Source organism: Mytilus edulis, chromosome 1 (assembly GCF_963676685.1).
Source record: "Mytilus edulis chromosome 1, xbMytEdul2.2, whole genome shotgun sequence".
Lineage (NCBI taxonomy): Eukaryota > Metazoa > Mollusca > Bivalvia > Mytilida > Mytilidae > Mytilus > Mytilus edulis.
Window position 1 is genome coordinate 69,990,287 of NC_092344.1, and position 271,444 is coordinate 70,261,730.

A 271,444-nucleotide genomic window follows, 5' to 3' on the forward strand; every position below is an offset into this window, starting at 1 on the left:
AAATGAGAAGCCTGGTCAATAAATAAACCAGGCGTAATATCCTTACATAATAGTACACTTATTTTAGATCAGTGTATTAAATGTACCCTAGACGTGTACTTTTTTGTATTTGATACAAACTTCTGTACTGATTGCTTTTATTTCTCATTGTTTGACAATAAACTTGAAATATTAACCATTGAAGAAGGTAATATATAAATAAATACATTTTAGACAGACACTGGCTCAAATAAGTTTACGTTCAAATAAGAATTATGACAATTAATTTTTCTTGAAATAAAAGTAGCGTTTTTTTGATAATTATTGTCTTTTGAACTAAAATATAATTGATAATACTGCAATTTAACCTAAAGTAAAAGATTTAATATTATTATCCAAGAACATAAAACTTAATAACTTAGATATACTCACATTTATTATTTACCATGTATACTACTGGTCCGAGTACACAGTTATTTCGTAGTGCATTTCCTTTAGACAATACATGAATGGAAATAAAAAAAATTCCACCTGCGTTTTCTCCATAATATTTTTACAGTGTGTTGTACTACTTTTGGGACAAATTATATCAAAATTATAGGAAACTTCATCAGCTCTAACTCAAAATATGGACAATTTTATGTGAAGGGGGTCTTGAAATCTTTTGACAGCTTCCGAAATGCTAATTTTTGACCCTTTTCAACTGGACCAAATCACTACTTTACATTATAATTCATGAATCAAATTTTTTACAGTGTAATTTTATCCCCCTTCTTGCTACTTGAGGCATAAAACATAAATAAATAAATTTGGAATGGGTATAAAAAAAATTGACAAATAACACACTGTCCACACTAGGGACTATATTCGAAAATCAAGGGACGATAACTGTGTACTCGGACCTACTTTCCTTTTATTTCACAATTTTCATTCAATTTGATTCCATAATAAATATATCAATTACAAATTCTTCCAAAAAGCACAAAACAAGCTTATTATCCCTGAATATATAAAGCTGCCATAAGTCCAACTCTTGCAAACTAAAACCAGGAGCCAAATTTTGAAAAAAAATCCCATGATCCTCTAAACAAAGCATTATGGGTATTATGATTTACGCCATACCAACAGTATTACGCCAGTAAGAAAATTTACGCCTAGCTTATTTCAATTTACGCCAGGTTTACCACTCTTTTCTACGCCCGTAAGGACTACAAATTTACGTTTCCTGCTCGCTTACGCCTGGATCTAGACTCGTAACTACCACTTACGGCTGGTTTACGCCTTATTCCCAGGCGTAATACGCCTTATAATTTCGTACGGGTATGCTTGGAAGTTATGCAAAAATCAGATGTTAGCAGTCATCTCTATAACATTTTAAGTGAATTTATATCTCAGACTGGTATCTGCATACATACAAATATTGCAAATATGGCTTTGTTTGAACACTTCTAGTATATTTATTAGGTTACAGATGATACTGTTGTGACAAGAATTCTAAATTGACCATTTGAGGTAGAAAATGTAATGTGAACTTTAATTGACAAATAGGCATACAGTAAGATGTGGACTGGAGACAGAGGCAGGATTGGATATTTTATATAATCTTGAATGTTGGAGTGTAATGATTGACTGCTAAACATAACATTTATAGTATTCTGATATGCTTTCAATATGTTATCAAAACAGTTTTAAACAGGTTCTAGGCATTTTATAACAGAAAATATGCAAATAGGGTAAGCTGGCAATAATTACAGTCTTGTTTTCAAATTATTTTAAAAATTGAAACAGGGGAGGGGTATATAATGTTCAGTAAAAAAACAACTTAGAGTATACATATGATTTGTTTCAGGCTATAATTCTGATAAATGAGTATTAATGTGAGAAAAACTGATTTTAGAGAGTTTTCTATTTGAATAAATGTTTGTATATATAGATTGCACTTTGTAAATACAGCTGTTTCTCAAACCACGCCTCTTTTGGGGAGTTTTAGAATATTCATAGAAAATTAATTTTGTTTACATACTGGTTCCCAGTTATGCTCTCTGTGTTCCATCTCATAGAGACATAACTTGGGAATGTTACCAGTAAATATACATGTGCATATTGTTTACATTGAAATCTGTGGTAACCCTTCATTCGAGGTAGGGGTAGTTAAGAAAATTAGTGTTAGTTTAACTCTGAAAAGTTGAGGGCATAAAAACGATGAAAATATGCCGCACAGCCCTATATTTTGACCTTTAATAATTTTTTAGTGCATATGAACTTTCAATTCTAGGTTAAGATTTTTTTCAAAACTTCATTGTAAAAGTTGTACAGTTTTAGCCGTAAAAGGAGTTCTTAATGCATTGTCAATATTTACAGAAATGCAACCTATAGGATAGGAGAACGACCATAAAAACATTGAAAAGTGACATTGCTACTGTGACAACCTTGAAACAAGTTGTAAGTTCTACAAAATTTACACAGTATATATGAGGGTAGTAATGGGGGTACCTTCATGACGTATAACGGAAAAAATTATTGCCAAATGACGTTAACGGTAATTTTTAGTGCATGTCGATAAAATGTACACTTTCTTTTAGACGATAAAAAAATCAGCTGAATATGACGAATCACGCTATCCCCCCCCCCCCCCAAAATAACTGTAACGATAATTATTTGAGACATCTGACGAGTCACGATAAGGATATTTTGACGAATCACGGTAAAACTTTAACCAATTTGACGTTGACGGAAGCCGAAAATGACCGTTTGACGCCTGACGGTAAATGGCGTTTCCACCCTCATATATATGAACACGGATCTACTTCTGTAATGCATCATAAACGCTGATTCATTTCTGGTGCAGTTAGTATGGTGTATTTCTCAGATGATTCAAACACGCCCGTGCTGCCTATTCCGATTCAAAGTGACTAGATATTTGAAGATAATAACTTTCATAAAAGTTCATTTGATCATATTAAATTAATAGTCCTTAAGGTTGAATAAAAATACTTCAATATTCAGAGGAAAACTGTTTTGAATATTACTTTGTTCCAATATTATTTGTGTGCCAGCCACTTTACGTGTTTTTAAACGTGAATTTACTTAGGAATACATTGATGGTGTTGTATAATTCTGTAAATTGAGTCAAATTACTACCCACTCTAATCTGGTAATAGTCTTGGGGAACAATTATCGCCCGATTGAATGTTATTGTTTACAAAATAAGCATGCACCTGTTCTATTGTTAAATGCCTGGAATGTTCGAATAATGAATTCTTGTGATGTTTTTAGCAAAAATTAAGAATGTACGTCATGTTCTTTTTCAAGAAAATCGAGCGTTCAAATTTCAGATATTTCTTTAGTACTCATCAATTTGCTGAATGTTAAGTATAATAAATTATATCATTTACAATAAAGTGGCATGTAATACTGCAGTATAATGTTAATGATTAAAGTCCTCGTATGAATTCGTAAATAACACATACATATACATGTACTTTCTCATTTTTATACTTGAATTAGAAATAATAGTCATTCCGCGTAGTAATTATAGGTATACATGAAATGCAACTGCTTCTTTCGGTGTTTCATTCATTAATAATGCTTCAATATAATTTCATTGTTTCGCACAAACGTTTAATTGTGTATTTAGATTTTCAAGCTTGTAGTCTCACGTACCTTATGAAAGAAAAGATAAAGTCGCTATCATTATTATTGAGTGGTTGTTGGTTGCTTAACGTTAAGTGGCAAATATTTCATGCATGTTCAGGATAAGCTATCGTGGAATTGAATGCTGTTTATTGGCAGATATGTACTAAATAAAAGCAAGTGACATTCACAATTTGTTTGAGTGCGGAAAGCATTTTGTTCATAGAATTACGAAAGTATAGAACAACGCCATGTGGTCTTCAATGCAGCGAGAAAATCCCAAGCCCGAAGACGTGCTTCAGCTGGCCCCTAAACAAAAATGTAATCTCTGAAATATATTAAAGAAACTAAGAAAAAATAATACAAATCTAACAAAGGCCACACACAATAATACTCACAGTGAAATTCGTTTTAAAAGAAGTCCTAGTGCGATGTAAGAATAAGTAACAAAAAAACTAAACAAAATGACAATGATACATAAATGAACAAAGGACTACTGGCAGTTACCGACATGCCAGCTGCAGACCTCATTTAAACTGATTGTAAGATTAGCTCTTCATCAATATGAATATCAAGCACAATCCTTCTAGTTTGGGGTTTAGTATTATACTATCATAAAATATATGAGAAGAACATAATAGCCCGTATCATGCGAACAACTGGTTTTAGAATAAACGTGTTTATTTACGATGCAAAAATCCTACAAGTAAATCAAAATTAAAGCCAAAATATGCAATCTTTAATGACCTGACAACCGTATCGAAGTTATATCTCTTCTTAATAAGTCTGTTTAAATGTTTTGTTAGCTTCTAAGGTGAATGCGGACATTGTTGTGCTTTGTAAAGAATATAACAATAAAAATTGGATATGAAATACCGGAACGTATCAGATGTCTGCATGTTGAAATATATTTACGAATGATGTCCTTTTACCGATGAAAAAAAAAAGGTAAATGTTTTGACTAGTTTGCGATATAGAAAACCCTAGAGTACTAATTTTTCAGTAAAACAAAAATGTCTCGCTAAAAAATCTAATACGTTGTTACATACACGATCAAATCGTACAAGTTGAGATAAATAAACACCATAAGATGGTGACAAGGGAACGTCACCATCTAAAAAAGGATAATTAACCATAGGAAATCTCTTTTGTCATACATTTTGGTATTTTAAAGCTTCCAGTTAATAATATAGATATCAAGATCGGGGAAAAGGCAGCCATTGTTAGTGTTTGCTTTATTAAAAATTAGTTATCATAAACAGGATAAATTTCTATTTAGCATACATACTGAAGTCGTCATTATCGAGGGCCAACATATAAACATATACATAAAATACATGTACATGTATTACCTAAAGTAATATTGACACCAATTGGTCCGAGACCACCATTGTCGTCCCTTGATTTTCGTTGTTCACAAATATAGTCCCTAGTGTTGACAGTGGGTTACTTGCCATTAATTTTTATACCCCTTCCAAATTTATTTCTCCATGTTTAATGCCTCAAATTGCAAGAAGGGGGTGAAATTACACTGTAAAAAAAATTGGGTCCAGAATTTTAAAGGAAAGTAATGATTTGGTCCAGCTAAAAAAGGTTTAAAATTAGCACTTCGGAAGCTGTCAAAAGATTTCAAGACGCCCTAAACATAAAATTGTCCATATTTTGAGTTAGAGGCGATGAAGTTTTCTATAATTTTGATATAATTTGTCCCAAAAGTAGTACAACACACTGTAAAAGTTTCTTTGAGAAAGCGCAGGTGGGATTTTTTTTATTTTCATTTATGTTCTAAAAGAAATGCACTACGAAATAATTGTGGTCTCGGACCAATTAAAAGCAAATCTAGAATAAAAATCAACAACCAAGATAAAATCAAACGGATCGATAGTAAACACTCAAACAAATTGGCCTCACATAGCCCTTATAATTTAGTCAGAAATATTCCTAACCCAGAATTCGGACAAGTTTTAACCAACTAAGCTATGGCACTCCATTATAATTAAATATTCAAATCTGAAATTGGAAGGAATTATTGAACTTTGCAATAACAGCTATTCCTTTTTGGCGATCAGAATCACCAAATATAAATTTTAATAGGGATATCATGGTTTGTTTCTGTTGTATAACATTGTGATTGCAGGGCCCTTTATAGTTGACTATTTACCATATATGCTGCATGCAGTATGGGTTTAGATCATGGTTAATGTCTGTACTGTGACCTATGTGTGTAAACTTCTATGTTATTTGGTCTCTGTGGAGATATGTCTCATTGACAATCACACCACCTCTTCTTAGTTGTATATTTATGACGTCATATGATATATATATATGTAAGAATCAGGGGATGGTTTATTATTCCAATGAGCGACTATCAACCAATGAAAGTTGAAATGAAGTGGATGTAAGGAAATAAAGGCAACCGTACGACCTTTAACAATGAGGAAAAACCCATACTGTATAGTCGGATATGAAAGGCCCCGAAATAACGGAATAATCTAAATCAAACAAATTACAAAACCAACGAGACAACAACTGAACTACAGGCTCCTGCTTTGAACAGACACAAAAAAGTATTGGCCGCGTTGAACATGGTTGTGAGTACTCAACCCTCCCCTTACGTGGGACAAGGTTTTTGAGCACAGCATAAAAACAAACTATAAAAATTAGTTGAAGGGCCAAGACAGGCCTTACGCACCCTATTTTAAAAAATCGCTACAAGTATTCTCATTCATCAAAAATAGCTACTAGTATATGCTTTGACTTGCAACTGTATAATTCTTAAATCAACATATAGAGTCCTGATGAAAAGTGCAAATACTGAGAATATTGTGGAATGAAATGGAAGTTAAGTGATGACAATAGCTTGCGGATATCGGATGTTCACTGGTGTCAACCATACATTCAATCCGGCATTACTACATGAACCTTAACCATGTCTGCGTAATAAAAACACCAAAAAACTCTTTATAAAATGTTAAAATGATATAAGGTGTCAGACCACCAATTATAAATCCCTATCTGTTCAACCAAATTTTGCAATTTTCACAGCTTTCTAAATATTTTACCGTAAGTTTAACTTCATAGAAACCAGTTATATCCTTAATTGTACATGTATCAGCTTTCTACATGCCAATTTTCACCATACCTTTAAAGCCTTCTAACAAAATAACTGACCTTCAAACAAAGGTACTCCAAAAAAAACAAAACAAAAAAAAACTGGTTTTCTGGAAATCTAAAATTAGTATACTATGGAGCGCATTAATCCTCAATTTTTAATGCAAACTCGTAGACAAGTACATTTTAGCTCAAAATGATCTAGATATATTTGTCTTTCACCAAAAGTTTCATTTCTGCAAATTTGTTGGTTAGTTTAAGTAAACAAGGACATCAAAAGCACTATTTTGTGTCAGAGTAGGGCTACTTTTACGTTCTAAATTGGAGGGAGTAATTGGTGGTCTGACACCTATAAGTATAACACCGAAACAAATTTATATGATTTCAATAGATTTATTATGTACAAGTTGTAGATAAATAAATTATGAATAAATAATAAATAGATAATAATTAATAACAGTAACAAAATCAACAATTTGGCACTATCTTTCGTTTGCGTAATGTTATTCATCACATCACTCTATTTCATAGAAACTAACGTCTGGTCCTCGGGATTCCTTCTGATTACCCATAAAAAATTTGAAAATACTTTTAAATGGGTTTTTATGTCTTTTCAGGTTTTTGATTTGAATTTTGTTGGACTTCTTTGTTAGAAAATGGATGGCAAGATCACACTTGGATTCTACGTTAAATCTCACAGCTTTCATGTTGGGAGTTGCTGTCTTTTGTGTCTTCTTTTCAATATTGGGAGTTGTTGTCTTTTGTGTCCTCTTTTCAATGTTGGGAGTTCTACTTCCAGATATACATCTTTTGTTTGGTGTGTGTAGATTCGAAGCAATGATCGAATGACGTTCCACACCGTTCAGGGATGCTAGGGTTGCAGACTGAGCACGGCATCTTGTTATTCTACGATCTTCAAGAACATTCTCTGTTTTAATCTTTTTAATATCAGCTTTCTGTTTAACTTCGAGTAGTAAATGCTTATGTAAACATGGTGCGAAGTGGTTTGGGCTCCAATAGTTTTCACCGTTGATTCCATTCGTGTTTGTCCAAAATACTGCCAGTTTTCTGTTTGACACCTGCTTCCTCGGAAATATGATCCTGTTGAGTTCTGGGCGTATTGACACTGTGCTTTTTAGTTTAGGGTAAATAGAATAAAGTCTACATCCGACAACTGATGCTAAAGCGTACAAATGCCAGATACCACAATAGTTCCCTCTTTTAGCTGTCTTTATGGCATCCAGTTCATACACTTTTTCAATTGATTCCGGGTCAGAGTTCATTCCAGGTTTGAAATTTGCGCTGTATGTTGTAATTGTGGAACAGTACGGGAAAGTGTCAAAATCGTAAATCTTATGGTTGACGTCGTTGAGATAAAAGTCTTTATTCAGTGCTAATTCACATGCCAAGCGCACTCTCATTTCGACATTATGATGTTGATCTCCAAATACTAGCATGGAAGCACTCCTTGGCAAGCAATTTCCATCCCCAGAAACTTTAATTGGAACTAACTCGGGGAATTCTTGGGATGGGAAAATGTCCATTGATACTTTGTCCAGTTTTATGTCCAATACATCTTGTGATACATCCAATGGAAATCCCTGAAGTTTATTCTTTATCAGAGTTGAACATTCCTTAAAAGCTTGGAAACCCTTGCTTGATGCCAAAGATAAGTAAATCAAACTGTCGTTGAAGAACTGTAGTCGCTGTAAGTCTTGTCCTGTCCTATAAGTAAAAAAAAGGGTTTTAAAATCACATTTAATACTAGAGAGTCTATACATGTACAGAAACTAAATCAAAACTATAATAATATTAAAAATTGAAGCATAGACCTGACGGAAAAAATATCAAGTTATTTAAAAAGATTGATCATTCAAAAATAATCTTGAAATCCTTTACATGTATATCGACCATTTAGATTAAAAATGTTTTAAGCACCGAACTGCAAACCCATTTTTTTAGGTAATTTATTTTTTTTGTTTTTAATATTCCAAAGGTCTATACAGATAACAAATAATTAAATGAAAATAATAATTATAATAATATTGAAATTGCAATTTGTAATTTTTTTTATCATGAACATATTTTTTAAATTGATAAAAAAAAATGTTATCTTTTTATTGTATTTAGTTTGTATATGATTTTTTCAATCTTCAGTAAAAGAAATTATATAAGTTATAATTGCTAATGCAATAAAGATTCAATTCAATTCAATTCAATTGGTTGTTAAACTAACCTGTGTTTTGAATCCATCGTTGTTCCTTTCCTCCGTAAGTGTTGAATTAAGTCTTATAGCCACTAATGAACTTTAATAATTTCATTTTCAGTTTATATGTATAAAACGAAGCCAATTTTTATGACATAAACACAACTGATTAACCCAAGCGATAATTTATTACACCTTGTTTAATTGTAGTGTAATATTTGACATCTAATTAAATTATTTTAATTGTTTTGTGATTAACTGCCCACTGCCGATTCTATTGTTAACCGGTCAACACATTTTGCTTGCAGTTTTTAACAATTTTCTGTCATAAGTGTCATTAAAAAACTACAAGGCATTTTTATTGGTACAGTAAATCATAACATATTATCAAATTTGTTTATCAACTTTTAATTGTTCTTACATATGTATTTAAGTAAGTACAAATTGATATCTATATTCCCATCAGCTTTTACATGTATCTAATTTAGTTACATTTTAGTTTGCGGCAAAAGAATTAAAACTCATAGTTACACAGTTATATATGATTACATTATTGTGTCTGTTATATCGTAAAGAAACTTAGAAGAAAACTCTTTCTATATATTGCAGCTACATTAATTAAATTTTTAGATCTTTGTTAAGTTTGGATAAAATTTAAGGATGATTTATTTTCTTTGAGGTATAATTAGTTAATTGAAGTATACATGCAATCATGGCTTAATAAAATTGAAACGAACATCTTTTTCCTAAATGTTTTTGCTCAATAAAGATTTAATAAAAGTTAAATGGTTTATGATAATTGTACTGTTACGATTATTATAATTCAATTTTGAATAATATATCATTTAGCTCTTAAATTCTATTTCGTATCACTGCACATTTTATTTTTCGATTAATACAAACAATATGTTTTTCAATGGTACACAAGAGCAGAACCGAGTAGTTTCTCTGGATTTTTTTTTAAATTACCGGGTGTCATCTTGAATCGTAAGGATTTGCTGACATACAATTTAATTAAAGATAATTTAATTTTCTTTGAAGTACAATTAGTAAATTGTTATAAACAAATGCATTGGCTTAATAAAATTTAAAAAAAAGCCCACATCTTTCTTTTAAATGTATTTGCTCAATCTTTAATATATAAGAAAAGAAGATGTGGTTTGATTGTAAATGAGACAACTCTCCACAGTCTATATCGCAGAACTGCAAATTTTAAGCTCATTTGTGAACTCACAGTTGCGTTTTGTTAATTTATTATTTGTGCATTGGTTTCTTTCAGTCATTTAAGTTTACAAAAATACGCTGTTTGTCTGCGAGAGACGATACAAGATTATATTTTGTTTACTTACCTAAAGGCATAAACAGATTGAAAAAAATCTTTGAAAAAAGTTTTTTTTCTCTCAAATTGGAATAGATCAGAGACAGATATACTTAATATTTATATGTCTCTAAATAGATGAATAAAGAAATGAAATATGTATAATATATACACATGGAAAAAAGTATTGCAACACCAAATTGAAATTGAAATAAAAAAAAACCTTTTTATTTTTTTGTGATATAATTTGGTAAAATAGAACAACTTAAACATTATTTAAGTATCACCTGAGCTTAATCAATAAATATCGAATCGATAAGTTTTTATCTGAACATGCAGCTACTGTACCCGTAAACAGCAAAACAGATGTTTTCATCCTCATTGTTTTCAACACTTGAAATAACCAAGTTTTTAAAGTTATGTGATTGACACCTTGTAATGGGTCCTCGACAACTCTAAACTGCAGCAAGATAGCATATTATCAGCATGAGAGAAGCAGGGACGTCGCTGTAACAGCTGCACGTATTGTTGGACATCACCATTCCACTATAAGTCGTTTTGAGTTAAAAATAAGGCACTAAACGATGTTCAAGACCTTCCGAGATAAAGAAGACCCCTATACCATTTGCTAGGGAAAATCAAGCATAATGAAGGTTGGTCAGAAGGAAACCCATTGCATACAATACAATCCTAAAAAGAGAGTGGTGGGCATACAGGAGCTTTTTAACAAGAACTGTTCGTGATCGACTCATCGCTACTGGTTCTCGTGCGATAAGACCATTTCAGAGACCTTTGCTTACAAACAGACACACAGTTTTCCGTATCCAATGTAGTGCAGAGCTCGCTAAAGTTGAAAATTAGCATCGTGGAGGAAGATCCATTGTTCCAATGGAACTCGGTTCATCTTCCTTGGACGGATCGTAGCCCGGATTTGAACCATATCGAGCATATATGGAACACAATTGGGCGGAACGTGCGCGAAAGGACACCCCAGTTCAAACACATCATGAAATAAACAATGCTCCTCATCAGAAATGGTTGCTGCTACCTTAGCAACAAATTAGTCGATTTTTTGGCAGGAATCAGAAGACGTTTAGATGCAGTTATCCGTTTGAATGGAGGCTTAGCACAAAGTACTAATTCTTTGGCGTATAACGATCAACCATGATGACGTTGCGCACGATATTGGTGTCACTTTGGAAATATGGGTTAGAAGGTGGGTTATTTAAATTCAAGCTCTTATCCTATACAATAAATATCCATGTTATGCATATCATTCGAAAGGAAATAAACCACAGAAATCAATAACATAGATGATTTTGTGCTTTGTCTATTTTTTAATGAAAAACTTTGCTCATTTCGATGCCTATAACGTCATTTCAAGGGTGTCCCGCTGTTACAATTTTGTTTTATGTGAGTCTTTAAAATCCCAGTGCGGATTCATTAGTAAGTAGAATGGTTAAAAATTTTGCAATTGTTTAGTATACATTTAACTTAAAATGAAGTAACAGACGTTTTTAACTATAAGAGAAGGAAGATCGTCAAAAGAGTTTAAATAAAAAAGAGAAAAAATGTCCCAATTAGCTGCTCAACCCGTAATTTTTTTTCTGTCTTCATTTTCATAAGATATAACGGACGAAAATGGATTTTAATAATATCAGAAAAATTATACATGTCCTGAAGAAGCTATCTGAAGTCATTATTAAGTAACTGCGGTCTTATTTTAAAAAGATCGTCATTTTCCCCGTGTCCAATAAAATGTCCCGATGGTCAAAATAACACAAAAAATAATTCAGAGGCTTTTTATCAAACGAAATTCTACTATATCTCAATTTTTTAACACCTGTTAACTGATATGAATGGAAAATACATTTAATTTCCTTTAAAATGATATGATATGTACTTTTGTTTGAGTTGCAGTTAGAAAATCCGAAACGATTTAAGATGTCCAATGAAATGTCCCCGTAACCGTAATTTGACGTTCGCGTTATAATAACGTTAAACTGTATACGAATTTTCTTACATATTTGGCATAACATAATTTCATGATATGGTCTGATCTATATAAAATAAAGTTCTCGTTTAATATGCATTAAAATACAGTTCTGCATTAATTCATGCATATAAGATGTCGAAATATTTAACTCGGATATTTCACAAAGTCAAGGCCCCGGTATAACAAAGAGATAACTTACTAATAACCACACTCCCACTTTACAAAAGCAAGATACATTGAAAAAGAAAATGCGATCAAAAGTGAGATCTTCTAAATTATCCCCCTAAGCCAGATAGTATCTGTAATTCCTAGCGTTGCTATTAAAAGATTCGAAGCTATACACATGAATGAAAATTCTCACAAAAAAATTATGAGAAAAAGTACACCTTAGTCGTGAACATTTCAGTAAAACGTGCAATCATTTTTTTTGTCGCATCGACTCATTTAACAAAACGTTTTATCAGAGAAATACTTGTATGTCATAAACATTTCAGTATAGCTAACGATATTTTTTTTTATCTACTGTGAGTAGAACGATTCCTAGTCATCTACCTAGCAATATGGGTTTATAAAATAAGGTTATTACATTTAGAAGTAGTGTGGCAGAATGAAGATTATTTTCTCGAATCTCCAACAGAATTGCCTGGTACATAGGCATGTGATGAAACTAGTATATTGAAATTGAAACTTTTCTTTTACCATAATTTGAGAAAGAACGAAAGAGAGAGAGTGAGAGAGTAGTTGTCCGACATATATGATGGATGTCACACAAACATGTAGCAGCTAGCTCCAAGGTATTAATTTACAGACACTCCCAACTCATTCTAGAAAAAAAATCAACCAATCAATCTGCGGTGTAAAGTAGATCTTTTTTATCTTCGCAGAATGCCACAAAACATAGGTTGAATTTTAATTTTTACATCGCGATGACCGTGAGAGCATTCCGATGTATTGTTGCCATAGAGATTTGACTTTCGTTTTTGACTGGTAACCGTTCGTATAAATACGCGGATATCATCGAGTGCAAAATAACATTTCTTATCGCTTGTTATAAATTCACTTCTTCAATGAATACTCATAAGAACAGAAATTTATAATACGAAAATAGTATGTCGATACAAAAAAACAAAACAATACAGAATCACGGTTCTCATTTTCACAATAAAGTAGAAGATGCGGCCGTATAAGACCAATTAATAATTTCTATATGCAAACAACAATGAGCAAAACCCTTACCTTATAGTCAGCTATGAAAAGCCCCGAAATGACAAATGTAAAACAATTCAAACGAGGATAAAACTAACGGCCTGATTTATGTGCAAAATGTGTAAATTCCTACATAACATGAATTTTCTTAATTATTTGCCTGGTAAAACAATCCTGATTTAAAAAAAATAATCAATGAAAGCGTTTTCTTTTAAAAAAAAATAATTAAGACCCCGACCAACTTTAAATTATTGAAAGTTGGCAACGGCAGCATAAGAGCACGTATTTCTTTTTCAAACATGATGCACATTTTATAAAGTTTTTTGTTAGAGATTTTTTAAATAATGATATAGTTAACAATTTCCATAAATAGTATACAGTATAATAGTCCCAGGATTTAAGTGTTGATAAAATAAGATTATGAAAAGAAAAATAGCTTGCGATATACTACCTACATCTTTCACATAATCAAAGACAAATCAAGAAGCATTTGAATATTAATTGAGGGAGCGATATTACCAAATTACAACAAACATATATAAACGTGTAATTGGGGAAAAGAGACAGAAACAAGAAACGAAATATTTACAATTTCACTAGCAAAGATAGGAGACGTCTTCTGGCAGAGAGAGCATTGCTTAATTTTAAGAAATAGAAGAAACTGATTGTTGAAGGCCGTACAGTGACCTATAGTTGTGAATTTCTGTGTCATTTTGATCTCTTGTGGAAAGTTGTCTCATTGGCAATCATACCACATCTTCTTTATATATATTTATATCATTTTACAAGACATCAAATTGTCATTTTGTGTTATTGTTGCAGACAATTCTTCGCAAAAATTAAAAATTGTTCATGTATCTAAAATTTTCTTTTAATTCAATGGAATTTTGCATTTGCACCGGCTTGAAAAAATAAAACCATATAAAGAAGCAACTTCGAACATCTCTTTACTTTAAGCGGCATTTTCACATTAGTAGAATATAAGGTCAACGTTTGAAACTTTCTGTGGAACAACGTCAAAATCGTCGTTTTATTAGGAACGTCGTGTAACGGTGAGTGGCACCAATACCGTGCGTAACGTCGATGTGAACAGTCATCTGAAGATTAATTTTGAAATGTCTGACATTGTTAGGTTCGACTACAGTAAAAGTTGTAAAATGCATTTTTTTGTACAAAAAACACTTCATTTTGTTATTAAAATTGTGGTTACATAAATCATTATTTTTTCAAACATTTTTGGTTCGTTTCAATGCCAATGTTATCATAAACTATGTTTCAATAATATTATACAAATATTTTATTATATTCCATCGAAAAAAAGAGGCTGATTTTTCAAATTTTAAAAAATCAAGGTGTTGCAATACTTTTTTCCATGTGTATATATGAAATTTCTAAAAAAACGAATTAAAAAAATCAAACCACTTTCCTACATTTAGAATTATTGCTTCCGTTCCCTTTCTGAAACGTTTTCGTCATAGCAATACATATTGCCATACATTAGAAAAACATCGGTATCTCTCATAGTTTTCGTAGTTTTAGTAAAGTCTCTTATCTTAAAAATTATTACAACAGCAAAGTATTAAGAAAAATAATAAATGACGTTTTTATCATTTATATCATATTATAACCGTTATTTAAAAATTAACATACATGAGCTATCGTGATATAAGGTCGGTTGCGAACCGATACCGGTGATAACATTATAAAAATCGAAAATTTTATTGAAATTCATTATTATTTTTATATTTTTCTTCCGATTGCTTTAAAGCGAATTTTAGGTCCGTTGTGCTCTTATCAAATTTCTCTGGGGTCCTTAGTGCTCCTTTGTGCACAAAGGAGGTGCTTTGCGTTGTTCTTAGAGACCCTGTATGAATAACTAGAATTGTTAAGATGTTAGGTTTTTCGTTTGTGTCGAGAGATTGTTTCACATTTTTATGCAGAGGCCGATACAACTGAATACTACGGTATACGGCCTACGGTATATGGGTTTTCTCATTGGTGAAGGCCATACGTTGACCTATTATTGATTATATCTTCGTCATTTGAACTCTGGTGCATAGATAGTTATCCTTAGCATATCATGCTACATCTCCTTACCTTTTTACTACAATTACATAATCAATTCCACAATACACATGTAGATCAAAATTGCAGTAGTATACATGGAAGATGTTTAGCCAATCTAATTACTATAGAATCTCGACAAGCCTAAAATGCAGAGTTTTGAAATTTATTTGTCTTGATTTTATAAACGAGCCATTGTGGTGGAAACTATATTTTTAGAATTTATGAAAATGCTGTTAGTAGACCGTACACATTTAATAATTCGGAAAATGCATTTTTCTGTTCATCCTCATACTTAAAAATTGAGAAAGGAAATGGGGAATGTGTCAAAGCGACAACAACCCGACCATAGAGCAGACAACATACCAATGCTCTGTTTCAAAGAAGCTAACCCAACTTTTCATGTTATTTTTTTACATTTTAAAACATTTTTTGCATATACAGACAGGACAATTTAGGGATTCATATGTTTCAATTCTTCTAGGTTTGATTTAATCCTTAAGATTTTGTCTGATCTCTGAAATAATGTTATTGTCGTTGAGATGCCACTACTCATTTATTTCAGTGCTTGATTTTATCTGGATCATCTGCTTTGTTGGATAGATCTCATTCATTCATCATATTTGAAAAGGCGACGTGTTTCTGTTTGTTTGGAAAGTTGTTTTTTGCCGGGGTTCCTCCCTGTGTTTTGTTTGTCCATATATAATGTTTAACCATCCGACTTAGAGCATTTAAAAGTTGTTGCTTAAAACCTTAAATACCCCAACGAAAATTACACTTTGTGAAACTAACTTATTAAGACGTCTTGCCTTTTTCTGTGGTATTGTCTGGTAGTGCAGCGATGCATGTGTTGTTATTTCATAAAGTATTTTGTATAATGTATTTTAACAAGTTCTTTATGAACATAATGGGATGTCAACAAACAAGTATTTGATTGATATACATTTAATTTTCCATTGCTAAAATAAAAGAACATGTGTGGTAAATGTCAATGATATAGCAACCCAACTACAAAAGAACCGAAAGAAATTTAGATGACAATAAAGTGTTGAACAACAGACAGGTGCCTATACATGTACAATAGTGCCAAACTTAATTGTTTCGATTTCATAACAAAAACTGTGAATAAATTTAACGGAAACAATCAAAATATGGAATTAACACATATATTTTCGATATTCGAAATCAGTTACACGCGTTGGTAAAATTCAACAAGAGAAACACGGCGGGTGTCACTAGTGACGAAGAAACTGTTGACCCTTCTGCAGCATTAGATTTCAACTCGAATTTTTCAGTGCAGTTTTTGTTGATCAATCATTAGTTTTCTGTGAAATGTTTGATTATTGCTGTTTGTCTTTTTGTCGTTTTAATTTGACAATGGTGTCATATACCTGATTTTTATTTGGTTTTTTTTTACTCGGTGATGCCTTTTCTCTCTTTTCTTCAGTTTTCATGACTGTATTACATTTTCTAACCTATACTTTCGTGGTGATCTGTGGTATATGTCTAGTTGTATCCTTTCATCGATCCTACAGGTGTTCTATTTAAAAAAGAATCTCCAATATTTAAGGGTTCGTGTTGCTTATTCTTTAGTTTTTTATGTTGTGTCATGTGTACTATTGTTTGTCTGTTTATCTTTTTCGTTTTAGCCATGGCGTTGTCAGTTTATTTTTGATTTATGAGTCTGAATGTCCCTCTGGTATCTTTCGTTCCTCTTTTCAAGTTTTATTTTAATTCAAGACCTCATGCACAAAGGTTTCTGAGATATATTTAAATTAAATACATTTTAACAATCAATTTGACATGTATAAAAACATGTCTACAATAAGGTTGATAATAAGTTGATAAGCATATTATAATACTTGAATAAACATATAAAATATGCATGATGAAGGGGAAAAAGAAAGTGAGACAATATGTTAAACATATAATTCATGTATGAATAAGTAAACATATGAGAGACAACATATTATTTTACCACCTATAGCACAATTTTGCAAAACTTTGTGAATGCAAGAGCGATCATCGATGTTGAATTATTATGCTTTAACTTATCTTTATCGGATCTGAATAGATCTATACCAAGAGGTAACACTTTTCCCTCAGAGACATCAAATTCAAGCCCCCCAAAAAAACAAAAATAGACTCCTTTCAATTGAAAGTATATGGAACTGACATCATATCGATCTGAACTGACAACATGATCTCCAAAGTTCAACTTTTAATAAAGACAAACATTTTGTTATACCATGATAAAAACAAACGGACATGTAATATTCATCATTAACAGAAGTTCAGAACTTACACAGAAAACCAAAACACAAATAGAAAAGAACATTTTTTTTATTACTGTCCAGCATCTTAAAGTCTAAGTGAGCCCTTATATACAGGGAGCAAAATAGACTCTCACCTCATTGCGAGATTGAGACGGTCTTTAGCACCGGTGTATTGGGAATTATTTGCAACCTGACGATCACGACACAACTGTGAACTGAAGAACACAGCCATGGAGCAATATCAATAAAATAAATCTGGCAAAGAAAAAAAATATGTACTGTCATAACCACACCGTAGCGCAAAAAGACAATACAACCATATAGACAACCATAGGGCTCATCAAGTAAGATAACTTGGACGGAAATAAAGTATTTGAATTGCATATATTTCGGGTAACATTTGTATGATATAACACCACCAACTAGGGCCCGGACGGAAAGAACATACGAGCAACTTACATATTTACACCCAAATAGCCCCTATGCATACGTAAGCGTTTTCATTTCAAAATACGTAATTACATATCTATAATAATTAATAACTAGTTCAATGGAAAACCTTTTTGGCAAATAGAACTTAAAGTAAAGAAAAAGAAACGTTAAAAAACATCTGTATAATTTGTAGATCTGGTCTCACTCAGCATTTTTGCTTTTTGTAATGTTTCTTTACATGTTAGTTTTTATGGTACTTTTAGTTCCCACACTCACTTGAAGGGTAAACTCGTTATTCCTTTAAGAAGTCTATTGTCAATTCTGATCCTTGATTTATATGATATTTACGTCAAGAAGTGATAAAAAGAACTGTTCAAGCTAAAGGGTAAACTCGTTATTCCTTTAAGGAGTCTCTTGTCAATTCTGATCCTTGACTTATATGATATTTACGTCAAGAAGTGATAAAAAGAACTGTTCAAGCTCTGGTTTGCTCTCTGTTTACACACTTGGCTCATTATAGACATTTTGTTTTCACTACTGCTAATTTAGTTCTTGTCTGCACGATATTGACCTCTACTGTAGATACACGGATTATTTCTATATGGTTTGGTTTAACTTTCTCAGATTCTGATCTCAGACACGGAAAGGTATCCATGACTTCTTTTCTCATTTTCAGATCTCGCCTCAGATAGATCAATGGCGTAAAACAACTTCCAATTTTTGTCACTAATGATGGAATTGAAGTCACTAAAGGTGGTAAGGCAGTCGTACTCATTATTGACCAAATCATGGTTATTGCATAGGGCGACCAGCATAACAGGAAAGCAGCTGCAGTATGAAAAAAGTATAAAGTTATAATTATCTTCAAATCATTACACATGGTTAGAGCACCAGACGCGCTTTGTCTATAAAAATCATCTGTTGCGCTCGAATCAAAGAGCAATTAAAGTGCGAAGTTGAAGAACATCGAGGACCCAAAAGTTCCGAAAAGTTTCACAAAATAAAAAATGAATTTATGATAACTTCATACTAGTTGTCCTAACTAGATTAAACATGTTAAATACGAAGTGGAATCAAAGAATTATCCTATTACATGTATATGGTATAGACAAAACGACAGATGCATTTAATAGGTCTGCTTTTAAGCCTTCCCTATCATGACATTTGAATTTATATGGATTTTTATGGCGACTTACGCATACCTATTATACAAGAAGCTTTGCTTTCTCTATCAAAGCACCAGACATAGCTTTATTATGAGTTCATGCGGTTACCTCCCTGTTTTACATCGGTAAGAAAGGTGTATATAATTTAGTTTTCTTGAGTACATTACTTCATTCCGGTATTCGTTGGAGTGTGTAGTGCTCAGTCTAAAGTCTTGTGAGAAGTATTTGTGGACATCATTTATCTTTTTTGTTTTTGATAATTATCTAAAAAAAAGTATTAGATACTAGTAAGTAATTCCCATTATAAGCCTACAGCTTTATCATTTTTTTCTATTGCAGTGTTTTTAAAAATGCCCAGAATTGTATTGATTTACTCACAGGGTTGAAATAAGAAAGTTGTTGACATATACGGTTGATTGTTGATTGCATAACGTCCAGTGGCTAATATGTTATGCATGTTCAAGATTTAAACATTTTGAATAATTATACTTCAAAGTATTTTTCAGCAATTTATCTAATATCCATAAAATTGAAAGGCTATTAACGCTACCGTTTGATATATAATTTGCTCAGAGAGGACCAAGTGGTCCAGTTGGCACATGAAAAATGATCGATAACTTTGCTGCCAAGACACTCTTTTTTTTTTATATCTATCTATCAAAATGTTCAGTTTAGGCTATGATATTTATTTTTTAGTTACATATTTAGAAATACGTCATACTACTATTTATATCTCAAAGTACATGAAAACACACGAAGTTTTGAAATGAGAAATAAGATAAAAGATTGAGAGACTTTTCCTGACAAAAAGGGCTTAGGACCAGGTGTGAAATGAATTTACCAAAACTATTGTCCAACTTATTTTTTTGTGATTCGATATGAATCCAAAAATTTTAACATATCCATTCGACTAGTTTTAATCATTTCAATATAATATATTTAAAGCGTGATGTCAAAATATGGTACAGAGATAATTTACGTACCCACAATATACACTATCGTTAGAGCTAGTGCTCCTTCCAGGTTCATATTCTTATGTCTCTTCACTGACAGTGCGGATATGCTTATGCTTCTGTAAACTGCGAACAGATGTCTCCTGGTCTCCGCAACCTTCAAAAGAGAACATTAATAAGTTATGTATGCTTATTAATCGATCTTATTTTTTGACAAAATATATTAAAAGATATAATTTCAGAACAAGAACAATCTGCTTAATGACAATGCCAAGAAAACCTTTCTGCAATTTAAGAGAGAATTTAGGAAGGAAAAATTACAGAATTATATAATACTTTGCCAAAATGTATTTATATCTGCTATTACAAAAAAAAGTACTTAATAGTTTCAAACAAAAGGTTTTGCAAAAATGACTCATTTTGTAAGGATTCTACATATTGGAAAACTTTATTATGCGAAAAGAGAAATCAGTTTTGAAATTGAATATAGAATTCTTTCAGAAAAGAAACCAATGGAGTCAACTGTTTTTCTTGCTATATGACATTCTGTACCTTACATTTTTAGATTAAGTAGACAAACCTACTGTTTAAAAAAAATATAAACAATATTATCTCACAAAGTCAGATATTTAGTATGCATATTTTTAATAGCGATTTACCTTTGAAAATATTTTCCAGTAACAAAACACCATAACAGAAACCGGAAGAAAAAATGCGACGAACAGCAATGTGACTAAATATGATCGGGACCAAATTTCTACGTTTTCTAGATCCAGAGAACAGGTAGTTCCTAATCCTTCTTGTACATATTTGTTCCATCCAACTAGTGGTCCCACAGCTAGAACCAATGACATAAGTAGACTCCCTGAAATGGCGGTGATGCTGAATGAGTTAATGGATTGTTCATTAAATTTACGGTGCACTACTGAAATATACTGGTCCACGGATATCAATGATAGGATGAACATCGTGCACAAGCCACAACACGTCATTAAGAAGCCATAATAGACACAACCAGTCTCGCCAAACAGCCAGTAGCCTGCAAAACTGGACGAGACCACCATAGGATAACCGAGTGATGCCATTGTAAAGGCTAAAAGGCAGACTACAGCCATATACGAATTTATTCTAGTCAGTACAAATTGTGGCCTGGTAAAGAAAACATACAAGACAGTGCCATTTGTAAATAGGGATATTATTGTAGTTATTAATAGAATACACCCAACAACTAAATTGATCCATGATTCCTGCCGAGATCCTTGTTCAGCTGATGTCACGTTCAGTGTCCCTTCTGATTCGTTATGGGTAGAGTTAATCATAACTGTTGTTGATTTCTTCTTTCCACTACATTATATAGTTTCTTATATTTACTTTATTTTGTAGGTCCTTATGTTAGGAGATCTACAAAAACACATAAAAGTTTACAAAAAAAACCGTATATATTTATGTATGGCATTAAACAAGTATCTATTATAGAGACTTTAAGTTAGAATAAAATTGGGATTGGAATAGGGGAATATGTCAAAGAGACAACAATCCGTCGGTCAAAGAACAGATAACAGCTGAAGGCTACTAATGGGTCTTCAACGCAGCGAGAAAATCCCCAACTGGAGGTGGACCCAACTGGCCCCTAAATAAGTTTGTTTTAAATGAGGATACATGTTCTTCAGTTTAAAGTCGACTCACAAACGATTTATTTAAGCGAGAATGTTGCTATTTCTGGAGTTTGCGTGTTCTGTGAGTTTTTTTATTTCGATGTTTGATATCTTTCATTAAGTTCCTATGGTGTGCATGTTATAGATAGATAGATTAAACAAAAAAATGATTTTAATTTGTACTTGTTGCATTTTGTAATGAATATGAAAATTCATAAATAATTGCGCGCATTTTAGACTTAAATGCGATTTTTATATTTGAGATATTGAGAAAAATCCTGTTCAATTCATATAAAAAATGCAAGTTTATTTATGATATACGTAAACATTAAAGGTATCTAAAAGAAATACCAGCAGCCGTATCTACCAAGTGCTACACTAAGCATTTTCAGAAGTGTTGACTTTTCCCCTTAAATACATTTAGTTCGGTGGCTTTTCTATAAATACAAGGAGTATCTATAATTTACGGATTTGATAGACTGAAGTCCTTTGTATGTTAAATGACTTAGTCCCACTTTTTTTCTAATTTCAGGATGGCTACATAAATTACTCTATGATACATTCTTATTTTATTAGTGAAGTTAAATACTTTTATAAGTAGTTAAAGTATCAAACAAGAACACACCCGCGAAATCGCGGGCATTCAGAGCGTGGTTGAAAGTATGTAAAGTGTTGTAGGAAGATTTAATAACTTGAGAATTTCAGGAATAGGTAGTATATTATGAACATACAAGTCAGGGGCCTGTAAATAGTGGTTGTCGTTTGTTTACGTGTAACATATTTGTTTTTCGTTCATATTTTGAACATAAATAAGGCCGTTAGTTTTCTCGTTTGAATTGTTTTACACTGTAATTTCAGGGCCTTTTATAGCTGACTATGCGGTATGGGCTTTGATCATTGTTGAAGGCCGTACGGTGACCTATAGTTATTAATTTCTGTGTCATTTTTGTCTCTTGTGGGGAACTGTCTCTTTGGCAATCCTACCACATCTTCCTGTTTTGTAATCAATGAAATTTTGTAAAAGATTTAATGACTGGAGAATTTAAGAAAAGGTATCAAAAGTCAAAGGTACCTAGGGACAGGACAGTTGTTTTCTAGCCCTGTTCATAATTTTTTCCAAAATTCCCCCTTTTTTATTTTCTAATAATTTTAATAACACATTTCAGGGCCTTTTATAGCTGACTATGCGGTATGGGGCTTTGCTCATTGTTGAAGGCCGTACAGTGACATATAGTTGTTAATTTCTGTGTATTTTTTGTCTCTTGTGGAGAACTGTCTTTTTGGCAATCCTACCACATCTTCTTTTTTTGTAATCGATGAAATTTTGTAAAAGATTTAATGACTGGAGAATTTCAGAAAAGGTATCAAAAGTCAAAGGTACTTTGGGACAGGACAGTTGTTTTCTAGCCCGGCTAATCCTTTTTCCCCAAAATTCCCCCTTTTTATTTTCTAATAATTTTAATAACACATTGATAATTTTAGCGCTTAAATGTATATTATGTACAGTCATTTTTATAAATTGCATATTTGATTTTCGTTCTTATTTTGTACATATAGATAAGGCCGTTAGTTTTCTCGTTTGAATTGTTTTACATTGTCATTTCGGGGCCTTTTATAGCTGACTATGGGATATGGGCTTTGCTCATTGTTGAGGGCCGTACGGTGACCAATAGTTGTTAATTTCTGTGTCATTTTTGTCTCTTGTTGAGAGCTGTCTCTTTGGCAAACATACCACATCTTCTTTAATTGAAATCAATAATTTTTTGTAAAAGATTTAATGAATTTTCTAGCCCGGCTCCTCCTTTTTTCCCTAAAAATTCCCCCTTTGGTTTCTATTAAATTTAATAACACATGGATAATTTTAGCGCTTATCTGTGTAGTATGTACATTCATTACTATAAATAAAGTGTATTTGGTTTTTACTTTTAATTCTCACTTTACTAATCGATCCACGGGCAAGCGGTCATTGATATATTATACAGACTCTCTCAATTAATAAACTCTGTGACCGCCATGGATAGTTAACTTGAAAATGATAACAGATAGAAAATACTCTTTATTCGTAGTAAATGTATGTTCAAAGTATAAAAAAATGGTCCAAAGAAAACGCAAACCGGAAGTCTAATCTGACTTAAAATTTCGCCCAATGTCGGAATAATATCCGGACGCTTTTTTTCTCGTTTTTCTCCCAAAATATCTCAATCTGAATAATCATATGAATGGATGACAAATGCGACTATGCCATGTACCTATAGGACATAGAGGCATGACGATTAAATTATTGTGGAAAGAAGAGAAGCGACACCCAAAATGAGGTCTTCTCGTTTAATAGTATAGATTATAAAAAAGATCTTAGAAAGTTTGCGAAGTTATATTTTTATATTTTTTTGTCTTTACTATTATTTATTATTGTTGTTCATTCAATTAGTTAAAATGTTATTTTTTTTACAAGATAAGCATACGCTTGACAGAAGAAACAAATTACCCTACCTGAAGCCAATTTGGAACTCGTCAACTCTGATGATGCTCTTAATAATATTACTAAGTCATTATTCATAAATTGAAATACGTGTTTAAACCCGAGGTTAATTTTCTGATGTTTTTTGTTTGTTTATAGAAAGCATCAATTATTTCATATAGGTAATTAGCATATTTACCGTTTATCACATTATTAACCAAATGTGTGAAATAATCGTTCCTGTGTTTTTCTCTTGTAATCTCTTACAAAGGTCAGAGACATGTTGTTAAATGTATAGTGTTTGCATTAGCATGAACAGAAATCGCGTCATATAGCATGCTTAATTTCAAAGTAAATTTAACTTAAAATTTCTATCCCTATGTAGCATTTGTTCAAAAGGTTTGAAATAAACGTATTTCATCTGAAATGTCCATTGCATACACAATTTTCTATCAAGTGTATATAAGCGGAAAATAAGTACAACCCCTTTGACGAGAAAAATAGATGAAGCTATGGAACGCTACAGCTGTCTTATGTGGAACTCTGATATTACTTTATGTTGTTTTGTCTTTACTTAATATGGTTTTGACATTACGTAATGATTTTTTAATATAACTCAATATGGAATAGTCATTAATTAATGATATTTCGATATTATCACATATTTGTTACGAATACGTCTGGTTTTGCATATGCAATAACCTCAAAATTGCCCGGGGCAAAAAAGAGCATATTGATATTGTGCCCTGATTCTAAATGACGTGACGTCACTGCGTCCTTAACGACACGTTTGTGATAAAATGTTTAAGATTTTACCTTTTATCTTTCATAAAATTGTTATAATTGACCTTTTTTTCTCTTTTCTGCAGAAATTAAATATGTGATAAAAAGATTATAACATGTCTTTTCCATATTGGCCCCGGTATCATCCCGAGACTCCCATATCGGCCTCCAGATTTTCACAAAAGATAGGTAGGCTTCAATAGGACACTTAACCAACAAGTTCCAACAAGACTCCAAAAGGTAACGTATAATATTTGACTTAAGGGGGTATGGGTGTATTTCGCCATCATGCATTGTAAAAAAAAAAGCCAGAGAACCCCAAGGTCCAGATTTTCAATCAAGTTAGCAAAATTTGATGTAGGAATGCAGATTACTAAACTAATGTGAATTTTCACTTAAAAGGACAAATTTAGAAGATTATAACTTATCAATATTTATATTCTTAAAAGTGTAGATTATTTTTGGTTGATTTTTAATGTTTTTAAATTGGAATTTTAAGGGGAGGTTACTCTGAAACAGTGCATTTTCTGAAGGAATCTACATTGAATTTTCCTATTTTGTATTTTAGCCGAAAAAAACGTACGGCGAACTTATCTTTCTTTTGATATTTTTAAAGTATGGTCTAAAAGCCATCTTTTCGTATTTTTTTTTTACAATTCTATCATTAAGTTTAGCTTCTAATCCCATAATGAAGTTTTTTCCTGTATAATCCATACAAAATGTGTCATTTTGTCACAACCTGTAGCTTGATAAAATGTGCGGTGACCTATCATTTTTATTATATTTTTGAACATTATATCAATATATGTCATATATACTACATTTTGGCAAAGTATGAACAAATTCTATCATTGTTATTTTAGGCTCACATACCACATTAAGAACAAATTTGAAAAAGTTTAACTTGACTTGGTGTATGTTTAATTGCACGATAACATATAAATACTGTACACGTATTTGTCTGTTAACCAAATAAAATCAAAAAAATTTAAATTGTAACAATCATGATAAATGATGTAAATATTGAATTTGAAATCATAAAATGTTATTCTAGCACTTAATTTTGTTTTAAGAAAGATGTTAGCTTTACCTTATAAGTGAAGTTCATTTTTGTCACAACTGTAGTTGGTCGGGAATACTTGTAGACTAACTGTTCTCGTTAATTTGTTTTTTATTATGCAATTGTTGTTCTTCTTTTTTTACATGAAAGAGTTCGCGAACTTGTGCATTATCAAATTATTTATGAAAATTGGATATGATATATATTTGCTACCTATTTCCATTATTTATTCCAAAATCAATACACTCAACAATATTGTTTTTTTACGCGCAGGTTTTTTGTTAAATAAATAAATTTACAATATCTACAGAAGCTTTGATTTACCTGCGAAACAGCTTCATATGAAATAGTTCCTTTTTTGAATGAAAATCTAATATACCAAAGCAAAATCTCGAATAAAAAGTATTATATTGAAATAAATTTTATTGAGACTCAGTCACCACTTGAACAGCTAAATACACCTGTCCACACCCATATCTAAATTGCGCTAAATTGATGAAAATTACAAAACAATTATCTTAATAATGATAAAGGTAATTTGATAATCGGTGAGAAAGATTGGTTGTCGTCAGTTGCAATCTGTCATATTTATCTGTCATTCATAGTTGTGGTATGAATTTGCACGATTTTTTTTTTTATAATTGACAGCATTTTGTTATATCAGCTTACTCTTCAGTAAAGGTTCTGCTTATTGTTGAACTTCGTACGATGACCAGTAAACGTGCGCATCTTTGTGCCTTGGTACATGTATTTATCTGCCTTGGTACATGTATTTATCTGGAAAATTGTCGAATTGAAAATTGTATCACATCTCCTAATTTTCATATAAAAATCGGTATTAAAGTTGTTTAATTTAGAAATATTGGTAGGTTCTGTGAATATCTTATTGACCTTAGTTAGGTGTGGATTAAAAAGAATGAGAAAATACCAAGGATGCTGTCAAACAGTGGTATACTACTGTTGCCTTTATCTATCAAAATTTTCATTAGTAACTGTTCAATAAAACAGACAACACCATGGCAAGAAATGGACAAGACAAAATTGATTGGGAGTAAGTTTTTCTGGTCTTTTTAAATAATACTAAAAAAACCCGACGTAATTAAATCGGTAGTGGAATTCCAGTTCTCCAAAAAAAGTAGACCATTTCTCGCTAACCTCTCCTGACAAGAGAAGTCACTTCCGAATTTCCAAAACCGCAGATTTGAGCCTGTCTTAATATAAGTTCAGAAAAATCTCCCTCTGTAAAGAATAACACTTATTTAAATAGAACTTTTGGAGGTCAAGTGATTTTCTCATTTTTAGCTCACCAGTGGTCAAAATGACTAAGTTAGCTAATTGTATTTTCTGTCGTCTGTCATCCGTCGTGTTAACTGTTACAAAAATAGTCTCCTATGAAACAACTTGACAAATTGAAACCAAAGTTCACCATACTCCTCATTAACGTATTAAGTTTAAATGATGTGTCCGATGATTCTGACAGTAACATGACAACCGCAAAATGTTCAAAATATAAAGATATACATGCTACTTATTACATCAAAACTGACAGACAACTTTTCATAGGAGTTATCGCCATTGAAGATGAATTTCACCTTTTTCATTTTTACCTATGATCTTGAAAACTATAATCAGTAAATAGAAAAAAAACTAATCACAAAAATGATCAACACGACAAGAATAACAAAAGGTGAGCGATAATCTGTTTAAAGTCAGCATATTTTAGAGTTTGGTGGTTAATAGTTAAAAAAATTAGTTGGAATTCAAATTGAAACAATTGTGCAAATATCAGGGAGGGAGAAAGAACACTGGCTCTTTGTATAAAATGACGCAAAATCATGAACACCACGAAGTAAGCACCTTACTTTCAATGGTAGATCATTTTGAAAAAGGTCTTGAATTATATGTTTACAAGGTCTTTTAACAAATAGCATTACAAAAGTTTTATTTTGTTCTTCGAGAGGTTCAATTCTCTATTTAATTAGCTGGAAGCTATCAACTACGGCTATTTATAATAATTTAATCTTGAAATAGTTTTTTCCATTGCAGACTAAGTATGGCTAGATTGATGTAGTAATATGCATATTTGTGCTTTTGGTGCAAGTTCCTATATCTATAATATTATAAAATGAAGCTGGTATTATCCTTTCTAGCAACTTTCCGCTACATAAATGATGTCATTTTCTGATTAATCAAAAGTTTTGTGACTTTTTTCACTGCTTATGACCTGTGTCTATGCTTTACTTTAATTTTTGAAGCCACACTTCCGTCCGTTTTCTCTTGATTGTGACATTACCGAAGGCAACTACTTTTCAGATGTTAACTGCATGAGCAACTAAACGGGTATTAAAATAGAAGCCAGAACAGGTAACGCCTTTGATTCACGATGGATTTAGCGTGGTTAGTGTAGCTCTGTCTCTAGTTTATATAGAATGTTTTTACTTTTATCAAATATCGTTGTTTTCTTTTTGTAATTTGTTTGCTGTTTTTGTTTTGTTTCTGTTAAACATTTGGTTTCCTGCTATGGTTTTGTTAAACATTTGGTTTCCTGCTATGGTTTTGTTAAACATATGGTTTCCTGCTATGGTTTTGTTAAACATATGGTTTCTTGATTTGTATCTTCTCATCTGTTGTTTCTAAGTGTTTATCGCCTGCAATGCTTATTGCATATCTATTCAGTTATTACGTATATCTCATTATTTTCTATACAAGTCTATTCATTTAATATTGAGAAACGGGAAAACTCCTATATCACAAATATTTAACGTTGAACTTCTTTTAAAACAACACTCCAATCACAAATTTTTGTAAATCAATATATTTTTAAGCGAAATGTGCGTGGATATCTACATAGAAGGATGTATGATGATAAGAGGCATTATTTGATACCGAGATTGGATAATAGATTGATATTCAATCCTTTAAGATATTGGTTATGTTAGTTTTAAATGAAAAGATTGATGTAATCTGGACACATGAGCAGAAATGTCATGACATTCCATCCCTAGTTTTTGGACAAAACAGATATGTGCCTAACCAAAATTTCCCCCCAACACATTATGATGTCGGTTGACTGTTATGGTACTATATCTGTGTCACATATGATTGTGGATATGTCCCAAGAAATAGGGAAAATATACCAAACGGACATTCAAAATCATAATTCGAAAGTAAAGTGTCAATGCTATGGCTAAACTAGACTCTCTCAAGAGCCTGTGTCGCTCACCTTGGTCTATGTGCATATTAAACAATGGACACATAAATTCATGACATAATTGTGTTTTGGTGATGGTGATGTGTTTGTAGATCTTACTTTACTGAACATTTTGTTGCTACAATTATCTCTTTCTATAATGAACTTGGCTTAGTAATTACAGTGGAAAATATTTTCTAACAATTTACAAAAATTTATGAAAAATGTTAAAAATTAACTATAAAAGGCAATAACTTCTTAAGGGGTAAATTGACTATTTTGGTTATAAAACTTATTTGTAGATGTTATTTTGCTGAACGTTATTGCTGTTTACAGTTTATCTCTATCTATAATAATATTCAAGATAATAACAAAAAACGGCAAAATTTCCTTAAAATTACCAATTCAGGGGCAGTAACCTAACAACAAGTTGTCTGATCCATCTGAAAATATCAGGGCAAATAGATCTTGACCTGATAAACAATTTAATCCTGTCAGATTTTCTCTAAATGCTTCGGTTTTTGAGTTGTAAGCCAAAAACTGCATTTTACCCCTATGTTCTATTTTTAGCCAATGCGGCCATCTTGGTTGATTGGCAGGGTCACCGGACACATTTTTTAAATTAAATACCCCAATGATGATTGTGGCCAAGTTTGGTTTAATTTGGCCCAGTCGTTTTAGAGGAGAATATTTTTGTAAAAGATTACTAAGATTTACGAAAAAATGGTTAAAAATTGACTATAAAGGGCAATAACTCCTACAGGGGTCAACTGACCATTTCGGTCGTGTTGACTTATTTGTAATCTTACTTTGCTGAACATTATTGCTGTTTACAGTTTATCTCTATCTATAATAACATTCAAGATAATAACCAAAAACAGCAAAAATTCCCTAAAATTACCAATTCAGGGGCAGCAACCCAACAACAGTCAGATTCATTTGAAAATTTGAGGGCAGATATATCTTAACCTGATAAACACTTTAATCCATGTCAGATTTGCTCTAAATGCTTTGGTTTTTGAGTTATAAGCCAAAAACTGCATTTTACCCCTATGTTCTATGTTTAGCCATGGCGGCCATCTTGGTTGGTTGGCCGGGTCACGCCACACATTTTTAAAACTAGATACCCCAATGATGATTGTGGCCAAGTTTGTTTTAGTTTGGCCCAGTAGTTTCAGAGGAGAAGATTTTTGTAAAAGTTAACGACGACGGACGACGGACGAAAAGCTCACTTGGCCCTAAAAAGTCTTAATTTCATCTTTTTTTTTTTTTTTTTATCTTTTTTATCATTTGTAATTATTTGAATTGAGATTGTTTGATATTGTTTAAACAGACTCACAACAGATATTTAATTCTAAAAGACATTTAAACACAAAGCTTTCTTTCACTTAATAACTGAAGAAACTAACAATAAACTTATCCCAATGTTGATACTTGTAACACCAGTAAAGATTGTATAATACAATGTATGTAGTTATATAATGTACATATGATTATATAATGCAGGATATCTATAACAAAAAAATCAAAATACATCTAAATAACAAAGAATTGCTAAGAAAAGAATGTTACTAATAAACACATCCTTTAAATCTATTTAAAAACTTATTAGTGCTATAGATCATTCCATACCTGTCTGTAAATGTTGATGGAAATCCTAACAAAAATATACTTAAGAGTTAGACTGTTAGACTGTTCAGTTAACCAGAAATGTCACTTCACACTTAACAAATCCATTAGAGATCAATACAGGAAATTAATCTACTATCTCATTCATCTATAAACAGTTGCTGGAGACAATCCTAGGGGTGGTTACGTAATCATTTACTTATTACTATTAGGATCAATTTTATAACCTTTAGATATCATTTGCAAATGATAATTGACAATAAAGACTCATTTAAGATTCAAACCCCTGAAAATATTAAATTCTAAATATAGGAACCCTTTTGTTTGCAGATGACCTTATCTAATTCTCAAATTACTGGTTGTGTTTAATTACAAAGAAAATAAAAACACTGATCATTCAGCCAAGAACTTAATGAAAAATAACAACTAGAGGCTCTCAAGAGCCTGTGTCGCTCATCTTGGTCTATGTGCATATTAACAATGGACACAGAAAAATTCATGACAAAATGGTGTTTTGGTGATGGTGCTGTTTTTGAAGATCTTTCTTTACTGAACATTTTTGTTGCTACAATTATCTCTATCTATAATGAACTTGGCTTAGTAATTACAGTGGAAAATATTTCCTAAAAATTAAAAAAAAAGCATAATTTTTTTTAACAATTGACTATAAAGGGCAATAACTCCTTAAGGGGTCAATTGACAATTTTGGTCATGTTGACTTATTTGTAGATCTTATTTTGCTGAACATTATTGCTGTTTACAGTTGATCTCTATCTAAAATAATATTCAAGATAATAACCAAAATCTGCAAAATTTCCTTAAAATTACTAATTCGGGGGCAGCAACCAAACAACAGGATGTCCGATTTGTCTGAAAATTTCAGGGCAGATAGATCTTGACCTGATAAACAATTTTACTCCGTCAGATTTGCTCTAAATGCTTTGGTTTCAGAGATATAATCCAAAATCAACATTACACCTCTATGTTCTATTTTTAGCCATGGCGGCCATCTTGGTTGGTTGACGGGGTCACGCCACACATTTTGTAAACTAGATACCCCAATGATTATTGTGGCCAAGTTTGGTTTAATTTGGCCCAGTAGTTTTTAGAGGAGAAGATTTTTGTAAAAGTTAACGAAGACGGACGACGGACGACGACGACGACGACGACGGACGCCGGACGCCAAGTGATGAGAAAAGCTCACTTGGCCCTTTAGGCCAGGTGAGCTTAAAAGAGAAAATACCAAAAGACAACAGTATACAAACACAAAACAGAAAACTAAAAGCTGAGCAGCACGACCCCACCAAAAACTAGAGGTGATCTACCGTAACCGCAACCCGATCGGAAAAGACTTTTGCATATTTAAGCAAATGTAATATGCTTAAACTAATTAAAACTGCTACCCCGTCTTCTTCCTCGATTGTGCCATCGCTAAATGAATCTTGTTACTGGATTTGTACATGGATGAGCCTAAACTAAGAAGAAAATGCGCACCTTTCCAGAGCAACTGAGTACACCATTTGTTATGTTTGGGTTCGGGTTGCTCAATCTTTATTTTCAATGTAGTGTTTTATGCGAGTTTATTCGGATTTTTGTCCTTTTTTTGAATTTTTTACATTGCGTTTTCAGTTTTTTCGACTTACTGAAGTTTTCAATGTTTCTTTGATATCTCTGCCTTTTGTTCAAAACTAGTTATAGAAATACAACTTGTTGCTAAAATTAATTAGTGATTTTATGCGTTACATGTTTACATTATGTCTCATGAACAACTGAAGGATTTTATATGGTAGATTTATTAAATATTCAATTTTTTACTTTCAGGTGACTTAAATTTGTCCGGTCTATATTCTAAAAGAGAGGCAAAATACCAAAGGTACATTCAAACTAAAAAGTCGAAAATATACTGACAACACCATTGTTAAAAAAGAAAAAGACCAAAATACAAATAATAGCACACAAAACATTGAATTCTAAAAACTAAACATCACGAACCCAAAGCGTTCCTGGATTGTTTCAACACATTGTTGGCCTTCCCTTTCGGAACGAACTGTGCGTCGTTCTTTTCGACCTGTTCTTATTTTCATATGAGTCGGAATTCATTCAGACACGCGTCAAAAACCAGAGGACCAAAGAAGCCCGGGTACTTTAATTTCACATTCAGATATATTGATGATGCTCTTTCCATTAAGAATCCAAACTTTTCTGATTGGGTTCGATTACTATATCTATCAGAACTAGAAATTAAAGAAACAACACTGTCTAAGCAGAACGTTGATGAACCATGATTTTGTCAAAGAACTTATTACTTTTTTTCTAAAAATGAAGTCCATCAAAAGATACCAAAACCTTGTTGATATATATCCGTATTAACTTCACAAATGATACTTGATGGTCTTGAAGTACAGATTTTAGGTACTGACGTTGTTTAACATCTTAATCAGGTGTTATAACTTTTTTTCTTTGTCTTCAGTCGTAAATATTACTAGTAACCTTTACTGTTTTAGTCCATTTTCCGTAGTATCCTTTTGACTTGGCTCGTTTCTTACGTATCAGCCAATGTGTAGTTTTGCTGTGCTAATTTTATATATTTTTGTCCTTCATTTGTGGTTAAGTACTTTGTTGACACTGTCATGGCACAACATGGAGTTGGTTTATTTGTTTGTTTTTTAATAATGATTAAGATTATAACACGAAGTTGATGGTTGTACACCTAATTTTGACATTTTCACATATTATGTCTGTTTGTTTTGTTCTACCATTGCTGTCAATGTTACGGAGCTTTATGCGACTTTCATACACTTGAGAGGATAAACTAGCTATTAAAGAAGGTTAAGTCTATCACTTTCTTCCTAAGAAAATGCCTGTACAAGTCAGGAATACCCGTATTACAGTTGTTTTCCATTCATTTGATGTGTTTGAGATTTTGGTTTTGCCATTTGATTAAGGACACTCCGATTTGAATTTTACTTGGAGTTCGGTTTTTTGTTATTTTACTCTTCGCTACATAGAAAAAATTTGAAAACTGGCATCATCTATTTTGTTGCAAGTGTTGTTTCCAACCGACGTATATTATCAATTTCTGGAAGTAAGTCAAGATATGAGGAAGACTTACAGTGGAGATCACTTCTAACCTCTCATTAGAACTGTCAGAATATTCTGTCATAGAACTGTTCTAACCTGTCCTAGAACAGTTCTACCGTAGAACTGTTCTAAGTAGAACTGTCAGAATCAGTTCTAGGTAGAACTGTCAGGATCAGTTCTAGGGTAGAACTGTCTAAATCAGTTCTAGTTAGAACTGTCCAAATCAGTTCTGACCGTAGAACTGTCAGTAGAACTGACTAAATCAGTCAGGACTGTAGAACAGTTCTAAATGACGTCACTGCAGTAAGGGCACTTTAGAATTTAGAAGAAATAAATCACTTCCAATTACTTTGCTATATTGTAGCAGATTTTATATATTTTTTACAAATGTACAAATATCGAAGTAAATAGAAGGTTAGTTATCCAACTCATGGGAGAAATATTTTTATAAGATTGCATACGGAAACATCATTGTTTACGTTTCTTCGTTCCCCATTTTTAACAGTCTCTTCCTAAATATATCTCTGCATTTAATTCATGGAATTTTAATCGTAATTTACCTTGTTTGCCTTGGATTTACATTCATTTAAGATTCTGTTTTGACAAATGTTCAAACTAAAATTGTACAGTGGATGAACTATTGGATTTTAATGAAAAAAGTGTTGTATAACGTAAAAAACTACATACATTTGCACCATCTCCACAATTTGGCCAGAGTTGTCCATAACGATTATAAATGATATCTGGGAGTCTGGAACTCAGAAAAATATACTGGATCTGAACATGAATGAAACATTTGCCCCGGGACGTTCGGCTACAAACAAAATCATGCATTTTTCTTTGCCTTCTTCAAATTATATTAACAGTTTATACTATTCCAAGAAGAGAACGTATAAATAAGTTCAGTTTTGGTTCATGCGGTCAAATAATTTTGTTAAAACGACTCAGTCTGATATATCGAAACTACTGAAATTTGTTTACAATTCAATATTTTGAATAAAAAGAGGACTTGCTGGTACTCTAAATTGATGTGGATTTTGTTTTGTAGCCAATGTGTTCCAATATTGCTATCATTTGAATTATACAATCCATCCTGATATGTAACTATAAGTGATTTACTATTCGGCTATATATATTAAGATTTACATAATAAAGTTTAAATATGGCCAGTTTTGGTTGATGCTGTCACATATGGTCAGTTTTGGTTGATGCTGTTAAACATGGTCAGTTTTGGTTGATGGGGACAAATAATTTCGTTATATTCATGAGTCAGTCTGAGATATCAAAACTACTGAAATTAGTTTACGATTCAAAATTTTGATTAAAAAGAGGACATGCTGGCACTATAAACTGATGTTAGCATAATTTTGTTTTCCAATATTGCTTTCATTTATATTAAACAATCCATCCTGATATAAAAATATAGGTGATTTACTTTGCGACTATTAAGATTGACATCATGTACATAATAAAGTTCAAATATGGTCAGTTTTGGTTGATGCGGACAAATAATTTTGTTATACCAGTCAGTCTGAGGTATGAAAACTACTGATATTTGTTTATGATGCAATATTTTTAATAAAAAGAGGACATGCTGGCACTCTAAATTGATGCAAACAAAATAAGGTAGCATTGTGTTTCAATATTTCTATCATTTGTATTATCATGATTATACAATCCACCCTTACATAGAAATATTACAGATTTACTATGCAATTATAAGAGTTACATAAAAAGAGCAAATATGGTCAGTTTTGGTTGATGCGTTCAAATATGGTCAGTTTTGGTTGATGCTGTCAAAAATGGTCAGTTTTGATTGATGCAGACAAATAATTTTGTTACATGAGTCAGTCTGAGGTATGAAAACTACTGATATTTGTTTCTGATGCGATATTTTGAATAAAAATAGGAAATGCTGGCACTCTCAATTGATGCAAAGAAAAAAATTGTGGTCATTGATTTCAAATATTGCAGTTATTTACTACAGTCACTCTTGACCTAAAATTATAACTGAATTGCTGTGCAGCTATCTAGATTTACTTAAAAAAAAGCAAATATGGTAAGCTTTGGTTGATGCGGTCAAAAGATTTTATTACACGACTCAGTCAGAAGTATGAAAACTACTGATATTTGTTTATGATTCAATATTTTGAGTAAAAACAGGACATGCTCATTGGCGGATCAAGGGGGCGGGGGTCCAGGGGTTGGAACCCCTTTTTTTTAACGATCAATGCATTTTAATGGGAGCATATAGTTGGACCCCCCTTTTACTCATGGTTGGAACCCCCCCCCCCCCCCTTTTTAAAATGGCTGGATCTGCCCCTGCATGCTGGCACTATAAATCGATGCGAACAAAATTGTTTTCCAATATTGCTGTAACTTGTATATTACATTCCCTCTTGACTTAAAACTTAAAACTGAAGTACTGTGCATCTATATAGATTTGCAGAAAGAAAGAGCAAATAATGTCAGTTTAGATTGATGCGGTCAAAATTGTTGTTAAACAGGTCCGTCCGAGGTATGAAACATTTGTTTAATGATGTCAGATAATTTTGTTATGTGATAACGAGCCGCCCTGACTCCCGGAATAACAAATGTAAAACAATTCAAATAATAATGCCAAAATTTATATCTTTTCTTGATTTTCACGACGTTACGACGAGATTCAATATGGCCGAACAAAATAGGCGGAGAATGTATACAAATGGAAATAATTAGATAATAGTGTTCAGGAAATGAATATTCAAACATAAATAGGTACCCCATATCCTAGAAAAATATCTAACAAAACGAACTATGTATATTGACAAACTTTGAATGGATTATATACAATAATTTTTGGGGATATAAGTGCGACCTGAACCTGGGTCGCAATTCCGAACGTTTTGAAATAGGAAAAAATCGTAGCTCTATGGTCCGCAAATAGTAAAAAAATAACATGAGGAACTTAGAGCTACGGTTCCGCAGCTACTTGCTTACATGTTGCTTGAACATTTCAAGGGATAATCAAATAAGAAGACCATAGAACATTTTTCTGTTTTCCTAATCAACTGCGTGACATAGACCGACTGCGACGTTAATTACTACTAATCGTTTTTGTGTTTCAAGATAAATTCTATAAAAACAATTCATGCAATTCGTGCATATTTTTTGTTGTTCTCAATGTAAAATGTCAATTCATCCTGCCCACACATTACATAAACATTTTATTCTTGGGTCAAATGATACAGAATTACAAAATTACGAAACACTTTTCAAGAATGTTTTGTTACTTACAAAATTTTTAACGATAATTTACTTGTAATGCACTGCCCATAATTTATTAGCTTCTAGCTTCTGAACTCATTGGCTGGCACTTTTTGATTCTTTGATAACATACTAAATCATTTACTAGATTTAGAAAAGTTTCATAATAAATTTATGAAACACTTAGCAATATTTGAAATCGTAATAAAGTAGTATTTCGCGTACATTTTGTTAACTAACGACATGATCTCCAAAGACTGCCGATGGTAAGGTAAACGGATAAAACCATATTTACTCATATTTTTAATTAGAGACAAGTACACACCCGTGATATCGCGGGTCCGTGACTGAATTAAAGTATATAACTATGCCTAAGCCTTATTTTAGTAATTGGTATTGTCATCTGATAAGTCATGTCGATTATAAGATACACAGTTTTCTCTGCTTACAAATCTTTCTGTTTGAACCCGTCGACCTGGAACTTATCAATTATTGGAAATATTAATTATTTGGAAAACAAAAGGTCCTGGCTATCCAGGAATGGAGTATTTTTTAATCAACAGCATTGTCCTATATTAGTTATCTTAGAAAGTTTTGCTGATTGCTGAATAAAACTACAATAGGGAACAATTTGACAATGATTGAATTTAGTAGTGTCAGTCCTTTGATTATGACCCGTGTATATAGCAAAATCCTAAATACACCGTTTGATGGTGCGCCTGTCAAATGCGGAACGTACAGATAAGGTAATAGCTGAATATACTATTTGTATCGGTATCGGATTCGACCCGGAACTTGTTAATTATTGGCAATATTAATTATGCTGAAAACAAAAGGGTCTGGAGTGGTGTAATTTTTAATCTACACCATTGTCCTATATTAGTTATATATAGAATTGAATTCTTTGATTTGTCGTTTTTACCCGATGACGGCTGACAAATTGGACCTCGTAATTTTAGTATTATAGATACTAAAAAGTAAAATAACAAATAACCGAACGGCGAGATATTCACAATTTAATATACACAAGAAAAGACTTTTATTAACGTTTAAGGGTTTGTGACCCCCTGAAAAAAACATGCAATAATTTTTTTGGGAAATCGTAGCTAATAATAATAACAAAAATAACCATAACAACACTCGATCATTTAACTGATCTTCTTTTCATTAATAAGTTGAATCCGAAGCAGTGTTTTGCATTTAAACAACTATTGGATTGCTTCAGTAATAAAATATACTGTAATAAATATATCGATTTTAAATCGGTGACAATAACAAGAAACAACATTTCATAAAAATATAATGTATTAGAGAAAGTTAAACGTTTTAATATTATAATGGTGCTTGGTGTTTTCGAATAGGGTTTCCTAAACAACTGTTTCATTTATGGTTTGTCCTAGGCCTGTCTTTGCAGACGACTTACTCCTTTTAGACATTTTTTCCTGGTTACAGCTACTTTTTGTTTTTGTATGTGCTTTTGTAGATAATGTATTAACATTACTAGCAGCTGGACGAACTATTTCATTTTGATTGGATATAATGTTCTCTGTTTCTGACCTCAGACACTCAAAGTTTTCCTTTACTACTCTCCGCATTTTCCGATCTCTTCCCATGTAAACCAATGGCGTGAAGCAACTGCCAAGTTTTGTCACTAATGATGGAATTGAAATAAGTAAAGGTGTTAAGGATTTTGCATCCACTATTGCCCAAATCATGGTAACTGAATAGGGCGCCCAGCAAAGCAGGAAGGTAACTACATAATCAAAAAATAAAATATAACTTGAAACAAATTAATTCTTGGATTAAAACACATAATAAACAATGAAAATATTTCGAGATATTTACTGAATACTAAGCAAATATTCTTGAATATTACAAGTAATACACAAATTATATCAAAGAATCATTAAGGAATCTTGCATAGGTATCAATTAAGACGGATGCCATTATTTGAGAAGTAATTGTGTATCTTTTCGAAACTTTATTTTTTTTCATAATATGTTATTTGTGTTACTTTGACCGGTGCATTTGATTTTTATTGTCCCTCGCATTGGTATCTTCCTATTTATTTTTAAACAAACGCTTTCGCGTGATCAATTGAAATGGATGAACGTCATCTTTGAAAATTATTCTTAAATTTTCCGAAACATAAATCAAAATTATCCAATTCAGATTAGAGTATAGACAATATATCACCCCCAGTTTTTGGTGTGGTTCGTGTTGCTTAGTCTTTAGTTTTCTATGTTGTGTCTTATGTACTATTATTTGTCTGTTTGTCCTTTTAGTTTTAGCCATGGCGTTGTCAGTTTATTTTCAATCTATGAGTTTGACTGTCACTCTGGTATCTTTCGTCCATATTTTATAAATAATATGAGTTATGTCAAATTTTGGTCGCATTCACGCATGTAAAAATTATCGAGTTGTTGAAATTTACTCATATTTGAATTTAAAGTAATAAAAACAATTATAATCCAAAGATTAATGCTACAATAAGTCATGTTTCATTTCATACAATGTAAAAGTTATTCAGCTCTACAGATTGCTGTTAACGAAAATTTCGAAACAGTATAAAAAAAACAGCGCTATACTTTGTTTAATCTTTTACCCCGAGATAAATCTTGATTTAAATGATTCACCAATATAATTATTGAAATCCTATAACAAATATTCAATTCTGTTAATTCTTGATTGTCATTATTTTATTTAAATGGTTTTGTGAAAAAGAAAGTTCAAGAGAATCAAGCCTCCCCCTTTTCTTTCTCTATAGGTAATAAATGGTTATTTACGCATACACTAACGGACCTTTCTTTTTTTTAACCCTTATTCTTATTTTTGTAAATTTCGCAGCATTATGTGAATATTTAGTGTTGATTGTTAGTTTTAAACTTACCCACAATATAAACTAAAGTCAGAGCTAGTTTTATTTCCAGGTTGATATTCTTTTTCCTTGTCATTGACATTGGTGTATCTGTGTGTTTGTTGCCCGGAAATAGGTTTTTCCTAGTCTCCATCACCTTACAAAGTACGTACAAAATTCATGTTTAATTGCTTATTATATTTCATAGAAAGAGTGTAACACATATAAATGTGTAGCAGTTTAAATCTTCTAAACAGCAATGCATATTAGAACCTGTATGGCCATACGCCAACAAATTTCTGAATCAGTTTTTGTTAAATACTTGAATATGTTTGTTAAATCCAACGAGATACCTCATAATATCAATGTTTTTGTTTATTTTGAAAGTGCAAATATTAGTCTGTCAGTCAAAAAGTTGTTTTTATTAAGTTGTTTTTAATATTGTAAACTAATATCGTTATTAGAACTTAAGCAATGTTATTTTAATCTAGAAATTATCATGTTCAACAGAAATGGCTATATGCATGATGGACTTACTAAAATGATTCTTTCTTCCGATCGTCTAATTAATGACTTTCACAAATAATGCTAATTTGAAAGGATTGTTTTAGACTTCATGAAGTTTGTACGGAATGTTGAGTCTGATTTTTGTTTGTTTCTTTATGCGGCTGCATTCAACGAACAGCTGTGGTTATATAAAACAGCGTCATGCAGTAAAAGGAACTTTTTATTAGGGATGACTTGAGATTCTCCAAAAGGGTAGCATATCTTGATCCACTAGTGACACTCCGTCGTATTGATCATTGAAGGAACAGATTCAGTGATGTCACAATCAAAAGAAAGAAAACAAAATGACTGTAACTACATTTGTAACATATCCGTCGTCATCTGTGACATACATATACTGTAAATTCAGAAATTATTGCGAGGTTTTTATTATTGCGAATAATGCGACAGAGTTGTAAACGCAATAATTAAAACTCGCATTTTGTAATATCTTAACTGAATTAAACATGACTTTTCTCAAAATCGTAATAATTAAAATCGCATTTAATTTAAAATGACAAAATCGTAATAATAAATGAACGCAATAATTTCTGAATTTACAGTATTCGATTATGTTTAACTGTAAACCTTTCGAAATGATGGGTTCATCTTTACCACTTGGGTATTGTGGTTCAATAGCTTTTCTTAATAAAAACGCAAGTTCTAGAATACCTTATCAACTGAAAAAATTGAACACTGTATGTAGGCTCTGCTCCAAAGTTGCTACACTCAAATTGTATACCCGAGTAAACTTAAAGATGGCTAATATGCAGATGTATTTATGGATTATGCATGGGTTGTTTCTGTTATTTGTATATCTTTTTGTACATTAACACCAAGAACACACAGGTTGCATTCATCTTCTGTCATTATTTATAATCGACCTACCTACAATTTTGACTTAAATTAAACTTGTGCTAATTTACCCAGAATATTAAATACTTAATAATTCAATATTAAACTAGAATTTACCTTCGAAAATATTTTCCAGTAACAAAATGCCATAACTGCAAGTGGTAGAACAAATGCGACAATCATCAATACTGTTAAATATGATCGGGATAAAGCATCTGTCAATTTTAGATCCGGAGAACAAGTGGTTCCTAATCCTTCTCGTACATATTTGTTCCATCCAAATAGTGGACCCATAGCCAGAATTACTGATAAAAGTATGCTTCCTGATATGGCGGAAATGCTAAATGAATTTATGGATAGTCCATTAAATCTACAAAGCACTACCATAAGATACCGGTCCACAGATATCAAAGATAAAGTAAACATTGTGCACAAACCAAAGGTCGTCATTAAAAATCCATAATACATACAACCAGCGTCACCAAAGAGCCAGTATCCTGCAAAACTAGATGAGATAACCATAGGATATCCAATAATTGCCTTTGTAAAAGCCAGTATACAAACGACAGCAATGTACGAGTTTATCCTGGTCAACATGGATCGCCTTTTGATGAAGAAAACATACAAGCAAGTGCCATTTGTAAATAGTGATAAGGTAGTAGTCGTTAATAATATGCATCCAACAACTAGATTGATCCATGATTGTCCGAAGTCTTGGTCTTCAGATGCTAAATTCCATCTGCTAACTGATTCGTTGTGGGTACTGTTTATCATGTTATACGATGATGCATTGTGGGTAATGTTTATCGTTGTTGACGTTGATTCATAGTTGGTAATGTTTATGGTGGTTGACGTTGATTCGTTGTGGGTAGTTTTTATCATGATTGACGTTGAGTTCCAGCTAGCTGTCTTAAAAAATTAAGCCTAATTACTTTTAAGAAGGTCCATTGTTAAGAAATCTACAAAAAGACATCAACATGATCAATGTCAAATCATTTAAAAATAACATTTTGAAAAGTAATAATAAAGAGTTTAAATAAAATGTTTTGTTTCGATGTGTTTTATTTTCTACTTTATACACGGCTGGTAATCTACACACGCAGAACATTTGGTTCTGCAATATAAACCGTGAGAGGATTTTCCGGTTGTGCTTGAGTGGAGTAATTGTCATCGCTTCAAAAGGTATGTACATTTCTAAATCTAAATTTTCTTATTCAACTGATCAAAATATTGAAAATCGGAGAATGTCATGCTGTGGTGAATACTTTAACGAAGAGATACATGTATCATTTACTGTTCTACGTAGAGTTGAACTCATACAAAATCAGTTGTCCAACAAGAAATTGCCTAAAAAAGTGACATTTCAATTTTGAAATCGTTTTATTTACAGACCTACAAGTTCAAATTTAGTTTTTTTTCGGGCAATGGGTATGAATGTTGTTTTTGGCGGCGTGTGCGCTGTCCGCCGTTGATAGACATCTTAATAATTCCAAAAACTAAATGTTTTCATGAAGTCATGCGTGAGGGAATCGGTTCTGATTGAGGACATCGTGAATGCGTGAGGGGAGGTACAAATCTTATCTTTATATTCAAGCTATCAGTCGTTGAAACTTACCTAAATTTGGCTACATTGTTCATGAAAAAACACATGTGTGAGTGTGCTTAAAAAAGTTTACGAAATTGGATTTTGAAATAATTGTAGGAACCTAGGTTTATTGATATGTTTCACGAAGAATAAACACAAAAAATGTTGTTAACAATTTTGTTTTCTTGCTACAAGTAAAAACTAGACCGATTATTTGCCCACATCTGCAAGTTTGGAGACAGATTTGCAATTCAATAGTTAGACTGTATTCACATAAAGAATATTTGGTGATTTATTGTATAAATCAAAATCTTTAAACAAATATCAAATTTTGTGTTTTTAGAATCATCTTTTTTTTTAAATAAACTATTTTAGGGGAGATAACTCCTTTCGTAAATGTGTATAACATGAATCTTAATTAAGCTTTTTTCAACTGATTTTTATAGTTCGTTCTTATGTTGTACTGTAACGTTATGAGTCATCGTAAATTCGCATTTTACTATTTTTATGTATTATATATAACTTGTTCGTCCGGTCACTTTTTTTTCGCGGGGATCGGTTTTCTCGTGCTTGAGACTCAATGTCCAGATTTATTTAAACAAATAATAAGTTTTCATCGGCGATATCATTTTCTTAGATATATTAGGTATATGATAAATGATAAATAATAGTTTATTAAAGTGTCACATATTGATCTACATTAAAATACATAAAAACGTTAACATCATAAAAAAAAGGATCAATACCCAGCCTATAAAGACTTACGAGACACTGTATATACAAATAAAAGCTATAACAGTTATACTGAAGGAAAATGTTTTTATAAAAAGGCATAGTCATGCATTACATGATTTAAAACTCATTAAATATGTACACACAATTATAAAATATCTATTCATGAATGCTTCAAAATAATAATATAGAACTTACTAATAAAAATCAACAATAAATACAAAAGAAGTATAATTACAGTTTAGTTCGCTTAAAAACGCCACTTGGGTAAAAGTTTTTAAAAAAAAATCAGTAAGAATTCAGTTGTAGTTCAGTAAAATTTTTAGTAAAATTTACAGTAAAAATTTAACGATTAATTCAAAATAAATTCGTTTGGTAAAGATTTACAAAGTAAAAATACAAAAAAGGAAATTTAAATCATTACATTAACATTAAGTTTAAACAATATTATATAAATTTTTTTACGTCTCATAAAACATTTATGGAGTGTATTAGCCAAAAGTGGTTGGATTTCATCACATTTCATTAAAGATGTAAACTTGTGTGCAGTTGTTAATATTTCAAAATTGTCAATCAACTGTTTAGCATTTTGAAAAAGTTCAAATCTAATGTCCGAATAGAGCGGACAGTTCATCATGAAGTGTATTTCATTTTCTACGGTTGAATGGTCACATAGTTTACATAATCGTTCATTCAAGGGTATCTGCGGTCTGGAATATCATCCCGTTTCAATAGCCAATGGCAACGCTCCACTTCTAAAAAGTGTCATTGTTCGTCTTACGGAACGTGGGATGTTACGCTGTATATATTGTTCAGTTTTAACATTTTCTTTGTATAAGCGATAAGTTCGTAGTTTATTTCCGTTTGGCTGATTTCTGTCATTAAAAAGTTCTGATAAAAATTCATCATTATCTAGAATTGTCAGTTTGTCTTTAATTAGATGTACTGCTGTTTTTACTGCTATTTGAGTGTTATTGACTAAATCTGCACATTCAATAGAGTTTATAAAACCGGTCACTTGCTTGTGCCATCCTTTCCGACGTCTTGAGGCCCAGTTCGATACCGTTGAAATAAGTCTAGCATCGTCTGTGCGTTTCAGCCTACATAATAGACGAATGCATGACAGTTTTTGTTTATTGAAACACGTTATCAGTCCTAAATCGCCACGTACTGCGGAGTTTGATGTTCGTTTTCCTACAGCTAGAAATAATTTGCAGGCTTTGTTTTGAACACTGTTAATCACACCATATTGTTTTGTTCCCCATATACCACTTGCATAGAATAGGATAGGCTCAACTGTTGTTTCATACAGCTTGAAGAAAACACGCTGAGTCATACCTCCACTACTTATAAATTTTCCGTATAAGGCGCCTAGTGCACGACTAGCCGACTTGGCCAATTCTCCAACAGCTTTTTGCATGTTCAAATGTTCATCCAGCCAAAGGCCTAGGTACTTATATGAATCAGCATATCCGATGTTGGTATTAGAGCACGTAAATAAATAGTTACTACGACTAATTGATGGGTTTCTAAAATGGACAATCTGCGTTTTGCCTGCATTAATATGAAGTTTCCATTCATTACACCAAGATGTTACCACGTCCAACATTTGTTGTAGTTTCGATTCGTCAGGTGCAATAAGCGCAATGTCATCTGCGTAAAGCAAAATACTCATGATAATGTCATCTATTTTGATACCACACTGTAGATCGTTAATTCGTTGGGTTAAGTCATTTATATAGACGGCAAAAAGGCTCGGAGAAATCAAACAGCCTTGTTTAAGTCCGGCGTCAACATTAAACCATGGAGTGAACTGATCATTTACTCTAACTGTACAAGATACGTTGTCATATAGCGACTGTAAAGCTGACATAAATTTTCCTCGTATACCTGCATTTGAAAGTTTATACTTTTAAAGGTATATTTGACGACAGGACTACTCCCAGAGGGTTTAATTCGTTTCGAGGGCGGGGATAACTTGTATCTCCATGGCTTTTTGTAGAGAGTCAATTTCAGTCCTCTTTTCCTTTTTCCTTTGAAAAATGGCATTTTCTGAAATTGAACAAACAATTAATAGTTTGATTTCATTGAATCAGTGATCAGTTTACATCTATTAAAGTATAAGGATAAATCTGTGCTTTTAATCAGCATTGATCACATTTATTGAGTCAACAAAAGTCACAAAGCCAAAGATTAAAAAAAAAATGTTTGTACTTCCCCTCACGCATTCACGATGTCCTCAATCAGAACCGATCCCCTCACGCATGACTTCACGGAAAAATGTTGTTTTTGGAATTATTCAGACGTCTATCAACACAGGACAGCACACACGCCGCCAAAAACAACATTCATACCCATTGCCCGAAAAAAAACTAAATTTGAACTTGTAGGTCTGTAAATAGAACCATTTCAAAATTGAAATTTCACTTTTTTAGGCAATTTCTTGTGGGACAACTGATTTTGTAGGAGTTCAACTCTACATACAACAGTAAATGATACATGTATCTCTTCGTTAAAGTATTCACCACAGCATAGCATTCTCCGATTTTCAATATTTTGATCAGTTGAATAAGAAAATTGAGATTTAGAAATGTACATACCTTTTGAAGCGGTGACAATTACTCCACTCAAGCACAACCGGAAAATCCTCTCACGGTTTTTATTGCAGAACCAAATGTTCTGCGTGTGTAGATTACCAGCTGTGTTATATGAGGAACAGGTCTTCTCTAGTCTGAAATCGGAAGGCTAGCGGGACATTCTTAGAAGAGATAGGAAGTGTTTCACATATTTATAGTTTGTTTTAATTACTTTTGGTTTTAAAAAAAAATCCATGACTTGAAATATCTTTTTGAATACACAAACTACATGTACCTCTTTGGAAAACACAGAAGAGAAAATAAAACGGACCAAAAATATAATTGTAGCACTGTTTACGGAAAAGTACTTTTGCTGCAATTTCATCGATTTTTTTCATCTTTAATACAAAGACAATTTATTTGGAATTATTGGCCTTTTTAACTTTTTTGAATTCGAGCGTCACTGATGAGTCTTTTGTAGAAAAAACGCGCGTCTGGCGAATACATAAAATTTAGTCCTGGTATCTATGATGAGTTTATTTACCAAGATAATTGAATAAAATGAATGCAAATAGAACAGATATAAACAGGTTAGAAGTAAACATAAATAGATTGTTTTGTTTTTTTACTTTGTACATAATTATGTTTCACGGAATATGTTTTCATATGGTTTTGTTTTTGAAATTTTTTTGTGTATGTTTGCAGTCATATAACTTGTCACAAGCTTATATATGTTTTAAGTTTATATGACAATAAATATTTGAATTGAATTGTTATTCTCAGTAGGTTTTGTTTTTGTGATTTTTAGAGAAAACCACAATTTCATTGTCATTAGTTTAATGATGCAAATAAGACATAACTGTGAAAAGGCTCCGATCTGAGGCCCCCCTTCCCAAAATAAAATAAAAATGAATAAATATCAATATCTATGAATATTTTGGATAACAGATATCCTATTTATATTTTATTTTTTTCTAAATTCAGAATATTGGGTTTTAATAGCAGATATGTAATTGTTTCTGTCAAATTAATTTAATAAATATAGACTAACATAAAAGTAAAATAACGAGAATACCGAACTTCAAGGAAAATTCAAATCGAAAGTCCATTATCAAATGTTAAAATCAAACACATCAAACGTATGGAAAACAACTGTCATATTCCTGACTTGGTACAGTCATTTCATTATGTAGAAAATGGTCTTCAAGTAGCTAAACCTCTTAGTTGTATGGTTGTTGCATTAAACTTTATTAATTTCACAACAAAATGTGTGAACAAAGCAAACTTACATAACAGGTAAAAATATAAAAAAAAGAATAGGGTACAGCAGTCAGCATTGTGTTATAAAAATAAACAGATATGTCATCAAAGAAAAACATAATCGCATGTAAATAAAGGACGTTAGAAAAAACGAAAGACAAGAATACAAAATATTACCACTGCTCAACAACACATAGGCGGGATGCATAAGTGCCGAGGCATGCAAAAAGGATATTACCAAAAGTTGACTTATCAGTAAATGTTAATAATTTTCAAAACAAATAAAAGATCGTCATTACTCCTTATTGAGATGATTAACAATGTCGGTACCCAGAATCTATATTTTAAGACCTGCTTGTATTATTTGTGAAGTTGGTATGGAGTATTTATCAACAAACGGAATATTAATAAACAAGGTCTTGGTATCTTACAATGAACTTTTGTTTTTATTAAAAGGACTAGACGTACTAATAAGACGGGTTCATCAACTTTTTGCACATAAATTGGCGACGTTTGATAAAGTCTGGGTAGCAGCTTCAAGTATGCAAGAAATTTCAGATAGTTTTAAAATTAATTTTTTGAAACCGAAATAACTTTCTCCATTATTCTTACTTTATAAACAATGATTTCATAACCACATGATATATAGAAAAGAATAATCAATGATAGTTTTATTATCATTGATCGCTCATCAATTGTGGCACGCGTATAATCATGTTCATCACATTTTGTCATTTATTTTTCAAAAAATATACTAGAGAATTAGCTATAGCATAAAAAATATCTACGTTAACATTTAACTCATACTTTTAATTAATCTAAATCAGATAATATTGCCTATGTTTTACCGTTTTTAAATCTCTTATAATGGTATCGGATATGATCGTTCATCAAATTTTATCTAAATTTTCACTTACGTTCTTTAAGCATTAGTTTAAACATATTTATTTATAGTGGATTGGGAAACAAGTTTTGCAACTTATATTAATCCCTTTCCACTTTGCGCATTGATCATTTGTCAATTCAAAAACAGCCCAAACAAATTGGGAAGGAGGCTGTTGAAATATCTTAAGAGTCAGAGAAATTTGAAATTTTCAAAAAATTTACTTATTTAATCGCACTAGATGGCCTTTTATAATATTTACTATATTCTTCAGTATAAATTGAAAGACTATTGTTGTTTGCTTAAGAGCCAGTAAAACATTTCTTTCACATTCGAGACAAAAAGAAATTAAAAAAAGAATGGTATTTTGCAGAAAGAGCCGATCTGGATGAAGAGTGGGTATTGAACAGCAACATCGAAGAGGATCTGTTTTATTGGACTTGTTTTTTTTAGTTTTTATTTTACTTTCAACAGGTCACCTAATAATCCCTCAATGCAGTACTGAGATAGTTTTAAACTAGTAATGATTTAAACTTAAATCGGAAAGTATCGGCTTCGGATTTAGTGTTCTCATTCCATAAAACATAAAAAGCATAAGCACAAAAGATTTATTTAAAGTCGGTTATACATATTTCAATACAACATAAGCTCTGTAGAGCTTTTATCCGACGTCCGATCGGCGATTACATTTCCGCACTGCCAAACATCAATCCTCTCGTGGATCTCAATGACAGACTAGAGAAGTCCTAGCCTAATGGCATATGAATAAAGCACGTTAGCAATGTAGGGTAGGGTTCTCGTCATTGTGACCGTATACAAAGTTCTCAAAACACCCCAATAAGTGATCGTACATATTGGTATTAACTATAAACATCTCTCCACATCGTATGTTTACAATAAAAAATATCAAACTTCAAATGATCCATCTGCAACTATATGATAACGCATCAACATTACACCCCGTACAAAACCTGATGTATTTAGTGTGATAAAATGAACCTGAACAGAAAGATTATTATTTTTGTGATTACAATTACATTAGTTTTTACTTATCAATAAGTTAAAATTAAGATATTTACTTTACCTTATAAACGAAGAGTTGCAAACTATCTTATCTTGTTATATAAAATTTGATATGTGATATTATTTTATTTTGTTAACAGTGCAAACGCAAATGAGTTTGTTTTCAGAAATTTCCCAATTATCAGCTTATTAATGGTTGAAAGGTATTTTACAAATTTTAATGTCAGTAATTATTTCCGCGATTTGACCACAATCAATAACATTTATAGTTGTATTTTGTGACTAGCAGCTGTTCGGTTATTAGGTAAATCTATAATAATTCACTACCGCTGTATATTCTAACGTTGTTGTAATCACAAAACTGCTCCGCCAATGTCTAAACAAAAAAGGAGGAACAACGTCAGCTTATTTAATATGCTACACGACCAGGTGACCTAAGAAAGTATGAAGTCTGTATTTCACCTCTATAAGATCATAGACCAAAGTAAGGTACAAAAATGTATAAAGCTAGAAAATTGCATCCATTTCTCTTAGTTGCAAGTACAGAAAGAGACTGCTCGAACTGCTCTTAAACTAATTTTTACTGCATGTTATTGCGTATTGATGTGCGTTTTTTTTTATAGTCAAGTTTGGTTAGATTTATAGAGGAGGGTTGAGATATCACAGAACATGTTTAACTCGACGCATTTTTTCAGCTACATCTGGCTTTTGATAGTCTTGTATGTTTCTTTTTTTTGGTTCATTTATATGTTTCGGAGTTTAGGGTGACGAGGATTCAGAACATCGTGCACATGTTTATCCTAACTACAATGTATTTAACAAAATGACAGGAATGGTGCGAAAATTTCCAAAGTGTTTATAATGTCTTGGCAGACATGTACACCTTACAATTATTCATTTGTCTTTGAAGATTATTACTGTACTCTACTGGGGATACTATCCATTTATCGTGGCTTGGTACTTATGCATCCCATTGTTATTGTGCTATAGTACACTTTTGTATTCTTATCTTTCCTTTTTTGCTAATGCGCTTTGTCTATATGCCTTTTTGTTTTCTTTTCTTGACATATTTGTTAGTTTTTGTAGTGATGAAGATTATAATACAATGGTGTACCCATATATTTTATGTGGTTCCGGAGTTTTTTTTTAATGTTTCGTTTTTATATAGATTATGGCGTTGGTTTTCCTGTTTGAATGTTTTTACACTAGCGATTTTTTGTCCCATTATAGCTTCCTGTTCGGTGTAGACCAAAGCTCCGTGTTGAAGAAATTACTTTGACATATATAATGGTTTACTGTTACAAATTGTGACTTGAATAGAAAACTGTCTCATTGTTACTCATACCACATCTTTTTATATCTAGAAACGAGATACACTATTCATTTCCTGCATGAAATGATACTACTACCACCCAATTATAGCTGTAAAATTACATCTTTTTGTTTGGTGTATCAAGGATTTACAGATAAATAGTCTAACTAAATAAACAAAATACTTGGTTGCAAGAATAAAAGAGGCTGATAAATTTAAAACAGATATATATTTTTCGTTCATTTTTTGTACATAAATTAGGCCGTTAGTTTTCTCGTTTGAATTGTTTTACATTTGTCCTTTCGGGGGAATTTTATAGCTGGCTATGCGGTATTATAGAAAAAAAGAAAGAAGAAAAAATCAAGTGAATTTAGTCTTAGAATTATAACTCACAACACCATAAACAGAAGAAGCAGTGATGCATCTAAACAACCTGAGGTGCTATTGACATCGAAACATGTAGCTTTACATTTTTTTTGAGAAAACATATATACATGTATAGATTAAATGAAAACTTTGTTAAAATGATTATATATAATAGATTGATGCATAAGTATACAGATAAAACATGATTATCTTTTTAAATCATTTATATGAGCTTTTTTCTATTAGCAGTTTCCCAGACATGTGGTACTCTGTAATCAAGTGGGACCCTTGGACAACTCGAGATTTATGTAACAAGTGGTTGTTATTAAAGAAAAAAATACTACCGCTTAAAAAATGAATATTCCACTTATTACAACACTAACAAAACATATTATGATTGAATAATACGAACCGAAGTAAAATATCTAGGATCTCCGGAGATTTAGGAGTTCAGTCTGATTCACTAATATGGGTTCGGGCATACATGTATATTGGTGATTATTCAATCTTGGTAAATTTTAAGTAGGTTATTTCTTCTGATATAAATTTTGAATAAAAACGCATACTAGTATTTACATTGTACCTGTGAAAAAAGGAATATTAATATTATTCACCGCGCTAACGTGCTTTTAAAACATGTGGTTATGGTAAAAAAAATTGATGAACCTGAAACAAAATAATATCAACACGCGAGAATATGGAAAGCTATTTCACACAATATCACAAAAATAATTTGTGGTGGAAAAGTCGATACTATGTATCAATAAGTTCATAATTATTTACGATTCTACATACATTCAAAAGTGTTGACTGCAAAAAAGTTGAAGCATGCAGTACGCTGTTTGATATATTGAAAACAACGCATTTTGTCTTTAAATTAAATTAGTGAACAGGAATTGAAACTTTAAATTCTTCGACTGCTTTATCATGATTATTATATTAAAACAGACAATTTAGTGATTACATATTAATCAATACATAAAAGTACGTTGGAATATTATATATATGCAACATTTGGGTTATAGCTATATATGAAAACTAGCTGCTAGCGAGTGGCTGCTAGTCTGAGTATGGTACCGGTCATATAATGCTTAATTGGGTATTTAACTATTATATAACTTAACAAATCAAATTAACTGAAAACAAGGCATGAATGAAATGTTTGGTAATTTGTTAATAGTTGGACAACATTTCCGCTAATATCCTGACATAATTCTTGCTAATTGTGTATAAATGCTAGTTTTTAGTATGTGTTATTAAATATACAGTGAAACGAAATATTCAGTTTAATATTCTTTATCTATTACATACTATTGATTAGACGTAATTCATAAATACAGAATCGGATATTAACAACTTGGACTAAAATTAAAGTTGTCTTATTGTTGCTACTTTTAGTTTAAATATATTATTATTAACGGATAATATGATGTACGGAGATTTTCGTAAACTGTGAAATATATGGTGGCCGGTTAAAGCCATTTCTCGTTTTCGCCTTTCATATTCTATAGGGCGAAAACTCGAAATCGCGAAGTCGAAAACGGGTAAAAACGAAAAGGCGAAGTCGAAAACCCCCGAAGTCGATAACGCGAAAACGAAAACGATTTCGCCTTTTCGACTTCGCGTTTTCGCGTTATCGACTTCGCGACTTCGCGATTTCGTGTTTTCGCGTTATCGACTTCGCGATTTCGCGTTTTCACGTTTTCGCCCTATAGAATATGAAAGGCGAAAACGCAAAAACGCGAAAACGCGAAATTGCCTTAACCGGCCACCATAGAAATAGCAATTTCCAGGCATTTTATCACACTCAAGTCCAAGTTCATATTCTTCTTTTTCTTCCATTTAGTTCATCCCTCAGGTATTGAGTATTGTCGAACTGTCTGTATACAAAAGATACGACAAAGGTAACGACATATAAAAAAATCTGCATTTACAAAAATTGGAAAATTTTATTCTCTCTCGAGATTTTATTTATAATAGCAATGACAACAATTAGTTTAAACATATTTATTTTTTTGGATTAAGAAACACGTTATTGAAACTTATATGAATCCCTTTCCACTTTGCGGGTGAGAGTGCTGCCTTGCAGCGGCATTAGCCAGCTCTTTTTCGAAATCTACAAGGGTGTCTTTTACTTCTGTGTTGACTTGAGTTATCATTGATATGTTCATAATTAAAAAAAATCGAGTGTTAACAAAACTTTGAATTTTTGAAATACTAAGGCTTTTCTACCTCAGGCATAGATTACCTTAGCTGTATTTGGCAAAACTTTTAGAAAGTTTTGGTCCTCAATGCTCTTCAACTTCGTTTTCGGTCAGCCATCTATCGTCCCCTTATGACGGACTATCATCGTTTCTCAAGACCATACCCACAAACGGTGTCAAGGGAGAGCCGAAAATTCAGTCCCTAAAACCAAGAATCATGGTGTTAGTAGTCCGGTGCACTAACCACTACACCACGGCTCTCTAAATATTTCTTAACAGGCTAAGTTGTTATTACTATTTCAGTGTTACGAATGACCGCATGATCATTTGATATTGAATAGCAAAACAGTGTCAATTTAAATTTCCGTTGTTATTGAAATCTGTGCGTTATATAACTGTTTTAATTTTAGCAGTACGATGTTAGCAAATAATTTTGATGACTTTCGTTTCAGGAACCAATATCTGGAACGAAAAGTATAATATGAAAAAGTAAATCACAAATGAAAACCCTCAATGATGAGTGTATGTTATTAAAATCATTTGCGGACAATGAGGATCCTATTTTTACGGCCGAACATTCGTGTTTTAAGTGCTTTTTCTGATTTTGTCTTCCAGGAAGTCTTTGGAAGTAGATTCCATCCGCCTACCCCCAACTCCCTTTAGCGATCTTTAGAAAGTAATGGATCCGACACTGAATTGTGTATCGCAATGTGGTTGCATTGCAATAACAGATTAAAAAACAAACAAAATAACATAGTTACATGTAAATAAAGGAAGTACCATTTATTGAAGTGTATTGTGTTTTTGGGAATACGGCATGATGATACATCTGTTCAAGAAATGGTATTTTTATACTCGGTAAGACAAAGAAAAACATGAAGACACTCTGTACTCAGGTACTGCAGTAAATTTAATTTTGAATTATCTCTCTTTGCTTTGAATCAGTTAGCAATATTCTAGAGATTAGGAAATCTTCGAAACTAAAAAAATACAACGTAATTATAAGAAGTAAGTTATAATTCATTATATGCAAATCATGCAAATGGATTTTTTTTTTATTTGTAACTTTATATTTGTCTAAATACATGTATCTATATTTGAGTCGTTCTAAATAACTCAGTGACTAGCGGTTTAATCAGTTTTTCCAGAAAGATGTAGCTATTTTACACCGTATTAAACACGTTTGTATTCCTCTATTGTTACATGCATGAGGTCTAAAGTGAACGATTTGTAATTCCGGTCCCCGAACTTAACGGATATCCAGTTGACTTGGAAACACTTACAGTGCAATAGTCAACCAACTTAGAACCATGAACATTTAGGGCGACCATAAAACTTTATCATTGGTGATATATAAAAATGATAAAAATGTATTGTGATAGAATGGTGTTCAGGACAACAATTTCGGTACAGGCCATGTAAGTGTTTAACTTGATTGACTCTTAAAAATGTAAACACTGTGCAAAAAAGATATTGAAATTAAGGTATGATAATACGTGCGGCTCACTTTTGGAAATCATAAATAATCACCGTTGCTTTACTAAATTTTAGCATTCTTTCACTGAATGATTAAACTTGGTCCTGAAAATTCTACATTGAAATATACCTTGAATGCATTTCTATTCATCGGAATACATAATAAAATCAAGAGTCAGGGGCGTAGCTAGGTATTCAGTCAACTGTAGGCACCAATCGGCAGGGGGTCTGGGGGCCGATCAAGCCCCTTTCAGGTCCAGGGAAGAACCCTGTTAGGGGTTCAGGGGGGGGGGGCTCCCCCGACGGAAAACGGTTTTCAGCGTTTTAGCAGCAAAATTTTATGTACAAAAATATTAAATTTACTGGTTATTTAATCATGATAATTATAATATACATGAAGAAAAGTTCGAAGAATTATGAATTATTTACCATAACATCTGACTGGTGAATTGAATAACGCAGTACAATCGGAAATATATATATTATATATATAAAAAAAGATATTTACAATATGCATTGCCCAGCGTAGATCAGCGTATACCTTTAATTGAGCAGTACATCCTGTTTGGTATTTTTATATCTATTCCGTTTTGACTGATATACACGTTTAACTTAATTAATAGTACATATTAACAATCCTTCATTAAAAAAGAAATTAGGCACGTAAACACTGATATTACTATATAATAAAACTATCCTTTTGGTTAGACATCAACCATCAATCTTTCGATTCTGAAACCTTCACCCAAGCCACAAACACATACAAACATAGTCGATGCCTAATTCAAAAGTTCTGTTCTGTTCATACTATCGTAACAAAATTAAAAAAATTCATATGTCTTTATATCCTCTACTGTAAAATCCCTACCTGCTTGGAAATTTGAATAATTGTGGTCAGTACACGCATATATGAGAGTACTCAAAATTACTGGAAGCTAGTTGATTGATTTTTTAACATCCAGTGTCAAACATTTATGCAAGTTCAGGACAAAAACACAATTTTACAATAATTTAAATACAACAGGGAGCTAGGTCCTGTAATAGGTGTCGTACAGGACGAAGGTCTGGAAATTTGAAAATGATGGATTATTGGATAGTAGCAGAAATTTTGCCTTTCAGTAGATCAACTACGAACTCAAAGAGTGGCATTCTCTCTACAACTAGGCATCGGATTTAATGTCCTTATTCTGACCAGACGTGACTGCGTATTTATACATCCTGCACAACCAAACGGACGACCAACATTGGCAAGGGTTTTTATTGTAGGTCGGGTGAAGACAAAGTGGAAAGCTAGTTGAAAATTAACAACAACTAATTAAAAAAGTTAAGGTTCATTCAAGTTTTTGTTGATAGAAGTGAAATGATCTGAACCAAAGTTCTAGCTTATAGTTTCTATATAAGGTAAAATCATATAAAGACATTCAATTCCATCCAACATTCCATTCACTAAGGACGAGAGACTAGTGTTCACATGACATTCGATAATTAAAGAGTTTTGACAACTTCACTGGCGTTTATCTACAGATAAACGTTGTTTATTAATTTTTTTTAATAAAAAAAAATATTGTGAAAAATTTATGTGTAGGCACGTGCCTAAAGTGCCTAGCGGCAGCTACGCCCCTAATCTGAGTGGTGTCACAATAAATGGTAATTGTTTTATCAAGTGAACATGTATATATATATTTTGAGACCTTATTTCACACAAATCTAGGAACACATAAATTAAAATATATAGATATGCTTTTCATGTCCTTAAAAGACAAATTTACATCTTCTGTCATTCTCTTTTTGACGAATTATTACGTAGAAAACACGTTTATTTTATGGAATTTAAGGGTAGTATTGCAATTGGCTGATTAGATTTTGCTGGAGAAAAAAAAATATGAAGTATGTCTAAGGTTGTAAGAAGTAGACTCTTTCATAAGAAATTGCAAAAGAATTGTTTTGTTGTAATATCTAAAATATCTGAACTCGTTAGGAAAAAAAACATGACTTCAACTAATGAATACAGGTCAATTGATTTGAACATCTCACATGTAAAACTCTATTATTGATTTAAAATGTTATATACCAGAACTTTCAGTGGCCGATATTAGAGTGATATAAGACATAGTGTACTAGGAGTGGGCACATTTTCCTTATCAATAAATAAATAACTTAAAGCTTGATTGTTAGCTGTTGCATTGTAAATGTTTTTTTTACTATTATATACTCACTATTATTTTTATGTTGCTATGTGTTCTTGTATGATGATACAGACAGTTCTCTTAGACTATATTGCCAGAATTGTCTGTCCATTATACGCATTCCGGGGTAAGTGATCAATACCTACATGTATTTTCATACTTTCTTTTAAGAATAATGTTGTCGGGAGAGGAGATGAACATTAATGTCTTTATCAGATCAACATTTTATCTCTGCATGGAATTGTTCTAGGCAAACAATTGATATTAATGAAAAATAAATTTATTTAAAAAAAGTTCTCAATATAATCTAAGTGAAGATTTCTTTTTGTAAATTAATGTTGTTTTTGGTTAGGTCTCCAAAAATAAATTTCTTTTCTGTTTTTCTTTAGGGCATCATATTATTAGTTATAGTACTGAAAGCACTACAATATGTTAAGTCGTATCTAATTATAAAAGGGTTTTGTAAATATATTGAAAAGGGACACTTTAATCAATCACTTTTTTTTTTTTTTTTTTTTAAATCAATTCTGTTTTCATTTCATAGTTGAAGTAACCCAACCGTAGTCACTTTTCTTCCTAATACGTAATACCTTTTTGAATTTATTGTAAACTTGTTCTCGTCTTGAACATGCATGAAATATTTGCCACTGGACGTTGAGCAACCAACAATCAATCAATCAATCAATCAATCCTAATACTAAATGTTGTCCGCTAATCAAACATTCTTGATATTTGTCTTACTTGTCCAGTTGTACCTAGAAGTATATTGTTTAAGGACTTTGGTTCATTATTTGGTACCTTGCGGGGGCACACATTAGATTTGTACTTATTTTTAACATAATCCTTTGGGGACTTTATTGTTATCGTATTTTCCCTTTGCAATAAAATGAAATGATAAATAGCCCAAAAGTTTATAAGTTTATGTTTTTCATAAATATTTTATAATAGGGTTCTTCATAGAAAAAAACCCACTAATCAAGGAGAGCTGAAGGATACATACTAACAGACAAGTCATCAAATAATTATACACGTATCAATTTTCTAATAAAAAACAAGCAGTTCAACGTATATTTTTTAAACCTGTTGAAACGTTTAGAAAACTTAAAAGTAAAAGAAATCAAAAGAGTCAATAAACTAATTGTAATACCATATTTAAATCTTCAATGTTTTCATAAAACTTTGACCTTAACATACCATATATTTTAAATTACAGATATAAACAAACGGTCCTGTTTATTCATGCAACAATTTAAACAATAAGCGACAGACCAATTGCCTTTTGAATAAGTCATAACAAACAACGAACAATAGTTATGCGTAATTATATACTCTTGCAAAAGGACATTTAAAATATTTTAGAACATGACTTATCCCATGAGAAGGCATAAGGGTATGTAATCTAAGTCTTTTGAAGATCTGTTTTGAACATCGATAAGAACATTGGAAAAATACGTGTTCTCAATATAAATAGATACATTAGTGATAAAAGAATTTTTATAGTGATTGTTATGGTATAATATTAAAAAGAATCATTTTCTTGGTTAGAAAAATCGAACAAACACTGATTTATTTTAACAATATTTGAAATAACCGTTTAACCGTGTAAACAAATCGATTATCTATATAGAAAGAAACATTACGGCGATACCTGTAACAAAGGTAAAAACGGAATTTACTGGAGAAAAGACTACTGTGTTGTCGCTCCAGAGTGTGAGTATAAACTTATTGATATCAATTTAGTAGTTTGAAAACAATGTCAAGTGAAAATGAAGGACCCAAATATAACCGTGGGCGAAGAGGAAGTGTTGATGATACAATGAAAGAGTTTTTAAATCCGAAATTGCAATTCCAAAAAGAAGAGCTTCCGAAGGGTTCTAATGCCTTACAGATACTTATTCATCAATGTGAAAACGAAATACACAAGGATGGCTCCGGGAGTGATTCTGATGTAGATGATGACAAAATAAAAAAGCCAACAAAGGCTTATATGGGACGGCGAAGAAATACCATCGCCTGTAATTATAGCCATGATGCAGGCGTTGAAGGACAATTCAGAAAAATGTCTCTCGCGCCAATTCTTGAAGGAGACAGGGGCAGAAGCAATCTTTTAAATGTTCCGAAGGGTCCTAGAACTCGTTCCCTGTCGCCGATGCAAGAGAACGTAATACGCAAAAACAGCATGAAACATACTCATCTTGGATTTGGATCAACCCGCACAAGGGAAACTGTTATCAAATAATACTACTTAGTGCTAGAGATTATTTAATTCCGTCCTGTATGTCAAAATGTAAAAAAAATGATGAAACAGACTGTAGAAAATGGAAATTTATTTTTTATTTATGCAATACTACTTACTAGTGTAAATATTTTTATTAAGTAGTAACCGAGGAACATGCTTTGTAAATTGCAAGGTAATATATAAATATATTTAAAAGAACTCGATAGTATTTAATTGTGTACTAAGTTAACTCAGTTTGATATACACGCAATTTCTAAAAACAATTATTTAATATGCATATTAAATCAAGTAATTTACCGAATGAGATCAACCCCTTTATAGAAAAGTTTCAAACAAGATCACAATTTAGGTGAGTAATTTAAGAACAGACGCAATAAATTGTCATTTAAATGACTCATCCTAAGACTGAGAGGAGACTTAATTTATGTGCTATCAAAATAAAAGCATTTTGTTTTATGACAGTTTAAGGTCATAAGGTAAGTCTTGTTATATCACCACTACTTGTAAAGGCTTGTTTAGTTTCTGCATGTATAAGTTTCCCAAATTGTTTACCGATAGGAACCAGATTAAAGGTTTCAGATATTATTATATACCTGCAGTCCCTAAGAACCTGTAATGAATGGTATCCCTGTGTACTTGTATTTTTAGATCAAATCGGTATTATTCCTCTCCAATTAATTAGAGCCTCGACCAAAACAGAAAGGAAAACGTAAACGTCCAATTATAAAACAAATCTGACCTGTTGCTGAAAGGCCGCATGCATGAACAACAATTTGTAAAATAAAACAAGGTATGTCACTTTCGTTTCTTGATAATGTGACAAAACCCAATTTAACCATACACAACTATGAACTACGACTATTTTGAGTAAAGGACAGAAAATATGCAAAACATGATGTTTTACCCTCTCTGGACACTTGTTTCAGAGGTCTGCATTGCCCAAATTTACTTCCCATATGTTGTCTGTGACTATTGGACTTTGGTTTTATCTGGTAATAACGATATTTAACAATATTAGCTTTCCAACTTCGGTCCTTGCTCTTACGATCCCGTTCTCCATCACTAGTTCATCACTTTTTATAGAGTGCGACTTGTAGTCGGATTGGTACTTGCCATTCGTACCACGACAGGTGACTCTAATAGAACAATACCTGCTTATCCCTGATGAGCACCTGACTTTACAACTTGATTTTGGTGGGGTTCGTATTCGTCAATCTATTTTTCATAACGTTGTGTTCTGTGGACTTGATTTCTTTTTATTATAATGTTTTCTCTAATTCTATGGAAATATATCCCTTTCCGAACCCATTGTATAAAAAAAATTAATCAACGTGTGGTTGTCGGTGATCTCAGAAAATGATTGGCTGAGTCAAAGGGTCATAATCTTTCTCAGCTTCCTGAAATGATCAAAATGTTCTAATAGGTGTTAATGAAATTGACAACTTCGTGGAGAGTGGAAGGCACTCGAAGGGGATTTTGGTTTAGAGAAAAAAGGAAATTGTATTGACTTTTGATATTGTTTTGTTCTCTTGCATATTTAATAAAAACACTAAATTATCGTTATTACTACAAATAACATAGTTGTATGCCAACTTTTTAATGATAATTGAATGATAATTTTGCTTAAGATAGCAGAAAACTGAACTAGAAATTGGGCATGCTACTGTTTGTAATACCTATGGTCTAGATGATAATATTCAAAGCCATTGCATCGTTAATTCTATCTGCACCATCTAAAATGGTGTAGTCATACATACATGCCGTTCATAACGTATACAGACATACAAACATAAACAAGTTTACCCATCATTTATCATTTGCTTTCTGTTCATTAATCGTTTTTGTTTTAATTTGTGAAAATCAAATATTCGAGTTGCATTCAAGGAGTACTTTAGTTCTTCATATTCTTGAAAGACTTTAGCAATAAGTACACATACATAAGTATCTGTAAGTTTTAGCGTCCATATTGTTTTGGCTTTTGGAAAAAAGAATATATATTAGATAAGTGTAGGGCCTGCTGTTTTCTGTGTACATGTCTAGACGTAAACCAGAAAGCGGAACGCATTGTGACTAAAATTATATTGGGCCGAAGAGTTGAATCACAATCAAAAACCAAACGTCACATGAATTAATTCTCTAGATATTTAGACATATAATTTGTAAAAATGTGAACCTCTTTGGTAAAAAAATATGTTCCGACCACATGGATTGGACATTGCAATATAGACCTGTCTTCTGACTAACTTTGACATGCTTTACAACATACTCTAGATCTTCAGTTCTTTTTTATAATTAGTTTATAAGGTTTTATTATCCCGCTGTTGCAAAGGACCCCGAAATAGTTAAATCACCTTCATTGATAGAACATACATAACTATATTTTCTTAAACTTTTTATTCAAGTGTTTTATTGATTTTCTGAGGGTTGTAAATATTTTATTACACAACTACTTTGTTTTTTTCGAAAGCGTTAAACTCTTCGATTTTTTATAACTTCTTTGTTAAATTTCATGTCTGCAATAATGCATAAAATCGGTTAGTATTTTCTATCTTAAAGCTAACTTAGATACCATATACATGTATCTATTAATTATTGACAACAATTTAAAACCACCCTAAAAGGTGTACCCCTGTCTGCACTTAATTATATATCTCTGTCTGCACTTAATTATATATCTCTGTCTGTATTTATTTATATATTATGTGTTTCTTTGTACGTCCGTTACACATTGTTTCATATTTAAACATCCAGGGATGGATACATTAAGATAATTATTCATGTTTAGACAAAATAAGAAAAAAAAAACCCATCGATTTCATAGAAATAGACATGCGAATAGAGTGACTAGGGATTAGAAATATGTTCACCATTGGTCTTCACTGCCAGGCAGTAAAGCCCTCACCAAAATGAGACGGCCGTTCGGCCATGCGGGGTGTACATGTTTGTACTTCACTTCTGGTCAGAATGGGATTCGATTTCTCGTAGAATTGCAAGCTCTTTGCACGTTAAGAACCCTTGCAACAACTATTACATATTATAGTCTTGACCGTATTCGACCTGTTGAAAGAAACAATTTCTGTCTCTATCCCATATACCTTCATGACATATTTGCCACTGGACATTAAGTAAAAATTGATCAACCAACCGTCAACTTCCGACATGCAGTTAATGTGTTTTGCTCCTGTCATTATACATTTCCAACGTGTACTAGACCATGCATAATATTAAAATTACAGTTTATAAACGTTATAAAGTTTTTAAATACTTTAAACATCTGACCGAAATCTTCCGTCGGACCAATTTAAAACAATTCTTAATATTTAAACTTCCTGTTTGAGTGGCTGATCAAACACAAATAGACTCAAAATGAATGAAAAACAAATTGGTCATACAAAAATCTTATAATCGTCACTGAAGACTGTATTGACTGTTACTGTCATCTACTGTGACCTAACATAGCACAAAACACATACAGTTAACGATTCATTAAACAAGATAACTAGGCTCGATGCAGTATTGATATCTCATTCATTCATGGACAATCCAATCTTTATTTAATTATAGTAAAGAAAAATATGAAGCATAGTGTTGAGACCTGAACCTGAACGTTAAGCAATCGAGTTTTTGTTTGATTTGAAACGTTTTTCGGAAAGTGGAATAACATAATTTTTGGAATAAGGATGGTTGTTTTTGTTAAGTGTGTGTAATGTTTTGTATTATGAACTATTATATATAGTATAGCGGATAATGTTTTTCTCTCTCATTGTTCAAGCCTGATATATAATTCTGTAGCTCCTGCTTGATATGTGAGTTAGATGATCAACTCTGGTTTCAATGGTACGTCAGACATTTTGACACTTTGGAGACAAATTGTAATTTTCATTGAGGCTATGTAAAATTGGGAACTATATTCTTTACTTGAACCCTAAATAGTATAAACATACTGTTGGAGCGAACTAAAGTGTGCTTGTTGTTCATGATCATAAACAGTCATTTACTTATAGTGACTTTATCAGTTTTACCCCCAAAGAAACATTGCTTAATCTTAACAATAAACCCATTGGATTGATTTATCTCCCTGTATAAGGTGAGCACGTATTTACTAGGTATAGGTTCTCTATTGTCTCGTCTGTAATTCATTTTCAGAAACTGTCTTTTTTCTCGCTTCCATGTAATCTTCTGGATGCATACGTATAATAGCATGTAAAGTAACTTTAACCATGGAAGTATAATATTGACAATACTTCCATGCTTTAACAAAGAGTGAACCAAAATACAACTGGTCAACTACTGTTTGATATGCAAGGTGATTTGGGATTCGATAGCTACAAAACCTAAATTTAAATTCTTTAATGTTTAAGAATTACAAATGTGAAATAAACATATAATTTAAAACAGATTATATCTGATTGAAAGAATTTGTCTCATTTAAAAATGTTTTATAAATGAAAATTCCAACAGATACTTCAATGCGGTATTCAAATGTGTATTTCTAAATCTAAAATGAATTGTTCATGAATGTTTCTTTTAGGTTTCAAACAAAGTTCTTTGATCAAAACTCGAATGGAAATTTATCATGCTTGCGCTTGACAAAGGGATAAATATGTTCTAATACAATTCTTATTGGATTTGATTTTGAATTTTATACATGCAATAGAACTTTGTGAAAATCAATTTCATTTCTTTACAATGTTTACTTACTGATCGACCTGTGTTTAAATATAGTTGTAAAATCGACACGAGATAATTTGATGTCTCGTAAAGGATGCATTGGGATTAAGACAAAGTACTTTTGTAACCAAGATAGGTAGAAGACAGGTAATTTATCTCAAGGTGACATACCTACTACTAAAACATTTATCGACAAACGCGGTGAAAACTTCAATACGAGACTGAAATATTTAGACAGTGTATTTTTAAATATATTAGTAAATTTATCAATTTGTATTAGTACTAGAGGCTTAATTTTGAAGATTGATATCGGTATATTCTCAAAATCCACTTCTGGATAGAAAAATGTCATTCGAAATACACTTTCTATAGCAGTCTGTTTGACGGGGGAACATTTGGACAATATTTGCAAGGTAATGCAAGCCATTCCTACAAACACACATTTATTTGGTTGACCGAGATATCAAGTTGCATATATACATTGCAATTACTAACTTTCAGAAAATAATACACATGTTTATCGAAAACATTGATCTCTTAATGAAATTCGATCAGAAAAAAAGTTCTTGAATTTCCAATTAACAGCATGCAAGTTGAAATATTTAAAAAAAAAACCAATATAAAAAGATATGATAGCAGGAAACAGCCTTCAAATAAGAGTTACATCCTTTCCTTAATAGAACTAGATACGGACTAATTACAATTGATTCAAAAGTCAATATAAAGGATATCCATTGCTATACTTGAAAATTGCGTATGTCTGCCAAACTACAAAGTAAGAACAATTAAAATATTCAAAAATATGCCTATGAGATAATTTTACACAGGATTGTTGTTGCTAGGTTTTCAGTTTTTGATTTATTGTTATTACTGGATTGTCTGTCTTTTAACCGTCTAACATTGTATGCCATACTTCCCGTCAGCTAATGGGTTTTAATGTCCCACTTGCATCTTCCGCCTTTTTTTTTACACATTTTTTATCGATTCTCTTGAATTTCATGGAGTTTCCTACTGGTTGTTGGTTTACGATGATATTTTCACATTGTAAAGATTTCAAGAACTCTGTTGAAAATAGTGTTTGTGATTGCACTTCTCGGTGTGTCTTGAGTTGTTTTGGATTTGTAATATTGACTTTTTCCTCGATTTTAGATACTTAACTTATTCATCTGTATGGAATTATAAATGTGGGTCAAACACTATAACATCAGCATTCGCACAAAATAATTCAAACAAATTGGACGTATATAGGTCAGATAGGTCATTGAACAATGGACCTGAATCGTTTGTGTTTTCTCTTATTTTTTATTTTTGTTTCCCTGAAATGTTATAGTGAGGTTTGCACCATTTAAAATGCATACAAGAATAAGGAGATATAGTATGATTGCAAGTGATAAAGATATCTATTGATGTATAAAATACAGATATGAACAACCATATTGTATAGCAAGCTTAAGAAGACCTTGTGATGAATAAATGTAAAACAGTAGATTTAAAGACAAAACTAATGGCTTAATTATACAGCAACAATATATGAAGAACAATATGGCAAATAAGGACAAACAACAACCACTGAAATACAGTCTCAAGCGAAAGGCACACGAAGGAAGAACGTGAGGGGTTTACACATTTTGTCTGACTGCTCAATCGTTCCGTCATCTTATGATAATAGCTAATCAACACAACACAACAGAACTGTAACTGCGAAAGATACAAGAGGGACAGTTAAACTTATAGATCGAAAACAAACTGACAATGCCATGGCTAAAAAAGAAAAAGACGAACCGACAAATAATAGTACACAAGACAAAACATATTTAACTACTTTTACATTTTGTACCTCCTCGTTGGTAAACAGATGACTAAGACTAACAGAAGGTATGATTTAAAATAGTTAAATTAGAAAAATAAGTATAATTTACGTGCAAAACTCCTTATAGTCCGGCCGATCGGTGAAAAAATTGCTCAAATAATGAGGAAAGCACCAAATTTTGCGTGATGGCACATTTTGGTGTACTGAGCAATATTATTTATGGACCCACACTCTAAAATCAATATGGCGGCTTATTTCAAGATTGCCGCCATACATTCTAAAATATTTTCCAGTATTGCACAAACAACGGTGTATTTGATGCTGGAAGAACAAAATTCAACATATTTGAATGATTTGGTGTACTTAGCAATATTTTGTTTTGATCTATCTTTGAAATTCAAAATGAAGGCTAGTTTCAAAATGGCCGCTTTGAAAAAATGCAAATATTCATTATTGACCTGAATTTAATCTTTTCATTAAAGTATAGTGTCATTTAGTTTCTTTTCCATTTCTGTCCTTTTGATTTTACCTGGCTTGTCATTCCATATACAAAGTAGCAGCTTTCATAAAAAGCTGCAGTAGTAGCTTTCGTTATAAGCTGCAATATTTTTTGTCTTAGGTCACACATAAAATCTTTGATTTGAGATTTATCTACCGTAAGATATTATTCATTGCCTATCTTATTTCTTGGTTTGCAATATTTTGCAATTTGAGATATTATACTGTGATTTAAGAATTGTATAACCACAAATCAGTGAAATGGCAGGAATTGAGGACAAGAATGACAAGAATTTTGAAATGGCAGAAACTGAACCCCTTTGGGCAAAAATGTAAAATCACAAAAAATACTGAACTTAGAGGAAATCAATTCGGAAAGTATATAATCACATGGCAAAATCAAATAACAAAACGCATCAAAACGAATGGACAAGTACTGTCATATTCCTGACTTGGTATAGGCATTTTCAAATGTAGAAAATGGTGGATCGAACATGGTTTTTTGACAGTTGAAGGTCACAAGGTCAGTCATGTTATATCACCACTACTTGTAAAGGCTTGTTTGGTTTCTGCATGTATAAGTTTCCCAATTTTTTTTTACCGGTATTAACCAGATTAAAGATTTCAGATACTATTATATACCTGCCTTCCCCTAGAACCTGTAATGAAAAGTATCTCTGTTTACTTGTAATTTTTAGACCAAATCGATATTATTCCTATCCAATTAAGCCTTGAACAAAAACAGAAATGAAAACGTAAACGTCCAATTATCATAAAACAATTATAACCTGTTGCTTAAAGGCCCATGCAAGTGAATAGCAGTTTGTAAAATAAAACAAGATACATTGTATGTCACATCTTGATAATGTTACAAAACCCAAAACAACCATTCAAAACTATGAGATATACATATTTTGAATACAGGACAGACAATATGGAGACATGATGTTCTTGATTCAGATGTCTGTATGACCCTGATTTTCTTTCCGCTATGTTTTCTGTGACTATCAGACTTTGGTTTTTAGTATCTCATGAAATTGATATTTAACAATATTACTTTCCAACCTCGGTCATTGATCTAACGATCCCTTTCTCCATCACTAGTTCATCACTTTTTATCGAATATTTCTTAAAAATGCGGAAAACTGAACGAACAATTGGGCATTCTACTGTTAATGATGGTCTATAGGACAATAACAGCAACTCCAAAGCCAATACATCATCATTCATTCTATCTGCTCCAAATTATATGGTGTACTCATACATACATGCCGTTTATATACAGACACTCGATCAATAAAATGTGTACTCATCATATATCATCTCCTGTTTGTTTTTTTCATGTTCTCGTCTTTCAAATTGTTTTAATTTGTGAAAATCAAATTTTCGAGTTACTTTCGAGGGATACTTTATTTTTTCATATTCTTGCAAGAATTTTGTTATAAGTACATGTAAAAAGGTATCTATAAGTTTTAGCTTCCATATTGGTTTCGCTTCACACATAAAGAAAAAAGAATATATATTAAGTAGTTGTAGGGCCTTGCGTTTCTGCGTATATGTCTAGACTTCAAAAACCAAAAAGCGGAACGTGTTGTCGCAAAAATTAATTTTTTTTGAATAGTTCAATCTCGATAAAAAAACAAAACATCACATGAAATAATTCTCTATATAATTTTACTTAAACACAAAATTATTTGTAAAAATGTATTCCTCTTTCAGTTGGTAAAAAATATGTTTTACAATCACATGAATTGGCAGAGGCGGATCCAGCCATTTTTAAAGAGGGGAGTCCCAACCCAACCCAAACGTGGGGGGGGGGGGGGGGGTGTCCAAATTTATGTTCCCATTCAAATGCATTGATCGTCAAAAAAAGGGGTTCCAATCACCCCTCCACGATCCACTACTAATTGAATATAGCAATTTAGACCTGTCTTCTGACAAACTTTGACATGTTTTATATCATAAGCTTGAGTTCTCTTTTTAAATTAGTTTCTGGGATTTTATTATCCCGCTGTTGCAAAGTTCCCCGAAATAGTTAAATCACTTTCCTTGATAGAACATACATAACATTTCTTTTCTTAAACTTTTTCATTCAAGTGCTTTATTGATTTTCTGAGGGTTGTAAATATTTTATTGCATAACGACTTTGTTTTTTTCTGAAACAGTAAACTGTTTTTTAAAGCTACTTTGTTAAATTTCATGTCTGCAATAATGCATAAAATCAGCTAGTATTTTCTATCTTAAAGTTAACTTAGATACCATATATCTATTTATTGACAACAGTTTAAAACCACCCTTTAAGGTGTACCTCTGCCTGCACTAAAGTGCATATTATGTGTTCCTTTGTTCATACGTTAAACGTTGTTTCATCTTTAAACATCCAGGGATGGAAAAAATAAGTTCATTATTCATGTTTTATTAGACAAAATATGAAAAACAAATTTTATATTTGTTTAAAAAATTCAATTTAATAGAAATAGACGATTGTCTCAACTCGTAAAAAGGTTGACTAGGGATTAGAAAATTTTCACCATGATTGGTATTCTCTGACAAGCAGTAAAAAACCCTCGCTAAAATGAAACGGTCGTTTGTTCTTGCTGGATGTACAAGTTTGCAGTCACATATGGTCAGAATGGGAACGTTGCATTTGATGACTCTCAGAAAGAGATCAAAGTCGCACGCTCTTTGCACGCTTAAAACCTTGGCAACAACTATTTGAATGGTCCTTGTTGGAAGGCAAAACTTCTGTCCCTATCCAATATACCTGCATGACATATTTGCCTTGGACATTAAGTTAAAATTAATCAATCGACCATCAACTTCCGACATGCAGTTAATATGTTTTGCGCCTGTCATTATACATTTACAACCTGCAATAGACCATGCATATTTTGAATTACAGTATTCAAAGAAGTTTTTACACATTTTTTAAAAACATCTGACCGAAATCTTCCGTCTGACTAATTTAAAACAATTCATAATTTTATACTTCCTGTTTGAGTGGCTGATCAAACAAAAACAGACTCAAAATGAATGAAAAACAAATTGGTCATAAAAAATCTAATAATCGTCACCGAAGACTGTATTGACTGTTACTGTCACCTACTGTGACCTAACATAGCACAAACACATACAGTTAAGGTAGCACAATACAAAGATTTGTTCACTCCCAATCAGACGACTTTAAACTGATGTAGTTCATTTAATGCTTCTTTATATATTATAAATGAGGTACCAAAAGAAAGAAGAAAGTTTCATCTTTCAAATTGTGATAATTTCATTAATTATTAATTATTATGTAATAAGTTGCTATATTGTGATGTCCACACTTGAATGAATTTAGCCTCTTTGTTCTTCATATCATCCCAAAATATTTAATAGATTCTTGTACAACACAGCTTGACCTCCAAAACTGTGTCTCAGATTTCCAAAAACATCAATAGTGCAAATTATATACCCAATTGAATTTAGTGGTCTCTTATGAACTATTGTTGCAAATTTCATTGTAGATTTATGAGAGAATGAAATACAATAGGAAAAATCTGAGACACAGTTTTGGAGGTCAAACTGTGTTGTGCAAGAATCTATAAAATATTTTGGGATGCTATGAATAACAAAGAGGCTAAATTCATTCAAGTATGGACATCACAATATGGCAACTAATTACATAACAATTAATTATATAATAATTAATTCATAATGAAATTATCACAATTTGGAAGATTAATCCTTCTTCTTTCTTTTTGTACCTCATTTATAAAATTTAAAGAAAGATGAGTGGAATTACATCAGTTTAAAGATGTCTGGTTGGGGATGAAAAATCTTTGTATTGTGCTACCTTAACGATTCATTAAACAAGATAACTAGGCTCGATGCAGTTTTGATATCTCATTCAGTAATGTACAATCCAATCTTTATTTAATTATAGTAAAGAAACATATTGGGCATAGTGTTGAGACCTAAACCTTAACGGTTATGCAATCGATTTTTTTACTGAAATGTTTCTCGGAAAGTGGAATTAAAGAATTTTTGGAAAAGGATGGTTGTTTTTGTTAAGTGTGTGTAGTGTTTTGTATCATGAATTGCATTACAGCGAAATTCAATGCTGTCTTTCCTTTTATATAAATGGTTTCCACACATGTTTTATGAGTATTTTGTGATTATTTGAATGTTCTTATGCCACATCAATACACCAAATAAGCAATGGTTCAAGAGCCAAGCCTTGATATATGATTATGTAGCTGCTCTTGCTACTTGAGTTAGATTATCAAGTACTGTTTCAATGGTACGTCAGAAATTTTGGCATTTTGGAGACAAATTGTCATTTTCATTCCGTGTGCCTGTTCATAAACAGTCATGTACCTCTAGTGACTAACAATTGAACCCCAAAAGAAACTTTGCACAATATTTAACATAAAGCCATTGGATTGATTTAATATATCCCTGAATAAGGCTGATCAAACAAAGATAGACTCAAAATGAATGAAAAACAAATTGGTCATACAAAATCTAATAATCGTCACTGAAGACTGTATTGACTGTTAAGGTGAGCACTTATTACAGCTTTAGTTTTGAGTCTATTCAAAGCTATCGATTATCTTCATTAATATTAATGTCTATTATTAGGTTCTCTATCATACCGTTCGGAATTCATTTTCAGAAACTATCTAATTTTCTCGATTCTGTAATTTTCTAGATACATTGTACCTACGTGCATGCAATAACATGTAGAGTTACTTTAACAAAGGGTTTAACAAAATACAACTGGACAACTGCTGTTTGACATGCAAGGTGATTTGGGATTCGATAGCTACAAAATTTAAATTTAAATTCTTTAATGTTTAAGATAACAAATGTGAAATAAACATATAATTTAAAACAGATTATATCATATTCGAAAGAATTTGCCTCATTTAAACATGTTTAAAAAGAAAATTTCAATAGAAGGGTCAATGCGGTATTCAAATGTGTATTTCTGAATCTAAAATGAATCTTTCATGAATGTTTCTTTAAAGTTACAAAACAAAGTTCTTTGATAAATATTCGAATGGAAATTTATCATGCTTGCGCTCAACAAAGGGCTAAATGTGTACTAATACAATTCTTATTGGATTTGAATTTGATTTTTATGCATGCAATAGAACTTTGTGAAAATCAATTTCATTGCTTTACAATGTTTACTTACTGATCGACCTGAGTTTAAATATAGTTGTAAAACCTACACGAGATAATTTGATGTCTCGTAAAGGATGCATTGGGATTAAGACAAGGTACTATTGTAACTAAGAAAGGTAGAAGACAGGTAATTTATCTCAAGGTGACATACCTACTACTAAAACATTTATCGACAAACGCGGTGAAAACTTCAATACGAGACTGAAGTATTTAGACAGTGTATTTTTAAATATATAAGTAATTACAGGCAGAATTTATCATTTTGTATTAGTACTAGAGGCTTAATTTTGAAGATTGATATCAGTATATTCTCATAATCCACTTCCGGGTAGAAAAATGTCATTCGAAATGCACTTTCTAGAGCAGTCTGTTTGACGGGAACATTTGGACGATTTTTTCAAGGTAATACAAGCCATTCCTACAAACACAATTTTTTTTTGACCGAGATATCAAATTGCATATATACATTGTGTAACGAACCTTTTCAGAAAATAATACACATGTTTTAGAACGAGCACTTTGATCGGTTAATGAAAAGCGACCAGAAAAAAAGTTCTTGAATTTCTAATTAACAGCATTTAAGTTGAAATATTTTTAAAAAGTCAATACGAAAAGATATGATACCAGGACACAGCCTTCAAATAAGAGTTAATTTACACCGTTTATTTCATTATTAGAATACGATACGAATGAATTACAATTGATTTAAAAGTCATTCAAAAGGGTATCCATTGCTATACTTGAAAATTGCCGCGAAATGCCATTTCAAGACTTCAAGTAATGATATTAGCTATAGTCTGTCTACATAATGAAAACCGAAATTACTTAATTACCATATCGACAATATAAACAATGATAATACATTGCTGCGTATGTCTGCCAACCTACAAAGTAAAAACAATAAAAATATTCAAAGATATGCCTACGCGATCATTTTACATAGGGTTTTTGTTGCTAAGTTTTTAGTTTTTGACGTATTATTAGTAGCGGATTGTCTGTCGGTTTGTCGTCTCACGATTTTTGCAAAGATTCCTGTCGAATTATGAGTTTTTAATGTCCCTTTGGTTCCTTCCGCCTTTTTTTAAACACAGATTTGGTTCGATTGTTTTGAATTCTACGGATCAATACTTATAGAGCATTTGTCTACGTGTTTTCTACTGGTTGTTGGTTTACAAGATATTTTCACATTGTAAAGATTGCAAGCTGAGTTAATCGAAGAACTCTTTTGAAAGGAGTGTTTGTGATTATTCTTCTCGGTGTGTCTTGAGTTGTTTGGGCCATGTTATATTGACTTTACCCTCGACTTTAGATATAAGTTCATCTTTATGAAAATACAGATGTGGGTCAAACGTTATAACATTAGCATAGAGGTCAAATACGGCATTGAACAATGGACCTTAATCTGGTGTGTATACTTATAATTGTATTGCTTCCCTGGAATTGTGCGGTTTGCACCAATTAAAATGCATATAAAAATAAGCAGTGATAAGGAGACATAGTATGATTGCAAGTGAGACAGCTATCAATTGGTGTCTAAAGTACAGATATTAACAACCATACTGTATAGTAAGCTTTAGAAGATCTGTGATGAATATATGTAAACAGGACATTTCAAGACAAAACAAATGGCTTAATTATAATGCAACAATATACGAAGAAACAATATGGCAAATAACAACAAACAACAACCACTGCAATACAGTTTCAAGCGAAAGGCACACGAAAGATGAACGTAATTATATATATATAACGAGTTTACACATATTTCTGAGCGCTCAATCGTTCCGTCAACTTATGATAGTAGTTAATCAGCACAACAGAACTGTAATAGCGGGCCGAAAGATACCAGAGGGACATTCAAATTAATAGATCGAAAACAAACTGACAACACCAAGGCTAAAAAAGAAAAAGACAAACCGACAAATAATAGTAAAAGACAAAACATATAAAACTACTTTCACCTCCTCGTTGGTAAACAGATGACTAAGACTAACATAAGGTAATACTATGATTGGAATGAGTTAAATAAGAAAACAAGTATAATTTACAAGTATTTACCTACAAAGAATGCTCACAAATGTACCCCAAGCTGCGTACAATTGTAATGCATTTATTTCCAATGTAATGATAATGCGCTCAAATATAATACACATCAAATGTAATTATTAAAAGCTAAGTAGAATCTTGAAAATATTTAGTCACTCAATTGACACAAAAAGATTGCAAAAATTATTTCTGGGACACGTGCATACATATTCCTTTATGAGTTATTGGCGGACACTGCTATAATTGACTGTACATTATGCAATTTGGTAATTTTGCTTTGCACAGATACATGTAGATAAGTACAATTGATGAACCTAATTCACGTAATTTCTTAATTCAATAGTAGCTCTACAAATATTATTAGACAACCTTTGATCCCGGATTTATAATGGTTAACAAACTTGTATAAACTGCCTTCATACTTTAATGTGATTTGATGACATAATCATAAACAAACGCTTCTCAAGAGTAGGAGTCGTTATTATGGAAAGCCAACGGGATCAAAATTTTTACTTCGTAACTTGTCAATTTGTATTGTAACTTGTCGATTCGTTAAATGTCGATTTGTAAATTGTCTATTTGAATATTGCTGTTTCGTAACATGTCGATTCGTAAATTGTCAATTTGTATATTGATGTTTTGTAACTTGTCGATTTGAATATTGATGATTTGTAACATGTCGATTCGTAAATTGTCGATTTGTATACTGAGTCCCTGGTATACATGCCATATACAACAAACATGTGTATTTATCTATATGTTTTCTTTTATATGAAAGTGGTGTATATAATTGATTTAAATTACTTTGGTATATATTTCATATGGCGGTGCAATACTTACAGGAGGCTTATACACCGAAGAAAAAACCGAACGCCATCTGTCGTCATAATGATCGTTAGCATAATACAACGATGACATTTCACACATTGACATTTCACACATTGACATTTAACGAATCGAAAAGTTACAAATCATCAATATACAAATTGACAATTTACGAATCGACAAGTTACAAAACATCAATATTCAAATTGACAATTTACGAATCGACAAGTTACAAAACATCAATATACAAATTGACAAATTTCAAATCGACATTTAACGAATCGACAAGTTACAAAACATCAATATACAAATTGACAATTTACGAATCGACATGTTACAAAACATCAAAATACAAATTGACAAATCACACAGTTACAAGTAACAAATTGACAAGTTAGAATTTTGACCCGTTGGCTTTCCATACGTTATAATCAATAGATTTGATAAAATTATAAAACTAATTTACCAAGTTCCATATACAATTTATAATGATATTAACCATGAATAAAATGAGTGTTGTCCTTTTTGGTAGCCAATCACCATACACTTATATTACATACTAATTTCATTGTTATTATAAAAAGCATGCTATGAAATGTATCTTCCTGAATATAAAAGATTTTAAGGATATTTACTAATAATAACTTAAGTAAACTTAAGAAAATTTAAATACTTACTTTTAAATGGTAAACACTAATCGTGTCCACCTTTACATTTTAACCATGTATATATATATTATTTAAAACTTGTAATACAAATGTTATGTAGGTTAAAATTCTCACGCTGATAAATGTACCCAGGACATTCATTTTGTAATTAAAATATCAACAGTTCTTAAATATATACATGGTATTTAAAGAGTTTTTCTAGGGAGTGGTTTTTGTGCCAAATTTATTGTATTTTCTATTGTATGTCGACATTGAATATGCAAAAGATACAGAAGGGATATTCAAAAACATAAGTTGAAAACAAACTGACAATGTTATGGTAAAAAAAGAAAGAAAAAAACGTCCAAAAGAGAACAAACTAACACAACATATAAAATTAAAGACTAAGCAACATGAACTCCCCAAAAATACCAGGGTGATATTAAGTGCTCAACGAAAGCAGAATGAATACTTAATGAAAAAACGTTCATATAACAATTATAACCTATATCCTACAGGGTAGTGACCAGATTTATAAGTTGAAGATAGGGTGAACTGAAAAAATTGAGGGAACTCACGTTTTTAATTGTCAGAATATATTTATTGCTTCGTCTTTGGTCTGCACAAACGAGAATGTGGTTCATGAACTTGCAATTCATGATTTGTCATGGGACAAAAAGATATGAATATGCTTTATATTAAATCTCCTCTCCTCAAATGGGTCAGGTGAGTTCATATGTAAAAACTGATTTGGCTTTAGCTTTGAAGTTTGACGTTTAAATCTAAAATCTAATCTTTACCTATAGGATTGGTGATCTTAAAGAGATTGTTAAAAGTATAATCACAAAAATACTTAACTCCGAGGTAAAAATCTAAAGCAAAGTCCCTAGGCTAATGGCAAAATCTAAAACTCAAATAAACTCATCATAGATACCTGAATTAAATTTTGTATTAACGACAGACGCGCGTTTCGTCTACAAAGAGACTCATCATTGACACTCGAATCCGTAAAAAATAAAAAGGCTAATAAACACATCAAACAAATGGCTACTAATTGTCATATACCTCAGTTGATATAGGCATTTTCTGAAATTGTCTGTTTGAGAAAAAAGTAAAATCTAAAAAATACTGAACTTCGGAAAGTCCATAATCACATGGCAAAATCAAATAACAAAACGCATCAAAAAACGAATGGACAAGAACTGTCACATTCCTGACTTGGTACAGGCATCTTCAAATGTAGAAAATGGTGGATTAAACCTGGTTTTATAGCGCCTACCCTCTCACTTTGATGACAGTCAAAACAGTTGGACGATATTTTGCAAGGTAATGCAAGTCATTCCTACAACCACACATTTATTTGGTTGACCGAGATATGAAAATATTGCACATAATTACGATTTTTTCAGAAACTAATAAACATGTCTGTACAACAAACACGTTGATCGCTTGATGAAATCCGATCATAAAAATACTATGTTCTTGAATTTTCAATTAACAGCATGCAAGTTAAAATTGTTAAAAAAATGAGGTCAATATGAAAAGGTATGATACCAGGAAACAGCCTTCAAATAAGAGTTAATCCTTTCATTGTTAGAATTAGATATGGACTAATTACAATTGATTCAAAAGTCAATATAAACGAATACCCATTGCTGTACTTGAAACTTGCCGCGATTTGCCATTTCAAGTAATGATATCAGCCCTAGCTTCTCAATATATTTAAAAAAAAGACGACATTACTTTAATTACTATAATATTTATGATACATTGCTACGTATGTCTGCCGAACTATGAAGCAAGAACAATTAAAATATTTAAAAATATGCCTATGCAATAATTTTACACAGGGTTTTTGTTGCTAGGTTTTTAGTTTTTGACGTATTGTTATTACTGGATTGTCTGTCTTTTTGTCGTTTAACGTTGTTTGCCATACTTCCCGTCGGCTAACGAGTTTTTAATGTCCCATTTGCATCTTCCGCCTTTGTTTTTTTACACATTTTGTATCGATTCTCTTGAATTCTACGGAGCAATACTTATAGAGCATTTGTCTACGTGTTTTCTACTGGTTGTTGGTTTACAAAGATATTTTCACATTGTAAAGTAGAGTTAATTCAAGAACTTCTTTGCAAGAAGTGTTTGTGAGTACACTTCTCGGTGTGACTTGAATTGTTTGGGCTTTGTCTAGTGATTTTTTCCTCAATTTAAGATACTTGTTCATCTTCATGAAACATAGGTGAGGGTTCGTTATAGCATCAGCATGGGCACAACATAAATCAAACAAATCGGACGTCTATAGAGCTCATCAGACACGTCATAGAACAATGGACCTTAATCTGGTGTTTTTCCTTATAGTTTTATTGTAATGTTTCTTGGAACGTCACAGTGAGGTTTTCACCAATTAGAATGCATATAAGAATAAGGAGATATAGTAATGGTTGCAAGTGAGACAGTTATCAATAAATGTCTAACGGGCAGAATGATGTGAACAATCATATATATGCATGCTGTATAGAAATCTTTAGAATTCATTGTGATGAATAAAGGTAAAGACACAACTAATGGCTCAATTATACTGCAACAATAAACGTAAAGACACAACTAATGACCAATTATACTGCAACAATAAACGTAAAGACACAACTAATGGCTCAATTATACTGCAACAATAAACGTAAAGACACAACCAATGGCTCAATTATACTGCAACAATAAACGTAAAGACACAACTAATGGCCCAATTATACTGCAACAATAAACGTAAAGACACAACTAATGGCTCAATTATACTGCAACAATACACGTAAAGACACAACTAACGGCTCAATTATACTGCCACAATACACGTAAAGACACAACTAATGGCTCAATTATACTGCAACAATACACGTAAAGACACAACTAATGGCTCAATTATACTGCAACAATAAACGTAAAGACACAACTAATGGCTCAATTATACTGCAACAATAAACGTAAAGACACAACTAATGGCTCAATTATACTGCAACAATAAACGTAAAGACACAACCAATCGCTCAATTATACTGCAACAATAAACGTAAAGACACAACTAATGGCCCAATTATACTGCAACAATAAACGTAAAGACACAACTAATGGCCCAATTATACTGCAACAATAAACGTAAAGACACAACTAATGGCTCAATTATACTGCAACAATACACGTAAAGACACAACTAATGGCTCAATTATACTGCAACAATACACGTAAAGACACAACTAATGGCTCAATTATACTGCAACAATACACGTAAAGACACAACTAATGGCTCAATTATACTGCAACAATACACGTAAAGACACAACTAATGGCTCAATTATACTGCAACAATAAACGTAAAGACACAACTAATGGCCCAATTATACTGCAACAATAAACGAAGAACAATATGGTAAATAAGAACGAACAACCTCCACTGAATTGCCAAGCGAAAGGCAAATGGAGCCTGAAAGTGAGGGGTTTATTCATATTTCTGAGCACCCAATCGTTCCGTTAACTTATGATAGTAGTTTAGCAACACAACAGAACTGTAAAAGAGGGGCGAAAGATTCCAGAAGGACATTCAAACTTATACTAGTAGATAAAAAACAAACTGACAACGCCATGGCTAAAAAAGAAAAAGACCAACCGACTAATAAAAGAACAAAAGACAAATCATAGAAAAATAAAGACTAAGAAACTCGAACCACACCAAATACTGCGGCTGATTTCATGTGTCCCGGAAGGGTAGGAAAGCGCTTGATACATTACATCCGTACTAAAATAAAAAAAAATCATAAACAAGCTTAATCAATGATATTTCTAGAACATAGTGGTGGTGCATAGTTAAACGTTTAATGTGTTTGAAACCATGCTTTAACTTACTCGTTGGAATGACTAAGACTAACGAAAGGGATGATTGTAAATAGTTAAAATAGAAAATATCGAGTATAATTTACATCTTTCCGCAAAGAATGCTCACTATTGTAACCAAAACCCGCGTACAATTGTAATTTATTTTCTGCGCAAATTTAATGGTAATGCGCGCAAATATAATGTTATTATTAATACCACGCGGAATCTTAAAAACTTTCAATTACACAATGATCGCAAAAATATTACCAAAATTAATTCTGGAATACGTGCATACATATTCATTTATAAACTATTGGCGGACACTGTTAAAGTTATTGTCTGTACATTATATATGCAATTTGGTATTTTTGCACAGGTACATGTAGATAAGTACAATTGATGAAGCTTAGTCACGTAATTTCTTAATTCAATAATCGTTCTACAAATATTAAAAGACAACCTTTGATCCCGGATTTATAATGGATAACAAACTTGTATAAACTGCCTCTATTCTTTAATGTGATTTGATGACATAATCATAAACAAACGCTTCTTAAGTGTTGGAGTCGTTATAATCAACAGATTTAATAACATTATAAAACTAATTAAAAAAATTCCATACAATTTATAATGATATAAGCCATGAATAAAAGGAGTGTTGTCCTTTTTGGTAGCCAATTATCATGAACCAATATTGCATACTAATTTCATTGTAATTATAAATAGCATGTTGTGAAATGTATCTTCTTGAATAGAAAAGATTTTAAGGATATTTGATACAAATCAGAATTTAAGAAACTGAATGGGTCCATCAATGCCCATGCTACGTCAATCTTTAAAGACCCAAATGTTGCAAAACACCTATCCGACCTCCATGACAAATATGTTGTTGTCCCCGCAGATAAAGCCCCAAATAACATCGTTTTTGTGTGTAAAAGTCACTACATCAACTGCTTGATAAACGAATTAGGTATTGACAATTCACTTGGAAACTCAACATATACCCTCACGACACTTACCAAAGAGGAAATCCTGGATAATCATAGGTCTGTTCTATGTTCCTTTGGAATTTCAACCAAAGATGAAGAACTGGATCTTCCATCACTGTATTTGATACCTAAACTACATAAGTGTCCTTACAAACAACGGTATATTGCTGGGTCTTCCAAGTGCTCCACGAAACCTCTTTCTAAATTATTAACATCTATTTTATCAGCAATCAAAGACGGGCTTCAAAGTTATTGTGAAACTGCCTATTCTAGAGGTGGCGTGAATCAGATGTGGATACTTAAAAATTCAAAAGATCTTTTAGAATACATACAATCTAACTCTCTTTCATCTTGTAACAGTATTAAAACATTTGACTTTTCTACTCTGTACACAAGTATTCCACATTCCAAACTAAAAGACAAATTGAAAGAGTTGGTATTACTTTGCTTCATAAAAAAGAATGGCCAACGTAGATACAAGTATCTTGTCTTAGGGAGGGATAAATCCTACTTTGTAAAGAATCACTCTGATTCAAATAAAAAATTCTCTGAAACTGATATTATCAAGATGCTTGATTTCTTGATTGACAACATATTTGTTACGTTCGGAGGACGTGTTTTTCAACAGACTGTCGGCATTCCAATGGGAACAAACTGTGCCCCTCTACTCGCCGACTTGTTTCTTTATTATTATGAGGCTGACTTCATGCAGGAACTTCTTAGGAAGAAAGACAAGAAGTTATCAATATCCTTTAACTCTACTTTCCGCTATATAGATGATGTTCTTTCACTAAACAATTCAAAATTTGGTGACTATGTGGAACGCATCTATCCAATCGAACTAGAGATAAAGGATACTACAGATACAATTAAGTCGGCTTCATATCTTGACTTACATCTAGAAATTGACAATGAGGGTCGGTTGAAAACAAAACTTTACGACAAAAGAGATGATTTCAGCTTTCCAATTGTGAACTTACCATTTCTAAGTAGCAACATTCCAGCAGCACCTGCATACGGGGTATATATCTCCCAATTGATACGATATTCCCGTGCTTGCATTTCCTATCATGATTTTCTTGATAGAGGTTTGCTGCTCACAAGGAAGCTATTAAACCAAGAGTTCCAAATAGTGAAGTTGAAATCATCCCTTCGTAAATTTTACGGACGCCATCACGAGTTGGTTGACCGTTATGGAATAACCGTTTCACAAATGATATCGTATATGTTCCTTACGTCGTAACTACAATCCCTTTCCCTTTCATGAATATGACCTACCGAATTAGACAATTTACCGGATTTGTAATCACATAAGCAACACGACGGGTGCCACATGTGGAGCAGGATCTGCTTACCCTTCCGGAGCACCTGAGATCACCCCTAGTTTTTGGTGGGGTTCGTGTTGTTTATTCTTTAGTTTTCTATGTTGTGTCGTGTGTACTATTGTTTTTCTGTTTGTCTTTTTCATTTTTAGCCATGGAGTTGTCAGTTTGTTTTAGATTTATGAGTTTGACTGTCCCTTTGGTATCTTTCGTCCCTCTTTTACTAATAATAACTTAAGTTAACTTCAGAAACTATAAATACTTACTTTTTAAATAGTAAACATTTAACTGTCATATTTTACCTTAAACTTTTTACCGTGTATATATATTTAAACAGGTCGAGAACTTTAGATTTTCTGACGTCAGAATATATTTGCATAGTAATTTCCAAAACACAAGGCCAATATGGCCTTGAAAAACTGACCAATCGACTCAATGAACTACAATGCATTGTGGGCTACTACGAGTAAACTACTACTTAAAACACGTGGAATTAGTGGGGAAAACAGTCAATTAATATATTGTCTGGGACTCTCATTACCAAAGTTTTTATTCTGCAAACATATTTAATGTAAAAAATATAACGTAATCTTCAATTTGCATGCTCAGATTAAAAAAAATATTGTTTATTGGCTTCACGATTCGACTTTCTTTTTCGCCTTGCAAAAGTAGTTGAACCGGTTTTGTGCATTGTTATGAATTGAACTTGCATTAATTTCACGACATGACACAGTGCAATATCCAATGAAGTGACCACTGTCCAGTAAGAAAATCATTTGAGCTCTTTTAAACCTGTATAATGGCATTGCAAAATCATTTCTGCCTAGAATAACACGAAACTTTCATTGAAACACTGAATGTGTATTTTTTTATCAGGACCTGAACTAATAGTAAGAACATCATAATATTCAGTATGCTAAAAAGAAGTGTTATGAAAGCGGCAGGGGCGTTTCCAGTCATTTAAAAAAGGGGGGTCCTAACCCTGGACAAAAGGGGAGGGGGTTCCAACTACATGTCCCCATCCAAATGCACTGATCGTCCAAAAAAATATCAGAATATCAGCACCGGCTGTTATCGACGGCTTACTTTACACCAGTAAGTTTGTCTCATTGGTAATTGTGTTTTTTCGCTGTTGTTTCGTTGCTTCTGGTGGACAAATACATGAAATCTCTGTGCCATCATCAAACATGTTAATGGCTATATATCGGGTAATTCAAACCCTTTTTTCTTCGCATAGAAATAACTCTTCGTTAATCTGAGCATGGAAGTAATACTTTATATCACGAACTATAAATGAGGATACACAAAATGAAAAACTAAGCGAAATTGTGAATCCTGCATTGCACGAAAAAAAAGTGTTGTATTTCAGTAAATAACACGTGTTCTTGGTTGATTGTAAACACGTAGTAGTCCATCATGCATTGTGACTCATTTAGTGGATTGGTCAAAAACCGAGGTAAAAATAAATTGCGTCACATGTTAATAAACAATTGCATGTGCGAGAACATAAGTATGCTAATTTATGCATTTCCATATAAGGTAGTGGTCCCGACCTGTTAAAAAAACCTTCTGTGTTATACAAATGTAGTGTAGGTTAAAATTCGTATATTGATAAAATTTACCGAGATCATTTATTGTGTAATTTAAGTATCAGTAGCTCTCAAATATATAGATGGTATTAAAAGAGTTTTTTCTATGGAGTAGTTTCTGTGAAAGCATCTATGTAACTTCTATTATATATATGTCGACATTGATATTGCAAAATAAATACGAAAGATACAGAAAGGATATTCAAACACATAAGTCGAAAACAAACTGACAATGTCATGGTTTAAAACAAATGGTAAAAAAGAATAAAAAACGTCCCAAAGAGAAACAAATTCACAAAACATAGAAAACTAAAGCCTAAGCAACATGAAACCACTTTAGTACTTAAAAAAGTTCATGAAACAGGGCAGTGACTAGAATTATCAATTAAAGATAAGGTGAACTGAAGAAAATTTAAATACTTTCTTTTATAAATGGTAAAAATTCCTGGTGTCAAACTTTACGTTTTGAGATTGTATATATATATTATTTAAAACGTGTGTGTTAAACAAAATTTGTATTATAGGTTAAAATGCTCACGCTGATAAAATTTACCCCGTACATTCATTTTGTAATTAAGATATCAACAGCTCTCAAATATATACATGGTATTTAAAGAATTTTTCTAGGGAGCAGTTTCTGTGCCAAATTTATTGTATTTTCCATTATATGTCGACATTGATATGCAAAAATTACAGAAGGGATATTCAAACACATAAGTCGAAAACAAAGTGACATGGTAAAAAAAGAAGAAAAAAACCCTGTCCAAAAGAGAACAAATATACACAACATATAAAATTAAAGACTAAGCAACATGAACCCCCACCAAAATACCAGGGGTGATATTAAGTGCTCAGGAAAAAAGAATGAATACTTTATAATAAAAAAAACGTTCATATTACAACTATATGTTAAAAACTACAGGGCAGTGACTATAATTATAAATTGAAGATAGGATGAACTGAAAACAATTGAGGGAACATACATGTTTTTAATTGTCAGAATATACTCATTACTACGTCATTTGTCTGTACAAACGAGCATGTGGTCCTTAAACTTGCAGTTTATGATTTGTCTTGGGACAAGAAGATATGAATATGCTTTATGTTAAATCTTCTCTCCACAAATTGGTCAGGTGAGTTCATATGTAAATTCTGATTTGGCTTTAGCCAAAAAAGGTGTGAGTTTGACGTTTAAATCTAAAATCTAATCTTTACCTATGGGATTGGTGATCTTTAAGAAGCAAACATGATTTGGCATTGTAGAGGAAGATTTAGATTTTTTAAATGCTAAATTTAATCGTCCTAAACAAAGTATGATATAAGGGTTTTAAAGAAATTGGATTAAACAATCACTTCCTTAATGAACTGAGGAGTGATATATTCAAATGAACTTCCTTAAAAGTTAAAACTATTTTTTAAGTAGGGTGAAATAATGGAACTAGATTAGTTCAAAACATGCTCTTATATATATGGCAATCTACGTTTAGCAAACTAGTCATCCAAACAATAAAAAGTCGGTTTTTCTTTTTAGTAGTTGTTGTTTTTATTGTTGATGCTGGGAATGAATGTGTGTGTGTGGTTTTGAGGGGGGAAGTTAAATAGCAAAAATACCGAACTCCGAGGGAAAATCTAAACGCAAAGTCCCTAGGCAAATGACTAAATTTAAAGCTTGTGTTATAACCGTAATCACTATTAAACAAACAAATATGTCAAGAAATAAATACATGAAGGCAAACAAACAAAGCCCATCAGAAATAAAGGAAGGACAAGAGCCCAAAATTTATTACAGCTACACCACAATGGTTGGATGTATAATCACCGAGCAATTTCAATTGGACATCATCAAACGTAGACTAAACAGTATTCTTTAGAGACAAATAAAAACAATAATATAGCACATTGTTATGTCAGTACCAATAATCTTTACTTCAAGACCAACGTGTATTATTTGTTAAACTGTTAGGGAATATTTATCATAAGGTCTTGGTATCTTTCGATTAACATTTTTAGAAAAAGGATAAGACATTCTTTCACATACCTCTGGTTCAAAAAACGTTCTGCTTAAACACTAGTGGCATTTAAAAAAAGTCTGAGTAAAGGTTGAAAGCTCTTGAATACCGAATGAGTTAGGAAATATGTATCCAATATACAGGTGAAGTTAGTATTTTGCTACTATGTGGGAAGCAATCACATCACAATCAAAATCGTCTCGTTTGTCATAGATTCAAGTACTGAGATTACCACTTATGGAAAATTCGAGGTAAATATCTAGAAATGAGACAAAGGAAACCGCGTCTAGTGTTTCATTAATTTCTAGTTCTAGGTGGTAAATTAATGGAAACCAAACAGAAAAATTTGGATTGTAAATGAAGCTTACATAATCAATATAAATGATCTGAATGTGAAATTAAATGATCTAGCTTCTTTGATTTTTTTGTTGATGACAATTGTCTGAATAACTTCGACTCATATGAATAAGAAAAGGTCGACAAGGAGAATCGAACAGTTCGTTCTCATGGGAATGCCGATGATTTGTTGAAAAAGCCTACCTCCAAATTTAACAAACATGTTGTCAATAAGAAACTCTTGCATACTCATCACTTGTTCCTCTGTGTAGCATGTTTTATATGTAGGATCACTATTGCCAAAATATGCCGTTTGGTATCCAATAATAATAATTTTTTAGCGTATTATACCATTTCATAAAAGCATTGCGGAGTATTTCTTTGATAGATGATTTTGTTCAAATTAACATGGGGAATGGAGGTATACAGGGTTGAAAAAATCAAAAGTTTTGATAGAAATTATTTAAGAGAAATGGGATGTAAACCGTTTCCTTTAATGAACAATAACAATTTGCAAATGCCATTCGTTTTGCCGAAATATGTGTCACTATATCTCGCATAAAAAACAGTTTCATATTATTATATGATAAATGTAATTTAAAATAAAATAAAAAGACGAGAACAACAAATGAAACATATCTAAAAGAGGAACGTCGAAAGAACAAACAGGAGTCAACAAAACAATATTAAGCAATCTTAAATATTAAAGGACACGTACACGCACCCCGCCAATAACATGTATGAACTTTAGTGCTCTGAGGTGATAACATCCATATTTCAATACCGCCGTTGTATAAGCACATGGATATATGTTGTTATCTCTTTCTGTCCTATTTTTTGTCTAAACGTTGATGTCTATTATACCCCATTGAGACGTTTAATCGTATGTAAAATTTATTTAGTCTGACAATTTTTTTGAAATTCCTAAGTCCGAAATAGTCATAAAAGAACAAAATTGACTTGGTCAGCTCCATTAATATTTCGAAATTATAAAACGGATATTAATGAAGAGTATTTGCGATTAACGCTCTCTCAACAGTTATTTTTAGCAAATATTGCTCCGGAACATTACATCTACATGTATTCATTAAAATTGCAGATAAGAATTTTCGCACGTTCAACAAATATATTTAATGTAATGTTTTAATTTATCTGACTTTAATGACATTGAAGCTTACGCTTCAAAAATATAGAAGTCGTTACATTCAATAAATTACATTTTTAATTAAAAACAAGTTTACCAAACACCGTAAAATTTAGAATGTCATTAACATTGAATAAAGGGACTTGTGTGCTTATTTGCTGACCTTTTGGAATATGGTAACAAACAATCGTTTAATTGTCTTTCTAGATAATATTTGGTTACACTTTTTCTTAAGGGCATACGATACAGTTTTAATCCCGTATTTACAGTTTGATAAAAATTTCCATATAGGCTATGTTTTGCCTTATTAAATCAAATATGTAATAAAAAATATACTTTCATTTGCTATTTTTTGAATTAAATGAGGTCGAAATTTAATATTTTATCTCAGCTTTATGTGGTTTACTTCGATGTTCAGCGTCAATACCAAATTTGTATCTCTTTTTTCGTTTTTGTTTTCCCCCTTTTATACCGAAAAGAAATACAGCCGTTGTAGTCTTTACATATGCTGTGGCTGCAGGGAGAGAAACAAAATGTCATCATTTTATATACCATCAGCTGAATATGAGTCCCAAAACTCGGGAAGTGAAAGTGTGAGTAAATGAGTATTTGACAGCGGTTCAGGTCAATGTTAAGGCACTGATTATTTATTTTAGATGAACCCGCCTCCGGATCATCTCCGGATGCGGGTTTTTCTCGCTGTGAAGAAGACCCATTGGTGGCCTTCGGTTGTTTTTATATCTTTGGTCGGGTTGTTGTCTCTTTGACAGATTAAATAGCTATTGCTTTGATAGGCACACTTATTGAATATCTGTTTTCAAATGTCGGTGTACAAAAGGTATTTGAGAAAACACTAATTATTAGTTAGTGTCAATATAACTATTGAGACCAATAAGAGGATGAATTATTCATGAACAAAACTAAGTGTAATCGAATCCGTAATTCTTCATTACATTATAACATGAGTATTGATTGTATGATGAAATAAAGAAACGGAAGATTTATATTCGGATATTTTCCGGAAGCTGACACAATTATGGAAGATAAAAGCATTCATGTGTACTTTTAAAGATATCAATACACGGGTACATCCGTTCAGAAACCAATACTTAGTACTTCAATTATTAGTTATGTATAGCATTATACATTATGTAACCATCCAAAAAACTTACATTGCGAACAAATTTAACTTTCGCTACTTGGTATAATCATTCTCGTTCACACCTGCTTAATCGAACATGTTTTTATGCTATGGTACGTATCGGAGCATTAATAAATATTGTGTCTTCTCAGGGAAAAAGTCTACCAGTGTATCAAACTGTAAACCTGGGTTGCCAGTGAAAAAAAAATGTAGCATATAATTATATGTCGTATTTATTTGTTACATGCATTCGTCGTCGATTGTCTTTGGTTTGAATGATTATTACCTGCATCGATAAAGTTGAAACCAGGTTCAGAAATTGCTCGACCCCATCCGTCCGTTGAAAAGACATTGTGTAGTCACCTTCGACAAACTTTTGCGAAACAGATTTTGTTTAATTGTATTATACTTTATTGATAATTTTAACATTTGTTAATTAGTTGGATACAGAAAATATCGGTACCTTAATATCTCGGCCTTGTTAAGCATTAGTAGTATATACCAATTTTGTTAGTACTAATTATTCTATTTATTTCTAAGCTATATATTTCTTACATATCCATTTTTTGAAAACGAAAGGGAAAAAATGACAGAGATTTGGAATTTTGAGGTCATGTGAAAAGGGTTACTTTATAAAATATATTCTTTTCTAGTGAAAGAGATTCTTGTTATGATCAATTGTATACTTTATGACGGATACATGTTATACATTGCAATCCACTTCGACGTTTTCAGACATGGTTTTTGCATTTATTTTGAAACATTTTGTTTCACTTGAACACTTGTCGATAATACGTTTGTAAGCAGCTCATAAGGATAAATTTGTTTTCTTTTATCACTAGACAATACAATGCTATATTCAGTTTCTTTTCCTCAAAGAGAAGACCTACAACTATGAATAATTATGATATTGGCACAAGTTTCTCCACTGATAGGTGTAATGCACTGCAAACGTGCACGTGGTAGAATCTCAGAGGATCTTTACCGATTTTCGTATATGACAGACAACTTCATTTGCCTATACAAAGATACAGTATCTGCAATTTAACAATAGGAATATTTTACGATGAATGGATCGACGAAAAAACTCAACAAAGATACAAGATACAAGTCACAAACCAAAGAGAAAATATGAGAGGTTGACGATCAGATGTCATCAAGACTTAGTGTTATAACTTTATGCCAAGCTCTAAAGCTTTTACACTCCATTTACAGAAAAGTTAAAACTGATAACTAATAAAACGATTCTTTAGAGGTGAGAAAGTATTTTATTTGATAAAAAAAACACATTACAATGTGTATTATATAAATATGGTTAACAAAATATGTGTATAAAAAAACAAATATATAATTTAAAAAATAGTAATCAAATAGAGAATATACATATTATATACAAAAACCTTGAATATGAATAGTGACAATAACAAATGAAATCTCAATTATATCAATATATAAATATATACATATATCTTTACAAAAATCAAGAGTATTTACATGTAACATGTTGAAACAATACAAGTTGAATATTGTTTCTTAGATCTAAAGATAGCATTATAGTAGTCTGATCTGTGATTTAAACCAATTATGTCCTATTCTTGATTTTGAAATTGTGCCTGTGAGCTCGAATCGCGGATGTTACATACAAAGCAGGACACACTTACCATGTCGGCGCATCGGGTCCCGCCCCTTTTGGAGTTTATGCGATTCCCGAGTTTGTGTTTGCTGCCTTGATTTGTCTCTGTTAATTATTGATTTACAATATATGGACCACGGTACACTTATTTTAGTCCTTCTTTCTCATCGGGACGGAATGGAGTTTAAGAAAATATGCTGGTAACGAAAGCTAGGCATGAATTTAAGAATAAAACAATAAACTAATATTGAAACTTTAAGTATTATATTTCAACATTTTAAGCTGAGGATTCAAATGTACTAAATAATATCTTGCGCATCTTTAAGATAGAACGAATATTTAATTACAAAAACAAATCAATTGTATCGTAGTAAATGAATATAAAATTAAATGAGATTATTTGTATATTTTGACAAAACAAACTAAACGAAAAAAAAAATTAACAAAAAATAACAAAACAAAACAAAAAACAACTTATCTTTTCGTGAAACGGAACAGTTTGTGTGCTAAAACTACAAAAGAGATCAAAGGCTAAGTAATACAGTTTAAACAATCGAGAGAAGATACCAAAAGGGCACTCACAAATTATGTCTTATAAAAACAGACAACAGCATGGCCATGAACATTGCAACTTCTCTCGTAATCAGTGAGGATTCGTTAGCAAATCTTCTGAGACATTTTAAGCCATTGTTGACAGAAAATGATCTACACTAGGACAGATCTTGACTGTTCTACCCTGGAACAGATTTTTTTTATTTAAAAACATTTTTTACCCATAACTTATCTGACAGTTCTACCCTGATATTATCAGGGGCGTATCCAGCCATTTAAAAAAAAGGGGGGGGGGTCCAAACACAGAGTAAAGGGAGGGGTTGTTCCAACTATATGCTCTCATTTAAATGCATTGATCGTCCAAAAAAGGGGGTTGCAACCCCCGGAATCTCCCCCCCCCCCTTGGATCCGCCAATGTATTGTAGAGCGTATTCTGACAGCTCATAAGTAGTATTAAATACGGGCAGATCTAACCAGCAATATATATTGGCATTCTACAATACCTGACAACAGTTCTAACATAGAACTGATTTCTGACAATTCTAACGTAGAACAGATTCTGAGATGTTTTATCATGGACAGCATTTTGAAAGTACTATTGTAGAGCAGAGGATCTTTTCAATGACATTTTCTTGAGTTACGAGTACTTTATTTTTATTGTGAAATGATGTATCTGTTTTTTGAAATCCCGAGCTGCACAGTTCAGTCATATACCACATTGTCTGACGGTTCTACCTTAGATCATTTCTATGATTTGTTATTCCTACAGGTAAGAAGATAATTTAAAACTCATCACAACCGTACTATCCAGCCAAGTTTACGAATTCAAAAAAATATAGTTAATGCAAGAAATATAACAAAAAATGATCGTAAATTATACTGAAATTTCATGAGTTACGAGTATTGTTTCTCGTCATTGTGCATAGGTTATTATAGTTATATGAGCATTTAAATTCACAATACAATACTATACAGAACATACCAACTGCACATGTTCATTAATTTCTTTTGAGTGACAATTTCTATTACATATTTTAAAAAGGGATTGCAATGAGCCAAAGTTTTGACACACACTTTTTCTAAATTCTGACAATTTCTATTACATATTTTAAAAAGGGATTGCAATGAGCCAATGTTTTGACACCCACTTTTTCTAAATTCAGCATCATTTAATACTTTGAAAAAACCCTGGAATATAATTTTGATATTCAATTACACCAATTTGAAATTGACTGGTCTGTAGACTTTTGAATTTTTACTTTATATGAATACAAATTTTCGATATCCAAGGTCATTCAAGGTTTATGATTATACTTATTTACTAGTTTTACACAATTATATCACTAACACGATCATTAAATTATATCTGTTTTCCGATTAATTAAAATAATACCATAGATATATATTGTACACAATGTTTATCAATAATGAATACGAAAAACGAACAGTTTGCTGTATCCACAAAGTCATGAAAATATAATTTTCTTTGTCTTTTTACATCTTACATTTATTTAATGAATGGCTGTTATCTATTTTGAATTTATTGAACCATAAAATTAATTTTTGACTCTTCACATTGAATAATCCGTGAAGCGGATTATGTTAAATGTGAAGAGTCAAAAATTAATTTTATGGTTCAATAAATTCAAAATAAATTATTTCCATTCATTATAAATAAATTTAGGCGCAAAGATATATATTGATACGAATAACAACGTACACAGATGTTTGCGTATGAATACACAACGTTAGAGTGGTCGTGTCTTCACAAAAATTGATAACATTGAAAATAAAGCTAATTCTTTTAACCAATCAGAAGAGAGTAAATACACCAAATTTATTTATTTCGTTATAACAGTTCAGTATGTATAGATATGCGTTCTAAAGTTAATATCAAAATAAATGAACACGGACTATACTACATATTTGCATACAGCGAGTCTCTTTCTAAATATTCCTTGATACACTTGTAGCAATATTCATACTCCTCCTGCAAAAAAAAAAAATAATCATGATATGATGGAAACAACATTTTGATTCATTCAAGGTTTTGAGAATATTTTCAACATTATTTAAGTACAATATTTTTATTTAAATTTGCTGTAATTATAAAATGTTTTGCATAAAGTTTTTGACTTCCACATAGTTGACCTCAAACAACACTGCAGAGATATGTGGCGCAATTAAAGTTGGTATCAGAAATATTACCAAAATGATACCACTGTATCGAAACTTTGCTTATAGGCACCACTAAGTACAAGGTACTGGCATGAGCAATGCGGAAACTGTTCTAAAAATTAATTGTAGTTTTATCAGCTGTTCATTGTTTGTTTTATGTTTTAAACTGTCAAATGATTTGACTTCGACTTTCACTCAAAAGATATTAATTGTCGGAAGCGCATACCGGTATAGTGCAATACAAGCACCGTTAATATTATAAAATAATATTTAATGAGGGACACTTACTAATTCCGTTAAAAGTTCAGGACGTCTAACTTGCATTGCCCTTACAACTTGAAAAACATCAACTTCATCATCTATCTCCATTTTTTCCAAGGAAAGATATAGCGCAACAAACAGTCCAATTTTAGTGCAACCATCGCTGTAAAATGAAGGATACTATTCTTTATTGGTAGTATTTTATTTAATCGGTTTCTTTATATGAATTTGATTTGAATTTAACTGGAATAACTGTAATCTGCCTATCTGGACAGTCGTGCATTAATTGCAGGGAATCATGCTTTACAATATATCTAATTCAATCAAGATTCACTATTTTATTGTTCAGAGAAGGTAAAAAAAGTAAAAGAAAAAAAAGTGTAAAAAATATCGAACTTCAAGGAAAATTTTAAACGGACACCTTTGAAATCAAATAGCAAAATCAAATGCTTAATTTCATCAAATAAATAGAAACATACTGTTATATTACTGACTTCGTACATGCACTTTCTTGTAGAAAATGAAAAAAATGACGATTGCAGTTTTTTTAAAAATTGCAATTCATATTAATATACATATTAGAACAGAGCAACAATTATCACGTGGAAACCGTGATTCTTTTTATCATATTCCTCTATAAAATGCTAACGGTAATAGTCACATGTGCACCAACTTGATAATTACTGTATTTAAAATAGTGCTCAGAACTAGCTATAGTAATTTCAGAAGCATAGCGATACACAATTCAAAACCTATTCACCTTAAGGATGTAGTCAAGCAAGGTTCATGAATTTGTGTAAGATATTCGGAATCCTTAGAATATTTCCTATGACAAATGTTTGATTCAGGGTAAAATATTTGGTCCCATCTCACCGCACCCAATTTTCCTTTTATAGAAGACCTCAAAAGCTCCTTAAAAGGTCATTACAAAAATTTAAGCAGATTTTAGATGTTTTTTTCTCACAACCTGAGACCGATATAATGTCAATGGCATTATAAGTTAAAAGTGCAAGTCAGCCTATTCCCGTCATTTAAACTCATCACATATCTCATAAAGGAGTTCCATAACCTATCAATATTTTTAGTTTTTTTGTCCCTTAACTTATGTTCTACAATTTGAATTCTACAGTGTTTAAATTTTATTTTCATCCTTACAATCACGGCTTTTTTGTATATTTGACAAATCAATGTTTGGCTAGAAAATTTGGTTTTGCATATCTATTTATTTATTTGGCATTTCATTGTAGAAGACTAAAATAAAGCAACAGAACAACTAAACATTTCAATAACGTACCTGCTTACAACAGTAATAAAACCTTTCTGTTCTTCCCAGCAATCTTTTACAGTTTTTAGAAGATCAAGTAAAATGTCTGATGGAAGCATTGCATCACTTGTCACGTTCAATTTAGGTGCCGTAAAAACAGTAATTTTCCTTTGTTCCTTTTTCTAAGAGAAGTGATAGAGAGAATGAATGTTTTCAAAGACTAACATACGGAAATTTATCCAGTTTATCATTATAATCAAAATTAATATTTTATATGACAGTTCTTGTCCATTCGTTTTTGATGTGTTTTGTCATTTGATTTTGCCATGTGATTATGGACTTTCCGATTGGATTTTCCTCTGAGTTCAGTATTTTTGTGATTTTACTTTTTAATAAGATTCTTACCATTCCATTTTATTGGGTAAATGTATACAGGATGTTCTTATAGAAATGTAATAGTACGAGTTTTGAAATTAATAGAAAATAAATATTTGTCATAAATTAACAAAGGAAATACATATTCGATTCGTGGAAATCTTAATATAAGACTTTAAAACGTTGACATCAGATATAAGAGGACATGTCACTGAACTGTTACATTACCCAAAAGGATGATATGATGAACGTGTAACGCATCAATTAAGTTCGAAAAAGTTCTAACCTTTTTTTAAAGATTTGGCGGTTACTGAACTATTCTATAGTACTTCCGAACAGATCAACATCAGAAACGTGCTAAGGTAGAAATGGCATAAACTGATCTAGTGCACAATGTCCAAACGTGTTTTTAGTTCAGGACATATTCATGGGTCTGTTCTTAGTCATAAACCTTGTTAAGTAATATCACGATGTATTAGGGCATTTTGGGATGCAATATTGTGCATCTTATTTATTGTTGAAGACAGTATATATTCTTTAGTAATTTTTGTCGTTTCATTATCTGTTTCAAATGAAGGATAGCATAAATCTTCTTGTCTATTTGTATTAAACGTTGACCACAACCCATTTTAATAAACAGCTTCGCCATGAACGCATGATACGCCCGTCGTCTTGTGTGCAATAATCATAAATAATTTCTGAGATACCGTGTGACATGTGAAAACCCACCTTTTTTAACACAAAAACTCAATAATAACTCTAACATAAAATTTTGATTCATCACCAAAAAGTATACAGAGCATAAGATAAATATAACTAAGAAGTGTGTAAATTCTTAAGCAATAATCATAAATTGTTTTTGAGATACAGCGTGACATGTGAAAGCACCCCCCCTTTCTTTTTTTTTTTACAAAAAACTCCATATTTCTATAATAAAATTTTGAATCAAAACCAAAAAGTATACAGATCTTTAGATTAATATAACTAACAAGTGTGTAAAGTTTTAAGCAATAATCATAAATCGTTTTTGAGATATGGCGTGACATGTAAAAACCCAATCCCCCTTTTTTACAAAATACTCAATAACTCAAAAATAAAATTTAAATCATCACCAAAAATTATACAGATCTTAAGATTAATATTACATACAATTTGTGTACAGTTTTAAGCAATCATTATAAATCGTTTTTGAGATACGGCGTGACATGCGAAAGCACCTCCCCTTGAGTCCCGTAACTCAAAAAGTTTATATCTTATTATCACCGAAAAGTATACAGATCGTTTGACCATCATAAGGAACAATTGTACTAAGTTTCATAAAATTTGAATGAGTCGTTCTCAAGTTACGGTTCGACATGTTTACGACGGACAGACCGACGGACGTCGGACATTTGTATACCATAATACGTCCCGTCAGAATATTGACGGGCGTATAGAAAATCTTCATTCTTGAACTTTGTTCCAGACAAATGTGTTTTTTTCTACATTGATTAGGGGTATATGCACACTTTGCCATACTCGTCTATATGTAAAGCACTGTGTGGTGATTTTGTTCCTTACTTAAAAATCGTTAATGAATAGATCTTATTTGTAACCATCCTATTTACCTTAGAGTGTAAAGTCAGCTGGAGCTGTTCTGAGTTGGACGCATTTTCTTGCACAATTGAAAAATGTTCAAACTCCAACACTTCATTTTTTCCTGACCACAATTGACCTTTCTATGAAAAAACACAAAATTTCTTTGAATAATTTGTCAATCCATTAAAATGTGAATGGCTAGTTGAAAGGTATTGTTTGAATATACAAGTCGAAATCCTACTAGTTTGAACAATATTTGCTAAAAAAGTTCACACTTTTTGTCTTTGATAACATTGATTTATATATCTCTGTACAGACTATCGTAGATGCTGTGGCAAAGATTTGTTTAACAAAAAAAAACCCAACTAAAACGTATAGTATTTAGGAAGGTTTCCACTGTAATGAATTTTTCAAAGTTTAGATGATATTTTTACTTTTAGATGGAACGTGACTCCCCCCTTGTCAATTGAGGAAAATATCTTACCTTGTTTAACTGGTCCAATAATACAACAACTTTTGAGTCATGGTCATATATCATTGTCCAGAAATCAACAACAGTCCCTTCCAAAGGACATTGTGTTACTAAAAATTTACTCTGAGCTGCATATCCCTGTCAATGAACCAATAACGTTATAATGAACACGAAATGAATTAGGGAAAATATACTTTGTTAATATTTGCTAAAATGTTTAAACAATTATTTTGCATCTGTTTTGGTAGTGTGACAGTAAGATTAAGGTAGATAAAACTACAAAAATAGTTTCAGAATTTCAGATTTATGGCAGAAAAAATCTGTAAAAGTTATCATCCTTTTTTTTGTGCAGGATGCATTTGTATAAAAACGCAACTACGTCTGATTAAATTTAGGACGTAAATCAGATGTCCCTTTAAAGAGAGAGTACGTAAGAAAACACACTATGAAACGTTTGTAGCTCGACTGTTGTACATGTTCGGTAAAATATTGCATGTGTCTTAATAACATTGCTTTTTCTTTACAGTCAAAATTACTTGATCAGCATCAAAATCGACAATTTTATCAGGAATTTATTGTTTTGAATAGTTTTTCGTGCTGTACTCTTCAATTCAAAAATCTGTTAGTAAAAAAGTCATTCAAGAAACAAGACTTTTTCATAATGATAACCATATTAACGTATCTTTATAAATCACATTAGTTACAGTTATAAATCATATTCACATTGTCATTTTATTTTTTGATCTGTTTTCTGATACGTCAATGATATAAAGTATGTTAAACAATGTTAAATGTCACTCACTGGTATAATCACAGCGTTAATGTAATCACTACGTGTTTTACCATATGACATAAGATATGGTCTATACCTGTCATCTAAAACAAAGTGAAATCAATACAAGATATGTAATGCAGGTACCGAAAGTTTCATTTATATAGAAATAACTAAGCCAAAGAGAGGGTAAATATATGATGAATGTACGACTCTAATCCATACGGTGATTTTGTGAATAACGATTGATTTTACTCTCTTTCTATTCATTTTGGATGCAATGAATGTAAATATATACATGTTGTGAACTAAGGTTTAGATATGCAAAAATTAAGATAAACAAAAATACCGAACTCCAAGGGAAATGTAAAACGGTAAGTCTCTTACAAAATGTTAAAATCAAAAGCTCATACACATCTCATGAATGGAAAACTACTGTCATATTCCTGGCTTTGTACACTCATTTTCAAATGTAGAAAAATGTGAACTAAATTGCTATGGTATAATGTAAACTGTAATATAATTACCAACTTTTAATGAATATGAGTCAAACTAATAATGAAATATATCTAATTCAACTCCAGTTATTCGTACTATTTATGTGTTACCTTCTATGGTTCTTGATTGGCTATATTTGTAGCATATAACTTTTGCCATTTTTAGATAATTACATTATAATGTTTCATTAGAATTTTGTAATTTTAATTGACGGGTAGTAACTGCAAGACACTCCAGCTTGACATATTATTCTGTATAAAGCACAATTGATACGAATGCACATACCAATAATAACAAATCAATGAATTAGATAACAAATGAAAAACGTGGTATAAATCTTACACTCATGGTTTTAATTTGAACACATATTTATAAGAATTGAATGCTTCGTTGTATAACTTTATATAGTTTTAAAAGCATTGAATGTGCGCACATTTTAATTTACACCGTTTCCGGGCTTCATACTAAATGTGCTTCGGTCAACCAGATAGCATAATCGAAGGAAGCAAAATATTCTCAAATATATGGGTATATATTTCATTCAACATGGGAAAATAAAATAACATTTTTTCGTGTCAATAGTTTTCAATTGCTCGCCAGAAATAACGATTAACGTACGTGCAAGTATATTCTTTGTTGAATTCTTGAATATATTTTCCTTTAATGTTGCTGCAGTAAATGCTGATGATGGATACAAGGGTCGTAGGGTTTCCAATCTCTAAATCAAACATAAGTTATTTTAAATGATAAAGATTGTATGCAGAGACATTTACTCATATGAATTCTTGTTTTTCGATTCTTTGTGTAGATAAGACCGTTGGTTTCCCTGTTTGAATGGTTTCAACTAGTCATTTTTGTGGCCCATTATAGCTTGCTGTTCGGTGTCAGCCAAGGCTGCGTGTTGAAAAACATACTTTGATCTATAAATGTTTTCTTTTATACATTATGACCCGCATGGAGAGCTGCTCATTGGCTCTAATACCGCACCTTCTTACAACTATTGTGTCCATTTAGGCTAGGTATCTGAGTGGCTGTTAAAGCATAATCAAATGCATATTCAAGACGAGGATTAGGTTATATAATATGATCATCAATCCTGCTATGTACTTGATTTTCACGCTGAGAAGGACCTTCAATCTGCTAATTTACAACAGTCTGCAACAACACTCGAGGCAAACTACGCTACCACAAGATCATACCGTTTTAGTCAACGGAAAATTAATCTTCAAATTTATATTTAATTGAGGGAAAATGAATATACTGTACAGAGCCTTGTGTAAGTTTTACCAGCTGCATGTAGAACATTTTTGTGTCTTAAATTGAAACAGCATGTTCCTTCTGTTTCACCTGAAACCTTACCTGAAATTCTACTTTGTAGAACTTCTGATTCCGCGGGATGGTCTTTTTGTCTTGGTCCAAAATGAATTGACAGAAATCATTCTTCGGAATAGACGTGTTTGGTACTGTAAACAGTTCTAACAAGGCTTCAAAGATTGTCTCATATTGTTCCTACAATTGCAATAATACATATTCAACATTATTTTGATATTTGAATAATGTGTAGGGTTCAGAAAGATTCAGCCTTAACATTAAACTGGAACTGTATATTATATGATGAACATGATGTTTTTACCATTGTTATGATCGCATAGTTACAGCAACTAGACACGCTCTATATATTTTCTTTTACCATCATCTTAACATAGCTGTTTGTCTACAAGCTTTTCAACCTTTGTTGATCAAACTTTTTGTCGTTCGGGTCTTACTATCAATTATTATTGAACAAAGCGCAAGTATTTACCCTATTATGTTGATTTATCTTCTTATTGATGATATTTCATTACATGATATGGTTAAGGAGATGTTGTTTGATGAACATTTCTGTATTTTTTATATGATTGATCTGGTACGTTGAAGCTGCTATTTTTCATTTTCCCTATTATCATGTTTATATGAATAATGCAAGTCATATTGATTCTAGTAATTAAAACAACCCAATAGCGAGTGATAACAACCATATGTTTCTTTGGGTGGCGTTAAAACTTTAATATTCTTTCTACAAGAATGATACCTACGAATGTTTGAACCATATTCATTCTGTCTTTCCTCATCATCTCTATATATTCCATAACATTTACATAACCAACTTTCTGTCCATGCTGATATAATGCATCTGTAGCTATAAATGTTCCGGTCCTTCCAACTCCAGCACTAAAGAATTGATAAGTAGCTTGATACCTCATCATAATTAACAATTTTTAACTTTTAAATATAAATGTGTGTCAAATATAAAACAATAACGATTTTGAGTAGAATATTGATGTTTTGTTATAAGCAGATATTGTTGTCACACATCAAATTGATTGCATTATTCCAATTGTATTTCTCAATTTATCAATATCCCAATTAAGGAATATGATTTTATATGATATTTGATAAATATACTTTGAACCAATCATATATATTAGTCAAATTGTTCTCCTTACATATTTACCTGCAGTGTACAACCATTGGTCCTTTTAAATTACATTTGTGATCTTTTACTTTTCTGTAAAAGTGTACAAGTTTGATGCTGTCGGGAACACCGTGGTCTGGCCATTGAATGAAATGAAAATGGTGAATTTTTCTTTCCTGCATATTCTAAAGTAAAAAAACCTAGTGTGAAGTTTGAACTTTATTTGTATACTGGAAACCCCGTTTTCATGTAGAATAATAGCCTAACCATATTTAAGAGCGTGTTACTTGATACCAACATTAAGAAACCTTATTCGAGAGGGATACAACAGAAATTTATTACTGCAAATAAAACGAGAAACAAACTGTCATTTGAAGACCAAAACACATCCATCTGATGTTGAGCTGCTATCTTACCATATTGACGTTTTTGTATATTTTGTGTTTTAAAGCACCAACATTTTTGTGCAAGATGTCAGGTTGGGATTAAACAGAATTTTTTTTAAACGCAAACAAGACGAGTAACAAGCTGTCTATTGAAGACCAAAACACATCCATCTGGTGTTGAGCTGCTATTTTACCATTTTGACGTTTTTGACGTTTTTGTGTTTTAAAACAACTAAAACTCTTGTGTAAGGTGTCAGAGTTTAATTACTTCCGGTTTTGTAACCAAATGTATCAAAAACCTAACAGTGCCATTTATTCCATATTTATTGTTACAACAAATTTAACAACTTGTTTTATCAGCCAATGCTTCACCGATCAACTTTTTATTTTGTTTTAAATAGAATCACGATTATTTGTCATAGGCGTTTGCATATTAAGAAAAGACGTTCAAATATAATCTATTTCAAATAAACCTCTATACATTTGTTATGTTGCAAATAATCATGTATATATCAGTACTTAAAATGAGGTGCGAGATTTATTTGTCGAGTGATTCGACATATTCGCTGTGCTATGTAACCCTTTCTATGTAATCTAGCGCTGTAATACATATAATAATACAAGTACCGTAGAGTTTTTAAGCGACACAGTTAATAACCTGTACACATAAAATGTGTACTTCCTTTCCTCAGTCATTGTTATTTTGAAGTTGTTGACTACCAGTGGTTCAGAAACTGTTACAGGCCAATAGTGTTCACATTTTTTCTGAAGAAAAAAAAAATTGGTAAAAATAAACCTACAACCGAAAATGGATTTGATGTTTAATTCATTAAATGAACATCATTTGCTGATAGTAAAAGGTAAGGTAATTCGTTTTTAATTGATCATTAAATATATGAATATAACATATTAAGTATTATTTAAAATCTAGTTATCATATTTTGAAAAATTATTACAAGGCACTTTGATAAGATGATCAAATGTGGTTAACTGTTTGGTACCTTTTGGTTTTCTATCAGTTGTGTTAATATCACTATTTTCCCAACATTCTCCTGCCAGATCATGTGCCAGAAATCTCTCTGTGTAAACTTTTTAGGACCTCAAGATAAAAAAATCGACATGAAATGTTTTGATATCGTATCAATAATGAAAACAGTCGTTTGTATTTTAAACAAAAATAATTAGATTTAACGGTTATCCTTTTTCTTTTTTTGATCAAATCAGTTGTTTAGTACCTTCATAAATCTACAATCGCCATTTATTTTAACTTTTGATCTATTTTCATACTAGTGCTTTTCTGACAGTGGTATATGAAAGATCTCTTTGAAAGCAATGTTTTAGGTATCTAAGAAAATTATAGAGAATTTACATTTTAATCATCTTAAATATCATTCACAACAAATGCTTAGAATTTATTTATTTGCACTGATATACCTGATTGAGAACATCAACATCAACACAATAATCATTTGACATTGAAAACCAATTTTGAATCAGAGGGCAGTACTCGTTTTACTTTAGCAATACTAAATCTACAGACATCTACAGAATATACAGTTACAACGTAAAAAATGTATACCAAACATAAGATCGAATATTTCAGCCAAAAATAAAATAATGATAGATATATTTTGAAATCTTTATAATACAAAGACAATAATAAAAAATGAATAATTCTTTACAAACCTTGTGCTGCTATGTATGCTTTTTTATTTTCAAAGTTCTGTAATTGTAAAGAAAAAGAAATATGACCTAGTTATCATCGTTTTCAACTTCTTAACATTTTTATTATCAATAACAATACAAAAAAGAAGACATGATTTAATTCGACTTGTATTAAGAATCCATTTATTACTTCTAAGGTATCATTAAACCGTGATCTCCATACATGAGATAAGCGTTGGTTTGATTACCCGGCTAGACTTTGAACATTTGTTTTTGCTACTTTTGCGCTAAGTACATAGGAGTAAGAGCAAACTCAATAGGATGGAAGTCAGAATCGTGTGTCTGGATAGGGCAGTTTGTCTTTCTGTAGAAGTTTAAATTAATGGCCTGATTTGTCGATCTAGAACACAGCGGGGTCATATTCATAATATTTGTACATGTTCCTGTACAGATCTCTCATATTTAAAAATCAATTTGTCCTCTTATTTTTTTTGTTAAATACAATGACAGGTAAATAAACAAAACGAGAAGTGAAATACACCAAGAGTTTTTTTAACAGCTCTCAATTCAGTTAACACATGCAGGAAAACTTTTCGATATTTGAGTTGGACTGTCACTCTGGTATCTTTCGCCCCTCTCTTAAATCGAGAGAGATAATAGACAAAGTATAATTTAAAATACTTACATCAATGTAACTAGCATTTATATAATCATTCTTAGTGTTTCCCCTCAGAATAACTCGTGAATGGTCATCTACAAATAAACATTTTATAAAATTGAATAAAAAAGACAATAAATGAAAAATAATTATATAGAATGTTACCTGATATTTGCTTACTTTCTACCTTGTATTAATAATTTTATTAAAGCATCATTTTGAAATTTTAAAAAAATAAATCTTTTAGGTAATCAAATTGGTTGGATAAAAAATATTTATATACTGTCGAACTTGAAACTTTTGATATTTTTTTTTTTTTGCAAATGTCATGCTCTTATTGAATAACATGGTTTAATATCTGAAGAATATTCGTATCCGATTAATGTTTGGCATGTGTGAGTGTTATCAATAATATTTTGATAACAACCTAATGTTAAAACAAAGATTTCCTATGATTTTTCATAAAAATATAATTTGTAGTGTCATAGTAGAAACGATAGCAAATATTGCTATAATTCTTCATCATCGTAAAGAATTAGAATATTTCGTAAATAAAGACAACAGTGATATACCGCTGTTAGATTTTCATAATTGATTGAGAAAAAAACAAAACAAATCCGGGTTACAAACTAAAACTGAGGGAAACACATCAAATATAAGAATGAACTATGACACAACAGAAACACAACACTCAAATGTAACACACATAGAAACGAACTATAATATAACAATATTTTATACCTTTTTCCGGATTTGGTACAGGACATTTTAAGAATTTTTTTTTGAGTAGAACCTGGTTTTGTGGTCGAGTTGCCTCTTCAGTTTCTACCAATTTTGGGGTCCAATCGATTAAATTAATCAGTGTGAAACATCAATCCGAGCCTAGTACGAATAATTGTAGGAATAAATAAACGATAAGTGTAGATATCCAAAGGGGTCATCTCAATTTAGTGCATGGGACACATTTGATTTTTCGCTGAGAGTAAAAACTAAAATGAAACATGCCTAAACTAAAATACAAATTGCTCAATTATGTCGATAGTTTTTTCATGAAATAAAATATGAACAGATAAAATACACTTTGAATTGATGACTTAATATTGCAAGGTTGGTCACAATTGTCGAATAGTGTCATATACATATACTATATTACGTAAATACAGATATAACTATTATCGAATTTATTCATTTCCTCCCAAAAAAGTATTTGACCTCAGACAATGACTGATGTTTTACATGTTAATTTTGACTTGGTGATTAAATATTGCTATGTTCTATTTTTAATTTTGATCAATTTGAAGATGCAATTTGGATTTACCATCATCTTTATGTATTACTTCTGGTGCTCCTTATATTTTATACTGTATAATATAATGCTTAAGAACTATTGATCAAAACACACATTTAGTAATCTTTATACACAATAGAGTGCACCAAATTGTATTTCATATCATCAACTTAATTTTCGGTACTATGCGGTTGTTGTTCGGAAAGGGAATTCGTGATATCTTCATGAAGTAATCTTCATGTAGTATGCTCTTGAATTTAATCCTGGGTAATATTAGTTAATGTTTATGTCTACCATTTTTGTTCCTCTGATTGTTTTAATATATTCAAGTGTTCAAATGTTCAATAGCTAGTGTAATCTGACTATTTCCAATATCCAAAATTAGTGTACTAAATGAAGTGTTTGGATAAACAATTTTTTTTTAACTCTAAGACAATATTACAAATTATAAAATAACAATAAATATCAGACGAGATAACTGGATCAACGTGATCAAAGCTTAAGAACCAGATACAACATCCAGGAGACCTGAGCCGGCCCTAAAAAGCAAAATCGAGCCACCATCTTCACTGACCGTGCAAGGGCTGTAAAGCCAGTCTAGGTTGTTAAAAACTTCCATTTGTTTATCTACCAGGAGACACAACGGTAACCGTTACGCCAAGTGAATGGCCGTTGTTACCGCTGCAGAACAACAACAAATTACCAAGACCAGTGTAGACCACAACACTCAGACCGAAGCTAGAGACACGATAGTTGGTTAACCACTTACACCAACTAAGAACAGAGGGGTACCAGATGTATTAACCAGGAATATTTTCACCAGTCCGTACAACCCCAACAAGGCATGTCATCGGCTCATATACAATACATATGTACCCCCACAACAGAGAGAGGCAAGCTTAGATTGACTTCGATGAAGGGTTTGATATCAACGTTCCTGACCTACAGACCACACCACCGCAAACATCACTCGTCAACATAGAATCTAAAGAGGCAATAGAAGCAGCTATCATGTCAGTGCGGCCTTAAACTCCGTTTCAGCCACGACACCGCAGTCAAAGTAAGATGAAAGCGAAAAGACAGACAGATGCAAATCTGTAAATAAGTACATTAGTCCACAATATCAAGAATGATAGCCGGACGGTGAAACCTGTCATCATCATCAACGTGATTATAATCTTCTACATTCTTGGCTTCTAAATACATCGTTTTGTTAACAAGATAAGAAAACAATCATGAATTGAAAACACAAAAATTAAAATCTATAATCAAAGAGAAAACATTAAATGCATTGTTCCTGTTTTGTTCAAATTTTTATATTAAATGATTCTAAAAATTATAAGTGAGGCTTTTTTTTTATTTTATATTTCAAAACGATCATCGTATATAATCAATTTTTACATACACGGCCATGTTGAGAGAAAACGATTTTTTACTTTATTTTCTTCTTTTGAACCTTCGACATGAGCATACACAAGCCCTCTAGGTAACATCTACAAAGAAAAAAAATTTGAGATGTCACTTGTCAGCATATGTTTCACATTATTTTAATAGCATCATTTAAAAAAATATCATTTATAACATTTTATTTTCGCAGGAAAATTACTTTGTTGAAAATCAACTGTTTTCTAACAGAACAAATTTACAGTTTCATCACTTCGGTTTTCATCTTTATGCTTTTTTTTTTTTACTTTTAAATAAAATTCAACAAACTATATAACACTTTTCAGATTAATAAAAAACACGCTGTATCGCTTCCATTAAAACAAAATCTGCCAAGATACATAAATTACCTCATACTCTTTTCTGAAACCTTCATCTTTCTGTTTATCAATTATAGCATCTTTCAGATCTTCAATCAGAATATTGTACATAGAAACATCATATTCACTGTTAACATTATTATACACGTTTTCATCCCCATTGTCGTCTAATGGTAATTCGAGATCTTCTTCTTTAGTGGTAAAAGTAACATCTTCCACATCTGCTGTTGAAGCTATATTTACATTAGCATATTCATTATCATTACGGGTTTCCCTTTGTCTACCTAATGAAAACATTAAAAAAGTTAAAGCCGTCAAGACCGAGGTCAAGACTTTTACGCAACAATTAATATCTTATAGCAAAATTTAAACGTGTAAAAAAGAATCCTGAATATATAAATAAAAATGAACAAATAGTAAGGAAATACCAAAGTAAATCAGCAACCTAAAGTTCAAGACAAACATTCGGATGCATGAAATTATTAAACGCGTTTTTTTCAATTATGTACAGAACTTTTGATTTTTTAACCCTGAATTCCACCATTCCCCGTGTGAAATTATAATTATTTTGAATATACATTGAACGACAAAATTTCTTCTTATTTAGCGTTTACATTTTCTGACGTCAAACACGTGAAGCAATGAATGTGTTTTTTAATTTGATAGATGCTTTTTGTGCTCTTTTGTAAATGTTTGTTTGTTTTGAGATTGTAACATAGTGATGACTGCTGTACCAATATTTAGACTGGTTTACCTATGATGTCTGTTTTTTGTTCACGCATCGGTGTAAATGTTGTGTACAAGATGTAAGTTTGTACAAATTATAATTTGTACAGGGTTTTTGTACAAGTTATAAGATTTTGACACCTACCTTCTTTCAACAGGTGATACAGGTTTAAGTTATGAAATGTACCAGTGTAATGTTTTAAATTCAAAAAAATATACGTCAACCTAACATTTAGTGCTATTCTCCTTGCCTTCAAACTGGAAATGAGGATACCAGAATGGTTTAAATTCTAATTTTATTTTGTTCCTGATACCATATTCATATCTATACAAAATCTTTGTGAGATCTTATAATGTTTTTGTATCAATGCTCAGTATTAGACTGTATCATGAAGTTGTGAAAAATTGACAGAAATATGCGTAGCAAAAGTCTGTGTGCTTGCATCATCCATTTATGTTCAGCAGGTCATAAAACACTGATAACTTGTACAAAAATTTTGTACAAATTATAATTTGTACAACATTACAACTTGTACACAACATAAACATAACTGAATTTGATGCGACTTTCATACAAGTGAGAGGTTTAGCGCTAAAAACCCAGGTTCAATCCACAATTTTCTACATTTGAAAATGCCTGTGCCAAGTCAGGAATATGACAGTTATTGTCCATTCGTTTGATTTTTTGTCATTTAGGAGATAACTGTATTGAATTTTAAGCTCCGACGGCATCAATTGGAGATTTGATGGTCGCAAATTAAGTTTACTGGCGACGAGTTAGCGGAGACAGTAAACGGGTATTTGACACCATCAAATCCCATATTGATGCCGTCGGAGCTTAAAATACAATATTGTTATCCCCATTCTAATGAAACTGACAGAAAACAACGTTAAAACATGTATTTAAAATCTGTCATATGCCGTCTGCGCTTGCGCGTACGTCCCATAGCATCAATTGTCAATTGATGATATGTAAGAAAGTGACGTTATCCAATCAAAATGAACGTTACAAATGTTGTTGCATTAGAATTGATTTTGCCATGTGATAAGGGACTTTCCAATTTGAATTTTCCTCGGAGTTCAGTATTTATGTGATTTTACTTTGTACATACAACAGTATAGCCAATATAAATGAAGGATTCGACAATAAACTGCGCGATGAACTATATTTCCTAAGGAAGATTATACAACCAAACAACACTATTTAGACCTAACCCATAATCCATGTTTAAGCACCTTAAATGATAGTCGTTGATAGAGTTTCACAACACAGAGGATTGATTTATATATTCCCTTATCCAAAGAAATAACAAAAACCATGAACCGTTAGAAGGTATGGATTTTTCTAAACCTACAAGTATTAACGCTTCTAGCTTTATCGTACACCAGATATGCGTATCGAAAAATAAATTCCCTTCAGGTAGGCTCGATGCTAAAATATTAAAAAATACAAAACCTAATACAAACGTTCAAGAATTGATCAAACTAAAAAGGCAAAGTCAGGACAGGAAAGTAGAGCTTTGCACGAGGGGTGCATTTCATAATACCGGTATAATATAGTTTCAAAGTTTTGTAACGACAAAATTAAATCAAACAATCTCTTTATTTGTATACGCGTACCTAAGTACTGGCTACTGACAACATGTTTAAAGATTATAAAAAAAAACCAAACAGAAGTGTCCTACGCTTGCAAACCTTAATTAACCAAACACTGAGGTTGTGAGTTCGAGCCTCGATCATTCGGGTGCACTCGATTACAATCTGAATTGATAAGGATAGTCAATTATCAAAGGTTGTTGGTTTTCTACGGGCACTCCGGCTTTCTCCACAAATAAAAACTGGCCGCCACGCCAATAGTGCTTAAAAGTGGCGCTAAAACACCAAACATAAAATCAAATCAAATCTGTTGTTCTTTGTTTATTTTCAATTTATACTCGTGTGAATGTTCACTATCGAACTTATTTCGTGATTAAATCGATACAGTGTACAGACGACCTGATTCTAAAGACAAACTCGTTACACGTAGTTAGTTGTCATGTATGTGGCATGTCTTTTATTTTTAAATAAAGGTTCAAGATAATTATTTTCATTGTAAAAACAATACTTTTAGTTATATAAAAATAATACTAATAGGTTTATTGGTATTTATCTTTGAAAAAAAACCCCAACGAGAACAGTATGCTCACCCAAGGTTGTCCTTTCGCCTGATTTTGTCCGATGGGCATATCTTTCTTTAGAAGACTTTAATCGTCGTCTGAAAATTAAACATAAACTCGTTAAGACAAACATCTTAAACAAACTTTTTAACATGTCCAATACGGCTAAGCGGTAAGGTCAAGATATTATTTTGGTAAGTATTTTGAACCATATAACCAATTTCAAATATACATGATTTGTACATAGGTATATGTCCATAGCAATATAATATCATATAAGAAGATACTTTCAAACGTATAGAGTATGTGAATTTCTACCAATATGCTAAAAGCGCATATACATGGAGTAAAAATGATACAGTTAATACTATAATTCAACGCTTGCCTTTTTCTATATGATCTTCTAATTAAAGCTACCGCTTGTATTGAGGTTCCAAATTTTAAAGTTGAGGGTCATCACTTTTTTCCTGATTTGGTTTACCATTGTTAAATATATAGTCGACATGAATCTGCTTTATTAGTTTTAACAACAATCAAATCATCATTTGGTATATAGTGACATTATTGTACATGTGACGTATCGTAGACTATCATGCTTTTGTATTTCTATTTGTTATTTTTTGTAACCATACTGTTATTCATTTAAACATGATTAGTGTCTGACCCCTTGATGTATTCTCTTTTAATCTGTGTTTATAGTTACTTTATACTGACTTGTTGCAAGTCTTTACTTTAGGTTATAACCACTTTCATCTTATATTAGGAGAGCGAAGCAAATGGCTAAACATTTTAAATGTATTGAAATGTGCATTTTATCAAACAGAAAATAAAATTGAGAAAGGAAATGGGGAATGTGTCAAAGAGACAACAACCCGACCAAATAAAAAACAACAGCAGAGGGTCACCAACAGGTCTTCAATGTAGCGAGAAATTCCCGCACCCGGAGGCGTCCTTCAGCTGGCCCCTAAACAAATATATACTAGTCCAGTGATAATGAACGCCATACTAATTTCCAAATTGTACACAAGAAACTAAAATTAAAATAATACAAGACTAACAAAGGCCAGAGGCTCCTGACTTGGGACAGGCGCAAAAATGCGGCGGGGTTAAACATGTTTGTGCGATCTCAACCCTCCCCCTATACCTCTAACCAATGTAGTAAATGTCTACTCTGATATTTCTGTCGTTTGATTAAGGTATCCCTCAGAGAAACTAAATGATCAAATCAATCAAGATATGATTCTTGAATCTGATAATTTTTAACGCAAAAGATCTAGAGTCATTGTAATTTCCTGCTTTGAATATAATATTACAGGATAATATCATGAACTTTTAAAAAACTTACTTGTAAACGATAAATGCTACCACTATTACCAGCACAATGACTATGACAGCGGCAACCCCTCCACCAATCGCACCCGCGTTAGACGACTTTTCATTTTGTAATTCATCTTAAATAATAACAAGTATCGTTTTTATTAATCAAGTTTGTAAATGTATACTGACAGAGTTTCCTACGCCTGCTCTATAGACATAAACTTCAGAATTTGACTAAAGAAATCATTCAGGAACTAGAGTTTATAACAACCCAGACGACTTCAAATTCACTGCTCATCTTAACAGTACTATTCCAATGTAAACGAGTATGGAGTAATTCTTTCTCAACTCATACGATATTCAAAATTATGTAACTATTAAATAGATGCCATAGATGTCTGAGAAAAAAAAATATGTTTGTTTAATTATGTTGAAGCTAGCTGTGTTGTATGCTGTAATAGTATACTACTTTGGCTGTTTGGTCCTTATTATTGTCACGTTAACTATTTATTGGGATTTTTATTGCTCACTTGCTTTCATCATTATAACGGAGCTATAAACAACTGAAATACAAGTTGGAGTTTGGGCTAGATATTACCCATAAAGTTCTTTGGAAAATTCTGACAGAGTTCGGTATGTTGGTAAATTTACTTTTTCAAAGTCCGGAATATGAAAACTTGTTTTTCGCCCGTCCGTTTTTCGGTATAGTCGCGCGCGTTTGCCTTTGCAGGTTTTATCAAATAACCTCTTTTTGTTTTAACTTTCGTTTTCAAACGTTTTTTAATCACAAAATAGTTATGACTGTGTTTAATATTTGACATAAAATACATTGCATCACGGTGGCCTTGATTGAAACATCTGATGTTCGATTACTACATCACCAAATACATCGATTAAGTATTGTATTATTTTATTCTTCTTTGTGTGTTGTCTCAGTTTTACATAAGGTCTTGCGTATTTTCTAAGCTGAAATTTGATGATAATCAACTATTTAAATTTGAATTTATTGTAGGATTCTTATATAAATAAGATTCAAATCTCTATTCAATGATCAAAATGGATGTGTGGAAACTTCCTGAAATTGCACAGGATTACAGAGATGGCCATAACAAAGATAATAAACAACTTTTTGGAATTATGGATTATCAATGCTCATCAACATGGTATTTGTTTTGGCTTCCTAAATATTTTCATCTGATCGTTACTGATGTGTCTTATATGGACTAAACGCGTGTCTGGCGTATCAAATTATAAGCCTGGTACCTCTGATAACTATTTACACCACTGCTGGTTGATGTTTCTTCCCCGAGGGTATCAAAACTATCAATTATATGGTCATTTTTAATAAATTTTCTATTTGCGAAAGTATGAAATTTTACAAATACTAAGGATTTTCTTATCCCAGGCATATATAACCATAGTAATATTTGGCACAAAAGTTTCGAATTTTGGGTTCTCAATGCTGTTCAACTTTGTTCTTGTTTTGGCTTTCTAAATATTTTGATCTCAGTGTCACTGATGAGTCATATGTAGACGAAACGCACGTCTGGCGTTTTAAATTATTAGCCTGGTACTTTGAACTAAATACATATTATTGCACTTCTCTAGTCGGGGTCACTATGAATCCGGATAAACATTGAAACATCAAAATCTTAGCTTTTGTCATATTCGCTAATATTTCATTCATATTGAAAACGAACAACGGTATATAAAAGTAAAAACATATTGTCAATGAAAAAGATTTAGTGTACTGTATGCCATTTTCAAATAACCTTTTGAATAAGGGTTACTTTTTAAAAGGGTGGCCACATTCGGCCGTTTATGAAAAAGACATGTTTCTACGTTCTACAGTAACTAATAATTTTGGTAAAACAAGGAAGTCAAATTTCTATTGATTGGTAATTTGTTACATTGGAGTGGAAGTGTAAACCTTTGATAAAATGTTGAAATAATATATATATTGATAAGGTTATGAACAAAAATGTGATGGAGTTAATAAATTGCCACAGCTGCACTTGTCATTTGTAACATCTATAAATGTAAACACCATACTTCAAGTATTAAAGTGGGTAATCTTGATCAAAGATATTTTTGCATTTGCGTGATTGACTCTTCGAGCGACAATCGAATTGATAATGTGTTCATCGACTGTCACTACTTCTATTAAAAATTGTGAAATATATATTTCCCATAGAGAATTGGAGGCAATATTTTAATTCCAACACAAAATTGTTAAGTTAGTTTCACAAGGAGAACATATCCACTTTAAATGTAGCTACAATGGATGGATTTCTTATTCCTAGAGAGCTTTAGCACTAGTGGAATAACCCTTACTCGGGTCGACGATTTTGAATATTCATAACTCCATGAGCAATAACTGTTTTATTATACCGATAAATCAATTAAAAGTAAAATAATGTAACAGATTGTTAAAAAACTTCCGTTATTATTAGAAAACTGTTTTGTGTCTTTTAACATGTTTCATATGTACACCAAAGGTAGACTCTTTCTGTGTAATATAGAGGGCCCTGAAAAGGGCTGTTTACATAAGAAAAATAATCGGCATTTGCTCAATATCCAAGCCTTGTTTAATCTTGTTTCTAACTCGTAATCAATGAGATACGACAAGAGTCATTCATCGGGGAATAATAGGGTAATTCGATGGAGGATTCAATTATAAAAAAATACCCATCGAAGTAAAACTATGACACGTGATTCCAATTTAGATAATAAATATGTTTGAACAACATATATAAAAAAACATATTGAGCAGCTTAAATGTATAAGAATAAAAATGAAATATCTAGAAGGTACACAGCTAGTTTTTGCGAATTTGTCAAACAATTTCTGCGCTAATTAGAACACAGCTTTGTTTACAAAGAGTAATAAGAACCGTCATATTAGTACAAAGTTTAACCATAGCGAAATCTGTTTCTTACCCTTACATGCTCCTGTTTGTCTGTTGCACGTTCCAGTCAAACAATTACAATTCCCTGTGCAGTTTTTACCGAAATATCCATCGTCACATGCTAAAAGTAAGACAAAACGTCACATGTACGACAGAGGAAATGAATATTTTTGATACTTATAGTACTAAAAAAGTTCAAAAGGACTGCATAATAATGTGTTTAAAACATTGAGTTTATCATTTGCATGATATGCCTATTCCTGGTATATATTAAGAATATATTCGAAACCTTTGCTATATATGTATTCGTGAACTTTTTTTCCCTCCATATTACATGGATACTCTAATCTTAAACAGTTTAATGAAAAACATTTAAAAATATCACTTTTTAATTGATTTAATGACATTTGTTTTCTCCATACATTTTTGATTATTTTGAAACTCTTAATGCAATTCAATATACGTACAATCAGGCTGTAAAATCTGAAATATAAGGCTCCAAAATAGAAAAGAAATGTACGTTAACAATGATGTAAACTGAAGACATGTGAAATAGAAGGTTGAGAATTGCATCCTTGATTTGCTCTGGTGTTAGTTTTGATTACACTCTGCATATTTCATTTAAAGTCGTTTTTTTTCCAATTCAAAAGAGGTGTTTTGATGTTCTGTCTTACACTTTCCACTCATATGAAGCAGATTTCACGACCAGTTAGGTACTTAAAGTCATCGAACAAACACTTCCCCAATAATGAAGTAATACTTTAAAATTGTCAATCAATTCAGCTCTACTTAGCATTTGCATACAATACCAGGATTCGGTGAATGCAACACAACAGTAAGCATTGTCTTGTTAAGACACATGCTTGCAATGATACCTACGAATGAACAACAGAACTACTGTCTTCATTGTCTTTGTAACGAACAGCGTTGAAATAATAAGCAATAAATTACAGTTATGTGCATCCTGTATGACCGACACACCCTATACCATCACCTCCAGCATCAAAATGATCTGTTTTCTGCACACAAGCGTCCGACATCTGTGATTCACGACGACGGTTTCGGGAAGTTGGATCTAAAATTCTATTGTTAGATCTTACGGATATATAGGCTGCAGCTACTACTGTCAAAAAGCTAATGCACAGTTTACCTAACGAATGCGCTTGTCCTGCTGTAAAGTAACACATCTTTCGGAACGCGGGCGATCAGTTGTTGCGCCTTAAGGGCGAGATATATATTAGTGACAGTCAAACTCAAAGATAAAAAAAAAAACTGACAACGCCATGACTAACAAAGAATACGCCAAACAGATAAATGATAATATATTAGACACAGCACAGAATACTGAAAACTAAGCTACACAAAGCTCGTCAAAACTGGGGATGATCTCAGGAGCTTCGGAAGGGCAAACAGATCCTACACCACATGTGGAACCCGTTGTGTTGTTAATGTTTTAACAAATCCGGTAAATAGTCTAATTCGGTAGTTCACGTTCACGAAAAGGGAAAGGGATGTAGTTACGACATAAGGAACATATCCGATTTCATCCGTGAAACGGTAATACCATATTGGTCAACCAACTCGTGATGGATGGCGTCCGTAAAATTTATAATAATTGTCATTTATTCAAGGGGAAAAAACATCTTTTTCTAACTTCAATTTGCAACATTCCTGCTTCCAACATCTCGATAGCTCGTTTTTTCTCAACTTTATTAGACGGGACATTGACTAAAGCCCGGGTCACAACCGATAGTACGATTTTTTTTGTCGTGGAAGATCTAAAAAATAGTTGTCGTGGCACTGTCGTGCAAAATGTCAAACAAATATTTCGAGCGGTCACATCAGCTACGACATGTCCACAATGGTTTCACGATGGGTACAGTACAGACAAAAAGAATTGTAATTGTACTGTCGTAGATTTGTCGCAAGTGAGTCATGCGAAAGTCGTGCGACAGTCGTACGACAATCATGAGTTGTTTTGTGCTATTCTTCGTTTTTTTTATGTCATGGGTTGCGCGTGTTACTGTCAAACGACTGTCGCACAACAGTCGTGGGTCATTCACGCGTTTGACTCCGAACTACTCGTATATAAAGAAGGCCCTATTTATTGCATGTCATTTGCCATTTGCTTTTAATATTGTTCAATTTCATTATAAGTTCGTTTTTCGTATTAGTTTATATAATAATTGTTCAAAGAATTTAAACCAGGATGCACCCGAAAAGAAAAATTATCAAAAGAAAGGTGGTATCTGTAAACTTGGGTGATGTTGACCAGACCAAGGACCCCCTATCACAAACGTAAACGATTCGGAAACTGCTGGAGACGACCCTGCTGATAATGTCGTCACTGTGACGGGGGACGGGGAGGAGTCTACGGACATTCCCGCCGAATTGTATTTTTCTAAATAAAACAAAAATATGTTACACGACGAACGTACCACTGTCGTACGACATACAATCAATGTTGTGCGAGCGTCGTAGGAAATTTGGTAATCTTGATACCATCGTGCGACTGTATATCACGAGTGTCTTGCAACAGTCGTGAGATTGTCGTATGACAGTCGTGCGACAATCGTACGATTGTTTTGATTAAAATGGTTTATTTTGGTACCCACGACAATGTGTTTATCGCACGACAGTCGCACGACTGTGGTTAGACACTCTCACGACAGTGACACGACAAAAAATCGTAGAGCAAAAAAGGTGCATGTTCAATTTTCGTCCCACGACATACGACAGTGGCACGATGCTGAAAATATCGTGCGACTGGTGTGCAACTGTCGTACGACGATCACAGATGAGCCGTGATTTGACCAAATTTAGTGTCGTGGCGCTGCATAGATGTGTCGTGGGTTCGTTGTGACCAGGGCTTAACGTAAATACGTGTTTAAATCTCTTGTTTTCGAATGCATCTTTATTTGTTTCATTTAAACTACACAATTTAATTGACACCGGATGGAGATAATTCAAGTAATGTGTTGAAAAATCAAAACAAAAAACCCAAGAAAAACACACATCAATTTCGGAGTACAACATAACCTATAAATGTTAAACACAAGATATTTCAATTATGCATAAAGTTTTTGAAAATTAATAAGAAAATGATGTAACGTGTACACAAGCTGATGCATGACTAGTTTCACTGACCCCAAAGTAATAGAGAGTAATAAAAAAATACAATAAGTACGTACTTTTGTTGCAGTATTCCCCGTATAGATAACCAGGTTCACATCCAGTCGAGTTTTTACATAATCCAGTATTTCTATCACATATAGACAATATACATCCTTCACACATTTTTTCACAATTTTTACCAAAATAACCACTATCACATTCTGAAACATAGTGAAGAAACATGAACATGTTTATCGATTTTTGCATTACACCTACTGCTTGATTATAAATCAATTCAAAGCAAAACGAGGCAAATAAGTTATTTCTTAAACAAATATGTGTGTCATAGTACATGAATGCCCAACTCTCACTATCAAAATCAATGTTGAGTAAACAGTGAAATTGTGGTCAAAAATCTAATTTGGCATGTAAATTAGAAATATCATATCATTAGGAACATTTGTACTTAGTTTCAGTTTGATTGGACTTCAACTTCATAAAAAAAAACTACCTCGACCAAACACTTTAACATGTAGCGGGACAGACGGACGGACGAAATGACGCAAGGACGCACAGACGAGGAAACACACTTATCATTTACTATCGCAGGTGGGGCATCAAAAATTAAAAAAAAAAACCCATGTAATTTTGTTTGTTTTATTCTTTGCTTGCGATTGTTTTCAACAACCACCGTTTCAAGCTTTAATTTTTGACATAAATTGATATGAACAAATTTCTTTACATTTTTGTATTCTTATTTTTAGAGAACAAATGCAATTGTTCAAGTAAGTGATCCTGAAAAAATGTAGCTACATCATGGTCATCTGCACCAAAGCACCCTATCGAGATCTAACAATAACTATACTAAACACTCATCGGTATGACGACGTTCCTACTTGTGAGTACCAATGTTCCAATCTCATAAGTATATTTAGAAGACGAAGACACATTAATGAAAAATATGCAAACTTAGAAAAGACCAGACTTCCAATTAGGAGAAAGTCAATGTGTGTCGATAAGGCATGCGAAAAGTGTTAAAAAAAGTGTAAAAGTGACACTTTCGAACCTTTTTTTCTTTTTTTACATTAATACCTCAAGGTTTGTGTAATTTAGTTATATTTGCAGTTTTCTACCTTTGTTACATGATTCCCCATGCCATCCTGCTATACATCCTTCAATATGACATATCCCATCTCCTTTATTGCAAGTGTCGGTTAAACAGTAACATGTATTTGCACAATTATAACCAAAATTACCATCGTCGCAGGCTGTATAACAAAAAAAGTCAATGATTTATTTTAAAGCAAATCGTATTAACAATTCAGTTATCCAGCATGTAATTACCTAAATATACAAACCTTTTCCTTCATTTTACATTACCACTTATTGACCCTTTGCATACACTGCTGGTCTTAGAATATGTCAGCATCGAGAAAAAACGTAAAAACTGAAATTTCGCATTGCGACCCAAATATTCCTGCTGTTGTAAAAGGAAGCATCGAGACAATAATCTGTTTGAAATATTTAAATTTCAGCATATGGATTCATGGTCAAAGATAAAGACCTGAATTAGGTTTTGAACACATTGTGATGCTTCCGATAATACAGTTTTGTCAATATAATTGTAAAAGCACTACATTCATTTACCAAACAATATTTTAGCATCAACGGGGTCAAAGGTCAATATGAGGTCCTGAATTTGGTATATAATTCACTAACATTCAATGATGCTCATCATACTAAGTTTGGTCAACCTTAGTTTGATGGTATATTGTTGTACATAAGTACATAAGTAAGGACTCAAATCAGTCAATGTTTTACTATGATAACTTGAAAGCTGAATTGTCAAGTTCGAAGTCAGACTGACTAGACTCTGATACCCTTTCCCGTGATGCATCAGCATTTCAACATATGTTGATATACGATACAAAAGAAATGCGAAGGACACAAATAAGAAAAGCTTTTATATCATAGGATGACAGGTAAAAACAATAAACGTCAGCGTGACCAGACTTTGGTATATAAATGTTTTAATTAAAGTTTAGCATACACGTGTTTCTATTATGTAAACTATCACACGTGATTGTCTGTCGGCATTGTGGTCATCTATTGGTGTTTAATTAGATAAACAGGTTTATGTGTTAAATATATGATATTTCGGATTGGTCAATATTTGTCGCATTGCGTAAATATATTGTATGATAAAATTATCAAAATTATCTAAGCAAGCTACACATTTTGGCGGTGATCCGGTATCTGATGACATCGAGACTCAAATTTTCTTTGTAATAATGTTATCAAAGCAAGTTGCACATTTTGGCGAGTTATTCCTATGAGAAAAGTGTTTGTTTTTATTTTATAAATACTTAATATTCGTTTGAGGTAACGAATTAGAACATAAAGTAACAAACTAACTCCGAGGGAAACACATCAACTATAATTGGAAACAACAAAAGAACTGAAACGCTTAAGTGAACAGAAATTAACGACAATGCAACAAACAGAAAAACGAACTACAACATAACAACTGTCATTTTTCTGACTTGGTAAAGGACATTCTAAGAAATAAATGGTAGTTGAACCAAGTTTTGTGGGTTTACGACACAACCCTTGCATAAGAAGCAACTGTATACCGAGTTTGGTGTATTCAAGTTTGATAGTCAAACGTTCCGAACAATTGGACATGGATTTACATAATAGGGATCAAAATCAAAGAAATATTAACCAGACCTAGGTATATGATAAACCACAGTCCATGATTCATTTGCATACCAATTTCAATGGTTAAAAATTATACACTTGACATGAACGAAAGGAACTGACGCATAAACAAACCGACGGACAAACACACATGATGATTCCAATATAAGGGTACACTTAACATATTCCCCAAATACAATAGACAAGTGAATAAAAAGCATCAAATGTACACAAAAAAAGAGTTGAAATCCTGAAATCATATGCAATCGACTGTCGTACATGTGAGAATTTTAGCGCTATAAAACCAGGTCCAATCTTCCATTTTCTACATAAGAAAATGCCTGTACCAAGTCAGGATTATGAAAGTTGTTATCAATTCGTTTGATGTGCTTCAGCTATTAATTTTGATTTTTGATTAGGAACTTTCTGTTTTGAATTTTCCTCGGAGTTCAGTATGTTTGTGGTTTCACTCTTTTCTGATACTTTAAGAAGAGAAATCTATAGTGTTTAATTTCATGCAGTGTATGTTACCACTACCAGTATCGAGACTAATATGGTAAATACTGTACAGTTCCTTCAAAGATATTCAAAGGTATTGTAGGGTAATAGTATAGCCAAATGACAGTTATACAGAGCATTAGATATGTGACGGGATTGATACCGAGCTCATATCTACTTTACTTTGATTTTTCATTTCAAAACGGATATTCAGTTTACCTTAATTTTGTTTTTACAAGTCTGATAAAAAAGATGCCGGTAGTTAGCTACTTTACATGTCTCCATCTTTGAGAATTTACAAATGATGGACAGTCATATACACATGCTTACACACTATTTAGTATTTTACTGTGATATATATTTCTTTCTAAATGGGAACATGGATATTTGCAAAGTTTCCGTATGCTTTTGAGTTTATAAAATATGCAGAATCTAAAAACAAATACTCAACAGTGACTTTGATTTGACCAAATTATTAGATCGTTTGTTCGAATGTGTTTTATTTATAAATTGAAAAAGACAGAAAACTTACATTTCTTTAATTCAAATAGGTGTTCGAAAAGAATTTCTGTTTAACTATTGGACGCTTACACTTCATTTAGTGAGCTATAACATTTGTTTTTCTCTATTCATATATGGCAAGCACAAACAATAATAATAAATATAGTTGTATAATAACATGAATAATAATCCTTAAAATCATATAGCATGTAAGAGTTTCTTATTCTAAGATCTATTGTTCTGCTACGAAAAAAAATTTGTTAAGAAAATTGTATTTTCCAACGTTTATGCTAGTGAAAATATACGTCAGCTATGGTTTAGTATTAAACGAATAAAGGCACTTTCATTATCGTTATCTTAATAATGATATTATTCATAAATAAGTAGCTTCACTGTTATAGAACACCAAACTTTACATACCTGTGTGGCAGTATTGAGAATGTTTAAAACCAGAGTTGCAGCTAGTTTTGTTATCACACAATCCACTTTCACGATTACACATTCTTGATACACATCCGTCACAAAAGCCAGAACAGTTTCTCCCAAATTGACCATCAGGACACGCTGATATGAGAATAAATAGCTTATACCAGTATATATAAATGTACAAAGACGAATAAATGTTCAATTGTCGACAATTAATTTTGCAGTAACTTAACTAGAATCTACATTTTAGTGTGAAATTGGAATGAAGCATAAGTGTTCTTTAAAATTTTATTAAATCAAAACATATGACATACTGATGGTGTGTTGTGATTGTAAATGAGACAATTGATAGTTGTAATATCACAATATAGAAAGACACACTGAAAGTATGGTTGTAATGTACAAAATAAATATTTATTCCAATAAAAACAGAGGAAGAGCTATATTGTCAAACAACTACAAATTTGCTAAACTCATTCAAGAATAACTTAGTCACGGAGAAAGCATACCTATCGTATTTATCTTTTTATTAGGAAGAAAAAGCTTAACATGAGTTGCAGAAAATGAATTTCACATCAGAATTATCAAACGACCATTTAAATAAATAGAAAACTTGTGTAATAAGACAAAGAGTGGAAAGAACAAAGCTGTTACCCTATTAGAATGACAGAGAGCATGTTATTTATCTAAATCATCCAACATTTTACACTCCAAATCAAGGTAATTCCATTATTTCAATATTTTCAATCACAAAGGGATTTTATACCGTCTTTCATAGAGAAACAATGAACCAGCTAAGATCACTGAAACAAGAGCTTAATAGAGTTTACCAGAGGCCGAGATGAAAAGATGTTTCACTGGTAATCAGCTTTGTATTTTACACGGTCATTAAAAATAAAGGATATAAATTTTAGAGGTTTTGTTTTACCTTTGATAAATATCACTCAACAACCGATTGTTAATTGACATGGCTCAATTTAGAAACCCATCGTAGCACTCTGTTAAGTATGATACGATATGTATCTCGTCATGCAGTAAACATATAAAAAGGTCATAACTTTAAGATAATAAATCATTGTTTATTAATATAAAATAATGCCTTTGAAAAATAGGAACATACTTTGTGAGCAATTGAATCCCTGCCATCCTTCTTTACATCCACTGCTGCATTCTCCTGACACATGATTACATTTTGGATTCAAACAGTTTTTTGAACATTGATTTTTGCAGTCTTTGCCAAATGTACCAGCAGTACATTCTGTAAAAAAAATCTTACCATATTAAACGATTGATTAAGTTTATAACAAAATTAATAGTCATACCACATATTAGTACGGCGGCTTTGTGAAAAATTCTGCACATCCTGCTACAAGCATGAAATTTGGCATAGACCTTCCTCAACTATTACTCTTTTATTTCAGATAGGGAGGCATTTGAAAAAAATGTCTCACTTCCGGTAAAATCCAAAATGGCGGACGTCATACTTAAATTAGCCCATTATCGAAGGCTAGTGTGTAAAAATGTGTTATTATCATGCTACTATCATAATATTTGTTACAAACCTTTGTTTTTTTACTACTTTTGGATAAATGAAATAGATTAGATGTCTTCAGAAACCCTACTTCCGGTTAAAATCCAACATGGCGGACATTGTACTTAAGTAAGCTTATTTTTTAGGGAGGGTAATTGAAAAGTGTTTTAACGTATTGCTACTATCATTACATTGTGCAGGAACCTTTCTTTGGTGCTTCTAATGGTTATAATGTATAAGACATATGTCTTAAAAGCCCTTACTTCCGGTAATATCCAAAATGGCGGACATAGAAATATCAATTTATTATTCAAATTTTCAACTTTTTTTAAAATGTAAAGAAAATGATTTATTTTTATGCTGGTCATTAAACTTTTGGCTGTAAGTTATCCACAAAACTACTTATTCTATCATGTTATAAATGTTTAAATATAAAGTTGACACTTCCGGTAAAAATTTGACGTAAATTTCAAAGATGAGTCCTCATCCATTTCTTCGATGTAGAGTTTTGGATAGATTGGTTAAAACAAAATAAAATCACTATAGTACTAAAACATATTTAAAATTGCTACAATTTTCGGCCAAAAATAACGATCATCACGACATGCACACATCGCAGTGCACGACTAACCCGATTTTCCACATTAAAAATGACCTCGGCATCCTTTCGTACATCCACAATGGTCAAGCTTCTGACAAAATGATGAGGCCTCAGAAAGAGTTTATTTTTAAAAGGGACCCTCTTTGTCCCTTCGCAATCCATTAGTGCCTGGACTGGGTAGCATAAGAGCCAATCCCAAGCTCGTATCACTAAACACCTACATTAGTATATTGCACGTTTTACATGCTTGAAAAGACTAGACCAAGTTGTGAGAATAGCCTCGCTTATAATTAGCCTTCCCTTTTGTGCAAAAAATGATTTTCTTGCTTCGTTTATCATGTTAGCTCCATCTGATAAGTTTGTGAGATCTTACAGTAAAACCCTGCTGATTTAGGCTGATCAATCATCATTCTTTATGTTAAAGTCACATCTTCAAATACCATCAATGTCTCCCACGCAGTCTTTTTTTCCTTTTCAAGCAAAGAGAGAACCGTATCACAACCGGTAAAGGTATGGGTCAGAAATAAGTGTGTGTGATCACTCATTGCCTAGTGCATTTGAAAGACCATTGATAGATATTAATCCAAAGATTTTTGCCTTCCCAAACACATTCCATAGTTCGTCTACCCCTATCTCAAGGAATAGCGAATAAGGTATTGACAGCATCATCAGTGACTGTTAATCATGACTCGTTTAAGTTCATGTTTCACTGCATCAGACACATGCATCATGATTTTAGTGTCTGTTTCTTTACGTGAACATGGTGCTACACTTGAAATACATCAAGTGGTGGATAAGATAGAAGCAGAAGCTTGCTCAATACAATTTTGAGTACAAGGTAGTTGTAGATACAAATTCTCAGGATGTTCAATATTATCCAACACTTGATGATGTTTCAAGTTAAGCACCATGTTTACACGAAGAGACTGACACTAGAATCAAGATCGATGTGTCTGGTGCAGTGAAACACAGACTTAACTGAGTCATGACTCGAACAGTCGATACTGATGTCATTGCTGTTTCGCTATTCCGTGACATAGGGGCAGACAAACTTTGGTTTGCATTTGGAAGGGGAAAAAGCTTAAGATATATATCTACCCATGACCTTTCAAATGCACTAGGCATTAAAAGATAACACGTTTGCTGGAAAAGGAACTGCGTTGGTGACATTAATGGCGTTTGAAGATGTGACTTTAGCATTTATAATGATGATTGACCAGCTAACACCACCATATGGATTTGATAAATTTAATGTCATTGAAAACGATACGTGGTTTTGTTGTAAGATCGAAAAAACTGATCAGATTGGGTTAACAAAGCAAGAAAATATGTGTTTTTGGAATTTATGGATGTGAGGACCAATGCCACAATCTTTGTAAATGTGGGAAATCAGCTCTCCGATTGTGAATTACAGCCTAACGAGTATGCTGATTTGGTATTATGTCCTTACCTTAATAAAATATCTTGAAACTGTAATACGAGTGGATGAAGTCTTGGATGCATATGGTAGTTATAGCAACAAATGGTCAGGACATTCTATCTTATCCACCACGTGATGTATTTCAAGTTTAGCACCAAGTTCACATTTAGAGGCAGACACTAGAATCATGGTGCATGTGTCTGATGCAGTGAAACACGAACTTAAACGAGTGACGATTCGAACAGTCGTTAATGAAGATGCTGTCACTACTGTTTCGCTATTCCGTGACATAGGGGTAGATGAACTATGGATTGTGTTTGGGAGGGCAAAATACTTTGGATTAATATCTATCAATGGCCTTTCAAATGCACTAGGCAATGAGTGATCTGACACACTTATTGTTATCCATGCCTTTACCTGTTGTGAAATGGTTCTCTCTTTGCTTCAAAGGAAAAAAAACTATGTGGGAGACATTGATTGCATTTGAAGATGTGACATAAAGAATGATGATTGATCAGACTAAATCACCGGGGTTTTACTGTAAGATCGCACAAACTTAACAGATGGGTATAACATGGTTAACGAAGCAAGAAAATAACTATTTGCGCAGAAAGGGAAGACTTTTTGAGGCTATTCCCTCAACTTGGTCTAGTCTTTTCCAGCATGTTAATAGGTAGGTGTTTAGGGAGAGGAGCTTGGGATTGGCTCTTATGCTACCCACTCCAGGCGGGGACAAAGAGGATAACTTTTAAAAAACTCTTTTTGAGGCCTCATCATTTTGTCAGAAGCTTGTACATTAATTGTGGATGTAAGAAAGGATGCCGCGGTCATTTTTAATGTGGAAAATCGGGTCTCCCGTGCACTGCGATGTGTGCATGTCGTGATGATCGTTATTTTTGGCCGAAAATTGTAGTAATTTTAAATATGTTTTAGTACTATAGCGATTTTATTTTGTTTTAACCAATCTATTCAAAACTCTACATCGAAGAAATGGATTGAGGACTCATCTTTGAAGTTTATGTCATATTTTTACCGGAAGTGTCAATTTTATATTTAAACATTTACTGCACAATGTAATGAAAGTATCAATACGTTAAATCACATTTCAACTACGCTCCCTTAAAAAATAAGCTTATTTAAGTACAATGTCCGCCATGTTGGATTTTAACCGGAAGTAGGGTTTTTGAAGACATCTAATCTATAAAATATACCAAAAGTAGTACATAACAAAGGTGTGTACCAAATATTATTCTAGTAGCATGATAATAACACCTTTTCAAATACTAGCCTTCGATATTAGGCTGATTCAAGTATGACGTCCGCCATTTTGGATTTTACCGGAAGTGAGACATTTTTTTCAAATGCCTCCCTATCTGAAATAAAAGAGTAATAGTTGAAGGTCTATGCCAAATTTCATGCTTGTAGCAGGATGTGCACAATTCGTCTGAAATATGCTTGTAGCCGCCGGACTATATATATGAATTGAGAATTAAAATGAGGAATACGTCAAAGAGACAACAACCCGACAAGGATAAAAAAAGGCAGAGAGAGAAATTCCCGCACCTTCCGCACCCGGAGTCAGGCTTTAACTTACCCCTTCACAATAATGTATACTAGGTCAGCGAAAATATACGTCACTTCAAACTTCTAAACACACAACTGAACAACAATTACAAAAACACACAAGCTTAAGTCTGTAATTTTCTATGTATTGTTTCGTTGACTTGTTTGTCTTTTCACCGTAAAGATCAACAACGATCATAAAATAATAAAGCTGAAAATCGGAGATGTTGAGGCAGAAAGACCATTATCTAACGTGGATTTTGAATGAAAAAAATGTATGATCTATTACCAACAAAAACGTATTGTTGTTACCCTCATATGTAGGTGAAAAATATAGAAAAAAAATCATTCACTAAACGCGGCATTTATCGAAACCTTCAAACCAAGACTTTTATCTCGCATAATTTGTTTTGATCTGTGTCGGTTTGTCGTTAACGATTAGTCAATTAGTCGAAAAGCTAAATCATTTTAGTATTTGGAACTAAGAATGTTCTAAAAGGTCGTCACGTACTTATGACTAAACACTTTTTCTGCTGATTTCAATTGTTGCATCTGATAATCGAGCTACCATTAGATAAATTGTGACATCTAAACAAATGTATAATGACCTTGGAGTTCATTATTATAATATCGACAAAAATAGTTACTAGAACCGGCCTCGTTAACGTTAGTATAGAGCATTTCAGTGATAATGTTAGTACTTGTTAGTGCACAATATATAGTAATAATGACATATATATGCAACTGAATAGAAATAAGATAACATGATATATTATAAATTCTAATTCATGAAATTAATTTAATTTTTTCTGCAACCAAAGTATGGAATTTTTCATATTTGCCTTGTTTATTTATCAGTATTGTTTGATATTGAAGAAATTCTTTTATAAAAATTTCAAACACATTAATTTGTTTTGTTTTTTGGTCGGATATATAGTATCCTTTAATTTGTATACAGTAAAAATTATAATTGTTATTAAAGCATTAATACTGTAATAACTTGTATCGTTTATTTTGTATCCGTACAACAGTGATCTAATTGATATTATATGATGTCCTATTTTAAGTTTATCAAGTAATAGTTTTATTTGATCCCAAAATGATTTCAGAAATTTGCATGTCAACAAATAGTGGGCATAATCTTCGATGACATCACAAGTATTACATAGCAGAGTTTTGGTTATTTTCCAAAAGAAAAGTAATTGTTTGGTTGGTAAAATGTAGTGCAGAAATTTCCATCTTAACATTTTGAATTTATTATCTTGTATATAATAACAGATATAGTTCAGCATTTGTAGTCATTTGCTTGTGTTGTTTTCTAAGATAAACATGTTGTCCCATTTTTGAAATCCTATTGGTTTTTCATAATATCTATTTAAGAGGGAGATGTAAATGTCTTTGTAAGAAATGTTTTTAACTGATACCATTTTTCCTTTTCTATCTTTAAATTTACATTCGGAGTCAATAGCAACTTTTTTTTAAATTGATTCTTCTTTCGTTAGCCCTTGTAACCACTGTTTTGGTATTGTTTTCATTAATTTAGAATATTCCGAAAACCAGTTAGCATATCATGTCAGGATAGTTTATCTAAGATCATGTTTTGATTAAATTTTCCGTTATTATCAATAATGTCATTTACAATTAGAATTTTACTGTTTATCCAGTTTTTGAAAATGAGACATTTACCTTTTAATTTGATATTTTTATTGCCCCATATAAGCCGCTGTCTAATTTGTTTATATTATAGTTGATCTGATTCTTTTTCAGATTTTGAATTTATCCATGATATAATTATTCTTAAGTAAAATTGTGGAATTAGTTCTTTCAGTTTATAGACCAAATTAATATTGTTGAAGTTCATTTTAAATATAAGGAATTCTTGTCCAATTTTATCAAAATAAAATTTTGGTAAGACTTTCCAATTGGGTCATAGATATTCGTTATCGATGAGTTTTTTTACCCAACTAATATTTATCGCTTCTAGATATTTATCTATGTTTATCATTGTAAGCCCGCAAGCATGGTAATTTTTACTTATTATATCCTTTTTAACTTTTCCTGGTTTATTATTCCATATAAAACTACTGTATATTTTATTTTTTTTAAATTTTGCTAGGTATTCTTTATCAATTCGGTTATAGATGCAACATAAGTAATATTCGGCAAGATAATTAATGATTTAACAAGAGTTATCTTACCTAACATAGTTAAATTTCTAGTAAATAGAACTTGCAACTTTCATGGATTGATAACTTCACTAGTTTTGGGGTTAAATATTTGCTTTAATTCTTAGGTTATGATCTGATGAGTGGAGCCCACTAGACGGTCCTGTAAAGGTGCATTTTTAAGACTTCTACTGTTCAAGTAAATTTGCAGTGTATTTGTGTTGCTATATGTATGATGTTTGAAAGTATAATAAGAAAAATGTATATCTGCTTCATATTTTATGAATGTTATATTAGCCTGAAAAATGTATAATAGTTTTTCATTGTAGTCCATTTTCGAGAAATTTGTTTTCTTTTTCGACCATATTTAACAATTTGGTACGTGGCGCCATCTCTTACACAAGTAAAACAATATTGTATTTCTAAATATTTCGGCAAACATAATTGTGGGGGAGGGGTGCCACCACTGTTAATTTTTTTTCAGAAAACTGAAATAGATTTCCCCAAAATATGCCAAAGTTCAGTTAATAAATATTTTGATAGGAGCGTCACTGATGAGTCTTATGTAGACGAAACGCGCGTCTGCCGTACTAAACTATAATCTTGGTACCTTTGATAACTATTCAGGCGTTCAGAAATTAATCTACATTTACGAAGTCACTAATGACGTAATTCGTCAAAACTATTTTATAACTAAAACAATTTAATATAAGTTGTCCTTTATTTTAACCACTAAATTGCAGTTTTAATAAAATTAGGTTTAAGGGCAAAATTATGAGCTGTATAAATGTGATTAGAGATTTTCTTTATGTAAATAAGATCTAGACCACAGCCTAGTGACACAAACAACTAAAGAGGTCAACAAACTCTCTTAAACAATAGCTGGTATCATTCGAATTTTTAATTTATTGAAAAGAAACATTTAAAGATGTTTTTCTTTATTTATCTTCAAAGCTTTATGCTAATCTGTGCCATGCGGAAGGTTCATCGATTATCACATCGAACATACTTAAAGGTGAACGCTTTACTTTTGCTGATATTTTTATGTCCAAGATCGTTTCGATATTCGAACTATAATAAAGTCGGGTTTCTGGTATATGTATCTATTAAATGAAGCTTGCCTTATGCATTCGTTGCAATTCCCTATCTGGACGTTTTACTAGCATTATGCGTATCCAAAGATTAATAATTATACTTTCCACAAATTCTTTACAAAAAATACTTGTCTTTCACATTTAGGCGCTAAAATATTATACCTTTATCACACAAATTAGCACTCCACCCAGCTTTACAACCATATGAACAAGACCCGATATCAAGGTCACATGGTCCATGACAATTTGCTGGGCAGGATATGTTACATAGCTGACCATATTTAGTAGAAGGACAACCTAGAAAGGAAATAATTCATTTTATATTAATTCAATTACTCCACAACATCTTTCAACTATTTCATTAATAAAAACCATACTGAGGAATATTAGATGTGAACTGTATGCGTTTTTCAAAATGAAAAGAAGATTTATACCTCAAGAAAAAAATAAACAAATGCTGGTTCTCTAAGATAAATACAAAATATACCATAAGTTGCTCATATAATTTATTTTACTTTTTCATTTGGTAAAACAAGTTTCGACACCAAATAAACAGTTCTGCACTGCTCAAAATCTTTAGAAATACCAACATACTGTGTTAAGTTTACTTATTCTGATATTTTGTCACTTCTCTATAGCTTATATTATTGATAGTCCTAAAGGATTTAAGTTGCACATGCTCTACGTCTGCGTCGTAAAGATTCTTATTAGTGATCCCCTTGTTTTGAGACATCACTGATAAGGTTTTGTTCAATGTCACTTAGATATGAATCCTTGTTGACATATTTTAATAGAATTAAAATCAGTATTGTTCGTAAACGTTTGAAGTTAGACTAAGTAGCAAGTAAAATTAAGTCATTTTGCATGTCACGGTTTAAAATAAACTTAAATCAACCATAATTTCGTAAAGGTAAATCTTTTCGGGGGAAGCCTGACTAACCGGTATCTGCCGTATATTCAATTTGCGCTTGCAGTTTGTTCCGTTTTGTTGTACAGAAACGTTTGTAGAAACTATTTAAGAAATAATCCTGACATGTCATGCTGTATGCTCACTTTAACATAGATAGGTTTGATATTAGTCAGTTTTTTGCGGTTTTTGTTTCCTCCCTATGAAGTATTATTTTACATTACATATTCATATATATCGTATTTTGTAGACATATACCAGGGTAAATGAATGATTTTATTAACAAGTTATGTCAGCAACATAAAAACCTATTGGTATATTTCATACCGATAAAACGGAAAATAACGAAAATGTAAATAGAAAGTTTGTGCGCATATATTAAACATTAGTGTGCTAGTTTGAACACAGCTTTAATAGCAAATCGAAATACGTACTTCACATTAAAATTAATTTTCAAATGTTGCTTAAATAAAATTCCAAACTGTATAAGATATTATGTTTGTACGCGTTGTTTTACATTTGTTAGCATCTTGGTCATACGTAGGACTTTCCTTCGAGCAAGTATGTAGATAATCATACCTGAAATGCCAGAAAATTCAAACCATTATGATTTAAAACGCTTACCAAGTATCCCAATTTCACATATCTCAAGTTCTGAAGACCCGCCCTGAACTGGAGGAACGTATGTTAAGTATCTGAAAACAGCACTAAAGCTGACGTCAACAGGTAAATGTGTACTATTATACAAAACCGTTCCACTAGTCCAGTTATCGCTAGTATTTGAAGCGTAAACAGTATGATGACCCCCTGATGTTGTACCAACTAAAATAAAAAGAATAAATGTGTCAGGTCAGATAAACAATTATAATAATTGCATATACATATAATTGACAAGATCTTTCATTTATCTCAATGTAATTAAGTCAGGTTGCTAATAATTTATTTAGTTTAGATATAATAACAATACACTCCGAATTGAATCGAGTGTTTTTATTTGACTTGTTTAAGATATTCCTGCGTTTTTGAAAATATAAATTTGTACTACAGATATAGAAGACCTATTAAGTTGATCAACATGCAACATAACTGTATTTTTATCATGTTACATGTATAATACAATATAATATTGTTTCCATTACTTAATAATTAAGTGCGCCAATACTTTAAATTATTATCACGACGTCAACAACTTTAATGTTTATTTAAGAATTGGGTTATGCTGCTCAAAGAAACAGATTTGATGTGCATCAGTCAGTATAAACTGAGCAAATATTGTATAATGTATCTTTCACTAAACATCATTCTTTCTTCTTACAAAAAATAAATAGTGAGTTGCTTGCTTTGACACCCAGAATGACGATAGGTCACGATTAGTATCACATTCTAAATCTTCACTTGGGATTCGGCCTCACATTTACTGTCAGTGTTCTATATCTCCTTAGAAGCCAGGCGAAGGGAATATGGGACACGCCCATGCATATCCTTGCGAATTTCAATTATAATATACCGAGTGTCCTGATTCCAAAACAAATAACCATTTTGTTCTAATTATTCGGACTGCCCTTGATATTTAACTCTAGAATAAAATAGTTATACACATTTTTTTATTGAAAGTAACATACCACCAAAAGTTATAATCACTCCTGTTACAATGCTTTCCTCCATAATGTCAACCTGAAATTGTACAGTTGATCCCTCTGTTTTGGAACATGTAATTTTGTTTCCATCCTTTGCTAGACCAGCCTCTTCACTTCCACTTGGAAACTGCCAGACCAAACTGTCAGATGCCATATTATCTGTGAAAAAGGTGTTTATTTCTTTATACACATATGAAAAAGTGATTATTCATCAAGATATTACCTAGATATCTCTTCAGGTATTTGATTAACAAAAATTTCCAGCAATTATTCGAAAATATACCGGGTTTCATATGTACACGTGTACTATTTAAGCGTCTAGGAAGTCAGTGTATTTGGTAAGATCACTACCAAAAGTTTAATATGCTAAATATATCGAAAGATTGTAAGCATAAACAACAAATGGATCTAAATAGAAGTCAAACCATATAGAATGATTGAAATATTAGCTAACAATTTACACCTAAATTACTTTTTAAGGATCAATTACTGAACAATGCTATACCCACTGACTTAGCATGTCGAAGTGCGTTATTGTATTGTTTATTTGTGTATTTTTCTATCCTGAATGTTGTTGCATTTATTTATACTGTAGTTCTGTCGTGTATTGTTGGCTTTTAGTGTTATATTTAACATTGGCGTAAAAGTGCGAGGTTTGGCTAGCCACAAAACCAGGTTCAACTCACAATTTGTTTCTAAAAATGTTAGGAAAATGGCAGTTGTTATCTTACAGCTCGTTTCTGTGTGTGTTACATTGTCGTTTGTTTTTTGTTGCACTGAAGTGTTTCTGTTGTTCCTTTTTTTCTCATATAGTTGATGAGTTTCCCTCAAATTTAGTTTGTAACCCGGATTAATTTCCCTCTTTCGATATTGGACTTTCGAACAGCGACATATTACTGTTGCCTTTTTTTACAGCATAACATGCTTAAGCAAATATACATTTGCATTTCTTTATAATTATAAGGAGTCAACGAGACAACTTTTCATAAGATATAAAAGAATATTGGTGAGGATTGCAGCCTTCAACAATAAGCAAAACCTATAGATTTTGAGAGTTACACGTATATAGTATACTAACCTCATAAGATTTACGGTTAACATTATGAAAATCTTTTAATAACGGAACTATGGGAATTGTATAATAAAATGTCAAACAACTGTTTGATATTGATACACATTTACTTACACTGATTGCAATAGGTTCCGGTCCTTCTTTCTTTACAACCGATGGTACAAACTGCAGTATCTTTATCACAAACATCAGTTAAACAATTTGTAGGGTTACACCCCCAAACACAAGATCCGTTTTCAGGGAAGCAATTTCGCTCTATACATTTTTCTGCACAATCATTTTGGCAATCACTACCCCAAAAACTCTTCTTACAACCTGTAATTAAACATGGTTGAAAAGTTTAGACGTTTAACAGTGTACCATTCAGAGATTAATAAAATAAAACACGTTTGATAAATGTGGAATTATTAGAAAATTTTGCCAAATACATTATATTGTAACATATTTTGTCTCTTAAAATAAACTTCAATACACAGGCTACTGTTCTAAGCAAATAATCTCTTACATTTTAAAAAAAAGTTTTTAACTCCTCTTTGTGCACTTTTTGTTTTGGCCTTGAAAATTCGTCTGGTGTTAGAATAGAGAAAGGCGCTTAATGGTTCTTCGAGACATGCACATCAATGTGTTTATCACATTACTATTTCTAAACACATAGGAAAAAGACACAATGTTGGTGTTATTTCGTAAATAATTCTGCAGGACCATGTTTCCTTCCTGTGATTGATGCTGGCAGTTTAAAAAACTAAATCAATCAAACAAACAAACAAACCATTTATCAGTAAAATATGTGAACTAAAACATTACTTTGTCATAAGAGGCTTATGTCAAAATTTGATAAATGAAGGTATATCAGAGTTATAGACTTTTAAACCTAGACTGGATATATAGGTGTAATACCACCAAATCATGGTACGTCACATCCGGTTGTATACGAAAGTAGGTCTAAAAAAATATTACCTTGAATTTGACAGTTGTAGAAAATTAACCCTGCATTTTAATGCACTTCAATTTTTCATAAACATGTATCTTGGGTGTCTGAAAGCATCATCCTTTTATTATTTGATGTTCTTATAAAATATTTTGGAAAGTTAAGGTTACAAAGTTACCACAGCAGGTAACCAGTAAATAACAGTGTTAAAATTGGGTTGTTTACTTCCGGTGATTGTTACTTTCTTATATGCAATGAAATTTAGTGTGACATTTTCACTGTAGCATTTTTTTGGTTGAAATAAAGGTAAATACTGTACAATTTTTTTTAAAGTGCCAATTTAACAAAGACTAATAGGGGAAAATCAATGGTGGTATTACACCTATTTAGGGAAACTACACGTGAACTCGTGACCTTATTGTACTTTCATTTTTAAAAATTAGTTCTAAACTAGTTCATACGTTTTAAACATGGACTATTCGGAATGGATTGAGACACAGAAAGCACGTTTGACGGAAAATTGCCTTGAAATGGGGGTTTACGGGTGTTTGCTAAGTCAAATGTGTGGAGAGACAAAGCTGTATTCGGTGTATAGTGTTGGGTTTTCTTTGGACAGAAAAAAGAGCATTGTATGGTCAAAATTTGCATACATGTTGCACACTGAGAAATTTGACCTGTCAGAGGAATTTGATGTGTCTTATCTGTGTCATCAGAAGAGATGCATAAACCCTGAGCACTTGTCTTTCGAGCCGCCTCATATCAACCAAGACCGTCAAGTTTGTCGTGGTATACACCAAACAAGGTGTCGAAAACACAAACCCTACCAAGACTGTTTAATTTAAAATGGTAAAACAATAATAGTTTTAAAGAGAAGTCTTATTTCTTCTTCATATAATTTATGAAATACACTTTTGAATCCAAATACATATATAACATTGACACCTTTCTTGCCATGCTAATTCCCATTTTACTTGAGCCTCTGTGTCAAATTTTAAATCACCCTTACAGTTTTCTTTATACAACAAGTGATTTTTCATTTCAGTGTTAACCATGTACTGAAGAGCATTCTGTTAAAAAATATTATAATTGTGTGAATTGGTCTGCAGATGACACTTTAGCATTGAGGTATGTATCAACTAATGTCATGTTTTTTTTTGTTTTGGCCGCAAAAGTTTACAATTTGCCATTGTGCCGTCTGCATTTTGCACCGACAAAACATTATCTAAATACTTATTTGCCCTGGATTTATACACATCAGAACCCAGTCTCACATACTTAAATTTTATAATTTTTACCAAATTCTTTTTTTACAAGCATTCAATTGGACATAACCCTTTTTAAAACCATTTTGAGTTTTTTTTTCTATTACTCTTTCTCCCCATTTTCTGATGTAAAATACAAGAAAGTGGACTTTTTGTGTAAATCTATTATAAATATACTGTAATAAGTAAATAAAATGACTTTGATATCAGTAACAATAAATGATTGACTGAAAGGGAACCATTATTTGTCACACTAGGGGAACAGATCAAAAACTGAAGTTACACATAAGGGTTTATAGAAAATTCCGTGGAGACTGTTAACATTTATTTTCAGCTAAAAAACTTAATTATTGATTAAACATTACATTTCTTTCATTTTTTGGGGAAAATAATCACATTTGTTTTATTTTGTTGGCAAGAGATATCAAGTTTTGATGAAAAAAGAAGGAAGAAGGAAAAATGGACCAAAACAGACCTTCAAATGAACTCTTAAAGGTGCAATAAAATTGTATATCATCTTAAAGTTGTCTTTTGCATCCTATTTAATTGTTTGAATGCATAGATGATGATTATATGATCAGATATTAGTCAACACTGCATTTTATAATGATACACTGAAATTAGGATTTTTCGAAGAAATTAGACTGAAATCGCCGTAGGATATGGCCTTACATTATAGTGATTTTCTCTGAAACTATAGCTCTGACTGAGACAAAACTTGGCAGTTATGCTTGAAATAACTTGCAATTTGAGGGAACAAAATTAAATTAAGTTTATTTGACATTTAGTTGTTCTTTTATAATAGATGTTAACTAAACAAAATGATAGTCCCTTTTCTTTCGCGAGAATACTAAAAATGATTAAAAGAATCTAAAATTTGCTCTGGATAATATTTATTTTTATATTATAACTAACTGTATGTCCAACGTCGTAGTCATACCAAAGATAATTTTTAAATGAATACTTCCCAAAAAAATTGAGTGCACGTGCACGTATCAGTAGAATACAAACAAATTGCTTCATTTTAGCCCTGGATACTGATTTCATAATGAAGGAGCTTCTGTTTTATAGAGTGCCTTAATCATTATTATTAATCGACTGATGTCTAAAAATATTACACATATTGTACACAAGAATAATCCTTATGTTGACTATAATCGACGACGATGAAACGAAAGATCGTTAACAGATCTCACTCAAATCATCGACGCAGGCTCGACAAAATACATTACCCTCTAAAAGATATATGCCAAATTTTTTTTGTTCTCCTTGTCTATATCTTTGTATTTAACGTGCTGATGATGAACCAAGATAAAATTCTATTTACAAATCATTATCTGATAAAAAAAAAATAAAAAATAAGGAGTATAACAGGTAAATTCAGATTTTAATGGGGTTGTCTACTTTAAATACCAGTATTTGTGATTTAAAAAGATTTATTATACGAATGACATAACACACTGTGTATAAACCACACCGGCAAAATTTGCTCGGACTCGATGGTATCTAACATCCGGCACAATGACGGAACATCAATAGACAAAAGAAAGGTAGGTTTCTCCTTATTTTTTTATTTTTTTTTTATGATATCGAAGAATATATATACATATACAACTATTTTCTGTTGTGAGATGCAATATTTTCTACAACCGTTCTATATTAAGGAGAAATAAGTCAAAATGCATGTCAAAATGACGAATTGAGTGAACCTTGCCTCGAAATTGTTTAATTTCTCGTTAAATTGTTCACATTGTACGGAAAGAAAGGTACGGGAAGATAGATATTGACACGGAGATTGCAAATTTAGCTATTATGAGCATCTCAATAATTGTATTTCTGTGTATGGAAGGAAAGAAAAGGGTCATGTCAAATTAAAATAAACCGGTTTCGTCAATGTTGTTACTACACAATCACCCGGTTTCGTCTATATATATCACCCGGTTTTTTTTGGTTTTTTTTAACTAACAATTTATGAAAAGAAACTTTGGCACGGATCTGAACATTGTCTTTCGAGAATTTAAATAAATATGTATTGTAAAGTAAACTTGGCGTGTTAAAATCTATTTTAAACGGGCACTTTTGGACACAGTTAATTATGATAATACACATTTTCCTAATGAAAGGCGTATCCCTTATTTCACTTTACTTCAAACTAATTTTAAATGGAATATAAATACTGAATAGCAAACACTGGTATCTAATTATTTTGTAACATTATTATATTTTCTTTGTTTATAATAGTAGTATGTAAAGATGAAAAATAAAAGGATGTGTTTTGATTGTGCTATAATTTTAATTTACTATACTATATTATATACACTTAGTTTACAATATTTACTATCAATTATTAATACATTTATGCATTCAATCATTGACGAACAGTCCCTAACCGACTATATATAGTCTATACTGTTCTGCACAAATTAATCATGCATGCAGTCCTTCCAGATTTTCTGGTACTATATATACTGTGTTACTTGCGCACTAAAGCATCCATAACATAGCAGTGAGATTTGTAACTTTCTCCCCGTTTCTGGTAGGCACATTTATTTTCATAGGCATGTTTTTCGCATTATTTTTACAGTTCAAATTCATTTTTTGTACAGTTCAAATTCAATTGAAACTTCAAGATAACTTTCGAAAACAATATCTGACAGTTTTGTATTTTCAATGTGAATAAAAGTTGGTTTGCAAAACATGACCGTCATTTATATCTAGGTCTTATTAAGAAGAAGTGACGGTAACCACTTATCCCATAAACATTGACAATGAGACAACTTTCTTTTTAGTAGACACAAACATTATGTTGAATTAATCAAGTTTAGGTCAGCGTATGCCTTAAACAATGAGAAAAACACACAAACTGCATGAAAGCAAGCTATAACAGGGCCCTAAATTATAAATGTAAAACAATTCAAACAAGAAAACTACCTGCCTATTTTTTGTTCAAACGCATATGGTATAAAGCAACCAAAGACAACCATGGAATTACAAGCGTGTGATTCGGGAATGGACTGAGTCAAAGTGTTGTCGCTGACACAAACAGTGTTCAAAGGTACAAATAATAAAAAATGATGAAAAAACCTTAACTCGTCCGATGACAGAGCCTGTATAGTAAATGCGCGATGTGTGCCAAAACTTGTATCATAGTTAAAATTATCCCTTAACGATTGTAGAAAAGATTACATACATAGAATGATTAGATTACTTATAAAGGTGTTCATCCTTTTGTGCGAGAAAATCACATATCAATTGTGTGTTTCGATTTTTAAGACCGTAAACTTTAATTTCAAGTTTAAACATGTTCAACATATTTTCCCATAACTCATATAGAAAACGCATATTTAGAGAGCTTTAATCTCAATATGCTGTTAAAAAATTTCGGAATGCAAAGTAAATTAAAATATTTGTGTTCTATAAGAGTAGGAATTCAAGTGTTTGCTTATTATTTATTTGAATCTGAGACTCATATAAATAATAAGCCGTTGTCCGGTGAACGAACTTGTTTTCCGACGACCCACAAAACTCCTTTTGAACGCTGAAGTTAAATAATCAATTATAATGTAATTCGATTATGATTTTTTTTATTTGACCAAACCGGGTTATGCATTTTGAAATCTATGACGAAACCGGGTTGTATACATTGACGAAACCGGCCAGTTCCATTTTGACATGACCCATTTCTTTCGTTCTATACACAGAGATACAATTATGGAGATGCTCATAATAACTAAATTTGCAATCTCCGTGTCAATATCTATCTTCCCGTACCTTTCTTTCCGTACAATGTGAACAATTTAACGAGAAATTAAACAATTTCGAGGCAAGGTTCACTCAATTCGTCATTTTGACATGCATTTTGACTTATTTCTCCGTTAATATAGAACGGTTGTAGAAAATATTGCATCTCACAATAGAAAATAGTTGTATATGTATATATATTCTTCGATATCATAAAAAAAATAAGGAGAAACCTAACTTTCTTTTGTCTATTGGTGTTCCGTCATTGTGCCGGATGTTAGATACCATCGAGTCCGAGCAAATTTTGCCGGTGTGGTTTAGACACAGTGTAACATATCCACAAGCGAGATAGACAAATATCATTTCCAAAGAGTTCACTTGGTTAATCTATATTGGCCTGCACGATTTTAAATGAACACATTTAATCATTCCAATTCTTCAAATAAGCACAGTAAGCTTACGAGATTCTAAATTATTTTGGTTTGATCATAAAACGCATAAATGAATTTTTATATCAGGTCCTTAAAATAAATCGATTTTAAATATTTGGGAATGATAAGGTCATTGGAACAAAAATAGGCTCATCCAAAGTTCCTCAATATGACATGATGTTCGAAATCTAAGATACTATTATGTAGCATTTTTACTGTGCTGATTAATGCAAAATCAAACTATTTAATTGCTCCAAAATTGAAAGTGTGAAATTGTTATTATAACGACGATACTGTATAGTATTTCATTATTTGTCATATGAGAAGCATAGTGTTTTTAAAAGCATTAACTCATTGGTTGCACTCCCATTAAGTACCTCATATGTTTTTCTATCTCAGCAGATGGCATTAACAAATCATATCAAAGTTGAATTTTCAAAACATGGATTCCTGTGTACTACCTTGAAGCGAAAATATATGTGATTTTGAAACTTTTCATGAGCTTAAAACAGGCAATCCACTATTTTCACCCATGCCTCCAGTTACCTTAAATGGTATATATACACGATCTTTAGTTTTAGAGCATAGCCTGAATTCTTATATAAAATGTTTAACCGTATCTGTAATACCATATAAAGTTATTGATGCATATCCTATGTACACTATGATACTTGAAAAGAAACAATCAGTAAGTATTATCAATAATAATTATTTTATAAATGCCATCTTTGATGCCAATAGCGATAAAAGTAAAACTCTTGTACACACCTTGCTTTAAATATCAAATAGACAAGGTCATCACGTGGCATCACACACGAAATATATAGCAGGTAGAAATACATTTATACTTAACCAACCATTAATGGCAACGTAACATAGTTCAACAATAGGTCCAAGAGCGTTGCCATTTTGTCGATAAGAGCCTTTATCATCGTAATAAATGACATATTTTCCAAGTTGGTTACAAGGTATTGTCTGAGTGATGTTTGGTACACCAGGATCAGGATCTGCATAACAGAGATAACCATCAGGTGGAGTTGTTGATGTATTGGTCACATATAATTTAAATCCATCCATCCGTGAAGCCTCTGTAATAGAAATTACACCATATATAAGTTTGGGAATGTAGTACTACGCAACTACTTGTATGCAACACTGCCGATTTTAAGCGTATAATAGAAATTGATCAGAAACCTGAATTTTTTAAAAAGTTTATTATAGATTGCATGCATATTCCACAAGATTTCAATATATCCTTGATACAGGTGCGTTCGGTTTACTAAAACAACTGTTTTAGGACATCAACAGTAAAAAATGATTAGTATTTATAATGACATGACTATAAGTTATCTTACGCCACGGGAATGTGTTACAATCTGATTATAATCATGCTAGTCCGTTATATTCAAAACGAATCTTTTTCAACTGAAATCGTTTATTATGGAATCTTAAGAATGATTACGAGCAATACAATATTTTCCAGTACAGCTTGACTTTTACACGTCATTTTTCAGATACATTGTGTACTAATACTATTATCACACAGTGTAAAAGTTATTTTCGACACTAGATATATATATCACCACTGTATATATCTATCACTAATCTCTATATCTATCACCACTCTGTATGTTTTTCACCACTCTGTATATCTATCACCACTCTGTATATCTATCACTACTCTATATTTCTATAGCCACTCTATACATGCATCACTACTCTGTATATCAATCAGCACTCTGCATATCTAGTATTAATCTGTATATATATCACCACTCTGTTTATATATCGCTATATATATATCACAACTCTAGATCTGTATATCTATCGGCTGAAGGGAACTGTTTAAACTATAACTTACATTTACTGCTTCATTTTCATTTAAGTTTCTCAAATTTTAAGACTTGCAAATTGTACTAAGTAGTCTACTCCCTTGAAACATTGCACAAGTCAGTTATTAAAACAAAAGTAACAACAAGATGTGTCAAAGCGACACGAATGGTCCCGTCTTAAAAAGTTGAAAAATCTGTAGTTTCAATAACACATGTGGACACAAACATGATGGTAGTCTCGCATATCAAAAATCAGCTCAAAATCTGGATGCCTATAGTAAAAAAGTCTGTATAACTGTGATTTTCAACAATTTTCAAAGTTGTAAAGCCTTAATTTTGGCAAAAATTAGCGGAGCGGAACGAAACTTAAAATTGATTTGTAACTCATCATGGTTAACTTACATGCCAAAAATCAGCCCAATATCTGAAGGCGTTTAGAAAAAAGTATGTATAACTGTGATTTTCAAATTATCAAAGTCCAAATCCTGTAATTTCGGCAAAAATTAGCGGAGCAGAACGAAACTTTAACTTGATCTGTAACCCGTCATGAGTAACTCACATACCAAAAATAAGGCCAATATCCGAACGCGTTTAGAAAAAAAGTCCATATAACTGTGATTTTCAACAATTTATCAAAGTCCATAGCCCATAATTTTGGCAAAAATGAGCCGAGCGGAACAAAACTTAAACTTGATATGTAGCTCATCTTGGTTAACTCACATGCCAAAAATCATCCCAATATCTAATAGCGTTTAGAAAAGAAGTCCGTATAACTGTGATTTTGAACAATTTATCAAAGTCCAAAGACCGTAATTTCTGCAAAAATTAGCGGAGCGGAACGAAACTTAAACTTCATCTGTAACCCGTCATGAGTAACTCACATACCAAAAATAAGGCCAATATCCGAACGCGTTTAGAAAAAAAGTCCATATAACTGTGATTTTCAACAATTTATCAAAGTCCATAGCCCATAATTTTGGCAAAAATGAGCCGAGCGGAACAAAACTTAAACTTGATATGTAGCTCATCTTGGTTAACTCACATGCCAAAAATCATCCCAATATCTAATAGCGTTTAGAAAAGAAGTCCGTATAACTGTGATTTTCAACAATTTATCAAAGTCCAAAGACCGTAATTTCTGCAAAAATTAGCGGAGCGGAACGAAACTTAAACTTCATCTGTAACTCATCATGGTTAAAACTCACATACCAAATATCAGCCTTATATCTGAAGGCGTTTAGAAAAAATCCGTATAATGGTTTGTTGCGGAATGACGGAATGACGGAATTTCGGACAAGGATAAAACTATATGGCACCGACAACTTCGTTGCGGGGCCATAAAAAAACAGGCGGGAAACAGCCTGCCGTATTGTTTTTCTGCACTTGTAGTCAAGATAAGGTCCGAAGCGTGCCGAAAAATTATCCGGGGGCAGTTGTTATCCTCAGTCTGATTTCTTGTTACCTTTGAATTTATCTTATATTTAATTGTGGTCTTTTCGTATTATATACAATACAAAGGAAACAAAGAAACAGGCCGATAACAATCGTTGCCGGAGAGTTTTTCCTCACGAGTAGCCAGATCAAGGTCCGATGCGATAGCCTTTGTTTTGTATCTGACTTGAACGACGTTTCAGTAATAGTTATTTGAGGACGCGAGGTGTCTCTTTGTCAGATCACACCGATAGTCGGAGGCCAGAGGGAGATCTGACACTGGCACACCAAGTCTGAATGGGATAACTATTTTACATCCCAGCTGTTATAGATTAGACGAAAAATCATTTACAATTCAGAAAATCTAGCTTAAAACGCCACACAACCATATTAATATACATGTACTCTATATATTACTATATAATATATAAACCCTTTATGACCCCCGAACACGATCTTAAAATATAAAACGATGTCAACTCGCCCTACTGGCCAATCGGCTCACAAACAATCGCCACTTTTTAAAAAAAATCGCAGCACTCTTGAAAAGGGTGAAATCCATTGAACAATTAGTCTGACAATTCGCCTTATTTATGAAAAAAGGTTAAAATCCCACTGAATAATAGTTCTGCATACTCGCCCCACTTATATATAAATATCTGATTCCTTTAAATATGTAAATTGCTTGCTTTCTTTAAATATGTAAATTACTAAGAGGTGGGTTCAGAAGTTTGTTTTACATGTATCTTATATATATAGTGTTAATCAGGATGAAACACGTGTCCGTATATGATCTAATCGCAGCTTACCGTCAAAAAGTGATGACATACAAATGTAAGGCCGTGTTCACATTGACCTAAAATCGGTGTTGTGTTAATGTAACTCACACGTAAACTAAACACAATTGCGTTCCCATTGATAAAACTCAATGTTTACATGTAGTTTAACAGTTTAAATGATGTTTTATCTACACACAGTCGATAGTCAATGTAGGCCTTGTGTAGGTTAAGTGTACACAAAACTAGGCATTTAGGACATTAGTTTTACCGTGTATATATTTAAGGAGGAAACTATTTTTGAGTAAAATTGATATTTTTGATAATCATTAGTATAGTTCTTTACAGAAATTGTTGTCTTAATTTTACAGTTTTTTTTGTTTTTTTTTAAATAACGTACTTCATTAACCCCTGATCAAGACTCAAAGCAGCATCATTGTCGAACCCATAAGGCAGCTACCAATTGATTTTCGGGGGGAGGCTATTATTATTGTTGAGTATAAAACATAAAGGCAAGGGGGTGGGGTGTTGAGCTATGGATTTTGTTTTGGAAACAAAAAATGTTTCCAGTTTTTGGCCCTGAAAAAAAATTGTTTGTTTCACCCTCAGCTGCCACTATTTATAATGCTAAAATTGATTTTGACTTGTCACCAAAATTTGTCCTGAAAAAAATCAATAGCTCACGTCCCCCGTCCTCCGCTCCCCCTCCCCTCCACAAAAAATGAAGTAAATAGTTGCTGCCTAATTCATTTGAAAAGGTCTTCCCGAATCAATTTGACGTACACAGAAATATTCGCCACTGGTCTTTACTCAAACAACGATTCACGCATAAATGCATGACTAAAAAAAGTGTGAGGTAAATGATATGTTTCATTGTCTAGTATATCAGATCCGTTAAATAACACTTAAAATAAATAAAAAAAACGTTACCCTATTCCTTTACTAAATACTCCTTGGAGAAGAAATACCATTTGAAACGAACAGAAAAGATAAAAATGTAGTGATCCCTAATATCTCAATCCTTTTTTTCGGCTGTAAGCACGCTGCTGCAGCTAACGTTTTCTAATGCGTAATCGAGACATCTCTAGTATATTCAAACTACTACAAATTATAAAAATGGCTTTTATAAAGTAGCAACCACTTAACTTAAAAAAGGGGGAGGGTTATTATTTTTTTTTATCTGAGTCAGATTTTTTTCGCGCGTACGTTTTTATTCCTTTTTTTCGATGCTGGTGATCAAATTCTTTTTTTTCCCAATATTTAACACTATAATGTATGCGGGAACTCTTGATTCATAATATTTTTTTTATCATCTGTATGACCATTTTTATTTTATCAAATTGGGGATCGGAATATTTCCATTCCAAACCCCCCCCCCCCCCCCATTTTGAAGTCAAATGGTTGTTCCCTTATCGCTAGAAAAATTGTCCAAATATTTTGAATTTAGTTCTACGTAATGAACATTTAAATGACATATAGTTTACAAGTGGGAACATATCTTATGTACAGGTAGCTAAACACGGTGTGTAGATGTGAACAAATGTAATGTGAAACCAGTGTACACTACACTAAACTAATTGTAAACATGTTTACTCTACACGGCGTTTGGTGTGAACACGGCCTAAGTTGAATGAATGAGTTTTCTTCACGATTTGCTGCATATTTGAACATATATTATTACACGGACACTTTTAATTTTAGGATCAATCGTGCATTGGAGAGTTGATAGGGATTTTATCTTTTGATAAAATTTGATTATTTTATATATATTTCTTGTCTTTTTTTATTGAAATATATACGCTGGTACAAGTATATTCTTTTTACTTTTAGCATTGTCCAGTATACTATCCATGTCCATATATATTGAAGAAAAAAACAACCGTTACGGACCGACCATTTATCTTCAAAAGGGCGGTATTTTCTTTTTTTAATAAGAAAATTATTTTGTTTTTCAACTACTTTTTTTCTGAAAATAACACTATTATATACGGTATGCGGAAAATCAAATCATCTTGTTATCTGCTTGACCACAATATTTTTTTCTATAAAATTGGGGATCAAAATATTTATAGGAAAAAACAACATACCCTACACTTTTTTGAAGTTACATGGTCAATCCTTTAGTGTACTGATATTAGTAGTCATTCCTGGAATTATTTGAAAAATACAATTATAGATGCTAACGTAAATATTTTTTGATCAAAAAGACCGGAAATATGTCAGTGAAAAAAACAAAACAAATGTAATTGAAATGTAAAATGCCTATGAACGCTCTAACCATGCACGAGTGATTCTATTCATAAAAAGTGTTCGTGTAACAAAGAAAAAGTCCGTGTATCAACTAAAAAGTGTCCGTGTAACAACTACAATGTGTTCGTGTATCAGCTAAAAAGTGTCCGTGTAACACCCGTTAATGGACTGTTTTTCTATAGCTCTGCTGGGGGCAAAGTCGTACAATTTATTTTACAGGTTATCGCTTCAAATATATATAAGCTGGGTACAGAGATCTAATTAAAGATGCAACATTTTTGAAGAAACAGTGAAGAGTAAAGAAATGCGACAGTTGTAAAGAATCTGGAGTTTTATAATTTATTGACAAAAGACAGTTTCGATTACTCATAGTGACAAAAGACTTCTATTTTGTTTTGATAGAAGATAATTTATCCATTTATCAAAAATGCCTAAACTTAACTTTCTTATATATATTTTTTGTTGGTAAAAATAAACAAATGTGCTTTTAAAATCTGTTGGTCACATATTTCCGACTTGCAATTACGAGCTGGTTGTATACTTACATGTAGCCTCAAAAACATGCGTTGAACTCAAAATAAAAAAAGTCCGAGTCCGATGTTCAAAAAGGCCATATAGTTCAAAATCTATATCCAACTCAGGTCCAATTGCAAATTGCATACGTATATATGAATATATATTTGGACGTAAAATCAGTCATATTAATGATTTGCGTTGTCTGTTAGCTATATATTTTTTTTTAAATTTAACCAAACTGACAGGTAATATAGCATTTATATTCCAATATCCTGCTTCTATTAATGTTTGGGGAAAAAGTATTAGCTTGTCTAAATAGAAACCAACGTTGCATGAGTTTAAGGTTACTTTGCTGAAACAAATTGTTTCGCATTTCTAAACTTTACTTACGACCTTCTCTGTAGTATATTTGTATTTCTGTGATGTATGCAGACTCATAAGAAAATTCAAACATCCACCAAGCCGGCTGCGGGTTAGTGTCGTCATAACCAGTTGTGTGGGTACATAATATATTTTTGTTTCTATCTATAGAGAATGTATTTGATATAGGCGGCTCTATAGCTCTTATTGCTGGTGTTTTCACCTTATCCAACGATGAAATTTGTGAAGCTATTCCGTTAGGCGTAAGGTTCTCTATAAAAAGGATAATTCTTTTTTTAATCTAAATGACAATATAGCCTATAATCTATATTAAAAAAAAATGCGTACATGTATGCAAAGCTTGTTGTTCGGTGTGAGCCAAGGCTCCGTGTTGAAGGCCGTACATTGACCTTTAATGGTTTTCTTTTATAAATTGTTATTTGGATGGAGAGTTGTCTCATTGGCACTCACACCACATCTTCCTATATCTATAAGCTTGAAGTTATATCTATTTTCTAGATATAGTTGAATGACCTTATTGTTTTTGATAGAATGTTTTAAAAAATAAAAAAAGATCTAGAGCATTGTATAATGACATCTAGATATTTCTAAAGGTTGTTTCGTGGCTACTAAAGGATGTGTTCTCGAGTTTACTATAATCAATTGTGATAAATACTAGAACACACCCGCAACATCGCTGGTCCATAAAGAACATACGCCTAATTTTTATCAATGATTTTTAGTAATAGTTATCCCATTAGGACGCGATGTGTTAGTGTCAGATCATCCCGATGGTCGGAGGCAAGAAGGCGATCTGACACTGACACACCAAGTCATAATAGAATAACTATTTTACATCCCAGCTGTTATAGATTATATGAAAAAACATTTACAATTCATAAAATGTAGTTTAGAACGCCACACAACCATTATAATATACTGTATATATAACTACATGTATACAATACATTCCCTTTTTGACCCCAGAACACGATATTTAAGCAATTGTTATGTGAACCAACAAGAATAACTGAAAACAGTAAAACTTTATTAGATCATGTAATTGTTAACTCTGAAGACAGAGTCAGTCAATCGGGTGTTATTCCAATTGGACTAAGTGGTCATTTTATGACATATTTTACTAGAAAATTTGAGAGAAAAACAATTTCAGATAGTGGAGAAAATTTAATCAAAATAAGATCCACCAAAAATTATAATAAAGAGGACTTCTGTAAAAAATTAAATGATGCTAATTGGTCTGAATTATATTTATGTAGAGAAGTGAATGGAACTTGGGCAAAATTTAAAGATATTTTTACTTCTATTTTAAATGAAGCAGCTCCTAAAAGAGATATTAAAATAAAAAAACATACAGAGCCATGGATGACTTTTGAAATTATTGAACTTATTCAATAAAGAGATCTGCTTTTGAATATATATAAAAAAAACAAATAGTAAACACTTTTATTACGATTATTGTAAATGCAGAAATAAAACCCAGAGAGAGGTTAACAAAGCTAAGTCTTCATATTTTGAAAATAAAATAGAAGAAAATAAAAATAATCCAAAAAATATCTGGAAACAGTTTAAAAGTATGGGTTACAGTACAAAACAGAAGGAGAAAAGTAAAGTTGTACTTAATATAGATAATGAGAACTGTCATAACTCAAATACAGTGGCTAACTATTTTAATAACTTTTTATAACTATAGCTGATAATTTAGTACCAAAATTACCACCAGTTCCAAAAGTGTTTGATATTAAAACAGACATATTTAAAAAAATTTACAGCACTGTTTATTGTAATGATTTGAATTTTAAATTAAAACCTGTGACTGAAGAATATATTTTTAAACAGTTACAACTCAATCCAAGTAAAAGTACTGGATTGGATGGAATACCATCAAGGTTTTTAAGAGATGGCTCAAGTATTTTAACAAAGCCAATTACTTATATACTAGTTAACTTGTCAATAACTTCAGGCATAGTACCTGATGAGATGAAAACAGCTAGAATGGTCCTATATTTAAGAAAAATAGTAGACTGGATGTCGGAAATTATCGACCAGTCAGTATTTTAATTGTAGTTTCTAAAATTGTTGAAAGATCAGTATATTCACAACTTGAAAAATATCTGGTGGAAAATGATCTACTTTATAATTTACAATCTGGTTTCAGATCTGCTTATTCTACAGATACATGTCTTATACATTTGTTAGATCATATTAAAAATGAAACTGCTAAGGGACTTTATACTGGAATGATAATGTTAGATTTACAAAAAGCCTTTGACACTGTCGACCATCTTATATTGTGTAACAAACTACAAAAAATGGGTGTCAAATGTACTAAATGGTTTGAATCATATTTATGTAATAGACAACAAAAAGTTAGTATTAATGGTACTGAATCTGATTTAAGATATATTACATGTAGAGTACCACAAGGGAGTATTTTAGGACCACTTTTATTTCTATATTATGTTAATGACATGTCTATAAGTATTAGTAAAGACTGCAAAATTTATTATATGCAGATGATAGTACCATACTTTACTCTCATAAGAATCCAGAAGTTATATCGGAGAAACTGGGTAAGGAACTTGAATCTTGTAGCAAATGGCTGATTGATAATAAATTATCACTTCATTTGGGGAAAACAGAAACTATTCTGTTTGGGTCAAAACGTAAATTATCTAAAATTCGTAACTTTGATGTAACTTTGATCAGAACAATCAAGAAAGACTTTAGTAACTGTCAGCTTTAATTCAATGTCATTTTGACTATTCCTGTTCTGCATGGTATGCTGGTGTCAGCAAAAAATATAAAGATAAGTTACAAGTATTACAAAACAAATGTGTTAGATCTATAAAAAACACTGGATATAGATCAAAAGTTGACCATATTTGTTACGAATACGTTGGGTTTTGCATATGCAATAACCTCAAAATTGCCCGGGGCAAAAAAGACGATATTGATATTGTGCCCTGATTCCAAATGACGTCACGTCATTGCGTCCTTAACGACACTTTTGTGATACAAAATTTAAAATTTTACCTGTTATGTTTTATTAAATTGTAATAATTGAACTTTGTGTCTCTATTCTGCAGAACTCAGATATGTGATAAATAGATTATATCATGTCTTTTCCATATTGGCCCTGGTATCATCCCTCGACCCATATCGGCCCTCGGCTAAAGCCTCGATAAGTATAGATTATAACATGCCTTTTTCCATATTGGCCCTGGTATCATCCCGAGACTCCCATATCGGCATCGAGGCTTTAGCCGAGGGCCGATATGGGTCGAGGGATGATACCCGGGCCAATATGGAAAAGACATGTTATAATCTTTTTATCACATATTTAAGTTCTGCAGAAAAGAGAAAAAAGTTCAATTATAACAATTTAATGATACATAAAAGGTAAAATCTTAAACAATTTATTAAAAACGTGTCGTTCAGGATGCAATGACGTCACGTCATTAGGTACAGGGCACAATATGGATATCTCTTTTTTGCCCCGGGCAATTTTGAGGTTATTGTATATGCAAAACCTAAGGTATTCATAACAAATATGTGATAATAGGACTTATCCCACAGAGACAGTCTTCACTAAGATACTTCTAAAGTGCGGCGCTTATTTTTTAAAAATGGGGCGAGTTGATGAAAAAGTGGGGCGATTTGCCAGTTGGACGAGTTATCTGATTACCTTTGAATATGTTAAATTACTGAGAGTTTGTATCCAGTCGTCCTGGTGTAAGGGTTTGATATGTTGAGCTATATATGCGAAAGGTATTGAACCCTTCACATACAATGATTTTTCGTCCCGCTAGACTTTATTTCCCGTTTTCACAGCACAATAATTTGACTTTCACGTGTCACGCTTTCAGAAAATCGGCATTCCCGCATCACGCTTTTATTATACCACAATGAGACCCACTTGGTTTTCTCGATTGAATAGTTTTAAATTTTGATAATCCAAGTTCTATCATAGGTTATATGAGGTTTGCTCCTAAAAGTTGAGCTTACGGTTAAGCATAGAAATTAATGTTTACATCCTAGTCTTTTGCTCTATTATAGTTCAGTCATAACACGTCTCCATACTTTTTTTATTACCGCAAGCGATATGTTGGCAGTTTGATGAAGTCATATATGTTGACTAATGCATTGACGAATGTTAAGATAACTTCATGTTGAACTTGCTTTTTAATGAATACCAAAATAGTCTCTTGTGGGGAGTTGTCTCATTGGCTATCATACCACATCTTCTTTTTTTTTTATATAATACATGGCTAGAGGTAAAGTGGGAGGGTTGAGTTCTCATAATTCATGTTTAACCCCTTCGCATGTTTTTGCGCCTGTCCCAATTGCAAGTCAGGAGCCTCTGTCCTTTGTTTGTCTTGTATGATTTTTAATTTTAGTTGCTTTCATATATTTAGTTTTGTATGACGTTTATTATCACTGAACTAGTGGTTATTTTTGTTTAGGGGCCAGATGAAGCACGCCTCCCGACGCGGGACTTTATCGCTGTAATGAAGACCCTTTGGTGGCCTTCGTCTGTTTTCAGCTCTTTGGTCGGGTTGTTGTATTTGACACATTCCCCATTTCCATTCTCGATTCTATAGTTTTAATACTATTTAATTATGGACCAAGTATTGACGGTAATCGAATGTCTTCATCCAATATTCGTGTTTTCTTTTAATGATTAAAATATTCAAAAGTTAATCGTTCAATGACATAAAATTTAGACATGATTTTATGGAAAGTTTGGGCGCCCACAAACATGTTTATCCCCACCAAATTCTGTATATATTCATAGACTAGTTGCCATTCAATACTTCAAAGACTATTACCCTGGTGAATAGTTTTATAATCAGATTTTACGTACTTTTTCATACCAATTTTTCATTGAACAATATTGACTTCATTAACTATTCTGCTTGGATTTGTGAACTTGGCAATGTCAAAATCTAATATCGTAAACGGCATACTCTGTTAGTTTCTGTCTAATTGATATATCAATTAATTACCAGTCTAAGCAGTTATCAAAAACAAAAATAATCGGAACGCATTTTTAAAAGATCTAAAATAAAGTAAATGTATATGAGTCTGTCGTTGTCTTCATAAACTGTATTTGCTTTCAATGTACTTTAACTAGTATTTGTTATATGAACAGAAAATGTAACTAGTATTATTATACTAGTCTTGGTTGCAGTAAATATCTACAAACACAACACGGACTATGAATTTTTATGTGACATTTTTTCTTTCTTTCAGATAATGAATGTAGACTTTTTCAAAAGTCGGGTTGTTCAGTATATTAAAACACTTTATAATTGGTTATGAGTGTAAAAGCAAGTTTGTTATTATACATTATTCAAGCCGTTGTTTTTCTAATTTGAATTATTTTACATGGCCCTTTTTAATATAGATTGCCATGCTATATTGCTCACTGTTGAAGGCCCTACTTCATAACATTTACGTCATTTGGTCTCTGAGTGTTAATTGTCTCCTTGGCAATCATATCACATTTCTCTATTTCATATTGAGTTAAATCTGAAATAATATCTCTTTACCTTTAAGTACATGTTTGATTGGTGTAACTGAAAAACAAATACAATTTTCATTGACTTAACATTTTAAAAATGTAAAATGTTACAAGACAATTAATTCAACTTACTTTGGGCTGTAATTGTCAACAGAACAGTTGCGTGGATAAGCAGAACGAACGACATATCAGAAGTGTTGACATCCGCCAGGTGCAGTTAGAAATAATGTTAGTATGCTAAAATAAAATGAGAATACATGTTGTTAATTGATTAATTAGTCTTTGGAGTAACAAGAATAGTATTATTTTGGGAATTGCTGAAGGGGGGGGGGGACACAAGAAGAGAACCGATCCAGGCATATTGCAGAGATTCCCTATATATACATGCAATCAACCAAATTTAGTTTCCACAAAATTAAACCATCCCTCGGAATATAAAAAGCAATTGCTGTCTATTTTTTTAGGGAGATATGTGGCTTCATTGACGTATAGGCCGCAATGAAATAACAGATTTTCTTAAGTCGTTAAATCATTAAAAGACACTGTAGTAACTTTACAAATAATGTATCCTCAGTCAAAAGATCATTGTTGTCTATATATTTCCAATGACAATCAAGATAAAAGGGAGACAATAGCCTCAGGATGTATGGATTTTTAATACCGGTTTTTCATTATTGCCCTTAATTTTTTTATTTTTTAAATTTGGCAACATTTTTATTTTTGGGAATTTTTGGCAACATTTTATTTTTCCCCAAATGAACAAGGGTGAGGTGTTATTAACGCCCGGGTATTTGATCAATCAAATTGCAGGATTTTTGCTGCATTATTAATAAGCAACTTTATCATGGCATTAATTATCAAAGTACCTATTACATAAGTTATCACAAGAAACATATTCGCTAGACATTGGTACTCAAGTATAAAACTACAATAACAGTAAAATATGACTAGAATTTTCATTAAAAGCAAAGGGAAACTATTTTAGACTCTAAAACAGCACCATAAACAAGCTGCTGCTTAAGGTACAGCAGAAAATATCACGCTTAATATGTTCGAGGTAATATCGATGTTAATACATTGTATGTGTCAATTTAACCTTTTAGAGAGTTTATCTTTAAAAGAATAAAAACGCTAAAACAGTGAACTATAAAAGTATTAGCTTTAAGCACGGGTAATTTAATTGGGGCTTAAAGACAACACGCTGAAAGTCCAGCAGCAAATATCACATTGATTTTCAAGACACTCGCATATTTTAAATGTGATATAAAGAGATGACATGATTTGCACACGATTTGCACTTAAATGGCACTTTACTACTAACTTTTTCGTGTATTGTTGCGTTACCTAAAATTATTTTTATTAGTAGTTATTTCCCCTTATTTTTCTTTCATGTCTTAACATATTTTGTTTTGTAATTTACTTCCTATGTATTATGTTACTACATTTTGTACATGTTGTTTGAAATACATTTTTATTTCTTATAAAGGGTATACGCAACCATCCTTTGTCATTCTTTTTATTGAGACCAGACGTCAATTCTTTAAAGTATACCTAACGGGCATTGTTTTGAGGAGGCGTGTGTTTTAAATTTGTACGTGGCAAACAATTTGTTTTCAAATAAAATGGAAAGCAAACGTACTAGTTTTTCAATTACAAAAAAAAAGATGTTTTTAAACAGTTCTTTTTCATAACATGTATAATAGAAGCAAACTATTTTTAAAACTTTTTTTATGCAACTTTCGTCTCCAGGATATTTAGTAATCAAACAATATATTTTACAAAAGATCAACAATCAATCGCTCATACATACAAAAGATGATTGTTCGGTTATTTATTCAGTTAGGAAATATAGAGGGTAAGTTGTTATAATTAAACAATTGGTGATCAGTACCAATAGAGAGCCACAGGCACTCGACTCAGAAAAAAATTCCTATATAGTACCTTTATAAAGGTATATAGGAAAACAATTTCTGAGACGAGTGCCTGTGCAGAGAGTGCATTGTTGTATACTGTGGATTCATTTATTTTCGTTGATTAAGGAAAACTTGCATTTTCGTGGATATCTAATTTCGTTGCTTTGGCGAAGTCAGCATAGAATCCTATAGGAAATTTGTCATTCGCTGAACATTTAATTTCGTGGTTCACCTTTACCAGCAAAATCCACGGTATCCAACGAATAATAATGAATCCACAGTATCTTGAATACGATTTTTCCCGTAACCAGCCTAAATTTTAGTTTACAGACTAAGATTAGATCGATTGATTGTTTGTATTTTAACGCCATTTTTTGGGCTTTATGTGACGAACAGTTTTTATTGGTTGAGGAGTCTGGTGCCCGGAGAAAACCACTAACATTCGATAGGAAAACTGACAATCCTAGTTGAACTACATAGATATAGGAAGATGTGGTGTGAGTGCCAATGAGACAACTCTCCATCCAAATAACCATTTATAAAAGTAATCCATTATAGGTCAATGTACGACCTTTAACACGGAACCTTGGCTCACATCGAACAAGAAGCTACAAAGGGCCCCAAAATTACTAGAGTATACGTAAAACTATTCAAACGGGAAAACCAACGGTCTAATCTATATAAAAAACGAGAAACGAGAAACACCTACATAGACTACATGACCACCGAGGCCCTGACTAAGATTAGAGAAGAATTTAGGTTAAATTTATGAAAACTTCCGAAAGATTGCAAAGCGTTATATGTATTTTAAAGATATTACTTGGTTATATCCATCAACGTAAATAGCATATCATAAATAAATAACCCTTGAGTAAACTATTACCGTAATTGCCTAGCCGATTATAATGTTTCGTCCAGTAAAGTAACATATTGAGTAATGAGAGCTTAATATTAGAATATGAAGATATTCATTATAAATATTTTATCATTTTATTTCGACTACATGCATGATAATTTATTATAATACAAATGGGTTTTATCATAGCAAATATCATTTTTCAGAATGTCTGAAATATTATATATTAAAGTTAAGGTACAAACTTCATACAATATAGGTCCTCTTATCACCAAAGTTGCATAAGATTTAACGAGACAACTATTTTTCTATTGTGACTAGACTCGGGTCGTCTTTCCCTATGTAACCTTTTTCAATGTTAACTTACCGAATTAGATTAATCCCCGGGTTTGTACTAATATTAGCAACACGAAGGGTCTTACATTGGAAGCAGGATCTGCCTATCCTCTAAGAGCACATGAGATCATCACTGGTGTTTGCTGGGGTTCGTGTTGCTCAATGTCTGATTTCTATGTTGTGTTTTGTGTGTACTGTTGTTTCTCTTTTCGTCGTTTTTCATTCTTTGCCATGATATTGTCAGTTTGTTTTGACTTATGAGTTTGAATATCCATTTTTTGGGCTTTATGTGACGAACAGTTTTTATTGGTTGAGGAGTCTGGTGCCCGGAGAAAACCACTAACATTCGATAGGAAAACTGACAATCCTAGTTGAACTACATAGATATAGGAAGATGTGGTGTGAGTGCCAATGAGACAACTCTCCATCCAAATAACCATTTATAAAAGTAATCCATTATAGGTCAATGTACGACCTTTAACACGGAACCTTGGCTCACATCGAACAACAAGCTACAAAGGGCCCCAAAATTACTAGAGTATACGTAAAACTATTCAAACGGGAAAACCAACGGTCTAATCTATATAAAAAACGAGAAACGAGAAACACCTACATAGACTACATGACCACCGAGGCCCTGACTAAGATTAGAGAAGAATTTAGGTTAAATTTATGAAAACTTCCGAAAGATTGCAAGGCGTTATATGTATTTTAAAGATATTACTTGGTTATATCCATCAACGTAAATAGCATATCATAAATAAATAACCCTTGAGTAAACTATTACCGTAATTGCCTAGCCGATTATAATGTTTCGTCCAGTAAAGTAACATATTGAGTAATGAGAGCTTAATATTAGAATATGAAGATATTCATTATAAATATTTTATCATTTTATTTCGACTACATGCATGATAATTTATTATAATACAAATGGGTTTTATCATAGCAAATATCATTTTTCAGAATGTCTGAAATATTATATATTAAAGTTAAGGTACAAACTTCATACAATATAGGTCCTCTTATCACCAAAGTTGCATAAGATTTAACGAGACAACTATTTTTCTATTGTGACTAGACTCGGGTCGTCTTTCCCTATGTAACCTTTTTCAATGTTAACTTACCGAATTAGATTAATCCCCGGGTTTGTACTAATATTAGCAACACGAAGGGTCTTACATTGGAAGCAGGATATGCCTATCCTCTAAGAGCACATGAGATCATCACTGGTGTTTGCTGGGGTTCGTGTTGCTCAATGTCTGATTTCTATGTTGTGTTTTGTGTGTACTGTTGTTTCTCTTTTCGTCGTTTTTCATTCTTTGCCATGATATTGTCAGTTTGTTTTGACTTATGAGTTTGAATATCCATTTGGTATCTTTCGCCACTCTTTCTATAAATGTTTTTTTCTGCATTAAAAATCCAAATATATGATAGTTTTCGTTTCAATTTTCAAGTCTTATAATGATGAACGATATTTTCCAAAAAATCTCTTCAAGATAAATATATAAAAGCCTTTTGAAATTAGACTTCGAAACGGTTACTTCTTGAAACGAACCACTCTACGGACCAAGCTTGCAGACGATTAGTTTTACAACATGTATGCACTTTGTAATGAAAGTTACATCCCAGCTCCTTTGTTCTACCAGGGGTGATCTGAGCCGGATCATTCATACCAGATCACCCCAGCTTGAGTTTTTTTGATTTGTGTGCTTTCTGTTGTTCTGTAACATTTTGGCGGGAATGCATAATCCTCAATAAAACTTAGAATTAATTATTGAGCGACACACTTTCAAAATTTATGAAAAAAAAATCAAATGTCTATGCTGGGACTCGAACTCGAGACCTTTAGTATATCAACCCACGACACATACCCCTAGGACAGGACAACTGGATATCAACTGTCAGTAATTTAACATATTAATAAAGGAAGCAGATATTTTCATAAATGGGGGCGAGTAGACAGACCTTTATTCAGTGGTATTTTAACCCTTTTCATGAATAAGGCAAGTTGTCAGACTGGTTGTTCATTGGGATTTTTACCCTTTTTCATAAGTGGGGCGAGTTTGTAAACAAGAGTTAGGCATTTTTTAGAAAGTGGCGAATAAATAGTTTTATATGTAAGGGGGTCATAAAGGGTATATATTAAAAAGAAATATATAAAATAAAAATAATGGTTGTGTGGCGTTCTAAAGTAGATTTTATGAATTGTAAATGATTATTCGTCTTATATGTAATACTGTAGCTGGGATGTAAAATAGTTATCCCACTCGGACTTGATGTGTCAGTGTTAGATCACCCTCTGGCATCCGTCAATCGGGGTGATCTTACACTGACACACCGCGTCCTCGTGGGATAACTATTACTGAAAATTGTTCGAAGACTTATCACGATAAACGTTTGCTACGTTCAGATGTAAATACTACCTAGGGCACTCATTTGATAGCATTAAAATAACATTTTACATAGTGTTTCCAGAGAAATAGAGCGAGGCCTTTGTTTAAATCAACTACTGAGTACACCTTCATTGATTTTCTTTCAAGTTTCATATGTTTATTGTATTGTGAAAGTATCTTTTAGAAACCTGTAAAAGGAGTAGCCCCAGTAGGACCCCTTTTTGGTCCCGAACTAAAGCAGTTTTACAAAAATGTTAAAATGTAAACTTTCAGCTATTTATTGGAAAGTAGAATACTTCTGTAACATAAATATGTGTTGTATTTGGCAATACAATGCACATGTATCGAGGAATAGCATTATGCAGTCATGCAAAATTACTGAAATCTTCACATTTAAGCTAATTTTTAGACGGTTTTCGTCTCAGAAGAGCATTTGCATTAATCAAGTATTTGCTGGCGTATCCGTATCGACGTATCGTTTAACATGTATATGAGGGAAGGATAAATTAAGTCAAGTTGGTTCCGATGAAAATATTTTATAATGCATTTAATTTTAATTGAGATCGGGGTAAAATCATTATTGTAAACAAATCTGGTCGATACGTATACGTCGATCCGTGCAGGTATCCAGATACGTGAATAATGCAAATTTACAGACGTATCAACCGTATCGTATACGTTGACGTATACGTTGACGTATCCGCATCTGCAGATATATCAAAATTATTATGTGATCTCGAGCTTATTAATAAGATCATGCTTCATTTAAAAAAAAAACCTAATTGAAATATCTTCGAAACAATCAAACATACACTTTCAATATGTGGGATAGTGGTGTTTTGTAAAAAACACAAGGGGTTATATCAACTAAGTTTACATGCCCTTTAAAATGAGCCAATATGGGGTAGGTACACGATATTCGCACACAATCCTTTAATAATCTAGTTAAAAAAATCAAGATCTTACATGAATAAACACAAAAAAATCAAATGTACTACTTATATACATGTAAGGAACTTTGAATATTGTTCATTTGCGATTTTAATATAAAAGGTAATAGAAAAGTACTGAGTATAACTCTATATGTCAAATAACAATTTGGTTCTACCTTATGGAAAGCCAACGGGGTCAAAATTCTTAATTCGTAACTTGTCAATTCGTAACTTGTAACTGTGTAATTTCTAAATTGTTAATTCGTAAATTGTTAATTTGTAACTTGTTACTGTGAAATTCATAATGCTTAATTCGTAAATTGTCTATTTGTAACTTGCACCTTTGTAGTTTCAACATTCTTAATCGGTAACTTGTCAGTATGTTACTTGTAACTGTGCAATTTCATAATGCTTCATTCGTAAATTGTCGATTTGTAACTTGTATCTTTGTATCAAAATTCAACATTCTTCATTTGTTAATTGTCAAATTGTAACTTGTAGATTTCAAAATTCTTTATTGGTAAATTGTCTTTTTGTATATTGATGTTTTGTAACTTGTAACATGTGGACTTGCCGATTCGTGAATTGTCGATGTGTGAAATGTCGAAGTGTTAAATGTCATCGTTGTATTATGCTAACGATCATTATGACGACAGATGGCGCTCGGCTTCTTCTTCTGTGTATAAGCCTCCTGTAAGTAGGAGCACCGCCAAATGGAGTACATACCAAAGGAGTATAAATCAATTATGTACAGCGCATACATATAAAAGATAACAAATAGATAAATACATAATAAGATTGTTTGTTTTATATGGCATGTATAAAAGGGACTCGGTTTTATATTGAGGTAACCTCGTATAAACATGTTTGTTTACTGTACTGGTCACCAAACCTGCAATGAGGTGTGTCACTTCCTTTATTAAGGTATATAGATGTGTCGCTGGAACGGGCTTCCTTATCAACTTCGCAAATATATTATTGTCACTTGGCAAGAAATTTCTACTTAATATTTAACCGGGTCAAAACAAGACTAAAAACATGAAATATAAGACGGTGCTGGAAAAATACTAATATTGTCCTGGGCCCTCAAATTAGGATTCAATGTATAATGGCAGAAATGGTTTGACAACCATCAATCATTTATATTATAATCTCAATATTAAAATTTCAGAAAAGAATGTAATTATCTAATGATATGTTTTAATACAAGAAACAAATGGACGAACAGTCTTTATTTATTTGGCTCCTGAGTAATGAACATAAATCAGGAATCTGATGTACAGTAGTTGTTTGTTTATGTAATTTAAACGTGTTTCTCGTTTCTTGTTTTTTTTTTAATATATATTAGACTGTTGGTTTTCCCGTTTGAATGGTTTTACACAAGTAATTTTGGGGCCCTTTATAGCTTGTTGTTCGGTGTGAGCCAAGGCTCCGTGTTGAAGGCCGTATTTTGACCTATAATGGGTTACTTTTATAAATTGTTATTTGGATCGGGAGTAGTCTCATTGGCGCTCATACCACATCTTCCTATATCTATAAAAAAAAATGTTTAATGATATCATATAAGTTTTTTGTAAAACAAACTGAATGAAAAAATATTTTAAATGAGCCACTTAGTTAATGTATACTATATATCAAAACTGTGTTGAATATGCACTATTTTGTAATTAAATCTAAAGGAACCAGAAAAACTAATCGAGGCCCTAAAATTTGAGATATTGTCAACCGGAATGCGAGAAAACCGCATATATTTTAATGGTCAGGTCAATAATGGGATATCATATCGTCAATAGTATGGGACCAGTTCAAATCTACAACCATCAATAAGCTTGAAAGGATACAGCGACAACCTGTGAGATTTATAACAAGAGAGTACAAATCCAGAGAAGTTGGTTGCGTCTCAAACACGCTCACCAAACTGAAACTACAGGACATACAGACATGACGCTCAAGTCAGAAGCTAATATTTCTGTACGAGGTGGTCGCAGTGCTATAGAACCAGACAATTTTAAAAAAAAAGCTCGTCCAAAAAGAACACTAAATTGCTGCCAAGGGCCCGATTTGACAATTATCAGTCAAGAAATGTTGTGAACAAACATGCAGATAAAAAACTACACGAAATGTTTTGAGATCTCAACGAGTAAAATACAACAATACTCTAACTCATTTTTCGTATAAACAGTATTCGAATAGAACCAAATTGAAGAAGCGTAGTGCGTATACACCGAGCGTTGACAGCCGTTATGAAACTACTCTCGTGCATCGTCAATACATCGACGGCGCTCTCTCTACCGTTGTATTAAAGCCGATATTTGTATCCAAAACGTTCTCCTACAGATACAGATCTAAAAGGATCATGATACAAGATCGAAATATACTAGGTGTCCCCTCTATATATTTTGTAATGACCATGATCGTTAAACTATGAAACTGTTTATTTTTTACTACACGCGTCACCTACACTAATTTGAGAATGGAGATGGGGAATGTGTCAAAGAGACAACAACCCGACCATAGAGCAAACCACAACCGAAGGCCACCAATGGGTCTTCAATGCAACGAGAAACTCCCGCACCCGGAGGAGTCCTTCAGCTGGCCCCTAAACAAATATGTATACTAGTTCAGTGATACCGGACATCATACTGAACTCCGAATTATACACAAGAAACAAAAATTAAAAATCATACAAGACTTTGTTTAACAAAGGCCAGTGTTTTTTTGAAATCTCAAACCCCCCTTCTTATACTCCCACTTTTAAACAAATTGACGCCCTCTCCCTATGACTTGTCAGAGAAAAGATCTTGCCATATCGCCCCAACGAAGTTGCGGAGGGTGTAATGTTTTGACCCGTCCGTCTGTCTGTCTGCCGTACCGTCCGCACGTCAGTCCATCGGTCCTGTTTCTTGTCATCGCAACTCCTCTCAAACCACACAACATAATTTCATGATAATAAGGACATACTAATCGACAAGAAATTACAATTCATTTTTTTTCTAGAAGTTACGCCCCTTTGAACTTATGTACTTTGATATACCTCTGCAACAGTTTGTCATCGCAACTCCTCTAAAACTACACAACAGAATTTCATGAAACCTTGTAGATAATAAGGACAAACTATGTAGATGTACATATCGACAGGAAATTATGATTCATTTTTTTTTCTTATACAACTTTTTTTTCTTACAGTTATTTTATTTTTCCAGTGACAATGTAGGGACGTGGGGCATGTGAGCGCGCTCACTAAGGTTCTTTAATTTTATTTCTCCACGAATATATTTGCACATTATTTTGGGTTTCAAATTGGCCAAAGGAGTATGTATTTTTGGTCATTTTTAGAGTAAAATGATAGCCTGGGATCCTGGCTGACTGCTCGACAGAAGAGCCAGGCGGAATACAACCTGGTTTGTCAGTAGGATATTAGGATGTTACGAATTCATTGCAAATGATTTTTTATTTTATATTTGACATGCAAAGTAAACAAAAAAATTAGGTATATTGATTAACATCGTGAATCATTTCAGTTAATTAACGATTGACAACATGTTAGATTTAGTAAGGTTGCCGGGCTATAAGGAGGTGTGGCACCAGGTGGGGTTCACATCGGGAGTACGGGGCTTTTGAGATCGAGAAATTCGTGAATATTTTGGTCTTTCTGGTTGTACATTTTTATTGTAGGAAATCTGGTAACGGCAATTTTTAAGCTTCTTTTCCAGAAAAATTCAGTAGGCATATATATTAATACATAAAATTGAGAATGGAAATGGGGAATGTGTCAAAGAGACAACAACCCGACCATATAACCGACAACAGCAGAATAGAATATATATGTCAGCCCTTTCCTGTCAGAATAAAATAGTCCCATAATAGTATTTTATTATTAATAGAAATCGTTTATTACTAGTACCTGGGGTTTTCAGTAATGATGTAGCCTTTTAAAGCCGACTATATGGTGTACGGTTTTGTCATTGATGAAGGCAGTAGGCTGCCTATAGTTGCTTACATGGACTTTAATTGTACTTCGCGTTGGTGGATAGTTGTCTCATTGGCAATCATACGGTTTATTACCACATCTCCTTATTGTATATACCTGAATAATCCAGTCGTAATATTCCACTGACCAACGACTATTTCAGTAACCTCGTAATTAAAAGAGATCAATTATTTTAAGGGACTGAACTAGTCGGGATGTTTTTTTTATATAATTTCCGAACGAAATTCCACGTCAGCAATAAAAATAAAACTGGGATCCTGTAAACATGCAATTTTTTTTAGCTTTTTTTAGACGCATTTGCTGTAATTAATGGATTAAAATTACTTATGTATATATTCCACATGGAGGTACTCCGACTTACAGGAGGATTATACACCGAAGAAGAACCCGAGCGCCATCTGTCGTCATAATGATCGTTAGCATAATACAACGATGACATTTAACACTTCGACATTTCACACATCGACAATTCACGAATCGACAAGTCACATGTTACAAGTTACAAAACATCAATATACAAAAAGACAATTTATCAATAAAGAATTTTGAAATCTACAAGTTACAAATTCAATTTGACAATTAACAAATGAAGAATGTTGAATTTTGATACAAAGATACAAGTTACAAATCGACAATTTACGAATGAAGCATTATGAAATTGCACAGTTACAAGTAACAAACTGACAAGTTACCGATTAAGAATGTTGAAACTACAAAGGTGCAAGTTATAAATAGACAATTTACGAATTAAGCATTATGAATTTCACAGTAACAAGTTACAAATTAACAATTTACGAATTAACAATTTAGAAATTACACAGTTACAAGTTACGAATTAACAAGTTACGAATTAAGAATTTTGACCCCGTTGGCTTTCCATACTACCTGAGCACAAGTTCATCCACAAACAAATGATTTTACCGTATTCGCTCATCTCATTCATGCATAAACTGTTCCAACTATCCAGAATATCTTTAAAAGTCGGGTTACATATTCCACAAAAACTCAAAATAATTTTCCTAATTGTTTTGTAAATTTCTGCATTAGATATTAATCAGTCGCCCATTTGCATTATTGAAACTACATAAAATTAGGCTCGGGATCACATATTGTTTTTTGGTAAATCTGTAGATGCGGATACGTCAACGTATAAGATACGGTTGATACGTCTTTAAGTGACTGACCTCTAATGGAAGTGGCAGCATTTGACGTGTTCAGTCTTAAAATATTCAAATATAGTTGATGTACTTGATGATAATACAAAACATTTAAAAAGGTTGAGGATGAACACGAACGCGACTTTTTTTTCAATTTTGACAAAAAAGACATAAGAAACGTGACATTCTATGGCATATTTGATAGATTTTTAATTTTTTATAGCTTGAAATCGAGCGACTATTTATAGGTTAGACAATACTTGGTCATGTTTTATGAAGATTTGAGCCCAAGGCGAAGCCGAGGGCTTAAATCTTCATAAAACATGACAAAGTATTGTCTGACCAATTTAGAACATATTCCCACTTTCGAGTGACCTTACAAAACTATCCTTTCCCATTGTAATATCAAACCTAAATAAGAGTTCACTTTTTATAATGAACTAAATATAAAAACATAGGTAATGATCATTTCAATGGATGAAATGAAATGGCACTGACATAGTTTGTGAAGGATAAATTGTTTCACTTCTGCTTAAGGTAAAATTTAATACTTATATATCTTTCGAATTTTCTTATTATAAAAAGCAACACAATGTTATATAAATCCCCTTTTTAAATTTTGATTTTTTTTATGAATATAAAACTCTCTACATATGAATATTTGAATTCAGACCATTCAACATTAAATGCTTACTTTTTATTGATACATTTCAGTGTTTTGTGTTTACCCGAAAACAATCCTTTGCTTTATATATCAGCAATCTGGCATTGTGGTTTTTTTTTTTTAAAGAAAAAGAAAATATTTCCCTCAAATGTAAGGTATATAAATTAAATAAATTATCATTTTATTTATCCTTTACCATTTGTTTTGTGTATTCTATATGTGTACATGTACCATTGGAAAATGCATGAAATTTTGCAAAATTCTGAATGTTTTTATTTCAATCTTTGCTCTTTCATCTTTAATCAGTAGGCTATTTTTCCAAGGAAAATGCCTTATGGGATAGTACACTTGGTTAGTGTAGCTATTACATGTAAGAGTTCACTTTCATAATTAACTGACAATGAAAAGTCATTCATGTATAGCATTTCATAGTGCATGGAAAACCATGTACTATGAAAATTAGAGGGCAAAGAACTGACTTTTCATTGGACGAGAAGGGGTGAGTATGTTCTAAAATGACTTAATCAGTTCAATTTTTTACATAAATTAAGTGAATCGACTGAAGAGGTGTTTAAAAAGGTAAAAGATCTTTCATCAGATGTACCTGAAATTTTAGGCAAAAATTCGCCCTTACCGGGACCTACTCCTTTTGTCACATGTATACTTGAAAGATATTGTTCAAATTATCATTCTGTTAATTTTGCAGTTGACCATTTTTTTTTAGCAATAAATACAAAACGAAGATGTGAAGATATGACTGGCAATGAAACAACTCTTAACAAAAGACCAAACGATACAAAGATTAACAGCTATAGGTCGCCGTACAGTCCTCAACAATGAGCAAAGCCCATACAGCTTAGTCAGCTTTTGAAGGCCCGAAATATTAATCGTAAAACAATTAAAAAAAAACTAACGACCTCCTCTTTGAACAAAAAATGAACGAAAAGCAAATATGTAAAGCAGCAATAAACGACAACCACCAAATAACAGGCTCCTGACTTGGGACAGGCACATACATACAGAATGTGTGGGGATACCATATGTTAGCGGGATCCCGACCCTCCCCATACTGGGACAGTGGTACATCAGTACAACATAAGAACGAACAATAAAAATCAGTTGAAAAAGAAATACATCTTACATAAAAATAGAGTGGACCTGGACGTGTACTTGTACATCTCAACAGAAAAAAGACACTAAGTACATATCTGACAGTAATCGCAGTTACCGATAGCTAGTTCAACTAATAAAAAAAAATCATGCATGTACAAAATATAAGGCTTAAGCCATTTCGGAACGTTAAGTAACCAACAACCAATCAATAATTAAGACTCATACATTTGTACGTACTACTCAAACCTACGAGCTGTTCTATATGTTAATAGATCTCTTAAAATGTCGATTTAACGGACTTCAAGTCCTCGATAAACCAAATGAATTTCTGTGTAAGTTGCTAATATCTTAATTAAAATTATACATGAAATTAACGTTACTACTAAGTAAACATATTAATTCTTTCTTTCGTAAATGTGAACAGATATTAACATATATAATTATAATACTTTTCAACGGACGTACCTTGCATCCGAAATACCGTCCCAGTAATTAACAATATCAACTAGGAAGTATATTTGTTCGTTATCCGGGTGACTGGAAATATCAAATTAAATAACTTAAACCAACCAAGCATAGGATTTGTTTACTGCCTTTTGTATACTGACAGTATATGTGCGTTTAACTGAGGTGTTTAAATTTTTTTTTAAAGTTAGAAAATAATTACTACACAATTCAGAAAATCAAAGTCAATATTTGAAAAGCACTAAGATATATTTATTTGCATCTTGAGAGCATAACACAGTTTTAAATAATTACGGAGAAGTACTGAAAGCAGATAGATTCATGTTGCGTCAAAACATTAAAAAAAATTGAGCATAATTGTCTCCCCTTTCCACCTTTTAAAGGAGGACAAATGTACTTACTGTATACTGTTTGAGTGTACCTGTATAACTGGAGTTTTAACATAAAGGCGGGCAGCTTTTAACTTCCTCATGTTTGTATTGTATTAAGCTGAACACATGCTAGATTGCATGTATTTAAAGCTTTTACATGTTTGGTCATCGTGTAATTTACATTGTTACACTCTATAGTGACTAGGTAAATGATTATATGAATTACTTATTAATAAGCTTTAAAAAAAGGCGAGAAAAAAGGCTTGTTACAGTGGCGCATCTGCACCCTTATTCTTTTGATTTTATTCTAGAGTATCATGGCTTTAGTAGGGCTCCAACATCGCATTTCAAAGGAGGAAATCGTCGTTGCTATAATTATAAAAAAGTTTTTATCATACATGTATACACGGGAGGGTTTATTTTGTTTTGTTTTTTTTTGGGGGGGGGTTGGGGTTGAGCGTATAGAACCATTCCAAATTAATACACAGTGACTGTCATTGCAGACAAAACCAAAATATGAATTCTCTAAACTCATACTGGCACAAATAAATACCACAATTCCTGGTGTGATTTGACTTGAGAAATAAAAAGATAACTGTCTTGGTCGTTTAATTAAAATAATAATAAAAAAAAAAATGACCAGACGCACTTCATCTACTCGTTTTAGTGAGGTTCTGGTCGAAGAAATATAATTGAACCCGTGTAGTCTTATATTGTATATAATAATGAAATCTGACGTTTATGAAGATTAATTTTATGTATGTAAATTGAACTCAGTTTACTACTTACTTGAGTGATAATGTGTCTCTACAAGTGTATGAGGAAGAAAAAGGGAAACAATTAAGAAGATGTTTAACAACAATAGGAAACGGAAGCCTAGTTGACATGTTTGTTTAGTAAACGTTATACGTATGTTACACAGTAAATTACATAGAATAAAATAAATGTGACAAAGACATGAAGGATCCAGACATATTGTTGTTCTCTCGTGCCTACAGCATACTAATTGCAAACCAAATTGTGGTTGGATGGGTGTGGGGAGGTGGGGGGGGGGGGGGTCAAGATTTAAAAATAACTACTCTTACTCTAGTCCGGAACATCGCTAGTACTGCAGTAGTTGCCGTATGTCATATCATGTTTTTAACTGAATTCGTTGCTAATGGCTTTTTTTGTTAAGATAAATTGTTTGAGACAACCAATTTGAAGATCAAATCAGATATGAATAAAATTGAGAATTGAAAGTTGAAGAGCATAAATTTCTGAAAATTCTCAAAAGTTGTGCCTAATACGCATTAGGTAAGCTATGCATACGAGGGAGACATCTAAGTGTTTTATAAGAAAATATATATAACAATCATACACAAAATTAAATAAACATTAAATTTACAGAGAATTAGAATGAAAGTAATATTGCATTATAAAACAATTCAATAAAGTGTGCTGACGGTTTGGCATGCTACTTGAGAGGAAGAGATGAAAACACCTAAATACTATTTAGTGGGATTTGTCACATGTATAAATATACCCACGTCCATTTGGAAAGAGAGATTATATCTAATATCTAGAGTCGGAAAGTATCACGATCTCTGTATGACAGCGAACTCTTGCAACAATGCATTGCATGATCACCATGGCATGCATGTTGCTAGGCGAAATCTTGACTCCCTTTTTTTCCGGTCTACAGACTTTGAGAACCTTCTAATTCTGTTATTCTTTCTTTATTTTGTTTTCGTTCTTAACATGCATCCTTTGGTGACAAACCGTCAACCAGCAACGCTGTAACGATTATGAGAGTCTTAACACATGTATTGATCTTATAGAATGCTGTCCGTGTGGTGGAAAAAAATGTTGCACACAGATTTATCATTCACAAGGACTTACAAGTAAGTAAAATAAAAGTCACGTATTCTTTAAAGCAAATACTTCGAGACTTGCAAAACAATATATATAGCATTGATTTTAATGCTGTTTTCACAAATGTTATACAAACTATAATACGTTAAACTCTAAGAATAAAATGTAGATTATTGTAACCCTATTGTAGAAGTGGATTGTTCCATTTCAGAAATATAGAGTATCACAGGCGTCAAAGTGTTTTAAAAAATAGACGTAAACAGGTTATTAAATACTTGCATCAGTAAAAATGTACTTGTAATTCATATAAATCGTGTTGTTTTATGAATGAATTGAACTGTATACTATATTGATAACCACATACACATGTACGTCCATTGAATCCTTGCACCGCAGTACATACACCATAAAGCGGGCTTTGTACATGTAGCATGCATAAATGCAGCTCAATATTTTGGAATGAAACCTTATATTTAATGTCTTTTGTAGGGAGAGTACCACGTGGAGAATTCTGGCAACAAAGCACTGAAAGATCAGTGTTGACTGTTACAAAACGCAATCTTCTTTTCTATGTCCCGGTTTTCAGATTTTACAACCTATTTATTATACGTATTTGTTTTCGATTTAAACATGCATCCGTACTTGGCAAAAATAAATCCAGGATACCATGAAACTAGGACTATGTACTGTTTGTTCACTGAAAACTTCATAAAACACTAATGGAAGTGTTTCTCATTTTTAATTTCTTTTTAAAATTAGCTACAATAAGCGTAATGGTATCCTTACTCTATGTAAAATTTATATCAGTTACCAAAGTTTTTAACATTGATTTTTGCTGATACTAATGGAAAGCATAATATAAAATAAAACTGAAAAAAAATGCTGACAGTTTTCCTAATATATATACATGGATAGTGCATTTTATCTGTACAGAGTACGTTAAAAAGTTAAGCAGGCACACATTATCATTAAAATCAGTTACAAAACATACAACATGGAAAAATCAGTGACCGAGTATGTCAATGATAAACAAAAATAAAGTGGAAAATGTATACAAGTATATATATACCATACAGAAACTTCAAGCAAAATATAGCAAATAAAATCTAGATAATATACTCAAGAAATAATACATTCATATTTATATCTGTCCTTTTACTATACCGATATCTGATATCTGCGAGAGAGCAAACATCCATTGAGGTAAAATAATAAGTCAAATATAAAACCGGCATGTATTTATCTATTCAGAGTTATATTGAATGTGTAAGCGTCAACGAAATAATTAAAATTAATGTGATTGATAACTTGGGATTTAACTTTGTTTTACACCAGAATAAGAACAGGGATGTACAGTTCAAACAAATTCAGCAAGCATGTCCTGTTCAGTGTTTATATGTACTTTTCTAAATATATGATGATTCCCTCTTTTAATTAGATACAACCCTAATGGGACCAAGAATGTCCAATTTCAGTCGTGGATAATAGACACGATGTCATTTACATATGATTAAATTGGTTTTATCTTATAAGATGACAAAAATGTCTAAATCTGTCCATATAATGCATCAAATAAGAAAAAGGAAAAATCAAATCTTTAATGAAATTTTACGTATATGCAATATTTTTTTTTTCATTCACTGATCGGAACTATCGGGCGGACACAGTAAATGGATCCCAATGTCGGACCATCATTTAAACTTACCCATTTGAAGTTTTTGTCTGTTTAGTTAACTTTGTGTAGGTGTTAAGTTCAATGTATGCATTAAACATGGAAAGCTTTAGTAACCTAAATTCTTGATCACAGATTTCTAGATTAAATTAATATATTTCAGTATAGACGAAAGAATGGTTTATAATTCATGTGGTATACCCCTGAACCTGGGTCGCAATTTCAAGCGTGTTGATATCGGATATCCTTAGCTCTATGGTCCGCAAATTGTCAAAAAATATCATAAGGACCTAAGAGCTACGATTCAGCAGATAATTTAACAAATGAATAGAGTATGACTACAAAAACAGATGACTGTGTGATTCATAAAGACTTTAAATGAATGCATGTTTGAGTGATGTTTATATAAAAATCTGTTATATAAAAAGTAAAAACAATAAAAACAAAAATAAAACAACGTATAATTTGGACTTATCCACTTGTTCTATTTGAATTTAAAGCTTTTAAACTGTAATAATTTTATCTCCATGTGCAAGTTATCTAGGAACATTCAGATATATATATACATATAAGAGTTTCACATCACTAACAATTTGCATATACCGAGTCTATTTCCTCTAAATGTTCCTTGATACACTTGTAGATATATTCATACTGATCCTATAATAAGAAAGAAATAATCAGCCATGTAGTAAACAAAACGTACTATTTAGATGATTGGAAATATTTTTGGAACAATTAAACGGCTGATATGCTCTCAAGTCACTGTTCAAAGTGAGGGTTAGTCTCTTTAAGTGATTGTCCATTTCATTTTTGAATATACGAATGGAATTTTCGGAAGTGTGTCCCAATCTGGAGCATCTTTTTTTCCCTTTTTCTGTAAGGTTTATGCTGTTCAAGTATTGTTTGTATGTATAGTTGTAGATATGTTCATGTTAGGACAACAAAACGTTTATTTAAAAAAGAATTACATGTTTTACCTCGATTACATTGATAGCTCTGTATATTTAGATAAATCTGATTTGTTCATTAATTTGTTATTTTAAGGTGCTCTGAAACGTATTTATAATATTTAAAATGTACACAAAAAAAACTTACTAGTTTCATAAAAAATTCAGGGCGTCTAACTTGCATTGCTCTAACCATTTGAAAAACATCTACTTCATCGTCTATCTCCATTTTTTCTAAAGCAAGATATAGTGCAACAAAAAGTCCACTTTTAGTGCACCCATCGCTGTAAAATAGTAATAATTATAATGATTCACGTTGTTCCTATAACCAGAAATAGTAGTAACATAAACATTGATAAATTAAAAATAGCTAGAATTAATACAAGTTATTTACAATCGTATCCGTATCGGTATTTTAACATCCTGAAGTACATGTATCCCAGTACACTAGAGGCGCAGTCTCGTGGTGTGCAGGTAACTTAAGGGTGTTAAAAGTACTGAAGATTGTTAAAATATCTTTGTGTACTGATATGGACGTAGATAACGAATGTATCTCTGGTCTCCTTCCGAATCCGGCGATTTTTCGGAAAATTCGAACACAAAGTGTTCTTTAAAACAGTGTGATTGAAATATAGGAATGTGACATATTTTCCACGAGGTGTAGGGACCCTGAGATGGAGCACTAGAAGTAGTCAAGTATGAGACGTTTTTTTATTCCAGACACACAGAAACTGGAATAATAAAATTTGGCGCTCATTATTGCGAGCGTTGCGTCATTGTTTTGTAGATTATATTGTTGCAGTTATATGCGATGCCAGTGTTTTGTATTTTGTTATAATATAGTTCAGTCGGAAACCCGGTTGAAATAGAACAAAAGAATCGAAGCTCTTTGTTAGAGAAGGCACGAAAAAAGTTTACTGTAATGTTTACTATAGTGACAAAAATTTTAAAAGTTAATAGAAACAAACAAAATTACAATTTTCTTCTCAATTACAAAGTGTTTTATTTTAAAAACACCATTTGCATAAGTTTTCAATTGATTTAGTACATAGTTAAGCAGAACAGTTAGATATCAAGTCGACGACATGGGTATCTTTCAAGTTGGATGTAGAAAATGCATAATCTCCGATTTTTTTTTACCACGGACGGAAAACAAATCAATCTATTAGTTCAGTAATTTTCGTGTCTGCCCTTCCATTGTGTGACTCAAGAAAAAATTCCCAAAAATGGGTAACAATTGTATCGAAAAGAGAAAATCGAGTCCATCTTTTTGTGTTAGGGCGTGTTTGAGTTGAATATTTTGTCTTGATATCGTACACAGCAAGAATATTTCATACATCGTCTCGCTTCAGATTCTATCATTTTTATATATCAAAACTACAGGTTGACTTTATAACATAAAAAAATCACAGTACTAAAAGATGAAATATATGGGTCAAGTTAAATACCTATCTAATGAATAAAAAAACCCAGAGTAGGTGTGTTCGAATAGCTATTTTTTTTACTGAAAGTATTTGACGACAGTCTTTCAAGTTGAATGATGAAAATCCATATCTTCGAAAAATTATAATTTTTTTGTGTGTGATAACTAGGGTTTATAGTCTTCAACCAATAAAAAAATCTAGTCTGCCCTTTCACGAAATATTTAATAAGAATTTTTTTAAATGTTTATGAATTTTCGAAAATTCCACCTGACAACCGATCAGACAATAGTTTTAAGTTGAATCAATGCAGACAAGATCATTAACTGATGCTCATTAGCTAGTTGATACATTTGTCTTTTAAAATACAACTGACATATAAGGATCGTAATGGTGCAATGTGGATAAATTTATCGGTTTCCAAGAGCAAAATTGGTAGCGCGTCATCCCTACAATGTCTTCCATTTCTACGATTGTGAAAATGAACTGGCGTAATGGGGAGATAATTTTAACGAAGTAGAATCATGACTGAGTTTATTGAAAGTAACTGGTCTTTAAATTCTGGAGGAAATCATTATATATGTTATAATTTTGTGTGGTTAACAATAATTGGTCACTGCTGCATTCCGTATCCAAACATTGGGTTTGTTTCTTTGTATTTAGTACTAAATAAAGGCAACAGTAGTATACCGCTGTTCAAAATTCATAATAGTTAGGTGTTTAACAGTTCATTTTAACCTTAATGTTATTTTTATTTTCTCTCGTCCAATTTGTGTTTAAATAAAAAGACAAAATTACTACAACATAACCATGCTTACATTATTTTACTAGTCTAAGACCATTTTGAATGACATACCTGCTAACAACGGTAATTGAACCTTTGTCTTTTTTCCAGCAGTCTTTTACTTTCTTTAGAAGACCTAGCAGAATACTCGATGGAAGCTTTGTAACACTTGCTACGTTCAATTTACTTGCCCAAAAAACAGTAATGGTCCTCTGGTCCTTTTTCTGGGGAGGAAAGAGAGTGAAAGCGTTATACCACACAGTTGCTATTCACGTTTCAGAGTATCATGTTTTAAAAATTCTTTAAGAAAAAAGTATTATTCTAAAAATAAAAATATTTGCACGTTCACATCAACTTTAAGTTTAAAGAAATGTATATGATGTAGTTAATTCGTAAATAGTAAAACATGTAAAATGACTGTCTAATGTGCTGACCATAAGCATGATAAGTCAAGAAAGTTAAATGAAGATAATTTCATATTTGTCTATTTAATTTGTTAATAATTAGAAACGTACCACATACTTAACATCTATGTGTAGGCATCCGAACAGTTATTTAATTCCAACTTAAGATTGGAAACATTTTGTACATTTTTCTATTTCAAAAATCAACCAAAGACTATATTTAATCATTTTTGTTAGATACAAGAGGATGTGGTATGAGTCACAACTTGTAAAAGTAAACCATTAATAGGTCAAAGTACGATCTTCAACACATTTTCTGCAACCACGATTAACCAATTTTTAACTATCATAGAACCAGTATTATTTATTTGACGAACCACAATCTACAGGTATATTCACCACCTTTTCTGTAATACATCATCTCATTCGTATTTTCCCCTTGCTCTAAATTGTTGATATAGTACCGGTTTTGATAACTATGTATCAATATAATGTGTTAAGAATACTCCTGTGCATGTTTCACAACCTGTACTGTACTAAGGCGACAATCTTTTTAGTAGTTGTGTTAACTTAAATGTTTATGTTTTGCTTCTTTTTTTTTAATTGAATTTGATGTTTTTTGTATTGCGTACATATTATTTTCGTATTTTCGAGGACAGTATGTTTTGTCTTTCGTTTCACTAAAGCTAACCCTAAAATCATGTCTTTTCGTAGGTTTTGTCTATAGTGCCAATTATTTATCTATAGGAATACCAAACTTGTCAATTGATCTGATATAAATAAGGATATTCAAATCATTAACAATGTTAACAGGACATTTTCTCTGTGATATAACATTGCCAAAATAGAATGATTAAACGAATTAATAATCAAGTCGCAAATATATTTAATGATTCAGAATGAGAACAAATAAGCTATACATACAGATATTGCTAATTCAGTACGAATAAGACAGGAGAGAAATAGCTGACAAAGAATAGTTGTTCATTTCTTTGTCATTTGGTCTCTTGTGGAGAAATGTCTCATTGGCAATCATGTCACATCTTCTTTTTTATATTGGATAATAAGATATGGCTAGAAATGCTTCCTACTAACTGGACCAAACAAACAAATTAGAGAGTTGCAACCAGTCTTTTGTTACCAACAGAGATCAAAACACTCTCTTTATTGTATATAGAACGTCCGCATACTGAACGTACATGTACGTACATGCTATCTTACCTCCTATACATTTCTAGGAATATGATTGGTTAACAGCGTCCGCGTGGAGACTGTGTATATTTCATATTAGGTTAGTAGGGAGGCGGGGCATATTTCATTCACGGTTAGTAGTGGTGTTACGTCCCTTTATATTCCATATTAGGTTAGAAGGGAGGCGGGGCTTATTTCATACACGGTTAGTACTGGTGTCACAATGTACGCCCCTTTCTAAAAACAAAACGGTACTGAGAAATAATCTTAAAGGGTTCAACAGACGAAGAAATTGATGATTAAGATTGAACTATTTAATAAAACACATTTAAACCTAACAAGTTGTTATTGTTGGCATCTGTTTTTGTAGGATCAATTTTGTAGGATCAATGGAAGTAGTTTCATAATGCTACCAGTTTTTAAGACTTTCTCATTTTCATAGGTCACTAAGTTTAAATTTCACAAGTTAAGTGAGTCGGTAAGATAAATTCGCTCTCACCCCATATGGAATTTACTGACCCCATATATACCGTATTAGGTCACTAGCACACTATGTAACTAATAGTATCCACGAAATACCGCCAAGAGGACTCCCTATTTAAGGATGAATTTTACTTCAGGTATTTGTAAAGTCCAGATATGACCAGATATGACCATATTTCTATACCATTCTCAACTATTTAGGGTTTCTGTAATGTGTTGCTATCTTGAAACTCACATATGCTCGAGTTGACAGACAATTGAATCATGCAACTGAATATTCAAAACCGAAACTGCTTTTGGTTTAATGACAAAATGTTAACTGAGATAAGTACTTTGCCTCATACCGTCTGAATGTAATGCAGTGTTTTATGTTCCTTGTATGTTAAATCGTGGAACCTTCATATTCACCTTATGATGTAAAGTCAGCCGAAACTCCTCTGTATTAGATGCATCTTCTTGCAAAATAGAAAATTGTTCAAACTCCAGAACTTCCTGTTTTTCATCCCATAACGGAGCCTTCTGGTAAAATACAATTTTATATTTACACACTCTTTTATTATTATAGGTTATACAAATTAAATAAAAAAAATCTAATGACAATGTGAATTGTCAAATTAATTCCAAAAATATTTAAAAGCAAATGATCACTTATCTAATATGTCTTTAAATATTTTGAACAGTAATGTACGATTTAGCTAGATTTAAAACCAGGGTTAATCCACCATTTTCTACATACGAAAATGCCTGCACCAATTCAGGATAATGACAGTTGTTAGCCATTCGTTTGATGGGTTTGAGCTTTTATTTTTACAATTTGATTAGGGACTTTCATTTTTAAAATTTCCTCGGAGTTCAGTGTTTATGTGACTTTACTTTTTCTTTCGAAATGTGATTAATGCAGCAAAACGAAAGGTTTTCAAAAAATCTCGTCCGTTCTCTTGAATTGTTATCAAATTAACGGGATTGTGACATTCCAAATCAAATAAACTCACAAAATAATCATATTAACCTATTACAGTAAAACCTGTCCACACCCACGGGACTTTCCGTTTTGTTCGGTTTTCATAGGTGTTCGGATTGTTGAGGTAAACGGAAGTCGACATTTAAATAATTTTGGCAATTACTGACAAGGGATAATAAGTGACACAACAGACCACAATTTATTTTTGTGTTGATTTTGAAGTAAATGTAAAAATATAAGTAGATGAAAATGGACGTATACGTATTGCTACATTTTTTTTTTTAAATAAATCAAACGTCACTCCGTCAAACACGCCCGTCGTTGTGAAACTATAAATCGTTCAATGATGTCCGAATTGGAGCGATTTTGCTTAATTTACTGACCACTTCAGATTCCAAGACTCTGTCAAATGACAATTTCGAAGTTGAATTGAGGTCGTCATACTAAACAGGCTCCCGTTGATTGATACTTCGCCACAAGATAAGAGTGAAACAGCAGCAGGGGTCCAGTTTAATCTCGGACTTTATCGTTTCTAAATAGCTAACGAAAATCTACAGGAGCATCTGAATTATATATCGGGCGTTTAAAGGGAATCCGACATCCCGTAAACAATTAACATGATTCGAAAGCCATTGACCTTGTTGTGTTGCATGACTTCTTAATCCAGTAAATGGCTTTAAAACTATTTTTTTTTAAACAGTTTAACTGCAGAATTGCAGTTGCGATTTTGTGGCCGTACGTAATTATTTGCGTCGGAGATTGTTGAGTAACGTGCATTTGATTGATCTCAGGGAAAGTTCATTTCTTGCCCTTTTCGGCGATCGGTGCAGTTTAACGTTTCTTCACAAAGAAAAATCATTTGATTACTGAATGCATGGACACAAACATGTTAATTAGTTTGAAATAACAACTCATTAGTTGATTTAACCTCAAATACCCTCGGGGTCATCCTATGTTTGTTTAATTAAATCATGCAAGTAATTAAAAATACTTTTTTGTTTTGATTGCTATCGACCGATTTTGACAGGTAGTTTTTCAATACAAATTTACTAACGAGCTTTCAAAAAGCGTTCGGAATTCGGTGTTGACAAGGTTCGATTTTTTCAGGTTAAATTAACGCAAATTGATAGGGAAATTGTATGGGACTTTGAAAATTGTTCGGTTTGAACTGAAATTCGGTTTTATCAGGGTTCGGTTTATCCAGGTTTCACTGTACCTTGTTCAACTGGTCCAACAATACCACAATGTTAGAATCATGGTCATACACCATTGTCCAGAAATCAACAACAGTTGTCTCTAAAGGACATTGTGTTACCAATAATTTACTATTCTCTGTATATCCCTGTGAAAAAATGTATTGCATTGTTATATTAAGAAATAGGGCAAATGATATTTCACTTTTAACATACAAGTTAACCTTTACTATACAACAGTTTCGATAGTGCTACTATTTTTTTGCTTTGAAAACCATAAATAAAGCATAAATGAACTACAAACTGCATGTAACTCACAGCTTCGAAAATTGATTGTCTTAAAAGTTAAATTCTAAATATTTGACAATTGTTTCGACTTTTGAAATACCGAAAATTATAGGAGCAGAATAACACAGTATCATGTTGGTATATTTACATGGTACTCACGACGTATGTTATCTGACATTTAAAGTTTAAGAAGTAACAAAGGAATTATCAAACTTAGGAAATAAAGGCAACAGTAGTATACCGCTGTTCAAACCGTCAAACGTCAAACGTCAAACAAAAGGGTTCTCAAAAGTTATATAACTACGAGATCAATGCAAGAGAGCCTTGTGGCGAAGGTAAAATGTAAAACGTATTGTCAACAATTAGTTTAAACATATTTATTTATAGTGGATTGTCAATAAGGCATAAGGGTACCAGTAATTCATCTGCTAGAGGAGTATTCTACAAACACGGACGGTTCAGTACTCATGGCACGTGTTTGTTTGTAAAAAAAAATCATGTATGACATATAAAATAATATCGGTTTATTCACTATTTGGTTCTAAATACTATTAAAATATTGAAAAAATATTTAACTCTGTTATAAATACTAAGTATGTTATCGAAAGGTTCCTCGAAGTGTTACTCTATTGAAACTTAAAACAATAAAGTGTAACAAAAAGAAATACGTACTGGTATGATTACTGCGTTGATGTAATCATTACGTGTTTTACCATATGACATCAGGTACGGTCTATAATTGTCGTCTAAAACAAAATACAATAAATACTTCATAATCGATACACTTTAGTGAAACTTGGCATTTCATGTGCAATCGATTTTGTCTGTTTAATCCAGGGAACTAATTCCTTTTCTTTAATTCGTGTATATGAAATTAACTTTTTTGTGTGTAATAAACATGCAAGGTCCTTTATGTAACTATCATTTCCTTTTTTGATAGCATACTTTACGTTTTTTCGCCCGTTATTTTTTTTTTTTTTTTTAACGATAACAAATATTTTTATTCAATTATTTCCTGCTATATAAATACCTAAGTAGCCCAGGTCGCATACTTAGGGACCCCTGCTTTTTAACAGCCTCACTTGACCAGGGAAAATATCAAATGAGTTTAAACTTCCCATAGTTTATTAAAATAAGTATACATTTAAAAATAACCAATACAATTGATTTTACCTGCTACGCATCACTGGCACTGTAATTCATAATAATTAACGTATATCCGGTTTACTGACTTACATTATACATGTGTTGATTTAAACGTGAAAACTATATATTTGATTGAAAAAATAATAATAGTTATAGTTAGAATTAGAAATTATTGAATTAATGTGAATGAACAAAAGTTGAAATGATTCTGTGACTGACGTATGGATTATAAAAGTATAAAGCACATGTGGTGAGTACTGATGTATAAGAAACGTGATATGTGTAATATACAAATAAACATATTAATATGCACAGACATAGATTCAAATATCAATTACAGTACAAATCTTTCTTTCTGTAAAAAAACCCAATACCAAAAAAACATAGTGTTCCCTACGTTCTTCCTAAGATATAGTATTATTATTACATATGGAATTTTCGCCCGTTATTGAGGGCATTCCAATATCATTATCATTCACGTCTCTTTCCTTTTATCTAATGAAGTTGTCTCGTTGGTATTTTTCACATCCTTCCTTTCGAATCGTGTGGACTTTTTTAAATTCTTGGTATGAAGCGTACATGTATGTCCAGAGTATATTTGCCTGACAAGATTTTGAGCAACTTTGATACTTCCTATGTAACTCATAGCACACGTACAGCAAACTGTCGTTGGTTTGTGGTCACATGGAAATTTGATAAACAGACAAAAAAGTACTTACGTGGAAATATTTTATTTGCAGAATTTTTGGATATGTTTTCCTTTGATGTTGCGGCAGTAAAAGCTGATGGAGGATACAAAGGCCTTAGGACTTCCAATCTCTATATCAACGAAACATTGAAAAGACAACAGATTATTCATGCTAATGTATAAAGTGAGAATACACATCTACTCATGTTAAGCCCTGCCAAAGACATACAAACTAAGGTTAAATGGTATTATAACTACAATTGAGAAATATAAAAATTCTATTGGATATAGAAACAAAGAAGATTTGGTATTAGTGTCAATGATACAATTCTCCATCTAAGTCACAATGTGTAATGTGAGCAATTATAGGTCAAAGTACGGTTTTTCAGACGAAGCCTTTGCTCACACCTCACAGCAAGCTATAAAGTGCCCCTTAATATGACCAGTGTAAAACAATTCAAACAGGTAATCCAACGTTAACGGTCTTATCTATTGAAAAATTAGAGGCCCTCAATAGACGGTGTCGCATCCCTTGGTCTATGGGAATATCAAACAAAGGACACTCTCAAACATTGTAGACGAGGATAGACCATGCCAAAGATCTTTAAGTTGTGACCTTGTATTACTGATCTGTTACTCTTTTTAGTTTCTTTGACTTATTAATAGATATTGACTTGCTGATCATTTTTGTGAGTTTCTTTTATCTATCATAATGAGATTAACTAAAAAAAAGGATCATAGTTTTCATGATAAAAGGCAACAATGATAAACAAATCGGAAACTTTGTCATTTATGGGCAATAACACCTCTGGGAATTTGTCTAACCGTTTTGACGTATGTATGGACAATTGGTAGAGCTCATCATTCTGAACATATCTTTTCAACGGGTTTCTGAACATTTCAGGGAAGATAGATTTTGACCTGATGTATGTTTTTACTCCACATTTGCTAGTAGTGCTTTGGTTTCAGAGCTATAACCCCAAAACTGCATTTAACACCATGTTCTATTTTTAGCTATGCCAGCCATCTTGGCTGATTGGCGGGGTCATCGGATATATTTTGTTTACTAGCTAGATACCCTAATAATGGTTTAGGTCAAGTTTAGGTTCATTTGGTCAAGTAATTTCAGAGCAGACAGTTTTTGTAAAAATTAACGGACGACGACAACAACGACGACGATGACGGACGGCGGATGACAACTGACGACGGACGCATAGTGATGAGAGAAGCTCACTTGTCTCTTTGGCAGGGTGATTTAAAAACTAGAAACGAGAAACTCTTTTGGACCACATTAACAAACGACAACATCTGAAAAGCAATTTTATCCGTATTTTCTTACAAACATGAGTGTTCTTAATGAATTTTATAAACCCTGTTTGATTTGCTTCAAATGTTTTTCTGAGTGCCCGTCTGAGTTTTGTGACATCATTTTAGTTTAAAAAAGAACATCCAAAAGAAGATCCGTCAATACATTTACCTGAAATTGACTTTTATACAGATCTTGATTTCTTGGTAAAGTTGCTTGTTCGTGATCTGAAATGTATTGACAGAAACCAATCCTTGGAATAGCCGTATCTGGTACAGTAAAAAGTTCTAGTAAGGCTTCAAAGACAGTTTCATATTGTTCCTGGAATTGAAATTAACAAGACTACCCATATTTTCTACTTTTGGCTTACATATAGAAATAAAACAATGAGGGTCGGTTGAGAACAAAACTTTACCACAAAAGAGATGGTTTAAGCTTCTCAACTGTGAGTTTTCCATTTGTTTTAGCAACATTCATGACATTACCGCAGAGCCTGCATATGTTGTATATCATATCAAGTTACAGAGCTTGTATTTTCTATTATAAGATCCTTGGTAAACGATTAACGTTGCTGTAAACTATAAAAAGGAAACTTTTTTTACGAAAATGTTACGGAAGAATAAGTTGACAATCATGAACTATCTTTTTAACTGTAGAAGACGACGGATATGTTCCAACTGTAGTACCAACATGTACAGTCCCGTGCTCATTTCATCGAATGTTACATTTCAATAAGACTTATCCCCGTTTTGTACTTGAAACACGATAGGTGCCACATGTAGAACATGAGCTTCTTTACCATCTGGAGCACCTGAGATAACTCTAAAGTGCTATTGGAATTCGTGCTACGCTGTCTTATGATGTGATTTGTATACTGCTTGTTTGTCTTTATATCGTATTTAGTTTGAATTTTTATTATCGTACAGATACTTTACATGCTTCAGGAGTACTTTTAATAAAAGAAAATTGAGAGATGAATAAAATTTTCCAAGTGAGATAAATTTTGCGTGAGGCAGTTGGGATCGTCATTTATCAATGATCTTTCACACAAATTATCGATTAAAAACTCAAGATTTATAAACCATATCATTATATCCATGTAGACTAAATAAGTATTCAAACTGATTCCAATTAGTAATCATTATTTAGATTTTTTCAAGTCTGAGCTGACAGCGGGTTTTATTTTTTATCAAACGCGAAGCAAAATAAGGCCTTTTTTTGATATTATCCAAACTGTGATCATAGTGATTTTACTACAACAATGTTACCTACATGTGTTTGAACCATGTTTATTCTGTCTTTTCTTGCCATCTGTACATACTCCATCATATTTACATGACCAATTTTCTTCCCATTTTCATATAATGCATCTATAGCTATAAATGTCCCTGTCCGTCCAATTCCAGCGCTTGAGAATGGAAACAGTGTTTGGATTAATACAATGCATAAATAGAATCGTTTTCATAACAGTGTAGACGGACGAGACACTTTCTTGACGCGCTTAGGTTTACTGTAATCAATTATCTGGGTGAGATAAGGTGAACGTTCCATTGTAGGGTCAAACTATCACATCGTACTTGGTAAAGACATTAAATCTCTGGGGTCATCAACGCATACATCAAATGAAACGAATAAGTAGCAGAGGACTGAACCTTTTGTGTTGATTTTAATGTTGATTAATATAATAAAAAAATAAATATCTGATCATGCACTTGCATGAACTTTCCTTTTAAATTATATTTCAATACACACTGGAAAGATTAAAACTAGAGGCTCTAAAGAGCCTGTGTCGCTCACCTTGGTCTATGTGAATATTAAACAAAGGAAGCAGATGGATTCATGAAAAAATTGTGTTTTGGTGATGGTGATATGTTTTTACATCTAACTTTACTAAACAGTCTTGCTGCTTACAATTATCTCTATCTATAATGAACTTGGCCCAGTAGTTTCAGTGGAAAATGTTAGAAATATTTACAAATTTTATGAAAATTGTTAAAAATTGACTATAAAAGACAGTAACTCCCTAGGGGGTCAATTAACCATTTCGGTCATGTTGACTTATTTGTAAATCTTACTTTGCTGAACATTATTGCTGTTTACCTCTATCTATAATAATATTCAAGATAATAACCAAAAACAGCAAAATTTCCTTAAAATTACCAATTCAGGGGCAGTAACCCAACAACGGGTTGTCCACTTCATCTGAAAATTTCAGGGCAGATAGATCTTGACCTGATAAACAATTTTACACCTGTCAGATTTGCTCTAAATGCTTTGGTTTTGAGTTATAAGCCAAAAACTGCATTTTACCCGTATGTTCTATTTTAAGCCGTTACGGCCATCTTGCTTGGATGGCCGGGTCACCGGACACATTTTTTTAACTAAATACCCCAAAGATGAGTGTGGCTAAGTTTGGATTAATTTGGCCCAGTAGTTTCAGAGGAGAAGATTTTTTTAAATGATAACCAAGATTTACGAAAAATGGTTAAAAATTGACTATAAATCGCAATAACTCCTAAAGGGGTCAACTGATCATTTTGGTCACGTTGACTTATTTGTAAATCTTACTTTGCTGAACATTATTGCTGTTTACAGTTTATCTCTATCTATAATAATATTCAAAATAAATAACCAAAAACAGCAAAATTTCCTTAAAATTACCAATTCAGGGGCAGCAACCCAACAACAGGTTGTCATATTCATCTGAAAATTTCAGGGCAAATAGATCTTGACCTGATAAACAAATTTACTCAGCCAGATTTGCTCTACATGCTTTGGTTTTTGATTTATAAGCCAAAAACTGCATTTTACACCTATGTTCTATTTTTAGCCATGGCGGCCATCTTGGTTGGTTGGCCGGGTCACCGGACACATATTTTAAACAAGATACCCCAATGATAATTGTGGTCAAGTTTGGTTTAATTTGGCTCAGTAGTTTCAGAGGAGAAGATTATTGTAAAAGTTAACAACGACGACGGACGACGGACGACGACGGACGACGGACGCAAAGTGATGGGAAAAGCTCACTTGGCCCTTCGGGCCAGGTGAGCTAAAAAATCAATGTTATCGATAGGCCATGACAAACAGTTTAAAAATAAATGATTATTATTAAGGAATGTCAACTCGGTGAAGATTTACTAATCGATTACTCGTTGCATTCCGGAATGCGGTTCGATAAAATTGCTCCCCTTGTTTATTTCGCTCTCCTGTCAATTCATGTAATTTCGCTACCTCCAATGGTAGACGCTACAACGATGGGTGTCGTCAAGAAAGGTACGATTAAAGGATTCAGCTAGGAATTAAACGACCACCATTGGTATAGGTGAGTTGTTTAATAGTTGTTGCATTGGGATAAATGCATGTTTTGGATTAATTCATAATCAGGAATAGCTGGGAAGGAAAGAAACGTGTTGCTACGTGAACCCGGAAAGGCCGGGACGAATTTCAAAAAAAAATCTAGAGACGATCGTTCTGAGTGTACCACCTACACATTCAAACGTGTACACAAGCACAGTATTCCCTATCTATGTTATGTGTTTTCATAATTATGTGATATAGAGCAAAAAAAGGTAGCAGTTTTTTGTGTCGTGTTGTTAAGCATTTCCAGGGGAGATAATGTTATTTTTCACGGTGTGTTTGCTAGGTTTGTTACATTGTAACATTATATAATACACACTCATAAAGTGGATTAAAATAGCCTCCCACACTCAATTAACTGAATTTCAATTATTGTATTTACCGTAGTGCTATTACATAAGACTCCGGAGGTTCATATCACTAATATTCAACGTTTTATATCGGATTTTTTTTTTACTATTGTTATTGAACGGTTCATAGTAAAAATTAAAAAAAATCCGATAAAACCGTTGAATGTAAATGACATGAACCTCGGAAGTCTTATATATTGTCCTTTAATATAAGACTGGAGGTTCATATCATTTACATTCAACATTTTTTATCGATTTTTTGTTTACTTTCAATGTTGAACGGTTCAACGGTTCAACATTGGTAGTTAAAAAAATCCGATAAAAATTCATGGTTCAACATTGATAGTAAAAAAAAATCTGATAAACATGTTGCATGTAAATGATATGAAACTCTGAAGCCTTACATTATTGGACTATCGTTTATTAGTTCTTTATCCTAACTAAATGTTTTTTGTGGTGTATATTTCAAAAAGGGGGGGGGGTCTTTTCAAAACACCAAAATACCTTAACAATTCTACAATATCTGTTTACAGAATGAGAGAGATATTTCGTATTCCAAAACTAATTTTTCTCACATGTTTGTAAGATATGTTGAAAATACAAACAATTGTTTAGTACGTATACCCATCCCCTCTTTTTCAATTCATTAGTTCAAGATACAGCTCTGAAGAATATGCAATAACCTAACATTGATAATTTAGCTAACAATAAATTCAGTACATTTTTCTAACAACGTTTGTACGGGGAATATGTGGTTGCAACCCCCTTTTTAACTGCCTGTTCGATTTTTTGTTTGCAGTGTCGAAAAGGGAGAAAGACAGTTTTATCAAGAAGTTTAGTGAAAGTTCTGCTATACATCTAACAGTCAGGAATTATTCTGAAGTACACATGCTGACCAGAGGCATGGAACTGAAAGGAGAGGGTACCAGATGCTTATCTGAGATTTCAATTTGAACTAAAGAAAGCAATATATAAAGATATGTTGGAGAAATAATCTATATGAATAAAGTTATGCCACAAAAAGGAACTTCTTTTTTTTATATACAGAATTTGTCAAACGTATCCATAACAGAAGAGATGTGAATGCATCCACTGATGGTAATAATTTATATAATTTCTGAGATGATATAGCAGTGCCATTGGTTTCCCTTTTCTCCTTCTTCAAAGAACTTGATCATCTGAACTCTTTTTTTTTAAATGGAGCCCTGTTCAAGAACAGTTAAAAGAGCATATGCTTAATTTTCGTTATTTTTTAGAATCATCATTTTTTTTAAAATGAAACAGGTTGTACATTCTATATAAAATATGCCAGTCAACCGTAAATGTTAACACCCAAAAAAGGTCTTTAATAGTATATTCATTTGTCAACTTACAGAATATGTCAAAGGTTTAAGCATCCAAACCATGACCATGTGACTTGAGTTTTTGATTTGTCAATATCAAGCAAACTCGATATTTTCCATAACATCATAATAGTCCCTGCTCTGTAAGCACGTCTTAGGAACGGCTTGGTTGATTGTAAGTGTTTGGTGAATCGACTGAAGATTTGAGACCATAGCATGGAGGTAAGTATGTATAAGAACAAAGTTTTCAAGAATATAGGCGGATTCGAGCGGGGGGAGGGAGTAGCTTTAGTCGGAAAAATTTGTTTGATTAAACATAGGGAATCACTGAAGCATGACTGGAGCGAGCTCTCCTAAGCTTTGTCAGTGCCCCTAACCCCACCCCAAAGTAAAATTCTGGATCCGCCACTGAATATTGGTTTGAACAGTACGATGGAAGTCTTCAAATGTATATAAAAAAAATTTAATGAAAGTCTTTGTGCTGGTATGAGAAAAATAGAGTTAGCTACCGTATACGGTAAAAATTAATATATGGGAACTTTGATATCCTTGAATCTGTTTTTGAGTTGTGAAGAACTAACAAAACTGAAAAGAACTTACAGTGGGATGGTTATTTAAGTAAAATACAATAATACAATCGAGTCTTTATGTGATAAACTATAATAAAATTGAGTCTAATGTAAAACTAAGACTCTTAATGTCTTGCAAATTTTCGACTGAAGGTAAACTATTAAGAAAAGAAAATATATAAATAGTAAATTCAAATCGTATGAATAATATTGGCGAACAAAAAAAGTATCACATTATGTCGTCTGACAATTGTAAGATGCTATAAGATAGACTAAAAATGTATCGAAAATATAGCACAAAAGAAATCATGAAATAACGCGGTGCAATCCCAATTTAAGATGCAAACACATGAAAATAAAAACAAAACCACACCATATCTCCACATGACACAAAACCAAAACCAACTGCAATCAACAAATAAGACGCAAAGAGTCACAAGAAATTTAGAAAAAATTCCATTCGCGGGCAACTACCGACTTATTATACTGTTTGATCGAACACAAACATAGCCAAAATATGACACTCAAGAAATAAGACCCAAACTAAATTACAAGTAATGGCAAGATCAATGAATGATGTATAAAAAATAATTCCGAACCACAATTGGTTAACACAAACAAAAGGAATACAACGATGTAAATCTATGCTACCCCAAAAACTCAACTTCACAATGGTCCACAAATCCGGGTTACTGTATAACTATGTGTAACAAAATGTGTAACAAAACTTTTTAAAATAATACAGAAATTATGACTGTCGGTGTAATTGTAATTTTTTAAGGAAAAAACATGTTAAGCATGCAAATATTATTTAAAAAAAATAGTTTTAATCACTAAAAAGTCATGTGATGTTACATATATAGGACGGGTGTGTTCGATGCGTAAATTAATTAACAAAACCCCGTCATATAACATCCAACTTTGAAGTTGCGTCTTAATGTCAAATTTAGGTGTGCCACTTTGGGAATGGTCTTAAACGATTGACAATTCATTTCTCAATTTTTGTAATTTTTCCGGGATTTTTTCTATGTCGAGCAAAAAAAAGTAGCAGTTTATAAGGAGACCCCCTAAATGACGTAACAGCTTGACTTATGGTCGTTTTAAAAACGATTGTTTGCAAGTTGCATTGTGAACAATTGTACAATATCAAAGCTAAACAACGTGAATGCAAATATCTTTAATGACTTTACGGAAAGTAACTTTTGTGACATCTTGACAACCGTATACAAAGTTCATTACACTTTTCTACCTTCTAAACACAAGAGGTCGAATTCTTTTGTTCTATTTAAACCGCATATCGGACTGCGTTGGATTTAACAAATTCAAATTGGGAACACACAACTTATTTGATGTATTTTGTGTCGTTGTTTTACTACCGTACATTGTAAAACACTCACTATTTTACCTAGGACTAAATAATAGTCCAATGAATTTCATATCTTAATTAATAGATCATATACTACATGTACTAATTATTTAAAGTGTCAATAGTCTAATCAAGTTAGTAACTAATATCTATAGACAATGACTACTCAAACAACAGTATTTGGGAAACGTTCAACAAACACATTTAATGACCAACTAAGAGGTGATGATTAAAACTTACTAGTGCCTTTAACCGTGTTCTGAGGGTAACGAATTTGTTCTTTTTTGAAAATATTGTTGATTGAAACAGGGCCGTAACTAGCCTCTTTCAATAGTGAGGCAAAAAAAAAAAAAAAAAAAAATGGGCGAGGGGTCTAAGACCCCCAGAAGCTCTGAGAAAAATAACGCAAAATCGTGTATTCTGAGCGTTTCCCAGACTCTTTCTTGCATTGAAACGGCTTAATTAATTTTTAGATATTTTTTTTCGACAACCAGGTCCCAAAGCAAAAACAAAGATACATTGTAATTTAAGACTTTTAGGTAGAGACAACATTAAAAGACCGATATGTAGGATAAAGCAAAAATCGTAATTCTCATAAAATACCGTATCTGTCTGTCTGTTCTGTAAGGGATATAAGCCGATAACAGTCCATTCTGTAAAATATTGGACAGGTCTGAGGCCGCAGGCCGAAGACCTGTTCAATAATTTACAGAATGGACTGTTAGAGGCTTATATCTTACTTAAAACATTGTTTAACCCGTCGAAAAAGGTAAAACTAAATAAAAAGCAAGCAAAGATGTGTTTTCATTAATTATGAAAATTGTTTTGTGAATAATCTTTCTTTACATTAAAATATTTCCTAAATGCTGGCCCCTTTAAATAGTAGCTCAACTTATAAAAGTAGACAAAAAAGAATGTACAGCTGAAGGTAAACAAAATGTATTGCTACATGAAAAAATAAGACAAAGGGTATGCGTATCATGATTTTTGCGTGCGCAAGGACTACTCATATTTTCCGCTGATAGTTTTCGTCAATATCTTTACATGCGTTTTGTGTTTCAAAATGGATAAGACGTGATGAAAGTATATTCTTAATGCAAAAACGTAGAAAGAGATGTCGTTATTAGTGATTTTGTTGTTTCAAACTTTGGATTAAAATCAAATGTGTATTCGGAATCTATTCAGATACATTATTTCAGTGTGGATTACAAAGAGGATATAGTCAAAGCAGCTAATAATGGCAACTTTTATATATACATAATATTTCAATTGTAGTCCTCTCGTATTAGTTTCTTCTCGAGTTTTATCTTTTACTAGGTGAATGAGAAAAAAAAAATAGCATATGTCATTATATCATATAAAGACAGTTTCTTGTTGAACCATATCGAGTGCATCGCAGTAGATTGTATTTCAAATATATAATCAATATGAACAAATGAAGAGATAACAACATGCAATCAGTTATTTTCTTTTGTTGGGATTTGCAAGAAACTGTTAATGTTTACCCAAACGGTACCAACTGAATGCCTGAATACTTCCCTCCTTTTTCTTTTTTTTTTCTTTCTGCAAGATCGTGTCGCTCTTTTTTCGTTTATTTGTGTATTGAGTCCCTTGTGGTTTTAAATGTTACCGAAACGCAATTTTGTCTCGATTTTCTTTTGAAAACAAATCTTTTATAAAACGGTCAGCGCGAACAAAATGCGAAGTGGACACACAATTGGTTTGTTTAACAGATAAAATGCGGTTATGTCTTCCTATATTCTGCTTCCCATATTCATCGTCGTTAATAGGCGAAGTGTTGTTTTAAATTCATATTTAAGCAATAATGTCAGACTTAAAAAACAACAACTTGTAAATCAACGCCGAAACCTGAAAATTATAAAAACTAGTATAGTCCCTAGTTCACGAAGGAAGTTTTAGATTCGCAATTTGTACACAGGATAAGGTTTAAGTTGTTCATGGCCTTTGCATTGCAGCATGCTCTATAAAATTTAAGAAGCATTATTTTATTACTTTTTTCATTTTAATTGTAGTTGAAAATGATGTTGGGAAGAATAAGAGCAGCACCAGAGGTCAATTTTGATAACCTAAAGACGGACGAGGATTAATCTTTTGAAAAAAGAAATTCATAAAAGCAACAAAAGCAAGACTTACAATAGGCATAATCAACTTATTGAAATAGTGCTAAAAGAGACAACCCAAAAACATGAGAAAAATGGCTATGATATAAGTACTGGTAGTGTTAAAAATCAATTTGAAAGTGATTTTTTTCTCCTCAAGAAATCGTATTGATGAGTGACAAAATAATTGTATTGGAAGTTGACTTTAATAAAATGTTTTTTTATAATTGTCATTTGTTCTTTGGTTGTATTTGTGTTTACATGATAAAAACAATTGGGGAAATTAATAGTTTTTTTTATTTCAGTGATTCAACTATCATTTACCTGTAAAAATCTGTTCTGCTACCTTTAACTGTCCAATATTTTTAAGAAAGAGGAGGGCTATTCTTAAAAATATTAGACAGCTAAAGGTAGCATAATGGTTTCTTACAGGTAAATGATAGTCCAATCAATGAAATAAAGAACGGGTAAAACAATAGAATGACGTTAAAACAATGTTTTAATGTCTTGTATTGTGATTAGACTTTGGTGATTTTTTTATGACTAGATTTAAATATAGTGACATTGCAGTATTATACTTTAAGTACTAGTACTGCTTAAGTCCATACTAGGGACCATCTTCACCTTGTTTTACGATCTTTTACGGTGTTAATGATTCTTTAAAAGTATTGTTGAAGCCATCCGGCAACTATCAAGATGAAGAGCAGGAACACAAACTTTGACCATTGATCATTTGTATTTTTTCTATGCATTGACTTTGTGTGCGATTATGTCCCCATACTCCTTTATTATCTGTTAAAGGGTCTCAACACGACTTAATGCAAGTTTAACCCTTCAATGTAAAAGGTCATATACATGATATATGGCAATACCTTTTTTTTCAAATTATTTAAAACCGGGAAATATGTGACCTTACTTTAATTCAACCATGTCAGCTATCTAGTTTTATTTACAATAAAACAAACTGTTTTGTATTCTTTGATATCATTTTCAATTATCCATGCAGAAGGGACAATTTGTTTTTGTGTCCACTGAGTAGCATCGCATGTTCTTAAAACATATTTCTCGCACCATTCTGGACATCGGTGGACATGCAACATTGCAAAACCACAAATGAAAATCAACATTCAGACTATAGTCATACAGTCAGACAATAAATGAACAAAAGACAAACCCGGAACACAGAAGTACAATCAATAGACCATCTACTCTGAAAAGTAAAAGGAAAATAGAAACATGGATAACGAAAAACATCCAGGGGATACACCAGAGAGTAAAGAGAACTTCCCTCTTGCAAGACACTTTCCGTGAAAACAATTTGATATGAAAACAACCTTTTTTTTTAAATTTTTTTACATAAGGCATTTGCCTCATTTGCCTCAATGAAGTTACGGCCCTGTGAAAATGATGTTTTGGCATAACTGTTAATCTAGGAACAGTTTTTGTCATATGTATTGTACAATGCATGTGATGCTTGATGTCGAATTAAGAACCAATGGTCAAGATGTATTGGTTTCATAAATACCTGCAATGGACCAGCATAGGTCCATGTTGATTGCATTTTTGACTCCTGACTTTCCTATAAAAGTTGACCAGCTTTATGCTGTCGGGGACACCATGGTCCGGCCATTGAGTAAAATGAAAATGATGAATTGTTCTTTCTTGTGCAGTCTAAAATAAGAAACTGGTATTAATGTAATCAGGCCTACACATGGCATAGTTAATTGGAATGACATACACCATATCAAAAGTTCGATGCAATTGACCGTAATTCAAATTGAAAGGTCAGGGTTTCCGCTGGCAATTTGCGAAAAAATAATAATTGTGGCGATAAAAATTCGTCATTTGCGAAAGAATTTGGCGAAAGAAATATATATAACGATTCGTTTTCCTCCATCTGTTTATTTACTGTTTTTTTCGAGTTTCTCGAACTTTACCCGATCAGACAATACTCGGAATTCACCTTGACCTCAAGGCCAAATGATTTGAACAGAAAATCAATAATCAGCTGATTGCATTTCATAGCTATCGATAACAAAGGACTAATTAATAAAGGTGTTGATTGAATTGTTTGACAAAATGATATGATTAAATGGCTTCTGCTAAATGTCGCATACAGAATTTATTTACTACTTTGCGACGCACGTGTTTGAAGCAAACTTTTGAAGTCTCCCTCCAGAAAGCTGTTGTTGTGACGAAAAATATTCAAAAGCAAGAAAAATCTCCGATTTATCCTTTGACTTTAATATAGGTAATTGATTAGGGAGATTACTTAAAAATCGTTTAAGTGACACACGTGTTTCAAGCATAGTTTTACGTCTCAACTTTATCATTTAGGATGGTCAAGAAAAGAAAACTGTCGTTATGACGAAATCTATCTAAAAGGTTGAGAACAACCCCTCGAATGAGAGTAACCCTTCAATGTAATGACTATACATGAAATGAGAGATCAATTTCGTGTGATAAAAGCTTTAGTTTTGTTGTAAAAACCACTTCTCAGTACAAAAGGGCACATCAGTATTTTTCTTTTAAAGAAACTTTCCCTACGAACTATACTGGTAATATATATTCAAAACATGTCCATTAATTTTGTTATATTCCAGGACTTATATCTTCTTCATTATTAAAAGTTAAGTGGCCCCCTCATTTAGAAAAATTGTTTAAAATACAATGAATGTTTTTCCCTTTTAAGTTAAAAAAAAAATCTGTTGTTTTAAAGTAAATGTTTAGTGTTCATTCATTAAAATGTAGACTCTTAAATAAGTTTGAGATAATAATCATAGACACAATGGAACAAAATCATCTTATTTAAGGGAAGGGGGTTTAGAAAAAAAGGTAAATTTTAAACGAAAAATATATTTATGTTACTTGGCGAAAAAAATAATAAAGTGGCGAAAAATATATTGTTTTGGCGAAAGAGGTGGCGAAAAAAATAATTGACCCAGGGGAAACCCTGCAAGGTATACATGTAAATGAATTTGAGAATTTATTTCTCATCAGCATTGGTGAACATTATAAATTAAAATCTAAAAGTGACCAATCATAATAATAATGAAAAGCCCTCCGTGACAGCAACACATAACTGCTCAGAACATCTGCAAACGAGAAGAGATAAGCAAGTTGGTTACCACATGCAAATTGACTTATTGTTTGCCTGTTTAAATAACTTACAATCCGATAATGTATTTCTATAAATTCAAATGATTTAAACATGCATGTGTAAGTAGATACATAAACTTTATTAAGACCTAAGCAATTTGTGATCAATCATTTATATGTTATATCTATCAGAACTTTTTTTGACGTTGGAAAAACAGTAACAATCGTTGCATGACATCAATATTTTATCTATACATATGTAAGCAATATAACGTTTTCGCTTATGGTGTCTTCTTACGAACATTCCTGACTTAAAATTGTTCTTGAACGTGTTTGTTTGGGATAGTGAATGTCAGGACTTTTCAAAAAACGTTATAAAATAGTGCTTAACCGCTTCTAGGCAAATCTAATTTTAAAAAATAACTGCTAATGGAGGACATTTCAGCCAGATTTATTTAAGACACTTCCAAAAAATGAATTTGTTGAAGACTCTGGAGACACGTGTATAACATAAAAAAAATACAGGGTTGAGGACATACTTCATTTACAAGTTTAGTTTCGTGTCAAACCGTATGGGAACCTAGGCACTGCAAGAACAAATAATGTAATCTAGCTGATTCATCATTATCGTATTCTATTCAAACTGAATATATTTGTTGTTTTATTGAGGAACAGAAAAGAAATAAAAATACCCCTACGTTTTTGTTCAATACTGTCAGCGACCTGTACACATATACTGTATGCTCTATTTCCTCTTTCATTGTAACTATGAAATTGTTTACAACTAGTGGTTCTGTTACTGTTTTAGGCCAATATCTTTCACATTTTGCCTGAAGATATAAAGACATGAATTAGCATATAGACTTCGGGCAATGGAAAAAAGTTTGTTGATGTTTGCATTCAAATCAGACTATTTATCTTCAAAAGTTAAAAATATTAATTGGTGACACTAATTAAAATGAAAATAATTGAAACGTGTCTAGTTTTACTGTATAATTAAATCCTAGTTATCAAACCTTCTATACAGATATTAACTTGCATATGTCCTAATCATATTCATTATTATGAAATCATTTTAAGACAAAATTTTAGGATTCAGACAATTTCGCTAATTAAGCTAAAGGGTTACCTTTCTATTTTCTATCAGCTGAGTTACCATAACTATTTTTCCAACATTTTCTTGCCATATCATATGCCAAAAATCTCTCAATGTTACCTTTTTAGGACCTTAATATAGTGAAAAACTATGAAAATAACTAGTACAAATAAAATAAATAGCATACCAAAAAGAGAAAAACACATATTTGTACTAAAACATATCAAGAACGAGAAAAAGACAATCTGATGGACAGCTACATTGCTTATCAGTTCAGTCACTGGAACATGATATAGTGGATATGACCGGAAAATTGACAAACTGGGATGTACAGACAGTTATATAATTTTTACGAACAATATTGTTGGTTATTATGAGTATAACTATAACTATATATATATTATTTTAAAATCACTGGATCATGTCCGCAGGGACAGGGTCTAAACATAGATGTCAAACTGATATATACTGATAGTAATGCAATTTTATATTGAATATCAATGATCTATCACAAGTAGTTCCTATTAAAATAGCTTAAGCAGAAACCTAGCAAATGTTGACACAGTCTCTGGAAAAGCAATCCATATTTCTCGCTTTTCGCGACTAAAGTCGCAAGCCAGACAAAAATCATGCTATAGTACTAGTACTAGCAGAAATTTTACATATTAAGCAATTGTCTATCAACAGTTATAAACGTATTTTTTTCTCACTAAGCAAGGATTAGTCTGCAAGATGCTTTTTTTCTTCCTATATATTAGGTATAACGAATATGTGGCTGCTATGGAAATGTAAACGAAAGGGAAAACATTCCAACAAAACATTTTTAACAAAAGAATACAAAACATAAATTAACACATGAATACTGTTTTATTAAAAAAAAACAACAAAAAAAAAAACAACAAAACAAACAAACAGAATTTCAACAGATGAATTATATTTTATCATCTGTTTTTTTATTTTTTTATATATCATTGACATACAAATCAAATCCTTTATTTCAGTTGTGTTTTTGTGTAAATTAAAACATAATCTGTTAGTGCTAAATAGACGCAACTATTGGAATTTATTATAGTCTGAGGCTTATTCGTTCTATGGAGACGTAATTTGCTCCATGCTTTACATAAAACTTGATTGAAAAAACACTGCTGTGTAGGACAAAGAAATGAATCTAATTTAAAAATCACAAAATAGAATGAAGCCAAGAAAATCGATAAAATTAAAAACCGACATGGAAGCGACAGATAACAAGGCAATTTGCATTTTAGATATGCTTAAATTACTGAATTTAATAAAATTAACATTTTGAAATATAAATAGTTCGTACAGTGGAAATCAACATTGCAATCAGATATTTACTAAATAAAGGCAACAGTAGTAAACCGCTGTTCAAAATTCATAAATCGATAGAGTAAAAAAAACAAATCCGGGTTACAAACTAAAACTGAGGGAAACGTATCCAATATAAGAGAACTACGACACAACTAAACACCAGCTCTGTAGATTAAAAATTAATTAGACGAATGCAAATCTAAATAATCTATAAATTATTTGAATCTTAGATAAAAGCACACACTGGGAATATTAAACAAACCTTGTGCTGCTATGTATGCCTTTTCCTTTTCGTAGTTCTGTAATTGTACAAAGTAAAGAATAATAAAAAAAAATGATCTGTAAAACTCCATATAACAACGATTTTAACCATCTTATAAAACCAGGTTTAATCCACTATTTTCTTCACAAGAAAATGCCTGTACCAAGTCAGGAATATGGCAGGTGTTGTTCATTCTATTGATGTGTTTGAGCTTTTGACTTTGTCATTTGATTACTGGGCATGTTTTGAATTTCCATCGGAGTTCATGACTTTTGTGATATTACTTCATCCATTATTGTTACTTAATCAACATATTTTTATTTGTCATAGGCCATACTGTAGAAACCTCCAATAGAGTAGGAAGTGCTAACCTCCTGATAGCAGCTACATTCACCTTCTGGTCTTGATTTGGTTGTTTTGTGTGACTATTGTAAGATATATTAGTTCTTTTCCCAGTTATTGTTAACGACTTCTATTATTGATCGTAAAATAAACAGAATATTAAACTAATATTTAAAATTTTAAATGAAAATCTATCTGCGACTTCTTAAATTTCTGAGAAAGATAATATGTTCGAGTATAGTATGTACGCATTTCTTCAAACGTAGATAAAAAGAATAGATTAAAAAGTAACCGATCTGGGCACTATATCCTATAATTCTGTTGTAACCCATAGCTTGTTTTATTCAGATTCAATACATCTAAAGGTGAAAGTAGAATCTAACAGTGTCATCTGTTTTAAGGTTATAAATCTATCTAATGTCATTCATCAAAAAACATTTTTTTTTAATTCAGGTACTACACAGAAATATATTCAAAATATCATTTTGGTCTGGAACTGTATATCTGTTTAAACTGTAAATAACCGTTAAACGACGTATTGTAGTTTATCATTAATTTTTGGTACTCCATGGGGTTTTAAATATTTTAGATTCGAGCGCCGCGATCAGTCTTTTGTATACGAAATGGCGTCTGGCGCAAATACAAAATTTCAATCCTGGTATCTATGATTTTTTTAATTGTTATTTTTTTTAAATAGTTCTCTATGTATAACATTATCGTAAATTTACATCTGTTTCAATTAAAAGTAATCAAAATTAACCATGCTTCTAATTCACAGACTGAGGTATAAAAAACTTACATCTATGTAACTAGCATTTATATAATCATACTTCGTGTCTCCTTTTAGAATAACTCTTGAATGGTCATCTTCAAAGATGTAAAAGAATATATACATTATACAAAATATAAAATGGTATTCGTATTAATAAATATTAATAAAATATATTTTATATTTTTCATCTTAAATTTTGAAGGTCCGTGTTCACATGTTATTAGTAATTTGAATTTAAAAATTGCATTCAAAATACAAAAAAAAATACAAAAAAAAAAAATATACGTTTGACAGATATATTTATTTTTCAAAACTGTAGATTGGGCAAAAAAAACCATTGCGTCATGTCTAACTGAGTAGCCATATTCGATCAGTTGATATAATATATAACACTAACAAAACAAAAAATTATAAAAGAAATTCTTTTTTCAAATTGTGACTTGGATGGAGAGTTGTCTCATTTGCTCTCATACCACATCTTTTTATATCTATAACAAAATTACAGAAATATTGATTATCCCTTCGGACAAAATTTCATGAGGCTCTAAATTGTTCTTGGTGGTGTTGTTTTTATTTACCTCTGGTATCTAAATATTTGTTTTGCAGACATGAGAAGTCAAAATCGTTTCATAGATTAAGATCTGAATTCTATGTTCCCTGACTTATTTATTGAAATGACTAGTCATGTGTTTGCTCAAAAGTATCCACAATGTTGCCATTGTATATTTTGACTATTTTACATACACGGCCATGTTGAGAGAAAACGATTTTTAACTTTATTTTCTTCTTTGGAACCTTCAACATGTGCATACAAAAGTCCTCTGGGTAACATCTACAAACAAACAGAAATAAAAATGTTAGTACTGTCTTTCACTTACGCAGAGGATATTCGTATTTCAGCAGCGTTAAACTACGCTTCTCCAGAACTAATACTCTGAATTAAATCTGTTGTGTTGAATTGCAGTCAAAGCTTATATGTGTTATACTTTGGGTATCAACACATGGCTATAGGTAGAGTCATAAACAAAAATACAGGATACCATCTTAAACCGGTTAAATAATTATTTGACATATTCACTTAACAAACAAAATATTTCTTTTCCATAACAAACATGACAGATTAATTCACCGATTTTACCTCATACTCTTTCTTGAAACCCTCATCCCTCTGTTTCTCAATTATAGCCTTCTTCAAGTTTTCAATCTGTATCTGGTACATAGATATATCGAGTTTGCTTGTTATATTAGAGTACACGTTTTCATCACCTATTTCGTCTATTTGTAGATCGGTATCTTCGCTGTTTTTCAGGGTAAAAGTCACCTCTTCCGTATCTACCTTGTCATTTATATTCATATTTGCATATTCATTTTCATTACGGATTTGTTTTTGTGAACCTAACAATATATTGAAATTTGATTAAGAGACAATAAGTGCATCTAAAAAGTATGATGTCTGACATAGAGTGTTTTGAAAGTACAAATATATGTTGAAATTATGTTTGTATAGAATTCACACAAAAATTAAATTAATAAAACAAACATTTAGGCCAACGACTGCAAGTCAAATATGAATAAATCTCGCTAATATTAACCGAGTGACAAAAAAAAAATAAAATAGTCGACACAAAAAGACAGATAAATTAATCTTTTAATTGATTCATTAGACATGTTAGACCCGTTGATTAACTGTGTAGCCAAGGGAAGAATTGAAATTCACGTTACAGCGTATTTTAAAACATATTCTCGTTTATGACATTTAACGTTTATAGACATTTGAACATAACACAAACGATGGACAGATACTGAATGTTAACAGTAGCGAAAGGCAAGTTTAAATTTTATGATTAATTTTCCCTACAAAGATGATTAATTGTTACATATTTATTCTAAAATCAAAAGAAATGACTCCAGTCGCATATTGAATGTTCAAACTACATAATGAATAGTCGTTGTTAAAGGTTCATGAGTATCATTTTGTAAACTCTGTGTTGTTTTCTGCTCATTGGTCGAGTTGTTGTGTCTCTTTGGCAAATTCCTCGTTTCGATTCTCTTTTTTTAGTCATTAAATGAAATAACAAAAATAATTGATCATCAGTTCATATAAATTTGCTGTGCATAACATAACAAGTGACAAAAAAATTACATAAAATTACAGAAATGTCATGCAGCGTATTGCTAACGATAATTTAACTCGTGTTATGTTCTTTTCTAGCAACACAGAACATGACTTACTCTCCAAATGTACCTGGCCAGTTTAACATGAAAAAGTTATTTAACAGAATAAAGTATTAAAGCCTGTTCCATGTTACTTTCAGTTAAGGATCAAGATGTTCTTTATTTTGATAATAAGAATCTAAGTGTGTAAAAAATAATTCATAAAAGTTTGCTCACCCATGGAAGTCTGATTGCTTGTTTTCTGCCGGTGAACATTTCTATCTTTTGTGGATATTAATCTGCGTCTACATAAAAAAAACCAAGAGACTGTCAGAGACAGTAAACTGGATTTTCCCGCAGAGGTCAAACCCTGAACAGTTAAGCAAGTATAAACACAACATTTAAGCTAAAAAAAAGCCCTGAATTGAAATTGTTATAATCTTTTAAGAACCGTCACTCATTTTGTTTTAATATTTTAAGAACCATAACTCCTGATCGGTAAAAGTGAAAATCGTAAATATCAAATTTGTCCTCCATTTTATCAGCAGTAACAACATATTTAAATTTAGTAAGCATTTGTTGAAAGGTTCATGAGTAAATGCTTAGACACGACCTTTTTTGCAATATTTCAAGAACGGTAACTTCTGAACTGTACAAGTGATATTCGTCATTAAATTCGACCTCCATTTTGTCATCAGTAACAACATTTTTAAATTTAAAAAAGTTTGATTGAATGGTTCATGAGTGAATGCAACGACATGACTAAAAACGCCATTTTTCAATCTTTCAAGAAACATTACTACCGAACAAGAAAAGTGAAAAGCGCCAGTTTTGAACTTATCCTCCATTTGGTCATCAGTACCAATATATTTAAATTTGAAAAGCTTTGGTTGAGCGATTCATGAGCAAATGGACGTTTTATTTCAATCTTTCAAAGAATCAACTGTACAAGTGAAAATCGTCATTATGCAATTGACCTTCTTTTTGTCATCAGTAACAACATTTGAAAATTTGAAAAGCTTTGAACGAATGGTTCATGTGTAAATGCAACGCCATAACTGGAAACCCCATTTTTTCAATCTTTCAAAAAATATAACTGCTGAACAGGAAAAGTAAAAATCGCCATTATTGAACTTAACCACAATTTTGTCATCAGTCAGAAAATATATAATTTTGGAAAGCTTTGGTTGAACGATTTATGAGTAAATTGACATTTTTTATTAATATTTCAAGAACCGTTACTCTTGAACAGTACAAGTGAAAATCGTCATTATTCTACTTGACCTCGATTTGTCATCAGTGACAACATTTCAAAATTTATATAGCTTTTGTTGAATGGTTCATTAGTAAATGCAACGCAAGACTGAACACACAGTTTTTCAATCTTTTTTAGAACCATAACTCCTGAACAGGAAAAGTGGAAATCGTCATTATTCTACTTGACCTCCATTTTGTCATCAGTAACAACATATTCAAATTTTGAAAGCTTTAGTTTAACTGTTTATGAGTAAATGCACGGACATGACTGGAAACGCTATTATTCTATTACTCTTTATCCAAATCCAGTGTATAGAAATTGACATATGTGTCAAAATACGGTATTCAACACGGAACCTTGGCTCATACAGAACAGCAAGCTATGAACGACCCCAAAATAACTTTTTTGTTTTCCGTTTTCAGAAATAATTTAACGAAAAACACTGGATAGAATATGTATGTGACATATGTTTCATGTTTCTTGCCCATAATAGACTATCGTTTTGTTGCATTGACGTTTTCTGTTTTGAATGACGTATGCTTATTGTTTATTGTTTTGAAATTGATTTTGTCTTTTTATGTTTTTGTTAGCAATTGTTTGAAAGTATTTATCGGTTAGGCATCAAACCCAAATTAAAAGACAAACAATAAAGTACACAAGAAGCAAGCTTCATCTATGCAGCTTGACTCAACAAGTGGAATGTAGATGTTATAACGAGGTAGTGAAACAAATAACACTTTTTATCTATTTGATTTTGATGTGTTTTGTCATTTGATTTTGACATGTGATTATGGACTTTCCGATTTGATTTTCCTCTGAGTTCAGTATTTTTGTAATTTTACTTTTCATATGTGAATAATGCTTTTGACGAGGCAAAAGAAGTAAGAAAACAAACATAGAAGCAAGAAATGCAGTCTAGAATTCCTGTATTATTACATAAATAATTGATATTATTGCACATGTTGCATAGCAATATAATATTTCCCACAGAAGGTAACCAAAATTAGCGTGCAATAAATTATAATATTGCACTTGTGCAATAAATTTTCAAAATTCATGACGTCATCAACGACAAAATCTTAGTTTTAACCAATTACTTTCAAATATTATATTGCTATACAATAAAAGGGTTATTGCATGTATATTGGGGAAAATTGCCCCTCGTAGAAAATATACTGCACTCGCAAGCTCGTGCACTATAAAATTTTACTCGGGACAATATTCCCCAATATTCATGCAATAACCCTATAAACAGACATTCCAACATAATAATTTATATGAAGTTTGTTTATTTACTTTTCGTTTCATACATATATTCATTTGTTTTAATTCACATACAGCTGGACGCGTAACGAATGCATAAAGGACACACACAGGATATGCAGCGTACAAAAAATGTACGTGAACGGAAACGTACCGAACAGAACGGATGTCGAACGTACATTCAACGGACGAGTACTGCATACAACGGAACCTAACATAAGCTTACCGGATAAAATGGATAAACAAGATAAAAAAATTGAAGACGACAATGATAATACATGTAAATGGCAACAATATTCAAACAGTTTCCTGTAACTGGTTTTTGTTTGTTCTTCAAAATATCGCCAAAGGGTAGTGTCTGGCATTAATAAAGGCTGTTTGAAAGTGAAAACGAGCTCTTACTCAGAGATTAATTCTAAATAATCAGCATTCATGACACTCAAGAAATCTGACATACCAATAATTGGCATTTCTGTCGCGAAATTTTCAATTGACATTTATCCGTTTCACATCCGTTCATCATCCGTTTGTTCGTTATACGTCCGTTATTGAATGTGTCTAACGGACCTGTAACGGCTGAATAACGGACGTAACGGCTACAAAACGGAACGGACGAGTACCGTTTAAACCAACGCCGGCCTGATGTACAACGGACAATTCATCCGTTGAACGTCCGTTCAAATTTCTGAAAATGCTCAAAATTTTCCACCGGACAGAACAGACGTCCATGGATAAACAGACACTGAACGCACATGAAACGGAAATGAATGAAGTCTAACGGATACGAACGGAAATCTGACAGACATAAACGGATTGCAATAAAGTTATCCGTTCGTCGTCTGTTTGCGCTTTTCCTTAAGGTGTGACAAGGGCTTTAGGATTTACAAAAAAAAATATTTGTTTATTTATGTTAGCGACAAAACAGTAAATATAGACACAGACAAACTAGTATAAAGTAAAATAACGAAAATACTGAACTCAAAGTAAAATTCAATACAGGAGGTCCATAATCAAATGGCAAAATCATATGATAAAACATATCAAACGAATGGACAACTAGTATAATTTATGATTAAATCAATCAAAATATGATACCTGCGATTGATCACTCCAAGCGATTAAATAGTCATTGTTATTTGCTGAAAATGCTTTTATGAAAAGCCTCGGTCCCACCTTACCGGATAGCACAAACGGACATCTAACGGATGAAAATAAAAGTTGTCCGTTGACAAAATTGTTATCCGTTGGGAGTCCGTTGATGTACTGACCAAATAACGGAAACGTACCGGGAAAAAACAGATAAACAAGATATACGGAAAAATTAAAGGCGACAATATTAATACATCTAAAACGCATAAATAGTCAAAATGTTTCTGTGTAACTGGTTTTGGTTTGTATTTCAAGATGCCGTCAAAAGTAGTGTCTGGCCTGAATAAGAGCTGCTTGATTGTGAAGATGTGCCCTTACTCTAATATCGATTATGAATAATTTGAATTTATGACGCGAAATTTTCAATTGGCATTTATCCGTTTCAGATCCGTTCATCCTTTATACGTCCGGTAGAAGTCAGTTTCTCATTCTTTCAACATCCGTTTTATCCGTTAAACGTCCGGTAGAAGTCGGTTGGTGAATTTATCTTCCAGACTTCAAACGGATGTATAACGAACACGTAACGGATACAAAACGGAAACAAAACGGGCGAGTACCGTACAAAACGGACGCCTTACGGACGTTGAACGGACATTTCATCCGTTTGACGTCCGTTCAGATCTTTGAACATGCTCAAAAATTTCCACCGGACAGAACGGACGTCGACGGATAAAACGTACTCTAAACGGACAGGCAACGGATATGGACGGACATCTAACGAATAAGAACGGACGGTCAACGGACATGAACGGATTGAAAAAAAGTTATCCGTTAAGCCTCGGTCACACCTTACCGGATAGCACGAACGGACGCCTAACGGATAAAAATAACAGTTGTCCGTTGACAAAATTGTTATCCGTTGGGAGTCCGTTGATGTACTGACCGAATAAAACGGACGTGTAACGGATGCATAACGGACACACACCGGATACGCAACGTACGAGAAACGGACACGTACCGGCCAGAATGGATGTCGAACGTACATCCAACGGACGAGTACCGCATAAAGCGGACACCTAACGGAAGCGTACCGGATAAAACGGATGAACAAGATATACGGAAAAATCAAAGGCGACAATAATAATACATGTAAATCGCATAAATATTCAAAATGTTTCTGTGTTACTGGTTTTGGTTTGTTCTAGCCAAAGGGCAGTGTCTGGCCTAAATAAGAACTGCTTGATTGTGAAGACGTGCCTATACTCTAAGATCGATTATGAATAATAAGAATTCATGAACCTTAAGAAATCTGACATACCAATAATTGGAATTTCTGTCGAGAAATTTTCAATTGGCATTTATCCATTTCAGATCCGTTCATCATCTGTTTTACCCGTTATACGTCCGGTAGAAGTCCGTTTCTTATCCGTTCAACATCTGTGTTATCCGTTAAACGTCCGGTAGAAGTCCGTTGGTGAATTTATCTGCCAGACCTCAAACGGACGTATAACGGACACGTAACGGATACAAAACGGAAACGAAACGGACGAGTACCGTACAAAACGGACGCCAAACGGACGTTCAACGGACATTTTATCCGTTAGACGTCCGTTCAAACTTTTGAACATGCTCAAAACTTTCCACCGGACAGAACGGACGTCGACGAATAAAACGTTCGCTAAACGGACATGCAACGGATATGGACGGACGTCTAACGGATAAGAACGGACGTCTAACGGATAAGAACGGACGTCTAACGGACATGAACGAATTAAAAAAAAGTTATCCATAAGGCGTCCGTTCGAGCTATCCGGTAAGGTGTGACCGAGGCTTTAGGCATCCGTTCGAGCTATCCGTTAGGTTGTGACCGAGGCTTTGGATTTGATTATTACAACTTACTTGTAAACGATTAATACCACCACCAATATGATCACAACTAAAATTACCGCAGAAACACCCCAACCTATAGCAGCTGTGTTAGGCGGCTCTTCACTTCGAAATTCAGATCCATCTGAAACATTAAACAAATATTGCAATTGTTTCTTCAATAAAACATGATATAGTTTTCTAGTAGACAAAACTTTTGACAAAAGCAACATTCTCTATAGATATTAGACCGTTGTTTTTCCCGTTTGAATGGTTAAACAAAAAAAGTAATGTTGGGGCCTTTTATAGCTTGCTGTTTGGTGTGATCCAATGCTCCATGTTGAAGGTAGTATATTTACCTCTAATGTTATTTTTTTTAATTTTTTATTTGGATGGAAGGTTGTCTTACTGGCACTCATATCACATCTCCCTATAGCTATTTTATATGTATAACTTTTCGTCATTACAAAACATAAAACATAGAATGCCAATACACTGAATGTCGCCTAAGATCTTAAACCTATCAAAATCAAATAGTTTTAATGGCTTCAATGGCAATTTAAAGCTTAAAAGGTGATATGATAACAATAAAATCTTCAAAAACTCCCAGTAACATATTTACCTAATTATAAGAGGATTTCAATTTGAGGCTGCTTGTAGTATGTGAGTTTTAAAATTTCATACAAGAATTTATAAATCTTGATGCAAATATGTAGAACAGAATTATAAATCATGAAAAAATAGTTATTGTTCAAACATATCTGTTATGAACAATGACATTTATTTTTCAAACGTATCTGTTATGAACAATAACATGTATTTTTCAAATGTATCTGTTATGAACAATGATATATTGTAAGTTAATTGAACAATTTTATAATTCTTTTTATTTTATCAAAGTTTACTTATCGTGACTTCTTCTTTCGTATAAACGTAAAAAAACACGTTCTCTTAGATCTCAGAAAAGTACAATCTAGAGTGTTGTAGGTCTTTGACTCTATACTAGTCTTGATCAAACCATTGTTTATAAAAACAATAACTGTTTCATTAAGAAACTTATTATGCATTTAGGAGTTAAATCTGATTGACAATTCTGTGTCCTAATTTATTTTTTCACCTGGAGATATTGATCATACGAATTAACAATCAAGGACAACGTGTCTAACCGGTAAATAAGACGGCATATAAACTGCATTTCTTTGTATTTTTGTCATGATTTGACATTTTGTATGTATTTTTGATTAATTAAAATAATAACCCACCGTCCAGTCAATTTCATAGGATCATTTGATGTAAATATATTTTTCTATTTCTCATCGACTGAATACTGACGATATATCCACTTAATGTCGCATACAAAGGCGAAAGACACCAAAGAAACAATCAAACTCGCAAAAAAAGTTTTTCGTCCGAAATGTGTTTTCGACAAGTTTATGCCATCTTCAGGAACTTGGATTATACAACATTCAAAAGCCGGGCATGTATCAACATTTAAAAGTTTATGAACAAACAGAAACCAGAATTATATGTATAGCTATACTGTTGATCACTTTATTCTTGTTAAATATATCATGTTCATTAATATTGTTATATCAATAATATAATTATTAGATTAGAACATCAAGAAACATATATGTCTTCTTAAAATCTCATTCAATTGAAATAACTTTCTTACCTTCACATATTCCAGTAAATATGTTGCAAGTTCCAGTCAAACAATAACACTTTCCTGTGCAGTTCTTTCCGAAATGTCCATCGTCACAGGCTAGTAAAATAATGAAACAAACATTTAAAGATGCCAATAAAGAAACGGATATTCTTGATTATCAACAAAAGATAAAAAAAAAAGTATAAACAAACGAATGCCTGTCTGACACGTGATATAAAATTATTCTTAGCTAGTTTACGTAGTTTTTAATTGAAAAACTTTAGTTTTAACAGTTAAAAAACAGGGGATATATTAAGAAAATAAGAATAATTTTATATCACGTGTCAGACAGGCATTCGTTTGTTTATACTTTTTTTTTTTATTAATTATTTGTCTTGATTCTACTTTCTGCATTCTAAATATGTATAACAGGCATTTTATTGTAGTACTCTTCAACAGCAAGTATGCAAATAATAGTTTCTTAGAATCATAAAAATCCTTCCACATTTAAATAACTGGTCACTTAATACAATTGAAAATGTTATAGTTTTTTGCAATTTTTCAAAAGTACATACATATATTACACAGAACACCGACAATCATCATCAGTAAAATTTGTGCTACGAAGTCCTTCCCAATTACACTACTGTATCGATTGATAGGTACTTAGAAACTATAAAACTAAAGGGGAAAGATCTTATCTTAAATTCTAACATTCATAAAATCTCGTTAGAAATGTGTACTGGTCGACGACCAGTTACTGTCAGTTGCAAGTTTCAGTCAAATTAAATAAAACAAATACAAATTATGGATCTGACGTAATATATTTAGATTTGTTAATCTCAGGTGCATGATATAAGGACAAAAACAACACACATATATCTGCAAGTGCAAAAAGATATATTAATTAATTATTGTTTTTCAAAGTGTATCGGAAATCTTTGATGTATATAGTCAATATATACTACGTTGTAATAACATAATAGCATTCGTCATATTGCTCATGGTGAGTACACACTAAGAGATGTGGCAATCGAGTAAAAGAGGACAAGAATGTGGGTACGATAGTTAAAATATAGCCACGGAACTACATTGATTAGCCGAGGAAACGATGGTGAGTTAACTCAAATTAAATTATAATAAGAAAGTATTATATGCAATATTTTACGTACTTTTGTTGCAGTATTTGTCGTAAAGATAACCAGGTTCACATCCAGTTGTATTTATACATAATCCTCCAATGGAATCACACATAGAATATATGCATCCCCCACATTTATTGTTACAATTTTGACCAAACGTACCACTCTTACATTCTGAAATTTAGCGTCGAAAAAAATAATGTTACATTATAATATTATTCTATTATTAACATTGATAGTTTGGTCAGATACATGTAATTTAAAAATCTAAAATGTTCTAATCTTAACTGCTCTTTTCTCAAAACTTCAAATAAATATCCAACCGACCGAAGTCGTGGTTTCTATAATACAATGTTTTATAAAGTGTATGATATTAAAACTTTTTTAATTCTTGGGAAGTTATAAAAATATTAATAGAAGTAAGGCTGAGCATGGATTGAGTTTACCTATCACAGCAATGAAGAATTCAAGCATTGTCCAGTGTTTGGTTTGTTAATGAATACATTCTTAAACATATAAATCCTAGGTGAAAATGATTTTTGAGAAGGCTCTTAGTTTTATTATTGTTGAATATGTCAGAGCTAAAAAGAAATATCAAAGTGATATTTCACTATTTAATCGACTAAAATGTCTTTTAATTGGTGTATGTATTGCAAATGGAAATGCAATGTTCAAACTTTAACTGCAATGCCATTCCGCGATATAATCAAGACTCATTTTGCGTATCAGAAACCGTACAAAATGCACTGATGTGGAAGTGTAAATTACAAATCATAATACAAAATTAAAATGTCAATTGTTCTTGAATAATTGAGAGGTCTTTCCTTTTGTAATGTAAAATACATGTTCCAATAGACGTAGAATGTATTGAAAAGTTCTTACACAGGTTTAACCCCTTACAGAAAGGTCAAATCTCTTCGGTCAAATGTAAAAAAGTTGTGCCTCATCCACCTCAACGTTTTTCACTATTTACTATTTCTGTAAGTACAATCGTTTTTGAGATATCGACTAAAAAGTTGTAAGGTCAAAGGTCAAGGTCAACCTTAAAAAGCTTTAAAACACACTGAAAATCCTTTAAATAAGGTCAACAACACATAATTGGCTATGTGGGACATGACCTTGACCTTTGACCTTTTGACCTTTGTCAAGGTCATTATTCCCCAATATCATTGCTGAAAATGTATGTATCAACATTTAAAAGTTTATGAACAAACAGAAACCAGAATTATATGTATAGCTATACTGTTGATCACTTTATTCTTGTTAAATATATCATGTTCATTAATATTGTTATATCAAATAATACAATGTTTTATAAAGTGTATGATATTAAAACTTTTTTAATTCTTGGGAAGTTATAAAAATGTTAATAGAAGTAAGGCTGAGCATGGATTGAGTTTACCTATCACAGCAATGAAGAATTCAAGCATTGTCCAGTGTTTGGTTTGTTAATGAATACATTCTTAAACATATAAATCCTAGGTGAAAATGATTTTTGAGAAGGCTCTTAGTTTTATTATTGTTGAATATGTCAGAGCTAAAAAGAAAGATCAAAGTGATATTTCACTATTTAATCGACTAAAATGTCTTTTAATTGGTGTATGTATTGCAAATGGAAATGCAATGTTCAAACTTTAACTGCAATGCCATTCCGCGATATAATCAAGACTCATTTTGCGTATCAGAAACCGTACAAAATGCACTGATGTGGAAGTGTAAATTACAAATCATAATACAAAATTAAAATGTCAATTGTTCTTGAATAATTGAGAGGTCTTTCCTTTTGTAATGTAAAATACATGTTCCAATAGACGTAGAATGTATTGAAAAGTTCTTACACAGGTTTAACCCCTTACAGAAAGGTCAAATCTCTTCGGTCAAATGTAAAAAAGTTGTGCCTCATCCACCTCAACGTTTTTCACTATTTACTATTTCTGTAAATCCCATGGGTCTATGACCTTTGGTTATATATTAAAAGCTGATTTTCTCTTTTCAGAAACCTAAAACAGGGGTTATGACCCTTACAGAAAGGTCAAATCTCTTCGTTGAAAATGTAACAAAGTTGCGCATAAAAGACCTAAACATTTTCGACTACACAACACTTCTGAAAGTATAAAGGTTGCTGAGATTATCCCATAACAAAGTGTTAGGTCAAATGTCAAGGTCAACATACACATTTGACCTTGAGGTATTTTTCAAAGTCACATGAATTGATGATAAATGGTGAAGATCCTAGGTGTCTACGACTTACGGTTTCTGAGTTTTGGTGGCCAACCGACACCGGTTAATTTTAATAGGGGCATAACCCTACCAATGAGTCGTTGAATCTTTTCGATCCAAATGTAACGAAGAACTAAGGTCTGGTCCTGAACAAATTTCACCCTTCGTTTTTTTTCTACCTACTACGGTTACGGTGTTGGAACGATAACAAGGTTTTGGGGTTTCGGAGAGATTACTCCGAATTGATGATAACAGGGGTTATGCCCCTTACAGAAAGGTCAAATCTCTTCGGTTAAAATGTAACAAAGTTGCGCCTTAATGACCCAAACATTTTCTACTATTCAACACTTCTGAAAGTATTAAGGTTGCTGAGTTGTTCTGATAACAAGGTGTTAGGTCAAAGGTCAAGGTCAACATACACATTTGACCTTGAGATATTTTTCAAAGTAACATGAATTGATGATGAATGGTGAAGATCCTAGGTGTCTAAGACTTACGGTTTCTGAGTTTTGGTGGTCAACCGACACCGGTTAATTTTAACTAGAACACAGCCGCGAAATCGCGGGCATTCAGAGCGTAGTTTAAAGTATGTAAAGTGTTGTTGGAAGAATTTTGTAAAATACAGAATGACTGGAGAATTTCAGCAAAAGTATCATAAGTCATAGGTTATTGGGGACAGTAAAATGTTTTTTTTAACCCTCCACCTTTATTTCCAAAGTTCCCAATTTTTGGTTTTCTATCAATTTCAATATGAACATACATTTAGTATGTTATGAACATTTATTTAAGTAAGGAGCCTGTAATTCAGTGGTTGTCGTTTGTTTATGTGTTACATATTTGTTTTTCGTTCATTTTTTGTACATAAATAAGGCCGCTAGTTTTCTCGTTTGCATTGTTTTACATTGTCATTTCGGGCCTTTTGACTTTTGAAGCTGAGTATGCGGTAGTGCTTTGCTCTTTGTTGAAAGCCGTACGGTGACCTATAGTTGTTAATATCTGTGTCATTTTGGTCTCTTGTGGAGAGTTGTTTTAACATGACAATCATACCACATCTTCTTTTTTTATGTAATCAATAAGTTTTGTAAAAGATTTAATGAATGGAGAATTTCAGAAAAGGTATCAAAAGTTCACATGAATAATTTTAGCGCTTATCTGTATATTATGAACATTCATTACTGTATAAATAAAGCGTATTTACTTTCAATTCTAAGTTTACTAATCGATCCATGGTGATCATTGATATAGTATACAGACCCTCTCTATTTGATAAACTCTGTGACCGCCGTGGATAGTAAACTTGAAAATGATAGCAGATAAAATTCTGAAAATACACTTTATTCGTAGTATATGTATGTTCAAAGTATACAGAAAAACGCAAACCGGAAGTCTAATCTGAGATAAAATTTCGTACAATGACGGGACAATATCCGGATGCCTTTTTTCTCGTTTTTCTCCTAAAATAACTCAATCTGAATAATCGTATGAATGGATGACAAATGCTACTATGGAACGATAACAAGGTTTTTTGGTTTCGGAGGGATTACTCCGAACCGACAATATATTTCGACTAACAGGGTAAGTTCCGGATAGGTATTCATGACACCGATAAAAAGTGTGAACATGAAAGCCACACGTCTTACGGTTAAGGCTGCTAACTTCGTCAAAGTTTGGCGGAAGAATAATAATAATAAATAGAAGAAATACAGTATGGTCTTTCCCTTTTAAAAAAGGAAAGACCTTAATAATAATAATAATAATAATAATAATAATAATAATAATAATAATAATAATAATAATAATAATAATAATAATAATAATAATAATAATAATAATAATGATAATAATAATAAACAGAAGAAATACAGTAAGGTCTTTCCCTTTTGAAAAGGGAAAGACCTTAATTAAAAAACATGCTATGAGTGCCGCGAGAGAACGTTCCAAGAGGATTAAATGAATAATATTTAAGCAACGATAGATCATTGTACGACCTTAAACCATACCGCATAGTCAACTATATTAGGCCTTAATATAGCCAAAAAGGGAATACTAAAAAAAAAACCACAACAATGGCTTGATTTACGACAAAGCATTCAACAAAACATGTACGACCATGAAGACCGAAAGCAAACGACAACTTAAAAAAACCAGGCAAACGAATTGGAACAGGTACATATTGAATGTGGTTTGATGGAAGATGTGTGTGTATGTGTGCCCAGCCCTTATCTAACATAGGATAGTTTTGTAACAGCATAAAACATGCAATACAAACACAAACTCATAAAATTAGTTGGAAATGACATGAAAGTTCAGATCAGCACACGGCATGCCAAACAAAACAACTTACATAATTACATAACTTATAAAATAAAAAAAAATATCAAGTAATGATCTAGGCAAACAAATACTCGCTAGAGGCATTATGATTTATTTCCATTCTTTCTTGTTCTTAAATGATCCTCGGTTTTTACCGGGGTAACATTATGTTCCAAATCTATAAGTTTATATCGTATACATAAAATACTCATCATCAAAAAGCTTCAGAGAAATTAAGGTTGATGGAAACTTAACTCTCACTTTGAAAGGGTGTATCGCAAAGAATTGCAAAAGTTTGGACTTTTTAACAAATATATATGGAGTGAAGATCGTTTATATGACTGAGGTGAAGGATGGAGTTGTTTTAAAGTACCATATCATTATTCAGACTGATAACGTTAATTTGCTGATATGTTCTAAAATGTTTGATTGAAACCTACATTAAAACATGATTATAAGTCATATGTTTGTTTCAAAATCATTATGCAACAACAACGTTTCCACGTTTTCATGTAAATTCTGAAACGCATGATTCAAATCAGTGGAATAAGTCAATTCTGTACTTTTGGATTGAAAATAACAAAAACAATGTAACTTTTATACAAAAATAGAAATATCTGAACTTCGTTGTCCAAATGTTGATAAAAATTGGTATTGCGTGTAACAAAATAATTATTTATGACCAATGTCGCCTTACTTTTACACTTTCAAGAGAGTTTTTTGTTCATAAATATTTTGTAAATCTGATTATGTTTTTCTATGTTGGATGTTTCTTACCTTGGTTACATGATTGACCATAGAATCCCGCCTTACAGCCTCCAGATGGACATATTCCATCTGACTTGTTGCAAGGTGCACTCAGACAGTAACATTTCTGTGCACATTCAAACCCAAATTCTCCATCGTCGCAGGCTGAGGTAAAATTGAGCAATTTTAAAAAACAAATTCAAATTCAAAATTATTCTTAAATATCGCCTTTCATTTTGTAGACCAATTGCCAATAACTAGATTTTCAGGATTTGTTTTTACTTTAATCACAAAAGACAGATTTGATGGATTTTAGCGAGTGATTGTTACAAAACAGACTTTGATATACCTTACACTACTGACTTCAAAACCTGTTCCTGGAAGGTTGATATTTGGCAAATTCCATACACTTTTATTCCAGTTTTACGTCTTTGAATCAATCGACATGTGGTCCCAATTGCAACTGTCGCAAGGTTTCTCAAATCAGAGTCCAAATGTATTTTTTTGTACATAAATAGATATACAATATACAGGAAGACTTCGAGTCAACGAAAAATGTATTTTCCCTTTTATCGAAGTTTATTTTGTTCTTTGAAATCAACAGTCAGTTTTTTGGATTATATAAGCGAATTGTTTTTTTCTTGGACAAAAACAAAGAATAGGGAAATTAATAACAAACACAGAAACTATCTTGTACCATGCGACATTTATGGGCTTGAATGTAGTTAAAGGCATATCATACATATGTATTGCTACATTTACAAAATTGTGTATTTTCTCTGATTATTAAATTGGTTGCAATAAATTACATTGATTTCCCAGTGAAATAAAAACCGATAATTTCACATGTGAAATAAACGTGGTAATTTCGCTCCTCTGACGTGACACAACAATAGGTGTTGTCAAGACGTCAATAACGTCCGATCAAAACAAATTGAAATTGTGAATGCGTAGAAACAGATATAGTTCCTACCATTTTCTACTTTGATTTCACGAAAAAAAGCCATTTGCCAATGTAGTAAAATAACTGATCAAATAATTCAAATATCGAAAAACATTCAACTCGTGACCGAAAAACACTGATAATTCACTCATGCGATGCGCCCATTCGTGAATTAAATTAAGTTGTTTGGTCACTCGTTGAATATTTTTCTGTATTTGTATTTTTCGATTAGTCATTCGATAATTATTATTCATCTGACTAGAATTTCTTCTTTAAGAAATGTACCAGAGTTTTTATATACTAAACATTGCTTACATATGTCGCATTTTTCGGTGTGTTTATAACCAGGATTACAGCTAGTGGTGTTATCGCACAATCCATTAACAGGCTTACACATACTTGATACACATCCATTACAAAATTTAGAACAGTTTCTCCCAAACTGACCATTAGGACAATCTGAAAATATGTATCCGAAATTATTCCATCAAATTATTAAACAGCACACTAAAATCTGTTAGTCGACATTTCTATGTTCATTTCCTCAGTGGGGATTTGTATTAAAATGTAACACATAAATATCTCTTTCTTATCATAATCAATAAAACAAAAATGTACTAAATTACTTAATGTAAGAAAAACCCCACCCAACCATTGTACAACTGACACAATGATAAACTCAACATATGTAGGTGCTAACCAAATTAATGTCAACATAAAAAGTAAAAATTGATCTGTGCATATTTTGAATGAAGTAAAAACATCAAACGCAGATACAACTATTAAAATTGAAGTTAGGCTTACGTTTCTCTTTAACTTCCAGCAATTATTTGTAATAACATAATATATAATTAGATAACAAGATTGGTTCTTGATACAAAAGAACATACTTTGGGAACAATTGAATCCCTGCCATCCATCTTGACAGCCACCAATGCATTCTCCTGTTACGTGATTGCATGGAGGATTCCTACACTTTATTGAACACTCCTCACTACAATCTTTTCCGTATAAACCAGGAGGACATTCTGTAAAAATCAAATTTACTACATAGACATTCATATAATACACTTATACGAAAAAAAGAATTCAACACCTTAACTATATACCGCCTGACGAAAAACTGTGTAGTTTGTCTTCGCCATTCATATTATTTCATTTGTTTTTCTTTCAAAAATCCGAGAAAGGCATACAATAAATTTACAGCTGATTAACTATGAATAAATAACTAAAGCTGAAGCAATACAAACGTAAATGAAACTAAAAGTGAACCAAGGTACTCCAGAAATGTAAAATTTCAAAGTAGCTTGAGATCTCTAATAACATGAATAAATTTGTTCATTATTCAAGATCGAATATATAGAGAAAAAAAATCAACCAATGCTTATTTATGTTCTAAAATCGAAAGTTTCGCAGACTTTATAGTGTTTAAAAAGAATTAAGGGCTCAAAATTCTTACAGTCGATTGCACTGAGTGTGTAGGGAAATGTAGTATCTTTGGTTAGCTCTCTTGCTAGCTGAATCGGCACGAGTTCGTACACCATGACAAAAGCGTCACAGACAACAGAAACTAATGAAACTAGTTATATCGTTGTTTTCGATATGTTTTGTGTGCCTTTGATGAATGCAGGTTGACTTTACTGTAATTAATTGGTACACCGGTACCACAACCTTTATTTTCCATTGGTCGAAACTACTGGAAGATTAGCCCATTCGTCAATAGTTGGGCACTAAATAATGCTGCCCTTCGAATCAAATGATTTTACATATCTTGAAAAAGTATAAAAACATGGAAATGATGGTTAACTAGTACATAAAAAAGGCTAAAAACAAACAACAAAAATAACTAAAATAAATTAAAAAAATGAATAAGCGTTATTCCGAAATGTACAGCGTCCACTCGTCAACGAAAAACTTCACGATTAATTAAACACATACACTAAAGATTTGGTTACAGTGTTACCGTCCCCGACATCGTTTTAGCTACACATTTGAATATCATCAGGGTTATAATTGAACTATGATCTTAAGATATACTTTCCGTTTTAAGAGCTTGTAAGAGTATTTTGTGTTATCATTTTATGAATGTATTTAATATTTGTCCTCAGTTTGACATAATATTATTCATTCGGTTTTATTGATAAAATGTTTATTCAAAATATAGTTGCGAATATTTCCACAATAGTTAGAATAGCAATTTATATAACCTACTCAACGCTATAAATGTATAAATAAAACACATGTTGTTTTTACCTTTGTCACATTTTACATCAGTCCACCCATTCATACAACCAAGTATACAAATCCCGCTTACAAGATCACATGGTCCATTACAATTTTGGGAGCACGTTGTATTACAGAGCGGACCATAATGTGTAGGTGGACAACCTATAACAACAAATTTAGTCGAAATGGTTGTGTAATCAAATTGATGACTCCATTTATATTACATCGTAACAGATTCATCCTGAGCAATTTTATTAATAACTCATAACGTATAACAGAAGTTGAACTTTCAGCTTTTGACGCTGACCTTAACAGGAAGAATAAAAGCACAACCTGCCAGAGAGAGATAATATTCGAGCTGATAATCAGTAAAATATCAGGGTTCCAGCACATGCAAATTGACATTGTAAACGGTTGAGGTTTACAATGCAAACTTTTGATATCAAGTGCGCCAGTGAACGAGGATAAGAGGTATTCACCAATTTAACCTACAAACACCGAAAGTCGGCTTGGTAAGTTCTTCCTTTACGTTTTAATGTCGCTGATTTATTTTATTTCGCAACGAATACGGATGAAGGCTGGAATTCCTTCTGCCTGTGGGTCTTTATAGTGTTTTAAATAGAGGGGGATATGAGACTCTTAATGTGGATTCATGAGGAGTAGTTGCCATACCAAATACTTGAGTAGAAAGTTAGCTTACATAGGGATGTCAAAACCCAAACACCATTAAGTGTAACTGTTGAAGAAAACCAACAATGTCGTGTTGACATTAGGAATTTTTGCAATTTTAGAAGCATTGTTGTCACAGCAGAAGACAACACTTTACATTGCAGTAGTTTGTTTTAATCAAAATTATGCGAAAACAGTCTTTAAAATGTAGTTAAAAGTTTATCCAAAATAAAAATTATCAATAAAAATGAGAAAGAAAATGGGGAATGTGTCAAAGACAACAACAAAAGTCCACCAATGGGTCCTCAATGCAGCGAGAAACTCCCGCACCCGCAGTTGTGCTTCAACTGGCCCCTAAAGAAAAATGAATACAGGTTCATTGATTATTGACGTCATACTTAATTCCGAAAGATACACAAAAAACTTACATTAAATATCATACAAGACTACAAAAGTCCAGAGGTTTAACGTGTTTTATTTTAGATCACAACCCTCCCCTATACATCTATCCAATGTAGTTAAATCAGTACACAGTAAAACACAGTTCAAAATAGCAGTTACTGACATGCCAGCTACAGACCTCAATTAAACTTCAAAGATTATGTCTTCATCATATGAATATCAAGTACAATCCCTCCCGTTAGGGGTAAAATATTATACAATCATAAAATATATGAGAAGAACATAACCATTATTATGCCAACAACTGTTTTTCAGATAAATGTGTTTATTTCCGATGCAAAGACCCTATAAGTGAATCAATATTAAAGCCAAAATATGCAATTTTTAATGACCTATCACCAGTATCGTAACTATACTCTTTCTTGGTTAGTCTGTTTTAAGGTTTTGCTAGCTTTTCAAGTGAATGCAGAAATTTTTGTGCTTTGAAAAGAATATTACAATAAACAATTTGACGTGAAATACCTGATCGTTCGACTTCTTAGACGTTTCAAATGTGAGTATATAACCATTTCAAAACGTTTTATATGTAAAAGCACGCACCTATAATCCCAATTTCACATAGCTCAAGTTCTGTAACTGGACTGTGAACTGGAGGTACATAAGTTAGGAATCTAAAAACGGCTTTAAAGTAGATATCAGTAGGTAGATGTGTCCCATTGTATAAAACTGTTCCACTAGTCCAGGTATTGTTAGTATTTGAAGCGTAAACAGTATGATAACCATGTGTTGTTGTGTCATCTAAAAGAGAAAAAAATGAAAGTTTCATTTCCGTTTCACAATATAAATTTACTGATATAAGAGATAACCGTATAAAATAGGAGACATCTTAATTTACCTAAATGAAAAATGACAACGACAACCTCTGAACTGCAGGCTTCTGAATGCGGACAGACCAATACACATTGTGTCCATGTTTAAGGATGTTTGTGAGCGCTAAACACCCTTAGTCAGGGACCGTGTTGCTTAAAACAAATACAAACATTAAGAATAAGATAAAAATCGCTTTCCTGGATAGATCAGCACCAAGACAAAAAAAAAGAAAACTCAAACATGCAACTAATTAGACACAAGGCACCGATTTAAAGAAATTCGCAATACATGGACGCTAGTTCAATGCCAGTTATAACTAAGAAATATATCAAGTTCTTCACCTCTCTACAGTATCAATCAGTACACACATATCGGATTTAGTATAAAGACGTCAGCAATAGTCTTCGAAACCTTGTTGTAATGCCAACACACAGGTAAACCGTTTCGACAGATTATAGGACAATGAGGGCTCATACATATTCATATGTAGTTGTCATTTGTCATTTTAGAACAAATCAATCTCTGTAGCGCTATATAACTAGCGATACAAATATTATTTAAGATTTTACGTTTCTAAACTTGATAACATTTAAGAATAGGTTTATAAAGAAACCAGTTTTACAATTATACTAGTTGCGTTTGTTGATATTAATTTCTTTTCAGTGATGCTTGAGGCTAAACTATTCAAAAATGAAAAGCCTACAAAGTTTTAAAAAGCTAATAAAACCAACAATATCATAAACAGTATTTTTTTCATTGCATGTTTTGTTGCCTTAGCTTGTGGCTTTACAACTTTCTATTTGTATTCAAATATGTTTAATTCTGGTAATGAAGCAAACCGACTATACCAATTTTTATTACAATCAATGAGATGACATTTTTGAATTGTGTTTAATGTTTTATTTACGCATCGTTGTCAATATAAAGGAATTTGATGCGACTGTCATATAATTGAGAGGTTAAGCTAGCTATAAAACCAGGTTTAACCCCCCATTTTACATGCTTATATTAAACCAGCAATATAACAGCCCTTATCCCTTCGTTTGTTGTGTTTCATTTTGCAATTTGATAACTTTCTTCGGAGTTCAGTACTTTTGTGATTTTACTTTTTACACAGATATATTATGATGTAATGATCACTATTCTCTTTTTATTTTCGTAAATAGAATAGAAGCTTCTTACAAATCGTATTTGGCACAATTTGGTTGAATTTTGGGTACGCAATTATCGTTAATTTTGTACTTATTTTGGCTTTCAAAAATGTTTGATCTGAGCGTCAATGATGAGTTGTATGTAAACGAAACGCGTCCTTTTGATAACTAATTAAACAACTACACCCAAATAATATTTTCTTACAAAACCTACTACTTCAGGCTTCAATCAACATATGTATCGACATGTCGGGGATAATCATGATGATAGCTAGTTTTGACAGGATTGCTTACTTTTAGTTAATAAACATATCAATAAAAGGAAACAACATAAATCTGACGTGTTTTATAAATTGTGCTGGCAGTTAAAAAGCGTACCACTAATTTAAATCTTTCATTTTAACATAATTTTCAATTGATTACCTAAGTGTATATAAGCAATAATGTTACACATTTTGTATATATGAAACAACGCTATACACTGAAATGAAGGCAGGTATACTCCACTGGAATAGACTTTTGAATTCAGGGTCGACAGAACACCAAAAATAAAATTGACTAATTGATGTTTGCTTACGCCGACTCAGCGAAGCATACATATTTATGCTTTAATCAAGTTGACGGTCATCAGGGTTACACATGTTAATACCTTTTTGTATTTTACTTGAAAGAGAGATATTGTTATTCGTCCAGATTAGGTATTTAGCGGGTATGATTGAGCATTATTCTTGATAAAAGCTGACGATCAACAATGTCTTTTTTATAAAACATTTTTAAATGTGAAACAATCTAAAACGAAGTACGATATGAATCATTTGTTTTAACTCTTTTTCTTTTTAAACAAACCTACACATTGATTTTAGTTAAATTTGTAGCGCTAATAGAAATGAGTGATTTTTTTAATTATTTTAAACCACTTCAAAACAGCACACGGTTATATTAAAGTCTTGCAAATATTCATTGGAATGATATTGCAATATCAATGTGCTATGATAATCATATAACAATAATGTATATTGGTATCATTTTTATGAATTTATGAAGGTTCATTGTGTTCAATAAGAAAACAATCTTTAATGTATAAATCACAACGTGAACTGGTGGTTTATACGGGTGTAAAATTCAAAAAAAATTGAAAATAGTTTTATCAGTTGATTTAAATGCATCATTTTGAGAACAAAAGTAGGTGTTTTTTTTAAAGTAATGCCAAGTAATGATAAAAACTCATATTTTGATATTTTTGACTGGTTTATGCATCCAACGTCCATTGTGTCAATGTTGTCTGTTAGCAAATACCTTTGAATATCTTAAACTTTATATCATACTTCAAAGGTTTCCATAAATCGTTAGAAAGGTCAGATGATTCATTATTTGTTTTTAATTCTATCCCCAAATGTCATCTATAATAACAAAAGTACCAAATGAGGTAACGACAAATCAAACCTGGATTGGGAATGCAGTATACGTTTCATTCCTTAATGCAACATTAAAAATCACATTGAAAATCCATCAGGAAATTGGTGAAATAGTGTTTTAAATCCCAAGACAGTGTATATGAAGGTAAACAAAAACTTAGAACACTAATAATTAAAACATGACATATAACTTTTTTTTTTTTTTTTTTTAAATATTTCCCTATGTATATATCAAAAAGGCATAACATAACTTATCATGATTACGTTTTTCCGACGTAGTCGGTATAGTTTCGGTTTGTGCCCTTTGAACTTAAGGACGATTAACTATGGCAACAGAATATGCATGCTCGAAAATACTTTCTGTGATTGGACAAAATGCTGTCATTGTGGGTGATTTGGTTGTGTTTGAAAAAACATCTCGTTAATTATATCGTGATGGAAAGCAAGTGAAAAACTATAAATATTTGAACTAGATCTTACAAAGATTTATATTTTATTAAAATAATTGTTTCTCCAATAGCTCTTTGCATCCATGACAGCTGTTTATTCGGGACAATAATATAATTTTTAATGTAAAATTTGTTGTACGAACGTACATGACTTTTAGAACGCACCTACGCATGTGAGATTTCCGCGGGGTTTTGGTGAATTTAAACAGAAAGATACGAGGACCGAGAATACTGAACACAAACAGAGAAAAACGTTATTTAAATGGTAGATCACTTATTTAGATATAATCGGAATATTCACAAAACAATTTGTAACGTTCTTTTGTTGGTAATTCATTGATTTTTAGATAGTTAGAGCATTGTTGTTCACAAGATGATGGTAGTGAACGGGCGTTGCCACCAAGGACACATTTTGTCAAACTATGCAGGTTTTCAGTGCACTGCAATCGCCTTCTTGTAGTAACATTCAGCTGGAGATTTAATTAGAGAGGTCCTTCATCATTAAGTCAGTGTGCTGCTGAAGGTTATCGAAATGATAGTTTTAAACATATACTCAAATTTAAATACGTCGGATATCTTTTTTAAAGATAGTTCTTGTTTAATTTTGTGTACCTGCTAAAATGAAATACATTCCTGTAACAATACTTTTCTCCTTAAGGTCAACATGAAATCTGACATTAGATCCTTCGGTTTTGGCACATGTTGTTTCAATTCCATCGTTTGCTAGACCAGCATCTGTACTACCACTTGGAAACTGCCAGACGAGACCATCAGATGCTATGTTATCTATGATAAAATGAATACCAGTCAGGCTCATATTTTTATATGTAAATGAAATGAAAAAAATAATTAATCGAAATAAATATTTCAATTTAGATAAGAACACTTATATATAATATGAAATCTGTTTTGAGAAAAAAATATTCTTGCAAATCTTTACTAAAATATATATATGTTTTTTTAAATCTGATTTTAGTATGTTAGACAGGAGTTTCTGGAAAAACTTTGATGGTGTACTATAAACTAAAAAGATTAAAACAAGTATATATTTTTTTTAATTCTTAACTTTAACCGTTTGTGTTTCAACCCTAGGTTCGATAAGAACCAAAACATGTCTGTATAACATGCCCCCACGTTATATCATTTGTCACGGTGTGTACAACTCGTATACAATCTTTATAAAGGTAAGATAGATGAGTATCCTTACAAGTTTTTATCAATGCCAAATATAGAATTTCCTTAATCACAAAGTATGAATAATGTTAAGATTTATCAAAGGTACCAGGATTATAATTTAGTACGCCAGACGCGCTTTTCGTCTACACAAGACTCATCAGTCAGACTCAGATCAAAATAGTTAAAAAGCCAAACAAGTACAAAGTTGAAGAGCATTGAGGACCTAAATTCCCAAAAGTCGTGCTAAATACGGGCAAGGTAATCTATTCCTGGGATAAGAAAATCCTTAAATTTCGAAAAATTCAAAGATTTGTAACAGGAAATTTATAAAAAAAAAACCCATATCATTGATATTCATGTCAACACCGAAGTGCTGACTACTGTGGTGATGATCCCCTCGGGGACGAAACGTCCACCAGCAATGGCATCGACCCAGTGGTGTAAGTATTTATCAAAGATACCAGGATTATAATTTAATACACCAGATGTACGTTTCGTCTACACAAGACTCATCAGTGACGAACACAGTTACTTACACTTGTTACAATACCTTCCAGTTCGTCTTTCTTTACACCCGTCGGTGCAAACTGCAGTATCCTTGTCGCAAATATCTTTTAAACAGTTTTCAGCATTGCATCCCCAAACACAAGATCCGTTTCCAGGGTAACAGTTTCGCTCTATACAATTTTCGGGACAAAATTGTTCGCAAGTACTCCCCCAACGACTCTTTTCACATCCTTAAAAAAAACCAGTATCAGTATACATGATTAAAGATAGTTATCAATCAATGATTTATACAACAATATATTTCAACTGCAACGGATTGTAAAATATTTTACATACACTGCTTTTCTTTATATGTATCTTTCATCTAAAGATCAAGACACACAAACGATTAGTGTTTAAAAGAATTATGTTACAGAGATTAGGTTTATTAAGATATTTAAAATGAATTTACGTTTCCTCCACCCATATTCTATAATAAAAATGAAATAACAAAACTACAGAACTCGGAGGAAAATTATGAACGGATATTTGTATAGTCTGTCTTTCTATGGTGTGTGATGTTACACTATTGTTTCAGATAATGGTGAAGGTTTGGTATCTTTAAAACAAATATGAATATGTTGTTGATGTGGCTCATAAGTGATTTCTAGTTTCTTGTTTTCTTTATATATATAAATCAGACCGTTGGTGTTATAGCGTCCTATTCGGTTTGAGCCAAGGCTCCGTGTTGAAGATCGCACTTTTACCTTCTTATAATGAACTTTTATAAATTGTGACTTGGGTGTAAGGTTGTAATCATTAGCATTCATACCAAATCTTCTAATATCTAGTCATTAAGCAAATTTCAAAATCAAAAGGTCAAACAGATCAAACGAATGGATAACAACTGTAATATTTCTAAATTGGTACAAGCATTTTCTTATGTAGAAAATGGTGGATTAAACCTGGTTTTCTAGCTAATTAAACAACCTCTTACTTATATGACAGTCACATTAACTTCCATTTTCTTGACAACGACGTGTTGAAAATAAATATATGAAAATATGTAAAAAAAAAATGGTACAAATTCACGCTATCTTATGATAATGTGACCCAATATAGTTTACTTCTCCCTATTATCTTATTACTTATTGCACTTCTCCCGTATATCTTACTCTTGAACATTCCAACCAGTTTTTCTATGCTTATTTCAAACGAAGCTCATATAGATCACAGCCAACATTTGCTGAATCACAAACTTTAAAAATACCCTTGAGCTGTACTCGCTAAACACGTGAAAATAAAAGACAAGCTCAGCTAAGTGCAGAAATGAACTTGAGCTTGTGTTGAAAATAATTACGTATCTGTACACATCACTATTAACAAAATTCAGAATGGAAATGGGGAATGTGTCAAAGAAACAACAACCCGACCTTAGAGCAGACAACAGCCGAAGGCCATCAATGGGTCTTCAATGCAGCGAGAAACTCCCACACCCGGAGGCGTCCTTTAGATGGTTCCTTAACAAATATGTATACAACATGTACAAGTTCAGTGATAATGGGCGTCATACTAAACTCCGAATTATATTCAAAAACGAAAATTAAAAATTAAACCTACCATTAATGGCAACGTAACATAACTCAACAATTGGTCCATCCTCGCGACCATTTGGTTCTGTAGATCCTTTATCATCGTAATAAATGACATATTTTCCAAGTTCATAACAAGGAATTGTCTGTGTGATGTTTGGTTCACCAGTATCAGGATCTGCATAACAGAGATGATCTGTAGGTGGAATAGTTGATGCATTGGATACATATAGTTTAAATCCATCCATACGTCGAGAAACTGTAATAATTATTAAAACAGAATGATATGGAATGTAAGAATACAAAGAGTTTTTTTTTCTTTTTTTTTAAGAATCAAAGAGTGTTGCGTAAAACTGTCAATACGGGAATAAAAAAAATTGTAGGGTTTACAATTGACAATGGAAATGGGGAATGTGTCAAAAGAGACAACAACCCAACAAAAGAGCAGACAACAGCCAAAGGCCACCTATGGGTCTTCAATCCAGCGAAAAACACCCACACCCTGAGGCGTCCATCAGATGGCCCCTAAACAAATATGTATACTAGTTCAGTGATAATGGAAGTCATACTAAACTCCTAATTATACACAAGAAACTAAAATAAAAAAATACCAAACAAGACTAACTAAGGCCAGAAGCTCCTGACTTGGGATAGGCGCAAAAATGCTGCGGGGTTAAATATGTTTGTTTGAGATCTCAACCCTCCCCAAAATGATGTAGACAAAACAAGCACACCACAATACTCACAGTAAAACCAGGTTTAAGAGAAATCAGAGTCCGATGTTAGAATAGGTAACAGAAGAAACTAAACAAAATGACATTAATACATAAATTAACAAAGGACTATACATGTTTAAGAAGCGTATAGTTGCGTACATCTGCGTTTACTTTTACTGATTTTTAATATGGCATGATGCATTAAAACACTTTGGACACCATACAAAAAATGATTAGTGTTTCCTCTCACGTAATGTTTATGCAACACTCTTTTTATGATTATGCTAGTCTATGCTTTTAATTAAAATTTGCATTCAAATTGCAATCATTTGGTTCATTAAGTTAATTACCTTTAAATTTACTGAACCATATCAGAAATGTCGACAATGTTTCCCCTCGTACGACAAGAGAAGGCATTATACTTCTCAAGAAATACATCAATTCAGAAACATCATAAAAAAGGTAAATTGTGTGCAAGCATTTGAATCACCTACATTCAAAAGAGGAAAACATTCTGACAAAAATTGTCATAGAAATGTAACGTACAAAGTCGAATTGTAATGATTTAAGCAATTATAATTTTCTTTCAGGATCTAAAATATTAATTAGACTAGAAGAAAAAGTCCACTTAAAAGAACCCATATAAATCTGTTGTCAACAAAATAGCATGATTATGATTAGGTAAGTCAATGATAACAATAAAGATAGGAACCAAAACTGAACTGTTAAAACAAATGCCTCTTAAGAAAGGATGAGCTAATATAGTGTCGACACGTTTTGTAGTATTGATAAAATATGCTTCTCCTCCTGTTAAAGATTGTTTGTTTAGTTTGGTCGCGTATGGATAAGTTTGAGAATCCACTACAGTCCTTCACAACAGAAAACAAAGAAATAAAAATGGTTTCTAAATATGAAAAAATAGAACCAGTTACAAGTTGTCTAACTCCTTTTTCCGCTTTAGTTGTACTTTTGGATACATTTATGTTCTGTCAGCTCTTAGGCATTTATATATGTATTGGACTACCATATATTTTCCCTCTAGTAACCTTAATAAGTTATGATTTGTCAATTTGCGCACCTAGTACAGTAACATTGATACTGGTTTATATTACAAACAAGGTGTTCCAGATACAAACTTGATTCCCTCTAAATAAGCAATGACAAATAGAATGCTTCGATTTAGAAAACCTTAAAATTATTCTGTTTTGCAACTATGAGGCCGAAATCAAATTATTGTAATTGTATGTTACACATTTCGGGACATTTTCACCAGGGGTTTATAGCCGGAGAAAATTGATACAATTTAGTACTATCGTGCGTACAATCTAGATATCACAGAATTTATACTATCTAACGATAAACCCCAGATGAAAGAAAACAGGTATTGTAGAAGAACATCATTGGGTAAGTTCGATGAAAGTTTCACAAATTATGGCAAACCGTTCATGAGCAGTAAAGGATACAAAATTGAATCAGTATGATATTAGAAAAAAAGTACGAAACCACGAACAGATGAACAGAACGATAATCGGACGCCACCATCCGTATATATATACAGTCTCCTAAAGAAAACGGTAAAAAAAAGAATCCAGACTTTTTGCATAAATATTCATAACATAAATATTTCACTTATGTGATAAAATTTCGACCTCGACGGACCTTCGTTATAAACGTTTTCGAGTAAGACGAACGTAGCGTGTTTGCATTGAAATAGACAACTTTACACAATTGCTATCTGAAATGTGTCATATGGTGTAATGTATGTGTTGTGTATACTTACAGTTTTCTCTGTAGTATATATCGATATCTGTAACGAATGCAGATTTGAAAGAAAATTGAAACATCCACCATTCTGCGGTGGTGCCAAGATGCGTGTGGGTACATTTATCAAAATCAAACTCATTTGATATAGGTGGTTCTATAGCATTTTCTGCAAGGCCTATATTAGTTGAACTTTGTGAAGCCAGTCCAAATGCTGTAAGGTTCTCTGTTAAAAAGGAATAGAACTCAAATTAAGATACCCCGTAAATAGTGCAGGTAATTTATTTATAAATGTAGTATAATGTTATAAAATTTGCTCTCATGATAACCTTGAATAGAATGATTTTTCCTGATTGAATTGCTAACACTTATTTGCATACATTGCATGCTGGACAATATTGTCTTTTTATATTCAAATAATAAGAAATTTTATACAGATGAGAACTCGCATTTTTGACAGATGAGAGACGGATTACCTTTAAATATCAAGCATTCATTCCGCCTTTAGTAAGACTTTAGTTTATATTCAACGGTCATAGTTCGGTAAAAAATTTATGATTCATTATTAATTAAGGAATACCATGTATTTACAATGTAGGTGATCTCAGATAAAATTAAATAAATCAAAAATTCAAAATTGATTATTTAATCTGGAAGAGTATTATTAAAGGATCAAAATGAGCTTAACATATTGAAAGGTCATGGATCTGCTTTTTGAGATATTTGATTAATGAAATATGGCGGGAAAAGACTGACTCGGACTTTTACCTTATACTTGCATTGTTATTATTGAAGGTCGCATATCAAAAGAAAGAAAATCAGGAATCTACCTAAATTTTGTCAAATTATCTTTTATGAGGTATTATGTTTTATTTCGAAGATAAATAGGTGTTATAGGGCGAAATGTTTTACCTCGTATCGTTTGGAAAAACAACATGGGGTTCCAACATTTGACACTTATTCCACCTTACATAAGTAAATCCTTAATTTGTATTGTTTTAATCAGTAAAATAATTTCTACTGCTGATACCAGTCCATTGAGTATAGCAGATTGAAAATAGAAAGTTTGAAATTGTTGCATATCTATAATACTAAAATGAAGAGGTCCAATTTGTCAGCCGTCATCGGGTAAAAACGACAAATCAAAGAATTCAACTCCATATACATGTATAACTAATATAGGACAATGGTGTAGATTAAAAAGTACACCACTCCAGACCCTTTTGTTTTCAGCATAATTAATATTGCCAATAATTAACAAGTTCCGAGTCGAATCCGATACCAATACAAATAGTATATTCAGCTATTACCTTATCTGTACGTTCCCCATTTGACAGGCGCACCACCAAACGGTGTATTTAGGATTTTGCTATATACACGGGTCATAATCAAAGGACTGACACTACTAAATTCAATCATTGTCAAATTGTTCCCTATTGTATATAGTTTTATTCAGCAATCAGCAAGACTTTCTAAGATAACTAATATAGGACAATGCTGTTGATTAAAAAATACTCCATTCCTGGATAGCCAGGACCTTTTGTTTTCCAAATGATTTATATTTCCAATAACTGATAAGTTCCAGGTCGACGAGTTCAAACAGAAAGATTTGAAAGCAGATAAAACTGTGTATCTTATAATCGACATGACTTATCAGATGACAATACCAATTACTAAAATAAGGCTAAGGCATAGTTACATGTATATACTTTAATTCAGTCACGGACCCGCGATATCACGGGTGTGTACTTGTCATATATAAATTATCTTTTTCACAATTTGTGAATTAATTGCTTGGTTGAAATTGTTTATATGAAAACAACTTGAAAAAACTCCATTGCATACAGACATGAATAGTAGTACATGTTTTGTCAAATCATACAATATCGGTGGCTCTCTATTATATCCTATCGTATTGACCCTTAAATTTACACAGAGCAATACAACCTAATTATCCCTTTAACGTTAGCCTAATCCTCGGCAACCATTTATCACAAGACTTCAAACGGGTTTCTACATAGTGCAGTTGATTTGTGGAACAATTATTCTGATGGTGGTAATAGATTCAAACTTTGCAGTGTATTTAGTTTATGTCATAGAAAACATTAATAGCTATCGACACATTTCAGAAATCAAAATGTCTGGTTTAGGCGTCCATTTCAATGCCGCCAGAAAATGTATACAAAAAAAATATTTGAAAATAATATGAATTTACTAATTTTTATAAATCTTGGCACATTTATCTCAAGGATTATTATTTGATGACTTCAGACATTGAAGTATTGGCGGCCACTTTGATTGGTTGCAATTTGAAAACATGAATGTCCTATAATACAATGTATCATTATTGGCTATTTATTTTTTCGGGTGAAGAACTGTTCGTTATTCTGTTGTGCTGTTTTTGAGTGTTGTCGAATGTTGTTTTACGTGTTCGTTTTTATTCTATGGTTAACATGTTGGAAAGTACTATTGTATTTTTTTTTGTGTATTTCTCTGTCCTGAATGTTCTTGCATTTATTTGTACTTTTTAGTGTTTTATTTAACATTGCCATAAAAGCTCGAGGTTTGGCTGGCCACAAAACCAGGTCCAACTCACCATGTATTCTTAAAATATTCTGTACCAAGTCGGGAAATAGAAAGTGTTATCTTATAGTTCGTTTCTGTGTTTATTACAAAATCGTTTGTTTTTGTTGCACTTAAGTGTCTTTGTTGTTTCGTTTTGTGCGACCATTTTAAAAAACCGCCCAGCGCAGCCATTTTGATTTTCTGAAATAAGTCCGTGGCTATAAAATTTTGCTGTACAAAGTTAGATGCGTTTACCATCATCTGAACAATTGTTTCACAAATCGACTTGTGTCGTTGAATTGATGTTTTTTCTTGCAAAATTCCTAACTCTACACCTTTTTTGGTGTGGGACACCTAAGTAATTTTTTATAATCCGGTAATTCAGCTTTGCGAAAGTTAGTTTATTTTCTCCCATTATTATAAAGGAAAATGGGTCATCGTAAATCAGTTTGATATCTAATATTATCTTTTTTTAATTTTGCATCAAGGAAAAGGTAAAAATTAGTATATATGCAAACATGTCTAGCCGTCAATGAAATTTTGTCTCAGTGTCTGTCAAATTAAAAAAAAACCTGGCGAAGGCAATGTCTTTGAAAGATTTTGTATATTCATGTTTTAAATCGGATCAAAAAAATGAGAACTGGAATCTTCCTCGAGTAGACATTTTCATTTTAGTAGAAAATGTTCCAGATGACTGGCCAGTAGAAGCTAAACTTGAGGAACGGTCATCATGTATGGAGGGTTCTGCTGAAGCTAAACTAAGTGAACGGTAATTATTTATCAGATGAGGGGGCGGTTCAAATTTTTCACATTAAACAGTTTTGTTGGCAACCCCACAACTTTAAGAACCATTTAATGATCCCACTAAGTACCTACTAGTTTGAAAAGTGTGACCCACAAACAAAAATTCCTATTTATTGTATAGTAAGAATTATTAAAAATTCTAAGGATTTTCTTATCAAAGTCGTATTTGGCACAACGTTTCGGAATTATGGATCATCAATGCTCTTCATTCTTGTTTTGCTTTCAAGCTATTTTGATCTGAGCATCACTGACAATGACTGATGAGTCTTATGAAGCCGAAACGAGCGTCTGGCGTATCAAATTATAAGACGGGTACCTTTGATATCTAATTGTAAGAAGACATTTTCACTATAGCAGTACATTTACAAGACGAGGGATTTGTAGAAGTTAAACTTTATATATTTATATAGAGGCAAGAGGGTCTGGATTTTACCCGAAGACAAAGATAGAGTACATGTAGGAATAAAGTTGAAAGGAAAGAGGAATACAATTTGATTTTGGGAAGAAAGATTTTGAAATTGAATATTTACTGAAATATTTCGTCATGTGTATATAGCATGTAATCATAACAAGTTACTAAATTATAAGATCGGTGTGTAATGTAAAAGAAATCCTTTCAATGAGTAGACATATAATTGTTATACTAATCTTGAAGGTAACGAAACATTTAGTTTAACTTACGTTGGGCAGTAACAGTCAAAACAATAGATAAGTAGATCAGTAATATGAGCAGCATACTAGATGACGAAAGGTCCAGCAGGTTTAGTCGGAACTTGCAGTGTGCTAAAACAAAAGTAACAACACATGTTAAGTACTGCTATGGAGTGTTTGATGACATTGACTACTCACGAGCGTCTCGTATGGGTGTATTCTCAGACATATATAAATGTGCTTTGGCGAAAAAGGAAGACATTCATAAAAGTTTTGTTTGGGTTCGTACTTCACTATTGAGAAATTGTGTAATAATGAGCGTTAACGAATCCCGCGACACACATCTTTAATCAGTGTGAGCAGAAATTTCATGTTGTAAATTTTCTAAATAGTTAACAATTTAGTTCCAATGGGTATTGTGTTCCCAGGGGAAAATATGAGAAGAGATACAGTATTAATATACATATAATATATAATATATATAATATTTATATAAAATTACTTTGGTGTGTGTTTAATAAATTAAAGTTATGCTATCAGTTACACTAATTTTCCTAAATATTTTTTGATTTTTAAATATCCAAACCGCTATCCCACTGCGTTGCCATCTTTGCTATTTTATTTATTTTTTCAATCACGTCGGTTGTAAAAGGATTTCGTTCGTTCTTGATTTATGATCTTTAACAATAAAAAGAAAATTGGTAGCGAAAAAAGATCAATGAATCCACATTTGCTTGTCTTGACTTTGATCTTTCAATGACGTCATATCATGATTGTGATCTTTGCGTTATTACATGACAGGTTGACATCCATTGGTGTTTATTTGTGGAATCAGATATTTGACAAGATAATTTGTACAGAAATAATTCACATGAAAACCATCAAAACTGTTGTTGAATTCATTCGAAGCTGATCTTTCCTTCCGTTACTGTACTGTTTCGAGGTTATTTCAGAATTTAAACTTATTATGGGTTTCATAGCGATTCAGAGCTTAAATTAGTACGTGTCTTTTTTTTTAATTGCATTTCATTCTCTTTTGTTTTTTATTCGTGAAGATATATTTTATCAGATTAAGGAATGAACGCTATTCTCATTTCAATGACATGTCGAGGGTATATTTGTTTAAAATTCAAATATTTTTTATTTTAATTGTTTAAGATAAGAAGTGAACATACGGAATATAGAAAACAAAAGAACAGTTCATTGAAAGCATGTTTACGGTGAAATTTAACATACTTTAAAGTTCCATATGTATATATATTTCAAAGGCGAATAAGAAACTGTCCGTTTCGTAGGAATGAAAAACAAGAACCCCCCCCCCCCAAAAAAAAAAAAACCAAACAAAACACGTGCAACTAAAATTGCAAACGTTGCAATAGAAAATTACCCCATATACGTATCCTACCTCCTCTTTAGTCAGTATGTATAATAAGTATTTTTTATACACTTATGCAATTAGGAAATTGAGAGATATCTTTTTATATTTCTATTATAAGATTATTTGTAATCATTTAGATCTCGTTGAACTGCATCTGTATATCGAAAATATAATAATTGTTGCTTTTATTTTTCCAACGATACAGTAAGAAAAAGTGAAATAGGCCATTAACGTATAAGCTTCATCAAACGTAACAAGTTTCCTTCTAAAGTGACATTTCTCGAAAAGATACAAATGTACAGACCTTTTGCCATTGTTAAAGACAATATCTGCGAAATATAAACTAGCGCTAAAGCCCCAGTCACATTGTCAGGTTTCAAGAGCTACGTTTTACTACGGTTTAAGGCGTAGCGAAACGGGATTATACGTATTAAAGTGTATCAAAACGTAGTGACCCTTTGTTCAAAACGGGACCTGCTCCGTATATGTTTTGAAAATTCAACAACAATCGTACCGAAAATTGAAACGAATTAGGAATCTAGTAAATACGTACCAAAGCCTAGCGGAACGTAACGAAACGTGCTTTAATTACTACAATGTACGTATCGAAACATATAAATGCGTGGGGGTAACTTGGGTCTACACGAACTAATACGTTGCAGAACGTGATAAGAAAGTAGTACAAACCTAGTAAAACCTAGCTCTCAAAATAACGGGACATTTTTATTCAAAATATAGTTGAAACGTAGTATTTTAAAACGGAATAAAACGTGACAGTGTGACTGGGGTTTTTCACACTTTTAATTATAAATGTAACGGTATGAAAATATGTTGGTCTTGTATTCCTTTAGGTACTTACTAAATCATTTAAAAATGAATGATGTATGAAAACAAAATCTCTAGGTTTCCATGTTTTGAAAAATGGCAAATTAGTCCGTAAAAAAAATCAATAAATACTTCAGTTTAAGTGTTGCACTCGGTGACACTTCAAAGATCTTCGATAAGTTTATTACACAATATGTTACCGTCGTCTAGATCTGTTGTATTTATGATTAAGACTAAGTTTTGAAAAATAAATAAAATGAAAAATGAAACAATTACATTTCAGTAGTTGTACGTCTTCAAAATATGTGCAATCTGTCTGTAAAGTGTTATGTACATTGCCTTTTATTGTATGGTTCATAATTTTTTCTCGTTTCCCATTTTTTTTAAAGAGATTAGACCGTTCGTTTTCCTGTTTAAATGGTTTGACACTAGTCATTTTGGGGGCTCTTTATGTCTTCAAATTCGGTGTGAGCCAAGGCTTTTCCAAATTGTGACTTGAATGTAGAGTTGTCTCATTGACATTTATATCACAGTTTCTTATATACATCTGTTCTGGTCTGAAATAATTAAGAGTGGTTGATTATTTAGATAAGTACCATATTTCTTCTGGAATTATGGAAGCTACGGATTATATATCTCATTATTTTTTAGCTCACATGGCCCAAACAAAATTGTTAATCGGGTCAAGATCTATATGTCCTGAAATTTTCAGAAAAATCGGACAAACTGTTGTCGGGTAGCTGCCCCTGAATTGGTAATTTTTAGGAAATTTTGCAGTTATTGGTTATTATTTTGAATATTATTATAGATAGAGATAAACTGTAAACAGCAATAATGCCCAGTAAGGTTATTGTCCTTTATAGTAAATTTTTAACAATTTTCTTTGAAATTTTGTAATCATACAAAAATCTTCTCTTCTGAAACTACTGAGACAAACTTAACAAAGATTGGTCACGATCATCATTATCATGGCATATATTTGAAAAAAAATGTGTCCGATGATTCATACTGCAAACCAGCATGACCAACATTCCTTAAAATAGAACCTAGGGGTAAAATGCAGTTTTGGGCTTATATCTTTGAACCTAAAGCATTTAGAGCAAAATTTATGCAGATATAAAAGTTCATCAGGTTAAGATATATTTGTCCTGACATTTTCAGACGAATCAGACAAACTGTACTTAGGTTGCTGCTCCTGAATGATAAATTTTAAAGACATTTTGTTGCTTTTTATTATTATTTTGATTATTATTATAGATAGAGATTTTTTCTTAACAGCAATAATGTTCAGCAAAGTAAGATCTACAAATAAATAACCATAACTAATATGGTCAACTGACCCCATAAGGAGTTAATGCCCTTTAAAGTCAAACTTAACAATTTTTTTTGTAAATGTTTGTAATGTTTTACAAAAGTCTTTCCCAGAAATAACTGAGACAAATGTAACCAAATTTGGCCACAAATAACAGAATAAGCATAAGGGTATTTAGTTTTTAAAAATTTGTCCGATTACCCAACAAAATAGCAGGCATGGCTAGAAATAGAACATATGGGGACACATGTAGTTTTTGACTTCTGTCTCTGAAACTAGAGCAAAAGTATAACGGTTGCATTATTTCATAAAATAGAGAATGGAAATGGGGAATGTGTCAAAGAGACAACAACCCTACCATAGAGGAGACAACAACAGGAAGCCACCAACAGGTCTTCAATGCAGCGAGAAATTCCCGCACCCGGAGGCGTCCTTCAGCTGGCCTCTAAACAAATATATCTACTAGTTCAGTGATAATGAACGCCATACTAAACTCCAAATTGTACACAAGAAACAAAAATTAAAAATAATACAAGATTAACAAAGGCCAGAGGCTCCTGACTTGGAACAGGCGGAAAAATGCGACGGGGTTAAACATGTTCATGAGATCTCAACCCTCCCCCTATACCTCTACTCAATGCAAAAAAGTAAACGCATAATAATACGCACATTAAAATTCAGTCCAAGGGAAGTCCGAGTCTGATGTCAGAAGATGTAACCAAAGAAAATAAACAAAATGACAATAATACATAAATAACATCAGACTACTAGCAGTTAACTGACATGTCAGCTCCAGACTTCAATTAAACAGATTGAAAGATTATGTCTTCATCATATGAATAAAAGGCACAATCCTTCCCGTGAGCGGTTTAGTATCATACCATCATAACATATATGACAAGAACATAGCCCGTGTCATGCCAACAACTGATTTTTAAATAAATGTGTTAAGTTCTGATGCAAAGATCCTATAAGTGAATCAATATTAACCCCAAAGTATGCAATTTTTAATGACCTGACAACAGTATCGTAACTATGCATCAATTCTAAATAAAAATATCATGCGAACGACACAGACTCCTTGGACATCTAGTTTGACATTCACATGAATTTCAATAAAATCTAAATGTAGACATACATGACCATGCGATGTACATCACTACAATGTGTGTTTCGCTTTCGAAGGCTTGCCTGCATATTACATATTGCTCATTGTCTGATTTAATGTACCTAAATACTACATGTTTAACTGATATATAATTTTAGAATAAATATTTGTTACAAAAGGATGTACTTTCTACAAAAAAATCTTTAACCAATAAAAATGTATAGTACAATAAATTGGAAACAATCTTCTTCTCTTCGGCAAAATTTAAGGATTAAATTTAATCACTCTAAAAATTTTTTATTGGTAACATCTTTGTAGGAAAAATATACCATGGCACTTTCCATCTGACAACATTTAACTTGTTCACTATTAAACACCACTTTCGTTACTGTTTTCTTTTTCACGGTGGTCAGTTTTTTTATTGGCGAAGGAAGCCAAAGTGCCCGGAGAAAACCATCGAACCTCGGTACGAAAACTGACATCATAGTTAATTAAGATTGGAGTCGAACGTGCCTATAATGTTCTTAAAATTAACTTACCATGCTAGTGTTAACGTTAGCAAACAAGTGATACAGTAGTTTGACTACGTAGACCACTTTGTCATTGAGGACCCTTGTTTGCTTTTGACATTATTATGTTGTATGTACTATAATTTTCAATAGCTTGTCCAAATATTGATACAGACCGGCTTTGTAAATTTATGATATACTTAAATATTGTAAATTATTTTATTGTAAATATATTTTGATTCAATTTGTCTTTCTAGCCATATCAATATATCCTTTAAGTTATAAACAATTTACATTGATTTTTTCTAATATTTATACAGTTCTTTTTATCTTTATCTTTAGTCTTCCTGTCATGTTTTTTGGACAGACGTTTTTAATATCTAAAACTTTACAGTCCAATTTGACTTTACTTAATAAATAGCTAATTTTATACAAAACTTTCTGATTATTTTCCATCACGATCCAATATGACATTAATATAAAACTATTCACGACGTCGTGTCCCCCATTTTTGGAAGATCATGCTATTGTTGCAAAGGATCTATTTTCCAATCAATCTGTTTTCTGATATTAGAAAAATGATCGGTATGTTTTTCCTAAACTGCTCCCGTTTTCAATCGTAATCAAGTCGTTATTCCATGTATCTCGGATATGAAACTTTTAACGGGTTACTACGTGATACTTTGGCCCATTGGTTTCTGAAAACACCGAATGGACAAAGTTTAGAAAATATAACTAATAACGTAACGTAATATTCAAAGGAGTAGGGGCAATAAGGCCCTTATTTGGCCCAAAAATTACTGCAAATTTAAAAGTTATCATACATATTTTAAAATTACTGAAAAGTATCTCAGGTAGAAGGTATTCAGAAAAACTAAATAATTTTGGACATTAAACAAGTTAACATTGCAACAAATCATGCCTTAATTTGCCTATTTTGTAAAATTTTGTGATTTTCCTTGTTTTTCATCAAATTTTTAAGTATATTTTCGATTGGAAAAGTATGTGCGCACGCAAGAACCAACTTTATATTTGGTAAGATTTTGTCAATAGTAATGATAAAGCTTCAGTTAAATTATTTTGTTGTTTCTTGGCTGCGCACGATGTTTCCACAACAGAAATAAAGATTGAAAACTGCATAAATTCTGAATTTTCATCGTTTTTGTGAAAACAGTATATATTATGACGTAATTGTGACGTCATCACATAAGAATCTTAATGTTTTTCATTTATATTTCTTGACCCTGTGCATTTCTAAAGATTATGTTCCAATTTGAAAAAGTTATCAAACATTTTATTTTCTTGGGCCAAAACCAGGCCTAAATGCCCCTACTCCTTTATAAAAAAAGTCACATGATAAAATTGTATAATTACAATTTAATGCTCCGAAGAGTAATTAATTGCATGTACATGTATGTCTAAACATAAATGATCTCCTTGAATATGAGATATATTATTTGGATATGATCATTTTACATTGATTCTTTTAAAATTTAGCATGCAAACGCGGGATGCGTCAAAGATACAACTACCCGCCCAAATAGCAGAACAGGCCAGGGTAACCAAAGGATTGAAAAAAATCCTGCACCCGGAGGCGGGCTTCAGCTAGCCCTAAACAAAAATGTGTTCTAGTTTTGTACATACATTTAAAAATATTTTGGAGCAAAAACGACACCATGATATTATTGGAAACACTATTACAAAAAGATGCATACCAATCGAAATATTCGTCTAATATGAAGAAATAATCGATTAATGCAAATACATTACTTTTAGATATGAATCTTTGGTAGGGTTGCATGAACATGTTAAAACTTAAATGCAAATAATAAGGAGCCGTGGTGTAGTGGTTAGTGCATTGGACTTATAACTCAAAGGTTCCTGGTTCGATCGAAAATTTAGGGCTTGAATTTTCGGCTCTCCCTTGACACCATTCGCGAGTATGGTCTTGAGAAACGATGATAGTCCATTAGACGATAGATGGGTTACTCCTGTTAAGAGAGAGTTATGTCTCTTACACGTAAAAGACATCCTTGCAGATTTCGAAAAAGAACAGACTAATGCCGCTACAATACAGCACTTGCACCAACAAAGGGTAAGGGATTAATATCAGAAATAGCTTGTTTCACAGTCCACTATAAATAAATATGTTTTTAATTAAATACAAATTATCTTAAAAATGTATTCATACTACAGAAATAATAAGATGCTTTACCCTCACTTTGTATATGTAGTATAACTTCTTGCATATATTTCTTAAAGACAAATAACTAGTGATAATATAACGAAAGAAAACGTACCTTACATCAGGAATACTTTTACAGTAAATAAACAATAGAACTAGGAAGCACATCTGTTCATTTCTCGAGTTATATGTCAATTTCAAGTTTAATCCGATACTATATTATACCTTAAAGTCGGGTTGTGAGTTAAAAAAATACAAAATCCTTGCAAACTAAATGATTTATATTTGATAAAAACGGACGGGTACAAAGAAAATGAGTAGCTCATAGTTGTTAATTGAATTAATCAGAGACATATTAAACCACATATCTCAGGATAAATAATTGTTTGTGAATATTGTCAATGACAGAAACAAAATGTTTTAGTATTTATTTATTTTAACTAAAAATGAGACCACAGAAATATTTTTTTGTACATACTGTTCTAACAAATATCTAGAGGCCCTCTAGCAATCCAGTTCAAAGATCAATTAAACAAGCCCAAAATAATCAAAAAAAAGTATATTAATCTTCATCTTCCTTAAAAAAAATCCAGATGAAATAAATTGAAGTTACTAGATTATACCTGGTAGGCTATCTACAGAAGGGCATTTTGTAAATTTTATGTAAAATTTTTCAATATAAAATAATCATTACCTTTGAACTGAATTATGAGCAGAACTCGTGTTCATTACCCCTTTTTTTAATAATTCAAAAACCCTTATTCAATTATCAAAAGGAAAAAATAAATACATTTGAAAAAGGCAGTTTTGTTTTTGATTATTGGTTTCACAGCTGAATCCAAATTTTAACTAAATCAAAAAAAGGAAAAACAATACATTTCAATAGGTTTAAAAACCTTTACTAAAATTCAAATGAATAGAAATTAATTCATTAATAAAGTACTTATAGGAATAAATTTAGTAAATGCCAAAATTATATGAATAGTATTAAAATCTATATATTTTTGAATGCAAACTTTTATATATCAAATTATTTATCATTTATTTCTGAGCCTTTTAACTGAAATAAGTAATTTCGGGACACAAAGTCTTTTATTTTATACTTTGAAACAAGACAAATAAAAATGGAAAAACTACCTGTTATTCACAAGTTTGGTTCCTTACAGTTTAAAGAAATATTAGTATCACCTCCACCTACTATTAAATCAGCATAATATAAGCAACCTCAAAAAGAGGGAAACTTACAAATTCTTGGTAATCTGAAATTTCATAATTGTAAGTTTTATAATTGACCATGAAATGGTATGTGATTAGTTTTATGCTACTATAAAACAAAAAATAATGTTGTACATAAGTAAAAATATAAATAAAGGAAATGAACCATAATAATAATCATATTAAATAAATAAAACTATAATAAATAAGTAATAATAAATATAAAAATAACAAAAGTGAATTAATAAGTAAAAAGCCAGCAAGTATTATGCGATGACCTTAATAGCATTCAATTATCTCGTCCAGTGAACTTAGCGTTGCAAATAGGCAAGCCATTTTACCACACAACTTAACATATATTCAACATGAAATTTGATATCTTCAACATGGAATCTTGATATCAAATACAATTGTAAAGGTGCAAATGTACAATATGACAAAATGCAACCTATGACATGGAAAACATAGTGACCTTCATTTAAATGGAGCTGTGACCCATGACCTTAAAAAGGTACAGACCTTGCAACCTACTTGTAATGGTGTAAATTTACTAGAGCCCCATCCCCATCATGTCAATTATGTTACAATAAATTTAAGGACCATCTGAGACCAATATTTCTAAATATTTTTAAATGTTTTAGAACCCATTCTAATTTTTTTATTTTCTATCAAGAGAAAGTATTACAAAAAAAAATCCTGGTTATGTGACATTCATTTTACAGAACATAATATTTCTTGTCAAAATAAGAACACCCCTTTTTTTTGGTTGATCAATGCATTTGAATGGGGACATATAGTTGGACCACTCCCCTTTTGTCCTGGTTTGGAAACCTCCCCTTTTTGAAATGGCTGGATCTGCCCCTGTGTGCAGTTGCTCAAAATTTATTTCCAGTAAGAACTGGATTGGAATTGAATTGGACAGTATAAGTCAGTCAGTGAACTCTATCCAATGCCATATGTGTGGTAGGACCTAGGACGAGATCAATTGTTGCTTTACACAGTTTTCATTATAATTCATAGCTACAATAAGTAAAATATACAAATGAATGACCTCATGGAACATCAGTTTACTTCATGCATGTTATCAACTAAACTCATCTGTATCATTAGCAGTTAATGAACAAAAGTCTTACAAAAAAGTATGATTTTTATGTAAAAATTTATTAAACCAATAGCTGACATCACCATAAACGTCAGTTTCCAACCCTATGGACAACGTTTTATGATGCCTTTTTGGTTAAATATCATCAGACTTATCAAATTCATCTAAAAAATAAAAGTTAAGTTTTGATATAAAAAATTATTAAATCCTTTATGTACTATCACATAGTATTAAGAACCTGTTGTATACTTTTTTTTTTATTACTTATTGGTTTAACTTATATTCAACTGCATACCAATAACAAATTTGTAAAGTTGAATAAACATGGAAGCATGGTATATATATATGATTATTAAAAATCTCAGTTGTAAAATGGATAGTAGTTCTATCTGAATGGTGTGTGTGAAGGGGACTAAGTATTCAACTGTTTGACACAGAGATACATGTATGTCTTAAATTTGTAAAGTTGTATGATGCACGCAACCATATAAGCTATGCAAAACTTCCAAAATCAATGAACCATGACTAAAGATATAACTTCAAAATCCTCCATGTAAATGACATACCAAATATCATAGACTTCTTATAAAATTAAAGGAAAAATGCTTATACAACTTCATAACAAATATAAAACAAATGACAATTACTGGTTCCCTAAAAACTGACATATACCGGTATGTTATTTCCCTACATTACTAATTTAAAAGGTCTTGGATGGATAGTTGTCTCACTAGTAATCACATCTTATTTCAATACTAATGACATAAAACTTAACCACCAATAAGAGGCCCAAAATTATAACTCTTGGAAATGAGATTTATAAATGACTATTTATAGATACAACTGCATACCAAATACCCTAAATTTATTCAAAATGGTTACCTTTTGACTGATTAAGCCATAAATTAATTTCATATAGATTTATAAGTTCACTGTTGCAAGTTTGGTTAAAAAAAATATGCACATCATTTTTATCTCATTATACCAGTCATACTATATTGGCTTAAACCTTCAGGAATAAGAGAAAAAAATATAGACAAATTTGAATAACACTTATTTCGAGGTAACAGAAAATCATTGCTTTGTAGTTAAGTTATATACCAAATTCTATTGACCAACACCATTGTACAATTATGCAGCACTTCAATAAACAACTGAAAGCCTAATTTTTAAAATGGGTTTGCTATTAGTTTGTTATCTCATTAATTTATACCACCAAATTGCATTTATATGAACCATTAAATCTTACCATTGGCAATTTACCCAATTTCTATTCTATTTCAAAACCTTTTGAAAAAAAAATGTTCACATAGGATCCACAAAATAATTTTTTAGATTCAAATTCTCCAACTCCATGAACTCCTTACATCTTATTTAATTTACTGGGTAAAACAATATTAACAACAACTGCCCACCAATGAGCACTTAATTCATCCTTGAGATATATAGGGTACAAAATGTACATGTCAATACCAGAGCAATTATATTACAGAAAAAAGTGAAATAGTTTTAAGCAATTAAAACAAATAACAACATGGACGTACAATATACCGAAACCCCTCAGAGGATATTTATCCCATAGAAATAAGCATATGCAATTGTAACACTACTGCTTAGGTTTCACACTTAAATAATTTGAAAAAGATAAACAGGCTAACTGGGTTTACTTTTTGTCCATGTTTTTTCATCAGCTTGTGAATGTGATAACAATACAAATAAAATTGAACTATTAAGAATTAAAAATGTAAATACTGTCTCTATGTATACCAATATTAACCTAACTTATAGACCGTCCATGAAGAGACTGCAAGAAAGTACTAGTATGTATATATACCAACGTTAGCCAAACGTACAGACTACTGTCCAAGAAGAGAATGCAAAAAGGATATCTATGTACCAACATTTATGTATTTGGAGGATTAGATTCTATAAAACAATGCTACATGTATGTTTCCTATTTGATAGATGGCAATGACCTAGGCTTGCAAAAACACCAAAAAAAAAAAATAGAAAAATATTTGTATATGATTCAGACACCTTTTTTTCATGTTATTTTGTTGATTTTTCTAATATTTTAAAACCATTGACTGACAATTTTTGGTATTTGTGGTACCATATTTGTTTTCTTAAAGTTTTTAATCATATCTGATTGGATCATTGTTGAAGACCGTCAGTATTATATTTATTGTAGATACTGTACTGAAAATGTGTGAGTCTTATTCTAAATTTTCAGCATTTACTTCATAGCATTCAGTACAGCACCTCGAAGACTTCTAAAAAATCTTCGTGTTCCTTCTAAATTAAGATGCGTGCCATCCCTCAAGAACAACTTGTCCTGAGCTAAAAGGAACCAAAAGTTGACTGTAGGGTGGTTTTTAAATTCCAAATATAAATACTGGTCTATTTATTGTTTGCCATAGTGGTAAACACGGGTTGGCAGTGCCAATCTCCTTCTACCAAAAATTTCACAAACAACTACCTTTTTAACTCCATATATCTGCTGCAAAATATTTATAAAGGAAACCACTTTTCTTACATAAACATGTATGTCAAACGGCTTGTTGTCTAGGTCATTGCCACCTATTTGCAACACTACAATATCTGGAGGAAATTCCAGGATTTCCTTACGAATGCTACGCTCTTCAACTTTCAGTAGAGTATCAATGTTAAAAAAAAAATTATATTTGGGGAAATGTGACAGATGAATTCAGTACATTAATTGATAATTTTTGGTAAATGTAGTTTGGTAAGCCATTGACTATTTCAGTTTGGGACTGATATGGGGAATAAAAGGGGGGATTTAACAACCTGCTACTTGATAACATGGTTTAAAAAATACACAGTTAGGATGATTTTGTCATGTCCAGTATCAAATTAGCCTTGACTTGTTTAAGAAAACAACCAAACTCATACTAAATTTCACAAATTTAAGAATTTGAAAACATAAAATTGCAATTAGAAGAATAAATAGAACTAAATATATATTTAACTATTTGTAAACATGAAATTACAATTAGAAGAATAAATAGAACTGAATATTTAAACATAAGTTATCTTAAATTGAATCGATGCATACTGTTTAAAATCTTTCAATAAGCTCTAACTTTTCTATAAATTGCCTAACAAAATTGGGTTCGAACTAAATCTTTAAAAACAATGTAAGAGTTGTCTTCCTTAGTGCACTTTTAATCTGATTTTACAGCTTTTCATTTAAGGCAACCAGAGTAACCTCCCATATAAGTAATGAAAATTTAATTAAACAATCCCTATTGGCGAAGTTCACAAAACATATTATAATGAAATAAATATACTTTTAAGTGGCCATATTATGAAGCTCTAAGCTTCTTATTTATTTTTTGAAGAACCTGAAGTGTAAATTAAAAAAACAACAAAGTTAGTGATCTGTTTCCTAACTGCTTCTGGACAAAAAGTGTTCTTTTTCTGTCTAGTTTAAAATAGCTTTGAACTGTTCAAGCAAACATTGAAAGCTAAAACAAATTATTGCAAAGTTTTTGGAATCTGAAATTAAATTAAAAGAAAACCAACAAATTAAGAAACATTTTTCCTTACTGCTTCTGGTTGAAAAGTGTGTTTTTATTTATTGTCTGTCCAGCTGAAATTTGACCTGTTCGAGCAGTAAAAGCTCATATACTAAATTTTCATTATTTTTAGAAACCTGAAGTGCAGTTTAAAGAAAAGCAACAAATTGAAGTGATCTGTTTCTTTACTATTGGTAAAAAAAGTATCTTATTAATTAAATTTGGGGAACAAATGCAAAGCCATAGATTTTGTATGACTGATATATGAAAGGCGTGTGTGGGTTTGGGGGGGGGGGGTGAATTTTCTTTAAAGAAGACAACAACCCTAGTCCTAGTACTTGATAGCACAGGTAGTTAGAAATACACATTTTCTCCTGTCCAGCAGCAAGAGTTTAGTTTTAATCTGTTTAAGAAAACATAAAAATCTCATACTTAATTTCCCAATTTTTTTTACTTAAAACTTACAGTGCTGTTACAAAAGAAACGATTTAAAAGTTAATATTCAAATTTAATTAAAATTGATTCAAATCCCCAGAAAACTGTGTTAAAAATGAAACTTTAAAAAAGGTAAGAGTTGTCTCCCTTCTGCACTTATTTACTTTAATTTCAGCTCTTTATTTAAGGCAACTAGAGTAACCTCCCATTTTATTAAGGAAAATTTTAGTAAATTTTGGACACTCCTTGTTGACAGAAATCACAGAAAATTTCACAATGAAATTAACATTTCAGTGGCCATATTATGAAGCTGTAAACTTTTTATACATGTTTTAACGAACTGGAAATTCATAATAAAATACAGACTATTACAGAATATTATACATTGTATACATGTATTGAACATCTTCAAATTCAAATGTACATACAAATAGAATAAAAGTTGAAAGCGAAAAACAGCATATATAGTACAATGTATTAACTATTAGAATGGTTAACAAGTGTGGACACAGACCAGCATAGATAGTAACCAACATTCTGAGAATATTGCCATCCCCTACCAGTTGAAATTCATTGTTCCTGATCAAAAACAAATTTGAACTTGATATGTAAATTTTTATGTTAAAACTGTATACCAAATATCAAATCAGTATAATGGTAGTCTGGCATGACTAAAAGTAGAAATGCAGAAAATTGAATTGTTGTGTGATTTTTCTAGTTCTTGATATAGGAAGATGTGGTATGAGTGCCAATGAGACAACTCTCCATCCAAATATCAATTTATAAAAGTAAACCATTATAGGTTAAAGTACGGCCTTCAACACGGAGCCTTTGCTCTCACCGAACAGCAAGCTATAAAGAGCCCAAATAATATTATTCAAAAGGGAAAACCAACAGTGTAATCTAAATGAAAACGAGAAAAGCATATGAACTACATTAACAGACAACAACTACTGAACATCAGATTCCTGACTTGGGACAGGTGCAAACATTTGCAGCGGGATTAAATGTTTTAATTGTACCAAACCGTCTCCCTTTTCTGAAACAGTAGTATAACATCAAGGTCTAAGGATCATATACATGTAGCTCTGCAAAATATCATCAATCAGAAGAAAATTGAAACTTGATCTGTAACTTTTAAATGTAAAGTTATATGACAAATATGAAGCCAATATCTTCAAGCATAATGGTAAAAAAGGGCAGAAAACGGATTACTTATGTGATTTTTCTAAGACAAGGGCCAAAATTCGGATAAAAGCTCGTCAAACCGGGACAAAATCATAACTTGATCTTTTACTTGTCATGTTTATACTTTTATATACCAAATATCAAACCCAATATCTTCAAGCATGACCAAAAAAATATGTTTAGCTGATTTGCAGGACGGACGGATTGACAGATAGACTGACAGACAGAGACTTGAGAGTGCAAACCTAAAGTCCATTCCAACTTTATTGGTAGGGGACTCAAAAACTATGGTACATGTATGTATACATAATATACAGAATATTATAAAAAAAATTCCCAATTAGATGGTTAATACAAGTTAGATATCTTCATGCATATGCTGCCATTAATAAATAAAATCTTTGTAAATATCCATTAAAAAATAAACGCCTATTTAATCTTTGAATACTGTTTATGTTCGGATATCTCATTTTGAGAACAATTCTGAAATACAAAAAAAGGGTCCATATTATTCCCATTTCTAGAATAAAAAATACTCGCAAAGCGGTTTGTGTTCGTACTGGCAGACAAGGCAGCAAATAATGTAGTGGTGGTGTGATGCAGATACCACACAAAAATTATCAATTCTTCTACATTCAGGTCTTTACGCTCCACAGAGAGTCAAATTGTAAACAAGCATATCACTGCCACTACCTAACTTAAAGCTTCTTCCGAACATTTGAAAGTCCCTATTATGTACTGGTTATTGAAATTACAGGAAAATCCATTTCACCTTCGCATCTAGTAAGTGTTCTGCTACTAATCTATCAGTGCTTCTAACTACCTTCTTACTTCTATCAAAGTACTTGTTATTAACTTTTGTAATATAGTTGATACAAAAATTGTATTAATTATTTTTGGATTGTTAAAAAGATAAAATACATGCTTTTGACGGTCCTTTTAATTTTGTTGACAGTTATGATTGTTCTACTCTTTGCGCAACACTTCCACACAATCTAGTCAAGAAAAAGTTTTCAAATTCGATAAAAAGGTCTTTTGAAAATTTCATTGCAAAATTATTTGCTGCAACTCGTTTAAATCCCTTTTCTGTAACGAAAAAGGTAAGTATGCTAGATACACTAACTGGAAAAAAGTTAAATCACAAAAATACTGAACTCCGAGGAAAATCTAATCGGAAAGTCCATAATCACATGGCAAAATAAAATGACACAACACATCAAAACGAATGGAGTAGAACTGTCATATTTCTGACTTGGTACAGGCATTTTCAAATGTAGAAAAGAGTGGATTAAACCTGGGTTTATAGCGCTAAACCTCTCACTTTGATGACAGTCTTATCAAATTCCTTATATTTACAATGATGTGTGAACTAAACAGACATAACAAATAAAATAGTCAAAATATGGATACAGCAGTCATCATCGTGTTACAATTTTAAAAGGAACAGTTAAACAGAACACAAAAACATATATCTACAAACACATTCATTGATTCGAGTGTCTGACGTCACATATATTTGTCGATCAATGTATATACAAACAATTTTAAAATTTCACATGGGTAATGTTAGCATACAGGGTTAAAAAATCAAAAGGAATGTAAGAATTAATTTCAGAAATAGACCAAGATTTAAAATAGTCTAAAAGTTATATAGAATTATAAAAATCCACAAATAGTTCATTCCACTACGCGATTGAATAATTTTGACGTTTGTGGTTCAACGTATTTTCTAATTCATAATAGAAATATATCATAATGACATATATTAGAACAATATCATACTGACGGGATCGTTTAAAGTACAGAGTCACGTTATAAGAACCAAAGAAACATATACAAAACACACCAGCAAAAAATGAAAGATAATACAAACACATTGGCGGGATGTTTAAGTACCGAGCCACGTTAAATGGATATCATATAATACAATCCAACAGTAAAATTAATATTAATAATGGAACAAAGACAAATGAAAGAACAATATAGCACGTTGTTAAGATGATAAACAACATTAGTACGCATAATCTATACATCAAGACCATCATGTATTATTTGTGAAGTTGGTACGGAATATTTATCAACAAGGTCTTGGTACCTTCCGATGATTTTATTTTAGAAAAAGGACGAGACGTTCTTTGACATACCCCTGGTTTATCAACTTTCTACTCAGACACTGATTACGTTTTACAAAGTAGGAGCTGCAAGCTCTTGAATATCGAATAAGTTGGGAAATATATATCCCATATGCAGGTGAAGTTGTTATATTGCTACTAAGTTGGGGGAAATTTGTAATTTCAAAATTAAAATCGTCTCGTTTGTCATAGATTCTGTTACTGAGATGACTGTGTCAGTCAAATTCGAGATATAAGTCTAAAAATGGGGCGGAGGAAACCGTGTCTGTTGTTTCTTTAATTTCTAGCTCTGGGGGATATATTAATGGAAATGTGAAGACATGATTGAAGCTTAAAATTTTCTCCTAGATAACATATCTGCACGTTTGGGCGATAATGTGTATCGACAGGTAGTAGGTATTCCTATGGGCACTAATAGTGTCCCTTTAATAGCAGATTTATTCCTATATTGTTATGAACCACAGTTTATGACCAAAATCAGTAAAGACAGTGCATTGTCATTGTTACATTTGGTTGATACATTCAACAATATCTACCGTTATCCGGATGATATGTGTTCGTTAAATAATCAAGATTACTTTAACTATACCTTCAAAAGTTACCCTAAAGCACTTACTTTAACTGAATCTAACATAAACGGCAGTAATTGTCCTTTTCTAGATTGACACATTTCAATTTCTAAAGACCTGGTCACAACAGATCGTACGATTGTTTGTCGTGGAAGATCTATTAAATAGTTGTCGCGGCACTGTTGTGCAAAATGTCAACAAAATATGTGAATGGTCACATCAGCTACGACATGCCCACGATGATTCCATGATGGATACACGACAGAACAAAAAGGTAATTGTACTGTCGTGGGTTTATCGCAAGTCGGTCGTGTGACAGTCGTACGGCAAGCGTGAGTTGTTTTGGGATATATTTTTAGGTTTTCATGTTATTGGATGCGCGTGTTACTGTTGTGTCACAGTCGTGCCACTGTGGTACATAAAGGCAACAGTAGTATACCGCTGTTCAAAATTCATAATTCGACAGAGAAAAAAACAAATCCGGGTTACAAACTAAAACTGAGGGAAACGTATCAAATATAAGAGAACTACGACACAACAGAGACACAACACAGAACAACAGTCATGGGTAACTCGCCCGTTTGACTCCGAACTACTAGTGATATAAAGAAGGCCCGATCTATTTGATTAGTGATGTGAGGGGCGACTCTCAGAAAAAGTTTTTGAAACATGCCAGGCTCCATCCGCATGAATCCAACGAAATCAACAGCAGATTCCCGCTTCAACTCTTGCATTAGTGTACGGGGGTAAATTCAGTAAATAAACATACGTCATCAGGGACCGCCCATTTGGGGGAGAGCTTTCTGTCTAAAACTGAAGTCATGTGCTCTTCTGGTTGGTAGATAATGTTTGTAATAATTAATAATAAATATTTTTTGGTAGATGGATCAAAACTAGAGTTGAAAAAAATAAAAAAAATAAATGCTGTATGTACTAATTTTATTTCCTACAGGGTTGAAAAGTAATGGGGGTCAGTATAGGGATTCCGTGCGAATCTACATTGTTTGTAAACAGGCCATGTGAATGCCCAAACATGCCGCATGACCCTATGTTTTTATTGTTGCAAAAGATAGGGCTAAATTTGTACTTTCATGAATGATATATGAAAGTTTTTAATTTCTAAAGGTAAATCAGGTATAAATTTATTTCGACACATAGATTAGCATTAAAGTCAATGGGAGATGTTTTACTGAATTTACCCCTATAGGAATGCACTCTTTCACTGTACTTGTCCAAGGCCACACAATAATCACAAACTCATTTCCTGTAAATGTTTATGTAATGGAAGGATTTTGGAACCATTTGAAGTTGTTTTTTACACAAATTTCTATTTTTAACTGTGGCTATCCAGGATGCACTGAGTGTACTGTTAGAGAAGCATCGAGTATATGGTAAAAATCAGCTTTTGTGTCCAGATTGAAAGAAATAATAGAAATTACACTTGAGAGTTATGATAAAAATGAAAGGCATAAATATTCTCCCAATTTACATCACATTTTGCACATATTTCTCCTAATTATGTATAAAATCATATGAAAAAATGGATAACCTCCCTTTGACATAGTGGTTTTCTTTTTACCTGTGATCCCCATGTTAAGTTGTAGAACAACTGGTAAATAAGCACTTTTCTAGTATTTTGACACTCGAATAATCTGACTGCATGAAGGTATTCATTTTTTTTTAAATAACGCATTGCGTTCCCTTATTTAAAAAATATACTAGACAACTTTTCATGATTACATGTCCTTCATCTATGAAACTAGTGTTGAAATGTTTGTAATTCGATTTTTATGTTAAATAATTGCTTTTAAATATTCTAAATTGTTACTTTAATCTTCCAAATGCAAAGTTTGGTCATACCTAACCTTATTTTTTTCATATTTGGCACTTTTTTCTACTTAAGTTCTGGCTGTCTAGTCTTGGCAAAGAACCCATCCTGATGTTGGGGTAACAGGAATTTCTGCAGAGTGATTGTCAATGACATTTTGTGAACTTTACAAGTAATTAAAACACAGATTTAGTATAATGAAACATAATTGTTGTTTTATTTGGTATGAAACTGCTTAAAAAAGCCTTTAAAAAGTCTTTTTGTGGTCTTTTCATGGTATTTAATCAAAAACTTCCATATAAGGAAAAAATTAACTAAGAGTACACCAAGACTTTAGTTTCTAGATGTACTTGCAATAATGGTCAAAGCAAACACAGAAAACAATTCATATTTATTAAACATAGTATTTTACACCATTCTTTTAAAAACAGTCAATGCGCAACTTTATATACAAAATATACATTGGCCGCAGTATGGGCTGTAGTATAAATTTTGCTCTATCTTTACAAATTCAGCATTTATGAAGGTTGTATTGAAACCCGAACTTGAAAATTGGATTCATTACATGTTTATTACAAAAAAAGTGGGAAAAGAAGTAAAAAAGTCCCTTATATATATATATAGGGGTAAATTCAGTAAATAAATACACGTCATCAGGGACCGCCCATGTGGGGCTGAGCTTTCTGTCTAAATCTGAAGTCATGTGCTCTTCTGATTGGTAGATAATGTTTGTAATAAATATTTTTTGGTAGATGGATCAAAACTAGAGTTGAAAAAATAAAAAAAATAAATGCTGTATGCACTAATTTTATTTCCTACAGGGTTGAAAAGTAATAGGGGTCAGCATAGGAATTCAGTGCGAATCTACATTGATTGTAAACAAGGCCATGTGAATGCCCAAAAATGCCGCATGACCCTATGTTTTTATTGTTGCAAAAGATAGGGCTAAATTTGTACTTTCATGAATGATATATGAAAGTTTTTAATTTCTAAAGGTAAATCAGGTCTAAATTTATTTCCACACATAGATTAGCATTAAAGTCAATGGGAGATTTTTTACTGAATTTACCCCTACTATACTGTCCAAACATCAGGTGCAGTTCGATCCATGGCCTAAACCACCAACGTCGGGCGTTTTGCTGGTTCCTATGCTGTTCACGGGCTATATTTCCGGTAAGGTGCCTATTTAGCAGGGCCAAGCGTTATCGTTCTGGTAGAATAACCATCCTCTTTAAATGGCAGACTGTGTGTTTCTTTCCAAACATTCATTCCCGCCGAATTTTCTAAATAAAAAGAACATATGTTGCACGACGAACGTACCACTTTCGTATGAAAGACAACCAATGTTGTGCGATCATCGTATCAAAGCAAAAAAGGTGCATGTCCAATTTTAGTTCCACGACACACGACAGCGCCACGAAGCACATAATATCGTGTGACTGTCGTACGACTATCACAGATCGCCCGTAATTTGACAAAATTTCATGTCGTGGAGCTGCATAGATGTGTCGTGGGTTTGTTGTGACCAAGGCTTAAAGGGAAACTTCATACTAACATTTACGACAAAAGAGACGATTTTTCATTCCTTATTGTTAATTTGCCTTTTTTAGACGACGATGTTTCTTTGGCTCCATCGTACAATTCAGTCGGTATGGCCGTGTTTGTAGTGATGTCGGAGATTTTAACGAACGTAATCAAGGAATCACTGGTTGATTATTAATTATTTTGTTAACGTATACTTAAAATATTTACTTAATTCTTTCATAAATACAAATATTTGATTAGTAAATTTAGCTGTACCTGGAGAAAACTGATTAAAAGTTGTATTTCACATCCTAAATTTTAAGTTATATTGTACTAAAAGCGCGAAAATCACTATATGATCCTTGTAAACTCATCCAATCTTTAAATAAACTTATCAGCAAGGGTTATATTACCAATGTTGTAATTTGATATTTGTATGCAGTTTATATTAGAAAATTAAAACATAACTTAATTTCTATTCTTTTAAAACGGGACATGTAAAGACACACATACATTCATTTTTATCTATAAAAAACAATCTCCTAACTATCCTACTGTCTGTCGATACATATATTTTTGGCATTGCACAAAAGAATTATCAAATGTACCAGGATAACAATTTAGTACACCAGACGCGCGTTTCGTTTACATAAGGCTCATCAGTGACGCTCAAAATATTTATAAAGCCAAACAGGTTCAAAGTTGAAGAGCATTGAGGATCAAACATTCCAAAAAATGTGCCAAATACGGCTAAGGTAATCTATTCCTGGGATAAAAAATCCTTAGTTTTTCGAAAAAATCAAAGTTTTGTAAACAGGAAATTTATAAAAATGACCACATAATTGATATTCATGTCAACACCGAAGTGCTGACTGTTGTGGTGGTGATACCCTCGGAGACGAAACGTCCACCAGCAATTACATCGACCCAGTGGTGTAAAGAGTAATCAAAGGTACCAGGATTACAATTTAGTACGTCAGACGCGCGTTTCGTCTACATAAGACTCATCAGTGACGCTCATATCAATATATTTATAAAGCCAAACAAGTACGAAGTTGAAGAGCCTTGATGATCCAAGTCATGTCTTCTTTGACTATCCCTGACGTTAAAATACTAAATCCCTGGGTTGTGGGTTTAGATGATGTTAGTCTCTGGTGCATGATTATTTATTATCAATTGTTTTAACTTTTTTTTTGTTAATTTGACCTTTTGGTGATGCTATTTGTAATGCTTTTTTGTTATCTAATGTTAACATGTATCAGTTTTATATACCAGATTTGATTATTTTGAATTTCTATTAATAGTCACTTTTTCGTACTGTTGTGCCGATATGGTACAAATAAGTAAAGTGTATGTGTAATAAACAGAATACCTTTAATATCTGTAAATCTCTGTATATCTGATGAATCAGTAAACAGCAATATAATTATACATGTGTTCAATACAAGCGGAAGTAGAAGAGAATCCTCGTGACGTCAGTCGTCCAGAGGTATTGCTTGGCATACTGTAAGATATGGACTGGTTCTTATATGTATACATAAGCGGCACCACATCCGTCCCCTTCATGTAGAATCAGTCACATATTTAAACTAAAAAATAAACCTAAAACCAAGAATTTAACGCTTTTTCATAACTCTCTCATGTTGCGGGTAATAGTAATAACAATAATAATTGCGTGTAATAACGCATGCCTTAGTCTTTTGATCCAGGTCGGGATATCCCTTTCGTTGCAAAGTTTCAACTTGTCATGGTGCACTACTGAGTCTCCTTTTCTTCCTCGGATAGTGTACAATGGGGGTCTACTAGACACGACAAGAAACGGTCCACACCATGGTGATTTAAACTTCCTGCTCTGCCCGACTTTTGTAGTTGAGTCTGCCTTGTACACCAAATCGCCTGGTTGATATTTATGTTCAACAACTCTGAGGTCATAATCCCGCTTTTGTCTTAGTTGCGAGGTGTGAAGACTATGCCTTGCAAATTCGTGAATCTTTTGCATCCTACCGACTAAATGTTTTACCCAAACGTTTGGGGTCATTCTGTTCTGACCGTACTGTGGCATGCCGAGGAGAAGATGAACAGATTGGATAGTCTCTCTACCCAACATCATTTGATTCGGCGTAAATTCAGTTTGCCTATTCACCATTGAGTGCATTGCCATAGACAAGAAAGGCAAGTCTCTGTCCCAGTTACGACAATTTTTCTCAATAAAACATCTAATCATGGCCAATACAATGGTATTGTACCTCTCTACCTGGCCATTTGATGAGGGATTATACGGGGTTGTTCTGGTTTTGGCAATTTCCAAGGCATCACATAGTGTTTTAAATAAGTCACTGTCAAAGTGTCGTCCTTGGTCAGTGTGGATTTCCAAAGGACACCCAAATGTCACCACGAAATGCACAATAAATTTCTCAGCAATTAACTTCGCAGTCTGTTCAGGTAATGCAGCCATCTCTACCCATTTTGTGAACTGATCCACCATCATCAAAACATAATTATTGCCGCTATTACTTGTATTAAAAGGCCCGAGAATATCGAGATGTACTCTCTCCATCGGATACCCAGCGTGGAACTGCCCAAGTGGTGCTCTGGGTTGCACATGTGCCTTTTTATTTTGACTACAGGTGGCGCAAGTACTAACATAATCCTCGCAATCTTTGCGCATGTTATACCACAGGAAAGCCTGCTTCAACTTATCGAGCGTTTTTTTCTGATCCAAGTGTCCTGATGTTTTAGTGTCATGACAATTTTTAAGCACCTCTCCTTTTAATTCTGATGGAACAACTAAACAAAGACCTTGGCGTGCTGGAAAACCTATGAATTTGTAGTATAGAACATGGTTAAACATGACAAAGCTAGGTCTACACAACCAAAGCGACCTGTTGCCCTACTTTGCAAACGTAGTTCAGCCTATGTTGGCTCGACGTCTTCCTCAATCCATTTTAATATTGGAGCCAAATCAGGGTCTTCTTGCTGAAATATCTTTAACTGTTCAGGTGGATATTCAGGTGCCCAGTTGCTACATGGGTTGCCATCAGCATATGGTAGAGTATCGTCTAAATTTGGTGATGGATCTGAGTGACAATCCCCTGCCAGAGCCGTGGGCTCTTGGTCAGTGGACATGTCCTTGTCATTTTCAGCGACTACTGTAACAGTGCGTACTGATGCTATCACTGACTTAGTAGCCAATGGAATCACGTCGTCTACGTCATTTCCGAATCTGCTCCACTGTTCGTGAGCTCGTAGGCAATATTTGCAACCATGAGATGGCAGTGTTGTGGGATGAAGTCCTGCCCGATAGCAGTCACATTCAGGAACATCGTCTGGGGTGCGACTTAGACCATCAGCGTTACAATGCTTCTTTCCTGGACGATGGATGATCTCCATGTCCAATGATGACAATTCTTCCAACCATCGCGCTAGTTGTCCTTCAATATGTTTGAAACGCATCAGCCATACCAAACTGTTATGATCAGTGCGTAAAATAAAACGTCTACCAAGTAAGTAGTGACGGAAATGCCGACAAAACTTAACAACGGCCAGTAACTCTTTCCTTGTTGTACAATAACGACGCTGAGGCTTCAAGAGAACATGGCTTGCAAAGCATATAACCCTTTCTTCACCATTTTGTAATTGTGATAAAACTGCACCTGTGGTGGTGTCAGATGCATCGGTATCTAATATGAATTTATCATTGGCATTAGGATATGTCAAGCACTTATTGAAGTCGTTTTTGACTGTTGGAACGCCTTTTCGTGACACTGTTGCCATTCAACTTCTCCTGTTTGGTGAGCAAGGTCGTATAGACATGCAGTCATTTCTGCATAGTTGTTCAGGTGATCCCGGTGGTAATTGACAAACCCTAGGTATGACATGAGTTCTTTCTTTGACTTGGGAGTTGGCCACTTTTTCACTGCTTCTATCTTAGAAGGAGAAACGGAGATGCCATTAGCACTCACCAGTTTTCCTAAAAACTCAACTTCAGGCTGAAACAGTTGGCATTTCTTCGGTTTCAGCTTCAGGGTATACTGTCTAAATCTTTCAAATGCAGCCCTCAAATTAATGAGACCATCCTCGAAGTTGCGACCGAGAACCACGACATCATCAAGATAAACTAACACCTGTGTCCAAGTAAGTCCTCTTAAAACGAGTTGCATGGCCCGCTGAAATGTTGCTGGAGCGTTACAAAGGCCCATTCCCATTCTGGTGTGCTCGAACAACCCATATCTTGTAAAGAATGCTGTTTTCCTTCGGTCTTCTGGCTCAAGCTCAATCTGATAATAGCCACTGGCAAGGTCCAATGTACAGAACGTGGTGGTGCCTTGGAGTGAGTCCAAGCAATCCTCAATCTTTTATTGTTCTGTCATTTAAAACTCTGTAGTCAATGCACCAGCGCACGGTTCCATCTTTCTTTCTTACCAGCACTGGAGCTGAATCCCATTCAGAAGATGATGGCTCAATGACACCTGCTTGTAACATCTTGTCAAGGTGTTGCTGTTTGAGATCTTGGAATCTAAGAGGTGTTCTTCGCATCCGGTGTTTAACTGGAGCGTGGTCCTTTGTATCTATTTTATGCCGGACAGCTGTAAGGCAACCGAGATCTAGGTCGTGCTGTGCAAATACATCCTGGTATTCGATTAATAACTTCTTGAGTTTTAACTTATCTTCTTGACTAATCACATGCTTTATAGAACGTTCATACAGGTCTGTTAAATGGGATGGCAACGTAGACGATTCTTCTTGGCTTAAACCTGGTGCCGTGAGCACCTGGGTTTGTGTTTCTACGATGCCACGACGGACACCTGGAGTTCGATTTTCACTTTCTTCCGAAGTCTCCTCCATTATACTGTCAATCTCTTCTAAATGACCTATCGGTGTACCCTGTTTAATACGTATGTAACGATTCCCATCATTTAAAATAGTTGCAGGGCAAGACTTGCAAGAGAGCATGGCTCCAAAATAAACTCTTGTTCAGATCCTCTGTGTGTATCAATGCTAAGGATCATTTTTGAATTTGGCGGGACTGTGATTGTACGCTTAATGCAGACTTGTTGAGAAGCACTATCATCAGATCCAGTAACGAATGATGCAGGTATAACTCTGTTGTTAACTGTAAGTGATGGAGTGCTGAGGTTTATGACTGCACCAAGCGTATCCAGGATATCTAGACCTAGAATGACATCATCTGTAAGTGGTGCCCTGCACACGTCCCATCTTATTTCTAACCCATCTATATTCAGGAGTGTGTTCCTAATGATCTTGTCAATGACCAGTTGCTCGCCCAAACCACGTAGCGTCACTGTTTCGGAACATTCTATATTCTCGGGTATTAATTTCTCGTTGACGAGTGTAATCATAGCTGCTGTATCAACAATCATACTTGCATTTTGTTGAAACACTGTTCCCCTTACTGCCAAACTTTTCCCAATCGTACGTCTTATAGTTAACAATATCAGACGAAGCCGTGGGCCTCGGTTATGATTTGTCGGGTGGTATTTTCCCTTGGCCATGTGATTTAAGAGTCGAGTGTTGGCCTACCGGCTCGATCCGTTAGCATTTAACGACTCAGTTGTTGGATTAGAGCTAGGATAAGCTCTGTCGCCAGGTGAAGGAGACCGTTGTTTAAAGTAGCCTGGATTTCTAGAATTTGGACGTGGTGATGGTGAACGTTGACGTTGAGGACTAAATGACCTCTGTTGAGGACTATATGACCTTTGTTGAGGACTATATGAACTTTGATTAGGAGGTGGTGTAGGTGATCGATACGCATTGTACTTAGGTGGTGTATATCTCTCAGGAGACCTACCACGTGTATGTTGATCAGAAGAAAGCATCACCTCTGTCAATTTGGTCACAAGTTGAGTCAAGTTCCTTACTTCCTTTTCCAATGGACTATTAACAGTACTAGCACTTTCTTTGTCCTGTGATTTACCAGCGCTATCAGCAAATGAGACCTGTCTGTGAGCAAAATTTGGACTTCTAGATCCATAAATAGCCTTCTGATTTGCTATGGACGTTTTTATGATTTTCAACGCATTATTGATGGACTCTGGGTTCCTTTCTATCACGTGACGGGTAGCCTCCTTGTCCTTGCAACCTCTGAGGAATGCCTCTGTGCCAATGTGATCAGTGACAGAATTGTCACATTTATCATACCCATCCATTGCAATAAAATGGACCCGTTCAGCAAACTCCTCCAATGTTTCACTGTCTTGCTGCCTCACGTACTGCAACTGACGTCTTGCTGATACAGGTTCGTCTTTTTTGCTGAAACGATGTTTCAGTGCTTTCCTTAAAGCCTTATAGTCATCATCGATGTTGACCTTTCTTGCATATTCTAAAGCCACATCAGCTAGACAGTCCAATAGTCGGCAAACTTTCTTCCTATTTTCCCATTGTCTCCTTCCTGCTGTTCTTTCAAACTGATAGATAAAGACTTCCCACGTAAGAAAACCTCTTCCTGTGAAAACTTGCATTTTAGGAAGCTGTGGACTTTTACTCCTGTCTCTCGCCCCAGAGTTTTCCTGCCATCTAGAGTACTCCCTATCAAGAGAGGAGTCTGACGAAGAGCTGTGACTTCTTTCCTTTTGCTTTTTAGTGCGTGATCTTGATGACCTGCTAGTGACAATTTTCATTGGTGACGGGCCTGTCGATGCGACTGTTGTCATCACAGGGGTCATCAACGCAGGCGGAGGTTGTATCATTGATCCTATATGAGGGTACAGAGCTGGTCTACTCTGTATTAAGGACGCTGCATATGATTCGCTACTTGTAGCTGGTGCAACCTGTAAAGGTGTACTGACATTGATACCCTGACATACATATGGCGTACCAACATAGGACGGTGCAAAGGTAGCTGTTGCTGGAGTTGTGTAATGTTGGGGTTTATATTCAGTATATGCTCCTTCTATGCCTTTGAATGGATGCTGTGTTACCATACCTGAGGTTGTCCCGTGCAGAGACGAGGGCGCTGGCACGCTTCCCTTGTCACTCAGTAGTGGCAACGAACCTTGCATATGATAAATCTCCTGCTCACTACCTTTGCCCTGAGGCTGTTGAAACAACACTGTGTTGTGCAGAGCCGAGGGCCCTAACACATTACCTTAATTTGGCACTCGATACTGGAGTTGTACCTGCCTTAGATTCAGGCTGTGTAGTGTGATCAAATGACATAATTGGCGAGAGACCAAATGCTGGAGGCTTATTTTGCAGTAATGGAGTACTGAATAGCTTCAGATTTCTGTTTAACAGGAGTATCCATAGAAGGGAGCTTGACTTCCTTATTCCTCTTGTCAATCAAATTGCTAACACTTGATGCCATCAGCTGAAATGAACCTGGGTGTTCAAATTCGCTCTTAAATTGCACAGTACTTGCCTCATCATTAGCAGCAGCCATTTTGTCTAGCCGTCTTCCCAAGGCATTAAACTTATCCGATGTTAACTCTTCTAAACGTTTAACGTTAGCATCAATCTTCTCGTCAATTCTCTGTTCTGACCGTTGCACTTGTTGGGATATTGCCACTATGTGTTCTGAACTGATTTTTGTTGCTTCTTTTTGTTCGGCTTGAATATTTAACAAACCGTGGAAAATCTGTTCAATGCGATCCTCACTTTGTTTCACTCTGTTTTCAGTCTCTACAGCTCTTATTGCATTTGCTTTTCTATCCGCCTGAAACTCTTGGTATAGCTGTTCCAATGACATTTTGGTATTTTCAGCTTGTTCTGTTAAAGTATTATCAGCTATATGTTCTTTTGTGAATATGTCATCATGTATCAACTCCTCTGTTTCAATGTTTTCCTTCAGTTCATTCTCATCCCCAATTCCTGCCATGTTGTCTTTATTTCAAATTACAATATTCTTAAATATTTCAAATTACAATATTATGCAACTCAAAACAATATGACAATATGCACTGAGTAATTACTCAAGGCAAATAAATCTCAAAATCACAACTTTTATGTGTGACTCAAGACATAAACAATGCAGCTTTTTTTTTTTATAAAAGCTACTACTTTTACAATTTCAAAAATGCAGGCAACAAAATAGGGCAGAACTTGAACAGAGACTCAGCTGACACACTGTACTTTATTATACGGTGTATAATATGTTGCTCATAAATAGTTATGAGTGTATATACCTTCTTTAATATAAAATATCAGTCCAAGTTCAGTATAAAATATTATACGAAACCAATCTACTGAAATGAAGACTGTTTCCGGTTTGCGTCTGCGCAATGGAGTTTTACAGACAAATGACTTCCGTGAAGAAGGACCTAATGGCGATAACTGGAAGTTCCTAACCTTATCTGATGAAAAATATCAAATATGAAGATTTCATACGTGCTTAACTGTAAACATTTGATGCAATTTATTTGATGGCGTTGTCAGTTTGTTTTAGATTGATGAATTTAACTGTCCCTTTGGTATCTTTCGTCCCTCTTTTAATCTACAATCAATCTGATGTAAATTTATGGTAATGCGCACGTAATGAATTTACAAAAAATGAAGCATCAAAAGGTTTCAAATCTGCAAAGGCGCCCTCGTGGAGTCCGCCTCACTTGCTAAAACATTATTCGTTCTTTGTCGACGACGCCAATGTTGTGCCGATATGGTACAAATTAGTAAAGTGTATGTGTAATAAACAGAATACCTTTAATATCTGTAAATCTCTGTATATCTGATGAATCAGTAGACAGCAATATAATTATACATGTGTTCAATACAAGCGGAAGTAGAAGAGAATCCTCGTGACGTCAGTCGTCCAGAGGTATTGCTTGGCATACTGTAAGATATGGACTGGTTCTTCTATGTATACATAAGCGGCACCACAGTACTATGAACATCGAAATTTTTTCCATTCTCTTTAAATAATGTTTCGGAACCTGTGCCTTAAGAACACGAAGTTTTATTAACACCAATTGTATAGTGTATTGTTTATATTCACCCCACATTTACCAAATTTTAGATAAGTTTTATTTACCTACAAAAACATTCTTATTCACTTAAACAGCAGATTATTTAGACAGAAGAAAAAGTATACTTAACAACAATATCATTTTATTTACTAGTTTATTATATGACGTATTTTTTTTCAAATTTGATTTTTTCTAAAATAAAGTAACATTTCACATCGGTTTTATACGTTTCCTTAAATAAACCATCCCTTTATTTTTATTGACTCTGTATTTATTACAGTGTATCACATATCAAATGTATTCGTTCGGTGTGTGTTTATTTGTGACACTTGGTTTTTTTGATTGAGTTAAGTCATTCCAAATGATATTTTATAGTGTGTCTTCCATGTTGTGATGTTATACTAATAATTCACATAAAGAAAGAAGGTGTGGACCATTAAAACGTTCAATCCCGCTAAAATTGTTTGCAGCTCTTCTTAATTCAGGAATCTAATGTTCAGTGGTTGTCGTTTGTTTGTGTGGTTTACATGTATCAGTGTTTCTCGTATCTGGTTTTATATAGGTTAGACCGTTGTTACTTCCTGTTTGAATAGTTTAACACTCATTGTTGGGCCTTCTATGGCTTGCTGTTACATGTGAGCCAAGGCTCCATGTTGAATGTGTCTAAAATAAACTGGCAATGCCATGACTAGAAGAGAAAAAAACATACTAACAACAGTACAGAATACACCAAATAGAAAATTAAAGACAGAACATCTCGAACCCTGCCAATAATTTGGGATGATCTCAGGTGCTGCTTCGGAAGAATAGACAGATCTTTTTCATGTGTCGTGTAGCTCATCTGAATTAAACCCGGTTAAAACTTATTCGGTGGACAAGAGGACGGGATTGTAGTTACAATATGAACATATCCGTTGTCATCAGTAAAAAATGTACAGCTATTCGATAATCATGGTCAACCAACTCGTAGTGGCGACCGTAAAATTTACAGAGGGATGATTTTAACTACAACACTAGGAACTCTTGGTATGATAGCTACCTTGTGAGCAGCAGCAACTATCTGTAAAGGACATCATCAGAGGAAATACAAGCCATGGAATATTGAGATGACAAGTTCACAATTGGGCAGATGAAATTATCTCTTTTGTCGTAATGTTTTGTTTTCAACCGGCTATCATGGATGTAAGTCATGATATGACGCTGATTTTATTGTGTATGTTGTTTCCTTTGTCTGAAGTATGATAAGTTCGATGCGTTCAGCATGATAGTCATCAACATTGGAATAATTAAGTAAAAGAACATTGTCTGTATAGCGGAAAGTGAAGCTAAAGGATACTCCTTACTTCTTTTCTTTCTTCCTAAGATGTTCCTGTATAAAGACAGCCTCATATCAATAAAGGAACAAATCGGAATGACGACAAGCAGTTTGTTCTCATTGGAATACAGATTGGTTGTTGAAAAACACGTCCACCAAACGTAACAGATACGTACACAAAACGTAATCAGTGTCAATCAGTAAAACATCCTGATAACGGCAGTTTTAGAAAAGTATATTGATTGAATCAGAGTGATGTTTTACAAAGTACGATGTATCTCTCTATTAGACAAGATACTTGTATCTAAGTTGGCCATTGTTTAAAAAAAAACATAGAGTATTAAAAACAAAGTGAAACATATACATTTTTCTCAAAGCTTTTTACAATTTATATCGTCTGATTTATGTTCGATGTTGCTCTATAGTTGTTTTCATCCTTGTCCTATGAGTTCGACCTGGTTGTAGTTTCCTTGGCAGTCATGCCATCCGATCCGTATTTATCAGGAAAGAGTATATAAGAAATATCACACAATCTATGCCTGATGTTATAGTAAGAAAGGCCAATTAAATAAAATGAAAAGTAACACTGCATAGCGACATGACTTGTTGCAATTTTAATGGTTGGCTAAGAGACGTACACGTTTTTTTTTAGCTGTAATGTCATGTTTTGCAATTTATGGCTATTAAAGTTTTATCATATCATTTGAATAACTAAACCTATTCGTAATAGCTATTGATATAAGGATAATGATAACCATTCTGATCAGTTCCCGTTTATTACTGGCCATACGGGATGCAGCAAAATTGTAATTGAAAAACGTTATAAGATGCAGTTTGAGACATCTTTCAAATATTACAAAATTATCTACAATCATTGAAAATAATTGTTTAAAAATTGTTGTCTGCTCTATGGTCCTTTGTTGTCTTTTTGACACATAGCCCATTTCCATTCTCAATTTTCTTTCTTTAGACAAATGTCTTTCTAAATGTTTAGGAGTTATGACCCTTGAAACCTTTAGCAATATCACTAATATGTGTAAGAACATTCATTGATCTGCCATTTTCCTGCATTATGGTTTTGTTAAATATGACACACATTATTTTTGTGATGCTGTTACTTACTATCTTTATTCTTCATATCTAAAGGCAGCGGTTTTATCTTATATTGGTTATAACAACGTTTTACATAATCATGCAGTTGTTTAGAAAAGATGAACAATTGCTATATTTGTAAGCTTAGATTTACAAATGTGTTACCGATTTGTTCATATTCATTTGATACTAAAGGAGTCGCCAATTCCTGGTATGGTGATGTAGGGTCCATTTTTATAAGGTCTTCGTACTACTGCTCGTTTCTACAAATATGAAACACAAAAGTAATGGCAGATGAAAACGGATTATCTTAAGCACTAATTTTACGACACCAGATACACATTTCTACCATTCATGTCTCGTTATTTATTCGATATCAAAAACTCAGAAGTTCAAAACCTAGTACACAGCGTGATGATTAAAAAAATGGACTATAAGTATTATTCATGCAATAATAATTGACACATTCCAAATTTCCATTCTCAATTTCATCACCGATAATACTGGGTTCCGTGTTAGGGATATTACCGGGAACTTACAGTTCATTAGCAGATGATCTTAAAAAGAGGTTGGAATTTATTCCAAACGTACAACCTCCTTCAAAGCGGTGCATAAATACTTTTCATTCAAAAATACGTATATATTTCATCATTATTTCATCATGAAAACCAAAACAATGAAATTAACAGGTTTGATTTAATCATGTGTCATTTCTTCAACATGTTAGTGCTATGATAATAATTCAATGGCCTCTTCTCTGTAGTTTTATGTAGTTGAGAAAAGGTTGACTAAATTAAAAGACAGTGAAATATAAGGCTAACTAATAAGCAATTTGAGAATCTGAAAAAAAATTAATACATTGATCTTCAATTAATTAAATCACTACATTTGAATGGTGTTGGATGAATGTTTAAATGGCAATCACAACACATGCCATTTCCTACATAAATTGTGTTACCAACTCGTGTGGTATGCAAAAAAGTCAATACATGTATTTGTAAAAATCTTAAATCACATATACAAGGTTCATTTAATATTGTACGTCTGACCTATCATCCTTCTACACACGGACTTGAATAAAAATAAAAATAATTAGAGGTCGATAGTAATAACAGGGTTCAAAAGCAATCCGTTGAAGTAAGGTTTTAAAGCTTCACGAGGATAGTTCATATTATCACGACGTATGTTGAGTGAATTAAATGGATCCTTCTTAGACGCATGCAGATGCTAAAGCAAAGAAAATCAGGACGTAATAAAGCTGTTGGATGTCACTGACCAAATATAGTTGGTTGGCCTTTTTAATCAATGTCTTCCAAGTATGACGACACTTTGGAACAAATAACATATGCTGGTACAATTAAAAACCAATTGTTTAGAGAATAACTCTTACAACGTAAAGTATTTGGTTACGGAGTTGTCAATTTTTAAAGCGTAGAAACTATACAATATCATATTCCAAATGTCTAAGCGGCATCTTTTGAAACATCAATACTACGCAAGAAAAAAATAAGCCGAAATTAACATGTATAATCACTTAACGTAATGATATAAAAAAAAAATTGCAAACGCAGATTTGCCATGTAAACTTAACGTTGTAGTGTCATGGAAAAGGGTAAATGAATTGACAAGTGTCGCCTATTTTAAGATGCCCTACTGTTTCTTTGTGCTGTCAACTCTGATAGTAACACTGCAAGTGCATTATAGCTATTAACATAACCTACATGACTAGTATAAAACTAAGACGTTAAAGTTGATTGTTTTTATCAAAACATGTGTTTTGTAAATTTTTCAGCTGACTTTTTGCAAAGATATAACATGTTGCACCATTTTCTACATTTGAGAATGCTTATACCAAGTCAGGAATATGACAGTTGTTGTCCATTCGTTTGATGTGTTCTATCGTTTGATTTTGCCATTTGATTACGGACTTTCCGTTTTAAATTTTCCTCGGAGTTCAGTATTTTTGTTATTTTACTTTTATGCCTTGATGTCAATATTGTGACGATTCAAGTTTTCAGGTGATTCATCATAATGATAAACCATCAAGAGTGACTGGGGAAATGAAGTATGGTCACTTGGTCTTCTACCGACCGACAGTAAAACGTTTGCCGAAGTGGGGCGTCCGTTTGGCTGTGCAGGATGTATCAAGTTCGCAGTCTCGTCCGGTCAGAATGTGGACGTTAAATCCGATGCCTCGTGTAAAAAGAGTGCCAAGCTCTTTGCACGTTAAGAACCCTTGCAACAACTATTTGAGGGATGCGTAGGTGGCCTGTTGCAAGGCAAAATTTCTCTCGCTATCCAATATACCCTCATTTCCCAGTGGCAGTCCAAATTTCCCCGACCATCATCCCGCATGTCCTCTATTATGACAAAACCTACCTATCGTATTTATTGTTAACTTGTTCTCGTCCTGAACATGCATGACATGTTTGCCACTGGACGTTAATCAATCAGTAAATCCTAATAATAAATCAAAACGGAAAAATATTTCTGCATTTTGCTGCACATATAAATGTATGTTCATTTTGTTCCCACATTGTTGTCAATATAATGGATGTTTTTGTGACCATCACACAAATGAGAGGTTTAGCTAGCTATAAAACTAGAGGTTTAATCCACCGTTTTTGACATACGAAAACGCCTATATTAAGTCAACAAAATGACATGTGTTTGCCATTCGCATGATTTATTAGAGCTCTTTATTATGTCATTTGAAAAGGAACTTTTCATTGTGACGGCTGCTTGGAGTAAGGGATATTGTTTTTTTTACATTAATTAAAATGTAAGCTTACTTGTAAAACTTACATACCGCCACTTTTATTACAACAACAATTATGAAAGCAGCAACACCTCCACCTATAGCAGCCGCGTTAGACGTCTCTTTACTTCGTGATTGAGATCCATCTTTAACAATAACACATATAGTGTAAGTCTACAAAGAGTCGGTCATTTCAACAAAATAATTCAAAATAATCTCTCGCTATCCCTTCAAATGCTCAGAACTCTAACATAGCCTTATAGAAATTGGAAATCATTTGCATTCACAAATTGTGAAAGTCATACAAAGAAGATTAATATAACTATATTACTTGGACACTTCAGCAACGAAATAATTGTCAAGGAACTCTATTATAAAATGGACGTTACAATGTACATCAACTTTGTTTATCCATAATGGATGATTTTACCTCATTCTTCAACATCAGACAAAGTATGATCAGTTCTGATGTCGAAATCGTCGGCTTTTGGTTGGTGATATTTTGTCCTAAGAGTTGTATTATCCTGTGTAAAAACACGATTCAGTATATAAGTTTTGTATACATCATGGCATATACATTCCTGTTAAAAATATCATCGACCTGAATACACGTGATATCTTTTCGCACTGTATTTAACAACTAGTAACATTCCAATCTATGTAACTGCTTATTGTGAAATCAATTGAAAGGATGGGCACCAAATATTAAATCTCACAACAATCACTTATTCCAAAAGATGTATGCATTTCTACCTGATGTGTATGTGACTTAACGTTATGTACTTTTTCTTTTTAATGATTTTATCTTTTTTATTTCTTAATGATTTTTTCGAAGAGGTCAGGTGTTTGTGGCTTTTGTGATCTTTTGTACTGTCCATAATGTTTTAGATTTATTTCTTTATTTTTATGTCATTACAATTTGAATAAGAAATAAATAAATAATCACATTACATACGCTAGGTTAATGCGGGGATATACATTGCCGATCATTGCTCCCGTTTGAGATCAGACAGCGATACAAAAGAGAAATGTAAAAAAGTCGGAATACTATCCTTAATTATCTGGAATGTCCTATCATTGTCTGAACGCAGTCGTTTAAGTTCCCAACAGATTCCTACGGGTCGGGAAGGGTCCAAATAGTTCGGCGAAGCACCCCGACAGTTATGTGCGTCCCGTAACATTCGGGGAAACTCAGCCGATTTTGTGTACTCGGGTTACAATCGTGCTTATGTCGGGACAGATTCTGCTGTATCAGATCAAAATCCTAACGATGTTCTGTGTATTCCGGACGGTGTCCTGTGGAACGGGAATGATCTGGAGAATTTTTCATTGCTGTTTTACTGACGATAGAGTTCAGATTGTATCTAAAGCTTGTCGATTGCGAACCGTTGTTGCCGAAACCGTCCCGGAACAGTCCAGTTATTAATACGAAATTCGTCAATGATACCCACGTCAAAGTCCCGACAATTACAGAATACAATACGACTGAGACCAGACAAAGCCGTTTGCAATGCGATAGAGCGGACCGTGAGATGATTACGTTCCGACAGTACCTGATCATCCCGAGTATGTCGAAAAATTTCGAATGGATAACTTCCGTCAGCGTCGGTTCACTGTCTGGCCACTGTCTGATCTCTGTCGGATTACATTCGGTAGAATCGGGACGCAGTCGTGACAGACTCGGTCGAATTTTACCAGGAGAAAGATACAAATTGGATTAGAAGCGGATTTAGGACGGGATTATCGGGATAAATTAATTGGAAACGGTTGAAAATCGACGCTTCCTGAACAATATCGGATTGTTGTGATTAAATTATTTATTGTACAAATTTTAACTAAAGTTTGAATTTCCATTCACGATTCACAGGATATTGATCAGACTTTTGACAAATTTTAATCGGGAATGGTCCCGTCAAGGACGGCAGTAAAAATCGGGAATGTGTGACCCCAGCTTAAAGGATGTTCACATATAGAACTTTTATGTTTCTTTAAAACGATTCGAATGCAACAACCCGACACATCTATATTATATTTTGGTTTGATTGTCAACCTTATGATAATTAATTTACCTACCTCCAGGACACTCTCCTGTTGAGCTGTTGCAAGTTCCAGCCAAACAATTACATTTTAACGTGCAGTTGTCACCGAAACATTCATCTTCACAGACTAAGCGCGTTAAGTTAATAGCAATCAAAATATCAATGAAAAAAGAAATATATTCGATAATACAAAAACACTGTTTCAAAAAGATCGTTTATGAACGGTGACCCCATATTTTTACTTAATTTTTCCAGTAAGTATTGGATAAATTTTATTTATATAAAAAAATAGCGAAATCATATCTTTAAAAATAAATGATTAAGACCCGCGAGCCCCCTTGAAGGGGCACTAGCTGTCAAATTCTCATATTTTATTGATAACAATGAAAAATATTTAACCAAACTATCAAAAGTCTAAAATAAATAATAAACAGGGCACGAGCATTAAGATACGAAGCTTCGTTTCGTGTGTATTCTAGTCAAGCCGTCATCTAATTAAGTATCGAGTTGACCTCTAAAGTCATGCGATGACCATATTAGCGATGAAAATATAATTATAGATATCAAAAGATTAAGCAACTCGTGCTGTTGGACTATTCTAGGTCTATTTGATTTCATACTATAGATAAAAATTTAAATGTTTATCATCATTTTAACCTGTATAAGAATTTTTTTTTTGGGGTCGAATAAGTCAATCAAATGATTTATCTTTTGTTTCATTTTCAATGTTGACATTCTTTTCCTTTAAATAACTTAACAGGATACTACAGATACAGTTAAGTCAGCCTCATATTTTGACTTACATCTAGAAATTGACAATGAGGGTGGGTTGAAAACAAAACTTTACGACTAAAGAGATGATTTCAGTCTTCCAATTGTGAACTTTCCATTTCTAAGTAGCAACATTCAAGCAGCACCTGCAATCGGGTTATATATCTCCCAATTGATACGATATTTCCGTGCTTGCATTTCCTATTATGATTTTCTTGATAGAGGGTTGCTGCTCACAAGGAAGCTTTTAAACCAAGAGTTCCAAATGGTGAAGTTAAATTAATCATCCCTTCATAAATTTTACGGACGCCATCACGAGTTGGTTGACCGTTATGGAATAACCGTTTCACAAATGATATCGGATATGTTCCTTACGTCGTAACTACAATTCCCTTCCCTTTCATGAATGTGACCTACCGAATTATACTATTTACCGGATTTGTTATCACATAAGCAACACGACGGGTGACACATGTGGAATAGGATCTGCTGACCCTTTCGGAGCACCCGAAATCACCTCTAGTTTTTGTCTAAGCGTTTTTGTATTGCATCAAAGGTTTCGACTGCATTGTTTTATTTCAAAGGACATTTCCTAAATGGTTTCACAGATTCCCATTAATGTTGTACCCATCCATAAATCTACATCTGGTACGTTTTTGCGGTAGGTATACATAACTTTGCAAGTATTTATTGATGGCTCAAATTATAAATTGACCCTTAATAATGATTTCAATTTAATAATTACTTGTATTCTGTTAGTCTCCGACGTCTGCATTCAATATGCGAATTGACGTTATATTTTAAGAAAACAACCTTACTTATAAAAGGTTTTTAAAGTAAAAATCCAACTTCCATCTGTAATGTAGTTTGTTATGATATTATTTCAATACTTATCACATCTTATTGTTCAATAAATCAGATTATTAGTATAATAGAGACAATGCATCAATAGGTCTACTAGGAGATTACCAAGACTAATAAAATCAAGGCAATACGAAGGTTGAACAACGTACGAAGCAGAGAATTCGAACATACAATTTATTAATAGTCGTGTTCACTTATGTATTCTTCGTAGACATAACCAGGTTAACATCCAGTGGTGTGTTTACATAACCAATCAAGCTTATCACATATATAAGATATCCATCAGTCACAGAATTCTCCACCATTCCAACCAAAATAACCGCTATAGCATTCTGAAAACCGAGTAAGATTTAAGGAATATATTTTTATAATAATTCATAGGACACAATAATCATTTGCTATTCAAATCTGGAATATAGCAGTGCCCAATTCATAATTGTATTCACAAAAAAACAAATAGGATGAACGATATCCTCATCATAAAAAGTGTTTTATCAATTTACAACTTGATCAAGCGTTTGATATTCAACTATTATTCCTCAGGGTACTTATTCCGAAAGGTTAGAAGTAATGAGCACGGACTTATTTACAAACCATTATGATTCCTTGTTTAATTTGTTCTGTAGCATAAGATACTCAGTCTGTGTATGCTATTTTTATACATACACATGATTTAAATGTAGTGTGTAAGAAAATAAAAGATGATACAATAGTATCAATACAGTAAGCTTATTTTGTTGTTGAACAAGGATTTTTTTTTGTTATATAAAAATAGTGACCACAAGATTTGACAGGATATAAAGTACATTTAATATGCACACAAAATGATTATTTCAATCATAAGTATATCAGTCTTGACTCACTAGTTTGTATTTCTATGTACAATTTGAAACTGTGAATTCGTTTGATTAAGTAATTGTAGCCTTTTCCTACCTTCGTTGCACGCATCACTGTACCATCCTTCATTACAGCCGCTGTGTGGACACATTCCGTATCCTTTGCTGAAACTATTTCCTGGTTTTTCGGTATACTATGAACCAAGGATTTCTATAGTCTTCTGGTGTAGATAAAAACTTAAATCCTGGTATCTATGGTGAGTTTATTTCCTATACAAATCCTTGTCTGAACAGACGTATACTATAGTCTCTATTTGTTATATGGCCGCCGTTGATAATAAACCTAAAGTCTATATCTCGATAACAAATTTATCAATTGCAATAACCGGAAGTCTTGTTTATGACTTAAAGGTCCATCCGACGACGGAAACAATATTTGGACACCTTTATTGTTGTTTTCTCCCAAAATAACCGAAACAGAATAATCATAATATATAATTAAAGGAGAACAAATGTACTGTATACTGTATACCGTTTTGAACGTGTACCTGTAACTGTTGTTTTAATATAAACGCGGGTAGTGTTTAACTTCCTCATTCTGCTGCTTATGTTTGTATTGTATTAAACTGAAATGAACACCATGTTAGAGTAAATGCAATTAAAGCTTTTAAATGTTCGGTCATCGTATTACATTGTTACACTCTATCGTGAATGATATATATATTGCTTAAGCTGTTAAAAGAAAAGAAAACTGTTACAGTGGCGAATCTGCTTGATTTAATGCTAGACAGTCAAGGCGTTAATGGGGTTCTAACGCCGCAGAGAAAATCGTCGTCGCTGTCATAAAATTATTATAAATAAAGAGACTTTATCATTTACTGCTGAAAAAAAAGTTCAGCGTATTGAACATTTCCAAATTAAAACACTGTCATTGCACATGTTGCAGACAAAACCAATAAAATTATTCTAAACTCAGTATTCTGGTATAAATACCACAAATCCTGGTGTGATTTAACATAAAGACATCAATAGAGAAATACAAAGATAACTGGATTGGTCGTTTAATCAAAATAATAATGAAAATGACCAGACGCACTTTATCAACTCGTTTCAGTGAATTTCTAACTGAAAATATATTGTTGACCCCGTCTAGGGTTTTAACGTACTATATGAAATGTGACGTTTATGAAGAATAATTTTATGTATGTAAATTAAACTTAGGCTGTGTTCACATCAAACACCATGGACAGTAAACATGTTTACAAGAATATGTAAGAGAATGATATTCTATTTCTTAATAGTTAAGTACGAGCGACAGCGAGTACTTATCATGATGAAAGAGATTATCATTATCTTACAAACTCATAATATTGTAAAGTGCTCAAGGCGCAAAAGATCTCTTGATTGGTTGTATTCAAGAATTTGTTTCTTTGTTAGTTTGAAATGAATGTTTATAATTGATGCATGACTTCATTTTGCAGTATTTTATTTATGGTTCAGTTTTAGTGATGAAAGGACTTTCTTTTAATTTGAGAAATATTAAAAAATAATGTGTTATAGACAAAATGTAAGGTGACACAGCAGTACAAAATATATGTTTCTTAACTGTGAGTATGAATGTTAATCTTATAATATTTGAGCGAGGAATTGTCCTTTTTTATTATCAATGAATAAATTCAAGTTAAAACAAATTGTTTCCTCAGCCAATATTTCAGTACGGCTTTTAAAACTATTTTATTACGCCTAGGAAATGTTCTGATAAAATGCCTGTAAAAGTTTTAAACTTATATCAAATATCTCGTGTTTTATTTTATTGGAATATTGGAAATAATTATTCTCTATTGTTTATTTGTAAATTGAAGTCATTTATTTTCATAACATTATGGGCACAAGTGTTACTGCAACAGTAAACTTCAACTTAAGGTGGTATGGGAGTCTAAAATAAAAATGATAGAATTTGTTCATACTTTGCCAAAACGTAGTATCTATTGATATATGTTGAAATATATAATAAAACTAATAGGTCACCGCGCATTTTCTCAAGCTACAGGACGCGACAAAATGACACATTTTGTATGGATTATACAGGAAAAAACACAATTTTGTGGTTAGAAACTAAACAAAATGATAGAATTGTTAAATACTCAAGGAAAAGATAGCTTTCAGACAATGCTTTGAGAATTTCAAAAGAAAAGATAGGGTCACCGTGAGTTTTTTCCGGCTAAAATACAAAATAGGAAAATTCCATGTAGAATCCTTAAGAAAATGCACTATTTTAGAGTTACCTCTCCTTAAAATGGCAATTTAAAAAACAAATAAAAAACAAACAAAAATAATAAATTTTTGCAAAAATATTAAGATTTATAAGTTATATTCTTATAAATTGGTTCTTTTAAATGAAAATACATATTAAATATCTGCATTCCTGCATCAAATTTTGCTAACTTGATTGAAAGTATTGACCTTTGGTTCACTGTTTTTTACAATCCAAGATGGAGGAAGACACCCATACCACCTTAATTTTTTTGTTTCATAATGCAACTTTTAGTCAAATCCAATCACTGTGATAAATCCTTTCGATTTGGAAAATGTGCTTCTGGGCATTAACTGTTGAACTCAATTTATAAAAACTTTTCATTTAGAATTGTAAGTAGGTCTGTACAATAGGATACTTCCTTACTAAGTGCATGATTTACATTCATTAGTCACAATTAGGAGACACTAAATCTATTTGTCGAGAGCACTTTGCTATATTCTAATTAGTTTAATGTAATGTACACTGGTTTCACATTAAATTTGTTCACATCTATACACCTTGCTTAATTACCTGTACATAAGAGTTGTTCACACTTTTAAACTATATGTCATAAAAATGTTTGTTACGTAGAACTGAATGCAAATTTTCGGACAACTTTTTTAGCAGTTAGGGAACGACCATTGATTTAAAAAAAAGAGGGGGAAATGGATTTTTCCTTGAAAAATATTCAGATCCCCAATTTGATTAAAAAAAAAATTTCTGAATCCAGAGTTTCCCCATTCATTACAGTGTTTAATATAGAAAAAGAAATATAATTG

General features: G+C 32.4%; 3 protein-coding genes across 4 annotated transcripts; all 3 read right to left on the reverse strand.

The window, feature by feature from the left end:
• Positions 1–17,266: 17,266 nt before the first annotated feature.
• On the reverse strand, positions 17,267–31,236 carry LOC139488313 (visual pigment-like receptor peropsin). Its single transcript, XM_071273844.1, has 4 exons — positions 31,119–31,236; positions 21,000–21,741; positions 20,371–20,497; positions 17,267–19,049 (listed from the first exon to the last, which is right to left on the reverse strand). Exons 2-4 carry the CDS (start codon positions 21,657–21,659, stop codon positions 18,736–18,738), a joined length of 1,101 nt encoding a protein of 366 aa, XP_071129945.1. The 5' UTR covers positions 21,660–21,741; positions 31,119–31,236; the 3' UTR covers positions 17,267–18,735.
• Positions 31,237–89,608: 58,372 nt separating this feature from the next.
• On the reverse strand, positions 89,609–164,761 carry LOC139488342 (receptor-type tyrosine-protein phosphatase epsilon-like). Of its 2 annotated transcripts, none has more exons than XM_071273875.1 (31): positions 164,635–164,761; positions 150,944–151,048; positions 145,297–145,539; positions 138,959–139,189; positions 131,854–132,054; positions 130,653–130,826; positions 129,655–129,852; positions 128,286–128,420; positions 120,870–121,007; positions 119,744–119,887; positions 116,758–116,892; positions 115,702–115,845; positions 112,542–112,631; positions 109,631–109,736; positions 108,316–108,383; positions 105,434–105,687; positions 105,046–105,133; positions 102,380–102,447; positions 101,716–101,752; positions 101,031–101,128; positions 100,657–100,794; positions 99,683–99,828; positions 99,264–99,399; positions 98,548–98,697; positions 97,807–97,906; positions 96,721–96,794; positions 95,931–96,056; positions 95,476–95,586; positions 93,524–93,675; positions 92,257–92,392; positions 89,609–91,780 (listed from the first exon to the last, which is right to left on the reverse strand). In XM_071273875.1, exons 2-31 carry the CDS (start codon positions 150,996–150,998, stop codon positions 91,709–91,711), a joined length of 3,948 nt encoding a protein of 1,315 aa, XP_071129976.1. In that variant the 5' UTR covers positions 150,999–151,048; positions 164,635–164,761; the 3' UTR covers positions 89,609–91,708. The 2 variants fall into 2 exon arrangements, with proteins under 2 accessions (XP_071129976.1, XP_071129984.1); XM_071273883.1 differs by having other exon boundaries at positions 131,854–132,046; positions 138,950–139,189; positions 164,635–164,731.
• A 2,818-nt stretch (positions 164,762–167,579) lies between these two features.
• On the reverse strand, positions 167,580–236,449 carry LOC139488357 (receptor-type tyrosine-protein phosphatase T-like). The gene is made up of 31 exons (XM_071273891.1): positions 236,360–236,449; positions 228,958–229,059; positions 224,927–225,133; positions 222,459–222,689; positions 220,889–221,089; positions 219,789–219,962; positions 215,892–216,089; positions 214,248–214,382; positions 212,885–213,022; positions 212,310–212,453; positions 211,082–211,216; positions 205,802–205,945; positions 204,657–204,746; positions 203,015–203,126; positions 197,743–197,810; positions 196,490–196,746; positions 196,096–196,183; positions 195,379–195,446; positions 194,238–194,274; positions 192,680–192,777; positions 192,249–192,380; positions 189,977–190,122; positions 180,619–180,754; positions 179,518–179,667; positions 178,072–178,171; positions 176,879–176,952; positions 175,942–176,067; positions 174,173–174,283; positions 171,759–171,910; positions 169,630–169,765; positions 167,580–169,191 (listed from the first exon to the last, which is right to left on the reverse strand). The coding sequence occupies exons 2-31, from the start codon at positions 229,010–229,012 to the stop codon at positions 169,117–169,119; spliced, it is 3,918 nt and encodes a 1,305-aa protein (XP_071129992.1). The 5' UTR covers positions 229,013–229,059; positions 236,360–236,449; the 3' UTR covers positions 167,580–169,116.
• Between the last annotated feature and the right edge of the window lie 34,995 nt (positions 236,450–271,444).

Excerpts from the sequence above, each read along its gene's own strand:
- LOC139488313 (XM_071273844.1), bottom strand. The coding sequence starts at position 21,659 with ATGATTAACTCTACCCATAACGAATCAGAAGGGACACTGAACGTGACA. Across the intron at positions 20,498-20,999 it reads ACTGGAAAATATTTTCAAAG|GTTGCGGAGACCAGGAGACA; the intron begins GTAAATCGCTAT and ends TCTCTTTTGAAG. Across the intron at positions 19,050-20,370 it reads AACGATAGTGTATATTGTGG|CTGCTTTCCTGTTATGCTGG; the intron begins GTACGTAAATTA and ends TTCATACTGCAG.
- LOC139488342 (XM_071273875.1), bottom strand. The coding sequence starts at position 150,998 with ATGTCGTTCGTTCTGCTTATCCACGCAACTGTTCTGTTGACAATTACA. Across the intron at positions 105,688-108,315 it reads AGGCGAAAGGACAACCTTGG|GTAGACAAAGGGAAACCCGT; the intron begins GTGAGCATACTG and ends TGTTTTCATTAG. Across the intron at positions 95,587-95,930 it reads TATTGGACCAGTTAAACAAG|AAAGGTCAATTGTGGTCAGG; the intron begins GTAAGATATTTT and ends GTTTTTTCATAG.
- LOC139488357 (XM_071273891.1), bottom strand. The coding sequence starts at position 229,012 with ATGCTGCTCATATTACTGATCTACTTATCTATTGTTTTGACTGTTACT. Across the intron at positions 214,383-215,891 it reads ATGTGAAATTGGGATTATAG|GTTGTCCACCTACACATTAT; the intron begins GTGCGTGCTTTT and ends TTGTTGTTATAG. Across the intron at positions 212,454-212,884 it reads GGGATTCAATTGTTCCCAAA|ATTGTCCTAATGGTCAGTTT; the intron begins GTATGTTCTTTT and ends ACATATTTTCAG.